General features: G+C 39.7%; 1 protein-coding gene and 1 non-coding gene across 3 annotated transcripts; both read right to left on the reverse strand.

The window, feature by feature from the left end:
• Positions 1–22,586: 22,586 nt before the first annotated feature.
• On the reverse strand, positions 22,587–219,606 carry LOC130035380 (contactin-associated protein-like 3). Of its 2 annotated transcripts, none has more exons than XM_056127055.1 (24): positions 219,507–219,606; positions 203,661–203,851; positions 161,342–161,489; positions 150,195–150,398; positions 149,483–149,667; positions 147,336–147,479; positions 135,772–136,033; positions 126,826–126,972; positions 110,800–110,965; positions 95,145–95,251; positions 91,575–91,694; positions 78,594–78,791; positions 74,837–74,993; positions 66,334–66,461; positions 59,014–59,184; positions 58,126–58,344; positions 55,303–55,542; positions 53,176–53,406; positions 47,954–48,087; positions 46,865–46,952; positions 29,952–29,963; positions 28,530–28,739; positions 28,235–28,306; positions 22,587–22,780 (listed from the first exon to the last, which is right to left on the reverse strand). In XM_056127055.1, the coding sequence occupies exons 2-24, from the start codon at positions 203,784–203,786 to the stop codon at positions 22,587–22,589; spliced, it is 3,663 nt and encodes a 1,220-aa protein (XP_055983030.1). In that variant the 5' UTR covers positions 203,787–203,851; positions 219,507–219,606. The 2 variants fall into 2 exon arrangements, with proteins under 2 accessions (XP_055983030.1, XP_055983029.1); XM_056127054.1 differs by having other exon boundaries at positions 203,661–203,854.
• On the reverse strand, positions 164,177–164,283 carry LOC130036267 (U6 spliceosomal RNA). The gene has a single exon (XR_008794320.1). It is a non-coding gene; the product is annotated as a U6 spliceosomal RNA (small nuclear RNA).
• Positions 219,607–288,358: the final 68,752 nt, after the last annotated feature.

The raw sequence follows: 288,358 nt of genomic DNA on the forward strand, positions 1-288,358 counted from the left end.
CTCCATCATGAGACTTGTTACTGTGTTTGGCATATCGAGTACGTCACGGGTAGCGTGCACTTTTTTCTTGTAAGCTGTTTTCATCCATTAAGCTATCCATTTGCTAAAAATAACCATTTTATCTTTTGTCCTTATATGACCAATTTACTATTGTTATGTACTATGACTTTCCTTTGGAAAAAGCTAATTCAGCATTATTGTCAAATCAATGTACTCTCTTTTTCCCTATTTTTTAATCAGTTTTATTAGTGATGATTAATTAGGTTCTTTTTCAAGGTACTATATAATAACAGCTTAATCCTAATTTAAATACAAACCATGGGCCCAGACCCAACCTCAGGGCCTTGCAAGACCCCAGCCCCAGCAGAGGCAAATGCGGAGCACCGCCAAAAGATGGCGCCCAGAAACGTCAGGAGCACCCCAGAGGGTATTAGATGACAGCAGCAGAGACAGAAGTGGCCCCTCCCACCCACAGGTATGGCAGCATGCTTTGTGTAGCCTCCAAGCGGCAGCTTATTTCCCCCTTTCCCAGCACATTGGACTCACAGCTAAACCTCCATTTCCTTATTCTAAAGTGGACATCCTGCCTATCCCAAACACATTAGGCTATAGACCACTGGCCTAGTCCAATCAAAGTATACTGAAACAGCCACCTCCATCAACCAAGCTCATCCAGAATCCTTTCTCAAAGCAAGAGAAGAATACTGATAGTGAACAGGAAGGTCCCACCTCCATACCACCACAACAACTTGAAGAAACAATCCCCACCACGGGGAGAGGATGAAGAAGAGTCCAGAGTGCTCAACAGGAATTACCCACAAATAGGATGTCTCCGAAAAAGAATTCAGAGATGAAATGTTGAAGATGTTCAATGAACTCAAAGAAAAAGTGGAACATACATTCAGCAAGTTAAAGGAGGACATGAAACGAATAATGGAATGGACAGCCAATAAAACTCAGGAAGAAGTGAGCACAGAAGTAAAAAAGCTGCAAATAGAAATGTCACAAATAAAAGCATCGGTAGGTGAAATAAAAAACTCAGTGGGTTCCCTCAACAGTAGAATGACTACAGCTGAAGACAGAATAAGTAAGCTTGAAGATGAGCAGAAGAAAGCTTATAGGCAATAACAAACAATGGGAAAAGACCTCAAAATAGCTTTAGGATGAATCAGAGTCCTAGGGAATGAAATCAAGAGGAACAACACGAGAATCATTGGAGTACGAGAAGGAGAGGGAGACAAACCCAATGAAAAAGCCACAGTTAAAGATATCATCACCGAGAAGTTCCCAGAGCTGGAGAATGCAGGCATCCAGATCCAAAGAGGCAGAAGTGTGCCAGCTAAAAGAGAGCTAACAAAAAGGCATATCATAGTCAGAATGATGGATGCCATGGGTAGAGACACAATAATGCAAGCAGCAAGGTCAAAGAAGGAAATCACATACAAAGAATCACCCCTTAGATTTACAGAAGTCCTATCAGAGGAAACCCTTCAAGCCCAAAGATAATGGTGGGATGTAGTGAAGAAAATCAATGAAATTAACACCTCACCAAGAATAATTTATCCAACTAAACTTTCACTCAAACTTGAAGGAACTATACACTATTTCATGGATAAACAACAGCTCAGGAACTTTATAGATTCAAAACCAAACTTAAATCAAGGACTAAAAGAGCAAGAAAAAAATCCTACAAGCACAACATCGACAGAAAGATGGCACAAGACCCTGTGCCAATAATATCTCTCAATGCCAATGGTATACATGCACCAATTAAGGATACAGGTGGCAAAATGGATTCAGAAACTGAACCCAACATTTTTCTGCCTACAAGAAGCACATTGGAACAGTCAGAGCAAACATAGTCTCTACTTCGAAGGATGGAAAACAATCCTGCAAGCAAACAACTCCCTCAGAAAAGCCGGGGTGGCTATCCTAATATCTTACAACATTGATTTCAGGTGGAAAAGATTAGAAGGGACAGAGAAGACCATTTTTTAATAATCAATAGATATGTACAGCAGGAAGAAATCACACTCCTAAATGTATATGCACCTAATGAGGGACCAGCTAAATACATAAAACAACTGCTAAAGGATTTTAATAAGGACATTACTAGCAACAGAATAGAAGTTGGAGACTTCAACACCATCTTAGCACATCTAGATAGTTGAAGAAGATTAAAACTCAGCAAGGAAACACTGACTTTGGGGGAAGAAATAGAAGAGAGAGGGCTGGTAGATCTATATAGGGCTTTACATTCCAAAGAGAGAGAATACACATTTCTTTCCAGTGCACATGGAACATTCTCCAAAATAGACCACGTGCTGGGTCACAAAACAATACCTCAATAGAATCAGGAATATAGAAATTGTATCAACTATCTTTTTAGATCACGATGCATTGAAGAGAGAAGTTAATCACATACAAATGCAGAGAACCAAATCAAACATCTGGAAATTAAACAACTCAATTTTGAACCCTAAGTGGGTCAGGAAGGAAATCAAGTAATAAATCAAAAGATACCTGGAAACAAATGAGAATGAAGACACGACTTACCAGAATTATGGAACAAAACTAAAACTGTACTAAGGGGAAAATTTACAGTGCTGCAAGAGTTTCTTAGGAAGGAAGATAGAACCCACATAAATAACTTGACTTCATAGCTTAAGATCTTAGGAAAGGACCATCAAAAGTACCCCAAACCAGGCAGAAGGAAAGAATTAATGGATGGATTCACTAGTGCATTCTTCCAAATATTTAAAAAAAATTTTTTTATTGATGAATCACCATGAGGTACAGTTACAGAATTACAAATTTTCGTGCTTGTGTTTCACTTATACAATGCTTGAGTACGCATCCATCCACCAGTGCCCATTCTTCACCACCGATGATCCCAGTAGCCTTCCCACACACACCCCATGCGATTCCGCCCACCCGACACGGAATCTGTGGCAGAGCATTCCATTTTGTTCTCTCACTCCTTTCAGTGTTGTGGTTTACAATAGAGGTATTGAGTGGCCATCACGTTTGATCTATAATCTACTTTCAGCGCACATCTCCCATTCCAAGTGGGTCCTCCAACCACACTTTACCTCGTGTTCCATTCTCTATCTGAGCTGCATTTACCTCCAGCATGTGAGGCCAACTTCCAAGCCATGGAGCAAAGCTCCTGGTACTTATCTCTACTATTCTTGAGTGCTAGTCTTCCATTCTGTTACTTTGTATTCCACAGATGAATGCAATCTATGTCTGTCTCTCTCTTTTTGACTCATTCCACTTAGCATGATACTTTCCATGTTGATTCACTTATAGGCAAAGGTCATGATTTGATCTTTTCTAGCACCTACATAGTATTCCATTGTGTAGATATACCGAAGTTTGTTTAACTAGTCATCTGTTCTTGGGTACTCGGGTTTTTTCCAGATTCTGGCTATTGTAAACAGTGCTGCAATGAACATTCGAGTGTAGATGTCATTTCGACTATACTTTTTTGCCTCTCCAGGATATATTCCCAGGGGTGATATTGCTGGGTCAAATGAGAGCTCAATTTCTAATTTTTTGAGAATCATCCATAATGTTTTCTGAAATGGCTGAACCAGTCAGCATTCCCACCAGCAGTGTATAGGGTCCCTTTCTCCCCACTTCCATGCCAACACTGGAAAGGAATGCAATGAGATGTTTATATAGTTGACACTTAAATAAGGCAGAGTTCAGAAGGAATGTTATACCCTGCATTTGAATACTTGAGTATAATTTTTATTAACACCAAAATGCTGTTCTAGACGTGGTATGGGCCATAAACCATGACAATAATATACACAGTCAGTGAAGATATTTTGTATGTTTTATTATATACGTGGACTGGAGCAATAGCACAGCGGTACGGCGTTTGCCTTGCACGCAGCCATCATGGCCGACCTGAGTTTGATTCCTCCACCCCTCTCAGAGAGCTCGGCACGGTACCGAGAGTATCTTGCCTGCATGGCAAAATCTGGCAAGCTCCCCGTGATGTATTCGATATGCCAAACACAGTAACAAGAAGTCTCACGGTGGAGACATTACTGGGCCCACTCGAGCAAATCGATGAACAACGGGATGACCATGATTATATACATATTGTATTCATTTAAAAGGAAGTGAGAAATAAAATGCTATAAAGAAATTCATCACTTGACCACTTGGTCACTTGATTTCCTGTTAATCATTGATTTGCTTGAGCGGCGCCAGTAACTTCTCCATTTGTCTCTGTCACGTGCTAGTGTAGCCCAATGGTGTCTGCTCATTCCAGGAAGAAAAAGAGCCTCAAAGCGATTGCTCAGGATTTTGACGAAGAAGTCTGACCATCTTGTAGATAGGTGGCCACACCGTCTTTTGACGGCCCTGGAATCTAGTCGATAATGCCTCTAGTCCAGCAGTCATCTCAAAATTTCATTACGTATCCAGCCCACCTGATTTTCGATGCTTTGGCAAACAAGACAGCATCCCTGAATCTTGATTGTCGATGGAGGTCGGAACATTGGATTTTTCCTGTCATTTGAGTGAAACATGATACTCCAAGCATAGCTCTTTTGATTCCTCTTTGGGAGATGTGCATAGCATTCTCATCCTGTTTTTGTAGGGACCAGGTATCTGAGGTGTATGTTAATGCAGGAAGAACAGTGGAACCAAGAGATGTGCATGGAGCCAGAGGTTCTTCATCCCCGTAGCTATTTCTTAAACGCTCTTGAAGGCGTTCAAAGCCACTCTTTTCCTTTGTGCAACTCAGGTGCTAGGTCATTCATCATGTTGAGTTCTCGACCTAGGTACACATAACTGTTGCATTCAGAGATGTTCATTCCCTTGAGAGCGAATGGAACATCAGGAACGAGTCCATTTCTCATAAACATTGTCTTATGAGATTCAGCTGTATTCCAACCTTTCCACATTCACAGTCGAAGTTGACCAGCATTTGTGCTGCTTGGCTAATGTTTGATGTTATTAGAATGATGTCATCATCGAAGCGGAGATGGTGTAGTTGCTTACTGTCTATCTTCACTGCCATTCCTTGCCATTCCAGTCATTGCATGATGTTCTCGAGGGTGGCACTGATGAGTTTCAGTAAAATGGTACCACCCTGCCGAACCCCTCTCTTGACATGGATGATCACTTTCTTGTAGAATGGAGAGATCTTGGTAGTGAATCCATAATACATCTCATGGAGATCATGATGTATTGAGTGAGTTTGAATGCCCTGTTTAGCTAGGGCTTCGACGACCACTTCAGTCTCAACAAAATAAAAGGCCTTCTTTAAATCATGGAACGTTAGACAGAGCGGCATTTGAACCCCTGAACGACCTCAATGGGTTTGGTTATCATGTGAATATGGTCAATCATGCTGAATCCTTTGTGGAACCCGGCTTACCACTGAGCAGGACTGTCAGAGCCATTCTAGGCCCCCATTGGTGGGGATGGGACAGGACATAAAAATGGTCTACATTTAAGAATTATCGTCTCAAGATGTCTCTCTGGAATGGGAGTCTGTTACAGACATTCAAGTTTCTTTTCAAACAGGTTCTTACACACATTGTCAAAGCCTCATAAAACATACAAACACCATGGCGGCACCAGCAGAAAAGACCTGTGATCTTGTGTTGGCACTTGCAGAGGCGCCTGAGACTCAGATGAAGACCCCAGAGCCTGCCAAGGACATTGTACTTTAGGACTGTGAGAGTGGTAGAGTAGTGTCCTCCTGCGTGACAGTGCTACAGAAGCACTTCTCCAAGAGTGTGAAGCAAATTCATATCTCATTGCAAATGTTTTGGCATCTGAAAGAACAAAGGCTGACCTCCATAGTAACTCCAGAGAGGACTCACCCATTTCCCAGGCACTGAGTGAAATCATGACAAGGAGGAGAAGCAGCCAGGGGTATCAGGAGTTTCCCACAATTAGCCATGACCATAACTCCATCTCACATGAGAAGGATTCTAAGCATCCCCAAACTTTGCAAATAGGAAACCGGTGTTCAGAAAACACGGTATGTCAAAGAATTGGCTAGCATGATCCAGATCAGTAAGTGGAGGCCTCTGTGACTGAGTCCCAAGATCTGCAAGAGAGACAAGAACCTCTAGAAAATTTATTCAAAGCAAGTTCAGAGAATTTCTTGAATTCAGTGCTTTTTCCTCATGAACAACAAGAGACCTGAAAACCTGGTCTCAATCACGCACTAAGCAGAAATATGGGGGAACAGGGAAAAGCAGGTCACTCACTTCAGAAGCAGAGACACTTAATAAGGGTGCTTTTGGCAACATTCAGCAGAAAAAAATCACCCTTCAGCAACCACAGCTGGCATCCAAGTCAAAGCAAGTACAAAGATAAACACACCACGTATTTACTTACACTACAAGAGAAACCCTTTCTGAGAGTCAAGGGTTGTGTGCGTGGAAAGATTCCACACTGACAAAGATATCCCCAAAGTAGATGTCTATTATGCCAAGAAAGTGTTTTTTTAAAAGTTCATTTTGGAAAAGTTGATCTGAGGACAGTAGCCAGACCCAGTCAGTACAACTCAAGAGAGACAAGAGGCTCAGACGACCATCCAATTGGTGAAGACACTCACCGGAAAAATGAAGCAGCCTCTCAGCCAATAGTTCAGCAGACTGCTGTCATGCTTGGAAAAATTCATTCTAAGGACAGACGCACCTCAAGGTCCTCCCTTGTCTACTAGAGGCTGCTCTATGTACTGTGCGCCTCAGAACAAAATAAATCTCATGTTTTCGTGAGAGATGGTGGCCTCTGTCTGTTCCTTTCTGAGTAAGAGTACAGGGTGGAGCCTAGTTTTCCTGAGATCCCGAAGTTCCTTTGAAGAGATGGGGTCACAGAGAAATGCTCTTAAACCTTTGAGCCTCTTAACTGCTTACACCTCTGAACAGGGGAGGGGGAGGATGGGTCCCTGAAACAGGCAGGTGTACTGAAGGAGGGGAGAGTGTGAGTTGATGCGAAGGGAATCCCAATGGAATTCCCAGGTGGTGGCTGAGAATCCCTCTGGGATGGATCTGAAGTACAAGAGACTGCCTCTGTTGGGGGCGTGATGGGAAGCTAGCTAGAGAGCTGATGTAGAGTGTGGTCTGTCAGAGTCGCTGTGGGTGTCACTAGAGATCTAGCAGTAACATGCTGCCCTAAAGGACTCTGAGTTCCAGCAGACGCTGCGTTTAACTCCTCCCCAGGCTGCTCTTCCATAGGGAATGGACAAAGGCTGCCCTTGTTCTGATACGTCCACTCCATGCTGCAGGAGACAAGGGGCACAAGTTCAGTCCAGAGGGTATCGTGACAGGGAGTGTGGAGAAGAGCGAGTAGCAATGAGAACCTGCAGCCCAGAGCCACTGCCCTGTCCCCACCCCTCCACTGCCCCCACATTTCCCTGACATCTTCACTCCAAGGGAGTTTTTCTACTTGGTGTATCATTCAATCCCCTCTTAGTTCTCTCCCAGGTAGCCAGCAGCCATGGGGTTACACCACAGGCCCTGGTAAGCAGAAGAACACTAGAAAGGAAGGGGAGATGCTTTACCTTTGTGGACATGCACTCAGGATCCAGGTCCTCTCCAATTCTTTCAGGTCAGTTGGAAATATAAGGATGGGTTCATTTGGTGAGGAGAAGGGACGAGAGCTCTCACTGGATGTTACCACCATATCCATCTATGGGAAACCCTGGGAATTGGGTCAAGCTTATAGTCATCAGAACCCTACTAGGAGTTTTCTCTGAGTATAGTACCAGGACTAAGACCTGAGCACATTTTGGTTTGCAACCCCTTGAAGTAACACCATTCCCAACACTCAGGAAGTGCATTTATAAGAATATTTGATTAAGCATCTTTTTTTGTTAAGGGACTTGATTAAAGGTATTGTAGGTAAATGTGCTATTTGCAATGTCATTTCTGTTAACATTTAAGCTAGGTAAAAGATGGTTAGAGAGCTTTTAGTCACGACTTATTCTCTAAAACTAAATGACAGATGAGTAGATATTAAGAGCACTGTATTTGACAATTTTACATGAAATAGCATGGTTTGTATCATAGTCTTTAGAAGTTCCTTTTTCATTCAGTAACAGCTGCAATAATTACATTATATTTTGGATGTCAAAAGTCAAATTTAATTACACATCCAAATTAGATCTGTAACCAAAATGCAATATTTTTGTTCCACACTTTCTTTTATCTTAGATATTTTGGAGTTTTAACTTTGTAGACTTTGTCCATAAATGCTTTTCAATTTTCAAGACACTCCTTTGAATGGATAGTTTGAGGTGGGAGAAGAATGACTTTGGGGTACTGCAGAGAGAGTACAGTGATTCAGGCTCTTGTCTCGCCCATGTTGGCCCCGAGTTCAATTCCCAACACTCCATATGGTCCTTGAGATCCATCAGGACTGATCCCTAATCCCTGAGAGGGTAGTCAAGAGAAAAGCCCAAGAATCACTGGGTGTGACCCAACACCCTGTACCCAAGAAAAGAGCAGGTCTTTGGATTTCTAAAGAACCTAAAGATCCCACCAACCTTTCACTGCCCATAACAAGACTTCGGTCCTATGAAGGTGACCTTAAGTCCCCAATAAGATGAACATATGAAGTATTCTACATCTCACTTCAATCTATATATCCAATACTTTTTCATTGAAAATATTCATTTTATCTAATAATTGGACTGCCAGTGAGATTTTTATATTTGCAAAACATCAGAAGCGGAAAAGATAGTAGTATGTACACTCCAGTATGTACCTTATTCCCTATCATGGCTAGAAAACTGGAATGATCAAGGCAGTGTCATGTAGGATCTATAAGGCAAAATAGCAAATAAGAAAACAATAAAGGCCCGAAAATCACACATTGCACTTACAGACATACTGTTTTTGTTGTCTTGGTTTGGTTTTTCAGTTGATCCCTGCAGAGTTCAGGTTTATTCAGGGCTCTGAACTAAGGATCCTCTGGGAAGCTATTTGGGGAACAAGTCGGAGGACTGGGGATCAAATATGGGCCAGGGCCAGGGCAAAACAAGCAGCCCAACTCTTTTTTTTTCTTTTTTTATTAGTGAAACACCATGAGGTACAGTTGTAGATTTACAATTTTTTGTGCTTGGGTTTGATTATACAATGATCAGATACCCATCCCTCCACCAGTGCCCATTTTCCACCACCATGGATAATATCCCCCCCACCCCCATCGCCATATCCCCCCATCCCCCCCTGCCTCTGTGGCAGGGCAATTCCCTGTGTTCTCTCTCTCCTTTTGGGTGTTGTGGTCTGCAAAAGAGGCATTGAGTGGCAAACATGTTCAGTCCATAGTCTACTTTCGACATGCATCTCCCCTCCTGGGAGGATCCTCCAAACACCCTCTCTTTGGTGTTCCCTTCTCTATCTGAGCTGCCCTTTCCTCTAGAATGCCCGACTGACCACTAAGCTATGGAGTAATCCTCCTGGTGCTGATCTTAGCTATTCTTGGGTATTAATCTCATATTTTGTTACTTTATATCCCCCAGATGAATGCAATCTTTCTATGTCTATCCCTCTCTTTCTGACTCATTTCGCTTAACATTATACTTTCCATGTTGTACCACTTGTATGTAAATTTCATGACTTCATCTTTTCTAACAGCTACATAGTATTCCATTGTGTAGATGTACCAAAGTTTCTTTAACCAGTCATCTGATCTTGGGCATTCAGGTTTCTTCCAGTTTCTGGCTATTGTAAAGAGTGCTGCAATGAACAAACAAGTGCAGATGTCACTTCGACTATACACTTTTGCCTTTCTGGGATATATTCCCAGGAGTGGTATTGCTGGGTCAAATGGGAGCTCAATTTCTAAGTTTTTGAGAATCGTCCATATTGTTTTCCAGAAGGGCTGAACCAGTCGACATTCCCACCAACAGTGAAGGAGTGTCCCTTTCTCGCCACATCCACACCAGCACCGGTTGCTTTTGTTCTTTTGAATGTGGGCCAGTCTCTGAGGTGTGAGATGGTTTCTCATTGTGGTTTTGATCTGCATCTCCCTGATGATTAATGATGTAGAGCATTTTCTCATGTGCTTTTTTTGCTATTCGGATTTCTTCTTTGAGAAAGTTTCTGTTCATTTCATTGCCCCATTTTTGGATGGGGTTGGATGTTTTCTTCTTGTGGAGTTTAACCAGTATTTTGTATATCCTGGATATCAACCCCTTGGCAGATGTGTATTCGGCGAATATCCTTTCCCATTCTGTAGACTGTCTTTGTATTTTGGTCACTGTTTCTTTGGAGGTGCAGAAGCTTCTAAGTTTAAGATAGTCCCATTTATCTATCTCTGTTTTCACTTGGTCAGTCAGTGGCGTGGCATCTTTGAAGATACCATTAGCTTCAATGTCATGGAGGGTTTTGCCAACTTTGTCTTCAATGTACCTTATGTTTTCTGGTTTGATGTTGAGGTCTTTAATCCATTTTGATCTTACTTTTGTACATGGTGTTAGGCAGAGTTCTGAGCCCATTTTTTTGCATGTAGCTGTCCAGTGATGCCAGCACAATTTGTTAAAGAGGCTTTCCTTACTCCACTTCACATTACTTGCACCTTTATTAGATGATCATATGATTGAGCTGAGATGTCAGTGTATTCAACCCTGTTCCATTGGTCTGCAGTTCTGCCTTTGTTCCAGTACCATGCTGTTTTAATTATTACTGCTTTGTAGTACAGTTTGAAGTTCGGGAGGTTGATTCCTCCCATTTTCTTTTTCCCAAGAATTGCTTTAGCTATTCGTGGGGGCTTATTGTTCCATATAAATTTCAGGAGTGTTTGCTCCATTTCTTTGAAGAATGTCATGGGTATCCTTATAGGGATTGCATTGAATTTATACAATGTTTTTGTTAGTATTGCCATTTTGACAATGTTAAGTCTCCCGACCCATGAGCAGGGAATATCTTTCCATTTCCTCATGTCCTCTTTTATTTCCTGAAGTCGCGTTTTGTAGTTTTCTTTGTACAGGTCCTTTACTTCCTTAGTTAAGCTGATTCCTAAGTACTTGATTTTCTGGGGCATAATTGTGAACGGGAATGTTTTTTTCATGTTGCTTTCTTCTCTCTCACTGTTTGCATATAGGAAAGCCATGGACTTTTGGGTATTGATTTTATAGCCAAGCAGCCCAACGCTTTACTCGCACTTCAGGCACCGGTTTCACTACCACACAAAATTTAACTTCCCCCAGGAGACGCCTGCCACAATCCCTTCATGGAATAACTGAAGCTGTCCGCAATGTCTTCACAGTTTGAGACCAGTTCTGAGTCAGGGCGGATGCCTTTGGTTTGTCCCTATGACCTTGGAGTTGTTCAGTGTTATAGCTCCTAGTTAAGAACTCAAATTGGTTGGAATGGCCATGGAAGACAGGAAAAGGTGTTCCTTGGACAACCCTCACACAGACACACACACACACACACACACACACATTCATGCACTGCACCATGCTTCGGCCTTGAACACTCCCTTATACAGTGCCTAGGTTTATAAATATTCTCTCTCCTCACTCTGGCTTGTTTCTCCCATCAGATTACAGGAATTTAGTAGCAAGAGTAGGGTAAACAAAATATTTGTATTACAGGTTATCCATCAGAAACTCAACATTGTAAATACCAATATTGTCAAATATCCAATGTATTTCAAGTCAAAGTGGTAATGAAAATGCAATACTACTTACTAATTCTGCTTGGTTTGATTGGAAATGCATAAAAAGAAACTTGAAAATCTATAGTCCCAGAAAATGAGCACCACAGTTAGTTCAGATATCATAGAATATTGTGTCAGCATATCCCTCAAAATTCATATTCAAATTTAGCATGTAGCACATTCAGTGAATATTCTCAATCTCCCTAAATGAATGGAGGGAAAATTGGCATTAAATCTCACAGAAATTGTACAGCATGCTATCTGAGGTAAGATTAAATGCATGAATTTTTTTAATACACTTAAACAGAACCATTCTACTCCTGCCCCATTTTTAACATATGTTTGAAATTAAGCCTTACTAATGAAGATAATCGAATCAAGTTACCATTATGATTGAAAATTGCTATAATTCTAAAAACTTTGTAGTTTCAAACATTGACCAAATTATTAATGCAGACGTTTTGCTGGTGTTTCTGTCAACTTTGGTAAAAGTAGTACTTGGGTGAATTAAGAGATTAATTATTTTCCTACCCATTATGCATTTCGAACTTTTAAACATGAGCTCTCTGGTTCTTCAAATAGCTAGATATGAATACCATTCAAATTTTATGGGTTGATTATTGTAGCACTATAGCACTGTCCTCCAGTTGTTCATCGAGCGGCACCAGTAATGTCTCCATTGTGAGACGTGTTGTTACTGTTTTTGGCATATCGAATCCACCATGGGGAGCTTGATAGGCTCTGCTGTGCGAGTAGGATACTCTCAGTAGATTGCCGGGCCCTCTGAGAAGGACAGAGGAATTGAACCCAGTCAGCCCAATGCAAGGCAAACGCCCTACCCCCTGTGTTATTGTTCCAGCCCAAGATTGATTATTATTGTTATTTATTTATATAAATGTTACCTTTACTATACTTGATGCTCACTATGATAATTTTTACACTTTAACATTTCTGTCACTGAACACTTTTAATTCTTATAGTATTGATACCTTAATGAGCTGGAGGATTAGCACAAATTGTAAGGTGTTTGCCTTGCACACAGCCAATGCAAACAACCTAGGTTTGATTCCTCCGCCCATCTCTGAGAGCCCAGCAAGCTACTGAGAGTATCTCGGCCGCAGGACAAAGCCTGGCAAGCTACCCTTACATATTCAATATGCCAAATACAGTAACTACTGTCACAATGGAGACTTTACTGGGCCCGCTCCAGCAATATCGATGAAAAATGGGATAATAGTGACAGTGACAGTGACAGTGACAGTGACCTTAATGGGAATGTGTTCTTTCTAATAAAATTACTGAACAAAAAAAAAACCTGTGAGTGATGTAATAAAGAGTCAAAAAAACAAAAATATAAAAATACACCAGATAATTATACTGGAAGAATCAAGTTTTCTCAGCAGGACATTACACCACTGATATATATCATTAGCAACCTGAAACTTTGCAATTTGGACCTGAAAAAGGTTCCAGAGGAAATATATTGAGATATTTTTACATCAAGCCTCTTTCAATGTCAAGTTTAGTACACAATTTCACAAACAGTTAGAAATTATATCAGAGACTTGTTGTAAGGTCAGATAGATTGCTTTAGACTTTTAGAATTGTCATCTTTGTATTTCAAGTGTTAATTACCTATAACATACTCCTTAATTTTTTTAGAGAAGGTGCAGTTTAAAAATACTGCTGGGCGCTGAGCTTTAGTACAATGAGTAGGGTATTTGCTTTGCTTGTGGACAAATTCTTTTTCTCCATCTTTTGGTATGGTCATTTAGATTTTATATTTTCTTTTATTAATATGGAGTACTATGTTTACTGGCTTGCAAATGGCAAATCATCTTTGCATCCCTGGAATGAATGCTACTTGGTCGTGGTGCATGATTTTTTTCCCCATGAGTTGTATTCTCGTCACTAGTATTTTGTTGAGAATCTTTGCATCTGTGTTCATCAGGATTATAGGTCTGTAAATTTCTTTTTTGTGGTGTTTCTGTCTGCCTTGGGTGTCAGGGGGATGTTTGTCTCATAGAAACCCTTTGAGAGTGTTTCTATTTCTTCACTTTTCAGAAAATGCTTGAAAAGAATTGGCAGTATTCTTTTGCGGTAAATATTTTGGGGGTTGAGAAGAATTCACTAACAAATCCATCTGGGCCTGGAGTTTTGTTTGGGGGAAGACATTTCATTACCATTTCAATTCCTCAATAATTATAGGCCTATTACAGTAATCCATATCTTTTGTGTTATGGGAATCCAGCCTTAGGAGGTTATAGGAATCCAGGAATTTATCCATTTCTTCAAGGCATAAAGGTTTTCAAAGTAATCTTTGATGATCCTAAGGATAACTGTACTTTCTAATGTAATGCCCTCCTTTTTTTCTCATTCAATCACTTATATTTATTATTAGAGTAAATTAATAATTATTAGTAATTAGTAAATTATTAGAGTTCTCGGTTTATCTACACTCCTCTCTCTTGTTTTAAGTCTTTCTAGTTCTTAATTGCTTTTTTTATTTTCTCAAAGAATCAGCTCGTGGTTTCATTGATCTTTCAGATTTTGGGAGGATATTCCAACTGTTTTTTTACTCTATGCCACCTCTGTCTTTGTCTTCAGAGAGTTGAATCTGATGAGTCTGTGATAATTCTTAAGGATGCTCCTTGTAAGTAATTTTCTTCTTTGATCTTGCTGCTTTGGGTATTGTTGGTATCTTTATCTGTAGTTTTTTTCATTCTGATTAGGATGTGTTTTCCAGTAGTTTTATTAGGATTTCTTTTAGCTGCTATACTTAGGGCATTGGCACTACATTTCTGGCTTTGCTCTGGAGTCTTCTACCATACCTGGATACTCCTATATCTGGTCTTAAATCTTCAAACTGTTATATGTAGATGCATTATAACTTTTTCTGTGATAGCTTAAACCTAGGAGAATGATGTTTTGTTCTTTCTTTTTTTTCCCTGAGACTTTCTGTCTAAGAAATATTTCAGGTCATTTCTTCAAAGAGTAAAAGCAAATAAGAATAGAAAGGTATCATGGATTGCTGTCGACCCAAACTTCCTCACTTACCTCCCTGACGTGTCTGTGCTTCCTTCATTGTGCTACTTTGTTTTCCTTGAGAGAAAAGGGAGTAAGACAAGGGAGGACCCCAGTCCACACAGGAGAGCCACGATGCCATCTTTCCAAGTAAAATAAAATGGTGAGCATCTTCCCTCAAATGAGATAGATGAGCAATTGTTTCTTTCTTCCTAGACAGTTGTTGGCTCCCTGGAGGAGGCTCCCCACCTCTTAGTTGTGTCCTAGACTGGCACACCCAACCGTGGCAACACTGTTCTCTTCATGCCCTTTCTGAGCAGAAGCAGTTACTTCCTTCTTCTATCAAAACTTTTCTCTCAGATATTACCTTTCCTGTTTATGCTTAACTTTATCGTCTTTTAAGAGACACCTCAGGTTTTGTCTCAGTTTCGAAAACCTGGTTCCTAAGATAATTCATAAAACCGAAGCCAGCCTAGTTGCAGGGAGAGCATGGCATAGCCCCTCCTAGTCATAACGATAGGAAAGAGCACCCTTATGAACTAGAGTGTAGGCAAAGAAACAGACTGAGTTGTTTCGAGTCTTTCATTTATGAGCAGTTTGTGTCAGGTCTGAAGTTTAAGAATAAGCTATGCATGAACAAATCAAATGGGTATAATCAAAGGATTTTAGAACTGAACAATGGTGAACTCCGTCCAAGTTATACCCCTATGTTCTACAGATAGATCAAATTTACAACATAATGTGGTTCATATATTCTTTTCCTTTGCCAATCCCCTCTTTGTTGCTGTCTGCTGGAGCAGGGGCTGTAGAGTTTAGTTAGACTAAAGGAGTGACTGGGAGTGAGGGCTGCTGATTTGTGTTTCTGTGTCTTGGGCCGTGCCTTCCTTTTGAAGAGCCAAATTGGCAGACACCTGTCTGCACAACGCTTCATGGAGGCAGGTCCCATTTCAGGTGGTAACCTGGAGAGGGTTGCTCAGAACTCTTTTTCTATTGTCCCTTTGGTGCGGTGCAGCCCAGGCAGAGCTCCCAGCATTCTCCAGGTGGGCTTGATCAGGGTCAGGGGCTAGTGCTACCACGCTGGGATTTCCTACTCCTCTTCAGACACCTTGATGCACCTGTTGTCTGGTTTTCCCATCCTGAACACAGCCTTCTCACGCTTCTCTGTAGGGAGAAGCATGGATCACCCTCGCTGATGCCGTCTGTGTTGCAGGTGAGGCATCAGCTCAAGCCCCAAGTGATGACTCTCCTCAATATTCAGGGTTTTAGAGCTAATCAGTGGGGAACAGAACAAGAAACTTTTCATCCAGATAGTCTCTTCTTCATCTGGAGATTCCTCACTGGCCAGGCTGACTGATTAAAGTACAGCTTTTGTAAAAAGATAATCATGATTTAGGGAGTTAAGGAGCCCTAAGGATACTAGAGCAATTTAAGCTTTATTTTAAATGTTGTGATTTTGCTAAATGAGCTTGTGTTAGGTGGAATCCTGAGTAGAGTGTGGACCATGAACCAACTTCATTAGAGAAGTGGACTCTGTAAACGTGGCGGTACGGGTGCTGGAACAGTTGGATGGGTAAGTGGACGTATTAAGACAGGTAGAGGAAAACACCCTGGCAGATCCTGGGAAAACGCCTTTACAGGGCTGTAGCGGTGGAACACTTTGCGGATTCCTGGATGATGGGCAGTTGAAAACAAAAGCAATGGGGGTTTTGGTTTTTTTGTGGTGTGCTTTATCGAAGAGGCCAGCTGGGGAAGCAACTCAGAAGCAGGAGTCTTCATAGCAAGGGTCCTAGAAAGTCACATGCAGAACTTTTTACTAGGACATTTACTTTGGAAAGAAAGGGTCCTGTTAGTTCAGTGCACGTGCTGTGCCCCTTAGAACACAGATGAGGCATTGGTCCAAAGTGGTTTGTTGAAGCTCTCAACATCCCATTTCATTCATTTTTTCTTCCTTTGTTTTTTGGCTACAACTAATAAAGCTTGACGATTGTTCCCAGCCCAGAGTAAACTAAATATCTGTTACCTCTTGGGGCTTTGGAGAATACTAGAGAATAAAATCTGGCCTCCTACATGCAAAGTGTGTTTTTCTGATCATTGAATCAATCATTGGCTATTGGTGTGCCTTCTTTGATCCTGTTCACTTCTGACCCCCATTTTTAGTTGCATTTTTTGTCTTTGCAAGTTGTACCAGTGAATTATAGCCTTTATTCAATGAGTGGTAGGCAAATATCTTCTCCCAGAATATGGGCTTTCTTAAGTATTTCAGTTTGATATAATTCCATTTCTTTGTCTTTAGTTTGGCTCACCATATTTTTTGGAGACAAGGACCATTTTTGCTGTGTGCCACTCTCACTGTGTGTTATTTTTACATTTTTCCCTAATATTAAAGAATAATAAAAATTTTTGTATGCCATACCCAGGGAAACCACGCCAGACTTTTTTCACTCAGGGCACCCCAGTGTGAGTGGGTGAGAGCCCTCCCCACGCCAAGTAACCCAGCCCTGGCAGCCGACCTCTACTACCCAACCGCTGCCAAGCTCCAGGTCGCCTTCAGACCGTGCAGCTGCTTCACATCATAAACACTCACTGCTGCTGTTATTTTACTTTTGTTATTTTATCTTTGAAAATCGACTTGAATCATTGAAAACATCTCTGGTCCTTCTATGCAGAATTTCATACTTTCTGCAATGCATCTGCTGGATTCTGGACCCGCTCAATCAAGGTCATTATTTATTTCTTTTCTGTGCCACACTGAGCGGTGCTGAGGACATACTCCTGGCTCTGAGATCATGGATCACTCACGGTAGAGCCCCAGGGACCCTATAGGGTGCCCGGGATCGAACCTGGGTTGGCTGCAAGCAAGGCAAGCTCCATGCGTGCTATACTGTCACTCGGGCCACTTAAGGATTTTAATCAATTTTCAGTTGACATTGTGAAAGTTGTGAGATTTGGTTGCAGTTTCCCAGCATGCATGGAAAAATACATGCATTATACACATATTATATGTACACTAATATTCCTATTCAGGTTTCTAATAATTTCTTACGTAAAACCAAATCCATAAGGGTGACTGATTTTATGTTTCTTGGCAAAGAAACGTTAGATGTTATGTTACATTGTTCAAAACTTATGATATAAAGCAAGGATTGTATGAAAAATCAATGTCTGAAATAATTCTGGACGGACAGTGAAGTTCGTTGAAAATAATACAACCAAAAGCAAATATTAGTTATAATAATAATTAGTGTACCTGAAACAAATAAATTATTGTAGAGTCATAAACTGAAAACTGAATAGAAAGGAAACAAAAAAGAGCTGTTAGATAAAGAAATTCACACATCACTACAGAAAGTATACATTTGCACATATTTTTAATATTTTGGGGAAAACAATATAATTTCAGAATATAAATGTTATTGTTCTCTTAAAAATATTATCTAATTTATCCAAAATTTATTTTCATTAACCAATAAGCAAAGAAAATGTATAGATCATTAAGCAAAAGTGGATGATTCATCATTGCAATTTCATTCAAATATTTTGTTTCTCTTCAGAGAGTAAAATGCAGTTGATTTCACTGTTAATAAATTTGTAAAATTTCAGCTTTTAAAGTAATTAATATATTTGAATGTAAGATTAAAAGTTCATTAATTTGATGTTTTTCTTGACTATGCATTAAATAAAGCTATCACTTTTGTGTTAAAAAAATTCCCAAGTTATATAAACTTTGGAGGACGTAGTGAGAACATCATTCACCAAGACAAAACTCTCATATTTTATTGACATCCCAAACATTCCTTAACCTTTTTTAGAGAAACGTTAATAGAAACATATTACTCAATAGATGAACTATAACATAGTCCCCATCATCTCAGCCTACAGGCTCAAGTCCTTAAGTAATATCTCTCCATTGAATGTGAGCAAACCTGTGACTTACATCCCACAGACGAAGCAGACATGAAGAAAGGAAACAGGCCCACCTCATCACTGCGCTGCCCTCCTCTGCAGGTGTGTTGGGGAGCCAGGGAGCGTGTCCTTGTCCTGTGCCCTGAATGTGCCCCTTCCCTGCATGCGCACCCACCACTGGGCAGCCGGAGGAGACTTTGGGAAACACCTGCCTGAGTTCTGCTAGACTGCCAGCCCACCTCATCCCCGAACCGCCCTCCTCTACAGTTTCTGAGGTTAGCAGTCCCTGGGACCGGCTGGGGGTGTGGCCTCCACTGTAAGGGGCGTGCCCTCCTCAGAAGTGGGCGTGGCCTTCTTTGTCACCACAGTTCTATTTTCCACTCCCAGCCCTCTCGACTCACAACTTTTATCACCCAATTCTGTGGAAAATTTCCCCGTTGCCTCAAATACAATACAACACTAATCCACTGATCTACTCAAATTCCAACAAAAAACCAGTGTATGCAAGAAGCTGTACAAGCCCAATATGAAAAAGCACCTCCTACAATGCTTCACTAGATGCCTGTCATAAGCCACAGAATAATGCCTGAGAGGAAGGACATATCCCAGAAAAGGAGAAGGATGAACATCATCAACCAACCTTATTCAGGATCCATTCCCACAATAAGAGGGAACAGTACTAGTGAATTCCAAGGTTTTACCTCTAGACGACTACAACAGCATGAAGAAACAGCGCAAATCTCCACTACAAGGAGAAGATGAAGAAAAGAGTCCCAAATCCTTAACAGGGTTACCCGCAAATATGTTCTGTCTGATAAAGAATTCCGAGATGAAATGCTGAGGGTGTTCAAGAACTACTTGAAGAATCAATGGAGCAGACATCCAGAAAACTAGAGGAAGAAATGAAAGAAACAGTGGAACGGATAGTCGAGAAAATACAGGAAGAAATGAGAGCAGAAATAAAAAAGCTACAAAAAGAAGTGTCACAAATCAAGGATTCGGTAGATGAAATTAAAAACTCCGTGGGTGCCCTCAGCAATAGAATGACTACAGCCGAAGACAGGATCAGTGAGATTGAAGATAAGCAACAGAAATAAAAAAGCAATAGAAAGCTAGCATGAAATTGTAAGGGAAAAGTATTTTTCAAGGGACGGTTTAACAGAGAAGGTTTTTTTCCTTTTTTTAGATATATATTAAAAAATGATAACTAGGCTAAATATATGTTTCAATTGGTCCTGATTTAGTCAAAGTACAGAATTAAATTAATTCCTGGTTGTTATATATAAAGTGAACTAGGAAGGTTTAACACATTAAAAAAATAGACTGTTGATTTTAAATGATGATTGCATAATCTACCACAAGCGTGTATGGTGGGTGCATTGTGCGCGGAGGGTAGGTTAGATAGAGAAAGGGCCAATATATTAATAATAGTTGGAAATGATCATGCTGGACAAGAACAGAGTGTTAAAACGTAGGCAAAGGGATACACACAATAACCTTCCATTGCCTGTACTGCAAACCACAATATCCAAAAGGGGAGACAGAGAGGGGAGAGAGAGAGTTTGAGAGATAGAGAGAGGAGAGAGAGAGAGAGTTGGGAGAGATAGATCCTGCTACAGAAGCAGGCTGTAAAGGTGGTGGTGGAGTGGGGGGAGGAGGAAAAGGAGCTGGGAATTAGTGGAAGAGAAATTGGGATATTAGTGCTGGGAAATGAACACTGGTGGAAGGCTGGGTGTTGGAACACTGTATTACTGAAACCCAATCATGAACAGCTTTGTAAATGGTCTCTCTCATGGTGATTCAATAAAAAAGAGAAGGCCCTCCCGTTGATCCTCGATTTGCTCGAGCGGGCCCAGTAACGTCTCCATTGGAGATTTTGTTGTTACTGTGTTTGGCATATCGAGTACATCACGGGTGACTTGCCAGGCTCTGCTAGAACCTCCAAACAAGCTCTCAAAAAAAGAAAAAAACTGAAAAAAAAACCCAGAAAAACAAAACTACACTTCTAGTAAGAAACCCCAATTAAATAGTCATTCTATCAATTATTTGTCATTAAAAGTAGTTAACCGGGAAAATTCCAATAGTCAATACAAAATTTTTGTTCCCAATATTAATATGGCTATCTCTAAACAGAAGATGAAGTAGTTTATTTTATGTGCTATATTAGAAATTTAATCCAAATAATTGAGTAGGATAATAGATCCTCTAATTTGAATTTTCCTAAGGGAATCATCCACATCTTCTCAGTGTTACTTCAAATAATTACCAGAAGAAAACTTCTAAGAAACTTTTTGCCTATATAAATTGCAAATGTAGAAATTTAAATAGGGAACTTTAGTTTCAAATTGTGACTTTTTAAGGTTATTGTGATACTTTAAAGGACTGGAGCACAGGTTGGACACCCTGGGGTTTGTTCCCTGAGCACTACCATGAGCAACCCCTTAGCACCGAGCTTGGAGTTGTCCCTTAGTACTGCTGAGTGGGTCACAAAACAAACAAATAAATGAAACCAAACTATGATTTTTTCTCTGAAAATGAAAAGACAGCCATGAGAAGTCAAAGGATTATACAGTAACTCTCAAAAAAAGAATCAAAAGACTTTGGAAAAAAATTTTCTAATCAAATTTAATATGCCAAACACAGTAACAACAAGCCTTATGAAGGAGACATTACTGGGCCCGCTCAAGCAAATCGATGAACAACGGGAGGACCATGACCGTGACCATAATCAAATTTAAAGGAAGAACACTTGGAGATAGCTCAAAGGGTGGAGAACATACAGTTCATGCAGAATGACTGGGTTCAGTCCCCAGCATCACGTAATCCCCCAAGCACTTCAGGGAGCAACCCCAAGAACTGAGCAAGGAACAGCCCATGAGCACTGCCAGGATGGCCCCACTAAAATGTAAGTAAGTAAAATAAAGGAAAGACATTTAGTACTCAGATGAAATAAAGGATATATGTGCACTGTTCAGCATGGGTTCATATCTGGGCCTACGTTTAGTTAGAAAATATTTTATGAGATAATTGGGTGATTCCCGGTCGTGTGACACCTTATTTTCTAGTTCTTACTCTGGGGAACACGGCAGGCTACCAAAAGTATCTCGCCCGCACAGCAGAGTCTGGCAAACTCCCCATGGCATATTCAATATGCCAAAAACCAGTAACAATGATGAGTCTCATTCCCTTGCTCTGGAAGAGCCAGAAATATGGCACTTTCTAAAATCTCAGGGCTAGGACGAAGGAGACTTTACTGGTGCTTGCTCGAGGAAATCGATGAACAAGAGGATAACAGTGATAGAGTGATACAGTGAATTGGGTGATTGTTAATGTAATTTACAAAGATTATCAAGGCTAACTAAAAAGACAAAAAGCAGATCATCACAGAACAAAATTCTTACACATTTTACTAACTACAAATTTCATAGCTTACATTCAATACTCATTTCACCACTAGATATATCCACACTAATTTAAAAGAGACCATTAATGAAAACAGGTTAGCTGGCACAGGCTTCTCCACCAAGTTTTTTCTTAAATATCTTTGACCACAGGACTCTGTTTAACAGAACAATGGAAATACAGGTGAGGTCATCTAAGAAGAACTTACTGGGGTAAAGATGTCAGTCTGTAATTGATGAAGAAAATACAGCACAGATTTGAACATGGCATCAAACTCCAAGTCCAGCCCTGACCATTATAAACCTTAATGATAAATTTTTAAGAGACTAAGTGTAAATCCATGCTTCTATTTAAAATCCAAGATCATTATGCAAAATACAATTCAATTTTATAACATCATGTCAGAATTCTGAGAAAATGCCAAGGAGTGATTAATGAGTACACAAAGTCCCTGTTCCACATATCATAAACAAGCCCTGCGCAGAGTGCATCTATATGCCGACTAGCTGTGGGCATTATTGTCACCACCTATTCCAGAAGGTCAAGAGGGGCTCTGGTTGAACAAGAAAGGCAAGTCATCATTGCAATAAATACAGCATGGCTGCAGATCAGAAGAAGTACTCTTTCTGGCTTTCAGTGACTGAACTTTGCAGGTTGGGCTCACTTTTCAGAGCAGTCTCAGCATTGTCTCCATTCGGAGGAATTTTTCTCTCATTTTTCTGATGTGACCATCTCTGTTGGTAAATACATATCACTATGCCAGTGAGGCAGATCAAGATAAATATCACAACTGCTATCACTCCTAGAAAGAGAAGAATGTTAAAAATATAAATTCGGAACCTACATTTTAAAAATCAAATAGACTGCCTTAACATAATTTATATCAAAGTGCATATATCTATATAATAATTTATATGAGCATATATATCCATAAACAAAGTCATATAAAACTAAGTTCACTTGTAAATCCATACAACTTTTAGATGTATCTAAAGTTTTAAACCTTTATCCAAAAGACATATGATTATTGAATTTGTACCAATTTATACTAATGCCTTCACCCTTAGATACAGAAGTGTGACTTTTTAGAGAAGGCTCATTCTTTGTGCTAACAAGCAAGCAGGCATTGGTTATTTTAAAAGTAAAGGTAAAGGTAAAGGCCCTCCCGTTGTTCGTCGATTTACTCGAGCGGGCCCAGTAACGTCTCCATTGGAGACTTTGTTGTTACTGTGTCTGGCATATCGAATACTCCCGGTAGCTTGCCGGGCTCTCCAAGAGGGGCGGAGGAATCAAACTCGGGTCGGCCATGTTGGCTGCATGCAAGGCAAAAGCCTTATCGCTGTGCTATTGCTCCAGTATGATGTGAATAAAGGTAAAAAAGGTAAAGGGCTGGAGCGGTAGCACAGTTGTAGGGCGTTTGCCTTGCATGCAGCCAACATGGCCGACCTGAGTTCGATTCCTCCGCCCCTCTCGGAGAGCCCGGCAAGCTAATGAGTGTATCTCGCCCGCACTGCAGAGCCTGGCAAGCTCCCCATGACGTATCCGATATGCCAAACACAGTAACAACAAGGTCTCCAATGGAGACGTTACTGGGCCCGCTCAAGCAAATGATGTAAATATTCTCATAATATTCTCATAATAGTACTGCTGCTGTACTATTGGAACTGCTGTAGTATAACATGTGTATCTTGTATCTGTATGAGGCCAAGGGTGTCTTAATGGATCTGTATCCATGGAGACCAATATTTTTCTCCCCTTCTATTGCTTATATGCAGGGCTTATGTCTTGTCTCTAATGAATAAAATATAGCACATAAGTAATATACTTCATTATATGTACAGGAGCAATAGCACAGCGGTAGGGCGTTTGCCTTGCACGCGGCCAACATGGCCGACCCGAGTTCGATTCCTCCGCCCCTCTCGGAGAGCCCGGCAAGCTACCGAGAGTATCTCGCCCACATGGCGGAGCCTGGCAAGCTACCCGTGACGTATTCGATATGCCAGACACAGTAACAACAAAGTCTCCAATGGAGACATTACTGGGCGAGCTCGAGCAAATCGATGAACAACGGGAGGACCGTGACAGTGACAGTGACTACCAGATACATTAACATGGTGTTCTAGCATTGTCTCACTGGAGACTCTCCTTCTGAAGGCTGATAGGTGGCAAATATTCATGCTGGGAGAAAGGATGTGGCAAGGAGAGGCTGAAAGATTCGGAGTGCCAAATGCAAGCTCTTGACAGCAGCCAGAAATAAAATCTAGATTTTAAAACCTTGATTTGTTCAGCCTTCTAACTTTATGATACTTAATGCTGTCACTGACCAGAAGATTCAGCTAAGCTATGACCAAATTCCTAGTCAACAGAAAATGTGATATAATAAATGTGGGTTGCATTACATTGATAGAAGGGTAAAAATTCATCATACATCAACAGATAATAGATAATATGATAGTCTATTTGCAGAAATATTGATAGTTATATGTCAATTATTTGACATATCTTAATGGAAATGTTTTTAAGAATTGAAAATCTTGGCTATGATAGTGATTCTCAATATTAATTGCACAGCAGAGTAAGAATTTTGGGGTGGAATTCCTGAATAGAAGTATTATTTTTAAAAAATCACTTATAACTGTGGGGCTGGAGCGATAGCACAGCGTGTAGGGCATTCGCCTTACAAGCAGCCAACATGGCCGACCCGAGTTCGATTCCTCCGCCCCTCTCGGCGAGCCTGGCAAGCTACCGAGAGTATTCGGTATGCCAGACACAGTAACAACAAAGTCTCCAATGGAGACGTTACTGGGCCCACTTGAGCAAATCGACGATCAACGGGAGGGCCTTTACTTTTTTTACTTCACTTATAACTGCATTAGTGATATTAAAATTTCCAAGCTATTAACATTAAACTGCTAACTGAAAATGTCATATTGGTATAGAATGGATATTCAATCTATATCAAATCAAGATATAAAAAGGCTCTAGTCAATATACTTTTATGAGGCTTGATAGTAATCATAGGTTAATGACATAATACTATAAAATATGTTACTGCTTAACTACATGATTCAAAATATATATTATATACTTAGTTTCTTTAGTATGTTATCCTAAAATAGTATATGGTAATGTAATAATAGACTTCAATGTAAGTGGAATACAACAGACCCAAAGTTCGTTGGGTGAAGTTTGGGTAGACTATGGTTTAGGTAAACTCCATTTAAATGGAGATACTGCAGTGTTATTTAAAAAAAACAATAACAATTATAAGATTCCTTGATTATACACTTGTCACCATATACTAAAACATCTAGGATTTTATGTATATGATTGACTACTTTTCTTGTTTTGAGGATACAACCAATGGTGCTCAGGGCTTACTTTGACTCTGTGTTTAGGGATAACTATTGGCAGTGCTTGAGGGACCATTTGGGATGCCAAGGATCAAATTCAGGACAGCCATGAACAATGCAAACATCCTATCTGCTGTTCTGTCTCTCTGGCTGTGGTTGATCAGTTTTGTTTGTTTTGTGAGGTTAAATAGGATTCTGAAATAACCTTTCTTCATTCACTAGCTGGAAAGGATGAGATAATTGGCAAAATGCATCTGATTCCCTCCATTACCTTCCTATCAGCAACTCCAGTGTAATGTGCTTTTGACAAGTTTATTTGCCCATATACAATATTAGTAATCCTTTGTGATCTTTGATTTACCAGGTTTGAAGATAGTTAAAGCTAATCCTTCTTTCCTGTAACATTTTATTTTCTATACCATTCTTCCCTTTCAATGAGAGAAAACAATAAAGTGCAAAATGTAGAAAAATCCACTCACTGATAACATCCCTTAAGCATTAAGTGGAATCTATTAGCAATTACACAAATACTTGGATTTGACAAGGAAATGATCTCAGTAGCCAAGACACTAGGGAACAATCCGTGACACCACTGCACAGATGTGTGGCAGATAGCAAGAGGACCCAGGAATAGTGATCTGGGTTGTTACATTCTCAAGAGCTTCCTTGATCTCATTCTTCATTCTGTCTGTCAAGATACAAGTAGGATTCCTCAGGGAAACAACACTGGTGAGACTTAATGTTTCATATCCAGCCAATGATATTTGGATAAAAGCAATGAAGTTCTAGGGACCATGTCTTTTGTTCTATCATACATTTGACTACTATCTGTGTTCTTCCTAGTAAGTGGGTACCAAATTTGAGGATATTGTGCAATTTTATCATCTTGGATTACTATTCTGAAGATACAAATCACATTGTCTTAAATTGGCTTTTACATTATAGTTGAGTCATTTCTTTACAAATAAACTAGAGGTTCAGAGAGATAATGCAGTAGGTAGGGCACTTGTCTGCACATAGCCAAACCAGATTTGAATCCCACAATTCCATATAGTCTCCTGAGTCCTGCCAAGAATGATCCCAGAGTTCGTAGCCAGGAATTCATCCTCAGCACTGCTGTGTGACCCCAAAAACCAAATGAACAAGTAAACAATGTTTCAAGGTTTAATTCAGATTTTAACATGAAAGGAATCCCTTTAAGTGTACATTATAAGTAAGATACTTTTTATTCTTAGAATTATGTAATTGGGATTCCATACTACACTCACTGCAAAAAATAAAAGATGTTGACATAGGAATCAAAACATGAACATTCCAGCATATATTTGCTAACACATTAAAAAAAAGTCTGAATACTATGCCAATTTTGGGGAAAATATTGGTGTCCAGAAGAAAGTAAGCAAAATGAGGAGATCCATTCTGAGCTGGTGTCCAGTCTGGCTAAACAGTGGGCACCCAGCCAGATGACCCAGCCTGGGCGCAATTTTCTTACTGTGGACAGCTATCAAATGGAGAACAATTTACTTCCTACTCACCAGATTTTATAAGGAACTAGCATTTCAGTAATGTCCTTAAAAGAGTGTATGTGTTCTTTGTATGGGAAGTAGGGAGAATTGAAGGAAAATTGAATATTTATTTTTCAGACCAGAGAAAAGTCTGTTTCAAGAACATATTTATATATTTACATTGAGTTTTTGCTTCTTCAAATATACATAATCTAATATAAAATGAATCCAGGACAATATATTTATATGTACTATATGTATGTGTGTGAGATATCAAACCCAGCTGAAAAGGAATTACAGGTGGGGCCAGTCCCACAATCCCAGTGATTCTTGCTGCATTGGTGAGGGCCAACCAGCTTTTTGCTTTCCGCCTGTGGCCACCAAACAACACCCTTGCGATCAGCAAAGACTATAGAATGCAAGGCCATGCCTATGCCAGGAATAACCACTTGAGCTACATTCCTGGTCCTAGTTACGTATTTTCACACTTAAGAAAATTACTACTTGGGGCCTGAGTGATAGTACAGTGAGTAGGGTATTTGCCTTGCATTTGGCTTTCCTATGTTTGATCCTCAGCATCCCATTTGGTCCCCTGAATACTGCCAGAGTAATTTGTGAGTGGAGAGCCAGGAGTAATCCCTGAGCATCATCAGGTGTGACCCAAAAAAACAAAAAAGAAAGAAAATTGCTGCTCGCATAGTTTAGCTCTTTGTCTTGATATATACTTTAGTTATAATCTAATTTCAAAATGTTTTAGGTCAATAGACTGAGATGTGTAAGACTCTATGTCAAATCAAACAAATAAAAATAAATACCTCTTAAATAAATACATGCTGAGAAATATTTAAATATAAATGGCAACTTGCAAATGCAACCATGCTCCTTAGTTTAGTGTCTTTCAGCTATCCTTCATTAGGATCTTCAGGTGAAGGCAAGGCCGAGGGCCTCTGATACACCAGTGATGCAGAGAAGTGGTATTGCTCTATAGACAAACGACACACCCAACGAGTCTGAAAACATGAGATCCAAACTACAACAACCCGGCCTAACAATGTGCCTGGCAAGGAGGCCATCTGTAGGTAACCTGGGGACACTGGTGAGGGAAGGGGATTCTGGTGGGGGCATGGGGATAGGGCCATGCTGGAACCCTGCTTGTCTAAACATCAACTATGAATATCTTTGGAAATCGTGTCATTTTAACACAATCTTTAAAAAAGAAAGATTTCCTTCTTCTAGCATGTCCAGAGGAGCTGGGTTGCTACATAACATTCCTGCGTCAAACAAATCCTTATGGCCTGCTATGGTCCTTGCAGGATGGGACCCGTTCTTCCCAGCTAGGTACAGGGTTATTCTCACTTGGGGAACAACGGGAGGCGTGGTCATTCTAGGCCTCCTTACCTCCAATGACCGCGGAATCAGGTCTGTCCGCATTAACTAGGGGCTCTCCCTCATTTGTGGTTCCTGAACGACCTACAGCAGAAAAAGGGATAATGACCGAGGCGAGAGGAAAGGAGGGCTTCTGAGAGGGGGAACCCACATTTAAAACAGAAGCACTGCAAAGGATGCGGACAGCCACGCAGAGGAGGGAGGCGAGGCTACAGAGCGGTCAGGAAGGTGCGGAGGGACAGAGCCCGGGGGCTACAGGCCGACCGCGCGTGGCGCACGCACCTGGGCGGAGGGTACGCACCTGCACCGCCGGCGAGCGGGGTGGCCTGGCGTGCAGGGGCGCCGGACCCCGAGCGCCCAGCACAGCCGGACACTGCGCTCACGTGGCCTCGGACCCTGACCCGGGCAGGGGCTGCGGGGCGTAGCGCCGCCTTCAGGGGAGCCGCTGGCCCGAAGCGCACCGCCGACAGGCAGCCGGTGAAGCCGCTTCTTCCCGCGCGGAGCGTGTCGGCGTCTGCTCCGGGGGCGTCTGCAAGAGGAGGAGCGGGAGACCTTAGGGAACAGGGCCTGGGACACGAGGACGCGCGGGCACCGAGGAGGGACAGCGTGCACCTGCACCGCGGGCATCAGGTCACCCCGCACCCTCTGCCCTTTCTCCTTGGGACCGGTGAGCAACCAGATTAAGGAGAGGCACTGCAGCTCCCGCCTGCAAGCTCAGGGACGCCAGAACGGTTCCTCTGCCACTTTTCCTTTGTTAGTTTTATTTTGTTTTGCTTGGGGTGTGGTGGAGGGCTTTCACAGCTAGCTGTGCTCGGCTCTTGGAGCCACATTCCACGGTGATCACCGCTTATTCCTGGCTCTGTGTTCAGGCATCCATCTTGGCAGAGCTGAAGAGTAATTTGGCATTGTGCTCAGGGATTACTCCTGGGAGTTCTCAGAGATTGCTCCTGACAGTGCTCAGCGCTTACTCCTGCTACTGCTTCAAGCTTACTCCTGGTTCTGGGCTCAGGGATCAGATGAGATCTCAGGATCAAACCTGATTGGCTGCATGCAAGCCAAGTGACTCACCTGCTACACTCCCTCTCTGGCCTTGCCACTTGGTTCTTTAAAAGTCATCATTCAAATAATTTGATCAGGACGTGTGGCCCATAATCTAGGTACTGGACAGTGAGCGTACTGTGTTTGGGGGTGACAGGACTATGGCTCCCATCCCCAGGAAAGCCAACAGGCCTGTGAACACAGAATTCAGGACTGTCCACATGGCCCAACCTCACAGTGCTTGGGCGACAGAACCTACTCTTCTCAAATCATCTGTCTTCATGGTGGATGCTGTGTTTTATTCCTGTCCCCCCAGAGCATTGATAGTTCTTGGCTTACTTATATACCATATATGTATGTCTGATGTACATCACAATACAATATATGCATGTCTGATATACACCATAAATACATTATATACATGTCTGACATACATCGTACATATAATATATACATTAGATTCACTGCAGAAACTTAGAGCCCCTAATCTTTGGGGGACAATTTTGCTATTGAAGTCTTTTCCCTTTTTCCTTTGATTTTACTTTCTTTTTGGTTTTGGGATGCTAGGGACTACCCTCAAGCCACTTTTAATGCAATGTGGGGAACTACCTCATATTAATAAGTGGTATGCAATAGCTGAAGCAAAAAATAAATAAAAGCACTAAAGTCTTCACTTTGTCTTCACTGTCACTGTCACTGTCCTCTAGTTGTTCTCATCGATTTGCTCGAGCCGGCCCAGTAATGTCTCCATTGTGAAACTTGTTGTTACTGGTTTTGGCATATCTAATACGTCACGGATAGCTTGCCAGGCTTGGCCATGTGGGCGAAATACTCTCAGTAGCTTGCCAGGCTCTCGAGAAGGGCAGAGGAATCAAAGCCGGCTCGTCCAGTCCAGCCGCTTGCAAGGCAAACACCCTACCGCTGTGCTATCGCTCCAGCACCTTTGTCTTAGCTGTCACTGTCACTGTCCTCCCATTGTTCATTGATTTGCTCGAGCGGGCCCAGTAATGTCTCCGTTTTGAGATTTGTTGTTACTGTGTTTGGCATATTGAATATGTCATGGTAGCTTGCCAGGTTTTGCCGTGCTGGCAAGATACTCTTGGTAGCTTGCCGGGCACTCTGAGAGGGGTAGAGGAATTGAATCTGGGTTTGCCAGGTTGGTCACGTGCAAGGCAAATGCCCTACCAGCTGAATTTAATTGAACATGATCATAATCAGAGGTGCCCTCATTGTCACTAAAGTAGGTCCAATGTACTGAATACTTTGCTGAAGGGTGGCAGAACCCCTAAACACAGCACTTTGCCATTAGGATTATGCTGAGGTAGAGGCATTGGAAGAACAGCTGATTCGCAAAGGTTATTCAGGCCTCCTTTTTCTTCTTGATACCAGAAGATGAAACTTCTATGTGGAAACTTTGCTCCCCAAACTAGCAAGAAAGGAACATTACCACCAGAGCTGGAGATTCAAGTTCAGAATGTCTGGAGAAGCAAACTGTGTCATACAAACTCTTATCTTCTTTACAATATATTTCAGCTACTCTTTTGTAATCACTACATTTTGTTCAACTTAATATACTAACAGGTGGGCCTATCTGCTTTGCCATCTTCATTTTCCTAACGAGGAATCTAGTACACATTATTTTTTTTAAATCAAGGTAATCTATCTTATATCAATTTAATTCTCATAACAAAGAAGGAAGGAGTAAAATATTGCATACTACAAACTCATGGATTGAATTTCTTAAATCATATTATAAATGTAACATTCATTCCTATTGAACTCATCTAATTATTTCATTCTTGTTCTTGAAAGGCAAATATTTGATATCCATATTTCTTCTGACTTGGAAAATTTCATTATGTTCTGTTGTTTGAAAAAAATACTCTAACTTTAAGACGCATTTAAGGCAAATGTGCTGAAAGTCAAATGGGCTTACACATTCTGTTCAGTGATAATTTTAATGTTGCAAGCATAAGTGCTGACCATGTAAAGCATCTCCAAAAACAACTAAAATTAGTGCAGGATAACGATCATATATCGCTACTATAATGATAAACATTGCTCTGAAATTGTTTTATTAAATTGATTATATTTAGATATATTTCAAACTAACATAAAATAATTTTGGTTCAAATCAACTAAATGATTATAAATTTTAATAATTCTTTAGCAATCTATTTTTAAAATTTTACATTCAGACAATACATATATTTCTTAAACAATGACATCTTTACTGTTATAAACTTGACAGACTACCAGGAAGAAGTAAATTTCAAAAATAATAGCAATACAGAAGTTTTGCAAGTCTAAAATACTAAAGAAGAGGAAGAAGAAAACCAATTAAAATCTTAGTCTCAAAAGAGAGTTTTAGGGAAAGTTTATTTTCCTGATCAAATATAGACATGAATACAAAAAATGCTGAGGTAACAGATTGAATTACTTGTCTTAATAGTATTATAGCACTGTCCTCCCTTTGTTCATCAATTTGTTCAAGCAGGCACCAGTAACGCCTCCATTTTTAGACTTGTTGTTACTGTTTTTGGCATAACAGGAAGCTTGCCAGCTCTGCTGTGCGGACAGGATACTCTTGGTAGCTTGCTAGGCTCTCCAAGAGGGATGGAGGAATCGAACCAGGGTCAGTCATGTGCAAGGAAAATGCCCTACCCGCTGTGCTATTGCTCCAGCCCACTTGTCTTAATAAATAAGAATAATTTAGTGAAATTTACTTTTTAAAGACCACCAACCTACATCTCTGTAGGTAGTGCCGTTACTACAGGATGTTGGTTCTGCGACATATCGCATTATATTTTCCTCTATTTCAGGAATTTGTGTTTTAGACATATGAACGTTTAAGGGTTCATGTACATGGATTTACGTCAGCACAAAAAGTACCCCTGAGCTGTGACCATGCTCATGCTTACATGCAGGTATGGCAGCAAGTCACATCAAAAAACTTAATGTTCACAGTTTCCATCTTGAAATCAACTTTGTGGTTCTTTCTTTTCTTGCAGGGCATACCCGATGGTGCTCAGGGCTTACTGCTGACTCTGTGCTCAGGGGTTACTCAGTCCTGGCAGTGTTCAGAGGACACTGAGAATTTAACTCAGGGGATTAATCTCAGGTTGGCCACATTAAACACAAGCATCTTATTATCTCTCTGGCACCTATGTTTATTTTTTGATTGGAGAAACTGTCTGCACTTTTTCTTAGAATACAAGATTAATATTTAATCTGAATCCTACTGTTCAAAATATAGTTTTAATCATTTTAGACAAAGTATATATTCAGTGCTTGAGTAACACTTCACTCTTCCTTCTCCAGAAGAATAATTATTTAATCATTGTCTCTTTCTTTCACAGATGAAAAATTGAATGATGATTACAAAAACATTATTTGTCACTGTAACTTTATTTTATCTTATTTTATTTGTTTTTTGGGTGACACCCGGCAATGCTCAGGGGTTACTCCTGGCTTTGCACTCAGTAATCACTCCTGGTGGTGCCGGGGGACCATATGGGATGCTGGGAATCGAACCCGGGTCGGCCGCGTGCAAGGCAAATGCCCTACCTGCTGTGCTATTGCTCCAGCCCCTGTCACTGTAACTTTTGTTCAGAAAATTTTGGAAATTTTTCTCTGTGATTTTTTTGAAATTTATCTGTGCTTTCAGAAATGTTTCAAGATTTGTCCCAGAAATGTGTCTTTTCTCATGAATTCATAAGTGGATTTATGTCTCTTAAATTTCTTAGCTCAAAAAAAAAATGGGCCTGTAAGTACATCGAATTATTGTCTTCCTTCTAGTTTTCTTCTTAGATCTTCTATTATGCATGTTAGGTTTCTATATTTATTTCCAAATGCCCTTTTATTGTCAAACCTAATTTTTCTGATCAAAGTTGTCATTCACCAGAACCAGATCCATACAAACTCAGCATCAGAATAAATAAAGTGTCATTAAAAATATATTGAGTATCATCCATCTTTCCTACTACTTGCCTTCTGAAAATCATCACTAAGGATCCTTCCTTTCAACTCAATTTGTTTGACTGTTTAAAGTGAAAGAAAATAAAATTAAAGTGGTGGAGGGGAGATATTAGAATTATTCATGCATTTAAAAATATATACCTCAAGATGACAAAGGATTTGTTGTCACAATTGAATTCACCAAAACTTGAAAATACAGGCATATTAAGGAAAAAAAAAGTAAATGGAGACTTTAAAACAAGGGCAAAAATAATGTGAAAAAAATGTATAAAAGTAAAACACAATTTATGACAATGGCCAAAAAGAAGGTGAAAAAGTAAAATGTAAATGAAATATTTTAGGATTTTTATATAGTTTAGGATGCATTCAAAGTAGTAGTAGGTAATTGAAAGTAGCATTAAGTTATTCAAGGATGCATAGTTTATTCATAGGAGTAATTGAAAAAAATTGAGGCAAAAATATAATAATAAGGAAGTTAACTGCCCTAAACTGCCCATCAAACTACCCATCAACATAAAAATATAGACATTGAGATACATTTCATGCAATAAAAAAGCTGCAAAAGAATGAGTTACCATTACATGCACCAGCACAGATACAGGCTCAAAATACTTTTTAATGGAGTAAACTGAGTATAAAATGTTTAGATTTTGTCATACCCAGCTTTTCTCAGGGCTTATTCCTATAGCTCTGTGCTCAGGGATCACTCTGGGCAATGCTCAGGGGACCATATGTGGTGTGAGAGATTGAACTAGGGTTGGCCACATCTAACCCCAGTAAGAGGGTGACTCCTTACTCCTGTATTATCTTTCTGGCCTATAAACATAAATCTTGCCCTACTATTTTGGAGTTGATAAAACAGTAAATTTCCTTTATTTTAAATAAAAGACATAATTAGCAAATGACTACTTTGCAAACCTTCTCAGTTTATCTTTCCAACACTCAAATTTGAAGAGTCGGAAAGAAGTGAAATAGCATTCTTTACCCAGACATCTCTTCTTTTTGGGCGGGAGGGTGCGGGGAGAGTTCATGCCCAGCAGTCCTCAGAAGCTCAGGACATACTCCTGGCTCTGCACTCAGGGATCACTTCAGGTGAGTTTTGAGATGTCGGTGACCAAACCTGGATTGGCTGCATGCAAGATAAGTGCCCTATCTGCTGCAAATATATACCTCCAGCTAGAATATGGTCATCTCTACCTGAAGGAAAGATGAAGTCATGCAATCTGCTGCAACATGGATAAATCTGGAGAATATCTTACTGAGTGAAATGAGTCAGAGGAGAGGAGCAGACACAGAATAATCTCACTCATATGCAAGGAATTTGTTTATCCACCCTCTGCCCCATGCCCCAAAAGCTGTGCCTCCCTTATATCCGTGGCCTTAACGCTTATGCCCTCCAGTTTCTTTTCTTTTGTCATCAAATTTGGTTCCATAACTGATGTATTCATACATTAGAATAAAAATCCAATGTTTTCATGGATTTGCCCATTCTGGATGGGCTGGAGCCATAGCACAGTGGGAAGGGCGTTTGCCTTGCACATGGCTGACCAGGGTTCGATTCTTCCACCCCTCTTGGAGAGTCTGGCCTGCTACCGAGATTATCTTGCCAGCATGGTAAAGGTAAAGGTAAAGGCCCTCCCGTTGATCGTCGATTTGCTCGAGTGGGCCCAGTAACGTCTCCATTGGAGACTTTGTTGTTACTGTGTCTGGCATATCGAATACTCTCGGTAGCTTGCCAGGCTCTCCGAGAGGGACGGAGGAATCGAACTCGGGTCGGCCATGTTGGCCACTTGGAAGGCAAACGCCCTACCCGCTGTGCTATCTTAGTCCATATGAGCAAATGGATGAACGATGGGAGGACAGTGCAGTGCAGTGCAGTGCTACCCTCTCTAAATATTAGGCACCAAAAAACAAAACCCTCAAAAAAAGAGAAAATCTACAACAGATATTTTCAGCTATATTAAATCTTCAGAGAAATGTTTCTAGGATTTTATTTTATCTATTTGACTAAATTTACTTAGCATCAGTCTACAGCATCTCAGAACTTAAGGGATACAGCCTCAATCATGGAGTATGATTCTGTGGTGAGTGGGTTGGTAGGAATTTTCTTCTGGTTCTAGTTTGTTCAGTGCTTTTTGTCAAGAAAGCTTATTGCTTTTTTAAAAATAAGGTATGTTACACTGATTTGTCTCTGTTGCACGCACCAACTTTAAATTCCTGGGATAAATCCTATTTGGTCACAGCACACAATTTGTTTTATGTTACTGAATTTAATTTACTAATATCTTGTTGAGACTTTTACATCTATATTTTTTCCTGAAATTTCTGAGTTCTGCATCTTACCACTCTACAATTTTCCTTTTGGAAATTTCCCTCTGACTTCTGAGACAAAGCATAACAAAGATGAACATATGCCACAAGAAGTCAATGAAGTTTTTAATATCTACTCTCTTCACACAGATTTTAGGAACTGATTTTCATAAATTACTTATTAATATATTTCACATCTAGAGAATTTAAATTGTATATGAAAATAATGTATCCATGCAGAAAATTGACCCCATAAGATTTAGTCACATGACTATCCTGATTTGAAATACAGTGAACTTTGAACAACATGGGCACTGCACATGTCAATTTTGTACAGACTATTGTGGAAATAGGTGAAAGTTTACAGTATTAAAAATACAGTAGATTACTCAGAATGTATTTTACCTTTATTATAAATCTCTTATCGAATAAGAAATTCGATATGCCAAAACCAGTAATTACAATGGGTCTCATTCCCCTGACATTGAAGGAGTCACCAATATGGCAGCGTTGAGAAGGATGAGGAAGGAGAGGCTGATAAAATCTCTAGGCCAAACTAGGCTGCCAAAACAAAAAAGACGAAAATGAATGTACATTCAATGCACACACGCTGGCATCAGATGCATCCATTGAGGACCTGATGGTACAAGCACAAAAGATCAAGTATGACATCATTGGTCTGACTGAGACAAGAAGACATCGATCACATCACGCTGTTTTCGACACTGGAGAAGAACTGTTCCTCAGAACATGCGACAAAAGAGGCATCGGAGGCGTCAGTGTCCTTGTAAACATGAACTTGGCCATGAGCATTGATTCATTCAAATGCCTAACAACCCAAATCAGATGATTACAGTTGAATAGATGTGGCTCACTGCTGGCAGTTTTTATCTTCATTGTCTATGCACCAACATCCGATTATGATGAAGGAGAAATTGAGAAGTTCTACATGGAGCTGGAGAATTTCTATAAAGAAGACCACACCTTCTACAAGATCATTGTCGTGATTTTAATGGCAAGATAAGATCGAGAAGATCAGCCGAAGAACTCCACATCAAGACCCATGGCCTAGAATGGAATGCACAGGGAGAGTGACTGTCTGAGTTCATCATGTCGACCAAGACCATCCATGGTAACTCAGAGTTCCAGAAGGCCGAATCTAAACTTTAAAGTTTAAGAAGAGAACTCCCAGAAAGACCACCAACTGGGAGTCTCCTGGTGGATGGTTCTAAAACGAAATTGACCACATCATATTCAATCAACGGTCTTGTCTGACCGATGTCACTGTTGTCCCAAAATTACAAAGGGGATCAAGCCACCATCTCCTTTGTGCAAAATTCTGCTTCACGGAGTGGGGAGAAAGGGCTACAAAGTTTAAGAAGAGAATTCCAGAAAGACCACGAACTGGGAGCTCTTTGGCACTATTGGGGCAACATGGGAAGATACCACCTTTGACAACATTGACAAAGAATACGATCGACTGTTTCAGCATCTCCATGATTGATCAAGGAGCACCCAGACAGAGATAGCTAGAAAAAGATGCCTGTCTTCAAAAACTCTCAAGCTCATTTGCCACCATGGCTTGACACAAGCCTCAGGTAACCGCAAGCGAATGTCTGAGCTCGCAAAGCAGTGTAGAGAAGCGATAAAGGAAAACCTCAAAGAGAGGAATAGCAGTGCTGCCTCATGTGGCAGAAGATAGGAAAAGCATTCACAACGTCCGACTGTACTTCGCCAACTACTAGACCAAGATGACTGCCCTCCGACGTCCTGATGGATCTATCACATCTTCCAAAAGGGCAATGGAGAAGATCATCTATGACTTCTTCTCGGATCCCTTTGATAGCCACATCCATCTGCACACATAACAAATTCCACAGGATGGATATGTTGTTCCCAAGGTTTTCCCTTCTGAAACCTGACACACCAATTGTTGGTAAAGAAGCAAACAGCACCTGGCCCAGACAATGTCAGACTCGAACACCTGAAGAACCTGCAGTCAGTACTCATCAATACACTGGCTCAGCTTTTCAGATGCTACCTGTCTGAATGCAAGGTTCTATCCCAATGGAAAAGCAGCAGGACTGTTTTACTATACAAGAAGGGAGACATCCATGACATTGGCAACTATCGCCTGATCTGCCTGTTGTCTGTGGTCTGCAATCTGTTCACTCGAGTCATCCTGAATAGGATTGGCAGAACACTAGATGAAGGACAACTATGCGAGCAAGCCAGGTTCCACAAAGGATTCAGCACGATTGACCATATTCACATGATAACCAAGCCCATTGAGGTCTTTCAGGAGTTCAAATGCCACTCTGTCTAACGTTCATTGATTTAAAGAAGGCCTTTGATTTTGTTGAGACTGAAGTGGTCGTCGAAGCCCTAGGTAAACAGGGCATTCAAACTCACTCAATACATCATGATCCTCCATGAGATGTATTATGGATTCACTACTAAGATCTCTCCATTCTACAAGAAAGTGATCATCCATGTCAAGAGAGGGGTTCGGCAGGGTGATACCATTTTACTGAAACTCTTTAGTGCCACCCTCGAGAACATCATGCAATGACTGGAATGGGAAGGAATGGCAGTGAAGATAGACAGTAAGCAACTACACTATCTCCGCTTCGATGATGACATCATTCTAATAACATCAAACATTAGCCAAGCAGCACAAATGCTGGTCAACTTCGACTGTGAATGTGGAAAGGTTGGAATACAGCTGAATCTCATAAGACAATGTTTATGAGAAATGGACTCGTTCCTGACGTTCCATTCGCTCTCAAGGGAATGAACATCTCTGAATGCAACAGTTATGTGTACCTAGGTCGAGAACTCAACATGATGAATGACCTGGCAACTGAGTTGCACAAAGGAAGAGAGTGGCTTTGAACGCCTTCAGAGCATTTAAGAAATAGCTAAGAGGATGAAGAACCTCTGGCTCCATGCACATCTCTTGGTTCCACTGTTCTTCCTGCATTAACATACACCTCAGATACCTGGTCCCTACAAAAACAGGATGAGAATGCTATGCATGTCTCCCAAAGAGGAATCAAAAGAGCTATGCATGGAGTATCATGTTTCATTCAAATGACAGAAAAAATCCAATGTTCTGACCTCCATCGACAATCAAGATTCAGGGATGCTGTCTTGTTTGCCAAGGCATCGAAAATCAGGTGGGCTGGATACGTAATGAAATTTGGAGATGACTGCTGGACTAGAGGCATTATCGAATAGATTCCACGGGATGTCAAAAGACGGTGTGGCCACCTATCTACAAGATGGTCAGACTTCTTCGTCAAAATCCTGAACAATCGCTTTGAGGCTCTTCGTGTTCCTGGAATGAGCAGATACCATTGGGCTACACTAGCACATGACAGAGACAAATGGAGACGTTACTGGCACCCGCTCAAGCAAATCCATGATTAACAGGAAATCAAGTGATCAAGTGATGAATTTCTTAATAGCATTTTACACAGCGGGTAGGGCGTTTGCCTTACAAGCGGCCAACATGGCCGACCGGAGTTCGATTCCTCCGCCCCTCTCGGAGAGCCCGGCAAGCTACCAACAGTATTCGAAATGCCAGACACACTAACAACAAAGTCTCCAATGGAGACGTTACTGGGCCCGCTCGAGGAAATCGACGATCAACGGGAGGGCCTTTACCTTTACCTTATCCTTTTAAAAGAATACAATATGTATATAATCATGGTCGTCCCGTTGTTCATCGATTTGCTCGAGTGGGCCCAGTATTGTCTCCATCGTGAGACTTCTTGTTACTCTGTTTGGCATATCGAATACATCACGGGGAGCTTGCCAGGCTTTGCCATGCAGGCGAGATACTCTCGGTAGCTTGCCGGGCTCTCCGAGAGGGGTGGAGGAATCAAACTCAGGTCGGCCATGTTGGCTGCGTGCAAGGCAAACGCCCTACCGCTGTGCTATCACTCCAGTCCACGTATATAATAAAACATACAAAATATTTTCGCTGACTGTGTATATTATTGTCATGGTTTATGGCCCATACCACGTCTAGAACAGCATTTTCATGTTAATAAAAATTATACTCAAGTATTCAAATGCAGGGTATAACATTCCTTCTGAACTCTGCCTTATGTAAGTGTCAACTATATAAACATCTCATTGCATTCCTTTCCAGTGTTGGAATGGAAGTGGGGAAAAAGGGACCCTATACACTGCTGGTGGGAATGCTTACTGGTTCAGCCATTTCAGAAAACAGTATGGATGATTCTCAAAAAATTAGAAATTGAGCTCTCATTTGAGCCAGCAATATTACCCCTGGGAATATATCCTGGAGAGGCAAAAAAGTATAGTCGAAATGACATCTACACTCGAATGTTCATTGCAGCACTGTTTACAATAGCCAGAATCTGGAAAAAACCCGAGTACCCAAGAACAGATGACTAGTTAAAGAAACTTTGGTATATCTACACAATGGAATACTATGTAGCTGTTAGGAAAGATCAAATCATGACCTTTGCCTATAAGTGGATCAACATGGAAAGTATCATGCTAAGTGGAATGAGTCAAAATGAGAGAGACAGACATAGATTGCATTCATCTGTGGAATACAAAGTAACAGAATGGAAGACTAGCACTCAAGAATAGTAGAGATAAGTACCAGGAGCTTTGCTCCATGGCTTGGAAGTTGGCCTCACATGCTGGAGGTAAAGGCAGCTCAGATAGAGAATGGAACACGAGGTAAAGTGTGGTTGGAGGACCCACTTGGAATGGGAGATGTGCGCTGAAAGTAGACTATAGATCAAACGTGATGGCCACTCAATACCTCTATTGTAAACCACAATACTGAAAGAAGTGAGAGAACAAAAGGGAATGCTCTGCCACAGATTCCGTGTGGGGTGGGCGGAATCGCATGGGGTGTGTGTGGGAAGGCTACTGGGATCATCGGTGGTGAAGAATGGGCACTGGTGGATGGATGCGTACTCAAGCATTGTATAAGTGAAACACAAGCACGAAAATTTGTAATTCTGTAACTGTACCTCATGGTGATTCATCAATAAAAAAAATTTTTTTTAAATGTTTGGAAGAATTCGCTAGTGAATCCATCCATTAATTCTTTCCTTCTGCCTGGTTTGGGGTACTTTTGATGGTCCTTTTCTAAAATCTTAAGCTATGAAGTCAAGTTATTTATGTGGGTCCTATATTCCTTCCTAAGAAACTCTTGCAGCACTGTAAATTTTCCCCTTAATACAACTTTAGTTTTGTCCCCTAATTCTGGTAAGTCGTGTCTTCATTCTCATTTGTTTCCAGGTATCTTTTGATTTATTACTTGATTTCCTTCCTGACCCACTTGTTGTTCAAAATTGAGTTGTTTAATTTCCAGGTGTTTGATTTGGTTCTCTGCATTTTTATGTGATTAACTTCTCTCTTCAATGCATCGTGATCTAAAAAGATAGTTGATACAATTTCTATATTCCTGATTCTATTGAGGTATTTTTTGTGACCCAGCCCGTGGTCTATTTTGGAGAATGTTCCGTGTGCACTGGAAAGAAATGTGTATTCTCTCTCTTTGGGATGTAAAGCCCTGTATAGATCTACCAGCCCTCTCTCTTCTATTTCTTCCCCCAAAGTCAGTGTTTCCTTGCTGAGTTTTAATCTTCTTCAACTATCTAGAGGTGATAAGATGGTGTTGAAGTCTCCAACTACTATTGTGTTGCTAGTAATGTCCTTAATAAAATCCTTTAGCAGTTGTTTTACGTATTTAGCTGGTCCCTCATTAGGTGCATGTACATTTAGGAGTGTGATTTCTTCCTGCTGTACATATCTACTGATTATTAAAAAATGGTCTTCTCTGTCCCTTCTAATCTTTTTCACCTGAAATCAATGTTGTAAGATATTAGGATAGCCACCCTGGCTTTTCTGAGGGAGTTGTTTGCTTGCAGGATTGTTTTCCATGCTTTGAAGTAGAGACTGTGTTTGCTCTGACTGTTCCAATGTGCTTCTTGTAGGTAGAAAAATGTTGGATTCAGTTTCTGAATCCATTTTGCCATCTGTGTCTCTTAATTGGTGCATGTACACCATTGGCATTGAGAGATATATTGGTATAGGGCCTTGAGCCATCTTCCTGTCGATGTTGTGTTTGTAGGATTTTTTTTTCTTGCCCTTTTAGTCCTTGTTTTAAGTTTGGTTTTGAATCTATAAAGTTCCTGAGCTGTTGTTTATCGATGAAATAGTGTATAGTTCCTTCAAGTTTGAGTGAAAGTTTAGCTGGATAAATTATTCTTGGTGAGGTGTTAATTTCATTGATTTTCTTCACTACATCCCACCATTATCTTTGGGCTTGAAGGGTTTCCTCTGATAGGAGTTCTGTAAATCTAAGGGGTGATTCTTTGTATGTGATTTCCTTCTTTGACCTTGCTGCTTGCATTATTGTGTGTCTACCCATGGCATCCATCATTCTGACTATGATATGCCTTTTTATTAGGTCTCTTTTGACTGGCACACTTCTGCCTCTTTGGATCTGAATGCCTGCATTCTCCAGCTCTGGGAACTTCTCAGTGATGATATCTTTAACTGTGGCTTTTTCATTGGGTTTGCCTCCCTGTCCTTCTCGTACTCCAACGATTCTCGTGTTGTTCCACTTGATTTCATTCTCTAGGACTCTGATTCATCCTAAAGCTATTTTGAGGTTTTTTCCCATTGTTTGTTATTGCCTATAAGCTTTCTTCTGCTCATCTTCAAGCTTACTTATTCTGTCATCAGCTGTAGTCATTCTACTGTTGAGGGCACCCACTGAGTTTTTTATTTCACCTACCGATGCTTTTATTTGTGACATTTCTATTTGCAGCTTTTTTACTTCTTTGCTCATTTCTTCCTGAGTTTTATTGGCTGTCCATTCCATTATTCGTTTCATGTCCTCCTTTAACTTGCTGAATGTATGTTCCACCTTTTCTTTGAGTTCATTGAACATCTTCAACATTTCATCTCTGAATTCTTTTTCGGAGACATCCTATTTGTGGGTAATTCCTGTTGAGCACTCTGGACTCTTCTTCATCCTCTCCCCGTGGTGGGGATTGTTTCTTCAAGTTGTTGTGGTGGTATGGAGGTGGGACCTTCCTGTTCACTATCAGTATTCTTCTCTTGCTTTGAGAAAGGATTCCGGATGAGCTTGGTTGATGGAGGTGGCTGTTTCAGTATACTTTGATTGGACTAGGCCAGTGGTCTATAGCCTAATATGTTTGGGATAGGCAGGATGTCCACTTTAGAATACGGAAATGGAGGTTTAGCTGTGAGTCCAATGTGCTGGGAAAGGGGGAAATAAGCTGCCTCTCGGAGGCTACACAAACCATGCTGCCATACCTGTGGGTGGGAGGGGCCGCTTATGTCCCTTCTGCTGTCATCTAATAATACCCTCTGAGGTGCTCCTGAAGTTTCTGGGCGCCATCTTTTGGCGGTGCTCCGCATTTGCCTCTGCTGGGGCTGGGGTCTTGCAAGGCCCTGAGGTTGGGTCTGGGCTCATGGTTTGTATTTAAATTAGGATTAAGGTGTTATTATATAGTACCTTGAAAAAGAACCTAATTAATCATCACTAATAAAACTGATAAAAAATAGGGAAAAAGTTAGTACATTGATTTGACAATAATGCTGAATTATCTTTTTCCAAAGGAAAGTCATAGTACATAACAATAGTAAATTGGTCATATAAAGACAAAAGATAAAATTGTTATTTTTAGCAAATGGATAGCTTAATGTATGAAAACAGCTTACAAGAAAAAAGTACTAGTTGACATGAAAAAATTTGCAATAACTTGCTTTGAGAAATTGATGCATTTTTTTCCAAGACTGATGGTGTATTTTACTATAATTTAATAAGGTAAAGGTAAAGGCCCTCCCGTTGATCATCGATTTGCTCGAGCGGGCCCAGTAACGTCTCCATTGGAGACTTTGTTGTTACTGTGTTTGGCATATCGAATACTCTCGTACTCGATAACCAAATACTCTCGGTAGCTTGCCGGACTCTCCGAGAGGGGCGGAGGAATTGAACTTGGGTAGGCCATGTTGGCCGCTTGTAAGGCGAATGCCCTACCCGCTGTGGTATTGCTCCAGAAGTTTTCTTTATGCACTCTAATTATGAACAAAAGAACTATAGCCTTCTTGTAGTTACTTATATAAAAGTAGCAACAAAATTAGATTAAAAACCACCCTAACATAAAGTCATCTAAAACATGAAATATTTTATGAACTTTTGATCAAGATGCATGCCCCTAGACACAGGTGAAATTGGAATATGTATAATTTTATTAGAATATGTATAATATAATTATTGTATAATTGCTACAGGCTATAACTTTTACTTAAATTTCAACTTTAACTTCTAACTGAGAAAGACAGTTCTTAACATATTACTCTTGAACCATGTCAATAATATTTTAAATTCTCTGCCAATAACTTCTATATTTAAACTTGTAGGAAAAGTCAAATGTATATAATGAACTTTGTCATTTTACCTTTTAATTAAAATGATCTCCTTCAAAAATGTGGCTAAATCACTTTTCATAGTTAACCACATACTTCTTTATTGTCTTGAAAAAATTTTTTTCAATTTTACACTTAGTAATAGCAATTTTCTACCTTGAATCATGGAAACTTCTGAACATGCCTCCTTTCTCCTCACAGACAGTGGAGTCACTGATGATAGGAAATTGTGTCTTTGTTTATTTTGTTCATTGAACATGCCTGTCGTGATGACTTGGGGGAAAGTTCATCTAGACATTTCTTCTGGCATTGAGAAAGAAATCAGCTCCCGGGGGTAGACTAAACCAAAACTCCACTCAGAAACTGCATATTTTCTAAGTGTGGCTCTGGGTGGTCTCATGGATTACTGGAAATAATCTATTACTAAGTCTTCTCAAATATAACTAGCATTAGGGCACCCAAAGAGCTCAATGATAAATTTTAAAAAAGGAAGTCTTCTCATAAAAATGTTCTCATCTACTTGGATAAAATTTCCTCCACTTGGATGTTAAAAGCTCCATTTAAACAGTTATAGTAAATTTACTTCTTATAATATGTTCAGCAACGTCATTTTGTTGAGCACAGTCTTTAGGGAGGAAGGTCCATTCCACTATTCTCTAAGGTAAATGTGGTCTTTGATTTTTATCTTTGTCCTTTTAAGAATTTTATTATATCTATATGTATTGCTATTGTTATCATTACTGAATGCTAGGCGATCAGTTTATTTCTTTCAGTGGTTTTCCAGTTCTTTGTCATTTCTTATACTGTGTGTTTCAGATAGAAGTACAAAATTCAATTACATCATAAAAAATAGGGAATACAGATGACCAAGAAATTTAGTCAAAGTCATATATTGGGACCCAGATGCTCAATTCTACAACTGCACTTCTGTAGCTGCAAGTGTCTCCTATTCCAAATGGGAAATAGTTGCTCCCATCTTCATTCCTGAGCAAACTGATCCATCAGTGTTTCCACAAAAGAGGAATGGAACTAGAACAGTGACCTCAAACAGGAGCCTAAATGTTAGCTGCCTTTCAGTCAAAGAATCAAGAAAGTCTTTATCCACCTTTAAGGCACCTTTATAATACAGAACCCCCACTAGAGCAAGTCAAGAAGTCACGAATCTCCCAAACAAGTTTAATCTGTTTAAACTGGGACTAAATACCTAAACTAGCTCAATCAAGAGGTAAAGTACACTCCTGATTTAGTTTAATCTGGATCTTCAACAGTTGCAACTAGAGATTTCACTTAAGCTGCATCACCACTTGTGCCTTGTCACCTTCACAAGAGCCCTGGCAAAGAACTAGAATTTGTAATATTTCCTTTGTCCATAAAATAAGAAATCATAATATTTGTCCATTGTCTGACCAAAAGTCATGATAGAATTTACAGATACTGTGTATTTTTATTATCCATTCATGGGCTTTTCCTAATCTCAAGTTTTAACTAATGCACATGTATACAACTGGGATGTCCAGACCAGGAGTAGCAACAAGGTATAGTAACATTACTCTTAACAGTAAACAGAGATATTATTCATAACAGTATAAGTCATAGTGCCTAAATAATCGTTTTAAAATTGGGGTAAAATAAATGACCTAAAGAAACAGTGTATCATTGACTGAAAAGATAATGCAGACTCTTTTGAACTATTGATCACAAAATATGAAGTATAGCAGAAGTAATAAACAGCCACAAAAGGGGTTTCCCCAATAACACTTAAATCTCAATAAAATTAATATCTTATATATGAACCAGAAAGATAAACTATGCCTTTCAAAGCTTATTTTAAACTAATTCTTGCTGAAAAGGTAAAATTTAAATGTGTAATGAGTTTTATATCTAGAGGTGAAGAGACAGTATAGTGGGTGGGGCATTTTCCTCGCATGCAGGCAGCTTGGGTCTCATTGCTGGGCCACCTATTGTCCTTTGACGCCTCCCAGGAGAAATCCTTGAGGCCAGAGTGAGGAGTTAGTCTGAGCACAACTGGGTGGGTCCAAAAACCAAAGGGAAAAAATCATCTTCAAATAAAAGAGTATCATGAATCTGAAGAGAGTGAATAGTGGTCATGACGGTATTTTGTAGAATATCACATCTGTAATTTGCTCCTCCCGTTTTTCATCAATTTGCTTGAGCGAGCACCAGTAACATCTCCATTGTGAGACTTGTTGTTACTGATTTTGGCATATTTAATACGTCACCGGTAGCTTGCCAGGTTTTGCCGTGCAAAAATTGTTTTAATATATGGGGAAATACATGAATGAATATGAGTTAAGCGTAGGATGCAAAACTTGCAGTAGTCAATCAAAAAAATTCTTATTAAAAACAGGGGAGGGGACCGGAGCCATGGTACAGCACTACCTGTGACAATAAAGGCACCTCTCCTCTTCACCCCCTTCCCAGGCAAAACAGGAACCAATACAGTCCAAAGCATACTTATTGGCTAAAGTAAAAATCATCCTTTCTAAAGTGTAAAAATCTAGCTTTATCAATAAGTCATTTATTGATGTCTGATTTTTGTCAGTGTGAGCTTGGTTTATACAGTAGAAACCAAGAAGTTTAGTGTTTCCTAATTGCTAGACAAAAACAACCAACCTTCATTCTGCTTGATTATCAAGCAAAGGCTGTGTGTGGAAAGGTCAGAAGAACTTATTCTTGATTACTTGTCCCCGAGACAAGGTCACAGCTTCTGAGAATTTTTCACTCCCTGGGATATCACAAATATGAGAAGGGATTCCTTTCAACATGGCAAACACCTTCTGGGTCTTTATCCTAACACTTCAGATCCTCATCACAAAGTGACAGCTTTCTGACACTTACCGAAAATTGTCCCCAGTGTCAGGAATTTGACTGCATTGAATTCGGTCCCCGAGGACAGGATGACATGTGTCCTTGTAGTCTGGTTAACCTATTAGACATCCACCAGCATTGTCCATTCAAAATGGTGAACAATTTTGATAATAAAAATGAGACAAAAATCATTTAAAAAATCAAATCATATGTTAATGATATTAGAAAGTTCAAGGGAGAAAGCTGTTTTATAGAAAATTTTCATAATATATCAAATTCTACTCCACCCTTTCCCTTAATTTTTTCCCCAGGTTAAGTACCTACCATAGATATATAATCAACAAAGAAATGTAATGAAATATTTCAAATCTTAAAATTTTTATTATTTTCAAAAGGAAATTTCAAAAAGGAGATAGTATCCACTGTACTATCTCTCTAGTCTAGATATAAAATTCATTATACATTTAAATTTTACCTTGTTACCAAGAATTAAATTGAAATAAGCTTTGAAAGACACTGCTTATCTATTTTGATCATATGAAGACCATTTATTTTATTGAGATTTAAGTGTTATGGGGGAACCTTTTGTGGCTATTTATCACCTTTACTATGATACTTCATGTTTTGTTCTCAATGGCCCAAAATAATCTGTATTTTAACATGTACAGAAAACAAATATAGTGATTGAATATATAGATTATTCTTCAAAACACTTTTCAAATGCATAATTTAAATAGTCATTTTAAAAATATATTCTCAGTCTCAGCCGGGTCTTACTTTCTATGTTGAATTAAAATACTGGTAGCACTGATTCTTTTGTCATCCAGTGGAAAATGTTCCCTTAGGTATGGGACCAATAGTCACTGTGATAAGCTGGACAACATTTCCATACCAAAGAAAAGGACAGCTGAGTATTTTAAATGGTCACATATTAATTACATTTAATAGGCTAAATAAAACTAATATCAAACAATAATACATGCTGTTTATTGTCCTTGAAAGAACTATGGAAGTCTGCCAAAAGCTTAGCTCTTTTCTTAGCATTTATTATCAAATGGACCACTTCTCTGAAAGTCACATTCTAAATTACTATTGATGCTGTTGTGTTTACTGTCTTACCTCTACAAAGACTGCGGCTGCTTCTCTGCTAATTGTCACCCGATGAAATTTCCCATCAGCCATAGTTTTAGAGCCAAGATTAAAAATATCAGGTTCTTGGTGTCTGTCTAGTTTATAAGTGATCTGCAAACTTCCTAAAGAAGGGGGAAACGGCATTTTAAACTAAAATAGAATTTCATAAAGAGAAAAGGAAAAAAAAAACCCTTCCAGTGTGGAACCTAAACCTTTTACTTGTTGTTCAGTTCAATTTAAATCTAATGTGTATTTATTTGGGCTCACCTGATAATTAATATTTCTATTCAATAGAGCCAGTCTGAGTTGGGGAAAGACCCAGAATCAGGCTCTCACCAGGCTGTTCGAGGCAGGAATAGGAACCTGCAGGTGGGCTTGTAAGAAAACCCAAGACAAACCAGGACTAAAATATGACCTGTGACCACTTAAAATTTCCACTGATCAGAACAGCACTCACTTGTGTGAAGAGGACCCCAGTATAGAATGGCTTTTTTTTTCAGATATAAGCTTTTCCATCCTAAGAGACAGTAAACCAAAGAACAAGTGTTTATTGAGCCTACGTCTTCTGGATTATGTCTGTGCCAGGGTTGTTGTAATTTACTGGATTTTGATCTTTTTGTGTACACATCCTGTCATTGTCACTGTCCTCCCATTGTTCGTCGATTTGCTTGAGTGGGCCCAGTAACGTCTCCATTGGAGACTTTGTTGTTACTGTGTCTGGCATATCGACTACATCACGGGGAGCTTGCCAGGCTCTGCCATGCGGGCGAGATCTCTCGATAGCTTGCCGGGCTCTCCGAGAGGGGCGGGGGAATCGAACTCGGTTCGGCCATGTTCGCTGAGAGCAAGGCAAACGCCCTCCCGCTGTGCTATCACTCCAGCCCTGAAGGCCAACTTCAGAGTGCCCTATTTTACTCTTAATTTCAATAGTAATGACCTAACTGTCTCATTTATTTTGTGTTTTTACCTTTTGGGTCACACCTGTGGGTGCTCAAGGCTTAATCTTGGCAGGGCTCAGGGAACCATGTACTATTGATGACTGAACTACATAGGGGGAAGCACACCAACACTGTACTATCTCACTGGCCTAAAATGTCTCTTTTTTCAGTTTTTCTTACATAAGGTAGAAACTTAAGTTAAACATAAGAAAATTAAAGCTTGGTTCTCAGTTAATTATTCAGGTGGTATTCATATTACTAAATGATAAAACCTCTGGCAATAATACATTAACATTCACTTTCCATAAACATAACTTCTTTTAATGTCACTTATTTTGATGCATTTTAAATCAGTACCTGAAATACTGAAACACTGTCCTCCCGTTGTTCATCAATTTGCTCGAGCGGGCCTAGTAACGTCTCCATTTTTTGAGACTTGTTGTTACTGTGTTTTGGCATATTGAATATGTCACAGGTAACTTCCCAGGCTTTTCCGTGCGGGCAAGATACTCTTGGTAGCTTGCCAGGTTCTCCGAGAAGGGTGGAGGAATTGAACCTGACTCAGCCTGGCTGACTGCATTCAAGGCAAAGGGCCCTATCACTGTGCTATCTGCATTTGCATAATTAAGTTTTGCAATTGCTCGAATTTTCTACTAATGTTTCTTTAGAATCACGAAACAGGAAAAATAAGACAGATGTTAGTGATCTGCCATGATATGCAAATCCCTCTGAAGAGTGTACTATCACTCTTTTGTCCCTCTGCTTTCCTCCTTGGAAGGGAAACTTCCTCTTCTTTACTCTCTCCTTCTAAAGTAATCAGTGAGAGATAATGGCAAGATTTCTGAGCACTCAGCTTCCACATGCTCAAGGAAGCAAGGTTGTAGCCTGATTCTTTTCTCTAACTGAGCATCTTAGAAGGATTTGGTGATCAAGTGTTGAGTAATAACTCGCTTGGTTTTGGATACAGATATGACATAAATAAGTGATGAGTTAGGTAAATCTTATTCATCTCATACTTATGGATATCAGCATACTTTGTTTGCTTTCTTCTTTTATTTTTTTTTCGGGGGTGGTGGTTAGACCAAACTTGGTGGTGCTCAGGAATTTCTCCTGGCGATGCTCAGGATTTACTCCTTTCTCTATACTCATGTATCACTCAGGGGAACATATGTAATGCCAGGGATCAGAATACAGATTCACAGAGTGCAAGGCAAGTAGCCTACATACTGTCCGATCACACTAGCCCCTGTTAGCTTATCTTTTCTTTTCCGGTTTTACCCAGTGGTGCTCAGAGCTTACTCCGGACTCTGAGCTCAGAGATGGCTCCTTGTCATACCATGCAATCATTTGCACTGTTTGGAGTCAAACCCAGGTTAGCTAGTGTAAGACAAGTTTCTTTCATGCTGTGCTATCTTTTGGCCCCTTAAACCATATAAAACTATCTTTTATGAGGTTTAATGCAGCTCCTTGCTTAGATGGAGGAAATATTTTATGTAAAAAAAATCTTATTTCCTGGAAACCTATCCCTTGCTTATAGATCGGGAGGATTAACCTTACCAGAATGACACTACTCCCCAAGGCATTATACAGATTCAATGTGGTCCCTATAAGGGTACCCATGACATTCTTTAAAAAAATTGACAAAACATTCATAAAATTCATATAGAAAAATAATGTCCCACAAATAGCTAAAGCAATTCTTGGGGAAGAGTAGATAGGTTGCATCATCTTCCCCAACTTCAAACTGTACTACAAAGCAGTAGTAATTAAAACAGCATGGTATTGGACTAGAAACAGACCTGCAGACCAATGGAACAGAGTTGAATATTCTGACACAGCCACTCAAGTATATGATCACTAAACCTGTGACAAAGGAGCAAGAAACGTGAAGTGAAGAAAGGAAAGCCTCTTCAGCAAGTGGTGCTGGGAAAACTGGATAGTTATCTGAAAAAAATTGAGCTCAGATCTCTGTCTTGCAAGGTCCCTTGGGACCCGAGGGAGATTCCAGAGTTAAAACTCTACTAATTAGTAGCTCTCCATTTCCTGCCCCCTCCCTAGTAGAGCCTTAGCTGTGAAGCCCTTCCTTATTGGGATGTAAATTCTGAAACCATTTGTTGACTCTTCCCTGCTGGGATGTAAATTAAGAAACCATTTGTTGGCCCTTCCTTATCTGTTACCTCTGTTAGGAACTTTTCCCTTATCCTCTTCCACCAAATCAAATCGAGCCTGGTGATAACCAAATGTCGGAGTTACCCACTAGCCCACTAGCCACAATGCCTATGTACGTAAATGCTGATCTTTGAATCTATAGGCTAAGGAGTGATGTACTTTTAAATGGATTGGTTAAGAAAGTATATGTTGTTACAAATCTATTGGCTATGAAATGCACGGGCTTTGCTGTAATGGCCAGTGAAGGCCTATATAAGATCCCCTTTGAAGAAGTTCGGGGGTCTTGCCTCACCTATCTGACCGGCATGTCTGTGTAGGCGGCTTGACCTTGGCTAGCCAGTCTTACAATAAACCTTGCTTGCTGTTTGCAGTCTCTGGAGTCTCTTTGTTGTTAAAGGGAGATCAGGATCCGCGTCCTAACAGTCTAACCCCAAGCACAAAAGTTAGATCAAAATGGTTTAAAGACCTAAGTATCAAGCCTGAATCCATAAGGCACATGGAGGAAAATGTAGGCAGAGTCCTCCACTATAATTGAAGCTAAAGGCATCTTTAAGGATTAAACACCACTGGCCAAGCAAGTGGAAGAAAACATAAACAAATTGGACTACATTAAACTAAGAAGCTTCTACACTGAAAAAAAAACAGTTACCAAAATACAGAGAGAGTCCACTGATTGGAAAAAATTATTTATCCAATACCTGTCAGTAAGTTGTTAATACATAGGATATACAAGACATTAGTAGATCTGTGCCAAAAAATCCTCCAACAGCACCAAAATGGGGAGAGGAAATAAACAGAAACTTCCTTAAAAAGGAAATACAAATGGCCAAAAGACACATGAAAAACTGCTCTTCATCACTAATCATGAGGGAGATGCAAATCAAAACAACAATAAGATATCTTACAACAGAGTGACTGACACACATCAAAAAGAACAAGAACAAGCAGTGCTGCTGAGGATGTGGGGATAAATGAACTCTCTTTCATTGTTGGTAGAAAAGCTGACTGGTCCAGCCTTTTTGGAAAACAATATGGGCATACCTCAAAAAACTAGAAACTGAGCTTCCATATGAGCCAGCAATACCAGTTCTGGGAATATATGCCGGGGTGCAAAAGTGCACAGTAGAAATGACATTTGCACCTGTATGTTCATTGCAACGCTGCTCACAATAACCAGAGTCTGGAAATAACACATGTGCCCAAGAACAGATGAATGGTTAAATAAATTTTGGTATATATACACAATGGAATAACATATAGTTGTTAGGAAAGATAATGTCATGAAATATCCTTGTAAGTGAATGCACATGGACAGTATCATGCTGAATGAAATGAGTCAGAAAGAGAAAGACAGACATAGAATGACTGCACTTGTTTGTGGAATATAAAATAACATAATATAAGACTAACACGCAAAGACAGTAGAGTCAAGGGCCAGGAAGATTGTTCCAAGGTTGGAATCCTGCCTTACAAGCTGGGGGAGAAGACAGCCAGGATAGAGAAGTGATTACTAAGTCAATGATGGATGGAGGGATAGCTCAGACTGGGAGATGTTTTCTGAATGTAGATAAAGGACCAAACATGATGACTTCTCAGTATCTATATCTAAACCATAACGCCCAAAAGTACAGAGAGAGTAAGAATAAAATTGTCTGCCATAGAGACGGGTTGGTGTCGTGTGGGGGTGGATACTGGGGACATCTTTGGTGAAAAAATTTATGACTGAAACTCAATTATGAAAGCTTTGTAACTATATCTCAAGGTGATTCAATAAAAAATGCTAATAAATTTACATACCAGATAAAAAATTTGTTTCCAAATTACCTGAAAAAGTCATTTAGATTATTGCTGAACAGAAAAATACATCCTGGGAGTAGTTTTATGTTGATCTCATAAAATGATCAGCATTTTATGGAAGACTCATTTGTTTATTCATTAAAATGTGGACATTATTTACACTTATTTGTGACAATAAGTGAAGCCTAATAAATAGAGATGTGTAGGCCACCCAATTATGTTGCACCTTAACATGAAAAGGACCCATCCCTGCATGGTGCTAACTTTCAATTTCATTCTTTTTAGTCTTACACTACAGACACTCACCATTTGTGGTGAGGATAACAGAAAAGTATTCCTCTGAGAAGGCCCCAACAAAGAGCAGTAGGGAGGGAAGCCCTGTTGTCCTGAAGCTTATCGCGGTCTCTTCTCCTGTCAGTGTTAGATCCTCATGGAATCCAGTTGCAAAGGAGCTGGTGTTCTTGCTGGGGGTGTGGTGGTAAGGTTCTTGAAAACTGTAAGTGATTGATGAGCCAGTTCTTAAATATGCAGAAACCTCTGGAATGACACACATATAACTGTTATATGTAAAAGCCAAAGACTTTAAAATTGAGGCCTTGTGATGTATAGTTGCAAAGCTATTCATGCTTGCATTTCATACAATGTTTCAACACCCATCTCTCCATCAGTGTACATTTCCAACTCGTTCCCTCCCCCACACCTCTTCTCCAACCTGCCTCAATGGCATACTCTTTTCTTCTCTGTCTCTGCCTTTCTGTCTCTGTCCCTCTCTCTCCTTTTGAGCATTATGGTTAAATGCAAGAGTCTTGATCTATTTATATTTAAAGACTACCTAAGAGAGAAAACAAGAGTGACATCATTTTTACATGTTTTCTTGTTTAAATTTAGTTTGAATATTTTGGTTTGGGGGCCACACTCAGCAGTGTTCAGGCTTCTCTACACTCAGTGCTCAAGCATCACTTAGGGAAGTTCTCAAGGGACCATTTGGTGCTGTGATTGAATCCCTTCCTCCTACAGGTGCAACTAGCCCTCAGATGTCTTACCTACTCGTGTGTGTGGGCTTTCACATTAAAAGTTTAAATTCTATTATTGGGAATGCTAATTCAAGTAGCCATCATGTATTGTTTATCCATTATGTATTGTCTATAATGGATAGCCAATGCTAATTGGGAAAATAGTATTTCAAAACTTAAAAATAGAATTACCATATTATTCAGCGATTGCACAGTTGTGTCATTACCTGAAGAATGTGCACATATCCATGTAAAGAGATATATTTATTAGACATGTGCAAATCCCTGATCATCACATCATTATTCATAATCACCAAGGGCTGGAAACAATCTAAGTGCCCATACATGGATGAATAAATAAAGATGCTGTGTGCAGAATTCATGAGAGAACGTTATTCAGCTCTGAAAAATGAATTCATGTCAATTGCAAAAACATTGATGGCTCCAGAGATTATCATACTCATTGAAACAGATAACTAAAAACTAGATGATTTCACACATGTAGCAGGTAAAGAAAATAAACAAATGAATAAATCAAATCAACTTTCTATTTATCTTCCTAGATCCAAATCAACTTGTAGACTATAGAAGCAAAATAGCATTTACCAGAAGGGAAGATGGAACTTTTCACTATACCTCAGGTTATGAAGTCCTTTATATTTATTACTGTGTATATATATATATAATTATATATAAATTACTGTCTATATATACTAAAAACTACATAATATTATAGACCAATATTAATTCAGTGTAAATAGTCAAACTTTGCAATATTGATACAAAATAACTAATCCCATCATAGACCCAAATCAAATGACATTGATTGGTAATCCAACATGCTTCGTAAGGTAAAGGCCCTCCCGTCGAGCGGGCCCAGTAACGTCTCCATTGGAGACTTTGTTGTTACTGTGTTTGGCATATCGAATACGTCACAGGGAGCTTGCCAGGCTCTGCCGTGCGGGCGAGATACTCTCGGTAGCTTGCCGGGCTCTCCAAGAGGGGCGGAGGAATTGAACTCAGGTCGGCCATGTTGGCTGCGTGCAAGGCAAACGCCCTACCGCTCTGCTATCACTCCATGAAATTATGTACATATTATATATAATATTATATTTTTTATAATTATGTACATATTAACTATTTGTAATATTTAATTGCACTGGAGTGATCCATGTGAAAATCCAGTTCAGACAGAGTTGGAGGTTATGGGTCTCCTCGTGACACTGCACTGAGGGGCCTCTGAGGACTGGCACCAAGATTTCACAGGATAGTCTTTGAGGTCTGCAAACTGAACCTGCTCTCTTCTCCAGTTAAACAGCAAGATGGAGACAGAGCCCAGGGAGATGTTTCTGCAAGCCATATACTACAACATTATTTTGTGTTTTCCATCCCCAGGAGCCCTGTCCCGGGTTCCACTCACCATGGAAGCAGAAGGGCCCATCATAAGCAGAGGAGGTGCAGTCACACACAAACCCCCTTAGCCTCTCCTGGCAGAGGCCTCCATTGTGGCACAGATGTCCATAGCTAGCACAGTGACCTGGGCATCCTGGCTCCACACCTGGGGTCACTGTGGCTCTTTCTTCCAAGTCCAAGGCCAGCCCATTCAAACACAGGGCCCGGATGCACCCCAGAAATCCTCTCCGCCTGGTTGCTGTACCTCCTGCCAGAGAAACACCCCAGATGTGTCATAGTCCTGTGTCTTGCCATGCTAATATTCCAGGGCAAATATATGACAGTACTAACACTAAAATACTGCCCCACGTGTTATGATCATATGTGGTTTTGAAAATATAGACTCTAGTCAATTTAAAAATCACCAAACAACAATATGGAAACAATACGGTTACATATTCTAACAGTATTTTTCATGTTTCATTTTGATTTTTGACATTCATTCCTTTATAAACATAAACTATGAACAATGAAATATAAACTATCATTGTTTATAAAGGAATCCTTTCAAAGTGATCCTTTGAAAAGTGATCCTTTTCAAAATTTATACTCAATGAAATATGTGTGGAATACAGTTACATAATTAAAAATCTTTCCAATATATTATAAAATTATAGATTAGAATGCATAGAAAATATTACAGTTGTAATTTTGAAATATAAATATGCATTGCAAATTTATGTGCATTGTTTTGTAATCTTTGTGATTTATTATGTAATTAATATCATTATTGCTGGGCTAGAGCGATAGCACAGCGGTTGGGCATTTGCCTCGCACGCAGCCAACATGGCCGACCTGAGTTCGATTCCTCTGCCCCTCTCGGAGAGCCTGGCAAGCTACCGAGAGTCTCCCACCGGCATGGCAAAGCCTGGCAAGCTCCCCATGATGTATTCGATGCCAAACACAGTAACAACAAAGTCTCCAATGGAGACGTTATTGGGCCCACTCAAGCAAATCGATGAACAACTGGAGGACCATGACTGTGAATATGTAATAATATAATTTTATAATTTGTTTTGACTATCATATATTGAACTATATAATAATACAAATAGCATATCTAAAATTTTTCTTTATATAACACAAATATTTATATTAGAGATCTCTCTATTAATGAAGCTTTAGAAAGGAATCAAGGAAAGAGCAAAGAAAAAGAAATTTGAGACAATATCTATGGTTTCAGCTTATCTTATCTATCATAACAATCTGAAGCTGGATGGTTTGAATACTACCTGAATAATAAATACTTTCCATTGATCACATCTTATGTAAGCCTAAGACAATTATTCTTACCTGTTGGGGGCTAGAGCGATAGTATAGTGGGTAGAGCGTTTGCCTTGTGCATGGCAGACCAGGCCAACACAGGTTCGATTCCTCAGCCCCTCTCAGAGAGCCTGGCAAGCTACCGAGAGTATCTTGCCTGCACGACAAAGCCTGGCAAGCTCCCTGTGATGTATTCAATATGCCAAACACAGTCACAACTAGTCTTACAATGGAGACGTTACTAGACCCTCTCGCGCAAATCAATGAACAATGGGAGGACAGTAACAGTGACAGTTGGGAGCACAGGTGAAAGCTGGAAGCTTGTTTTAAAAACAGATCTGAGGGCTCATTCTAGAGATTCAACTCAATACTGGGATATGGGAGTTACCCAAAATGTGAATTTTCAGCTAAGTTCTCAGGCTTCAGTAATATTACCCTAGGGGATAATGTTAATTTGGAGTAGATTTTTCATAAATTCTTTTCTAAAATTTAACATTTCATTAGTTCTTTCTCTAGACTTGAAATCGGAAGATAGAGCTATTTAATATAATCTGCAATAATTAATTGAAGGACACTCTAGCTCGGTAAGAACTAATTATGCTTGAAGTTGAATTTTATGATTCCATGAACTGTATACACACATAGTTTAACTCACTGCATGGCATTAGACTCATAGATACTGGAGGTATCCTCTGGCAAAACAGACTGTATGCTAGTTTGTGATTTTTGTCTGTATCTAATTGGGTTGTGTCCTTATTTACTTAGAAATGTCTCATGTAAAACATACAAAAAAAGCCAAGTAAGAGTGAATCCTTTAATCTGCTTAGTTTCCAAATCACACTACTATTGTCTGAAATGTAATGTAGCAAAAATCATTTTTACCCCATTGAAGAAACTAACAGCAGTGAAACAATAAGCACGAAAATTAAGAGAGAATATTTCTAAGACTCAGATATTTAATGTTTAGAAAAGGATTATGAGGAAAAAGGAGAAAGCTTGGGCCCTAAATATGGTGCATGATATGGGACCAAAGGGAGGTGCAGAGAGAATTGAGGCTCAGACTGATGAGAGTCGTTCATGGATAAACACCCTGAGCGATGTCTGCATGACCCCTCAGATCTGTTTCCCAGGAGACAGATGATGACTGGGTCCCAGTTACAGTGCATGTTCTCTAACTCCCCTGAGAGGCAAAGTAGGAGAAATAGACAAAAATGGGCAAGAGTTTTATAAAGAACATTGTTAAGAAGTGACTGAAAGAAATACAAATAGACTCTATATGATATTGAGTGCAAACATGGGAAACAGTTCAATACAAGTTTAGAATTTTCTTTTGGTTGTATATGTGGTCAAGCCCCTTGATCCCTCTGGATCTCCACCCAACACTATATGTTAAATATGGAGACCTGAGATTATGGAGCCCATAGTAGTATTGTTTTGCCATTGCTATGGTAACTATTTATAGTAACCATTGTCTCTTGGTCATTGAATCTATTCCCAGCACTGCACAGTTATGAATGACAGCACCCACCGACAAAGAGCTGGCTGTTGAGCTGTAAGCGGGAGTGCCCATCAGCAGGGCCCGACTGGGTTCTGACAGGGAGCTGATCCACTTGGAGAGCTGCTTCCTTAATGTTCCTCTCTGCCTTCACATAGTGCCACCGATTGTCATTCAAGGGGGTAGAGGACTTCACTTTGACTTCACAAGGTCCATTTCCCACATCAAATGAAAAGGTCACTTCCGCAGAAGCTAGAAATATAGATGTGAGTTGCTTATGGTCATTCACAGGGAGAAAATATGACTTGAGTAGATGTGAGAAGAGTATGGTGACATGCTCGCTTAAAGGGGACCTTGGGCTAAAACAGACTGCCATTCCCAGTTGGCTTAAGAGCAAAATAAGTCTGTACCTGGAGGGAAAAAGTAAAACTATTTTAGCATATTCCTTCTCAGGTGCACTATTCATCTTGCTAAGTAATTACTAAATCTTTAGTACTAAAATGAACAATTTACCTGGTTTAATATGACAAATGTATTCATGTAAAAACGGTTTAAATCTTCACATAACTTTATTGCATGCACTGTATGAAATTTTGGAAGCAAGAAATTAACCTCTGCACAAAACAATTATAATATACCTAATGAATTATATCAAACAGTTTCATAGCCTAGTAGGATGCTATTTGGCCCATTTGGTGTCAAATTCTGATTATACAAATTGCTATTCACAACACAAAATTGGCATAGGATATCACAATCCATTGCCTTACTATTGAAATGATTATTAACGATTATAGAATTTTAGTATTTAATAGAGAAATACAACTGAAAAAGAAACAGGCATCTTATAAAAATTAGGTCTATAAGGGACATTATTAATAATTGGGTACTCAGTGGCTATGTCCAGATAAGGTCACTCACCACGCAGCTCCAGCCGGATGAAGCCTGTGATTCCCAGGTTTTCTACTAACACTCCAGAAGGGGCTGTGGTCTTAAAAAAGAAAGACATGTCAGCACTAAGTTCTCCACGGAATGCTGGGAAATGGAGGTATGATGTTTCAGTATTGAAGGAAGCTGAATTCCAAAACGAATCTGTTTACAAAAAGAAGGGATACAAACAGTGAGAATAGGTTCGTCCCCAACGCTGCGTCTGACCTTTCTATCCCTCAGGTCAGTCTTAATTCGAACCTGAGACTTCGCTTTCGCTGCCTACGTGCACCAGACGTTCTCTAAGACCCTGAGCCTATCATCCCTGAGCCTCTTCCTGTTCATTCCCAACACCTGATCTCTCCATCCCTCAGGTTGTACCCCTCACACACACCAGGTACCCATAGGGTGCATGGCCTCTTCCACAGTGGGCGTGGCCTCGCAGAAGTAGGCGTGACCTAATTTTGGACTGAGCGGCCACAGGTAAATTAATCATACCCAGCAATCTCATATAACTCTCAGTCTCCATGCCACCTTACCAACATGAAGAAACAGTGCAAATGCCCACCATGAGAAGAGGATGATGAAAAGAGTCCAGAAGCCTCATTAGGTATTACTCACCTAAGGGACCTCTCTGATAAGAATTCAGATATGAAGTAATGAAGATGTTCAATGAACTCAAAGAAACAGTGACACAGTTATCCAATAAAATAAGGAGGACATGACGGAAACAATGGATCGGAAAATCGAGAAATTACAGGAAGAAATGAGAGCAGAAATTGGAAAGCTATGGACAGAAGTGTCATGATTGAAGGACTCGGTAGATGATATAAAAAACTCAGTGTGTGCCCTCAACAGTAGAATGACTACAGCTGAAGACAGAATCAGTGAGCTGGAAGATCAGCTGCACGAAGCTTATAAACAAACAAACAAACAAACAAACAAAAAAACAATGGAAACAGACCTCAAAATAGCTCTAGAGCGAATCAGAGTCCTAGAGGATGATTCCAAGAGGAACAACATTAGAATCGTTGGAGTACCAAGGATCAGGGAAACAATCCCAATAAAAAAGCAACGATTAAACAAATCATTGCTGAAAAATTCCCAGAGCTGGACAATGCAGCCATTCAGATTCAAGGAGCCCAAAGGGTGGCAGCTATAAGAGACCCTAACAATAACACTCCAAGACATAGCATAGAATGGTGGATGCTGCTGATAGAGACACAATACTGCAAGCAGCACGTTCAAATAAGTAAATCACATACAAAGGAGCACCTCTTAGATTCAGAGCAGACCTATCAGAGAAAACCCTCCAAATCTGAAGGCAATGGTGGGATATAGTGAAAAAACTCACTGAATTGAGCACTTCACCAAGAATACTCTATCCGGCTAAACTCTCACTCAAACACGAAAGGAACGGTACACTATTTTCTGGATAAACAACAGCTCAGAAACTTCATAGACTCAAAACCAAACCTAAAAGAAGGGATAAAGGGGCTACTATAAGACAAGACAAACCCTACAAAGCACAACAGACCCTTACAGAAAGATGACACAAAGCCCCATAAAATAATTTCTCTCAATGTCAACAATCTAAATTCACCAATTAAGAGACACAGAGTGGCAAAATGGATTCAGAGACAGAACCCAACATTCTGCTGCCTACAAGAAACTCATCTGAACAGTCAGAGCAAACACAGACTCAAAGTTAAAGGATGAAAAACAATCCTGCAAGAAAAAGCTCCCTCAAAAAAGCTGGGGTGGCCATACTAGTATTCAACGACTTACATTTCAGGTTGAAAAAGATTAGAAGGGACAGTGAAGGCCATTTTCTATTCATCAAGGGATATGTACAACAGGAAGAAATCACACTCTTAAATGTATTCGCACCTAATGAGGGAACAGCTAAATATTTTAAACAACTGCTAACAATTTTAAGGACATTGCTAGCAAGACAATAGTAGCCACTGGAGACTTCAACATCACATTATCACCTCTGGATCAATAAGAACAAAACTCAGCAAGGAAAAAATGGCTTTGAAGGAAGAAACAGAATAGAGAGGACTTATAGACCTAAGAGGGATTTACAGCCCAAAAAGAAAGAATACACATTCTTCTCCAGGGAACACGGAACATTTTTCAAAATTGACCACGTGCTAGGCCAAAAAAACATACCTCAATAGAATCAGGAAGACAGAAATAGTATCAACATTTTTTTCAAACCATGATGCACTGAACATAGAAGCGAATCACACACAGACATGGAGAACCAAATCAAACACCTGGAAATTAAACAACTCAACGTAGAACAATGAGGAAGGAAGTCAAGGACGAATTAAAAGGTACCTGGAAACATGAGAATGAAGACACGAGCTACCAGAACCTATGGGACGCAGCTAAAGCCACATTAAGGGGAAAATTTATGGCTCTGCAAGCATTTCTCAGAAAGGAAGAAAGGGCCCACATACACACCTTGACTTCACAGCTCAAGATCTTAGAAAAGGACCAAAAAAGGAGCCCAAACCCGGCAGAAGGAAAGAGGTCAGAAAACTTAGAGTAGAAATTAACAACATGGAAACACAAAAAACAATCCAAAAGATCAATGAAACCAAGAGCTGGTTCTATGAGAAAATAAACAAGATAGATAAACCATTAGCAAGACTCACAAAGAAAGAGAGAGAGGGAGAGAGAGAGGGAGAGAGAGAACCCCAATAAACCGAATCAGAAATGAGAAGGGGAATATCACAACAGAAACCAAAGAAATTCAAAAGATCATCAGAGATTATGTTGAAAGTCAGTATGCCACAAAATAAGAGAACCTAGAAGAAGTGGATAAATTTCTGGATTCTTATAATCTCCCAAGGCTGAATCAAGAAGATCTAGAATACTAGAAGAGTCCTATTAACATCAAGGAAATTGAAACTGTAATCAAAATTCTTCCAAAAAACAAAAGCTCAGGTCCAGATGGATTCACTAGTGAATTTTTCCAAACATTTAAAGAGGACCTATTGCCAGTTCTTCTCAAGCTTTTCCAAGAAATTGAAGAAACAGAAACTCTCCCAAAGTTTCTATGAATCCCATATCTCTCTAAAACCAAAAAGAAAAAAGACATCACAAGAAAAGAAGAAAAGAAAAGAAAAGAAAAGAAAAGGCCGTTATCCCTGATGAACACAGATGCGAAGATTGTCAAGAAAATACTAGCAAATAGAATTCAAAAACTCATCAAAAATATCATTCATGTGACTAAGTGGGATTCATCCAGGGGATTCAAGGATGGTTTAACATTCAGAAATCAATCAACATAATCCATCATATCAACAAAAGAAAAGACAAAAACCGTATGATTGTATCAATCGATACAGAGAAAGCATTTGACAAGATCCAGCATCCGTTTATGATGAAAACCCTCGCCAAAATTGGGATAGAAGCCATAGTTAAAGGCATCTACCACAAGCTTATGGCAAGCATCATAATCAATGAGGAAAAACTAAGAGGTTTCCATCTAAGATCAGGGACGAGACAAGGGTGCTCACTCTCTCCACTTCTGTTCAATATAGTACTGGAAGTACTTGCAATAGTGGTCAGGCAAGAAAAAGATATTAAGGGCATTCTGGTAGGAAAGGAAGAAATCAAGCTCTCACTATTCACAGATGATATGATAGTATACTTAGAGAACCCTAAAACCTCTACCAAGAAACACCTAGAAACAATAGACTTGTATAGTAAAATTGCAGGCTATAAAATCAATACCCAAAAGTCCATGGCTTTCCTATATGCAAATAGTGAGAGAGAAGAAAGTGACATGAAAAACACGATCCCATTTACAATTATGCCCCAGAAAATCAAGTACCTAGGAATTAGCTTGACTAATGACGTAAAAGACGTGTACAAAGAAAACTACAAAAGGCTACTTCAGGGAATAAAAGAGTACATGAGGAAATGGAAAAATATCCCCGGCTCATGGATCAGGAGAATTAACATGGTCGAAATGGCAATACTCCCCAAAGCATTGTACAAATTCAATGAGATCCCTATAAGGATACCCATGACATACTTCAAAGAAACGGAGCAATTCATATGAAACAATAGCTAAAGCAATTCTTGGGAAAAAGAATATTGGAGGAATCAACCTCCCCAACTTCAAACTTTACTACAAAGCAACAAAGGCAGAGCTGCAGACCAATGGAACAGGGTTGAATATACTGATATCTGCCCCCAAATTTATGATCATCTAATCTTTGATAAGGGAATAAGAAATGTGAAGTAGAGCAAGGAAAGCATCTTTAACAAATTGTTCCAACAAAACTGGAAGGCTACATGCAAAAAAATGGGTTCAGATCTCTACTAACACTATGTGAAAAAAGTAAGATCAAAATGGATTAAAGACCTCAACATCAGACTGGAATCCATTAGGTACATTGAAGACTAGGGTAGCAAAACCCTCCACGATATCAAAGCTAACGGTATCTTCAAAGATGACACGCCACTGGCCAAGCAAGTGAAAACATAGATAGACAAATGGGACTATCTTAAACTAAGAAGTTTCTGCACCTCAAAAGAAACAGTGACCAAACTACAAAGACAGTGCACAGAATGGGAAAGTATATTCGCCCCATACCCATCTGACAAGGGGTTGATATCAAGGATATACAAAGTACTCGTTGAACTCCACAAGAAAAAACATCCAACCGAATCAAAAAATGGGGTGATGAAGTGAACCGAAACTTTCTCAAAGAAGAAATCTGAATAGCAAAAAGGCACATGATAACATGCTGTACACCACTAATCATCAGGGAGATGCAGATCAAAACACAAATGAGATACCGTCTCATATCACAGAGGCCGGTCCACATCAAAAGAACAAAAGCACCTGGTGTTGGCACTGATGTGGCGAGAAAGGGACCCTCCTTCATTGCTGGTGGGAATGCCGACTGGTTCAGCTCTTTTGGAAAATAATATGGAGGATTCTCAAAAAAGTAGAAATTGAGCTCACATTTGATCCAGCAATACCACTCCTGGGAATATATCCCAGAGAGGCAAAAAAGTATAGTCGAAGTAACATCTGCAATCGTTTGTTCATTGCAGCACTCTTTACAATAGCCAGAATCTGGAAAAAACCTGAGTGCCCGAGAACAGATGACTGGTTAAAGAAACTTTGGTACATTTACACAATGGAGTACTATGTAGCTGTTTGAAAAGACGAAATCATGAAATTTACATAGAAGTGGTACTACATGAAAAGTATCATGTTAATTGAGATGACTCAGAAAGAAAGGGATAGACATGGAAAGACTGCATTCATCTGGGGAACATAAAGTAACGAAATAGGAGACTAACACCCAAGAATGGCCGAGATTAGTACCAGGAATTTTACTTCGTGACTTGGAGGCCAACCACACATGTTAGGGGAAAAGGCAGCTCAGATAGAGAAGGGAACACCAAATAAAGGTGTTGGGAGCATCCTCCCAGGATGGGAGAAGCATGCGGAAAGTGGACTATAGATCAAACATGATTGTCACTCAGTGCCTCTCTTGCAAACCACAGGACCCAAAAGGAGAGAGAGAGAGAACAAAAGGGAATTCCACAGAGGCGGGGTGGAATGGGGGAGATGGGGGGGGGGTGGGATGGATACTGGGATCCGTGTTGGTGGGAAATGGGCACTGGTGGAGGGATGGGTATTTGATCATTGTATAATTGAAACCCAAGCACAAAAATGTCTAAGTCTGCAACTGTATCTCATGATGTCACACTATTAAAAATTAAAAAAGAAAAAAGCAAAGTGCTGGAATATTGTGATTTCCTGACACAACACCCATTCACACAGGGCCCCAGCAAAGGTTTTTGCTCCACAGCCACCACTGACATCCTGGAAGGCCCTGGGGCAGCGCTGCCTGGGTCTATACTGGTGATCACCCCATAAGAGCAGTGAGGAAAGTGATATGGAAACTGTGTTGTTCTGACTCATTCCCTCTGACAGTTGTGTGCAGTATCAGTGAGGTAAACAGAGGTAGTATCAAGATCAGTTATGGGGTTCCAGCAACATCCAGACCAGAGATGTGGGCATGGAGGTGGATAATGGATCTACTTTTGATATTGAAGCAGTGAGGTTTGTTGATGAATTATATGACTTTTGTGAGAGTCTAAGGAGTAACAGGAAGAATGGCGTGACCATACACATAACTAGTAAAGTAAGATTGTTGGGTAAATATTTTCTTTATTTTTTGACATATTGTGTTAAAATATGCTGCCACGCTCCAGTTCCATGAATCTCAAAATAGTAACTTTCTTTAGATACTACATTAAAAACTCATAATACATGGGTACAAAAATAAAAGCAAGAAGAAACATCACCTGCACTTCTATGTTTATTGCAGCACTACTTACAATATTTACAATAGCAAGAGTTTGGAAACAACTTGAGTGTACAAGAAGATATGACTAGAAAAAGAAACTATAGTACATCTACATAACTAGTGCTACACAGGAAAAATAAAGTCATGAAATTTTCCTATAAATAGACGGAAATGGAGAGTATCATGTGGAGTGGAATGAGTCAGAAGGAGAGGGACGATATAGAATCACTGCATTCATTTCTGGGATACAAAAAAAATAGTATGAAACTAATATTCAAGGCCATGGAAAACTGGAGCAAGGAGGACTGGTGAATGATTGGAAATCTCCACAAGTGTGTGGGGGATGAAGGGTATTCAAGCTAGAGGTGGGCCTAGTGTGACAACAAGAATTGAAAATTGGGGCCATCTGAAGATCAGAGGTCAATATACATCATAACATTTTAGTAACTATTTTCCAAAATATAATGGCCAAAATAAGAGAAGAGAAAGAGAGGGAGAGAGGGAGAGGGAGAGAGAGAGAAGTGGGAGAGGGAGCGGGAGAGAGGTGGGGGGGAGAGAGAGAGAGAGAGAGAGAGAGAGAGAGAGAGAGAGAGGTGCCTGCCATAGAGGCAGACGGGAGTGAAGGGGAGTGGGGGGCAGTGATGAGAGGGAATCTGGGGATACTGATGCTGGGAAATGTGCACTGGTGTAAGGATGGGTGTTGGAACATTGTGTGACTGAAACCCAATCATGAACAGCTTTGTAATTCTCAATCTCGTGGTGATTCAATTAAAGTATTAAAAACATAAAATAATTTAAAACACTCATCCAGTAGAAATGTAATGTTTTTATTTACAAGTAAGATAGTAAAACTTCATTTATGAGTGCTAATTGCATAGAGTTAGAACCCATGCACCCAAATTCCTCCTAGAGCACTGACATGTATTTTCAGGAGACAGGACAATTCCTTTATGTCACTTACTGTCCCCCTGGCAAAGCAGAGGCCCCAATGTAAAGCTTGCTTCAGAGTGTCGTTGGCCTGTGTTTGTTGTCACTATCTGAGTGACAGGCAGATGCTCCTTATGGGAGAGTATGACTGTATCACTGGGCCTAGAAAACAAAGACAACCACAAAACATTATTCTGAGCAACACACATCCACATAATAGTCTTTCATCACAGTTCAAAAGTTATCAAGCTAAATTTGTCGTTACCCAGCAGTGAGAAAAGAAAATAGATAGCACAGCGGGTAGGGCATTCGCCTTACAAGCGGCCAACATGGCCGACCCGAGTTCGATTCCTCCGCCCCTCTCGGAGAGCCCGGCAAGCTACCGAGAGTACTCGATATGCCAGACACAGTAACAACAAAGTCTCCAATGGAGACGTTACTGGGCCCGCTCGAGCAAATCGACGATCAACGGGAGGGCCTTTACCTTTTTTTAAACATTGACAAAGATAGCAAAATATTTATTGGGGCCATCTGAAGATCAGAGATCATGTTTATTGACAACACAACAGTAAAGAAAGCAGACTGGTCCACAACTATAGTAAAGGGACAGACTAGAGGTAACATTTTTAATGCCACTAAGCAGCTCACTGCTCTAGGTTAGCCACTGTGTAAATTGTTATATGTAGAAATTTTATGCGAGTGACAGTAATCAGTCTTCATAAATTAAAAAAGCAAATAAACAATAACATTCAGGTGGTAAGCTTTATGTTTGGAATTCTCAAAACTTCAAAGGTGTTTAAGAAACTCCTACTATAGTTGTCAGCATTTCCTTATTTGTTAATGAAATGAACTTAAAAAACAAATTACTGTCCAACACCAAGGCAAAAGGTGTGATGTGATGGACTCTTAAAATGATTAAAGAGACTCACTGTGTGTGTGTGTGTTTGTGGGTGTAAAAGTGGCATGTTAATTATTGTCACAATATACTCTCTTGACAATTATAAGAATCTTCTGTATATCGGACATGTATAGAAATCATCATTTGTGGCCCCAGGAAACAGTTTATATTATAACAACAATGATGCCTCAGTACAAAAATAATGTTTTAGGAAGCATAATTCTATGGTTCCATCAAACAAAGAAAACAAGGTGTAGGTGATAAGCTTGCTTTGTCACCTTTCTAGAGAAAGTAAGAACACTTATAAACTCTAAGTTTTTTATTTGTTGCATTTTAGTTGGAGGTTATGCCCAGCTGTGTTCAGGGATTTCTCCTGACTCTGTGCACAGAACTCTTTCCTGGCAGCACTCAAGAGGCCATATGGGGTAATAAAGATCAAACCCAGACTGACTGCACAGCGAGCATTTTACCTACTATGCTATTTCTTTGGTCCCAAAACTGTTGACTATTATACTGTGTACCTCAATTACATATGTGTATCTGATTTTTTAATAAATAATAACTTGTCCCACTTATCCTTCTGATGCTTTGTGACAAACCTAGTAAGTTTTGATTTTTAAAATTACCAAATGACCACTCCTAGCTAGGCAAGCTGAAGCATTTTCAACTGCAATTCCATAGGTTAAAAAAAATTACTTCGAATGGCTCAACTTAATAAGCTTTGCAGAAAATCATGACTAATACTTAGTCAAATTCTGCTTAGGTTCCAAAATATTTCCTTGAAGTAAAAAATTAAAACATTTGTTTTAGAGTTTTAGCCAAGAGACCATCAGTGCTCATGGTAAGACAATACATACACATACATATGTGAATGAAATATCTTGAATGTTAAAAAAAATGCTTTGATTCTAGCTGTTTTTAAAACTCAGATAAAATGAAGTAACAGTTTTATCTGCCTAATCCCTGTATTTACCGCACACTGGCAGAAATCATCCCAAGCATATAATACCTGGTTTGGTCAGGAAGAGTGGTCAACGATCTAGAGTGCAAGCTTGGTTTATGGGGAGATCTGTCTGGAAATTAACTTTGCTAAAATAAGCTGAAACTAGTTTTAGTGTTTGATATCAGTAATGCTACAAATGAGGGCTGGAGCGATAGCACAATGGGTAGGGCTTTTGCCTTACAGGCGGCTGACCCAGGTTTAATCCCCAGAATCCCATATGGTCCCCTGAGAACAGTCAGGAGTAATTCCTGAGTGCAGAGCCAGGAGTAACCCCTGTGCATTGCTGAGTTTGACCCAAAATGAAAAAAAAAAGTATCATAGAAGAAGAATACAGCCAGAAGGCAACCAAGTACACAAAGAACTGAAAAACACTGAAGTATACTAGAAGAAAAATAATTATATTATAACTTCTGTCACTGTCACTGTCCTCCTGTTGTTCATCGATTTGCTCGAGTGGGGCCAGTAACGTCTCCATTTTGAGACTTCTTGTTACTGTGTTTGGCATATCGAATACGTCACTGGTAGCTTGTCAAGCTTTGCCGTGAGGGCGAGATACTCTTGGTAGTTTGCCAGGCTCTCCGAGAAGGGCGGAGGAATCGAACTCGGGTCGACCATGTTGGCTGCGTGCAAGGCAAACACCCTACCCACTGTGCTATCACTCCAGCCCATTACATAACTTATTGAATATTTTTGGTTTTAAATAACGTTTTAAATGCTCTATTTCTCAAAGCAGTACAAAACTACACTTTCATTCTATTTTATAGACAATGCATAAAGAGCCCTGAAAAATCTTAAGAAATTGTAATGCAGATAGTGTTTATTAGGCAATAACAATAGTCTTTTTCATGTTGTTGCTTACTGTAAGAATCAGGCAGATTCCCTTTATCTAAGGGAATTTTGAGAAATTCTAATTTAACAGTTCTTTATGGGCACACATCATTGTTGACTATATTCATTTTATGCAGCATTTATTAATTTCCAGAGTTCCCACACCCATTAAAATTTGCCTAACTTATAATTAAATGCTTTCCTCTTACCTCTATTTTTTGTCTGATTGTGTCATACTTGGTGTTACTTTGGGGTTACTTCTGACTCGACTATCAGAGATCAGGCCTGGTGGTTCTTAGGGACTATAGATGGTGCAAGGGCTTAAACCTGGGCAGGCTACTTGGAAGGCAAGTGACTTAACCCCTGGACAATCTCTGGCCCCTTAAGGACCTCTCTATTTCCTCCCAAATTTGTAAATGTTACATATCAGATAATTTCTCACAATAATTTTAAACATTCAGTAAGAGAACTTCTAAACCTACGTCTATTTTGTGTTTGGTTCCTTTCCTCATGCACCAGGAATAATTCTTACTGCTTGCTGTATTTCGTAGACTGCTTTTTGAGGCATAGCAGAACTTTTGACTCCTTACTTGCATTGGGAAATTTACTGGGAGAAATATTGGGTCAACTTTCAAGTTTCACACTGCTTGGAAGAAAATAATTGGTGAGATCATAATTACCATCTAGCAGTACATAATTTGAAACTCAAATATAGGCTCTCCATTGGGTTTTGTTCTGTTTTCTCACTAATAAAGAGACCATTACTCAGCATTGTAACACATTCTCATATTTATTAGGTGGGATTCTTCTCTCACCTGGCTTCTATTATGGGATGTATTTTAGCTATTCATTCTTCGTTTCTTGTCCATATACATTTTGGAACAATTTGTCAACATTCTAAACAACCACAAAACTTGTCAACATTCTAAACAACAACAAAAATATGTTTGACATTCACTTGGAACTAAATTAAATCAATTAATTATTTAATGAAAAATTAACTTTTCCTTTAAGGGAATTATTGCAAAAATGTGGTGTAGATGCTCACATAAGTTTTCAGAACTTTTATAATTTTTTTCAACATCTTGCATATTATGGTGCTTTCATTCCTCTCAGTTAATTTAGAAGGAAGTTTCATAGTATTTATTTATGTTTCTTCATAGAAATACAGTTCAATATTCATGATCTGTTATTAACTTGCTTTTTTTGTGAGCAAGCATATTGCCTATGCATAATGCAATTTTTATTCATTTCCAATGTTCTGTGGCTTGAATGGACACATTTATTTTGATGTTTTTAACATTCATTTCTAGCACCATTACATTATAATTAGAGAAACTGCTCATATTATCATAATTAAAAAATTTACTTAATGGAATCTGTGGAAAGTCACTTTATGAAAATTCACTATGCATGCCTAAGATAATCGTGTATTCTGTTAAGTTTATGGGCTGAAAAAGTCAACTTTCTAATTTAATTTAATTTGTTTATTAATTTCAGTTGTTTTGGAGAACACATCTGAAGGTACTCAGGGTTTACTACTGACTCTGAACTCAGGATTGATTCTTAGCGGAGTTCAGAAGACTGTATGTGGTATGTGGAATCAAATCCAGTAGGCCCCGTGAAAGCAAATTCCCTACTCACTGTATTATCCCTCTCAGTTGATATCTTAACTTTATTTATTTAGATTTAGGGTGGTGGTTGTGGGCTACACCCTCAGGGCTCAGGGATATTCCAACTTGATTCTGTGCTCAGAAGTGAACCTTGGAACTCCGGAAACAATATGCTGTTCTGGTTTAGTTTCAAATCAGGTTTGGTCATGATATACAAAAGAAAATTCTTAACCCCCTATTATCTCTCTGGCTCATTCATCTTGATAGTTTGTGTGTGTGTGTGTGCGTGTGTGTGTGTGTGTGTGTGTGTGTGTGTGTGTGTGTGTGTTTCCGGCCACACCTGACAGTGATCAGGACTAACTTCCAGTTCTGTGCTCAGGAATCACTCTTAGATATGCTTGGGGGATCAAATGCAGTGCCAGAGATCAAACCAAAACTGGCTTCATGCATTAAGTAAATTTTTTAATTATGATAGTTTTTGTAATATGATAAGTTTCTCTAATTATAATGCAATGGTGCTAGAAATGAATGTTAAAAACATAAAAACCTTAGTCTCTGATCTATCCCTCTGGGTCCCTTTCTTCAAAATATTTTACATCTTTAGTAATTGGTGTCTGGCTTTTTAATTACTAACTGAATTGTTTATATCACGGTTGGTTATAAATTTGTTTTGCGGTTTTATTATTTTCCATATATATTGTGAATCATTTATATTAAAAGCATTTTTATTATAAAGTTAGGATCATTAGTTCTTTATGGTAAAATTTTAAAGTTTCATATTATAGTGACAATAAGTTTTCCCACATTAAACTTTTCAAACTTTACTATCTTGATTTTGTATTTGCTTATCAAATGGATTTTTGTACTTTTAATATTTCTGCATGAACAAAGAAGATATAGTTGTACTCTATATTCTTTTGAATTAACAAAAATTTCAATAATTCATTAATTCTTTCTTCCTACATAGATTTGAAGAGCACATGTTTTATTTCTATTGTCAGATATTTCCTTTAAAATTTTGATGTATGTACCTGAAGAAATTCTTGATAATATATACGATCACGATCATCCTGTTGTTTGTCGATTGCCCCGAGCAGGCACCAGTAACATTTCCTTCTTCCTAGCCCTGAGATTCTAAAAAGCGCCACATTCCAGGCTCTTTCAGCCTGGCTGTCCTCGCCGGGGATAATATATACTAAAATATTAATTCTAAATTTCAGTATTTTCAGGGCCAGAGCACTTTGGGCATTCTCCTTGCACATTCAATCCACAGCATCACATATAGTCCTCCAAGCACTGCCAGGAGTAATTCCTGAGTGCAAATCCAGGAGTAACCCCTGAGTATTGCTGGTGTTACCCAAAAAAGCAAAAAAAAAAAAAAAATACAACCACTATTTTCACTGTAAGCATTACTTTGTTTTTGTAAGTTATTATCATTAATAATTGGATTTCTTTGCTTCTTGCGTTTCAATTTCTCTTATGTAGTTATATGTTCTTTCTATCTTATGCAACATGTCTGACATTTATCTCTTATATTGCACCCTCAAATCTTGTAAACTTCTTTCTTTGATGTAACTAGAAACCAATATTTCTCAAAGTAGGTGATGGTGAAGGGCTGGTGTTCATCTCAGATGCATCTTTGTTTGCTTAAAAAAGAGATTTCCAGGGACATGTGAGTAATTTCTTAGTATACATAGATAAAATGTTTTAAATGTTAAAAATAATTTTTAACAATTTAAGTTAAACAGTTTAATTTAAACTGAAATATTTCATATTGTTATAATAGTTTTAAAGTTTAAATGTATCTGAAACCTTCCCATAAGACTACTCTATCATTCTGAAAACTATTCTGTGGCAGAGGTGGAGAGTTAGGACAGGAGGAGGGTTATTTGCCTTGCAAACTGATGATCTGGTTCCCTCTAGGGATCCCAAAGAGTTCTCTGATCCCAGACAGGAGTGATCACTAAGTACAGAAACTGGAGTAAACTCAGAATTTCTAGATGGAGCCCAAAGACAAAAACAAAAAACAAATAAATAACTTATTTTGTGGAGTCTGATGGCAGAAAATTTCTTCTGTGTTTGCTGCTTCATTTTATTTTACTTTTGAAACTAATAGCTTAGTATTTTAAAATTTAAAAAAACTCTCTATTTCAGAGTTCTTCTGTCCTTAGTTTATTCTCTATGCTGTTGGAATGCAATTGTTTATAATTGTCTTGACTTCTAAGTGCATCTCTGTTACTCTGTAGTCAATTTCTTGCATTTCTTTTCCATTAACTTTGATGTTCACGTTCTTTGATTTTACCATGTTATGTCCAGATCAGATTTTCCATACCTTTTGAGCCTTTTCAAAAAATATTACTTAGTATCCCATTGAAAATCTATCTTATAAGCAAACAAAACAACTACCTCTTTCTCCAACTTATCTGGGAGGCTAATATGATTCACAGAATGATTTCAGTAAGTCCCATGGTGAAGTATCCCCTACTGTGGGGGACACTGTTCTAGGTATTTGATGGTATAAGTAAAATTGGACTTGAGTCTAGAGGACCTCTATCATCCTCTCATCCTATGATCAAACTAATCCACATGCCAAGGGAAGATTAGCTATGTGGCTATTGAAAACATATCTTTAAGCTAGAAAGGTCAGCATGCAGCAATTTTATTAATTGGGCTAAAGTTTACTGCAAGCTACATAAAAAAATAAAAAATAAAATAAAATAAAATTTACTGCAAGAAATTTTGGTACATCTACACAATGTAGTACTATGTAGCTGTGAGAAAAGATGAAGTCATGAAATTTACATACAAGTGGTACCACATAGAAAGTATCATGCTAGGCAAAATGAGTCAGAAAGAGAGAGACAGACATAAAAAGATTGCATTCATCTGGGGAACATAAAGAAACAAAATAGGAGACTAACACTCAAGAATAGCCAAGATAAGTATCAGGATGTTTGCTCCATGGCTTGGAGGCCAGCCACACATTCTAGGGGAAAAGGCAGCTCAGATAGAGAAGGAAGCACGAAACAAAGGGTGTTGGGAGGATCCTCCCAGGATGGGAGAAGCACGCTGAAAGTAGACTAGTAAAGTAAGTAAAGTAAAGGCCCTCCCGTTGATCATCGATTTGCTCGAGCGGACCCAGTAACGTCTCCATTGGAGAATTTGTTGTTACTGTGTCTGGCATATCGAATACGTCACGGGGAGCTTGCCAGGCTCTGCCGTGGGGGCGAGATACTCTCCGTAGCTTGCCGGGCTCTCTGAGAGGGGTGGAGGAATCGAACTCCGGTCGGCCATGTTGGCTGCGTGCAAGGCAAACGCCTTACCGCTGTGCTATCGCTCCAGCCTATAGACCGAAAATGATTGTCACTCAATGCCTCTTTTGAAAACCATGGCACCCAAAAGGAGAGAGACAAGAAAAGGGAATGCCCTGCCACAGTGGCAGGGTGGGACGGGGGAAGGAAGGGGGATGGGGAGTGGGGAGGGATACTGAGATCTGTGGTGGTGGAAAATGGGCACTGGTGGAGGGATGGGTACTCGATCATTGTATAATTGAAACCCAATCACAAAAATTTGTAAGTCTACAACTGTACCTCATGGTGTTTCACTAATAAAAATTTTTTTAAAAAAGAAATTTAATACTATAATGCTTTTGAATGGGTAGCATTAACTTGGTATTCCAATATTTTCTTATTAAAGGTAAAGGTAAAGGCCCTCCCGTTGATCGTCGATTTGCTCGAGCGGGCCCAGTAACGTCTCCATTGGAGACTTTGTTGTTACTGTGTCTGGCATATCGAATACGTCACGGGGAGTTTGCCAGGCTCTGCCGTGAAGGCGAGATACTCTCGGTAGCTTGCTGGGCTCTCCGAGAGGGGCGGAGGAATCGAACTCGGGTCGGCCATGTTGGCTGCGTGCAAGGCGAACGCCCTACCCGCTGTGCTATTGCTTTTCTTATTAGAAAATTTTTTCTTATTAGAAAAATTAAACAGACAATGATTACTATGCACTGGTGAGCAGAAAAGTTAAACTTGATATTTTAGGCTTCAGATTAAATACACCATACACATAAAAGAGCCTATTTTTAATTTGCTTGGAAATCCTTTAATCTATTCTCACTTTAGTCATGTCTGATGTCTGCTAAGATACATGGTTTAAGCAACGAAAAAAATTACAGTTTGCACAGAAAAATGATATTCACCATTTATTCCAGCCAGCATCACAGTTGCAGTAATATTGAGAATCAATGCAATTCCCCTCTAATTCACAGGTACATTTTTGGGCATCAGGCAGAGAGCCTCCCCAGTAAGTGTGTGTTTCATTGGTTCTTCCAACCCACCAGCTCACTGGGGTTCCATCTGCAAGATAAGAATGAGAAAGATGACACTTACATTGTCCCCCACTACCTGTGGCCCCAGTACCATTCCTGTTTTCTCCTTCTATTTAAAAAGTGAGATTGAAAATTTTTGTTTCAAAACTATAATAGCATGATTTATGTTTTATTAGAAAACGATCAAGGATGTCCTAGCTCATTCTGGCCTGGCATTTCCATGTTTATCTTGAGGATTATAATACTTGGATACAATAGCTAAAAATAATTGTCACTAGAAAACCAGAATAATTTAGACTCTGAATATAAAAATCTGTTTGATATCCTTAAAAGCTACTGGAAGAATTTATGATTATGTGAAAAATGGGCTTATTTCGCTTGACTTGCTAGCTAAAATATGGATATTTTCTGTTATGTCTTAAAAGTTGCTTGGAGGAAAAACGTGTGTTCTTGCTCACTTTGACTAGGTTAGCACTATATTTGTAATGATGCTGTTCTTGGATCTTTAAGTCTCAGGTGAGCCCTGGAGCAAACCTAGTTCTTCAACACAACCCCAACCTCAGTGCAAACGAAAATTAAGTGACCAGGTCAAAACCAGCCTCGACCCCATATTACTACACATTCACATTAACAGGGACCCCGTGGGCAATGGCAGTTTACCTGGGAAGGAAGATTACAAGAGAGGGAACATGAAAGCAGGCATTAGAGAAACACTCAGCAGAAAATAGCCAGGAGGGAACAGGAATACCATCAGATACACTGGCTCTGTCTGTTTCAGTGTGCTCTTTCAGACCGCTAGGTCATTCCCAACAGACGCCCCCCCTTCCCCCGAACTGGACCACCACCCCGCTTTTCCCAAATATGCACAGCCGCCACTGTCCATTATTGCTCCCTGTTGGAAGAAACTTCTGCTTCTGCTGAGAGCCTCTGAGCTTATAAGCACATTAACTGCATTCACTGCCACCCCCCTCAGGCCCCGTCCATGAGATATGTGCCAGGAAATCAACATCAATGATTTATTTCTTACTATGTTGAAAACTTATCTCTAGGGAGGGGAAAATTTCCTTTAGCTTAAGAAATATTTGAATGATACTTTCCCAAATATTTTGAAAAGACAAAGTCCAATAATTATTCTCCCAGAGACTGACTAGCAAATTATTATACACAACTGCACTTCTGTATGTTTACATCAGAATTACTCATTTCTCTATAAAACAAGCAATCATTCAGAATACCCCAAAGAAAAGTTAGAGTCCAATTCTTCTTGAAAAGCAGCAGAAAAGATATCAATGTACAGAGAGCACGACTCCTCTTAATTATCTTTAGCGCCCTGCTTGACCCTCTTTGCGAACCAAAATACTAAAGTTGCTATTGCAGCATCTTTGATGGTCACAGAGTTCTCAGTACCGTGATCAAAGTTTCCAAGAATGTCAACGTCATCTTGTAACTTCTTTTACCATCCGTAATCAAGTCTCCTTAAACTAGCGCCAACATAAAGGCCCTGAAGATGTTAAAGAAAAGCGTTCATATCCTCCCTTGACAGCATTCCTGCCTCACCCTCCCCAGCCCTTTGCAAATCCACCCTACTCCATGGACGTTGCAATGACATCCCAGATCAGTGGTATCCCCTCTTGTGATCAACACAAATAAATGTCCAAGCAGCAACTGAATATTGACTACCATTCTCCAGTGGACCCATATAATTGTGAAGAATGTTCTCCCTCACACTGTAGCATTCTTTACTGCTTTCAAAATGCATCCTTTCTTGACGGCGTGGGAAGAGGGGGTAAAAGAGGAGAAGTTTAGGCAACACCCAGTGTGCTCAGGTTTTACTCCTGACTGTGCTTGGGGATCACTCCTAGAGGCATCAGGGATCAAATCAGGATCAGCCATAGGCAAGTGCCTTAATACCAACTCAGAATCCTTCTCCTCTCCCCCTACCCCTGCCTCAGTGCAGCATTCCATAAAACATTACAATAAATAAAATCCTTGTGAAGGCTTAGTTATTTTTACTTCATAAGGATGGTATTGATTTCCTGCATATTCATTTGTGTATATTGATTATTCAGAGAAAATCAATGCAACAATTTCAAGGCCTAGTAGGCTACACTATTTGTCTACCGCATCTTTACCTTACTTAAGAACTTCTAAAAATACATAGAACTGTACTGAATATATCTAAATTAAGTTTGTACTAAAAGTTAGCAGCACATAAGTAATGTATATAAGTTGAGCATAGAAAGAAAATGAAATTTCTTATTTCATTTCCTTGCAAGAATTTGACAGGCTTCAAAGTATTTTCTCCTTCCATCTCCCCACTCCAATTAAATGTTTGTTTTCATTTGGTGATATGGCTGCCATATATCTATATTAAAGGGTTGACAACTTTAAGTAATCACTTGCAAATCAACAGGTAGATATTCATTCACTCTCTGTGCACAATTTTTACTTATCTTTGTGGGGTTCAATTTCTGGTATAGATTATATTCTGGGATATGTTTTTCCGGATACTCTGGGTGGGTTTGTTTTTAACTCTGGCAGTGGTTAATCACCTGGTTAGCACTAATTTGCTCTTCTAGAGGGTGCTTGTACGTTCTTCTACAATTTCAGTTTGATGTTCCATTTTACAGTAACCAACTGCCAAACTAAAGTAAGTAAGTACTAAACCCTCTAGTACTAACTGTACATTCAGTAAACTGAAAATAAGTAGCACTTACTTGATACACTTTGTCTGTGTGCAATTAAATCCTGCTGAGATTACTGTTGGAAGACAGAGTACTGAGATTATTTCCCAGCTGCGGGGTGATTTGCTGGGCATGGAAGCACAAGAGCCTTGTCTCCCTTCTTCTGTCCCCCAACTAACTATGTCGATCAGAGAAAGAATAAAGTAGAAATCCACATGTTTCAAGGAAGCCATGGGGCTGCATATTTTGACAAAATGAGATATTGCAAAGGAAAAAATAAAAAAACCTGATAATTATTAAAAGTATAATAGATACTTTTTTCTTTGGCTTGAAAAGCTGAAATCTCAACCTCACAGTGCTCAGAGCTTACTCCTGGCTCTATACTCAGGGTCACTCCTGATGGGGCTGGAAGGACCATATGTGTCAATCCTTAGCTCCACACTACAAGGCAAACACCCTACCCTCTATCCTATTATTCTGGCATCAATAGATACAAAATTAACAATCTACCACAATCTTCTATATCCTAAAAGAGATGTCTAGAGTTAACATTGTTTTCTAATTTGTAATTTCCTAAGACATAGAATAAATTTGGTCTGTGAAAAAAAATAGTCACGGTATAATGACATCCAAGCCCTGTTCTAATTTACACTTTTTTATAACCAAAAAATAAAGTGAAATGCTATCACCCTTCTTGGTGGATGAATCCTGAGCTTTCCAAGGACCACTGAGGCTCAGCTGCCCAGGTGAGTCTAGAAAAAGACTTCATATTGAACAAAAGACCCACATTGAACAAAGAGCAACAGATTGACATTAAGTACTGCTTCAAGAAAAACGTGTAATTCTCAGACAATGAACTGGGCAGTGTGTTCAAAGACCTTTAATAGATCAGTGACTGCCCCCGTGACCCAGTTGGCCTCTAGCCCTAATGACTGATCACTTACCTTGGTGAGCTGGAAGCCTTGACTTCTTGCAGTGGAAAGCCAGCTCCTGCTGACAGTGATCTGCATGTTCAATCATTACTCGGAGCTGGTCCATGTTGACTGAGTACTTGAAGAATACTGGTTGGGGGCTTCCTCCATTTGAGCTCCCAGCCCTAGCAATATGGGACCCAGTGTGCCAAACGGAGGTCCACGTGGAATCTTAGAGCAGATATGGTATGAGAGGGAGAAAGGAGAAGATAATGGATGGAAATTGTTAAAATAAACATTGGAATCAATTTTATCTGAATTGAGGGTTTTTTGTATATTTATCAAATATCTCTGAGATTAGAATAAAAAAACTAGGATCCTATAATATTCAGATAGGTATTATCTATTATAATTTGCATTACTATGAATTGGTGGTCATTAGTTTTGATGAACTTTGTTGCAACAATACCATCAATACCATCGATGAGCCAATTCTTTTTTTTTTAATTTTTATTAGTTAACCACCATGAGGTAAAGTTGTAGACTCACAAATGTTTGTGCTTGGGTTTCAATTATACAATGATCGAGTACCCATCCCTCCACCAGTGCCCATTTTCTATCACCACTGATCCCAGTATCCCTCCCACCCCCATCCCCACATCCCACCCAGCTTCTGTGGCAGGGTATTCCCTTTTGTGCTCTCTCTCCTTTTGGGTGCTGTGGTTTGCAAAAGAGGCATTGAGTGGAAATCATGTTCGGTCTATAGTCTACTTTCAGCATGCATCTCCCATCCGGGGAGGATCCTCCCAACACCCTTTATTTGATCTATGAGCCAATTCTTAAGTTCTGTGTTTATCATATTCAAAGAAATAACTACAAATTTTAGACATAAAATTTTCTCATAATCTTTTTATTTTATTACTATCAAAAGACAAGTATTTAATATGTATATCCTTTTCCTTTTAAATGTTATTTTTGTTGTTGTTTGGTTATTTTTGTTGTGCCACACTCAGTGGTCACACGTGGCTCTGTGCTCCTGATTATTCTTGGATCTATGGCTACAGTCACACCCTGTAGAACTGTGGGGACTACATGAAAAACCACAATTTGAACCATTTTCATTTGAGCCACAGCCTCATACAAGGCAAGTGCCAAAGCTTTGTACTATAACTCTAGTTTTTTTTTCCTTTTAAATAAGTATATTCCATGTTGGACTGAGAATCTTGTTCTACCTACTTGATGACCAAACAGGTCACATTAAGATAAAAATAACAGGAAGTAAATATTTTTGGCTAAACTTGATTTCAGTAACTCACCCACCACAGTGGCCAAAATCACAACAATTTGGAAATAACTAGGTTTTGTTTCAATGAGGTAGGAATGAGTCTCACAAACAGTGCTCAGGAAAAACAACTCCCCATAAATAATTTTTGGGGTTTAGGGGGGATACACCTGGTTGTGCTCAAGTCTTACTTCTGATTCTATGCTCAGTGATCATTCCCAGCAGGGTATGGGGGACCATAGAAGTGCCAGGGATTGGACTTGGGTTACCCACATGGAAGGCAACCACCATATCTGTTATACTATCTCTTTGATCCTACCTTGGCAATGTTTTATTTTTGAGGCCCATCCCCCCACACACACACACTCCTACCACGACACTCTCCTAGCAATTTCTGGCTATTCCAATAGATAACTCAATTCAAGGGCCTGAGAATGAGGCTCTCATTGTGCCCTGAAGTGGCAGAAATTACCAACACAAACTTCTTCTAAGGTAAAGGTAAGGTAAAGGCCCTCCCGTTGATCGTCGATTTGCTCGAGCGGGCCCAGTAACGTCTCCATTGGAGACTTTGGTGTTACTGTGTCTGGCATATCGATAATTGTCCAAGTCTTGTCCTTCACAAAAAATCCTAAAATAAACAAGTTTAAGTCTGAAATCTTTGTGTATATTTGCAGGTACAATTGGCTTTACCTCAAAGGACCATTCCACAGGATAATCGATTGACCACCCTAGGCCCACCAGCTCACAACCTATCTTTTCTACAAATATGCTTCCCTGTTCTTCCCTACAGAAAGTACTTCTTGTGGCCTTGCAGACAGGATGGCTACCCTAAGGACATGAGCCTGCCGTCTTCTATACACTCGACCATCCATAAAGAAAACATCTTCACTATTATACGCTTTCTACAATATACAGATCATACCATAAAGATATGAAAGTTTGTGAACCCATAGTCTAAGTGGCTCAGATGCAGACCAGAAGTTTCCCTATACAACTCAACTCTAATAGAAAATCATATAAATGGACCTGTAATGTGAATTCGGTGACATGAAGAGCCATTTCCAAACTATAGAGGCAAAAAATAGACATGAATTGTATTTTTATTTTTAAATATATATCATATATAATATATATATATATATGAACACATTTAAAAATAAAAACATTCTCTGGAAGACAATGAGGAGTTCCCTCTAGCCTCTGTCATGGGAGTTTGAGCCTGGGAAAAACTTAGCGAGCCTTTAGTTGTCACAAATCTTTAAACCATTAAGTACAGCAGAGATCCACAGAGGTGAATCCAAGGAGCAAAAGGAATCCTATCTCAAAACCTATTGAAAATAATATCACAGATCATGAAAAAAACCAGGAAGAACAGAAATACACTAAATCAGTATGAGATCTATTTTATGTTCAATAATGAAAAAGGGCTTAATAGAGCATTTCATTCTTTTTGCTTATGAAGCCACTTGTGCTACTTGAATACTATATATCGTTCCCCTTTAATCTTGTCCTCACCAGACAGTCCATATTTCAACACTTCCATGGAAAATTCCTTTAGTGACCCAGGATTATTTTTTGGTAATTACCTACTTCTTGGAGCGATAGCACAGCGGTAGGGCATTTGCCTTACAAGTGGCCAACATAGCCGACCCAAGCTCGATTCCTCCGCCCCTCTCGGAGAGCCCGGCAAGCTACCGAGAGTATCTCGCCTGCCCGGCAGAGCCTGGCAAGCTACCCGTGATGTATTCAATATGCCAAACACAGTAACAACAAAGTCTCCAATGGAGACGTTACTGGGCCCGCTCAAGCAGAACGATGAAAACGGGAGGACCGTGACCGAGACCTACTTCCATTTGTCCTCTGAGTTTATTCCTTCATAGGAAACAAGGGTAAAAGAAATCACATAAAAGATGGGGGAGGCTTGGGAACTCATCAATTATAATGCCAGTTTGTCATTTATTTTCATGGTTTATGGCACAAAGAAATATGATGTGCCTGAGTGGTTCATATAGGCCATTGGTCAGCATGATAGATTGATGGTCTCATATGGTTAAAATGTAATAGAAATATTTTTCAAGTGAGGAGAAAGAAAACTGTTGGGAAAAAGTCTCTGAAACTACTCTAGAAAAAAATAATACTAATTTAAATCACTGCTTTTTCTAAAATAACTTTAAATACCCCAGAAAGACATAATTATTTTTCTCATATTCCACAATGTGTTATTTGTATGGACTTCAAAAATATTAGTAAGACCTTGAGTTCAAGCAAGATGTTTTAACTATCCTGAGTTATACCACATGCAAATGTGCTTGTTTGTCTTACTGGAGTCTTTTTATCAATGCATAAGCAGATGAACTGGACTGAACTGAGAATTATTAAAGGTATAAAAGATACAAATTTTCTTTGGCTTTTTGACCATACCCAGTGGTTCTCAAAGTTTATTCCTGGCTGGCACTCAGGGATCACTCCTGATGGGGCTTGGGGGATTATTTATGATGCTGGGGAATTAGACCTGAGCTCCACAGGAACAGAGCAAGCATCCTACCCTCTGTACTACTGCTGTGGCCCCCAATAGATGCAAATTTAACTGTTTACCATGTGCTAAGGCAACTAGCCCTGAAGCTCATTTAATGTAATACTTTAATTTGAATAAACAGGAGAAAATAACACAGACTCACCATACCAAACAACATCTTCTAATTGCTTTTGATTTTGTCAAATGATATGCGCTTTCCAGTTGCAAATTTGCCTATGCTTTACAATCTCCCCCTAAACTATCCAAGTAGCCTTTCACAGGAAACCAGGTGGTCAGATGGGGAAACTAAAAAACATTTTTAGTTTACATGAAAAAACACAAGTTCAAAGCACATCTGTTCTGAACATTTCCGTCTCCGTGACCAAAAAATGGAAGTAAAAACTTGACAAGAAAAATCTGATGCCTTTCTAGTTGGTGAGTCCCTCACTCAAGATTTGGAACTTTATTTCAAGGGAAGAGAAAGTCAAAGCCCTTCTCACAAATGGTGAGAATGAAATTCAATTTGAATATCAGACCCACTTCTTTATGAGCAGAATCTGCTGCTGCTTTGTATCTGATAGAAAGGAAAATAAAATTCTGAGAAAATTGGAGACAGTAAATTTCTATGTGTGAACATGTTACCTTCTATATCCAAAATCCAGAACTGCTCAAGAAATTGCACTTTAGAACAATAATTTTGTTTTATATGTGTGTGTGTGTGTGTGTGTGTGTGTGTATGTGTGTGAAACACCATGAGGTACAGTTTTATACTTACAAACTTTCATTCTTGGGTTTCAGTTATACAATGATCGAGTACCCATCCCTCCATCAGTACCCATTCTCTACCACCAATGATCCCAGTAGCCCTCCTACCCCACCCCCACATCCCACCCCGCCTCTGTGACAGGGCATTCCCTTTTGCTGCCTCTTTCCTTTAAGGGTGATGTGGTTTGCAATAGAGGTATTGAGTGGCCATCGTGTTCAGTCTATAGTTTACTTTCAGCACACATCTTGCATCCCAAGCGAATCCTCCAAACACCCTTTACTTGGTGTTCCCTTCTCTATCTGGGCTTCCTTTTATCCAGCATGTGCTGACGGCTTCCAAGCTGTGGAGCAGACCTCCTTTTACTTATCTCAACTATACTTGGGTGTTCATCTTCCGTTCTGTTACTTTATATTCCACATATTAATTAGTTTAGTCTTTCTATGTCTGTCCCTCTCTTTCTGACTCATTTCACTTAGCATGATACTTTCCACGTAGAACCACTTGGATGCAAATTTTATGGCTTCTAACAACTGCATAGTATTCCACTGTATAGATGTACCAAAGTCTCTTTAGCCAATCATCTGTTCTCGGGCACTTGGTTTTTTTTCCAGATTTTGGCTATTGTGAACAGTGCAGCAATGAACATACAAGTGCAGGACAATAAATTAAGTAGATGGACTAAAATTCAAGTGGTTATTTTAGGATTCACAAAGAAAATGTAAATAAACACTTTGTCTGTAAGAAGGATGACCACAGGCCTCTGAAATAGTCTGCTGGAAATTTGCTGACTGAACTCCTGTACAGAGAAATACGGGTGAGAGCCGCTGTCATCTATGACACATCTGTGTCTCTGTGACACAGCCCTGGTGTCACACAGATGAGGCCTATACAAAGTTCAGTTGCTCAACTTCACAAAACTGCATCATTTTACCACAATTTTGGGGGTGAATTTTATGCCTGTAAAAGAACAGTTACTGGGAGATAAGATGTTTGTTCACGGGCATTTATGAGCAAATGTGCTAGTGACTGCAAGTGGGAAAGCATGGTGTCCAATAGGAGCCCTGAGGAGCATGGTCAGTTGGGACCACTTTCACCCAAGCTCAGGGGCTTTGTACTGAAGGCTCCTCAGGGCGAAGGTGACTCATATGTGCCCTTTCCTGAGTGGTAGAGGCCAGAGCTGTGAGTACATGGTCTCTCAGCTCTGAGAAAGGCCACTCCCTCAGACCTCCAGGTGTTTGTCTTCTCATGGGGCTAAACTTCTTGCCACAAATTTGGGACCTAGGGGCTTTCATGATTTCTTCAGTCTTTACACCTACATCAAAATACTATAAGATAGAGGGGAAACATCCCTAAGAGCTCTTCCAAGCTCTCTGTCCTGCACATCCTTCCCTTGGAACCCAGAGGATGGCCATTTCATGGGAATACAGTTTTGTGTCACTCATCTGAGCACAGACTTCTATTGTTTTGCACAGCATGCCACTTACTCATCATGATTTTACACTTGATTTTCCCCTTCTTGTTGAATAGTGTGGGGGAATGTGTGTGTGGGGGGGGATAGTGGTCGGGAAACTGGGGATATTGGTGGTGGGAAATGTGCACTGGTGGAACAATGGATGCTGGATCATTGTATGACTAAAACTCAATTATGAACAGCTTTGTAATATCTCATGGGTGTCCAATTAAAAAAATTTTTTAAAGTACTGAGTTCAAGGGCTGGATCGATAGCACAGCGGGTAGGGCGTTTGCCTTGCATGCAGCCAACATGGCCGACCCGAGTTCGATTCCTCCACCGCTCTCAGAGACCCCAGCATGCTACCGAGAGTATCTCGCCCGCATGGTAGAGCCTGGCAAGCTCCCTGTGACGTATTCGATATGCCAAACACAGTAACAAGTCTCACTATGGAGACGTTACTGGGCCTGCTCGAGAAAATCAATGAACAACGGGAGGACCCTGACCGTGAATGAGTTAAGCTCAATCAGCTTAATCAATGGCTGAATAAATAGCAATACGCCTGCACTTAAAAAGAATTATAAAGCGTCTACTGTTAGCATTAAGCCAAGACAAAATTATGAAAAATTTTAATATACCTTGTGATTTGTGATAATTATGCGACCACTTATTAAAGGTAACTATATCACTGGAATAGATCTATATTTAGCTCCTTTTTTGCCTTTATTTGAGTTGTAGTAATTAATTTTAAAAGCCGCAGAAATTTCAATATTCAATTATTACCTCTAAGAGCAGAAAATCTAGAAATATCCTTTGGTGATTTTCTCACATTTTTTCTGATCATACATCTTCACACAAAGGTAACTCATATATCTTTATCATCACATCACAAAATTTTGCTCAGTATAAAGATAAATTGCTTGAAAAATGCCATTATGAAAGCTTAAGACCTGGAGAAGTTTCTTGTTTTATGTACAAAATTCAGAGGCTACTATATTTCTTGTAGTTCTGGAATATTTAGGTGATCAAATTAAGAACAGATAAATAACTATATACTGAAAGTTGCTTAGATTTTACTTTACAGATCAAGCATAAGGTATATCAAAGTAAAAGTGAGGTAACACGGAGGGTAAAAAACACACGGAGGGTATGCATGTGACTGATGCATGTTCAATCCTACCACCACATATTATCCCTGAGCTTCAACAAGAATGGTCCCCAAGCACAGAGCTGTGAGTTAGTGCTGAGTAAAGAAAGCCTCAATGGCCCCAAATAAAAAACAAAATAAAACAAAAAAACAAAAAAAGTATTCATAAATATTGCCTTGTAAATATTATTATCCTACAATGTTGAGTGCACATAGACAAATCTGAAGAGAAGCCAAATTAAAATGGGGTTTACATAACTTTATAACCATCTACAGTTGATTTGGGGAATTTTGAGAATTCATAGATTATAAAAATCTGTGGTTGCTTGAGTATATCTATTTTGTTGCGAGTGCACAGAATTTTCATTAGGACAATTCCCCCTTTCATTTGGTAAAATGAGATAAGAAGGGGACGTTGTGGGTACTGACACCAACAGGCACAGTCATAGATGAGATGGACAGAAATTGCATCAAGTCTATCAGAACTGTTGGCGCTTACATCAGGAAATGTGTTAGTCATTTGTTACATTAAATATACAGTAAAAATGTTCAAAGAACTAACGTTTATATTTACTTATTGACTACACTACATATACAGCAAAAACATTCAAAGAACTTATGTTTATATTTACTTATTGACTACATATATTAGGCCTAGGAGAAATGAAATTTTATTTATAGTTGAATATTGACACTTTATTCTATTAAACATATACATGTGCCTTATAAATATTTATTCTCTCTAGATTAGTTAATGCAATTAAAGATAAAAATTAATGCAACTGCAGACTATAAAATTAATGCCCCAAAATCCATGGCCTTCCTAAACGCAAATAATGAGAGAAAGGAAAGTACATGAAAAAAAATCCCATTCACAATTGTGCTCCAGAAAATCAAATACCTCGGAATCAGTCTAACTGAAGAGGTAAAGGCACAATGAAAACTACAAAACGCTACTCCATGAAACAAAAGAGGACATGAGGAAATGGAAACATACCCCCTGCTCATGGATAGGAAAAATTAACATTGTCAAAATGGCAATACTCTCCTACCGGGAGCCAAAAGGTCAGTACACCCTGACCTGAAATTTAGGAATTAATCTCTACTTGTAAAAATGTTAAAATACATTGTGTAAGCTTCTGAGATATGCCAAAGGGATAACTGCCATGAGCCCGCCATTAGGGCTCACACCTTGATTCACTGAAAATCTGCATGTTTTGTTAATTCCCCATTTTCCCTACTTCCTCATGTAATCAATTATAAAAAAACTACCTTGGGAGAAATAAATTTGGAGCTTGATCAGAGTCTTGTCTTGCTCCCATTCTTCTGTCTCTCTCTCTTTTTTTTTTTTTATCATTCATGCACCCTCTCCCAGTTATCCATGTTGACTAGTCCAGCGGGTCGGGGCACACTCGAAAGCAATATACAGATTCAGTGTGACCCCTATAAGGATACCCAAGAAATTCTTCAAAAAAATAGATTAAATCCTCCTGAAATTCATATAGAACACAACCCCCACGAATACCTAAAGCAATTCTTGGGAAAAAGACGTGGGGAGGCATCACCCTCCCCAACCTCAAAATCTACTACAAAGCAGTAATAATTAAAACAGCATGGTACTGGAACAAAGCCAGGACTGCAGACTAATGGAACAGGGTGAAATATCTGTACACACAACCCAAAACACACACAACATCTAATCTTTGATAAGGGAGCAAGAAATGTGAAGTGGAACAAGGAAAGCCTCTTCAACAAATGATGCTGGCATAACTGGACAACCACATGCAAAAAAAAAAGGGCTTTGACCTTGACCTAACACCATGCACAAAGTCAGATCAAAGTGGATTAAAGATCTCAAAATCAGGCCAAAATCCATACGGTACATTGAAGACAAGGTCGACAAAACCCTCTATGATATTGAGGCAAACAGTATCTTCAAAGATGATGTTCCACTGACCAACCAAGTGAAAACAGAAATAAATAAATGGGACTATCTGAAATTAAGAAGCTTCTGTACCTCAAAAAATACAGTGACCAGAATACAAAGACAATCTACAGAATGGGAAAGGATATACACCCAATACACATCTGACAAGGGGTTGATATCAAGGATATACAAAGCACTGGTTGAACTCCACAAGAAGAAAAACATCCAACCGCATCAAAAAATGGGGTGATGAAATGAACAGAAACTTACTCAAAAAAGAAATCCGAATAGTAAAAAGGCACATGAGAAAATGCTGAACATCACTAATCATCAGGGAGATGCATATCAAAACAACAATGAGATATCATCTCACACAAAAGAGACTGATCCACATCCAGAAGAATAAAAGGAACCAGTGTTGGGGCACGAACCTGGGGAGAAAGGGACTCTCCTTCATTGCTGGTGGGAATGTCAATTGGTTCAGCCATTTTGGAAAACAGTATGAACGATTCTCAAAAAATTAGAAATTGAGCTCCCATTTGACCTAGCAATACCACTCCTGGGAATATATCCCAGAGAGGCAAAAAAGTACAGGAGAGCCTGATTCAAACAGGAACCTGCCCGGCAGTAGGGCCCCTTCCCGGGTCTGCACGGCTAACTAGATCCCCTGAGAATGGCCGGTTTTCACCCTTGGTCTGCGGGGGACGGGAATTGAGGCACACTGCACAAAAACAAAGCTGAACCATTCTGGGCACTCTCTCCTTATTCACCCAGGAACCCACTCAGCGAAAGGGCCCCTTCCCGGAGCCGCAGCCATTAACGTGGTCAGAGTTATTCTCCCACTACATATCCCATAGAAACCATAAGTTACCCTCTTACATGGAACTTTCACTAAGTTAGTTTAACCACCAGACACACATTAGCCAATAATTGATTAAGCCCATCTCAATTCATTCTGCAACTCAAGCAGAATAGTGAGCGTGAAGGACTAAACCAAACTGATCACAATGGTAAAGCAACGAAAAATCCCACCAAGCTTTCTTATTGAACAGCCTAGCCCAGAAGACGCCAACAGTAATGAAGTGCTAGACAACCTCTCTGACAATGAATTTAGAAAGGAGCTACTGAGGATACCTAGGGAGCTAAAAGAAGCAATGGAAAGCAATGCCAATAAAAGACAAGAGGATTTGAAGGTAGAAATAAGGAAAATGCAAACGGAAATGTCAGACCTAAAAAATTTCGTAGGCGAATTGAAAAACTCAGTGGAAGGCCTCAGCAGCAGAGTAACAGCTGCTGAGGACAGAATCAGTGAGCTCAAAGATGAAGTCCAGAGACTCTCCAGAAAAGAGCAGAAAATGGAGAAGAGACTCACAATTCGGGAACAGATGTCAAGAGAAGATCGTGATGAAGCCAAGAGGGGTAACATAAGAATTATTGGAGTCCCAGAGGGACAGGAGGAAAACCCTGATGAAGAAGAAACTGTCAAAGATATCATTGCTACGACGTTTCCAGAGCTGAAGAAAACATGTGGCCACATTCAGGAGGCCGGAAGGGTACCAGCTAGAAGAAATTCAAATAAATATACCTCAAGACACATCCTGGTCAAAATGAGTGAAACATTAGATAGAGACAAAATTATGAAAGCAGCGAGATCAAAGAAAGAAAATTCCTACAAAGGAGCATCCTTAAGATTCACAGCTGATTTGTCTGATAAAACCCTCATGGCCTGAATACAGTGGTGAGATATAGTGAAAAAACTCAATGAAATAAATGCCTCACCAAAAATACTTTACCTAGCGAGACCCATGACATTCTTCAAACAAATGGAGCAAACACTCCTGAAATTCATATGGAACAATAATCATCCATGAATAGCTAAAGCAATTTTTGGGAAAAAGAAAATTGGAGGAATCAACCTCACCAACTTCAAACTCTATTACAAAGCAGTAATAATTAAAACAGCATGGTACTGGAACAAAGGCAGAGATGCAGACCAATGGAACAGAACTGAATATACTGACATCTCCCCTGAAGCATATGATCATCTAATCTGTGATAAAGGAACAAGAAATGTGAAGTGGAGTAAAGAAGGCCTCTTTAACAAATTTTGCTTGCAAAACTGGATGGCTACATGCAAAAAACTGGGCTCAGATCTCTGCCTAACACCATGTATAAAAGTAAGATCAAAATGGATTAAAGACCTCAACATTAGACCGTAATCCATAAGGCACATTGAAGACAAAGTTGGCAAAACCCTCCATGACATTGAAGCTAATTGTATCTTCAAAGATGCCACACCATTGGCCGAGCAAGTAAAAACAGATAGACAAATGGGACTTTCTTAAACTAAGAAGCTTCTACAGCTCAAAAGAATCAAGGATCAAAATAGAAAGACAGTCTACATAATGGGAAAGCATATTCGCCCAATCCGCATCTGACAAGGGGTTGATATCAAGGATATATAAAGTACTGATTGAACTCCACAAGAAGAAAACATCCAACCCCATCACAAAATGGGGTGATGAAATGAACAGAAACTTTCTCAAAGAAGAAATCTGAACGACTAAAAGGCACATGAGAAAGTGCTCTACATCATTATTCATCAGGGAGATGCAGATCAAAACCACCATGAGATATCATATCACACCACAGACACTGGCCCACATGCAAAAGAACAAAAGCAACCGGTGCTGGCTCAGATCTCGTGAGAAAGGGACCCTCCTTCACTGCTGCTGGGAATGCCGACTGGCTCAGCCATTTTGGAAAACAGTATGGACGATTCTCAAAAAACTAGAAATTGAGCTCCCATTTGACCCAGCAATACCACTTCTGGTAATATAATCCAGAGAGGGAAAAAAATATAGTGGAAATGACATCTGCACTTGTTTGTTCATTGTAGCACTCTTTACAATATCCAGAATCTGGAAAAACCTGAGTGCCCGAGAACAGATGACCAGTTAAAGAAACTTTGGTACATCTACAAAATGGAGTACTCTGTAGCTGTTAGAAAAGATGAAGTCATGAAATTTACATACAAGTGGTACTACATGGAAAATATCATGCTAAGCGAAATGAGTCAGAAAGAGAGGGACAGACATAGAAATACTGCATTCTTTTGGGGAACATAAAGTTACATAATAGGAGACTAACACTCAAGAATAGCTGAGATAAGTACCAGGAGGTTTACTCCATGGCTTGGAGGCCAGCCACACATGCTTTGGGAAAGGGTAGCTCAGATAGAGAAAGGAGCACCAAATAAAGCGTGTTGGGAGGATCCTCCCTGGATGGGAAAAGCATGCTGAATGTAGACTATAGACCGAACATGATTGCCACTCAATGCCTCTTTTGTAAACCACAGCACCCAAAAGGAGAGAGAAAACAAAAGGGAATGCCCTGCAACAGAGGCAGGGTGGGATGGGGCGGGGAATGGGGTGGGAGGGATACTGGGATCTGTGGTGGTGGAAAATTGGCACTGGTGGTGGTATGGGTACTTGATCATTGTATAATTGAAACCCAAGCACAAAAATTTGTAAGTCTACAACTGTACCTCATGGTGTTTCACTAATAAAAATTAAAAAAAAACATTATTGCAACAGGAATTTTTCATGTTTTAAAAGTCTATGGCATTTGTTGACATGAACTAAGAAATAAAATCTATTCATTTTTTAGATTATTGAGTAGAGACTATAATTAATTTTAACCTAAACAATTTTTCAAAATTAATCAAATAACTTTTGATTACTACTCTTTATCGGCTTATAATATTATATTTAATACTTCAGAATAATCGCATTAAAGTAACAATCACAATATAATCACAATTTGATAGAGCTGCCACAAATCAAACTCTACTTTCCCCGATTTTATTTTGCGCACAATAAACATTACTATGATTCTGACTATTATAAAAAGAGTTTATTAGAATACCTGTCATGTTGCAATATACAAGAGATGGTCCCAGTGGGCCACTTCCATCGGAATCAATATAGTAGAATCCTGAGGAGTTTCCCCTGTGCTTGTAGGCTTCACAAGACTGCTCGTACAGTGCTGCAAAACACATGATCTCAGACAACACCACAATGAGCTGTGTCCCTCTAGCAGCTTTATTGTGTGATACCTTCCCCTGGCAGTACTCACTCTGAACTGCTCTCATGCACATTTTCTCTAGAGGACTGGTCTCTGTTGCAATTAGGCAGTGAGCTGAATCTGAGACATTTTAAGAGTTATTACTGTGGGATATGTGAAGCTGAATCCCTTATGACCTTCAGATACATCCAAGTATCTGAAGCACATTAGCTCACCTGTCAGTATATAATAATAGATACTATTATTTTTTATTTCCTTTATATTACTCAATAGTTATACTCTTTGTTTAATTAAAGCAATTTATATATGAAATGAATTTTTAACAATTCATTTTGAAAGATGCAGTTTTAAAGATGCACTTTACTAATGAGCAATTCTGCCTTCTTCACTTTGTAAAGCTTGTTTAACAGAACTTCTTAAAATTATCCATAATGATTATTCAAGAAATTGGAACTCAAACAAAATGTGTGTGAAAACCTCTTTGTAATTTCAGTTTATCCTGATTCATTTTGGAATTTTTCATATTACCAATAATTTTTTCTATAAACAAAGAAAATTATTTACATGTGCAGATGATAGACTTAATATTTAGAATAAGTTTTTATGAATAATCAACTGCAAACATCTCATTTGTTGCTTGGACAGGAATAATCTTTAGAAAACCTGTAAAGCTCTCAATGACTGCCAGAAAATGGTACAGGGCTCTTTCTGGCACATGGTTGGATTGGCACTTTAAAACACTAGTGATCAGATTTGGCATCCACACCAACTCTCATGTAAAAGTACAGGAAAATCCTTAAATTGAACTGATCCAAGAAAGGGGGATAGGGAGGGAAAGAGATAAGAGGAGGGTGTGAACATTGATCTGTCTGCACTGATGAGATTCTAGATCTAAAGTTTTAAACCCTGTAACTACTCTCCATAGCTAAGGAAAATGCAGAGAGGGCTTCAAGAATTACTGTTGTTTGTCTCTCAAAAAAGGGAAAATTTTAAGAACTAATGTTTGTCCAGGAATTTTATTAAAGAAAACACTGTTTTATTAAATATAGCCACACATCAATCAATGTGTCCAGGTTGGAGTTTCCCAAGTAAATAACACAATTATTGCCACTCTTATAGTGATGGAAACACAGACAATATTGATAGCGGTGGTTACATTTGGATTAGGATTGAAATTTCCTATGGAAATAGAGTATGAAAACCTGTTCTTAACGTGAATGCACATATGTACTAATTGTGTACTTGGAGAAAAAAATATTTATTGCATACCAAAAGACAATAAGCTTATGATCTCTTACTACTGATCTAGAAACCTCAGGCCCTCATTTTATTTTTCAGTAGAGAACCACAATGAAGTTAATTTAATTATTAGGAAAATATTTTTTCACAAGTGAAAAAATCTATTATCTCTCATAATTGTATTCATATTTGTTTAGATCATAATTAGATCAAAGTGAGATATTATTTTAGCTATCATTCCTTAATCACTAACATTCAGCAGGTATTGAGTCATTGATTAAAACATCTGCTAGATGTGATGAGGGATGATCCAAGTAAGAAATTGACTGTTTAACACAAATGACTTTGACCAAATCTCTCAACGTTTAATTTCTGATTATTCAGCCCATTTCCAATGAAGAGTAGTCCTGTAAATTCTAACCTGACACCATTATAAAAAATAGAGGCAAGTGAATTTACTCTGGTTGAATTTACCTTGTGTTTACGGGGTTATTTACCTCCCTATGTTCAGCAAGATGCTGTGGGCTCCTCTGTGGAACTGCCAAAATGGGGACCAAGGGTTCTTATCTCAACCCAAATTCCTAAATTTCCATCCATATCAAACTGGACCATGTCAATTCATATGCTGCCTTCTTTCCACACAGTGTAAAATTTATTAAATAATTTTAAGGAAGAACTCTCAGAAATGAAACATAACCTCTAATAAGAAGAACTGGTGGTGGTTGGATGTGCTCATTTTTATATCATGCTCTTTACTTAAAGTCCCAGGGAAGGAAGGTATGTATTAAGAAATGACAACAGTGCTATACAAATAAGGGGAAGCTAAGACAAAAGCCAATAATTAGAAAACCATGAGAATTTCAGGACTCTACTAAGAGAAATCACTGTCACTGTCACTGTCACTGTCACTGTCCTTCCGTTGTTCATCGATTTGCTTGAGCAGGTCCAGTAACGTCTCCATTGTGAGATTTGCTGCTACTGTGTTGGGCATATTGAATATGTCACGGGTAGCTTGCCAGGCTTTGCCGTGCAGGCAAGGTACTCTCGGTAGCTTGCCGGGCTCTCCAAGAGGGGCGGAGGAATTGAACCCTGCTCGGCCGGGCCGGCTGTGTGCAAGGCTAACACCCTACTGCTGTGCTATTGCTCCAGCCCACTAAGAGGAATAAGTGGGTCTAATCATTTACTGGTCAGACAAGTTTGGTTAGCTTTAAACTTGAGAGAATTATTTTTCAGGAAAGAGAATGCCGTTCAAGACAGAAGAAACATAATCAACTGGAGATCAAGAGATCTGTCTTAAAGCAGTCTGACCATGTACTCATTTCCTCTTTCATAAATGTGAACTGGAGATCATTGTACTTACCTCCAGGATGCTTTTAAATATTAGATAAATTAAAATTTGTGGACAGATAGTAAATTCCAGTATGTTATCATCATAAAAATTTATCATGAAACCCAATAACTTGTTTTGCTACAGAACTCAGAAACTAAAATTGGCTCAAATTTAAACAGGGTAAGTTATATATTCTAGATTTTAAAAAAGAACACTTTATAATTTTTTTCAATACTTACTATTGCTTGGGCTGAAGCGATAGCACCGTGGGTAGGGCGTTTGCCTTGCACGCAGCCAACATGGCCGACCCGAGTTCGATTCCTCCGTCCCTCTTGGAGAGCCCGGCAAGCTACTGGGAGTATCTCGCCCGCATGGCAGAGCCTGGCAAGCTCCCCGTGAGGTATTCGATATGCCAAACACAGTAACAAGTCTCACAATGGAGACGTTACTGGCCCCGCTAGAGAAAATCGATGAACAATGGGAGGACCATGACGGTGACTTACTACTGCTTACCTTCTATTTTTTCTTGTCTATTTATTGATGTATTTCTGTAAGCTGTCATGACATCATTAGAAATTAAAATTTGTTAAAAGTATATCAGACAGGTTTGTTCCTTGCTGGGAAAGCCCATGTTATCTCTTGAACATTTGTCTCTTTCTTTCTCTTTCCTCAAATTTGTCTAAGTAAAACTATTTTTAAAGCAAATTAGACTCAAAGATTGAGTCTCTGTTTTCTGCTATCATTTTTACACCATATGTTTGCGCAGATGCATATAAACATAGTTATGAGAAGGAAAATCGGAAAATAATGAAGAAGGAGCACAAGCAGTTTGCAAGGCTTACAGGAATGGCATGTAGCACCTGTGTAACCAGTGTGCTGGCAATCGCAAGAGAAGGTGTCCCAGGACTGAGAACATACAACCCCATGTTCACAATAGCTGGGCAGGCACCTAGAAGAAGACATACACACTATTATTGCCCAACTCCATCAGGAGTTATATGCATCTTAGTACTAATCCGCTGCTAGAAAAATTGGAGGAAGATAATGAACTCAAAAGAAAGAACAAAGATAACTAGTTTTGTCAACATGATTTCCTAACATAACACCACCATGGTCTAATAAATTTTGTAGAGTCTACCAAAAATTACATACTGGGAATAGATACATTCTCTGTATATTGTATTATATCAGGAAATAGGCTTGCTTTTCCTAAAATGTAATAAAATTAATTTCATACAGGACCACGGTATAAATTGTTTAGAGTGACCATACACAGCACATGTTACTAGCCTGCATCTCTGTATGTGTAGTATAGTATAAGTATAGGAAAGATAATATTATTAAAGATTCTCCCTTTTGAGAACTCTCCTATAGAAAAGCACTTGGGTTGAATATTGACCTATTTTGGCCAATGGTACATGAGTACATTGCTTTCAGCAGTGGACCAACTCTCATTTCATTCTTATCCTATAACCCCAGCCATATGAAAAAAAAACAATGCAGACTTATATGGTAAATATATGCTTACGGTGCACAAAATTCTGAGTTATCTCCCCAGCACCAAGTGGTTCACTGAACACTGCCAGTTATAGCCCTGGTGAACCACAAGCACCACTGGCACAAGTTTCTCCAGAAGCATCTTTTTTAAAAGAAACTTAGGCTTCAGCCAATCAAATGACAAATAGCACAAATGCATAAGAGGACTATAAACCATCCACCTCCACTGACCGCAGATGACTAACTTAACAAAAGCCACAGAACTGTGAATTTAACCAAGAGGATTTTCAGTCATTATGTTTTACGGTACTTTATTGTGCAGCTAAAGCTAACTGCTCTATGAACCTACCATTAGAATTTGATGCCCTATTGATTTAGTACATAATTGCAAATTTTAAGAGAAATAAGAAATGAAAAACAAAATATTTCAACAAAAATGAACCAGTGGAATACAATACAGAGCCCCAAATTAAAGTCACCAGAATATGGACAGCCAATTCACTTATTTATGAGGTGGGGGGCCCACAACTGGTGGTAGTCAGGTCTTACTCCTGGCTTTGTGTACAGAGATGACTTCTGGTGAGGCTTGGGTGTATGGTATGGAGAATCAAGCTAGGTGCTTCACATGCAAGGAAGCATCCTTAACTGCTGTACTCTGTTGCACTCTTTCTCTCTGTCCCCACAATTTTACTATTTTTTAAGGAGAGCATAAAAAACAGTTTTGAAGAATTACTCTTGGCTTTGTGTTCAGAGATCATTTCTAACTATACTGAGGGGACTTTTTCTGTGTTCTGTAGTGAAGCCAGGCCAGTCATGTGCAAGGCAAATGCCATAGCAGATGTACTATTTCCCCAGCCGCTGTCAATTTATGACAAATAGGCTAAGAATATACAATGAGCAAAGGAAATCCTCTTCAACAAACACTGTTGAGAAAACTGAACAGCTACATTTTAAAAAGTAACCAGATAAATATTTAACATCAAAAGGAAAAATAATTTTAAATGGATTAATGGTGTGGATTAACTCCTAAACTATACATAAGAAAATACGTGTTACACACTAGATATTGATACATACTAGATATTGATAACAGATATTTGCAGTCTCAATTTTAATATCAAGGGCATCAAGAGTTAAAATAAGAGTGAAAGTAGTATTAAATCAAAATATGAAAAGCTTTTGTATGGTGAAAGAAACTAGTACCAGAGCAAAAAGGCAGCCTAATAATTGGGAAAAGATATTTTATACATCATGTACCCTACAGACAGGTTTGTATATAATGCATGAAGGAATCACACAACTCAACTAAAACAACAAAAATCAACACAATACAAAATGGACATTAATCTGCAGAAGCTCTTTTAAAAATAAAAAAAATATATAGGAAGAAAGAAAACGAAAGATGGCAGTGTGAACATGCAAAAGTGCTCACTCCTTATCATCAGAAAAATGCAAATCAAAATCACATTGAGTTCTCACTGCATATTTGTGACAATGACCCTTATCAAAAAAGCTCTGCAAGAGCCATAGAAAGGCCAGGGGAGGTCTATTATATCAAGGAGGCATGGGACCTCTGGCACCACAAGGACAAGACAAAAAAAATTTTTTTAAAGATGAGAACTAGGGGCTGGAGAGATAGCACAGCGGGTAGGGCATTTGCCTTGCATACGGCTGACCCGGGTTCGATTCCCAGCATCCCATATGGTCCCCTGAGCATCGCCATTCATTCATTGCACACAGCTGACCCAGATATAATCCCTGGCATTCCATATAGTGCCCTGAGCACTGCCAAAAGTAATTCCTGAGTACCAAGTCAGATTACCCCTAAACATTGCCGGGGTGTCAAAACAATAACAACAAAAAACTGCATCTCTAATGATTGTTAAAAACATTTACGGTGCACGGTGGACAGGAAAAGAGACCTTAATTCAGCACTAATGCATAGAAAATAGAAAGTTCAATGAGATGCCATTGCATATCTTATAATATGGATATTGTAATAATAATGATAAAAAGAAAGTTTAATATAGCTCAGTGATAGACTCTCACTTTGCATGTGTTAAGGCCTGGGTTCAATCCCTGGCACAAAAAAAAATAAATAAATAAACAAAATTGAAACTTCAAATTAAAAGAAGGCAAACAAGTGATGGTGAAGATAATGTAAGCTCCCTGTGACATATTCGATATGCCAAACACAGTAACAACAAAGTCTCCAATGGAGACGTTACTGGGCCCACTCGAGCAAATTGACGAACAACGGGAGGGCCTTTACCTTTACCTTTACCTTTACTGACCACCCAGCAAGTGTATCACTGTCACTGTCACTGTCCTCCCGTTGTTCATTGATTTGCTCGAGCGGACCCAGTAATGTCTCCATTTTGAGACTTATTGTTACTGCGTTTGGCATATCGAATACATCATGGGTAGCTTGCCTGGCTTTGCCATGTGGGCGAGATACTCTCGGTAGCTTGCTGGGTTCTCCAAGAGGGGCGGAGGAATAGAACCCGGCTTGACCCGGCTGGGTGCGTGCAAGGCAAACGCCCTACCACTGTGCTATTGCTCCAGCCCTGCAAGTGTATATGCTAGAGTATATATCCTAGAAAATTGAAGATTTAGTTGCAGATAACAACTTGTGCAAAAGCATTTGTATCAGCTGTAGCCATAACTCAAAACTCTAAACATTCATAACCTAAATTTCATAACAACATTTATCAGCTGATGAATGGATAGCTATATTTGGAATGATTTTACAGGATACAGTATTTTTTAGCAAATATCGATAGCACAGTGGTAGGGTGTTCACCTTACACGCGGCCAACATGGCAGACCCGAGTTCGATTCCTCCGCCCCTCTTGGAGAGCCCGGCAAGCTACCGAGAGTATTCGATATGCCAGACACAGTAACAACAAAGTCTCCAATGGAGACGTTACTGGGCCCGCTCGAGCAAATCGAAGATCAACGGGAGGGCCTTTACCTTTACCTTTTATAGTGATAGCTACTTTTCCTAAAAGCATAAAGACAAAGCGCATGTTCAATTTCCTAATTTACAATGTGTGTTCCCAAACCATTAATTATCTTCATGTGATTTATGATTTTTAGTGAAAATAAATTTGTACTGAAAAACACCACCTTGCACACAAACTTGACGTGGTTCATAAAATCATGATTTGCTTTTATACCCTCCTAATTTCAATTTTATTTCCAATAGGTTGGGTCTGGGGAGATGGTAGAGCAGAAAAAAGTTGTTTGCCTTGCATGCACTTGATCCAGTCTATGCCTGGCAGTCTCTGTGGTCCTCAAGAACTGCCAGGAGTGACCCCTGATAGCAGAAGAAGAAGTAAACCTAAACTTTATCGGGTGTGACCCCCAAACAAACAAAAAGAAACAGTGACCATGAAATTGCTGATACTGAAATGTATCACATAGTAATATTCAAACAGAAAATGTCCAACAGAAAACTATAATTCAATCATTTAATAACCAAAATGAGCAAATACAATGACAAGAAGATCACTATCTTCCCAAGCATACAAAAATACAAACTATACACACACTACGAAAGTCTATGCTGATTGCAACACTGGAAACATTTTATAATTATTAAGAAGACAAAAGATATTGACCTTTCATGAAACTTGCTTGTCAGTGAATGGTCATGGAGAGTACTATGCTAAGTGAAGTGAGTAAGAAAGAGAGGGACAGACATAAAATGATTGCACTCATCTGTGGAATATAAAATAACACAACATGAGACTGACACCCAAGAAGAGTAGAGACAATGTCCAGGAATATTGCTCCATAGTTGGAAGCCTGCCTCATGTGCTGAGGGAGAAGGCAGTTGGACTAGAGAAGGGATCACTGAATCAATGATCGTTGGCAGGGTCACTTGGGATGGGAGATGAGGGCTAAAAGTAGATAAAGGACCAAACGTGATGGCCTTTCAGTATCTGTATTGCAAACCATAATGCCCATAAGTAAAGAGAGAGTAAGAGGGAAATTGTCTGCCATAGAGGCAGGGGGATGGGTGGAGCATTGGAGGGGGTATATTGGGGAGATTGGTGGTGGAAAATGTACACTGGTGGAGGGATGGGTGTTCTATTACTGTATGACTGAAACTCAAACAAGAAAGTTTTATAACTGTAGCTGACAGTGAATCAATAAAAAAAATGGAAAAAAATGGTACTGACCTTTTTAAGAAGAGTAGTAGGCAAATATTTTCTCCCAGTCTGTGGAGTGCCTTTTTATTCTGGCAATGATTTATTTTGTGGTACAGAAATTTCTTATTTTGATAAAATTCAACTTGTTTAGTTTGCTACCATTTTCTTGTCCAATGTCAATAAGTCATTGAAGAAGCCTCTAGATTCAATGTCATGAAGGGTTCGTTCTATGTATAATTTATGAATTTGAGTCTCAATATTTAGGTATTTGAGCTATTTTTAATTGACTTTTATGCATAGTGTGACATAAGCTATTTTTAATTGACTTTTATTGACTTTTATGCATAGTGTGACATAAGATTCATTTTTCTCATCTGGCTGTTTAGTTTTTTTCATCAATACTTATTGAAAGGTGGTTAAATGTACCACTTCATGTTATTAACTCTTCTGTCAAAGATATATATATATATATATATATATATATATATATATATATATACACCTGATGACTGATCTTTGGGCTCTCAATTGCATTTTATTGATCTGCATCTGCCATTTTCCCAGTGCCACACTGTCTTTATTAATATAACTTCATAGTATGATTTAAAACTGGAATGAGAAATGTTTCCATCTCTTTTATTGAAGGTTGGAGAGTTATGCCATACAAATTTCAACAGCGCCATTTTTCATTTGTCTCTTTAAAATTTTTCATTTGTCTCTTTAAAATGTCATGGGTATTTTCATAAGGACTCCATTGCTTTGGGTACGGTTCTCATTTTGACAAAATCAATTCTTCCATGATCAAGGAATATATTTCCATTTTTTTGTGTCTTCTTTAATTGCTTTTAGTAGTGATTCATAGTTTCTTTATATAAGTCTCATATGTCATTTCTTGTGTTAAGCTGATTCCTAGGGACTTTATTTTGTGATCTGCAGAGGCTAACTGTGAAGCACTTAAAAAACTTAACAAGAAAAATACTCCAATAAACTTCATCCAAAAATAGGGAGAAGAGATAAACAGACACTTCCTGAAGAAAGACATGCTGTTGGCCAGTGAGAATATAATTAAGAAAGAAAAAGTTCTGCAGCAAGGGGGCCAGAGAGTACAGTGGGTAAGGTATTGTCTTGCATAAGACCTATCCAAATTCAATCGGAAGCACATTGAATGGTCCCTGAGGTTTCCAGAATGATCCCCGAGTGCAGAGCCAGAAGTGTGCCCCGAGCAACATCTCAAAAAAAAAAAAAACTCTGCATAACAAATCGGCAGAGAAATACAAATCAAAATAAAAAAAGAGATATTGCCTCAGACCTGTAAGACTGGCCCAGAGGGGGAAAAAACAAAAGCAGGGATGGCATAGATGTGGGGTCAAAAGGAACTGATACTCACTGCTGGGAATGTCAACTGGTTCAACCCTTCTGGAAAGCAACATGGACACTTCACAGAAGAAAGAGTTGAGAACCAGAGAGATCAGCAGCAGCAGAAGAAAAAGCACATTCCCTGCACATAGTCAACCTGGGTTCTATCCCCAGCATTCCATAAGATCTCCTGATAAACACCAAGAATGACCCCTGAGCAAAGAGCCAAGAGTAACTCTAAGTACAACTGGGTGTGATCCAACCCACATCCTGCTCAATAATATCTAAGACTTGAGCTTTCATAAAACCTGGAAATTTCATTTCTTGACATTTCCCCCTAAAAATTCTACTCAGAAAAGACATTTGCATTCCTCTCTTCATTGAAGCACAATTCGCAATATTCCAAAAATCTATGAATTATCCAAGTGACCAAGAACAGATAACTGGATGAAGAAACTTGTATATATTCACAATAGAATACTATTTATCTATAAGAAAAGACAAAATCATGATTTTCTGCTAAACTGATGGAGTATCACGCTGAGTGAAGTCAGCTAGATGGAGGCAGATACAGAATGGCTTCTAGCATAAATAGGGTGAAAAGAATAGAAAGGAAATAACAAATGAACTAATGCAACAGAATCTGTAAACTGGTCTACATAACTGAGCTTTCTGTGGTTGGAAAACAGTAAGAAAGGAGGACTGAAGGGAGAGAGAATGGTGGAGGAAACGTGCACTCTGGTGGAGGATGAGATCTTTGAACACTGCACACATGAACCCCATTGACAGGATTGTGAATCATGGTGAATTAAAAAACTTTTTAAAGAAGAAAAAAGGTTTCCATGAATAGGTAGTATCCTTAGTCGATAGTATGTTCATTGGAAGAGCATGGAGAGCTCCATATCCTTCCTAGTCTCGTCAATCAACTTCCATAATCATTGCCAATTAGGAAAGGTAAAACAAATGTCATTAAGAACAAAGTAAGAAAATTAAAAGACGAAAGGAAGCCTCTGGCTGTTATATGATTTCCCTGTTCTGAATTCTACATAATTCACACTCCCACATACTAAAAATTCTATAGATGGATCTGAAGAACTCGTTTCACTTTCTCTTAAAACACACAGAAATATAAGAACTGGATTCAGACCAACTTACTTAAGTTTAAAGGAAACTAGATATGGATATTTTGAAATTTAAATATACTTATTTTTTTAATTTTCATTGATCTCACAACAGTTTTTCTACCCCAAGGTTGTGAACTCTAAGGAAATTTGGTTTGTGCCTGTGTTTTCATAAGTGGAATACTTTGTGTCAAACTTTAATTTCTGAGTAGTTTTCCTAGGTAAATGTATAAAGAGGAACCCTTACTTTCTAAGTCTGTATATTACAAAAATGTAAATAAATGAGTAGAATCAAGTTCAATGAAGCTAATAAAAGGTATTAAATTTAGTTCCAAAATAATTCCACAAATATTGTTTAATTTATATTAGTCCTACTCTTCAGTGTCCTTTATAGTAATTACATTGCACCTTTTCCTTTGGCCTTAGGCCTTTGTGAAAGATGTATTCAAGCAAGTTCAAGGAGTTAAATTTACAGCAAAAAGCTGGGGCAAGAGCAACTGCTCACCATCTCTCCCCCATCCCTATATCATAGTTCTGTGTTGGCCATTGCACACTGTGACCAATCTGGGACTGTCAAGCCATTATAGAACCTGTAGACAACAGACAGGACTACGGAGTGAAGATGGGACCGTTCTATCTCTCCTACAGGGAAGAAGTGGGATGAATTCCTAGACCTGGCTTGAGACCTCGTTTCCTACCAGAGTCCCTGATTTTACCCCCACAGAAGTCAGCTTAACAAAGGTGAAATGATGCAGCATCTTGAAAGAAAGCTAAAGTTGCTATAGAGGGGCTGGAGTTATAGTACAGATTATAGGATGTTTGCTTTGCACAATAGCAAACAACTAAATCATCCCATATGATCCCCTAAGACCCACTCCGAGTGATTTCTGAGTGCAGAGTTTGGAGTAAGACCTAAACAAAACTGATCGTGGCCCCAAAACAAAACAAATCTCCTATAGAGACCCAGGGAAAAGGTTAGGGAGATGGATGTTCATGGTTGGCTCCCTATTGGTTTTTTCGAGAAAAAGTTAGGTACTGAACATCAACATTACACATAAACACTCTTCTACCTGACTTTACCAAATAAGAATGAGAAAACCAGATTTTGTGCCCAAATTGGAAGTTTAGCTCCTTAAGAAAATAAAAAATAACTCTTTATTTCCAGAAATTATGGGCCAGACAACTTGTGTCCTTCAGTAACTGCTCTGATGAGAGCAGTTATTTTCGAGCTTCAGCTCTTTGAGAGCAGCTATTTTCTGGATTCTATAATGATGCATGATGCCTTCCATATCCTGAGTTTCCTCTTTTCTAGAAGAAGCAAACACACACAGGAGAAACAAGATGCTAAATGAAGAGAGAGAAGCTAAATTGGAATGTGACTGTGTCCAGACGTGTGAGTAACCGCACTTATGCTTATATCTTAGCAACGTTCCATTGTCAAAGAAGACCAGCATGTGGTTTCTCTTTACACAGCCAAAATGGGATCAGTCTGCAAAACTCTCCAGGAAAAGAGAAATCATGGCATCTCCACACCCAGCAAGGGCCAAACTGTTTTCTGACCAATGACGTGGAAAAGGGCAATGAAGGCTGGGGTCACACTGACCTTCGAAAAGCATTAGCCCTAAAGGTAAAGTGAGTCAGGCATTTAATCATGTAATAGGAGGATTGTAAATAATAAAGAGTAGGCAACATGGAGCAACAAACACAGATTTATAGATGGGGATCAGGTTTGGACAGAAGAAAAACTTGATAAATCACTTTGCAACTGTGCAAGGTTGCAGGAAAGAAGGAATAGAAACAGGATACTCTTCTCCAGAATGAGGGGAAACAACACTCAGTTCTGAGGTAAAGCTTAAGAATATGCCCTGTTGGGGGTATGATGCCCCCAGCAGGTCGGTCTGTACCTGTGAGGCGAGTGCATCAGCAGCCTGACGGCACCGTCAGACTTTCAGATACCCCAAAATTGCTGCTGTGCCTTTGGGCAGACCCCAAAAGCTTGGGGCAAAGTTTACCAAGACAGTAAATGGCCAAAAGTTAGGTATGTGGGAGACACACCAACAAACCACCCCTGGCCCAGCTATATAATTGGAGGCATGGCCTCTCTGGTTCCTGATCGAACTGATTAACGGCCATGATCCTAGAGACTCAGAAACAAATCTCGGAACCCAAAGACTTTTGGCAGAAATGTGTCCTATTCCTGCAGTAGGTTACTGGTGCTGGGCCACTTCAGGTGGGAATAGGTTTTGTGCCTTGGCTGTTCCCCCTGGCAGCCTTGGCTGTTCTCCCTGGCGGCCCACCATCCTCCAGAGGCCACTGGACAGTCAGGTTTGGGCCTGCAGTGACGAGATACATGGGGCTTCACCAGACGGTGGTGAAACCGGCCCTTTCCTCCCCATCCCAACGAGACCCTGAGTTGCCACCTACGAACAGCCTCTCTGGCTCCTGATCAAGCTGGCTCCTGATCAAGTTGATTAATGGCCACGATCCCAGAGACTCAGAGACAAATCTCAAAACCCAGCAGCTTTTGGCAGGAATGCATCTGGACCATATAAAAGGTGGCTGCCACCTCAGAGCTTATAGGAAAGCCAGGTATGAGCTGGTGGTGACGGGGCAACTGTAGTCTCATGGGAAGGGGGATGGTACCGGCTCATTCTTCACACCCTACCGAGGTCATGAGTTGCCCCCCACAAGCGGCTCTCCAGCACGGCCATGGCTCCAGAGGCAAAAGGACTTAGTCCAGAGTCCGGCAGCTTGTGGCAGAAAAATTAATGGACCATGCGTTAAACTATGGCACCATGCCTCCCCGGGAGGGAAAGGGTGTCGCTCCCTTCCACCTCCCATCCCTCCCCGCCCCCTCCCCGGCAGCAAGGTGGCTGCCGCCTCAAAGCTTATAGGAAAGCCAGGTGTGAGCCAGCGGGGACAGGCAACTGCAATCTCATGGGAAGGGTGGTGATAACGGCTCGTCCTTCACGCCATACCAAGGTCACGAGTTGCCCCCAACGAGTGGCTCTCTGGCTCAGCCATAACACTATATGCACAGAAACCAATCTCGTAATTATCTGGCTCTTTGCAGAAATCCAAAATCGGGGCCGCGTGACATTATATGATTCTCATAACCAGTTATAGAAAACAAAGTATTTCACAATGTCAGCAATTCTGATTGTTTGGGGGGAAATTCTAAACAGTAATGGTGCATTTTTTGTTGAAATAATGAATGTAATCAATGTAGAGAAGAGTTAAATAGAAATCATCTGCTTCACAGGCATTGGGAGGACTGGGAGGGGGTTATATTCGGGTTCTTGATGGTGAAAAATGAGTACTGGTGAAGGGAAAGGTGTTTGATCATTGTATGACCGAGACATAAGCCTGAAAGCTTAGTAACTTTTCCCACAGTGATTCAATAAATAAATATAAGAAGAAAAAATAAATAAATAAAATTATGAAAAAAATGTAATTTGGAGTTCATGCCCAATTTACCAGCTAATCAGTGGCTGAATAAATAGCAGTACTCTACATTAAAAAAAGAATAATGCCCTGTTAAAGTTCTTTTCAACTTTGAGATTTTTCTTTCTATAATATTACTGACTATAAAAAAAATGAATAATAGAAAATGTTGACTCTAGTCCTCAAAACTGTGCTCTTCCCCCATACTGTTCCATTGAGAGATACACACCATGATCCAACCAGAACTGAAGAATTACTCTTTTGGCTCGACTCATTAATGATCCATCATTCACAGTCATGAAGCAATCAACTTGTGATTCTGCTCACCTAATACTCATAAATCGCTCTATAATTTGTTTACAGAATCTCTATTCCCTATTTCAAACTCCCAATCTTCATGATTCAGACCAAAATATTTCACCCTTAAATAAGCTGCCTCTTGTGTTCTTCTCTGCTGTCTTCACTAGCATCATCTTCACCAGATGTCAGAGTTTTGCTAAATAGTATAAAGGGGGACCTGGCATTGAGCCCTTCAGAGATATTTTAAGAACGTTAGGTCAACATGTAGAGCCTCAGATGGCTCCCAGGCCTCTGTGGTATACCTCTGTCATACTAGTTAGTACCATCTCCCATGTGCCCTCGTCTATTCCTGTAAATAAGCGTTGCTAGTGTAGAAATCTTTAAATGGATCAAACTTAATTGCCACACTTTGGGCTTCGATACAAGGCTCTGCCTTGCTCTGGACTGCTGGCTTCTCCCACTTGATTCCCACCCACATTTTCATCAAAGTTTAGGTGTGTCTTAATAGTGACATATAGTTCAAATCAGAGAACTGCCCCCAGATGCTTACAACCCCCAACTTATTATTATTCTATAGTGGCAGCTTTTATTTTTCGTGTAAAGAGAAAACTATATTTAGTTTTTAAGGTAATAGAGCCTTAGTGTCTACTTGGATAGTAGTGTCATGGATGGGCAAAATCTTGCTTCACTGAAAAGCATTTTACAAAGGCTAGCAGCAGGCCAATGGCCTACAGACCATTTTAAACAAAGACTAGTAGTGATATTCCAATAAATTCTCACTCTGGACCAGGCAGCAGGGATGACACAACTGAAGTAAAATGCATCTTCTTTACTATTTATTTAAATGAAGTAAATTGTTGTGTCTTTTTGAAACATTGGAACACTGCAAAAGCACTGATGAAGAGATTCCATTCTTTTAATTGAATTAAAATAACTAATAAAAATGGGCTGGAGAGATAGTACAGCGGTAAGGCATTTGCCTTGCACGCAGCCAGCCCAGCCGAGCCGGGTTCGATTCCTCCTCCCCTCTCAGAGAGCCCAGCAAGCTACCGAGATTATCTCGCCCGCACAGCAAAGCCTGGCAAGCTACCCATGACATATTAAATATGCCAAACACAGTAACAACAAGTCTCAAAATGGAGACGTCACTGGGCCTGCTCAAGCAAATCGATGAACAATGGGAGGACAGTTTTGTTTGTTTGACAGATTAAAAAACAAAGAATACCATGATTTATCTAAAAACATTTGGGGATAATATTTTTAAATAAATAGATGGGGGGCAGAGAGATAGTGTAGTGAATAAGGTATTTGCCTTGTACACAGCAGACCTAAGTTCAGTCTCTGGCCTGTCAGGGACCCTGCAACCCTGTCAGGAGTGATCCCTAAAACAGAGCCAAGGAACAAGCTCTGAGCACCACTGGATGTGAAAGGAAGGAAGAAAGGAAGGAAGGAAGGAAGGAAGGAAGGAAGGAAGGAAGGAAGGAAGGAAGGAAGGAAGGAAGGAAGGAAGGGAGGGAGGGAGGGAGGGAAGGAGGAAGGGAGGAAGGAAGGAAGGAAGGAAGGAAGGAAGGAAGGAAGGAAGGAAGGAAGGGAAGAAGGAAGGAAGCACAATTACAATTAGATGTGGCTTCAAAATCAAAACAAATGAACAAACAAACAAAAATCACCTTTAGTAGCTATGTCAGACATCAAAAAAGTGAGTAGCTCTTTCATACATAAAGATTTGTGATGCATCTCAATTTTTGCTTAAAGGATATAACTTCATATTTTATATATCTCCAGAGATTTCAGCATATTTTGCATTCCATTTTATGAATGATATAGAAAGCTTATTTTCCTTTTTTATGTATCATATACACATATATACATATGTATACAGTGTAGCAGTGAAATAAAGGTAGATACACTTGGTGGGTGCTAAAGGATCTTTGCACACAAGAGGGAAATGTGGAGTCCCAATGTGAGAGAAATACTGTACATCACATGCTGTGAGTATTCTCTGAGATTCAGAAAAAATGACAATTTGGCCTCTCCGAGAGAACTGGGACTTCTGATCGTTCTAGCTATTATAGCCCCAGTGTGTGCCTTACCCTATCTCAGAGTTAACATCTCTGACCCTCTCTCAATACCAAGATTCAGGATTCTATATGTGGTTCTATAATTTACAGATGATATCAGTTTCTATAACCGAAATAACATGCCTAATATTAGCTCAGTGAAGAAATCCTATTAGAACTGAATTTCTGAAAACAAATAAGAATAAACACATAAGCCATCATAACATATGAGACAGAGCAAAAATAATACTAAAAGGAAAATTTTTAACGATGAAGTTTTACATTAGAAAACAAAAAGAAAATAAGTTCAAGTAAATGTTAAGGAATTAGGAGAAAAATGTTAAACTTAAAGTCATCAGAAAGAATGAATTTTTAAACTCACATGATGTCCCAAGACTGAATTAAAAACAAGTAAACAAACAAACAGAAAGCCTTAACACGCTAATACAATAATACTATTGAAAAATAAATCATAAGTCTCTCCAAAACAAGTTTGTGTGCAAATGGATTTAAGGGTAAATTCTACTTTAAATAAAACCCCATCTTTAAAATACTAAGATCATGTGGGGGGCCAAGGAGATGACTTTGAGACCCAAATTTGATTCCCAGCACCACAAGGTCATCTAGCACTGCGAGAAGCGAAACAAACAAACAAAATCAAAGCCCCGAAGATATGCTTTCTATCTTTCTTAAGATCTTTAGGAAATCTGAACAGGAATTCTTCCAACTACTTTATGTGAGGAAAACACCAAAAGACAAAAACCAAAAGCAGAAAGAGCTAAAAAGAAAAAAAAAGAAAAGAAGAGAGAGAGAGAGAGAGAGAGAGAGAGAGAGAGAGAGAGAGACTGAACATCAATATGCGTATAAAAACCTAGATGCAAAGATTTTCAATAAAATGTCAATGAGCTGAATTCAACAATACATTAAAATTATCATACACCATAAACAAGTGGTATTTATTTATTTTTGGGATGTTAAACCATATCAAAAAGAAAATTTTTTTAAAAATCACATGATCACATAAATAGATGTTATTTATGATCAAAACATAATGAAGTGGAAGGTATTCCTCAATATGGCAAATGCCATATATAGCAAACTCAGTAAATATCACACTTATTTAAAAACAAAATGCTTTTCCTAAGAAACAACAAATCAACTGTGTGCATTCTTAGCACTATTATGAAATACAGTAGTCAAAGGTTTCAGTCAAAACAGTTAGCTAAGAAAAAAAAATTAAAGGAGATTTCAAGTTCAAAAAGTAGTTAAGTATCACATTTTATAAATAACATGACAATATGTTAAGAAATCCCTGACAGTCACCATAATACTACTAGAAAAAAATTTTCAGAGAAAAAAATATGTATAATTCAAAATGTTGCATTTATAGAGTAAAATAAGAAACTAAAAGAGAAACCAAAATCTATATCTCATTTACTATAGCATCAAAAATAAATATTTAATAGTAAGTTAACAAATAAGGTTAAAGATATACATAGTAAACCACAAGTTACCATGAAAAGGGGAAGCTACAAGGAAATGGAAAAAGACTACATGTTCATGGTTTGAAAGAACTGTCATTGTTAAAATGACCATTTTACCCAAAGCTATAAATACATTTAGCATAGAATAGACACTGATCAATTTGTGTGAAGCCACAGAAACTCCAATGAGCCAAAGAAATTATGTGGAGAAATAAGATGAAGGGCACTGCATTCCCTAACTGTGCATATAAAAAGCTATAGTATCAAATCAGTTTAGTACTGGAACAAAGGTGGATTCTCAGACCAATGGAAAGTTAACTTATAGCAAAGAAGGAACAAAAATGTCTCAATAAATTATTTCTGGAAAACTGGGTTAGCCACAGGCAAAAGAATCACAAAAGTTGACTCAAAATGCATCATATAACTAAATCTATTCCAAGAATATAAACCATTCATTGAAATTATGTATGCACAGCAATTTTCATTACAGCACTATAGAAAATAACAAAAATCTGAAAACCACTCAAGTGCTAAATGGCAGATGAATAGAGAAGTTACAGTACGGGGTTGTGATGTTCAAAAGCTATTTGCATGAAAAACACTAACAGTATTGCAAATCCTGGTACCTCAATAAAAGTAATTTTAAAAATCAGCCTGTCAAGGAGACAGGCCTATCGAGATATCTATTAGGGTTGTGGAGGTGGGGGTGGCCTTCAATGGACTCTTCAGTAGACTGCTGTTTTGGCCAGTATCCCATTCTGTACAAGGTTTTCAATATCTCTTGTGTTTTCAATATTCTGTTGTGAAATTATAAAATTGTTTTGTCTTGGTGTCATACCGAGGTTAGAGAGAGACCATCTGTGGTATTGAGATAGAACCCATCTTGGTCACATGCAAAGAAGTTTTCTTACTCACTGTACTATGTTTTTTTTTCTTCATGTTTAGCTTGTACTTATTTTACCCTTTGGAAGGGTTATCAGGTGATGATAAGAAAATCCACGTTTCCAGCTCTTGATTTGTTACTTAGTCTGCTACCCAAATTTGAAAACCTGTATATGTAAATAATCTATTAACTCCTTACCTGTCAGTCAGGCTACAGATGTCTATTTGCAGGTCATGGAAACTGCCCAGATTCCCCTGCTGTACTGCAATGAGATCCACCTCCTTGTAGCTAACGGAGATGAGCCGCATGCAGCCCTGAAATCCAGGATTTCTGCATCCAGAGCCAGAGTTGCTATCAGGACAGCCTAAAAGGGCAAACAGACACACACACACACACACACAAACACACACACACACACACCACAAAAAAGAAAACCGTTACACCACAGTGTTTATTGTAGAAACTACCCCTGGGAATTACACTCCTCTTCCCTTTGGAGCAGGACAGAGTGCTAGGAAGTTGACAGGAACAAGAGTTTCTGGTATTGGTAACATGAAAAATATAAACTAAGGCCAAGTTTATGGAATGACCAGAAGAAGGTAAGGGGTAAAAGTATAGAGTTAGTGAAAATCTGTTTTAAGCAGAACTTGGTTTTCTTTTTAAAAGCATAGGTTTCCGTGCCCATGCTCCAGACAGTTCCTCGCACCCAGATCCACCCAGCCTGCCTGACCCATGCCATCCTCCAGTGCTTCCTGCATCCACCCCATGTGCCAGATGATTGACCAGACGCCAGTGGCCATTCCCCCTTTTACGCTGCAGTCAGCCTCTCAGACCAGGATACCACCTACAGCCTGGCAGGGGGCATGGCCTCTGTGGCAGGGGGTGTGGCCTTTACAGTAGGAGGTGTGACCTTGGGGTGGGGCCAGTAATCTTCCCCATTCCTGGCACCCTGGAGTCACATCCCACTCTTCATTACCTAATTCCATGAAGAACATCCTAGCTATTTCAAATACAATAGGCCAAAAGTCCACTAGTCTATTACAATTTCACCAAAATACCAGTGAACATAAGAAGCCACACAAGCTCATTATAATAAAAGATCACAGGTTCACCAGAGGCCTCACATACAGAGGAGCACCTGAGAGGAAGGACTTATAGAAGGTGGAAAACGTGACCACCATCAAGTGAGCTCATCCAGAATATTTTCTCGCAGCAAGAGGAAATAATGATAGTGAACTAGAAGGCCCCACCTCCATATAACCACGACAATATGAAGAAGCAGCTCAAATTCCCACAGGAGGAAAGGATTAAGAGAAGAGTCCAGAAGCCTCAGCAGGCGTTACCCACAAATACAATCTCTCCGGTAAGGGATTTAGAGATGAAATGTTGAAGATGTTCAATGAACTCAAGGAAATGGAAAAGGCATACAGTAAGTTAAAGGAGGACATGAAAGAAAGAGTGGAATGACAAGAAAATACAGGAAGAAATGAGAGCAGAAATTAGAAAGCTACAAACAGAAGTGTCACTAATAAAGGATTTAGTAGATGAAATAAAAAGTCAGTGGGTGCCCTCAAACATAGGATGGCTACAGCCAAAGACAAAATCAGTGAGCTTGAAGATGAGCTACAGAAAGCTTACAGGCAACAATAAATGCTCGAGCGGGCCCAGTAACGTCTCCATTGGAGACTTTGTTGTTACTGTGTCTGGCATATCCAATACTCTTGGTAGCTTGCCGGGCTCTCCGAGAGGGGCGGAGGAATCGAACTCGGGTCGGCTGCTTGTAAGGCGAACGCCCTACCCGCTGTGCTATGGCTCCAGCCTGGGCTGGAGCGACAGCACAGCGGGTAGGGCATTTGCCTTGCACGCAGCCAACATGGCCGACCCGAGTTCGATTCCTCCACCCCTCTTCGGAGAGCCCGGCAAGCTACCGAGAGTATTCGATATGCCAGACACAGTAACAACAAAGTCTCCAATGGAGACGTTACTGGGCCCGCTCGAGCAAAACAATAAATAATGGGGAAAAAAACCTCAAAACAGCTCTGGGGTGAATCAGAGACCTAGGGGGTGAATCAAAGAGAAACAACATTAGAATAATTAGAGGACCCGAAGGACTGGGAGGCAACCCCAATGAAAAAGCCACAGTTAAAGATGTCATTGCTGGAAAGTTCCCAAAGCTGGAGAATGCAGGCATCCAGATCCTAAGATCCGAAGGGTGCCAGCTAAAAGAGACCCAAATAAAAAGACTCCAAGACATATCATAGTCAGAATGATGGATGCCACGGATAGAAACACAATACTACAAGCAGCAAGGTCAAAGAAGAAAATCACATACAAAGGAGCATCCCTTAGATTTCCAGCAGCCTTATCAGAGGAACCTTTCTAAGCCCAAAGACAATGGTGAGATGTAGTGAAAAAAACTCAATGAAATGAATGCCTCACCAAGAATACTATATTCGGCTAAACTCTCACTCAAGCTTGAAGGAACAATACACTATTTCATGAATAAAAAACAGCTCAGGAACTTCAGACTCAAAACTAACGTTAAAAGAACTAAATGAGCTACTGTAAGACAAGAAAAAAATCCTATAAGCACAAAAAAACTCTACAGAAAGATGGCACAAATACGCATGGCAATAATCTCTCTCAATATCAGTGGTGTAAATGCACTAATTAAGAGACACAAAGTGACAAAAATGGATTCAGAAACTGAACCCAACATTCTGCTACTTATAAGAAACACATCTGAACAGTCAGAGCAAACACAGACTCAATGGTCAAAGGATGGAAAACAATCCTGCGAGCAAAGAAATCCCTCAAAAAAGTTGTGGTGGCCATCCAAGTATCTAGCCTCATGGATTTCAGGTTGAGAAAGATTAGAAGAGACAGTGAAGGCTATTCTTAATAAACAATGGATATGTACAGCAGGAAGAAATCACAGTCCTAAACGAATACACACCTAATGAGGGACCAGCGAAATACTTAAAACAGCTGCCAACAGTTTTAAGTAAAACATTGCTAGCAACAAATAGTTGTTGGAGACTTCAGCACCGCCTTGTCACCTCTGGATAGATCAAGAAGATCAACACTCAGCAAAGAAACATTGGCTTTGAAGGAAGAGATAGAAGAGAGAAGGTCTACACAGGACTTTACATCGTCCCCAAAATGAATGCACATTCTTTCCAGTGCACATGGAACATTTTATAGAATAGAGCACGTGCTGTGTCACAAAACACACCTCAACAAAATCAGAAAGATAGACATCATATAACTATCTTTTCAGACCACAATGCACTGAAGATAGAACTTAATCATGCACAGACGCAGAGAACCAAATCACCTGGAAATTAAACAACTCAATGCTGAACAATGAGTGGATCAGAAAGGTAATTAAGGAAGAAATTAAAAGCATAAAGAATGACATTACCATGATACTGAACTCAAACTAATGAGCAGGTTTGATAAGAGGTACTAAGTAGAAATTGTTTGAAAATAAAATGAAATAAAAATAAATGTCATAAATTGAAAGTGAAAAATAAATTTTATTTATTAAAATTCATGCTAAATACCTAACTTCTGTGTGTCTGTAGGTATGCTCAGGCATACTTTTAAAGAATTTTTATAACAATTGTTTTGCAACTCTAAGATTTATATTTACATTTAAAATATTTTGTTGAACTGGACACTTCAGTCAATATCATAAAGAATTAAGAACTATCTTTATTGCCATGTCAATGGAAACTATGAAGAAAAATATATAAGAATACTCCTTGTAGGGCGTTTGTCTTGCACTCTGCTGACCTGGCTGACCTGAGTTCAATTCCTCTGCCCCTCTTGGAGAGCCCGACAAGCTACCCAGAGTATCTCCCCCACACAGCAAAGCCTGGCTTCCCATGACGTATTTGATATGCCAAACACAATAACAACATGTCTCACAATGGAGATGTAACTGGGCCCGCTCAAGCAATTGATGAACAACGGGAGGACAGTCTACAGTGCTACTCCTTATAGCATCGATTTTTTTCAATAATAGTAGTTTTCACAACTTCTGGTACAGTCCTTGACTGTCCCATTATAAATTACAAACCACAATATCTACATGGTTGCTTTGTGTTATTCCAATGGAATTTGCAAGAAAACAATGTTCTTTTAATAATGATAAGAAAGGAGATGCTTTAAAATAAAAATCACAGCAAGATGGAATTTAAACCTTCATCCATCCCCTGCTGTGGGTTAACAGAATCTTGAGAATTGCCACACGCTGCCCTGAGTTTACCTCTATTAATCACAGCTTCTTGTACACTGCAAGTTTAGAATGTAAAGGAGTGGACATTTAGGAAAAGGACTATTACAATGATTACAAAGAAACAATCATGGGACTGGAGCAATAGTACAGCAGGTGAGCATTTGCCTTGCACAAGGCTGACCAGGTTTCAGCCTGTATGATCTCCAGAGGACCATAAGGCGTGATTTCTAAAACTCAAATCCAGGAGTAACCCCTGAGCATTTCCAGGTGTGGCCCCAAAACAAAATTAAAAAACATCTGGAGGGGCCAAAGATATGGTTGCTGTACCTACAAAGAAGCAGTTGTTGCAAAACACGTTTGTGACAGGCAGTGACTGGGAGAACAAACGAACATTTGTACTGACCCCAGTACCACTCCATTCTTTATTGCCTTTGGGTAAAACTTTCCCTGGCTAAAGGGAATTGAATCTCCTAAGGTAATGCTCTTCCCCAGAGATAACCAATGTTCAAAGGGACAATGGATACAATCGTGACCTAGACACATTTCCTCATCTGGGACTCCCTGGAAGGGATTCCCAGCACCAATATCTCATATAGGATCACTGAGTCATTACAAACGTACCACCAGTCAGCCTACTCCGCTGTTCATCCATCTGTTCTCTCCACCCTTCTAGGGGTTGTTGGCAAGAATTAATCTCACTGAACCACCTCCGCACAAATCTTCCGTGAAGAGGGCCAGTATAGTGCCGTTGGACACTTGCCTTGCATGCGGCTGACCCGGGTTCAACCCCAGGCACCACATATTGTCCCCTGACTCCTGAAGTCAGAGCCAAAAGTAAACTGAGCACTGCTGAATATGGCCACCCAAACAAACAAGCTAAATCTCCTACACAGAGGAAGAGTCCTGAAGAATCCAACACTGTAGCAGTGTAGGCTATTATCACATAGCACTAATTTAACTGACTGTCCTATTTTTGGTAAGCAAACATGAATGAGACACATTATTTCAAAATATTTAGGCTTTTGTTTGTTGTTTTGCTTTGTTTTGTTTTCAGGCCACACTCAGCAGTACTCAGAACTTACTCCTGGCTCTATGCTCAGGATGCATCGTTCCTGGGTGCTGGGGATTGAACCCAGGGTGGCTGCCTGCAAGTGCTCTACTGGCTTACAATCCCGCCACCATGAAAATATTCAGATTTTACTTCCAAAAAAAAATTTTTGTTACTTCCCCAATTTTTTTTTACTTCCAAAAAAAATTTGGAAGTAAAACAGATTTTATTTGGAGGTTTTGAAGGGAAAGAGGAAGAGAAAGTGGGAGCAAGTGGACAGTATTATGCTCAAGAGAGAACCTGGGCTTCTCCAACGGCAGAGAGAGCCCGTATACACATCCGAGCATTAGACAGGAAAGCATGAAAGTACACATCTCAAGAAAGGAGATGTGGTGACAAATGAGCTCCGACACCACATCTGCTTGGCCACATGGGTGCAAGCAGCACATGGGCTTGGGCAGCATATGCCCCTTCTAAAAATTTTTTGAAGTAAATTTTTTTGCTTCATGTGAAATGTAACTATTTTATTCTGTATCTTTTTTGCTCCCCTTATAAAATATTAGAAAAGAAAAAAATATTAGAAGCAGCAGAACCTCATCTCTACCCACAGCATGCATTAGTAACCAGTTCTTTCATGCTTTCTAAGTAGACACATTTGGCTGATAATCAATAAAAGTAAAGTAAGTAAATAAGTAAAGGCCCTCCCATTGATCATCGATTTGCTCGAGCGGCCCAGTAACGTCTCCATTGGAGACTTTGTTGTTACTGTGTCTGGCATACCCAATACGTCACGGGGAGCTTGCCAGGCTCTGCCGTGCAGGCGAGATACTCTCGGTAGCTTGCCGGGCTCTCCGAGAGGGGCGGAGGAATCGAACTCGGGTCGGCCATGTTGGCTGCGTGATATATCAACCCCTAAGAATTTTTTTTTAAAGAATGGAATATGCCAACTCAAAATATTCTCTTGAGAGAGGGTTATCTTGTGGAATCTGTGCAATGGTGCAGTGGATAGGGAGTTAGTCTTGCATGTGCTCAACCAGGCTTTGCTTCCCAACATTCCATAAGGTCCCGCAAACCTGACAGGAGTGAGTCCTCGGTGCTCAGGAGTAAACCCTGAGCAACTCAGGGTGTGGTCCAAAAAAATAAAAGCAACAGCAAAGAACAAACAAGGGTTACCTTATTCTTTTCTTTTTTTCTTTTCTGTTGTTTTTTCCCTTGCTTTTAGATAACAAGGACATTGCCCAGAGCAGCTTGGTGCTCAGGTTCTCTTCCTGGAAGTGTTTGGGGAACCATGAGGTACCAAGGATCAAAACTGAGGTCTTCTGCATGCAAAGCAAGGTTCACAAAGCATGTGCTCATCCCTTTGAGCACATGCATTATCTTTAGCTGATTATTCTTAAAAAACAATAGATACAAAATTGTGTAGGTGAAATTTTTGTAGGTGAAATTTACATATAAAATGGAATTCTCCAATTACCAGGGTGTCTCACTTTCTATACTACAAAGATCAATAAATATCTAGAAAATCAACACTGGACTAGCACTGTAGCACTGTACTCCCATTGTTCGTTCATTGATTTGCTGGAGCAGGCACTAGTAACATCTCCATTGTGAGACTTGTTGTTACTGCGTTTGGGATATTGAATACACCACCGGGAGCTTGCCTGGCTCTGCCATGAGCATTGGAGTAGGCAGCAAATTAAATCTGCATAAGGATTTTACCCTTGTTTATTGTGTTATTTTTCCTGATCACAGTGTCTGCCTATCCTTGTCTTTGTCCCTGAATGTTTCTTTTTGTCTTCAGCTGGAAATGGTATTTAAGCTAGTAGCTTATGCATTCTTGGGAGTTACTCTGAATTCTTATATAAACGAGTAAACAAATTAATAAAATTGTTTATTTTTCTTATCTTTATAAGAGATTTCAGTCAAGAAATTAGAAAAGGAGAAGAAACATTAGTTTCCCCAGTTTCCCTCCTATGTATTTTCAATAAGAGCTCAAATTTTAGTCTTTTATTTTGGTTTGTGGAAATTTGACATGACATACTATTTTTTTCCTTAAATTTTTATTAGTGAAACACAATGAGGTACAGTTGCAGACTTACAAACTTTTGTGCTTTGGTTTCAGTTATACAATGTTTGAATACCCATCCCTCCACCAGTGCCCATTCTCCACCACCACCAGTCCCAGTATCCCACCCACCTCCCTTCCCTCCATCCCACCCTACCTCTGTGGCAGGGCATTCCCTTTTGTTATCTCTCTCCTTTTGAGTGCTGCGGTTTGCAAAAGAGATATTGAGTGGCAATCTTGTTCAGACTATAGTCTACTCTCATCACGCATTTCCCATCCTGAGAGGAACCTCCCAACATCCTTTATTTGGTGCTCCCTTCTCTATCTGAGCTGCCTTTTCCCCTAGCGTGTGCTACTGTCCTCAAAGCCATGGAGTAATCCTCCTGGTACTTATCTCGGCTATTCTTGGGTGTTAGTCTCCTATTTTGTTACTTTCTGTTCCCCAGATGAATGCAATCTTTCTATGTCTATCCCTCTCTTTCTGACTCATTTCGCTTAGCATGATACTTTCCATGTAGTACCACTTGTATGTAAATTTCATGACTTCATCCTTTCTGACAGCTACATAGTATTCCATTGTGTAGATGTACCAAAGCTTCTTTAACAAGTCATCTGTTCTTGGGCACTCAGGTTTTTTCCAGATTCTATCTATTGTAAACAGTGCTGCAATGAACAGACAACTGCAGATGTCGCTTCGACTATACTTTTTTGCCTCTCCGGGGTATAGTTCCAGGAGTGGAATTGCTGGGTCAAATGGGAGCTCAATTTCTAGTTTTTTGAGTATCGTCCATACTGTTTTCCAGGGCTGAACCAGTCGGCATTCCCACCGGCAGTGAAGGAGGGTCCCTTTCTCGCCACGTATGCGCCAGCACGGGTTGCTTTTGTTCTTTTGGATGTGGGCCAGTCTCTGCGGTGTGAAATGATATCTCATTGTTGTTTTGATCTGCATCTCCCTGATGATTAGTGATGTAGAGTATTTTCTCATGTGTCTTTTAGCCATTCGAATTTCATCTTTGAGGAACTTTCTGTTTATTTCGTCGCCCCATTTTCTGATAGGGTTGAATGTTTTCTTCTTGTGGAGTTCAATCAGTATTTTGTATATCCTTGATATCAACCCCTTGTCAGATGTGTATTTGGCGAATACCCTTTCCCATTCTGTGGACTGTCTTTGTATTTTGGTCACTGTTTCTTTTGAGGTGCAGAAGCTTCTTAATTTAAGATAGTCCTGTTTGTCTATCTCTGTTTTCAGTTGCTTAGCCAGTGGCGTGACATCTTTGAAGACACCATTAGCTTCAATGTCATGGAGGGTTTTGCCGACTTTGTCTTCAATGTACCTTATGGATTCCGATCTGAATGACATACTATTTTAAAATAGTCAAAGGTTAGCTCTTCAGGGCTGGAGAGATAGCACAGAGGGTAGGGCGTTTGCCTTGCACGCGGCCGACCCGGGTTCAATTCCCAGCATCCCATATGGTCCCCCGAGCACCGCCAGGAGAAACTCCTGAGTGCAGAGCCAGGAGTAACCCCTGTGCATCGCCGGGTGTGACCCAACAAGCAAAAAAAAAAAAAAGGTTAGCTCTTCAAGCCTGTGTTCTCTATTGAACACTTATCTCGCTTGTTTATCTCTATGCATGCTTGCTTGCTTCATCTTTCAAGTTCATGTTTCCTTTTGAACATGTAATCTTTACCTTCTCCCCCCCCTTTCAATTTTCTAATTTTGGGGGGAGGGGTGGTTATGCTCAGGGATCACTCAGGGGTTATACTCAGGGGCCAATTATGGCTCTGCACTGAGGAATTAGTCTTGGTGGTGCCTGGGGGACCATTTGGGATGCAGGAATCTAAACCAGGTTGGCCACATGCAAAGCTTTATCCTCTGTACTATTACTCTAGCCCTACCTTGCATATTTCTAAGTAAGTATTGTGCAATAAAAACTTATCTTGTTTCACTAAAAATAAAGCCAGAACAATCATTAAAGAGAAATAATTTCTTCTTATTTGAACCAGGCTGGATCTTTGGATTAAACAATAATTATTTTTTTTAAGGAACTATCAAGCCAATAGTTGTTAGAGTAGTCATGTGAATCAGAAGGACTGATGATTGTGAACTTCTGGATTGATGGAAAAATCAGGAACAATTATGAACAGCCACCCTTCAGCAAAGTATTCAGTATATTGGACCTACTTTAGTGACAATGAGGGCACCTCCGATTATGGTCATGTTCAATTAAATTCAGTTAGCTAAGAGAAAGGTGCTGGAGTGATAGCACAGTGGTAGGGCGTTTGCCTTGCACGTGGCCAACGCAGCCGACCCGAGTTCGATTCCTCCACTCCTCACAGAGAGCCCAGCGAGCCACCAAGATTATCTTGCCCACAGAGCAAAGCCTGGAAAGCTATCCGTGATGTATTCGATATGCCAAACACATTAACAAGTCTCACAATGTTACTCGGCCCGCTCAAGCAAATCTATGAACAACAGGAGGACAGTGACAGTGACAGTGACTACAATGTAAAGAACTGTTTATTCTATAACTTTCTTTTTACCATTTTTAAAAATTTATTCAGCGATAGCACAGCAGTAGGGCGTTTGCCTTACACGCAGCCAACATGGCCGACCCGAGTTCGATTCTTCCGCCCCTCTCGGAGAGCCCGGCAAGCTACGGAGAGTATCTCACCCGCACGGCAGAGCCTGGCAAGCTCCCCGTGACGTATTCGATATGCCAAACACAGTAACAACAAAGTCTCCAATGGAGACGTTACTGGGCCCGCTCGAGCAAATCGATGATCAATGGGAGGGCCTTTACTTACTTATTCCAAAGAGGATAATTTATAAAAGAATTTCTAAACGGCTGGCTCTATTTGAAAAAATGATTCATCTTTATACATTACTTCTATATATAGTACTAGCAACTATAGGAATGTTAGGAGAAGTTAGTAGTAAGTGAATAAACAGCTTTATATTTATTATTATTATTATTATTATTATTCTCTTTCAGCATATCTTTCTTCCACCAGATCCCAAACTCAAGCAAACTTATCTAAACTAAGTCAAATGTATTCAGTCATAAGGAAAACTTTGTAAAAGTGGAACTTGAATGAGGTAAAGGTCAAGCCACTACTACTGATTCACTTTCCAGAATTGAGAAAGAGGTCAAGAATAAGGGACCAAGGCTCAAGAGCGCTCAGGACAAGTAACCATAGAGAAGACTGATCCCAACATTGTACTGGTAAATTGGCAGAGATCATTCATCAGTCACCTAATTTTGGATTAAGAGTGAAAGTGAATGGTAATGTTTATTACTGTCACTGTCACTGTCCTCCCATTGTCCATCGATTTTCTCGAGTGCGCACCAGTAACATCTCCATTGTGAGACTTCTTGTTACTGTTTTTGGCATATCGAATATGTCACGGGGAGCTTGCCAGGCTTTACCATGTGGGCAAAATACTCTCGGTATCTTCCCGGGCTCTCCGAGAGGGGCAGAGGAATCGAACCCAGATCGGCCGCATGCAAGGCAAATGACATACCTGCTATGCTATCACTAGAAATTCATCACTGCCAAGGGAGCCATAGGTTAATTACCACTGAAGATAATATAAATTATCAATCATTTCACTGTAGTACAATGAGTATTTAGTGAAATGTCTTTACAGTACACAGAAATGCTGACATTTAACACAAGGATACTCAGGGGATTCTGATTATTGTTGAGTATTCCCTAACTTTGGGGTATAAGTATGTCATTGAATAGAGTCCATTAAAAGAAATTTATTTAGAGCCTGTCTTTCAACTACCCCTAATATCAGGCACCAAAAAAAATGTGCATGGTGTGTTTATTTAATAGGTACAAGTAGGCATTGATGAACTGAAGGTTCAAAGCAAGGACTCAAATGGTTCTGGGGACCCTGCATGCCGGGTCTTACCCTGGCTACCCAGGTGGATGAAGGCCTCCAGAATTAAACCTTGATTCAGCAACTTGCAGTCATCAGTGCCAACATTGTAATAGACTCATCTCAGAGACACTGCTTTTTACAGGCAACTATATTATAACCAGGCTAATGGTCTGCATATCAACAAAACTCTATGAAAAAGAACATGTCTATCATCCTTGATATGCTTTGTTTCCAAATATCTAGATTCCTCTCACAGATATTAATGAAGCCACATATTAATAGCACACTCATCATCACTTCTGTGCATCTTGAACATTTGTTCAACTTAACAATTGAAAAATGTCACTGAAATATTAGTGCATGGCTGCTGTGTCATTAGATGAACTGTCCACATTGGGGGAATCAGACAATTGATGTATAAGGGAAAAGTAAAAATACAATGGCAAGATGACTCTTGGAAGTTGTACAAGAATACTCACAGCACTTTTCACTGTTAAAAAAAGAAATCTGAGCACCAACTATTGGATTTCAGAAAGAGACAGAAGAGATAATCAAGATTATAAATAAAAATCATAATCAAAGTGAGAATGAGTTAACTTTAGCTCTTCATGTTTACTAAGCTAGATCTCAAAAAGTCATAAAACTTACAGTATTATCTTACTGATTATATATTTAAAAATAAGCCAAGACAATTTTAACTGCCTTTGAAAATTGGGATTACAAAGAAGAGTATAACAAAGATCAGTTTTAAAAAAAGATGCAAGGCAATATCTACAAAAATGAGAATCTGAGGGCGGAAGTGAAGCATTGTCATGATGTATACTATCAAAAGTACTGTCACTTGATTTTGTAGATGATAGAATGTGCCTATGTATATTATTTAGGAAAGATTAGTATTTATTTATTTATTTTCTTTTTTGGTCACACCCAGCGATGCTCAGGGGTTACTCCTGGCTCTGAACTCAGGAATTACTCCTGGTGGTGCTCAGGGGACCAAATAGGATGCTTGGAATCGAACCCTTGTTGGCTGCAAGCAAGGCAAATGCCCTACCTGCTATTGCTCCAGCCCCAGAAAAGTTAAAGATATACTCTTTTTTCATCGGGCTGGAGTGATAGCACAGCGGTAGGGCGTTTGCCTTGCACGCAGCCAAGATGGCTGACCCGAGTTCAATTCCTCCGCCCCTCTCAGAGAGCCCGACAAGCTACCTAGAGTATCTTGCTGGCACGGCAAAGCCTGGCGAGCTACCCGTGAGGTATTGGATATGCCAAACACAGTAGCAACAAAATTTCCAATGGAGATGTTACTGGGCCCGCTCAAGCAAATTGATGAACAACGGGAGGACAGTGGCAGTGACTCTTTTTTCATAGTAATAACTGATTGATATCACAAAGCTTTGAATCACTGTATCACTGCCATCCCATTGTTCATCAATTTCCTCAAGCAGGCATCAGTAATGTCTCCATTTGTCCTAGCCCTGAGATTTTAGCAAGTGCCTCATTGGAGGCTCTTTCAGGGTCAGGGAAATGAAACCCATCATTGTTACTGGGTTTTGGCATATCAGATATACCACAGGGAGCTTGCCAGACTCTGCCACATGGGCAGGATTCTCTTGGTAGCCTGCCAGGTTCTCCTTAGAGTGAAAACTAGAGGTCGCTTCAAGGAACTTGGATTTATAGTCTCTGGATCGTCACCGTTAATGATATTTCACATCCCCAGGGGCAGTTTGTGGGTGTGACTGCCAAGCTACTGGAAGATGGGGGATCTGGGTGGAGGAGGCCCAGTCCCAATCCGAGCAGGCTTGGAGGTCTCAGGCCCAGGTCCCGCATACCTGGGTTCCTCTGCAGTTCTTTCATGAATGAGGCTCATCTGAGTGTGTGGAAAGTGGTCTTAAGCATGGCTGTGGTTGGGTTCCAGTGGTCCTCAGCTGTTGGGGCTCTGCTTGGGGTGGGAAGGGAAACTCAACCTGTCCACTTTCAGGGGCCCTGGTGAGGACAGTCAGGTGCAGGGGAAGGAGACTCTGTGTTGTTCTCTTCCGGGAGCTTGGCTTTATAGTCTCTGGATCTTGGCCATTGATGGGATTACTTGGGCACCGGGGGCAATTGGTGGGTGTAACTCTCTAGCTAGGGAATCTGGTTGGAGGAGGACCAGTCCCGATCCAGCAGGCCTGGAGGTCTCAGCCCCAGGTCCCACACACCTGGGTTCCTCTGCCAGTTCTTTCATGCGGGAGGCTTGTCCAAGCGTGTGGAGAGTAGTCTTTGAATATTTATGAAAATTTCCTTCTCTAGCTATACATTTCATTAAATATAAAGAATGTTTAAATTTTAAAGATTTTGAAATTTGTTTAAATACTTTGAAACAGTTTTAAATCGTTAAAAATTTTAGAAAGTACTTTATTTTGCATCATTCAATATTATATCAAGCATTTGACTTATTTATTTTATTTATTTAAATTTCTTTCCATTTAAATTATAATTATTGGATAAATTATTTCATTTTGAAGGAATTTGTTCCTCTAAGAAGCTGTATCAAATGAGAGATAGAATCCGGAGTTCTGATCTTCGTCAACGCTCAAGAATCAGGGACACTGTCTCATTTGCCAAGACATCAAAAATCAGATGGGCTGGACACGTAATAAGGTTTACAGACAACCGCTGGACTAGAGCCATTACTGATTTAATTCCATGGGACATCAAAAGATCACATGGACGCCCACCTACAAGATGGTCAGACTTCTTCGTCAAGACCCTGAATGATCGGTTTGAGGCTCTGCATGTTCCTAGAACGAACAGATACCACTGGGCTACGCTAGCATGCAACCGGGATGAATGGAGACGTTACTGGCACCCGCTCGAGTAAATCGATGAATAACGGGGATTAAGTGATTAAGTGATTAAGTGAAGAAGCTGTAAAATCTTTTAAACTATAAGATTTATACTTACAGATTTACACTTATGAAGCATAAGCATAAAATTTTAGTAAATAATCCGGGCCAGAAATGAACCACAGTTAGCATGTGAGAGGACCAAGAAATCAAGGTTGCTGGTTGCTGGTACCAACCTGCCCCTCCTAGTGAATGCTGCTTCAAGAATCTTAGGAGTCATGTTTTATGTGCCTGTTGTCAATTCCTAGGGAAGATACTATACTTTCTGGTGAGGCTGTCAATTAATCACTCTATCTTCACCTTGATTCTAAACTTATTTTAAAAATAAATAATTACAAAACACAAACAAAATATATTAAGGAGTCTTTCAAGACAATGAGAAATATATCTTTTATGGCATATCTAAGCCTCCAGAGGACATGTAATTCTTTACTTCAATGTTCCTATGTATGGGAGTATCACCTTCAAAATCTTCATTCCACAACAACACTCTGGCTAAGGTGATCCCACTGGAATCAATCAAGAGATGATTGGATAAGGAAATAATGGGATATAAATATAATGGAATTCTGGGCTATAAGAATAGAGAAAACCAAGCTGTTTATTGCCTAGTGGATGGGTGGGGGTTGTATTATGTTGAATGAAGTTATCCAGAGGTTGAAGAAAAGGTACAGAACAATCTCTCTCATATGAGCCATAGAAAGAGACACATAGTAAGAGAATAACAATTGCCCAAAGGCAACAGAACCTGAGAAGTGGTAGGCTGAACTGGGATGGGTGGGGAGTTAAGATGAAGAGACATCTGAGACAACAGTGGGGAGGGAAGTAGGCATTATAGTGGAGAGTGTGATGTTGACACATTATAGCCATAAAACCCTACTAGTAACAGTATTGTAAAGCACAGCACTTAAAATCAGTGTTAACAAAAGATTCACTGTTGGGCCAGAATGAGAGTAATACAAGGGGTAAGATGCCATGCAGGTGGACAACTGGTTAGATATCTGGCACTACATATGGTCCTCCAAGTACTGCTAGTACTGAATCCTGAGCACAGAGCTGGGCGTAAACCCTGAGCATGGTTGAATTTGGCCCCAAATCGCAATTAAAATGCACTGAGGAGGTGAATTTTCCATGCTCCATCCATTTACTATGCTTAGGGTAGAGAGGCCCTGCTGGGGTTTTGGTAAATCTCATCACCAAGCAAAGGGATCACTGTTTATAGCTGCTACCTACAACTATTGATATGCTATGCAAAAGTGACCTCTGTCGAGAGTGGCTAAGAAGTACTTCTTGGCGAGTTGCAGATCCTGGCTCAGGAGGACAAGGTGGGGTACCTGGCTACCTCTTATGGGCTTCTAGGTGCTACTATTGCTGTCATGATGCTCAGGGGCCGCACTACTGAGTCATCAAGCTACAGGTAGAAGAAGAACCAACAGAGAAAAGGAGAATAATCCTGACATATGGCAGCATGATTAACACAGAGCATCTGGAGAGGATTGGCTTTAGGAACTTACAGAAAAGCAGTCAAGACTAGAGAGGAGAACAATGCCTTCCAAAGCTGTCTGCACAGAGAATGATCTAGAAAACAGTAAGGAACCTGTTGTCCAGACCTCATGACCTGAGACATTAGCAGCTTGTGAAACAGAGGCAGGCACCAACCTTTTGGAAGCTTTCCAGATAATAGTGATATAAAGGTATTGCAAAACACTAGTGTCAAATTTCTTTCTTTGTGCATATTTAAACAAGGCCACCTAGTAAATATCCACTTTGGGTCATGATTTTTTCAACTTTGTCCCCTCAAGATTGCCACTGACCATAGCATAATTGAAAAATAATCATTTTTAACTTTCATTTTAAAATATTTGTTGTCTTGGAGCCAAAGCAATAGTACAGTGGGTAGGGTGCTTGCCTTGCACGTGTTAGAGGCAGGTTCAATCCCATGCATTCCCATATTGTGGTCCCTGAACCCTCCAGGAGTGATCCCTGAGCACAGAACCAGGAGCAAACCCTGAGCACAGCTGGGTGTGATCCAGCCCCAACCCCACAAAGAATGTTTGTTGTCTTAAAATAAGCCGATTACCTGTTCCTTTCACTTACCTCCCAAATAGTATGTGTCACCAAAATGAATCTGCCCATGTAGGGAATGTGCTATGGAAGTTGCATTATCATCTACTGTCATACTCAGGTGACTCCCTCTAGTAGATATGGACACAGAATGCCACTGGCCATCATTTAGTGCAGAACCTGAAAGTAAAAAAAATAAGTTAAAATAAATTCCTATAAACTCTTCAGATTTTGCCTCTAAACAGGACACATGCTTGAAAATATAATGCACATCTTGGATCATCTTGCAAAAGCACAGTGAGCTCACCCAAAGTCTGTGCAGCACATTTAGCTGCTTGGACAAAAGAAATCACAATCTGGAGGAGGGATGGAGTCTCTTGGAGAGAGAGAGTAAGAAACGCTAGATGCGAGATTGTGGGGAAAGAGGTGCACATTATGCAATTAGGCAATGCACTTCGATTCATAGATTGACCATTGTTAGCTAGGAGGAGGGTACAGTCCATGCTGGTTTAATGACAGGTTGATCAATGAATTTGGTGATTAGAGGGTTCTCATATCTAGGCAAATATAATCTATCATTTACTTATATATTTTATAACCTAATTTACAATGTTCAACTTGCAGTATTATAGTCTGCATGCCCTCTGCCAAGACTGTAGCATTTGGCAGTCACTATCTGCTGTCATTTCTTGTATGGCAGTAAAAAAGGCTCATTTCTTGATACTATCATTCAGTTACTTTGAAAATTACAGACATGTGACTGGAGAGATAGTACAGTGGATAGACTGCTTTCCTTGCACATGGTTGGCCCCGGGTTACATCCTCAGCACCTCAAATTGTTCCCCTGAGTCCAGCCAGACAGCATCCACAGAGCCAGGAGTAAGCCTGGAGCACAATTGGGTGTGGCTATTAACAACCCCCACCCTGTTTTTAAAAATGTGAAAATTACAGATAAAGAAGAAATGAAATAATGAAGGGGCAAAGAGGTACAAGAATAGAGAGTCCAATTATTTCACGAGTATGTGGAACAGCCTTTTTTTTGGAAAAGCAAAATATTGAAAAACTTTAGAGAGACGTGAAGGGAGGGAGAGATAGAGAGATGGAGAAAGAAATAGAGAGAAATATAGAGTCATGTTTTTCTCTCTCACTAGAGAGGGGGAAAAGGTAAGAATACATTCAAGGAAGGATGTGTGAGCCATTTCCCCAGAATGAGGAAATCCAGAAAAAGTGTGAAATTCCACATCTCAGGCAGATCTAGGTGAAAGAGACTACGCCAAGGGCCTCACAAAAATGGAATTTTCATGATTCGTCCTAAACAATCATAAAATGAACTATTTACAGTGACAGGACATAGGGCTTATTTCAATCTTGTATTTATTTCAATCCACTTCACTAATATCTGGAGAGTTTGTAACATAAGATATTTTATAAACTTTTATGTTAGAAATATAATTTTCCTTAATTTTGTGTACTGTTACTCCCTGTAATAATCTTAAAGATTATTTGGAAGAATATCTTATCAATTTTTGAAAAGAAGTAATCTAAATTATAATAAAACATAAAAATTTGTTGAACAAGATGTAAAGTATTTCAAAACAATGTACCTAGTTATATGTGAGTATACATACACTTGTACATATATATATTTTTAGTGTGTTCATACTTAAACATTTATAAAAATAGAGTTAAATCTGAAGGAGAGGCTCTTAAATATTAAACTAAATTTTTGGATTAACAAAATATGCTTATTTTTTATTTTGACTTTTTATATTTTCTATATTTTCCAAATGCCAGTGTACTCTGCCAATTAGTATTATTTTTAAAAAACTAATGTCAGTTTATCCAAAAGAAGTCATTTTATGTTAATTATGTTTATGACATAATGTTTTTTCTCAAAGTGATAGACTGGAAAATGATCATGAAGTTTAGTCTGGATTAGTTTAGACATTGCCACCAACTGTCCCATGACGAAGGAACTTAGAGTAAATGAAAAGTGAATGTTGCATCAGTCATAAATAAACCAGTAAAGAGTAGTGGCCCAAACCACTCATCCAGACTTTTTTTGTTAGCTTCTTGGAGGCAAACAATCCCACATTTCAACAAATAATTAAGGTTAGTTTCTCACAGTGGCCCCAAACCATGCAAATCTCCGTCCTTTGTGCTGTAAGAGTTAATCAACCTTGGAGGAAACAAGGCCCTCTCTCTCTCATGGGGAAACACAACACTTGATATGGCAACTGGAGCTTCTATTCAGATGTGGCATAAGCTACGTCCATTCATATTTCAATTGCAAAAATTAAGCCAAAGGCAATGACTACATTCCCTTCTTCCCATGCTCCTGGACTCCATTAGAAGCACAGATGGTCACTGGTACTCAGCAATGCACAGAGATGCTTGCTTCAATTAAGAGGGCTTAGGACTTGGTCAATCAGGGGAAATGAGTCACAAAAGAAACACCTCGAACTTTGTCCTATAGTAAGTTCTTCTCCACACGGGGAGTTACTTTTCCTTTCTCTTCTACTTTCCAATAAACTTTGCTAGTTTCAAAAAAAAAACAGAAAATAACTTTATTCATTCATTTAATTAAAAATATTATTATCTAATCTGAGTTTATGTTCAGGTTATTAGTTAACCTCATTGGGGCAGACCCTGGATGATTAGATAATAATAGTAATAATAGTCTAGCAGTTTCATTGGTATGTTTGTCAACTAATAACCTGAAAATGATATGGGCTGTTTACAAACCTATCGAGTTAAAAGTCAACCTGTAAGAATTTGTTTCTAGTAAAACTGTTATCCCCAAGTAAAATATGATCATATATTTTCAGTAGACTGTCTGAAAGCCATTTCTATCTTAATACTACATACAGTGTTTATTGTCCAATTAACCAAGTAAATCCATGTTCTTCCACTGTTCTTCAAACCACCTTTTTGATTTTTCCTTGATTTCTGATTTCTGATTCCAACATGGGCTTGAGATCTAAGAAATGTTCCTAGTATAACCCAAAAGATCACGAATCCTGTTGACAATGCAGTTGTAACTATTTTTTCAAGTCATTAAATCTTAATTTTATGCTTCCTGACACATTTACAGATTTACAGGAATGGAAAAGTTTGAAGTTAGTTCTTTGGAGATGACGCAATAGTACAGTGGGGAGGGTAATTGGCTTATATGCAGACAATCAAGATTTGATACCCAACAAACCTTATAATCCCCTGAGGCCTGCCAGGATTGATCCCTGAACACAGAACCAGGAGTAAGCCCTGAACACTGCTGAGTGTGGTCTCAAAACCAAACTTACAAAATTCAACTCCTCTATCAGTAATATAATGGGTCTCATTCTCCTGACCCTGAAAGAGCCACCAATAGGGTAGCGTTAAAAAGGATGAGGAAGGAGAGCCTCATAAAATCTCGGGGCCGACCTAGGCTGCCAAAACAAAGGACAAAAATGACTGTAGCTTCAATGCACGTACGCCGGCATCGGATGCATCCATTGAGGACCTGATGGTGTAAGCACGAAAGATCAAGTATGACATCATTGGTCTGACCGAGACAAGAAGGCATCAGTCACATCACGCCGTTTTCGACACTGGGGAAGAACTATTCCTCAGAACATGGACGAAAGAGGTGTTGGTGGTGTTGGTGTCCTTGTCAATATGAACTTGGCCATAAACATTGATTCATTAGAATGCCCAAGAACCCAAATTGGAAAATTACACATGAACAGATGTGGCTCACTGCCAGCAGTATCTATCTTTGTTGTCTACGCACCAACATCCAATTATGATGAAGGAGAAATTGAGAAGTTCTACATGGAGCTGGAGAAGTCCTATAAAGAAGACCACACCTTCTAAAAGATCATTGTTGGGGATTTTAATGCCAAGATAGGACCGAGAAGATCAGCCAAAAAACTCCACATCAGGACCCATGGCCTTGAATGAAACGAACAGGGTGAGAGACAGTCCGAGTTCATCATGTTGACCAAGACCATCCATGATAACTCACAATTCCAAAAGGCTAAATCTAAACGTTGGACATGGGAGTCTCCTAGTGCACAGTTCCACAAGAAACTGACCACATCATATTCAATCGATGGTTTTGCCTGACTAATGTCACTATTGTCCCAAAATTCCAAACAGGATCGATCCACCGTCTCCTTCGTGCAAAATTCTACTTCACAGATGAGGGAGAAAAAGCTACAAAGTTTAAGAAGAGAACTCCCAGAACGACCACCAACAGGGAGCTCTTTGGCACTATTGCAGAAATATGGGAAGATGCCATCATTGACAACATTGACAAGGAATATGATTGACTGGTTCAGCACCTGCATGATCGTGCGAGGAATGCCAAGAGAGAGATAGTCACAAAAAGACGCCTGTCTTCAAAATCTCTCGAGCTCAATCTTCAATGTGGCTTGGCACAAGCCTCAGGCAACCGCAAGCAAACATCCAAGCTCGCAAAGTAGTGCAGAGAATCGATAAAGGAAGACCTCAAAGAGAGAAGAGCAGCAGTGCTGGCAGATGTGGCAGAAGGCAGGAAAAGCATTCACAATGCCTGTCTGTCTTTCGCCAACTACAAGACCAAGATGACTGCCCTCCAACATCCTGATGGATCTATCACATCTTCCAGAAGGCCAATGGAGAAGATTATCCAGGACTTCTGCTCGGATCTCTTTGATAGCCACATCCACCTGCCCACATACCAAATTCAGCAGGATGGATATGTCGTTCCCAACGTTCTCCCTTCCGAAATCCAACATGTTATTTCGTTGGTAAAAAAGTGAACAGCACCTGGTCCAGACAAGGTCAGTCCTGAACACCTGAAGAACCTGCTCTCAGTACTCATCAATACACTGGCTCGGCTCTTCACACGCTACCTGTGTGAATGCAAGTTTCCATCGCAATGGAAAAACAGCAGGACTGTACTACTGTACAAGAAGGAAGACATCCACAATATTGGCAACTATCACCTAATCTGCCTGTTGTCTGTCATCTACAAGCTGTTCACTTGAGTTATCCTGAATAGGATTGGCGGAACACTAGATGAAGGACAACCATGTGAACAAGCTGGTTTTCTAAAAGGATTTAGCACAATCAACCATATCCACATGATAACCAAGCTCACTGAGGTTTCTCGGGAGTTTAACTCTTTCTCACATTCATCAATTTAAAGAAGGCCTTTGATTCTGTAGAGACAGAAGCAGTCCTCGAGGCCCTAGCCAAACAGGGCGTTCAAAGTCAATACAGCAGGATGAGCTGTATTGTGGATTCACTACCAGGATCTCACAATTCTAGAGGAAGGTGAACATTGACGTCAAGAGAGGGGTTCGGCAGGGTGATACCATTTCACCGAAACTCTTCAGTGCCACCCTTGAGTACGTCATGTGACAACTGGAATGGGAAGGAATGGGAGTGAAGACAAATGCAGACGTTACTGGCGCCCGCTCGAGTAAATCAACGACTAACGGGAAGTTAAGTGATTAAGTAATGCTTTACCACCTTTAAGAAAGATAGCTAAATTGTCAGACTGGAAGAAACATTTGTAAAGCATATCTGCAGCATAATAACTACATCTAACTACATCCATTAAAGTGGCCTGGAGTAATAGTACGACAGAAAAGGTGTTTATCTTGCATGTGGCTGACCTGGGTTTGATCCCTGGCACAGTTTGTGGCCCAAAAAGCAAACAAAAAATTAAAGACAGTGAAAGTCACTACTGAAGATGGGAGTACATCAGAAGAAAGGCAAAACGAATAATAAAACTTATAAAAGAAATAAGGGACTCAGCCCCAGCAGTCGACCTCCATGACCCAACCACCACCACGCTCCAGGTCACTTTCCACATGCTTGGGCCGAGCTTCACAGCCGAGTGAACATACTCCTAGACATTTTCCATAATTACCACACTATATTTGATTGGGTTCAGACAGTAGGCAACAAATCATAGAGAAATATATATATATACATATATATATATATATATATATATATATATATATATATATGTATGCCTCTTGGCGAGCCCGGCAAACTACTGAGAGATTCCCGCCCACACAGCAGAGCCTGGCAATCTAGCCATGGAGTATTCGATATGCCAAAAACAGTAACAATAATGGATCTCATTCCCCTGACCCTGAAAGAGCCTCCAATACGTTGGGAAAGACGAGTAAGGAGAGGCTGCTAAAATCTCAGGCCTAGGATGAATGGAGGTGTTACTGGTGCCCGCTTGAGTAAATCGATGAACAACTGGATGACTGATACAGTGATACAATGATTAAATAAAATGAATGGACAAGCCACTCAACTATCAATAACTTTGTAAATCATGTTTTTTAACATAAAAATCATAAAATTAAAAAATATACAAACTGATGCACTTTGACACAAACTGTGCTTATCAGAGGGAAGGAGATTGTAAGGATTGGGAGAAAATATGGGTTGAGAAAAAATACCCTGGAGGTTTAAGAAAAAGTGCTGCTGTTATTTTTTGTAAATTTTCTTTAAATGTACTTAACTGCAAAGGTAATCAGCAAGTATCAATAAAAATTTGTCCTTGGTTCTTTCATAAAAAAATAACAAATGTTGAAGTTTAAATGCTTAAAAATTGGAACAATAAAACATTTCTGCAAAGCTCCACTCTCACCTTTCAGAAAATTCCATTAATATGATATGTAATGAGAGAATAGGTGTTGTGTACCCATGAGAACCAGTAAAATCTATCGTATTCAGATCATATTGCATGAGGATTTCGAATTTACACAAACCAAGATTTAACTTAGTGAATCTCAGTCAACTCAATTCCATTCCTAGGGTCTAAAAGGAACTTCACATTATCAGATTTTTCCATATATAAAAAAAAATTTAATTCTACTATTTAAATATAAAACCCATGACAATGGTCACGTAATATATTACTTTCACATTTAACATTTGTGAAATAACATGTCATGAGTGTGCCTAGATTTACATATTAATGGACTTTAAAATGCAAGATAATCCCCAAAGTTCAATAATGTCATAACTTTAGAAGTTATTCTACACACAAATGGATTCTCCTTGGAAAATAGTCAAATATCCACCCATAGGTACAAAAATACATCCAAAACCAGCAGCCCCCCAAAGGGCAATAGCAGCTCTGACAAGCACTGTAGCACTGAAGCACTATCTTCGGTTGTTCATCAATTTGCTCGAGTGGGCACCAGTAACGTCTCCATTGTGAGACTTGTTGTTACTGTGTTTGGCATATCAAATTCACCATGGCTAGCTTTCCAGGCATTGCCGTGTGGGCGGTATACTCTCGGTAGCTTGCCGAACTCTCTGAGAGGGATGGAGGAATTGAACCCCGGTTGGCCGAGTGCAAGGCAAATATCCTACTCTCTCCAGCCCAGCTATGACAAGAGAGAGGAAAATTATGACTTGAAACTGTTTAAAATATATGTGTGTATAATTCCACAAGACAGCTAAAAATGTGTCTTCTCAAAACTAACAAGGATTAAGCTAAGGCATTTCATTATTTTAAAGATATCACAACTATCATTCACCTTATAAATAAAATTATTTTCTGAACTTTTAAAATAATTGTGCTAAACTTCCATCATAATGTTATGTAAACCACAGGTAAAAAAAATTTAGCTTCTTTTGGTGTGATTATAAATGTTAATGGATTCAATTGTTTGTTAATTTTACAGATGCCAACCTTGGCTCAGTCAGAGATCAAATGCCTATTTGTAGGATAACATTGGTTCATCCTTTCTCCCTTGGCCAAGGAGTTTAGGTTTTTTGAGTTACGCCCATCACAGTGCTCTCGAGGCACTCCCATTCCTCTATGTTAATCTTTAACTTCTTCTCTGTGCTCTGCTTCCCTATCTGTTAATCACCTATATCCCCAAATTAAACCCTGTGACTTGGAAGGTCAGATCCTGCTAAGGACTCTGGATTTTGTATTTGTAAGTGAAATATTGTTTTTCTCTTTCCCTTATGTCCTTTGCATGGTTTACTTTACAGCAATGTCCTTTTTGTGTTGACACAGGAAGACAGTTAATTCTGTGCTTTTGTAACTTGGGAGATAATTGAGTCCAAATAACATTTACTCCCAGACATCTGTAATATTTAACTCAACGTAAGCCCTTGTTGCCTTTCGTTCCTAGCACCCCAAAGCAGGGTCCTGATGAAGGGACTGGATGGACCCAGGGCAAGCTGTAAGCAACCCTGGTTTCAAAACAGGACAGAGTATATCAGTGCCATAAAACTTATAATTTAAAAGCACGATTGTGAAGGAATTCTGTCATGACCCAAAAAGAAGTGACTGGACAAGGACCCTGCAGTTAAAACCCTCAGGACAGACTAATATGGCCTGAAGACTGTAGTCTGGGATCGATAGCGAGATGTCCCCAGGAGATCCATCTTTTAAGATTAATATATTTCTTACTGTGTCTATACAAAATGACTAATATCCTTAAGACATAAATTTAAGATAACTGTTTAAATGTTTAAATGTATATGGACTAAGGAAAGGAGAAACACATCCTTGAGCTGATCTCCTAGCAGGAGGAGATCTTTGTCTTAGAAGAGCTTCCTGAAGGAAGGGCTTTACATATGTTGATTGTGCTATCTCACCTAGGTGTGATTGGTATCCCCAACCTTTGGAGGCTGGACTCTTGACTAAGGCACTGAGACCAGTGCCAGGAGACTAACAGGGGAAAGAAGGAGACAGGAAAGAAGGGCAGCTTGAGACTGGAATGGAGCACTCAGTTAGATTGGAATAGGCACGTGGGGAGAACGAAATAAATGGCGGGACAGAGATTGAAATAAATGGCAACTGATCACCAACCAGCTTGGCGGCCCCGTTCCCTCCTTCATGTGTTTGTTGGCCGCTGTCAGAGGTAGGGGTGGGGAAGTGGCTCATCGCCACCTAATGTACGTGATGAGAGTGCCCACACTCCCTTTTGAACACACACCTATTAGGGAGCACATTTTTACCTGCTGTGACACTCCTCAGTGGATGTACAAGATGGAAGAGACTCAGCTGAAGTTTTCCATCATTTAGAGAAAGACTGAGGTCTCCAGACCCATGATGAAACCCGCTAGTAAATACATGTCCTGCTCGGTTCCATGTCCGAAACTGTAAAGCAAGAGACACTTCATCCTTTCCTGGGGTGCCTGGAACAGCCAAGTAACTCCTGGGGCTCAAAAATGTTATGGGCACAGGCTGAGGATACACACAGGAGAAAGTCACATTTCCCTGTGGATACAGTAAAAGACACTGTTAGGAACAGGAGTGACAGTTTCATTTCAGTAGCAGCAGTTTTCCAAGATTCATCTTTTTTGCAAACATCTCAGCAAACACGTATTTTAAATATTAGTCCTCTCCAAGTAGACAAACAGAATCATTTACAATCCTTCATACCATTCTACTCTGGATTGGTCAATGTTTGTTTGTTGTTGTTATTTTAGGGCAACACCCAGCATGCTCAGGGCTTACTCCTGGCTCTGCTTCGGGAATTACTCCATGTGCGGTTTGGGGGACTACATGAGGTGCTGGAGATTGAACCTGGTTTGGTCAGGTAACCAGCAAGGCAACCACCTTACCTGTCTGTGGTACTTTCCCTCTGGCACCTAGTTTGGTCAATGTTTTAGGAAATTTCCAACTTCATTCCTCAGTGTTAGCAAAGGGATCTATAGCAACTTTCTCCCTGAGTTTTTGGGCTGAGTAAAAGATACAATAGAGGAGAGCTTTTCTCCCTTGAGATGTTACATGTTTTCATCAGTGAAACAGGATCATGAGTACCAGGAATTCTTCTATTCTTTTTTTTTTTTTTACTCTGCACTTTCCTTCTTTTTAAAAAATTTTTATTAGTGAAACACCATGAGGTACAGTTGTAGACTTACAAATTTTTGTGCTTGGATTTCATGGTGGTGGAAAACGGGCACTGGTGGAGGGATGGGTATTTGATCGTTGTATAATTGAAATCCAGGAACTATTCTTGTCACTCAGATGATAGCAACTCTTAGTGGGAGGAATATTTATGCAAATCTGAGGGAAAATGTGCAGCTAGCCAAGATGAACCAGAAGCAGACTTACCTCTTCAAAAGTTCTCACAGGCCTTCACCCAGAGGTTTTACTGGCCAATAGTTTAACCCATCAGTTGGGAATGCTCTTAATTTTTCACAATTCTATTTAAAAAACAACACTTTATAGTCTAGATTATTTTCATTGCTCGATGAACAAATCTCTTTAATCATAATGTCTGAAGAGAAAAATCTGAATGCAATTCCAATTAAGTTTGTTATAAGAACTTTTACCTGCTATTGGATATGTTGTCATAAATTTCACAGGGAAGCATATATGTCCCCAAATTTCCCCTCATCCTCAACAAATATTATGTTAAGAAAAACAAGACTCTAGACACCAGAGCATATTTTGAAATCACTATAATCAGGTCAATGTAGTATTGGTATTGGTCGCTTGTAAGGCGAACGCCCTACCCGCTGTGCTATCGCTCTGGAGCGATAGCACAGCGGGTAGGGCGTTCGCCTTACACGCGGCCAACATGGCCGACCCGAGTTCGATTCCTCCGCCCCTCTCGGAGAGCCCGGCAAGCTACCGAGAGTATTCGATATGCCAGACACAGTAACAACAAAGTCTCCAATGGAGACGTTACTGGGCCCGCTCGAGTATTGGTATTAACATAGATATTTCAATGGAACAAAAATAGTCAACAAAAGCATCGGAGATGTTCACATATGGTCAGGATGGAGTGAAAGTTATGATGATTCAACTATGTAGAGGAAAAGATTTGGTTCACTGCTCTAGAAAATAAATAAATGGAAATTTATCAGATAAAAATTAAAATCAATGCTTGTATCACATAAAATGATACAGATTTAGATTTTAAAAACAATAAAACCATTATAAGATGTTACAGGAAGATTCATGAGGCCAGATACATTGTCTAAAGTTTTAGTCACATTCTGAAAAAAACTACAAGAAAGTACATAGATAAACTGATGACTAACAAAAATATCTATGCACCCAACACACCATAAAAATCTTTAAAACAAAATTAATACAAAAAATGTTTTAACTAAAAATGATAAAATGTTGTTTACTAACATAAAACTATAAATTAATATGAAAGTTCTTATAAAAGTAAACAGAAACGTATTCAAAATAATAAGACATAATAATCAATGTTCACATTGATAAGAAAATAAAATACAAATCTATGGAAAGCCAGAGACTGGCACACATCAAAAAGACCAAGACCAATGCCAAAGTGGATGCAGGGAGAAAGGGACTCTCATTCACTGTTGGTGGGAATGCCAACTGTCCGAACCTTTATGGAAAACAATATGGGTACTCCTCAAAAACCTAGAATAGAGCTTCCATATGATGCCAGCAATACCACTTCCGGGAATATATCCCAAGGGCCCAAAAGCACACAGTAGAAATGCCAACTGCACTTCTATGTTCACAGCTCTACTCAGAATAGCAAGAAACTGGAAATAACCCAAGTGCCCAAGAAGAGACGACAGGATAAAGAAACAATGGCACACCTACACAATGAAATACTATGCAGCTATAAGGGAAAACAAAGTCACAAACTTCGCTTATCTATAGATGAACATGAACAGTATCATGCTGAGTGAAGTGAGTCAGAAGGAGAGAGACAGACATCAAATTATTACACTCAGACTCAGCAATTAGAAGACAGTAGCTCGCCGAAGATTTCTCAGGATCCCATACCGAGCAGATTTGACTCAGGCATCTCAGATGGAGCAGGTGCCTTCTCTCTGCTTACTCCAAATGAAACCCTGGTGGGCACGAAATTCTTAAATAAAACCCCCCGTACATGGGACCAGGGACTGAAAATTACAGGTCACATGGTGACAAGGGACGGACAGTCCCTCCTCGTCTCTCTTCCTGTATTCCTTGGCTGTCATGCTTATAAACTGTCTCCAGGACCCAGTTAAGTATACCAACTGCCTTCACCCAGAGACTCACAAATGAATCTCAGAATGGATTTAGTCCCTATATAGATGTCTCCAGATCCCAGTTATTTACAGTTTTAGAATTCCAGGAGAATGCAGCTGCAAAAGCATCTGTGTGACCTCTCATTATATTCATAATGAGCAATAGAAAATAAATTGTCTAGCATCTGCCTGTGGCAGGCAGGCTTGAGTAGTGGTGGGAAAATTTGAAATAATGATGGTGGGAAGGTGTAATGGTGGTGGGATTGGTGTTGAAATATTGAATGTAATCAATTAATGTGAACAACCTGATGAAAATAAAATTTAAAAACTTAAGAAAAGTAAATGATTGCACTCATATTTGGAATATTAAAAAATATAGTGAAAGACTAAGGGCCAGGAAGACTGGACCATAGTTGCAAGCCTGCCTCAATTGCTGGGAGAGAAGGCATATGGGATAAAGGGATCGCCATGACAATGATCACTCTGGATGAGGACTGCTGGCTGAAAATGGGAAAAGGAACAAACATGATAACCTCTCAGTTCCTGTATAGCAAACCAATGCCCAAAATGAGAGAGAGAGCGAAAGAGAGAGAGACAGAGAGAGAGAAAGAGAGAGAAACAGACAGAAAAACAGAGAGAGAGAGAGAGAGAGAGACTGGCAGAGACAGAAAGACAGAGACAGATAGACCAAAGACACAGAGACAGGAACAAAGTTCCTGCCATAGAGGCAGGCTGGTTGAGCAGGGGAGGTTTAGAGATAGGAGGGAACCTGGGGACATTGGTGGTGGGAAATGTACACTTGTGGAGGACAGAAAGATGGGTGTTGATACATAGTATGACTGAAATCCAATGAGGAACAACTTTGTAACTAACTGTTATTCAAATAAAAAAATTAAAAATTGAAATTAAAAAAACAAATATTTGGAGTTTTTTTAATTTACCTGTAGTCACATAAGCAGGAAATAGCAGTAAGAAATTAGTCAAGTTGACTTAGCTGGCAAGGAACTAAGAGATGGAAAATAAAAAAAGAGTTAGCTTATAGGAGAAGAGAGGTATCTCTCATATTTCAGTGAAAGTATCATGTTACAATTTTTGGAAAGCACCAAAACTATTTGATAATTTCTGAAACTATATAAAACATTTGACTAAAATGTTATATTCAGGAATTATATCAGTGAAAATTCTAAGCAAAAATATATGTACATGTGCAAATGCTTCTCTTTTATTTGGCAAGTGGGAGTTGCAATCACACCCAGCAGTGCTCATGGCAGGGCTTGGGAGGACCATATGCAGTGTTGAGGATCAAATCAGGGTCAGTCATCTGCAAGACAAATGCCCTACCTGCTGTACTAGCACTCTGGCCCCACAAATGTCTGCTTTTAGTAATCAAAAAGCAAGAATAAAGCAAATGCCCTCACTAGGAAATGACCAAATACATAATACTATACTTTCATAATGGAAAGTTTTAAAGCTACTCTGACATAGAATTAAATCACTGAAGTGAGATGTTGCTGTCAGAAAATCAAAATGAAAAATAAGCTTTAACAATTTCATTCTTGCTAACAGTATAAAATGTGGAGGCATGTGTATGCATTAATATGTGTGACTATCAGACTAATGATTTACATAAAATTTTTTTTTATATATATAGATAGAAAGACAAATACTTGATTAGTATTAATGTGGCTTGGTTGAAAAGCAAAACTTGTGGGTAGAAAAATCAGAAGTAAAAGTAAACCAACAAAGAAATAGCAATAGCAGCCAACTTTCAAGGACTCGCTCATCTCCCCCAACCCAGGTGCAGGCTTGGTGGGAATGTCCCAAAGGATACCAGCTAGATGAAATCCAAATAAAAATCCAACCTCAAGATATTCTCCCCTCCACATCACATATGAACCATAAATTACCCTCTTATGTTAAACTTTCACTAGGGCAGCCCAAACACCAAAAACACATTAGGCCAATAATTTATTAGCCCCACCTCAATTAATATTACACCAAAAACACAATAGTAACAGTAAGCTTGAAAGTCTAAACTGCACAGGTCACAATGGTAAAGCAAAGCAGAAGCCCACCAAGCTTAGTTAGTGAAGAGACTAGTCCAGAAAATCAAATCAGTAATAATGCACTAGACAACCTCTCTGATGAGGAACTTAGAAGGGAGCTACTGAAGATGATTAGGGAGCTAAATTAAACACACCGCCAAAACAATACAAGAGAATCTGAGAGCAGAAATGTGGAAAATGAAAACAAAATTACAAACAGAAATGACAGATCTGAAAAACCTGGTAGGTGAATTGAAAAACTCAGTGGAAGGCCTAACAGCAGAGTAACAGGTTCTAAGGAACAGAATCAGTGAGTTTCAAGGTGATGCAGAGAATCTCCAGACAACAGCAGAAAATGGAAAAGAGTCTCATAATGAACCAACAACTGTGAAGAGAAAATCGGAATGAAGCCAAGAGGAATATCATACAAATCATTAGAGTCCCAGAGACAGGAAGAAAACCCTGATCAAAAAGAAACTGTCAAAGACATCATTGCTAAGATGTTCCCAGAGCTGAAGAGCACATGCAATCAAATTCAGGAGTCCCAAAGGATACCAGTTAAATGAAATCCAAATTAAAATATTCCAAGACACATCCTGATCAGAATGACAAACACCTTAAACAAACATAAAATTCTGAATGCAGCAAGATCAAAGCAAGAAATTGCTTATAAAGGTGCATCCTTAAGATGTACAGCTGACTTAAGACAGTGATGGGATATAGTGAAAAAAACTCAATTAAATAAATTCCTCACCAAAAATACTTTACCCAGCTAGACTCATTCATAGTGGAAGGTACAACACACAGTTTCACAGACAAACCACAACTCAGGAACTTCATAAACTCTAAACCATGGTTGCATGAACAAGACAAGACAAACCCCTCAAATAAACCAAAATTCAGCAGAATGATGATACAATACCCCATGATAATAATAATCTCTCTTAACATCAATGGGCTAAATGCACCAATTAAAAGACACAGAGTGGCAAGGGATGGATCAAAAATTGAACTCAATATTCTGCTGTCTGCAAGAAACACATTTGAACAGTCAGAGCAAACACAGATTCAAAGTCAATGGCTGGAAACAATTCTTCAGGCAAACACCTCTCTCATAAAAGCTGGGCTGGCCATTTTGGTATCAGACCACATTGATTTCAGACTGAAGAAAGTTCACAAGAGAAAGAGAAGTTCATTTCATATTGATCAAGAGATCTGCACATCAGGAACAACTTACCTCCCGAATGTATATGCTCCTAATGAGGGACCAGTGAAATACTTAAAAGAACTACTCACAGACTTGAAGGAAGACACAGATTGTAACACAATACTAGTGGCGATTTCAACACTGATTTGTCACCTCTTGATAGTCAGCTAGACGCAATCTTAACAAGGACATGCTTTATTTGATGAATAAATAAAAGAAAGGAACTCACTTAGTAGATATATACAAGACACTTCATCCTCAAAAAGCTGAATACACGTTCATTTCAAGTGTGCATAGGACTAAGACTGACCACAAGCTGGGCCAAAAAACATACCTCCATAAAACTAAGAAGACAGAGATTGAATCAGTGATCTTCGAAGACCACAATGCACTGAAAATATAAGGGAATAAAACACATAAACAGAAAATAAAATCAAACACCTGGAAATTAAGCTGCTCACTGCTGAAGAATGAGTTGCTTAGAAAGAAAATCAAAGAGAAAATCAAAAGATTCCTGGAAATGAAGGAAAATGTAGACACGAGTTACCAGAACTTATAGGATACAGAAAAAGGTGTATAAAGAGGACATTTTATAGCTCTACAAGGATTCCTCAGGAAGGAAGAGAGAACCCACCTAAGTAACCTAACCTCACAGCTTAAGAGCTTGAAGAATGACCAACAAAAGGAGCCCAAAGCAGGAGTAAGGAAATAATAAAACTTAGAGCAGAAATTAGTGAGTTGGATGTCCAAAAAACAATCCGAAAGATCAATGAAAATAAGAGCTGGTTCTCTGAGAAAATAAACAAGATCTATAAATCTGTAGCAAGACTCACAAAAAAGGAAGAGAGAAAAACCGAATAAATAGAACCAGAAATGAAAAGGGGATATCACAACAGAAACTACAGAAATTCAAAGGATCATCAGAGATTACTTTGAGAATCTTCATACGATGAAACAAGAAATCCTTGAGGAAATGGATAAACTCCTGGATTCCTATAGCCTTCTGAGGCTGAACCAATATACCTGGACTATCTAAAAGGACCTATCACCGTCTAGGAAATTGAAACGGTAATAAAAAATTTCTCCCCAAAAACAGAAGTCCTGGCCCAGGTGTATTCACTGGTGAATTTTTCCAAATCTTTAAAGAGTACATAATCCCAATCATTTTAAAGCTTTTTAAGGAAATTGTACAATTATAAACACTTCCAAACAGATTCTATGAAGCAAACATCACCCTGATACCAAAAGCAGACAGAGATACCACAAAGAAAGAGAACCACAGGCCAATATCCCTGATAAACATAGACACAAAGATCCTCAACAAACAAAATCCAACAATTCACCAAAAAAATTCATACACTATGACCAAGCAGGATTCATCCCAGGGATGTAATGATGGTTTAATATTCACAAGTGAATCAATGTAATCCATCATATCAATAAAATAAAGGGTAAAAACCATGTGACCATATCAATAGCTGCAAAGAAAGCATTTGACAAGAAAGAGCTCTCATTTGGGATAAAACCTCCCAGAAAAATGGGCATTGAAGGAACTTTCCTCAATATAGTCAAAACCATATACCACAAACCCACAGCAAGCATCGTTTTCAATGGGGAGAAACTAAAAGCCTTCCCTCAAAGACCGAGCACGAGGCAAGGTTTCCCACTCTCACCATTCCTGTTCAATATAGTACTGGAAGTCCTGGCCATAGCAGATAACCAAGAGAAAGATATCAAGCTCATACAGATAGCAAAGGAAGAGGTCAAGCTATCATGCACTGTAGCACTGTAGCACTGTCCTCTCGTTGTTCGTTGATTTGCTCCAGCAGGCACAAGTAACATCTCACAACAACTTGTGAGACTTGTTGGTACTGTTTTTGGCATATTAAATATGCCACGGGGAGCTTGCCAGGATTTGTCGTGTGGGCAGGATACTCTCAGTAGCTTGCTGGGCTCAGAGTTAAAATTTTTTTTAGATAAAAAGTATTTTGTCTTTAGGGCCAGAGAAAATACAGTAGATAGGGCACTTGCCTTGCAAGCAGCCAACGAGGTTCCATCTGTAGCTAACACCTATAGTCTCCTGAGCACCACCAGGAGGAAGCCCTGAATACAGCTAGGTGTGGTCCAAACCAATTCCTGAAATCCAAATAAGAAAATTTTGTGTTTGTGTAGAATCAAGTACGTAATAAAGGGCAATTAATGCTGGTAGCACGTTCGCCTTACAAGCGGCCAACATGGCCGACCCGAGTTCGATTCCTCCGCCCCTCTCGGAGAGCCCGGCAAGCAACCGAGAGTATTCGATATGCCAGACACAGTAACAACAAAGTCTCCAATGGAGATGTTACTGGGCCCGCTCGAGCAAATCGACGATCAACGGGAGGGCCTTTACCTTACCTTTTAAAAGGTAAAAAGGTATGGGCTGGAGCGATAGCACGGGCTGGAGCGATAGCACAGCGGTAGGGCGTTCGCCTTACAAGCGGCCAACATGGCCGACCCGAGTTCGATTCCTCCGCCCCTCTCGGAGAGCCCGGCAAGCTACCGAGAGTATTCGATATGCCAGACACAGTAACAACAAAGTCTCCAATGGAGACGTTACTGGGCCCGCTCGAGCAAATCAACCTTACCTTTTAATGCAAATCAAATTAAAGAACCAGGCTGTACTAGTTTAAATATTTAAAGGGCTACAGAGCCCCTTTAAATGATCAAGACCATTGTGAATTGTATATTGTTATTTAAAACTGGAAAGCAAAACTTACCCCTTTTAAAAATTTACCATCAACACCAAAAGCAGATATCTAATTCATTCAGAATTTGCTAATGTGGCTTATTAAATGACTGGGCAATTCTCTTAGAAACTAAATGATAAAAAGAAATCTTCTAAATTCTAATAACAGAGGCTGAAAATCCTAGCAAAAGCTACAGTTATAATTTGTTTTTGTTTCAGTAATTATAAAAACACACTACAATTTGTCTTTCACCGCAGGGTATGTACAAGACAAATTTTGAAACAGAGCTACAAACAACACAAAATCTAGCATAAACCACAGGAAGTAGTTTTGGAATACACATCCAACTGCAAACTGAATGGCAAATTGAGATATTTAATCCCCAAAAATCTTCACCCTTGTCCCCCACATTGCATGACAAAAATAGGTTAGCTAATTTTTTCACAATGATAAAATGACGTGTTCATTTATAACATAGCATTAACAAAATTAAAAAACATTATAAAAATTATCATTTTCCCAGGCAATTCGGATACTGTTTTCTAACAAAAGATAACTGGGGTTTATTTTATTTTAAACTTCCAAAGCCTAAAATGATTTAGCAAGCAATGTAGTAATGTTAGTTAGAAGAGCACACAATTCAGTCAGAAAGCCTCGATTTGAAATTCCACATTTTCTGTGCAACCTTACACAGGTTAATTAATATCTTGGGAATAACATCAGATTCTTTTTCTATCTGCACAACTGAAATATTATCTAAAAACATTTGTTGTTTGAAAGATGAATGTCAGGATGGCAGACTCTCAAATATATGATCACTTAATCTTTAATAAAGGAGCAAGAAATATGAAGTGGAACAAGGAAAGCCTCTTCAACAAGTGGTGCTGGGAAAACTGGATATCTATCTGCAAAAAATAGGAACTCTGACCTCTGTCTAACACCAGGCACAAAAGTCATATTAAAGAGGATTAAAGACTTCAATATCAGACTCGAATCCATAAGGTACCTGGAGGAAAATGTAGGCAGATCTGTCCATAACAATGAAGCTAAAAGCTTCTTTAAGGATAAAACACCACTGAACAAGCAGATGGAAACAAACATAAACAAATGGAATTTCATTATACTAAGAAGTTTTTGCACCTCAAAATAAACAGTGACCAAAATACAGAGAGAACCCAAGGAATGAGAGAGAATATTTACCCAATACCCATCTAATAGGTATTTAATACCCAGAATATACAAGTCACTAGTTGAATTGTAGAAGAAAAACTCTTCCAACTCCATCAAAAAATGGGGAGAAGAAATTAACAGAAGCTCCCTCAAGACAAGTACAAATGGCCAAAAGACATATGAAAAATACTCTACATCACTAATCATCAGGGAGATGCAAATCAAAACAACTATAGATATCATCTCACACCACAAAGACTGGATTACAACAAAAAGAACCAAGAACAACCAGTGCTGGCGCGGATGTGCAAGAAAAGAACTCTCTTTTATTGTTGGTGGGAAGGTTGGCTGGTCAACCTTTTTGGAGAACAATATGGGTATTCCTTCAAAAAGTAGAAATTGAGCTTCCATATGACCCCTCAACATCTTTCTGGGAATATATCTCGAGGGTGCAAAAAAGCACAGTAGAAATGACATCTGCACATGTATATTCATTGCAGCAATGTTCATAATAGCCAGATCTGGAAACAACCTGAGTGCAGGAGAACAGATGACAGGTTAAAGAAACTTTGGTACATCTACACAATGGAATACTATGCAGCTGTTAAGAGAAATGAAGTCATGAAATGTGCTTATATGTGGATGATCATGGATAGTATCATGTTAAATGAAATGAGTCAGAAAGAGAGAGACAGGCTTAGAATGACTGCACTAATTTGTGGAATACAAAATAACAGAATATGAATCTGATATCCAAGGACAGTGGACACTAGGGTCATGAATATTGCTCCATAGTTGGAAGCCTGCCTCATTAGATGGGGGAGAATGTAGCCGGAATAGAGAAGGGATCACTAATTCTATGGTGGTTGGAGAGATGGAACGCGATGGGAGATGTGTACTGAAAGTAGATAAAGGACCAAACATGATAGCCTCTCATTAGCTATATTGAAAACCATAATGCCCCAAAGTAGAGAGAGATTATGGGGAAAACTGTCTGCCATAGAGGCAGGGGAAGGTCTGGGATGTGTGTGCTTGGGATACTGAGGACATTGCTGGTCGAAAATGTGCACTAGTGGAGGGATGGGTGTTCAATCATTGTATGACTGAAACTCAAATATGAAAACTTTGTAGCTGTATCTCACAGTGATTCAATTTTTAAAAAAGTAAAATAAAACAGCAAAAAGTGCTTCACCTAAAAAAAAGAAAATAGACAGTACATTATCGTCTTTCAATGATGATAATTTAACAATGTTATGAAATTATGAATTTGTCTTTATATACATAGCAGAAACCAAACATTAACAAAAAATTTATTTATAACTTGTACCTTCCCAGCTTCTAGAAGAAGTATATTTTAAAAAGCAAATCAATAAAAAAATTGTGTTTCCTTTTCTCTTGAACTCATATATAGATTTTTCTCACCATGATGAGGATTTGTGGGCTTTTTCTCTTGGATAATTCAATGACATCTACTTCATTATAATAGAGATTTTCAAGACAGCCATTAAAGTTTTTACGTGGTAACACCATTGATTTTCTATGCTCGGGGACCCCTCCAAAGCTAATCTTAGAAAGAAGAAAAATGACATAAATAACACTATTTAATGAGTTTCTTATCTGCCTAAAATATTTCTGAGGAACAGGAAAACCATCTAATTTATCTGGCATTAATGATCATGTTAAGTATATGATCATATTTATAGATGATTCAGATTTACATATCTCCATTTGTCATATTTAAATAGTATGTTTAATACTCTTACAATTATCTTCTCCTATGGCACTATAATTTTCATTGATGGATAATAATTTATCTTTATTTCCATATAAGCCTAGATTAGTCTAATAAGTGACCTACCATAGTTGCATCCTACTTTATTAATCTTTCAAGTGACATATTTGAGAATACTGGATTTTGCCAATATTTGAGTTAGAATAATATACATTTAATAATTATGCTGAAATCATTAATACCAAATAACTTTTGAAATGTTCTAGATTGTTAGCTGCATTGTGGAATTGCTGATTTTAAGAGTGGATTTGGCAATGTACTGAAATTTGCATTAGGTCTTTAAAAATTGCATGAGATAATGTTTTTTAAAATTAAGTCACACTAAATTACAAAGTTACACATAGTTGAGTTTCAGACATACAGTGTTCCAACACCAATCACTTCACAAATGTTAATTTCTCCCCACCAGTGTCCCCAGTTTCTGTTTCAACACTCAACCTGCAACTTTGACAGGCAAAATTGATTGTTGCAGTTTGTATCTCATACTTTCACTGGTTCTTGTTGACTCTGTGGTTCAGATATATAGATAAAACAGAGCTCCACACCACCACTATGTCCAAGGAGTCCCCGACTCCTATTTCCTTCTGTCCACCTCTTCTTATTTCTGTACCTTGCTTTCTTTACTTCCGTAACCTTCTCAGTTTTATAATCTAGGAACAGGTAACCTAAGAGTTATTTGAACTAAATGGGTGCATTATTTAAAAGAAATCAAATTTTGGCACAAAAGAATTACTTCTCCAAATTATCTCTGTTGCTAATCTTCTTAAGATTGCCCTACAACTCAAAGTATCTTCAAAACCTAAAACTAGAAGTAAAGTAAAGTAAAGTAAAGTAAAGTAAAAAGTAAAGTAAAGTAAAGGCCCTCCCATTGTTCATCAATTTGCTCGAGCGGGCCCAGTAACGTCTCCATTGGAGATTTTGTTGTTACTGTGTTTGGCGTATTGAATACGTCTTGGGGAGCTTGCCAGGCTCTGCCGTGTGGGCAAGATACTCTCGGTAGCTTGCCGGGCTCTCCGAGAGGGGCGGAGGAATTAATCTCGGGTAAGCCATGTTGGCTGCATGCAAGGCAAACACCCTACCGCTGTGCTATCGCTCCAGCCCAAAACTGGATGTAATATGAAAGAAAGTTCCAAACTTTGTAAAATGTTGATGTCATATCGAAAGTGTTTCATCTACTTATTCCCTAGATGTAATGATCACTTAATCCCATGTGAGAGTAACAATAGTAAGGGACAATCCATCACAATAGCATAGAAATGTATTCCCTACATTCTTGTGTATCATCAACCACAAGAAATATTTCACTGTGATTCCCAACTCGTAAGAAACACTTTTTCTGTACACAGTGGTACATTTTCTAATAGGTAATAATGTATTTTATTAAGGAATAACAGACATCTCACATTATATTAGTCTCAACTATTATATTAGTCATAGAATAAAAAAACTTTCTGTACACAGTGGTACATTCTCTAGCAGGTAATTATGTATTTTATTAAGGCATAATTGAAATATCACATTAAATTATTCTCAGGTTAACACCATGATTTAATGGTGACATATGATAAGAAATGATCAGATGATCACAGTAAATCTCTTCGCTATCCATCACCATCTCTAGAAGGTAAAAAGGGAAAGTAGAGAGAATACTGAACCTGTGGTGAAGAGCATGGTGCCATAAGATTGAATGTTTAAAGAATAAATGTTAATATTCTTATAAATCCTGATATTTACATTTAAAAGGTACATCCAATATATTAGAAAGTGATTTTCACACCTCATAATCAAGATCCAAATAGTCAGGCTCTCCTTTAGCCTGGAAGTGATGTGTGTGTCTGTCCACAGTGAAGTTGACATGAGTCCGGAGGAGCTCAATAAGGACACAATGCCAGTGCTGATCATCTAGCAGGCTGCCCAGAGTGAGGACCTCCTGGACATCAGAGGAAGGTGAGTTAGAATCTCCTAAAAAGAGAGAAATGGTAAATGAACAATTCCGTCCTGTTCATACTATTGAGGTTTAGCACTTCTCACAATTACACTTTCCTTCTGTCCCAAGGACTGGTGAACTGGTGAAACTATTCTAGTCATGAAGCCAATTTTCTTCATATTTTGAGTAATTCTATTTCATTTGTCCTATAATTATGATTCATATCATTTTTCTTGTCTTTACAATAATGGTAGATAGCATGTTGAACATATAAAATAATCATTTTATAGAATAATCAAGTTTATAAAACTTTTTTCATAAAAGCATATTCAAGATACATTGTTGTTGCCTTTTAAAGATACACACTCAGTTATAGGATAATCCATGCACCTAGAAAGTCCTGGCTTACACCCTTGGACCATAATACTAGTTTATAGGTTATTTCTTCCACTTTCAATAGTGTCCTGGTTTTAGGATAAATTAATCATTTAGTCGTCAAAAATTAGACATAAAATTTTATCTAACTAATTTAAATTCTCCAAAGTATTTCCCATAGATTTACCTGAGTTAAGAAATAAGACAAGTTTTCCTTTAACTAACTCAAGTGTGATATATTTGCCATTTTGTCCTTCTCTGTACAACAGAATCCCATCATTTTGTCTGCTCTTAAATTTCAAAGAAATCACATCTTTTGTTGAGCTCATGTATTTCTGCTTAAATGTATACAATAAGTTACTTCTCCCATCAAAGTTAATCATCTCGGATCCTACAACAGAAAACATTAACATGTTACTGAAGTATAATATATTTTATCAATTAGTTGAAATGTGTAAGTCAACACACAAATAGAATATCTCTGGTCTGTTTAACATAGTAAAAAACTACACTGTCAATTTTCTCTGTGCACCAAAAAGAACAATACTTGGACTCAATTCTTTGCCTCTTTTGACATTTCTCCGAAAAGGCATCTTCTCAGAAATTCCATATGTTTGCATTGGTCTATTTTCATTCTGTGAACATAGTGATTATAGAAAGATGTTGAAGACAATCTCTCACAAGGAAAGTCTTTTCTTATATTTTATGGTCAGTGAATATTGTTTCACTGAAATGCTATACTTTTTACATACTTACAAAAGATATTACTAAAATTCAATGTAAATGAGTTCAATTTTAAATCAGTAGTTTTGATTTTAATTCCTATAGAGCAAACACTCCCATAAACTTTTGCTAAGAATAAGTGTTATAGGAATTTACATTAGATTTACAAAACTCCTCTGAGCTCTTAGTAAAGGATCCTCAGTCATCTAGAAAGCATATCTATTCTGCATAGTACTTCAAGAAAACATGAAAGTCATTCTACTAGGTGTCTTATTACTGTGACGTGACAATTTCTTCTCTACTTTCTGACAGTGTCTTATCTTTCTGACAGGGTCGCTTGCATTCAATTTATATTTAAAAGTTTCATCACTAATATAAAAACAACCTCAGTCAAACTAGTATTAAACTGGTTTTAATATATAGCAATATATATAGAAGAATTAATATCATCCCCACTCTCATATTTCACAACTAAAAAGTCATAAAAATACACTTGTGTAATAAATGAAAGTATAAGAAAAGATGAAACTGATATCTTTCAATCTAACTTTTATAAAAATCTGTAGTTTAAGAACAGAGAGACAATCCAGGGGACAGGGCATTAATCTTACATGTGTCTGACCCAGGTCAATCCCTAGTACCCCATCTGATTCTATGAGATCTACGAGGCATGATCCCTGAGCATCAATCCAGGAGTAAGCCTAAGCACTGAGCCAGGAGTAAGCCTTGACAACTGCCATGAGAGGCACTTCCACAACCCCCCCCCCCAAACAAAGTGCGGCTAATATATACTTGATATGCATCTCATTAAGTTTAACTAAACAATTTAAAGTAATCCCTTTATGTTTAAAACTCAAGTGTTGACATCACTGGACGGCTACATGCAAAAAAATAGGCTCAGAACTCTGCCTAACACCATGTACAAAAGTAAGATCAAAATGGTTTAAAGACCTCAACATCAGACCAGAAACCATAAGGTACATTGAAGATAAAGTTGGCAAAACCCTCCATGACATTGAAGCTAATGGTATCTTCAAAGATGCCACGCCACTGGCCGAGCAAGTGAAAACAGAGATAGATAAATGGGACTATCTTAAACTAAGAAGCTTCTGCACCTCCAAAGAAACAGTGACCAAAATACAAAGACAGTCTACAGAATGGGAAAGGATATTCACCGAATACACATCTGACAAGGGGTTGATATCCAGGATATACAAAATACTGGTTAAACTCCACAAGAAGAAAACATCCAACCCCATCCAAAAATGGGGCAATGAAATGAACAGAAACTTTCTCAAAGAAGAAATCCGAATGGCAAAAAAGCACATGAGAAAATGCTCTACATCATTAATCATCAGGGAGATGCAGATCAAAACCACAATGAGATACCATCTCACACCTCAGAGACTGGCCCAAATTCAAAAGAACAAAAGCAACCGATGCTGGCGTGGATGTGGCGAGAAAGGGACACTCCTTCACTGTTGGTGGGAATGTCCACTGGTTCAGCCCTTCTGGAAAACAGTATGGACGATTCTCAAAAAATTAGAAATTGAGCTCCCATTTGACCCAGCAATACCACTCCTGGGAATATATCCCAGAGAGGCAAAAATGTATAGTCGAAGTGACATCTGCACTTGTTTGTTCATTGCAGCCCTTTTTACAATAGCCAGAAACTGGAAGAAACCTGAATGCCCAAGAACAGATGACTGGTTAAAGAAACTTTGGTACATCTACACAATGGAGTACTATGTAGCTCTTAGAAAAGATGAAGTCATGAAATTTACATACAAGTGGTACAATATGGAAAGTATCATGCTAAGCAAAATGAGTCAGAAAGAGAGGGATAGACATAGAAAGATTGCATTCATCTGGGGGATATAAAGTAACAAAGTATGAGATTAATACCCAAGAATAGCTGAGATCAGCACCAGGAGGATTACTCCATAACTTAGAGGCCAGCCGGGTATCCTAGAGGAAAGGGCTATTCAGATAGAGAAGGGAGCACCAAATAAAAGATGTTTGGAGGATCCTCCCAGGAGGGGAGATGCATGTCGAAAGTAGACTATGGACTGAACATGTTTGCCACTCAATGCCTCTTTTGCAGACCACAACACCCAAAAGGAGAGAGAGAACACAGGGGATTGCCCTGCCACAGAGACGGGGGGATGGGGGGATGGGGGTGGGAGGGATATTATCCATGGTGGTGGAAAATGGGCACTGGTGGAGGGATGGGTATCTGATCATTGTATAATTGAAACCAAAGCACAAAAAATTGTAAATCTACAACTTTAAAAAAAATAAAATAAAATAAAGGGAAAAAAAAAAAAGAAATGAGTAGGAATAAAATCAGGAATAAAATCAAGAGAAAAAAAAAAAACTCAAGTGTATAGTAAAGAGACAGTACAGCAGATGGAGACCTTACATTGCAAGCAGACATCCCAGATTCAACTCTTGGCACTTCATATGGTCCCCAGAGCATTGACTGGAGTGATCCCTGAGTCCATAGTCAGGAGTAAGCCTTGACCATAGCTAGTTGTTATTCTCAAATCAAATAATAATAATAACAATAATAATAGATCAAATAAATCAACCATTTCATGTAGCTACCCCTTAAAAAATTGAGAAGTTTGAAGACAAAAAATTGATGAAGCCAGAATAAATTTTAAAGCTATTACATTTAGACAATATCATTTTCCTCCATGTACATTGCTGAAAGGCAAAAGTAACAAACTTTTTTTAGTGGATAAGGAATTTTAGTTTTATAAATAACTCTTTTAAAGAGTCCTCCTACTTTATTGTCAGCTCTTAGTTACACAGGAAATCAGAATGTTAACAAGGCGTTTGGCATACATCTCTCACAACACTCAGGGTAAATGTCCTAAAAGAGAATCCAACGTTGAAGTAGGGCAGGCACTACTAGTAAACATGTCTGTGATTATTCAAAAGCGAGATCAGTTACCTATATTGTAAAAGAAACTTCTCCCAACTTCAGGATAATGTCAAGGAAAATCTGTATAAGTGGGTTAAGACTATGACTACTCATTAGAATTAGTTCCCAGAAGCCACTCTTTAGGGATGGTGTTATGGGAGCGTTTCTGGAGAAGTCCTCACATATGCCAAAGACCACACACCCATGCCACTGATTTCTCTGCCAGAAGTATCTGCCACCACAAAATCCCTCAGCACCTTTACAGCAACATGAGATGTGGGTGTGTTGGAAGGGGAGCAAACCAGAGCTGTATGCTCTCTTGACAACAGACAACAGTTCTATCCTGGGGGACAATGAGACTTGGGTGAGTGAATTCAGGATTCAGTCTAAATCCATCTAAAACTTGCACATTTTGTTCTGCTGGTCAGTGTAATGGGGAGAGGGGGAGTGAATTTGCTCAGTCCACTTGTAGGAAGAGGTTGCAGGGTGCTCCATGCTTTCACACTCACACTTTCTCCACTGTAGCTGTGCCTTCCTAACCCTGGCTGGCAGGTCTTGGTCAGCCTGCAGAGTTGGGTGAGGTCGGGCAGCACTGTCCTTAAAGTGGAGCTGTACTCTGGCAATTGCTTCATGCTTTTGATCCCATTGTGGAAAACAGCCCAGAATAATTTTGATCAGATAATATTTGTCATAAGATTTTCTGTTGGTCCTATTGTTTGTTTGTTTGGGGAGGTAATTAGGCACCATCATCCAGCATGCTCAGGGATTACTCCTGGAGGTGCTTAGACCATACACAGTGCCAAGGACCAAACCAGGTGGGCTCCAGGCAAGTAAAGTACCTTAATGACTGTATTATCTCTCTAGTCCCCTCTATCTTTGTAATAATAATGTCACTTTTCTTTGAATTAGATATGCTGGTGTGTTAATGCAAAGTGCTGAGACCATCCCAAAATCTCTGACTGGATGTATCTGATGATGGGCCTGGGAATTTGCTGTTATCATACATTCTCTAATTAATAAAATTTTATAAATATATTTTGAAAACTGCTGCTCTGAAATGTAATTTTATTAACTGTGGTTGCAATCCCATAGGGAATCATGTAACTGAATGTGGGGATAATAAAAAACTGGCAACAGTAAAAGATTTCTGAATGCACAATTACTAAAAAATTAATTCAAGGGCTAGAGAGATAGTACAGAAGTTAAGTACTTGCCTCACTTGCAATAAACCCACATTCAATCTTTCCCGAGCACAGAGCACCTTGGATCCCCCAGGTGTACCTAAAACCCTTCCCTAAATTCATTGAAAATCTATGACACAATCATAAACGGGATGCTTTTTAATACCTTTGTGTTAAATTTTATTATTTTCATATAGAAAGTCATGGACTTTTGCATGTTAATTTTGTAGCCTGTCACTTTAGCATACATATCAATTGTTTCCAGGAGCATTTGTAGAAAAATATACAATTGTTTTACGTAGATTTAAATTTAAAGTTTTTTTGTAGATTAAATTTAACTTTTTTGTAAATTTTAAGTTTTTTAAATAAAAATTATGACATCTGCAAAGAATGGAAGTTTGACTTTTTCCTTTTCTATCTAAAATTTTTTTAAAAAGATATATTTCCTTACCTAATTGCTATGGCAAGTGTTTCCAATACTAATTTGAATAATAAATGGTGAGAGTGGGCAAACTTTGTGTTTTATTTTTAAGGGAAAGGACTTTGATTTCTCCCCAAATGGTTATAATATTTGTTTTCGCAGTTCATTCAAAATAAAACCCATAATGACCCTCAGGTATTTCTGACTGTGGTTGCTTGCATTGCATGTCTTGAAAGAAGATGGAGTGTGGGCAGAGAAAAATGCAGGAATATGTGCTCTAAAGCACATACATTACACTTTATGGAACATTCTACCCAGGTACAAAAGCTGTAGAAAATGATAAAGACACAAAATTATAATATAAGCGAAACCAAAGCACTACAGTTACCAGGGCTTAAGCTTGGAGAGGCTCCAGGTCAGAGAGAAAAAAGGAAGATATCAGGCAGAGCCCAACAGACTCCTAGTGCAGATGAGACAGAGTTGAGTCTGCTGAGAGACTAAAGCACCTGGAATGCATCAGCAGAGTACAGAGAAGAGAGAGGCAGAGAATGCAAGTGACTGAGAAGCAACATTTCTAAAGCTTTCAGAAAAGCATGGATCAGTGCATGCCTTGGGGCTGGGCAAAGAACCACCGATGTGAATGGGAAATAGGATTTACACACACAGGACTAGTAGCCATTCTATTGCTTACTCACCCAGAAATCTCAATACCCATGTAATAGGGTGGAGTGCTCAAGATGGTCTTACTGAGGAGTGGGGAATAATTAACTCTAGACCAAACACTGAACTGACTGGGAATAACAACTTTTTAAAAGAAACACTTAAGGGGATCAAATTCTTTTTTTTTAATTTTATTGAATCAGCGTGAGATAGTTACAAGCTTTCATGTTTGCTTACAATCACAATATGATCAAACACCCATCCCTCCACCAGCGCACATTCCCCGCCAGCAATATCCCTGGTATGCTCCCCCTTTCTCACCCTTCCCCTGCCTCCATGGCAGACAATATTCCCCATAATGTCTCTCTACTTCTGGGCATTATGGTTTGCAATACAGACACTGAGAGGTTATCATGTTTGGTCCTTTATCTACTTTCTGCACAAATCTCTCATCCCAACTGGTTCCTCAAGACATGAGGATCAAATTCTTAACATTCTAAGACACCATCCAAATATATATTTGAATGAAGTTCAAAAATATTACAATGCAAAAACATTAAACAAAACAAAAGTAAAAGTCTTATCTTTAACCAATATTTACAAGCATACATGGAAACTGAAAAGAATGACCCGCAGTGATGACAAAAAAAATCAGTAAAAATTCACATAGAACTGATGCATGTTAGAAAAACAAAGACGATGATGATGAACACTATAACCTTTTTATATTTCCAAAAGTTAAGCAGACTCAAGAAAGATGCCAAAAAAACCCTACAATATCCTTGAAGAAAAATACAAAATGCAAAGAATGCCAGAGGAGATCAATGAATTTGAAAATTAATAGCAATATATTAAACTGTAACCAAGAGGAAAAATAATAATACAAGAACAGAAACAGGACTGTGAAGAATTGTGAAATAAACAAAGTCAAGGAGTAAAATACACAAATACATATATATACGTTTGTATGTATACATATTTCATCTGATATATGGTATTTGCAATTGAGTCCCTTAAAAAGAAAAAAAGAAAACTGAAGAAAGATATAAAGTTGAATATTTTAATATCCACTAACTCTAAAGACAACCAGTAGAAGAAAACAAAAAAAAATATGCCATGAACAAATTTCTTGGCCCTTAAAATCTCTGGGGAGGAGGATGACTTGGAGTGTAGCAAAGGGAGAATAAAAGGTGGTAGAGGTTTTATTTTGGGTCACAACTAGCAGTACTCAGGGTTTACTCCTGGCTCTGAACTCAAGGATCACATCTGGAAGGGTTGGGGGATCATACGCATCCCGGGAATTGAACCTGGGTCAGCCTCATGCAAGGTAAGCACCCTACCTGCTGTGCTATTGTTTGGGCCTCAGTAAATTATAGTATTTTAAAACAAAATTTTTGATGCATTGAAGCTATCAGTATACGTGACTTATAGTACAATCTGATTTTGCTTGTTCACCTACATTATATAGGGTGTGTACTATGTCTTTCAGTATTTACTTCAGTGAAATACCTAGTGGTGCTAATTTATGAACTTGTTTGCTTGTTTTTCCTTTTTAAAAAATACCATCACTGGGAAAGAAATTATACAGGGTGAAGACATGCGCCTTGCATGAGGCCAACCCCAGTTTATTTTGGGGCACCACATGGTCCCTGGGAAATACCAGGCGCAACTCTAGGTGAGCCCCACGCACCAGGCAGGTGATTAAGAATAAATCAGGGAGTAATTACATAATGAATTTACTAGATGTTAGATAAAACTGCACTGAACAATATCTACTATATATTAAAAAAGGAGTGGGATAATTTTCATATTATTTTAGAGTTTTTAGAGTTTTAGAGTCATAACACAGAGGAAAGGGCACTTGCCCAACATGTGGCTTGCCTTGCACATGCCTTGCACTTGCCTTGAGTGAAAGGCAAGGCCTAGAGCAGGTCTGAAAGGAATGTGGACATCAGGTGGATAGAAATGCTGGGAGGCAGCAAGGGAGGAAAAGGAAAGTGGCTCAGATGGCTAACATGATCCAGAAAAGTCAATAAGACACAGACAAGGAGAGCCCCACAGCAGACCCAGGACCTTGCCTGCAGACTGGTGTAACCCTGGTTACACCCCCTCTCTCTACTTGCCTACTTGCTGCATATACACACATCATCATCACCATTATCACCATCATCATCATCATCATCGAAGGACAGAGTGCATATGCCATTTCAGGAAGGCAAGAAAATGTTTAAGCTTTGAGCTATCGGTAGTACAGCAGTTAGGGCATTTTCCTTGTTCGCAGCTGACCCAGCTTCAATCTCGGCATCCCATATAGTCCCCTGAGAACCATGAGGAGTTAAGTCTTGAGTACAGAACCAGGAGTAACCCTTGAGCATTACTGACTGTGGTTCAAACACCAAAAAAGAAAATGGAATGTTTATAGGAATAGTAATGTAATTGTGGACAAGTGAAAAAAAAAGCAACTGAAAAAGCACTGAAAGCAAGAGATACTGCCTGTTAAGATAAGCCACTGATGCTCTTCTCAACATAAAGTGTTCAGTGAAAAAACAAATGACAAAGATAAAATCCATTATTAATTTAAAAGAGAAATGTACACATTACACACTCATCAAAAAAGTAAACTGTGAAGCCCTGGTGATTTGTTATCTGTCTGACACACACAGAGACAGAGAGACAGACAGACAGAAAGACAGAGACAGAGACAGAGAGAGAAAGAGAACATTGTCTCTAACTGCTCATGTTTACTGAATGACAGCTAGCACCACAGCTCCAAAGCAAAGCAAACAGGAAAATCTGGATTTCAGACACTCAGCTTTAATCTTCCTTATGCTATCTAAACCAAGGAACTAGCTAATACATTCTGCCAAAGTAATATCAAGTCAATGGCAAACCCCCATCAATGAGCTTTTTGAGGTTTGAAGTCAGTACCCCTGAAGTTGTTTGCAGAATATGGAAGGAGATGCTAATTTCAGGGGATCAAAGGGAATCTCTAAATTTCAGGTGTCCTAGCTATGGAAGTCTGAGCTCATTTAAGAGATCCAAGAAACAAAAGGGTGGAAAAAACTGACTAATGCAAAGCAGGAAAAAATATGGATGCAAACACAACACCTTCCCCAGTTTAATAGCCCATGGAAATAGAAACACCAAAATATAGACAAAGTTTGGTAAACAGTGAAACTTTGGGGATTGGGAAGGTTTAGAATTACTCTCATATCTATAATGAAGTTGCTTGTGCTAACCTCACCTTCAGAAATCACATTATCTATGGATAACCAAAGTGATAATTTTAGCATTTTCAATAACTCACTATACCCACAAAGCCTGTCCCTGCAATAATAAAACCTTAATTTCTTCTGATGAGTATACTCCCTCCTTTCTACTACACTACCCAAATATTTTACTTTGAAAGTATAATTCTGGTAAAGTTCCTTTACTCCTTCTCTCCCTCCCTCCCTCCCTCCCTCCCCCCTCCTCTATCCCTCCCTCCCTCCCTCCCTCCTTCCCTCCCTCCCTCCCTCCCTCCATCTCTCCCTTCGTGTCTTTCTGCCTTCCTTCCTTCTTTCCTTTATTCTAATACCTAGGTATCCTCTAGACAGTCAGAAAACATCTTCATTTTCCCAAGGTCCAGTTTTCTTTGATCTCTAAAGCAGTGCAATTATCACTATACTAAACTCATTTGGTTGGTGTGGTATTCAAGTGAAAATGTCTGTAGGAGTGTGGTAGTTAGTATGTGACACATTATGAATTCTACATGTGGTAGATATTATAATTACATACTTATGCCAAACTAATGCTTGACTCGGATACAGAATAAGGTTTGAGGAAGTGTGAATGATCAACCGGACCTGAACCTAAAATGAAAAGTTGTTCCCTGAGGCTGGAGCAATAATACAGCAGATAAGGCATTTGCCTTGCATGCAGCAAATCCAGGTTCAATCTCTGGCACCACATATGGTCTAGAAAGCTCAACAAGACTGATCCCTCACACACAGCCAGGAGTAAGTCTTGAGTATTGCCTGTTATTATCCAAACCTAAAGGGAAAAAAACCCAATCTTATTATGATCCAAGTTAGTCTACATTTTTTCAGTTTTCTAAAGATATTTCTTTAAAAATAGTGTGATTTCTACTAACTTAAGAAATAACAGTATATTTTGTATCTTCAAAATAGCAACTTGAGGATAGATTTTGTCAAATACTCCAATGTTCGTGACTTTCCTAGCTTTATTTTTTTTATTATCAGTGGAAATCAGCAGGTAGAATATAGAGATGATGTTCTAAAGTTTAGAGTAAATTAAGTTATATGGCTGTACAGAAAGCATGTAATGAGGGGGTGTAAATAGAATGTAGACACTGTGGGGTCCACATATCACATGGGTATCTGGGCCTGCGACACCCACTCCCACAAGTGTCCTTACAGTGTCAGAAAATATCAAGCAGCTTTTAAGTTAACTTCTGTTGTCAATTTGAACTTTGTTAATTTTATGAACATGCACTCTGGGAAACTTTAGACATCTATGTCTCTAAACTTCTGACTAGGTATCTGAACTCAACTCTGAAGGAACAGGTGTATTATCAAAGATATCCATTCAGTCCAGTTCTACACACACAGATATTTAAAAGGCTGAAAAGATCAATTATGGAGCAGTGGGTAAAGAAAAAAAACATGATGTACTGTTTTTAGTATCTACATTATAAAGCATAATTCCCAAAAGAGAGGAAGAGAGGAAGAAAGAAGAAGAAAAGGAAGAAGAAGAGGAAGGAAGAGGGGGGAGGATAAGGGGGAGGAGGAGAATGAGGGGGGTAAAGAGGAAGAAAGGAAGAAGAAGAAAGAGGAAGAAGAAGAAAATGCTTGCCATAGATGCAGGCTGGGTGCAGGGGTGGGGGTGACAGGAGGGAAACTGGAGACATTGGTGGTAGAAAATGTACACTGATGGAGGGATGGGTGCTGGAACATGTTGTGACTGAAACCCGATCATGAGCAGCTTTGTGAATGAATATTTCATGTGATCCAAGTTAAAATAAATAATCAACTATGATAATCAAAGGACATAGATCAACAAGGGTTTTCAGTTTGGTTTTTGTAATGTCCTGCTGGGCTGGAGCGATAGCACAGTAGGTAAGGGCATTTGTCTTGTAGGCAGCCAACATGGCCGACCCGAGTTCAATTCCTCGGCCCCTCTCGGAAAGCCCGCAAGCTACATAGGGATCTAGTCCACCTGGGAAAGCCTGGCTACCTACCCGTGACGTATTCGATATGCCAAACACAGTAACAACAAGTTTCACGAAGGAGACGTTACTGGGCCTGCTCGAGCAAATCGATGAACAACGGAAGGACCGTGACCATGATCTCAGTGAACAATATCCTGCTAACATGGAGTTAGCATGGTAACATAGCCATTTGGGTATAGCCATCACTCACTGTATGCACATCCGTATACTTCAATCCGTATCCCGATCCTGCCCTTAGGGTTCCAGGCCACAGGAAGGAAGCGCAGAAATCTGGCTTGAAAGGGAGAATGGAGTCTGTATTGCACCACGCTGTCTGCATTTGAGTTTCCTGGAAAGCCCTTGGAGAAAAAAAAATGATAAGTATAGGTAGAAGATCATCTTCACATTGTTACCCCACTTGACAATAAGCAGCAGGTGCTCCACTTAATCAAAATGCAGAACTGTCCTTTTTTAAAGATTTTGCTAACACTTAACCTGGAAAATGACAATTTCTCCTCAGGAAAGTGACAACCTCTTCTCAGAGGGTGGATCAATAATCTTCATCAAGATTTGAGGTCGCCCCAAAAGCCTCTATCCCTCTCGGAAAGACTGACAAGCTACTGAGAGTATTCCGCCCACACGGAAGAGCCTGGCAAGCTATCCGTTGTGTATTCGATATGCCAAAACCAGTAACTACAACTGGTCTCATTCACCTGACCCTGCAGGCTTCACCGACATGGCAGCACTGAGAAGGATGAGAAAGGAGAGGCCGACAAAATCTCAAGGCCGACCTAGGCTGCCACAACGAAGGAAGACAAAAATGATCGTCTGTACTTTCAATGCACGTACGCTAGCATCAGATGCATCCATCGAGGACCTGATGGTACAAGCGCGAATGATCAAGTACGACATCATTGGTCTGACCGAGACAAGAAGGCACGAATCTCACCATGCCGTTTTCGACACTGGAGAAGAATTGTTCCTCGGAACATGTGATAAAAGAGGAGTTGGAGGTGTTGGTGTCCTTGTCAACACAAACTTGGCCAAGAGCATAGATTCATTCGAATGCCTAACAACCCGAATCGGACGTTTACATTTGAATAGATGTGGCTCACTGCCTGCAGTTTCTATCTTCGTTGTTTACGCACCAACATCTCATTATGATGAAAGAGAAATCGAGAAGTTCTACATGGAGCTGAAGAAGTTCTATAAAAAAGACCACACCTTCTACAAGATCATTGTGGGTGATTTTAATGGCAAGATAGGACCAAAAAGATCAGCTGAAGAACTTCACATTGGGACCCATGGCCTAGAATGGAATGAACAGGGTGAGAGACTGTCTGAGTTCATCATGTCGACCAAGACCATTCATGGTAACTCACAGTTCCAGAAGGCAGAATCTAAACGATGGACATGGGAGTCTCCCGGTGGACGATTCCACAACGAAATAGACCACATCATATTCAATCGACGGTTTTGCCTGACTGATGTCGCTGTTGTCCCAAAATTTCGAACGGGATCGGACCACCATCTCCTTCGTGCAAAATTCTACTTCACAGAGCGGGGAGAAAGGGCTGCAAAGTTCAAAAAGAGAACTCCCAGAATGACCACCAACTGGGAACTCTTTGGTACTATTGCGGCAACATGGGAAGATGCCATTGTTGACAACATTGACGAGGAATACGATCGACTGGTTCAGCACCTCCATGAATGTGCGAGGAACGCCAAGAGAGAGATAGCCACAAAACGTCGCCTATCTTCGAAAACTCTTGAGCTAATTCGCCAGCGTGGTTTGGCGCATGCCTCAGGCAACCGCAAGCTAACGTCCGAGCTTGCAAAGCAGTGCAGAGATGCGATCAAGGAAGACCTCAAAGAGAGAAGAGCAGAAGTACTGGTAGATGCGGCAGAAGCCGGGAAAAGTATTCGTAACGCCCGCCTGTCCTTCGCCAACTATAAGACCAAGATGACTGCCCTCCGACGTCCTGATGGATCCATCACATCCTCCAGAACGGCAATGGAGAAGATTATCCATGACTTCTACTCAAATCTCTTCGATAGCCATGTCCACTTGCCGACATACCAAATTCCACAGGATGGATATGCCATTCCCAACGTTCTCCCTTCCGAAATCCAACACGCCATTTCGTTGGTAAAGAAACAAACAGCACCCGGCCCAGACAAGGTCAGACCTGAATACCTGAAGAACCTGCCGTCAGTACTCATCAATACACTGGCTTGGCTCTTCACACGCTACCTGTCTGAATGCAAGGTTCCGTCCCAATGGAAAACCAACAGGACCGTACTACTGTTCAAGAAGGGAGACATCCATGACATTGGCAACTATCGCCCGATCTGCCTATTGTCTGTCATCTACAAGTTGTTCACTCGAGTCATCCTAAATAGGATTGGCAGAACACTAGATGAAGAACAACCATGCGAGCAAGCCGGGTTCCGCAAAGGATTCAGCACCATCGAATATATCCACACGATAACCAAGCTCATTGAGGTTTCTCAGGAGTTCAAGATGCCGCTCTGTTTAACGTTCATTGATTTAAAGAAGGCCTTTGATTCTGTTGAAGTTAAGTGATTATTAAGTGAAGATTTTTCTATTTGAAGACTATTTTAAATTTCAGTGCTACATTAAATGGGCTATAAAACGTCTACCTTCAAAAGCTGCTATTAGAAAGGTGCTCATCTCCTAAACCCATTCTCTGATTCCAAAGCAAGTCAATGCAACCATATGGACGCTCTCCATCTTTTCCTCCTCTTTCTTTATATTATCTTAGGGTTTTTTTCACATTTAAAATGACTATTTTTTGTTTTTTCTTTATTTGTATAAATATTCTTACTAAAGCATCATGATTTACAAATTTACTGATAGTAGTGTTTTAGGCACACTAATTCAATAGCAGTCCCTCCACCAGTGCTCCCATATCCCTCCCCATCCCAACCCCCACTTTACCCCTACCTGTCAGTTGTCAGCATGACAGGAATATTGCAAAGTTTCACTGGTTACTGCTTAGGTATCATGTCTTTAGTTTTTTTTTTAAATATGGAACGCTTTATGAATTTGCACATCATCTTTGTGCAGGGGCCATGCTAATCGTCTCTGTATCGTTCCAAATTTACTATATGTGCTACCGAAGCGAGCATATGTCTTCAGTTTTAATGAATCTGTGTTTTGGAAATCTGGCTATACCCCTCCCCCATACCATTGGTGTAAAAAAGCCCTGATGCCTATTCACAGATAAGTCCATTTCACAGACAAGTGATATCATCCTGTGTTTGTCTTTCTTCTTCTGGCTTATGATTATCTTCCAGTTCCATGTTGTGGCAAATTGCATGACACATCAGATTAGGGTTAGATATCCAGGATATATAAAGTACTCACAGGGAACTTCTCCATCTTAGGCATTTAGCACATTGGTGGCTCTATGGTAAGAATTTTACATCAGAGAATTTGAGAGCTAGAAGAAATCTGAGTAATTTTCTAGTTCAAAATTCATAACTTAAAAATGTAAAGCCAAAATAAAAGTAGAAAGACTCCTTGAAGGTAGAAGAGATATTATTCAACAGAGTCAGGATTAGATCTTATGTCTCTGGTCATGAAACATAATGTTTACCTCTGATATTCAGATGATCTCATATCACCAGTATTTAGGGGACACTTTGCAGAAACACCAACATCACCTGCCTCAAAATACAGAGGTGTGTTTACTTAATTATAGTAATCTGACTCCATGCTAGAGAGGTCCAAAATGACACTGAGTTTTTATAGAAAATACATGGCTTCTGTCTCATAATTTTTAAAATTAGAAACAACTAGGGGGAAAGCAAATAAAAAGGATAATATATATACTTTATTTATAGATACATAAGTATTTAATGATTTAATCGACAAAGGTTTAATTGAATTAAATTTCATCATTACATATAAAAGCAATAGCACAGCGGTAGGGCGTTTTCCTTGCACGCAGCCAACATGGCCAACCCGAGTTCGATTCCTCCGCCCCTCTCAGAGAGCCCGGCAAGCTACCGAGAGTATCTCGCTCGCAGGGCAGAGCCTGGCAAGCTACCCATGATGTATTTGATATGCCAAACACAGTAACAACAAAGTCTCCAGTGGAGACGTTACTGGGCCCGCTCAAGCAAATTGATGAACAACGGGAGGACAGTGATTACATATAAAAATGAGAAGACATACAAACACAGGAAAAACACCAACACACACAGAATGAATTTTCTAGACTCTCCACCCCACTCACCCTGGAAAATGTTTCTTTAGTAGTGTTTACTGAATTGTTTAGTCTGTGCTTTTGCCTTTGCTTTTATGTAAAAATTAGAGATGAATTTAAAGATATATTTGTTTTATAGGACAGTGACAGTGATTTGTTTTATAGCTACCTATTAGCAAATTAACACCCCCCAAATATCCACTCTTCTCCATTCTAGCAAACATTACCACCACATTACACCAGTAAAACAATGACTTGTTTTTAAGATGGGCAGAAAGTCACAACTGTCTATAAACAACAGCAGTCTTCTTTGTATACAAACATTTCAACCAGCTCCCTTTCCATTTTTCCTTCCACTGGAGAATCTGCTATAGTGTAAAGGTTGTTTTGCAGTAGCCAGAATATCAACCAGCTATTTCTGTTCCCAACATCTTATTTTATTTAGCTTTTTTTCATTTATTGATTCTGTGGTTTACAATACTATTAACGGCTTCTTGTGTCCATCATTCAAATATCACATCCATTATAACCGTACCCCCATCCTAAGAACCCCAACACTCCTCCCCATCAAACCCTCCCCCCAACTCGATTGTGAGAATCAGTTCTCCCATTAAATTTGCACCTTTGTTGCTACCTTGCTGTATGTTTTTAATTCCCAAAATATTTAAGCAAGATCATTCTACTCAAAGTATTTTAGGAAATGGGCCCAAGATTCTTCCTTTAAAGCCTCATTTTTCTTTTGAAATTTGACATCACTGATTCTTCATCAACTATTTAACTGATTTTCCCAGATCATCAATGCATCTTGAAGCTGAAACATATTAGAATTAGAGCTAAAAGTTTTTAGAGTTAATTACACAAAATGTAAGAAAATTTGCCCCATTCAATGACCTGTTACATTATGCTCTGAAAAATAAACAAAAGAGAAGGAATCCTTCAGTATGATTTCTCTTTTGAAATTTATGAAAAATTATAAAGTATCTAAGTTCTATGAACTTTATGGAACGTATATTCAAAACAAATTTAGGGTTATTTTGATGTACTTTAACTCCAAAATCTCTTGTCTCATCTCACAGTTTTAATATCCAGAAACATAAAGGTGTTCACAAAATAGTACTTCATTTAGTAGTAATGAAATTAGAAAACCAGAGTCAATACTTCCTCATGTTTATTTGCACTAGGAGGACAAACTCACTTATCTTCTAAGCAATTGATACAAATAGCTGGTTATAAAGATATAAAGACAGCCCACAGACTGAGAAAAATTATTTATCCAATACTCATCTGATATGGGTTGTTAATATCTATATCAAAGGCACTGGTTGAACTTTACAAGAACAAAACATACAATGCTCTCAAACAATGGTAAGAAGAAATGAACAGAAACTTCCTGAAAGAAGAAATACAAATGGCCAGAAGACACATGAAAAAATGCTCTACATCTCTACTATTCGGGGAGATGCAAATCAAAGCAACAATGAGATGTCATCTCACACCACAAAAACTGGCACACATCAGAAAGAGCAAGAGCAATTATTGCTGGCATAGATGTCAGGAGAAAAGTACATTCCTTCATAGTGGGTGGGAATGCCAACTGGTCCAACCATTTTGGAAAACAATATGGGCCTTCCTCAAAAAACTAGAAACTGTTCTCCTGAGTGATCTTCGCTCAATTGTTTAAGGATGGTTAATAATGGCTCTTGGACCAAATAAAGGGTGTTTGGAGGATCCTCCCAGGAGGGGAGATGCATGTTGAAAGTAGACTATGGACTGAACATGTTTGCCACTCAAAGCCTCTTTTGCACACCACAACACCCAAAAGGAGAGAGAGAACACAGGGGATTGCCCTACCACAGAGGCAGGGTGGGATGGGAGGGATGGGGGCGGGAGGGATATTATCCATGGTGGTGGAAAATGGGCACTGGTGGAGGGATGGGTATTTGATCATTGTATAATCAAAACCCAAGCACAAAACATTGTAAATCTACAACTGTACCTCATGGTGTTTCACTGAAAATAATTTTAAAAAAAAAGATTTACAGCCAACTTATCTGATGAAACCTTCAGGGTCTGAAGACAGTGATGGGATATAGTGAAAAAACTCAATGAAATAAATGCCTCACTAAAAATAAATAAAATAATGGCTCTTAGGTCAGATGTCTAAGAATAAGAATCCATTTGTGAGGAACCAATTGTTCATCTGTGCCAAACTACTGAGTGTCTCCACGGCAGTGTTCTGGTATGTGTAAGATGAAGTAAAGATGCTGACTGAAGGGGATAGAAAACAGGCTCCAGAGTAAAAGACACCTAGGGAAGAGCTCCTTTCCTTAATATTCCACAGAGCCCCAGGTTGGTATAACTGTGATATTGCTCTGAAACATCTGGGGATGAAGAGCTTCAGAAAGAAACCTATACATAAATACACATTTTCTCTAATTAATCTGTCCTTTTTTTTTCCGTTCATCTTTGCAGGTTCCCAGTCATTGAAGCAAAGATGTTTGTTTGGGGGGTAATTTAGGGGTTATTGTCTGTGTGTTCAGGGGTCACTACTGGCATTACCTGAAAACCATATGTAGTGGTGGGTAAGGATTCAGCGTTGACTGCATGCAAGACTAGCGCCTTATCCCTTGTACCATATATCTCTGGCCAGGATGTAGACCTGCATGTGGAGATTGCCCTTAATTGAAGGAATTAGACAAAGCAAGTTCGTATTTCTACCTGAAAGTTCTATATACTATTAATTATTCTCTTATTGATATGAAGGAGTAACTCTTTATGCAACAATCCAATCAACATCTTTTTTTAATTCAATCAGCGTGAGATACAATTACAAAACTATCATGTTTGAGTTTTAGTTATACAATGATCGAACACCTATCCCTCCACCAGTGCACAATCTTCACTACCAATGTCCCTTTCCTACCCTTTTTGCCTCTATGGCAAACAATTTCCCCTATACTCTCTCTCTCTACTTTCGGGCATTGTGGTTTGCAATATGGCCAAATAAACATCTTATAGTACTTAATCACTGTGGATAAAATTTTATTTGCTTAAGTTAGTGGAATCTATATTCACTAAAATATTTTGTACTCACTTTAGACGCATCTAAGAAATGAATCCAAGAAAGGAGAAAAGAAAAAAATAGTATCTAATTATTCATCAAAGAGGTTTGATGATATTCCATGCTGGAAATGAAGGTCAGGCCTTATTATCAGCTCATTTCAAACATCATGACATGACTTTGGTCACCTAAATCTGACTTAATGCAAGGAAGAGCTTGTTGATGTCACACTACTTATAAAGTAATGTTCCTTTTAATCATTTCCCTTCTAGATTATTTTAGAGACATTAAAGAAAGTTTTAGGAGAAAATCCCCTTATTTATTATAATAGATATTCTCAAGTTCTATCACAAAGCTTAGAAATATTTTAGAAATGTAACTAGGATATTAATATCATGCACTTCATCTACTTCATGTACAATGTTATCTATAAATTAGTAAAGGCAGGGATTTATCTCAAGTTGTAAAAATGTTTAAAAGGCAAGAGTTGAAAAGTCATGATTGAAGTCTAACACAGGCGTATGCAGATGAGCTGTAAAGGATTGTTGGATGAACACCAATAACTTTTGAACCACTGGACAAACCACAACGTAGGATTGAGATTTACCACAAGTAGACTTTTTAAAATTATTATTATTGAATCACTGTGAGAACAGTTACAAAGCTTTCAGGCTTAAGTCTCGGTCATACGATGATCAAACACCCATCCCTTCAGTAGTGCACATGTTCCACCATCAAGAACCCCAGTATACCTCCCATCCCACCCCTCCCCATGCCTGTGTGGCAGATGATTTCCACTTTACTCTCTCTCTCTACTTTGATTACATTCAATTTTTCGACAAAAAACCCACCATTATTATTTGGAATTTTCCCCTAACAATCAAACCTGCTGAAAAGGCACTGTAGCACTATCCTCCTGTTGTTCATCGATTTGCTCAAGCAGGCACCAGTAATGTCTCACAACAAATTGTGAGAATTTTTGTTACTGTTTTTGGCATATCAAATACATCACAGGTAGCTTGCCAGGCTTTGCTGTGTGGGCAAAATACTCTCGGTAGCTTGCCGGGCTCTCCGAGAGGGGTGGAAGAATCAAACCCAGGTTGGCCGTGTGCAAGGCAAATGCCCTACCTGCTGTGCTATCGCTCCAGCCCTCTGAAAAGGCATCATTACATAATTTGTTTTCTACTGCTGATAATGAAGAGCATATGATGTCACGTGGCCACGCAATTTTGTATTTCTGATATTTTAGTAATTAAATCTGGAGGAATTTCTGCCAGAAGCCAATGGATTCTGAGATTAGTTTGTGTGCCTCTGGGATCATGGCCATTCAGGAGCAGGTAGAGTCATTTGTGGGCAGCAGCTCGGGGTCTCGTCAGGGCAGAAGGAAGGGCCAGTTTCGCCCCCATATCCCGTAAGGCCTGGTGTGTCTTGTCACTGCAGACTCATACCCCTCTGTCAACAGACTCTGAAAGATGGTGCCACTGAGGGGAAAATGCGGAAGGGACAACACCCTTTCCTACCCGGGGTGGCAGGGGCCGTAGCCTAATTCACAGTGCAAAAGCATTTCTGCCAGAAGCCTCTGTGTTCCAACAAATATACATTTTAAGTTTGCTTGTATTTCTTCTCTAGGGTATCTAGGGAGCAGCCTAGGTATTCAGAAATAGAACATGAGTGTCCAAAGCTGTTGGATCCTAGTAGCCTCTTTCTGAAAGTTAACCATACTTTGCTCTAGGTCAAGGGCTCTGATCCTTCTATTAATCCAACAATCTTTATTGAACCACAGTTGCAGGCAATTGTGAATAAGACAGCAGGGGAGAAGAACAAAGGCAACAGTTGCCTTTCTCAGAACTGCTAACATTTCAGCCTAACGCACTTCTATCTGAGCACAGTTGGTACCTAGAGAGAAAGGGAAATGCTCATCTCTGGCAGTTTGAGAATGTTACAGAACATTTTGTTTGGTGGCCTTATTCTTTTGCTTCTGACTGGTTCTGTGGAAAGCACATAAAACATCTAGAAGGCCTACACCAGGATAAGTGGTTTCTATGTGATTTCTGAAAGTGTTTTGTTTTTACAATATCTCACTTTTATTGTACAGCTGTCTATGCCATGAGTACATTTCAGAGAAAAATCTTAAGTGAGCATTCAAAGAGAGCAATAAAAACATATTGTAGTGATATCAAGTGGGTATTTGAACAATTTATAATTACATTTCCAACATATAAAATGCTTTATTCCTCACGAGTTGGGCTTGTTAGGAATCAGATAAATCCATGAATGTGCTCAATTTCCATTATGTTTTTCTCAGGGGCTATTTCTCTGAAAATGTTTAAAGCTGCTTAATTGAAGATATTTTAGGAAAAATACCTTGACCATCCTGCAATTTTTATAAAACCACTTAAAATGATTTTAGAACTGTTGAAAGATTTTCCTGTTCTTGGTCTGTGAAGACAATTTTTATTCTATATATTTTATTAGACAACATTTTGAAAATAACTATTTAGTGGGGTGGATGTCTATACAGGAATGACATTTTCCATACAAAACCCGTTTCTCAAAGATAAATTGGGAACAGAGGGAGTGTCAGTGTCCTTTTTTCCTCCATTTGGACTAGCCTGTCTTATCAATGAACACGAATCCCTTCACGCAAAAGAGTCTGGGACCTAGAGCCTACAATCACTTCTAAACTGGACCCTTTGACCCAGGAACTACAATAGTTTTCCACAGAGTGTTCTACCAGGACCCTGTGATTCCTGGGCAAGGACAGTGGCTATCCTCCTCCTTGGAGAACCTCAGGACACTCTCTCCTGGTAGTGATTAGGGCCCGGAAACTCATCCTCGGGGCTTCTGCCCTTGAAGACATGTACTAACATAGTAAGACAGGCACAGATTTGTGGGGAAAATAAAAATACTTTATAAGTCTATGTTTTTGGCTAGAGGTTATTCGAAGTGTCAATCTCTCCATCTTTATGAACTTCCATTGTTCTCTGCACAACACAAAGGTGATAGTAATTGCAACGACCAACCTCCAACACAATGAGGAGATGTGCTCGTGTTTTATAAGCTACAAAAGCCATCCTCATTCTACAGTCAACAATTTGTGAAATGAGGCAAGGTAGAAGGGGTAAAGGAATGAGAGCTAGAGCGATGTCCGGCAGGGAAGACATTTGCTTTGCACATGGCAAAACTGAATTCAATTTCCAGTATGCCATATGGTCCAGAACGTAGTCAGGGAAGATCCTTAAGGTCAGAGCCAGAAGTGAGCCCCAACAGCTGGATATGGCTAAAGAAAAAAGAAAAAAGGGGGAAAAAGAATAGAGGAATGAAAAACTGAAAGGCAAGTTATTCTTTCCTTTGAGAGAACAACAAAAGCACCAAGGCATATAGATGGTGTCTGGTAACCTCAGCAGAATGGCTGCCAACAGAAATCCTGTTTTCTATCTCCAAGTGTTTGTTAAGAACTAAGTATTGTGTGTTATAGAACTAAATTGAGTAATTTTGAGTAAAGTCTTATTTTTTTCTCTGGGAAAGGAGAGGATTTAAAAGATAATAAGTAGCAAAGATGATTGGTTTTTAAATTCTGAAAACTTGTGGGAAGAGGGGGACATACCCAGCATTAGGGAGTGCTCTTGGCTCTGCACTCAGAATGACTCCTGGGAGTGCTTGGGGAATCAGATGGGATGACAGGGATCAAGTGTAGGTCTGCTGTGAGCAAGACAAGTGCCCCACCTACTGTACCCTCAAAAAATGCCCACAAAACAGGCTGTTCTCATGAGGCTCAGAAACCCTGGTGTCCCTATGTAGTCACACCAGTTCCTCCATGTTTTGTTCCTTTTTATGCCCTATAACCCTGAAATACAGCAGAAAACCCCCTCAATCCTTTTCTAGGGTTCACCTAGACCTCCCTGATGGCCCTCTGCCCCAAGATCTGTCTCTCTACTCATGCCTGCGAAGCCAGGCAGCTCTCTAGGTGCTCCTGTTCGTAGGACAATCTGCTTTGTGTCTGAGATTGCTGAGTAAAACACTCTTCTTTCATGTCTCTCCCAGAATAATTTCCCAGGACATGTAAGAAAGACCCCATGGAGACTGCATGAGTAGTACTTACTCCCTCACATCAATACTGGCAGAAAATGGAATTTTAGTTCCACGTACGCAGTTTGAGGAAAGCCAGATGATATGCTATAGACTGTTCGTGTGGGAAGTCATCCCGTAGTAATATTCCCAAGGCTGGTACAGTCTCCTGGGTAAAATAAGTTTTGTTTAGTTTAAGCAAAGAGGGCTGCAACTGTGTGATTAGAAAAGAACAGAATTGGAGATTAACATAACTTGAGTACCTAGAGAAATTTAGACAAGGGGTTTGAAAATGTGTACTCAAACCAAAATAAAATAAATACCCTGACTTCAATACTACATGTTAAAAGTGCTGCTGATCTTAAGGCCACAGTATCTCAGTCTTTGTTCTTAATGTACCTTTTAACTCTTAATATATTTGCTAACTTGGGCTGGAGTAATAGCCCAGCGGGTAGGGTATTTGCCTTGCATGCGGCCTACCTGGAGTTCAATTCCCAGCATCCCATAAGGTCCCCTGAGCATCACCAGAAGTAATTCCTGAGTGCATGAGCCAGGAGTAACTCCTAAGTATTGCCAGGTGTAAATTGCCAAAAAGTAAATATATATATATATATATATATATATATATTAAGTAGAGGCCCTCCCGTTGTTCATCGATTTGCTCGAGCGGGCCCCCAGTAACGTCTCCATTGGAGATTTTGTTGTTACTGTGTTTGGCATATCGAATACATCATGGGGAGCTTGCCAGGCTCTGCCGTGCGGGCGAGATGCTCTCAGTAGCTTGCAGGGCTCTCCGAGAGGGGCGGAGGAATCGAACTCGGGTCGGCCATGTTGGCTGCATGCAAGGCAAGTGCCCTACCACTGTGCTATCGCTCCAGCACTATATATATATTTATACACACACACACACACACACACACACACACACACACACACACACACACACTGTCCTTAACCTACCCTGTCAATGGTTGATGTGTCTGGAGTCAGGGAACAGAGCAGAAATTGGACTCAATAAATGTCCACTCAATCCCCTTTAGGTGGCTGGGGGGGTGGAGTTGTGGACTTATAGAGGTGACCTTACAACATACACAAGCCACAGAGTCTCTCATTCTTTATGATTGACAATGCTGGACAGGAGTTAAAGATGCCAATTTGATTTGCTTTATCATTATAAATCACCACATATGTAGACAGGTTTTCTGGTCTTAACTATTTAATCAGCTATTCATTATAAAGAGAGTCTGATTTTCTATCGTAGCTTGCTCACAGGAGATCTCCTTCTCTTCATGTTTTCTGTGATGACATGTGACTATCAGCCATAATCAGGACAAGGCAAATTCTATTACATAAAATGCACTGGAATGAGTAACTTACACAAGACATTTCTTCTATAATATTTGTTTTGTTTTTGTTTGGGATCACACTCAGTGGTGCTCAAGACTTAGTCCTGGCTCTGTGTTCAGGAATAATTCCCAAAGGAGCTCAGCCAACTGTTCTACCCACTATGCCTGTCACTCTGGTCCTACAATCTTTTAAACTACTTGATAACTTTATGCATTGTGAATTAAGAAGAGGTTAGGAATAGTCAGTCATGCATAATATAATATGCCACAGAACTCTACATATATATGTGCAACACTTCTTTATTATTCAGTTTATTGAGATGAGACATTTCGTTCTAAGTATTTGTAATTTAACTTGCATGATTTTGGTGCATGATTGTAAAAACAACAATCATATTCCCCACTATTACGTATTTATTATGAAAAGAGTTTGATCTCAGCTCAATATTTACTTGACTGTGATTGCTGTCTCCATCTAAGTCATATGAACTGCAAAACTATATTATATCATTGTATCAGCAATTCAGTAATCACTAAGGCTGCTTAAATGACAATCTGCTGAGAGGATTTAAATACATCACAATGCCCATGCAAGCAATAAAATTTTTTCCAAGAATGTATTAACCATATGCTTCTCTCACAAATTTTTAGCCTTTGAGTAGATGACTTTTGTGAATAAAAACTTATTTTTCTAAATTAGCATATTTAAATCCCACATTTAAATGTGATTTCAATGTTTCAGTATTAGCAATGATATAAAATAGGTTATATAATAAATCAGTGGTTTAGCAGTGGGTAAAGTGCAACCTGTGAACCTCTCTCTTAAGAAAATTAGGAGATGGCAGCTGTTTATGTCTAGAGATTTAGCAAATTCTTCACTCACATTAACTGAGGAATAATTGGTAAAGTAATGCACTAGGCTCGGAGGCAATCAGAGCTTCAGTCTCAGGGTAGGCAGGCTAGTGTCCAAAACAGGCACAATATGCCTTGTGTGGCCCATAAGCTGCAGGGAGTTCATAGAAAAGTGCAGCAGAACAACAACCTTAATATAAATTTTACACATCCAGTCAAGAAAAGATGTCAGTTTTACTCAACTCATAAGTTAATGTTTTATTTCAAACAACATGAAAATACAGAGACATATTCCACAAATTATAACCCAAAGAAAAACTCTGGGAAAATTTCAAAAACAACAAAACTATTCATCTTTTGTTTGCTTGGGGTTCAAATTGGTGGTGTTCATGGCTTACTTCTGTCTCTATGCTGAGGGATTATTTCTGGTGGGGTTCAGGAGCCCATATGCAGTGCTAGGGATCAAATCAGGGTTTGCCTGTGTGCAAAGCAAGTGCTTTAAACTCTCTATTATCTCTCCAGTCTGAGATTTAGGTAACCTCTAGAACTAGAAAACTTACCTAAAAATGCAAGCAACAGTTTTAACAGTGTTTACCAAAACATGACAAATAATCAATGAAAAAAATATTATATACAATGATAGGGATAATGCTCGAGCGGGCCCAGTAACGTCTCCATTGGAGACTTTGTTGTTACTGTGTCTGGCATATCGAATACTCTCGGTAGCTTGCCGGGCTCTCCGAGAGGGGCGGAGGAATCGAACTCGGGTTGGCCATGTTGGCCGCGTGTAAGGCGAACGCCCTACCCGCTGTGCTATCGCTCCAGCCCAGTTTCCAAAAGAACTATCAGACCTAAAGTATACAATTGCTCAGCTCAAGGAGACAGTACTTGTCTTTCAATGGAATAATCCCAGCACAACCATCAGTGATCCATTAGCCCAGAGCCAGGAGTAAAGCCTGAGAGTTTCTGAGTAGGGATTCCAAATCAAAAATAAAGACAAAATAATAGTAAAACATACAATAATGAGTTACAATAATAAACATGAAGAATTTGCTAAATAGAATCAGTGAGCTTAAATATGACTGTAGAAAGCAACAATTAGAAAAAATATTAAGAAAATAAAACAGCATAAGAAACCTATGAACAACATAAATATTATCTGGATTACTGGATATCCGCTCCAGCCGATAGCACAGCAGTAGGGCATTTGCCTTACAAGCGGCCAACATGGCCGACCCGAGTTCAATTCCTCCGCCCCTCTCAGAGAGCCCGGCAAGCTACCGAGAGTATCTCGCCCGCACGGCAGAGCCTGGCAAGCTCCCCGTGACGTGTTCGATATGCCAGACACAGTAACAACAAGTTTCATGATGGAGACCTTACTGGGCCCGCTCAAGAAAATCAATGAACAACAGGAGGACCGTGACCGTGACCGGATATCCAGAAGGTAAAAAGAATAGATGTGTTAAAGGATAACAACTAACAGCATATTAATTTGAAGAAAAAGCTTCACAAAAGTAGCCTAAAGAACTTCAAACAAAATCTGGCCAAATAGAAATACTCTGAAACTCGTTGAAAGAGTGGTGGTAAAGACTAAAGAAGAAAATGTTTGATGTTTCTAAGGAGAAACACTTCAGAGAGGGAAGCCTGGTTGGAGTATCTACAGACTTGAGAAGATGAATTGCAGGACAAAGCAGGCGTGTCAAGATGAATTTAAAGTGCTAAAATGATTTTCAATCTAGAATCCTTTTCATTTACAGAGTACTACTCAGAATTGAAAGTGGAATAAAGAGCTTTAAAGATTTTTTTAAATAAAGCAAATCTTCAGCATGAAAATGAACTTCTAGGAAAGCTAAAGAAAATACTGTGAATTGCAAAGCACTCCCAACTAGAAGCATTGAATCACAAGGTTCCTTTCTCCTTTTCTTTTAGGCTGTGGAGGCACAGGTAGAGTAAATATGCTGTCCACTATAGGATAAATTTAATATTAATCCACCCAATCTGTGAGAATCACACAACTTTATATTTAAACCTCAGGATAATGTTAAAACAAAAAGTTACAGATATATGAAATAATTGAGCAAGGCAATGCAAGGAAGTAAAAGGGGGAATGCCTAGATTACCCTTGGTTCTGTCTCTAGAGAATAGGAGGAAAAAGCACAGAGATGGAAAGAAATCTTTATTTTTTTGCTATTTTTTTATTAGCGAAACACCATGAGTACAGTTGTAGACTTACAAACTTTCATGCTTGGGTTTCCGTTATACAATAATCGAGTACTCATTCCTCCACCAGTGCCCATTCTTCACCAACAATGCTCCTAGTAGCACTCCCACCCACACACTCCATTCCCTCCACCCCACCCCGCCTCTGTGACAGGGCATTCCCTTTTGCTCACTCTTTCCTTCAGGGTATTGTAGTTTGCAATAGAGGCATGTTCGGTCTACAGTCTACTTTCAGCATGCATCTCTCATCCCGAACGAGTATTCCAAACATCTTTCACCTGGTGTTTCCTTTTCTCTCTGAGCTGTCTTTTTCCCCAGCACGTGCTGCCGGCTTCCAAGCCCTGGAGCGGACATCCTGGTACTTATTTCAACTATTATTGAGCATTTGACTCTTGTTCTCTTACTTTATGTTCCCCATTTGAGTGCAGTCTTTCTATGTCTGTCCCTCTCTTTCTGGCTCATTTCACTTAGCATGATACTGTCCGTGTAGAACCCCTTGTATGTAAATTTCATGACTTCATCTTTTCTAACAGTTGCATAGTAATCCATTGTGTAGATATATCAAAGTTTCTTTAACCAGTCATATGTTCTCTGGCACTCGGGTTTTTTCCAGATTTTGGCTATTGTGAACAATGCAGCAATGAACATAGAAGTGGAGACGTCATTTAGACAGATTACCAGGAATAGTATTGCTAGGTCAAATGGAAGATCAATTTCTAATTTTTTGAGAATCGTCCATACTGTTTTCCAAAAGGAATGAACCAATTGGCATTCCCACCAGCAGTGAAGGAGAGTCTCTTTCTCACCACATCCACGCCAACACTGGTTGCTTTTGCTGTTTTGGATGTGGGCCAGTCTCTGTGGTGTGAAATGATATTTCATTGTAGTTTTGATCTGCATCTCTCTGATGATTAGTGATGTAGAGTATTTTCTCATATGCCTTTTTGGCATTCAGATTTTTTCTTTGAGAAATTTTCTGTTCATTTCATTGCCCCATTTTTTGATGGGGTTGGATGTTTTCTTCTTGTGGAGTTCAACCAGTGCTTTGTGTATCCTTGATATCAACCCCTTGTCAGATGTGTATTTGGCGAATATCCTTTCCCATTCTTTAGACTGTCTTTGTGTTTTGGTCACTCTTTTTTTGAGGTGCAGAAGCTTCTTAGTTTAAGATAGTCCAATTTGTCTATCTCTGTTTTCACTTGCTTGGCCAGTGGCATGTCATCTTTAAATATACTGTTAGCTTCAATGTTGTGGAGGGTTTTGACAATCTTTTCTTCAATGTACATTATGTATTCCGGTCTTACGTTGAGGTCTTTAATTCATTTTGATCTTACTTTTGTACATGGTGTTAGGTAGAGATCTGCGCCCACTCTTTTGCATGCAGCTGTCCAGTTTTGCAAGCACAATTTGTTAAAGAGGCTTTTCTTGCTCCATTTCACATTTCTTGCTCCCTTATCAAAGATTAGATGATCATATATTTGGGGAGAAGTCTCAGTATATTCAACCCTGTTCCATTGGTCTTTGGCTCTGCCTTTGTTCCAGTACCATGCTGTTTCAATTATTACTGCTTTGTAGTAGAATTTGAGGTCAGGGAGGGTGCTTCCTCCCATTTTGTTTTCCCAAGAATTGCTTTAGCTATTCGTGGGCGATTATTGTTCCATATGAATTTCAGGAGTGTTCGCTCCATTTCTTTGAAGAATGTCATGAGTATCCTTATTTGGATTGCATTGAATTTACACAATGCTTTTGGGAGTATTGCCGTTTTGACAATGTCTTCTAGGTTCTCTTGTTTGCGGCATAAAGACTTTCAAAGTGGTCTCTGGTGATCTTTTGAATTTCTTTGATTTCTTTTGTAATATCCCCCTTCTCATTTCTGATTTTGTTTATTAGGGTTCTCTCTCTCTTTCTTGTGAGTCTTTCTAGTGGTTTATCTATCTTGTTTATTTTCTCGAAGAACCAGCTCTTGGTTTCATTGTTCTTTCAAATTGTTTTTGGGTTTCCATGTTGTTGATTTCTGCTCTAAGTTTTATGATCTCTTTTCCTTCTGCCTGGTTTGGGATCCTTTTGTTGGTCCCTTTCTAAGATCTTGTGCTGTGTGGCCAAGGGTCAATTTGTCATAAACAACTGGGCCCTTTCTTCCATCCTGAGAAATGCTTGCAGAGCTATAAATTTTCCCCTTAACACAGCTTTATCTGTGTCCCATAGGTTCTGGTAGCTTGTGTCTTCATTCTCTTTTATTTCCAGGTATCTTTTGATTTCTTCCTTGATTTCTTTCCTGACCCACTCATTGTTCAACATTGAGTTGTTTAATTTACAGGTTTTTTATTTGGTTTTCTGCATTTGTACATGATTAACCTCTATCTTCAGCGCATCGTTGTCTGAGGAGATAGTTGATACAATGTCTGTCTTCCTGATTCTGTTGAAATATGCTTTGTGGCCCAGCGCATGGTCTATTCTGGAAAACTTTCCATGTGCACTGGAAAAGAATGTGTATTTGGGGGGGGGGGGTGTATAAAGTCCTGTGTAGATCTATTAGCCCTCTGTCTTCTATTTGTTCCTTCAGAGTCATTATTTCCTTGCTGAGTTTTAATCTTCTTGATCTATCTAGGGTGATAAGGTGGTGTTAAATTCTCCAAATAGGATGGCTACATGCAAAAAAATAGGCTCAGAACTCTGCCTAACACCATGTACAAAAGTAAGATCAAGATGGATTAAAGACCTCAACATCAGACCAGAAACCATAAGGTACATTGAAGATAAAGTTGGCAAAACCCTCCATGACATTGAAGCTAATGATATCTTCAAAGATGCCACGCCACTGGCCAAGCAAGTGAAAACAGAGATAGATAAATGGGACTATCTTAAACTAAGAAGCTTCTGCACCTCCAAAGAAACAGTGACCAAAATACAAAGACAGTCTACAGAATGGGAAAGGATATTCACCGAATACACATCTGACAAGGGGTTGATATCCAGGATATACAAAATACTGGTTAAACTCCACAAGAAGAAAACATCCAACCCCATCCAAAAATGGGGCAATGAAATGAACAGAAACTTTCTCAAAGAAGAAATCCAAATGGCAAAAAAGCACATGAGAAAATGCTCTACATCATTAATCATCAGGGAGATGCAGATCAAAACCACAATGAGATACCATCTCACACCTCAGAGACTGGCCCACATTCAAAAGAACAAAAGCAACCAATGCTGGTGTGGATGTGGCGAGAAAGGGACACTCCTTCACTGTTGGTGGGAATGTCCACTGGTTCAGCCCTTCTGGAAAACAGTATGGACGATTCTCAAAAAATTAGAAATTGAGCTCCCATTTGACCCAGCAATACCACTCCTGGGAATATATCCCAGAGAGGCAAAAATGTATAGTTGAAGTGACATCTGCACTTGTTTGTTCATTGCAGCACTCTTTACAATAGCCAGAAACTGGAAGAAACCTGAATGCCCAAGAACAGATGACTGGTTAAAGAAACTTTGGTACATCTACACAATGGAGTACTATGTAGCTGTTAGAAAAGATGAAGTCATGAAATTTACATACAAGTGGTACAATATGGAAAGTATCATGCTAAGCGAAATGAGTCAGAAAGAGAGGGATAGACATAGAAAGATTGCATTCATCTGGGGGATATAAAGTAACAAAGTATGAGATTAATACCCAAGAATAGCTGAGATCAGCACCAGGAGGATTACTCCATAACTTAGAGGCCAGCCGGGTATCCTAGAGGAAAGGGCAGTTCAGATAAAGAAGGGAGCACCAAATAAAGGATGTTTGGAGGATCCTCCCAGGAGGGGAAATGCAAGTCGAAAGTAGACTATGGACTGAACATGTTTGCCACTCAATGCCTCTTTTGCAGACCACAACACCCAAAAGGAGAGAGAGAACACAGGGGATTGCCCTGCCACAGAGACAGGGGGGATGGGGGGATGGGGGTGGGAGGGATATTATCCATGGTGGTGGAAAATGGGCACTGGTGGAGGGATGGGTATCTGATCATTGTATAACTGAAACCAAAGCACAAAAAATTGTAAATCTACAACTTTAAAAAAATAAAATAAAATAAAGGGAAAAAAATTCTCCAAATACTATTGTGTTGCTTGTAATGTCCTTCTTAAGATCTGCTAGCAGTTGTTGATGGTATTTGGCTGGTCCCTCATTGGTGCATATACTTTTAGGAGTGTGATTTCTTCCTGCTGTACATATCCCTTGATTTAAAAAAATATTGCCTTCACTGTCCCTTCTAACCTTTTTCAACCTAAAATCTATGTTATCTGATACTAGTAAGGCCAATTCAGCTCTCTTGAAGGGGGTGTTTGCTTACCGGGTTGTTTTCCATTCTTTGACTTTGAGTATACCACGTGTAGCTTGCCAGTCTCTGTCATGCGGGAGGAATACTCCTGGTAGCTTGCCAGGCTCTCTGAGAGGAATGTAGGCTTTTGAGGTCTTTAATCACTTTACAGGTGTTTCCAGTCATATGTAGATATATATAGTCATATATACATACATATATATAGAGAGAGATTTTTTTCCCCTCTGTGATTTGTTGCCTACTGTCTGAACCTCATCAAATATGGTGTGGTAATATGGAAACTGAGTAGGGAGTGTCTTATGACTGTGGCCGTGAGGTACAAGGATATGTTCATTCATATGTGGGTGAACACGGCTTGAGCATGTGGAAAGCAGCCTGGAGCATGGCGGTGGTTGGGTTGTGGAGGTCGCCTGCTGGGGCTGGGTCCCTTGGAGCAGGGAGGGCTCTCACCCGACCCCCTCTGGGGCTCCCCAAGTGAAAACAGCCTGGCATAGAGTCCAATGGCATAGTAATGGGTGTCTCATTTTATGCTCCCTCCCGGAAGAAGCAGCCGTGAGATCTGGACGGTGGCTGATGAGATTTTCTGGCGCGGGCAAAAGGTGGCTTACAGCATGACTCCTGGGTCACCAGAGACTGTGGGAAGCAGGCAGAGGATCTCTGCTCCAGGGTCCTGTTTAGCCTAGAGTCTAAGGTCACAAAGTTGTACATCACCTGGGTCCGGTAAGACTTCACTCATGCGTGAAGCTCGACCCGAGCATGTGGAAAGCATCCTGGAGCGTGGCAGTGGTTGGGTTGTGGAGGTCAGCTGCCAGGGCTGAGTCCCTTGGGGTGGAGAGGGCTCTCAACTGTTCCCCTCTGAGGTGCCCCAAGTGAAAACAGCCTGTCTATAACATATCTTTATAAAATAACTATTACTCAATAAAATTGAGTAATACATTTAAACAGAATGAAACAACAGTGAAACAGTAAAGGAAATGCAGGAGCAGAGAGAGTTCTTCAATTGAAGTTACAAAAATTTTCAGATACTAAATAGGAAAACCACTGTGAATAAAAAGAAAATTTCCATGGAAAATAGAAGAAATAATTTTAACCTCACAGAGAAAGAATAAATAAAATTGAAGATAAAATTCCAGTAAAAGCCTAAGTAGAACAGGAGATAGAAATGATAATGAAGGAAATAAATACCCTCTTCAAAAAATATCAGATATTGTTAGGAGAAGTATTATTAGGATAGTGGTTTAATCCCAAGATAAAGAGTTAAGGGACAAAAATAAATATTCTTTCTTCTAAAGTACACATGAGTTATATCAATGACCACTGGAACACAAAAAATCTCAATAAATATTAGAATATTGAAATAACAAAAAAATTCATAGAAGTTTCCAATCCCAACGACAAGAGATATAAAATAAAAATAGAATGGAAAATATGTAGGGATGAAACATATTTTTAGTACATTAACAGTCATATAAAACTCAAAGCCAAAGTCATATTCCATGGTGGAAAACTATGTTTCCTTCTAAAACACTGAATAAGTCATGGGTTTTAATTCTCTTTAGTACCTTTCAATGCAGTTTTGGAAGTTGAACTCAAACAAGGAGGTAAGAAAAAAGAAATAAAAGGTAATTATATTTTAATAAAGGAAATGAACTATTGTTATTTATAGATAACTTAATAATGTCTATAGAAAACCCTAAAGATTCAACCAAAGGCTACTACAATAAGTGACTCAGTAAAATGGTAGAATTTAAAATCAATATACACACCTCTCCATTGCTATATAGTTAGAGGAAAGCGAGATTAAGAAAACTGTCCCAGTTGATATGTCATCATAAAAGATAAACTAGCTGGCAGTAAACCTGTCAAAGGAGCTAAAAAGATGTATACATTTGAAAATGACAAGCCATTAGTAAACAAAAGACTATCCACAAAAAGGAAAGATATCCAGTGTTCATGGATTGAAATAACAAAAATACAAATGTCATTTTTTAAGGAAAAAGAAAATATTTGAGAAAAAAGAAAATTTTGAGAGGAAAAAAGAAAGTTAAAATACATTACAAATCAGATAATAATAATTGAAATCGTGTGATATCAAGCAATAATAATTAAAACCATATATTAGAATGAAAAATGCATACAGATCATTGAAATAAATAGAATCCAGCAGCAAATCTAGACATTTATGGACATCTAATCTATGAAAAAAGAGACAAGTTCATAAATAGAACAAGAAAAAAAAACATTTCCAACAAATGGTGGTTGAGAAAACTGTATCTAGACAAAAAGTAAAACCTGATCACTAATATCACACACAAAAAATGAATTCAAAATAGACTGAAGACTTGAATATTAAGCTTCACACATACATGAAAGAAAAATAAGTGATATATCCCAGGAATTTAACATTAAAGATATATTTGGAGACTCAACTCCATTTGCAAGGAAACTGAAATAAATGGGACTATATCAAATTAGTACATAAAAAAAGACACTATCATAAAAATAAATAGGTAACTTAGCAATACATGGGCATCATACATCAGACAAAATGATGTCCAAAATACAAAAAGAACTCACACAAGATCACAACTATAATAAAACAACTGAATAAAAATGAGGGTGTGGCAAGGACTCGAAAAATAGTACAGGGTTAGTTGCCTTAACATCTATCTGCTCAACCTCCATTCAATCCTCAATACCATATGGTCCCCCAGTTACTGGCCCCATAGGTCCATATTTTCCAGAAGAACATTCTACTTTTGTTTCTCTTACCTCTTAAATACCTGCTCAGTGCTAATCTCTTTTCCTCTCTTTTTCTCTTTCCTTCCCTCTCTCCCTCACCCTTTTTCTTTCTCCTTCAGCCCCTCTCTCTCCCTCCCTCATCTCCATCCTTCTCTTTCTTTCCTCTCTTATTCTCTTTCCCCTCCTTTTTCTCTCTCTCTCTCTCACTCTCCTCACCTCTCCCATCTCTCCTGGTAAGCTCAGTGTGACACAGATGCGCTGATGAAATGTACATGGTTTCTAAGCAATAAAATTCTTTTCTTAGAATTTTCTTGCTGAACGACATCTTAAAATCAAGAACTTTAAGATCTGGTCCTATAGTAAAATCAATAGACAGAAACCAATAAAACATGGTCTTGAAAATTAATTAGAATACAGGACTAGGGGGTCTTTCAGGGGTCAGAGGTAGATGCTTGGCAAAGCTTTTTTGGTTTTTTGCTTTTTGGGTCACACCCAGCAACGCTCAGGGGTTACTCCTGGCTTTGCACTCAGGAATTACTCCTGGAGGTGCTCCAGGGACCATATGGGATGCTAGGAATCGAACCCGGATCAGCCGAGTGCAAGGCAAATGCCCTACTCACTGTGCTATCACTCCAGCCCCTTGGCATACCTTTGTATGGAATAATAGGTATAGATGAAAAAACTTACCATGAGAGGCTGGAGTAATAGTACAGCAGGTAGGGTGTTTTACTTGCACAATGCTGACCAGGGTTAAATCTCAGAATCCCATATGATCCCTTGTGCCCCACCAGGAGTGATTCTTGAGTGCGAAGTCAGAAGCAAGCACTGAGCACGATGTGTGTGGCCCAAAACAGGAAAGAAGGAAGGGAGGGAGGGAGGGAGGGAGGGAGGGAGGGAGGGAGGGAGGGAGGGAGGGAGAGATGGCTGGGTTCTGGAGGTTTTTGGTTGTAAGGGCTCTGCTTGGGGCAGGGAGGGAAACTCAACCCGCCCCTCTTCAAGGGGGTCCTGGTGAAGACATCCTGGCACGGGGCAGGAGACTGCATTGCTCTCTTACGGGAGCTTTGTTTTATGGAACAAAGCAGAACCCCAGCAGGTGAAAACCTCCAGAACCCAACCAGAGCCATGCTCAAAACCACTTTCCACATGCTCAGACGAGCCTCACGCATGTAGAATATGGCAGAGGAATCCAGGTATGCGGGACCTATGGCTGAGATCTCCAAGCCTGCTCGGATTGGTCCTGAGACTCCTCCGCCCAGATCCCTAGTTTTCCACCAGTTTGGCAGTCACACCCAAAAACTGACCCTGGCGCCATATAATCTCATCAACGGCCAAGATCCAGAGTATCATTTAATAGTATAAAAAGCCCATGAAAGAGTAAGGAATATAACTGTCACTTTCCAAAAATCAGCAAGGAGAGAAATTGCTATCAGATAGATCTGGGAAGTGGAACCTTTTGAACCAGTCCACATGACAGAGGCATTAGTGAATGAGTACTGGGTTAGTTCCCATGCCTCCTCCCCAAAACGTTGATGCCACTAAGGTTTAAGATGGATTCGGTACATGCAAAAAGACAGGAATAAGAAGATGTTGCTTGTATGCTGCTTAAGAGCACAGCACCAAGGGTGTCACTGATGTTATTGTGAGCAGAAGCCAGGAGTGCTGTGCTCAAACACTCCCTGTGAATGGCCCGCATAAGGCACACTAAGTGTCTTAATGCCCCAGCAAGAACCTGCAATGTCAATCCCATCCCACCTGACTGCCTTTCCCTAGACAAACGCAAGGCAGTTTGATGGGCGTGAGAAATAGAAATACTACTTACATGAATCTGAGGGAAATCAGAAGTCTTTGTTGTAAATGTAAAATGAGGCTGCCTCTGTAGAAAGCAGCCTTTGAGGGTCTTACAAAAAGGGAATATAGAACTGACATAAAATCCATCAGTTATACTTTTATGTACTGTAGAAATCAAAACAGGATCACAGAGATTCTTGTACACTACAGCATCATTCACCAAGTCAAGAGGAAGGTGAAAGGCATGCATGAATTTCTAGCAACGTATTGATTCAAAGGCATGCAGTATTTACTGGATGAACAGCTACTGGAGTCCATTCAGTCTACAAAAAACACCACAGACTGGGTAGCTTATGAATAACAGGAATTTGCTGCTTGCAGTTCTGGAGGATACAATTCTGAGATAAGGGTGACAATATGATTTTTGAAGGTATTGTCATATCCTTTTAATGGTGTTTTAGCTTATAATAATGATTTGTAGCAATGCCTTATAAACTAAGAAAACTAGCACATAAGTATGGAACACATCTATGGAACACATCTATATGTTTCATATAATAACATGTATTCCTCTATGCATAGTTTTAAATTCTTCAATGTTTCTTGCAGTCTTATAATTGTTATAGAAGTAACACTGGTTTATCAAATTACATATATTTTAGATATACAGCATTATAATTTGACATGTCACCACCAAGTTTCTATCCACAACCATATAACTGAACCCCTGTAGTTAATCACCATCCTTCTCTTCTGCTCTCTATGTCCAAGAGTTCAATTAGTTTGAGTTTGACCATTTCTTTATTTTGTGTCTTTTTAGTTTATGTAAGAGTGAAATCATGTCATCTTTTTTTATCTCTTTCTCAATTATTCCACTTAGCATAATACACTCAAGGTCCATATATTAGTGGAAATGACAATATTTCACCTTTTTTATTAGCTAAATAAAATGCCATTGCATATATATATAAAATTTGTGTGTATGTGTGTATATATATACATATATATGCCACATTTATTTATCCATCAATGAATACTGATTTCCCCCAGTGTTATAGCTATTGCAATGAACATAATGATGCATGCAACTTTCAGAATTGGTGTTTTAGTATTGTAAGGATGAATAGAGTGGATAGTTTTCATGTTCATTGATAGCACTTTAATGCTAAAATATTTTATTTTCTCTAATCTATCAATATTTTATTTTATTGTCTAGTTCTTGATTTCAGAGAACCAGGCAGGCTACCTAGAGTATTGCAGACACTATCACAGAGCAGTCTGGCAAGCTCCCCATGGTGTATTCTATATGCCAAAACCCAGCAACAATGATGCGTCTCATTCCCCTGACCCTGGAAGAGCCTCCAAAGTGGCACTTGCTAAAATCTCAGGGCTAGGACAAATGGAGACGTTACTGGTCGATGAACAATGATGAACAATGGGGTGGCAGTGATACAGTGATAGATTCTGGATTCCACCATTTACTTAGTAACACACACCTTATTACTAAACAAAAATTCCTATAACTGAGTGGGTACCTTTACAGTGGCTAATTTATTGTAATCACATCTATTTTAAAAATAAAATAAGGTGAAGGCTTTTTTTTTTAACATTTGGGCTGGAGCAATAGCACAGTGGGTAGGAGCAATAGTACATCTGGTAGGGCATTTGCCTTGCACGTGGCCAACCTAGGTTCAATTCCTCCATCCCTCTCGGAAAGCCTGGCAAGCTACTGAGAATATTCTGCCCGCAGAGTATCCCACCCACATGGCAGACCCTGGCAAGCTCTCCGAGAGAGATGCCAAAAACAGTAACAAGTCTCACAAAAGAGACGTTACTGATGCCAGCTCAAGCAAATTAATGAACAATGGAAGGACAGTGCTACAGTGCTACATTTGGGATACAGCTTGCTCTCTCTTTTTAAAGAGGTGGTGGCTGCCTTTTTCCCTCTGGAAAGAAAGATGGTAGCCGCTTCGGAGCTTTATGGAAAGCCAGGTATGAGCCTGTCGTGATGGGGCGACTGAAACCTCATGGGAAGGGGGGCGTTCCCGGCTCGTTCTTCACGTCCTACCGAGGTCACAAATTGCCCCCACGAGCAGCTCTCCAGCATAGCCATGGCTCCAGAGCACAGAAATCAATCTCATAATTATCTGACTCTCAGCAGAAATACTTACAGGCTTAATAAGTAAAATACAAGAAATCCAAAATCACACGGCCACGACATCATTTGATTCTTGTAACCAGTTGTAGAAAACAAATTATTTCACAATGCCTTTTCAGCATGTCTGATTTGGGGGTGTAAACTCTAAATAATAATGGTGCATCTTTTCTCGAAACAAGGAATCTAATCAAAGAAGATAGAGTGTTAACTAGAATTCATCTGCCTCACAGGCATTGGGAGGGTTGAGGGGAGGGGTTATTGGGGTTCTTGGTGGTGAAAAATAAGTATTGGTGAAGGGAAATGTGTTTGATAATTGCATGACCGAAACTTAAACCTGAAAGCTTTGTAACTTTTCCTACAGTGATTCAATAAGTAAATAAATAAAAATAAATAAATAAATAAATAAATAATGAATTTGCTAAAGAGGGGAGATGGGGACAGGGATGGGACCTCAGGTCTTTGGTGGAGGGATGCTGACATTGGTGGTGAGCTTGGAGAGAAAATATTAAATACCGGAAACTGTTATTAATAGTTTTGTAAATCATGCTGCTTAAAATTTTATTTATTGTTTGGGAGCTACATTCAGTTGTGCTATGGGCTTATGATTGGATCGGTGCTCAGTGATCACTCCTGGTAGAGCTCGGGAGACCATATGGAATGCCAGAGATCAAATCGAGGTCATCCAGGTACAAGGCAAGTGATATACACACTGTATTTTTGCTCCAATCCCTGATTTTTTAATTATAAATAAATAAGAAAAAAATGTTAAAAAAAGAGGCGGTGACATCTACGCTCCTGAAATGTTAATTTGTTACTGTGAATATATAAAATCACTTAGCAGATTTTATATATTTAAGGATATACAGACCTTTCTTAATATAATAGAGGGTAATGAAAAGCACAATGTATGAATGCCATCCTTAATGCCAAGTGCTGAGAAACTTGTTTTGCCTTTTAAAGAAGCTTTTTTAATGCTTCTTACAAGACTGGTTTCAAGTCTATGAATTCTCTAAGCTATCGCCTGTCCCTGAATCTAAACATTCCTCAAATCTGAATGAAAGTCCAGCTGAATAGAGTAATTTCCATGATGTGTTCAGTGCCTTGAGTTTTTGTACTATATCCCTCCATTCTCTTCCAGCTCATAGAGACAACAGATCTATTTTAAAGGGGCTTTCTTTGTATGTAAGTTTCATTTTATACCTTGCTTTTTTCAATATTCTATCTTCAACTTTGGATATTGTCATTTGAGTGCAATATGTCTTGGAGTTTTCCTATTTGAATCTATATTTTGTTGGGACTTGTCAAACCTCTTAGATCTGGATGCCTGTATTCCTCAAGTCTGAGAAATTCTTTTCTGTGATTTTTTTGACATTGTTTCTCCAACAAATTTTCCTTCCTGTTCTTCCAGGATGCCAATAATTCTTACATTGTTCCCCTTCAATTCACCCCTTTGTTTGTGGTATGTTGTTCATTTTTTGAAGGCTTTTCTCCACCTTCTGTTATTTTCTAGCAGTTTTCACCATCACTCTTGGAGTTCCTTGATCTCTTCTTCAGTTGCTATTTTTCCTCTGCTCTACTGAGTTTTTAATAACTCCTACCGTATTCTATATTTCTGCTTTCTTGTGTTTTAACACTTGTACTTTTTTGTGCTGTATTAACCACTTGTGTCATTGTATCTTTCTTTGAGCTTATTGAATATCCTTCCTGTGGTGTCACTAAAGCCTCTGTCTAAGGACTTACTGAGCTGGTTGGTTCTAACTGAACCTCTGTATTACTGTCTCACTCATCAAGCTTGATGGGCTTCTTCAGTGGACTTGCAGCGCTCCTGCTATGCTGAGGGTGAATCTTTGCAGTTAGTGTCCGTGGGACTCCCTGAGGAATTTCACCAGGAGGAGCTCTTTTCCTTGCCTAGACATCTTCACCTAGTGATAGGATCTATATCAGTTTTGTTCATTTCTGAAGGGACCTACATAATTGCCAGTTTCATCTATTGAATAATCCATTTTTGCCCTACTTTGAAATATCACATTTACGTTAATTCTATAAATACACAAAGCATGCTAGCTTTCTTCACTAATTTTCAAATGAATTTATTAATATTGACAATATTAATATTAATTGGTTTCAAATTGTCGAATTTAAGCTCCTAATGCATTTTCACAACTATGATAATTACTCCTTTTTATCACTTGCTGTTATTCTTCCTGCATGCAGACTTTTCCAGATGAAAATTCAAAAGATCTCATTTTTATTTCAGGTTTTCTTTAGAGTGAGCACATATTATTATAAATTAAAAACAGACATTTAAGTACAATGACTAATTCCTAATCTTATTTTATGCCCATTTGGGGGTGCTTTAAATGATTTTGAATTATTTTTTTACTAATTTTGTTTATCATTCTTTATAAATGTCATTCTTTATGAACTTATTATTTAGCTAATTACAGGTAGAAAAAATTAATTGATTTTGGAAATTACTTTCATAAGGACTCATTTTCATTTTTATTGTTTCTTGGAAGTTATTCTGGGTTTTCAAAGGGCAAATAATTCATCTTCATTTCTAACTTTTATGCTTTCGTATTTCCTTCTCTAATGGGATGTGCTTAAGATTTTTGAAAAATGAGACAAGAGACTTAGTAGTACTGAAAAGAATCATCTTTTGGCTCAGATGAATCAAGTATTATTTTAAACTTCATTTTCAAAAAATTGAAATCTGATAATTCTCGAATTGTATCTCTCTATGGTCACCATCATAAAATAACATAGAAGTCTAGGACATTATCATAATCTGAAGAAAATATAAGAAAAATTCATCAGCTTTTTGACTAAGACATACAACTATGCCCACAGAAACTTTGCAAATCACTGACCTAGACTTTTTCCAATTGGTTGAAATTACCTATTTCACATCACTGTTATTATTGCTCCCCTATCAATGCTGTGCTATAAAGAATGCTCAAAAACCTATAAATAAATATTGATAAATAATAAAGTTGGGTCTAACACATATTGAAATAAATATGAAAAACAATAAGACAGAAGTAAATGCACTTGCATCCAAAGGCCAAACCCAGCTTGCTGCATATTTTTGCCAGTAAAGGTTTATTTGAACACAGTCACCACACTAATTTACTTATTGTCTTTGGCTACTTTTAGGACAGCTTAGGAGTCACAACAAAGATGTTTGTCGCCTGTTAAAAACTAATTTTCTTCTCAGCCTTAGTATTTTTGTTTGTTTGTTTGTTTGTTTGTTTGGGTTGGTTTTGGGGAGGTAATTCTTCTGGGAGGTCTTACCCAGTGATACTCAGGACTTAATCCTGACTCTGTACTCAGGAATTACTCATGACATAGGGGACCATATGAGATGTCTGTGATCAAACCTGGATCGGCCACATCAAAGGCAAGTGCCTCACCCTTTGTACCATTAGTCTGATCACATCCATCTTAGATCTTGAAAAACAACTGGATGTCAGCATTTTCAACTAAGCCCAGGTCTTAGTCCTTAGAAAATTCAAGGTTTACTGATCTAAGTTCTCACTACCTCCCCGTTCTAAGACTGTAACATTCAATTATCTTTCAAGTCCCCAAAGCATGTCAAATATCATTTTAGAAAACCACATAATTTTATATATTGCATGTTATATATTTATGTTGTACATATACAAATATATGTACAACTTCTGTAAAATTAATTTTCATCATTGCTTATATCTACACAGTATGTCAAATGTGCTTTGCATTAAAAGCAGAAACTGCCTGAAACTCCAAGTAGATGGAACCCACAGGGGTCCTAAATCATGGGAGTTTATCAAGAGCTGTGAATACAGCAGTTCTGAACCACCAGACCTTTGCCGTGGGACCTTTTCTTAAAACCAATTTTCATCTGGCATCAACTCATTTCAGTCCTTTAAGTCAAAGTCATAGATCCAGGAAATTGCCCACAAGCAAGGAACTATAAGCACACTATACGCATGCATTCTTTTTACATCATGTGTGCAGACAGTAGAATTTGTAGATTTGACTCACTTTATTTTTGACCACTTCTTAGTACTACATCCTATATAGCTGAAATGTCTGAGTTGCAAGGAACTCAGAAGAATTTGCATGATATCCCAATGGAGATGTTTCCAAATCTATTTTACCCTCCATCTTCCTGAAACTGGGTATATCCGCATTTCTTCTCAGGGTGCATGTTCCTGAAACATTTTGATTTTAAGAATTAAACTTTCTGTCATTCACTGTTCCTGATTAAAACTGTAAATGATCTTTATTTTTGTGCTTCCCCAAAAGGAATTTTAAAAATTCACATTTAAAGTTAGGGCTGGAGTGACAGCACAGTGGGTAGGGCATTTGCCTTGCACGTGGTTGACCCGGGTTCGATTCCTCCTCCACTCTCAGAGAGCCCGGCGAGCTACCGAGAGTATCTCACCTGCACCACAAAGCCTGGCAAGCTACCTGTGATGTGCTCAATATGCCAAAAACAGTAACAACAAGTCTCACAATTTGTTGTGAGACATTACTGGTGCCCACTCGAGCAAATCAATGAACGGGAGAACAGTGCTACAGTGCAGTGCGACATTTAAAGCTGTGTCTGTTCAGCTTCTAACTCTGTTCATGCTCTATATTCCATTTACTCTTTCTTAATTTTGGTTTGCTTTTGGAATGCAACAGGAAGTGTTCAGTGCTTACTCTTGTCTCTGTGCTCAGGAATTACTCATAATGGGCTCAGGGTACCATATATGGTGCCAGGTATTGAACCTGGGTTGGCCACATTCAAGGCAAGTGCACTATCTGCTAAACTATGTCTCCAGTGCTGCAATTTCACAGATCACAGATCATCCTGTTATTCGTCGATTGCCTCGAGCAGGCCCCAGTAACGTCTCCTTCATCCTGGCCCTGAGGTTATATTCAAGGCTCTTTAGGAGAATGAGACCCATCATTGTTACTGGTATTTGGCATATTGGGTACGCCACGGGGAGTTTGCCAGACTCTGCTGTGTGGGCAGGCTACATTCGGTAGCCTGCCAGTTTGTCAAAGTAGGAATGAGATGTCACAATAAGATGTTCCGGGAGCTGGTTTTGATAGTCTCAGAGTCTTGGCCGCTGATGGGATTACAAGGCGCCATTTATGTTTTTCAAAAAAAAAAGCTTGCATATTCTAGCAACACCACTGCAGCTACCACTTCCTTTAGGGAAAACTCAAGGTTTTGTTTTTAACATTAAGATTTGTTATTTACTTCTCTATTCCAGCTGCCATAATGCCCAAAAGTAGAGAGAGTATGGAAAATATTGTCTGCCATGGAGGCAGGGGAAGGGGGGGTGTATACTGAGGATATTGGTGGTGGGGAATGTGCACTGGTGGAGGGATGGGTGTTTGATCATTGTGTGATTGTAACTTAACATGAAAACTTGTAACTATTTCACGTGATTCAATAAAATTTAAAAAAAATTACTGGGGCCAGAGTGATAGCACAGTGGGTCGGGCATTTGCCTTGCACGCGGCGGACCTGGGTTCGATCCCTGGCATCCCATATGGTCCCCCAAGCACCGCCAGGAGTAATTCCTGAGTGCAGAAACAGGAATAATCTCTGAACATACCTGGGTGTGACCCAAAAAGCAAAAAATAAATAAATAAAATAATGATTGTTGTTAAAAAATTTACTATTAAAAAAAAATTTGTTATTTTGTTATTTACAACTTTACCAAGTTAAAATTCTACTGGCCCTCACATGTTTCCCTGAACTTGATTATATATGCCCATTGAAACAAGTAAAAAAAATGTTATTTTTGAAAAATCAGGAAGTGCCATTGTATAAAGATATATAGGCTCTATCCCTCATGCCAGAATTAATGTGCAACTGGTATGAGATGAATAAATATAGTGAAATGAAAACATTGTGAGAAATGAAAAACTAAAGTTCTCAGGAAAAAAATAGAAAAATTCAATAATGAACAATTTCAGTACAGTGTGAGCCTTTGGGGGCTGTGAAGAGATGTGGCCAATAGTGAACAAAGGAAGAACATTCTCCATGGAAAGCACAGATCCCAAGAAGGTTGATGAATGAAATTAGTCCAAGGAGAGGGACAAACACTGATGATATTTCTCATATACAGGCAATAAAGCAACACGGAGACAATGGTGGAAGGAAGGGGACAGGCTGATGGAGGGGGTTATGTTGGAATGTTTCATGTTTGAAGTCTTACAACTATCTACAAAATTGGTGCCTCAAATAAAATTTTATTTAAAAAATTTAAGTTCATCTCTGTTGTCTCTGAAACCTACTATTAAGGGCGAGTGAGGTTGCTCTTGGATTTCAATGGGGATTTATCCCACGCAGCATTGTGAAAGAAGCCCTGTTAAACCTTCTCTGCTTGCATTTGGCTTAGAATCAAAATCTTCCCATTACTTAGCAGTCTCATGTGATGAACTGAGCTTTCCTTCTGTATGTGTTAACTACATATCTAGTTAGGGTCTATCTGAGAACAGCAACTTTGCCTTAATTAAATCCAACAAGTCTCAACTGAGAAAGTATAACTCCGGGAACATCAACCCCTAACCTAATAGTTTTCAGAGCCTTGGAGGGGAAAACACATCAAGAAAATCCAATTGCTGTCCATGGTGCTAAGTGCAATCAACAAAACTGTCCAGCTATAAAGTCACTGCCACAACAATAAATGAGGTGGAAAGTTAAGGACCCAATTCTTCTCAGCATTTGTACTGCAAACCAAAATGCCCATAAGTAGAGAGAGAGTAAGAAGGAAATTGTCTTAGAGGCAGGGGGTGGGGTCAAGTGGGAGTGGTGGGAGGGATACTGGGGACACTGTTGCTAGAAAATGTGCACTGGTAAAGGGATGGGTGTTCAATCATTGTATGACTGAAACTTAATTATGAAAGCTTTGCAATTGTGTCTCATGGTGATGCAGTAGAAAAATATAAAAGGAGCCAATTGTGTCCCAGACAAAGTGAAGTACACAAAAGTGATTAGCATAGAATCACTAGGTGTTACTCCACTCTGCTGAAAAAAAAATAGAAACTTATTAAATGGCTAGAGTGATAACACAGCAGTAGGGCGTTTGCCTTGCACCCACGCCAGTCTGTCCGAGCTGGGTTCGATTCCTCCACCCCTCTCGGAGAGCCCAGCAAGCTACCGAGAGTATCTTGCCCGCATGGCAAAGCCTGGCAAGCTACCAATAATGTATCTGATATGCCAAACATAAAAGTAACAAGTCTCACAACAGACGTTACTGGGCCTGCTCCAGCAAATCGATGAACAATGGGAGGACAGTGCTACACAGTCCTATAATAAATAAATCGACGTTGAAACTAAAGTTTCAACTCAATTTGCTTGAGTGGGCCCAGTAACATCCCCATTTTGAGACTTGCTGTTACTGTGTTTGGCATATTGAATACATCACGGGTAGCTTGCCAGGCTTTGTCATGCAGGCGAGATACTCTGGGTAGCTTGCCGGGCTCTCCGAGAGGGGCGGAGGAATTGAACTCAGCTTGGCCGGGCTGGCTGCGTGCAAGGCAAATGCCCTACTGCTGTGCTATCACTCCAGCCCAAATATATATTAGCAAACAAATTTTAGAATGACTGAATTAACACAAATCTGTTCCTAAATATTGAAGTATGAAGGGCAGAGCTCCACACTTAGTAGTGTATACTTTCCTTGCACACTCTTCTCTAACCCTGACTCAGGGCTTAGTTTTATGACTGCACACATTTTATCCCTGACAAACTGAAATCCTGGATCTGTAGGGCAAACATAGATAATTCAATGACTCATCCACAACTCCATGATCTTCAGTCCTTAGTAGGGTGGGCAGGACTATTTCATCAGATCAATTTTCCTCTGATCAGAGACAACTGATGAAGACAAAATGCTTCCTCACAATGTAACCAGTATAGGGTAGTAAAATCCAGAAGTCAATGTGCAGAAGGCACCGAACAGGACTCTTGGTCACTTGCAATGTCAGAGATGCTGCTAAATCCTCTCCTTCCAGTATAGTCTAATTGCTAAACTATGCAAACTGACTTGAATTTATTTCTATGATTTATAACATTACAGGTGGAGGCTTAAAGAAAAAAGAAGACAAACAAGCAATGATAAAAAAATGCTTATGAACAGATGACAGTAAGAACAGTCAAAGAAGGAAAGAAAAAAAGATAGAAGGTAACAGAGGCATTAGGAGATGAAAGTGCCAAAATACAGGGATACGGTGCTGCCAGCAGGTCAACCTGTACCTGCAGGGCGAGTGCATCAGCAGCCAGATGATGCCTTCAGACTCCTGATACCCCAAAATTGCTGCTGTGCCTTGGGCTGGATACCAACAACTTGGGTTCAAGTTTCCCAAGAAATCAAAGGCCAACTGTTAGGTATGTGAGAGCCACAACCCACAAACCACCTCCTGCTCAGTTATACATAATAAGCAATACAAAAGAGAGTATAGGGGAGATTGTCTGCCATAGAGGCAGGGGAGGGGTAGAATTGGGGGAATACTGTGGACCTTGGTGGTGGGAGATGTGCAATGGGGGAGGGTTTGGTGATCGATTATTGTATGATAAAATTCAAACAGGAAAGCTCCATAACTATCTCAAGGGGATAAACAATAATAATAAAACATTGTAAAATTAACATTCTGGGAAAAAAAGTAATGTGGAGTTCATGTCCAATTCAATCAGCCTAATCAATGGCTGAATAAATAGCAGTACTCCTACTTAATCACTTCTTATCACTTAACTTCCCGTTAGTCGTTGATTTGCTCGGGCGGGCACCAGTAACGTCTCCATTTGTCCCTATCGCGTGCTAGTGTAGACCAATGGCATCTGTTCGCTCCGGGAACATGAAGGGCCTCAAACGGATCGTTCATGATCTTGATGAAGAAGTCTGACCATCTGGAAGGTGGGCGGCCACGCGGTCTTTTGACATCCCGTGGAATCCAGTCGGTAACAGCTCTAGTCCAGCGGTGGTCTTTAAATCTCATTACGTGACCAGCCCATCTGATTTTCGACACCTTGGCATATGAGACAGCGTCCCTGATTCTTGATCATCGACGGATGTCAGAACTCAGGATTCTCTCTCTCATTTGAGTGAAACATGATATTCCAAGCATAGCTCTTTCTATTCTTCTTTGGGAGACCTGAATAGCGTTCTCATCTTGTTTGCGTAGGGCCCAGGTCTCTGAGGCATATGTTAATGCAGGAAGAACAGTGGAATCAAAGAGATGTGCCCGGATCTGGAGGTTCTTCGTCCTCTTAGCTATTTCTTCGACGTTCTTGAAGGCGTTCCAAAACGCTCTCTTCCTCATGCGCAGCTCGGGTGCCAGGTCATTTGTCATGTTGACCTCTCGACCTAGGTAGACATAGCTGTTGCACTCGGAGATGGTCGTTCCATTGAGAGTGAATGGGGTGTCAGGAACAAGGCTGTATCTCATAAACATTGTCTTCGTAAGATTCAGCTCTGTTTAACGTTCATTGATTTAAAGAAGGCCTTTGATTCTGTTGAGACGGAAGCGGTCATTGAAGCCCTAGCCAATCAGGGCATTCAAGCCCAATACATCAGGATCCTCCGTGAGCTGTATTGCGGATTCACTACCAGGATCTCACCATTCTACAAAGAAGTGATCGTTGATGTCAAGAGAGGGGTGCGGCAGGGTGATACCATTTCACCGAAACTCTTCAGTGCCACCCTCGAGAAAATCATGCGACGACTGGAATGGGAAGGAATGGGAGTGAAGATAGATGGTCGGCAACTACACCACCTCCGCTTTGCTGACGACATTGTTTTAATAACACCAAACATCAGTCAAGCGGCACAAATGCTGGCCGACTTTGACTGTGAGTGTGGAAAGGTAGGACTACAGCTGAATCTTACGAAGACAATGTTTATGAGAAACAGCCTTGTTCCTGACGCCCCATTCACTCTCAATGGAACGACCATCTCCGAAGTACTCCTACATTATTAATTAAAAGAAAAAGAAAGTGCCAAAATAAAGAGGGATCCAGGAGATGCTGGAGGACATGTAACCTCCTGGGAACAGGAACTCAGCAGTCACTGGGCCAGATGGTCCTTGACAGATGAGCTCCATGTTGATTACATTGGCTGCCACACCATCCATGGCAAGCAAAAAAAGAGGCACTATGAGACTGAGTGTTAGTGGGTAAGTCCATGGTAAGCCCAACATCAGGAATGGAGGTGGGATGGGAACTGACTCAGGACACGCAGGAAAACTGAGGTGGCAGACTGGCAAGGGATACAAAAGGTCCCATGAAGACAGAGTAGGTGCATGGGGCTGGAAAGGGGTTCCCTAGAGCCCCAGCACATACCAGACTGTCAGAACAGCAAACCAAGCCTAGGCTCATCTGGGGTCCCAAGTAGTACTCAGAGCCCAACTCGCAATAGCTTGGCTTTACATGAACTGGTGCACAAGATTTATCTCATAAAATTATGGCCATGAATCAAAGAGCTCAGTATATCTATTGAGATGTCTTTGCTTATTTAGTCTCAGGAAAGAAATTTAAAACATATTCCTGATTTCTCAGTGATCCTCTACCTGTTTACTTCATTGTCATCATCCACTCTTCAGCAGGAAACTACCTCTGACATGGCTGAGCTGGGTCTGCAGGGACAGTTTCAGTTTCCATGGTCACTCTGGATCAAGCCTTGTCAAACCAGGGGCCTCCTAACTGATTAGCGAAAAATAGGGCGTTTGCCTTACAAGCGGCCAACATGGCCGACCCGAGTTCGATTCCTCTGCCCCTCTCGGAGAGCCCGGCAAGCTACCGAGAGTATTCGATATGCCAGACACAGTAACAACAAAGTCTCCAATGGAGACGTTACTGGGCCCGCTCGAGCAAATCGACGATCAACGGGAGGGCCTTCTTGTCCATATTTTTTTAAAATGTGCATGTTTTGGTCATCTCATTAAAATAGTGACACCTCTCTATATTTCAAATAAATATTTGCTCAACATGTCAAACAGCGTAGATGACCTGAGTTATATTGAGTCTCTTGGTATAAAAATGAAGATAACTTTTCTGTCATGTAAGAACATGCTTATATTATGCCTCTAACCTTTATTTATTTATTTATTGTTTTATTTAATTTAGTTTTTTTTAACTTAAACATTTCTATTTTAATAATAGGGGGCACATACAGAACTGGGTATTTGACATTTAAAAATTTTTTTTCTTATTTTAACGAATCACAATGAGATAGTTACAGACTTACAAAATTTCATGATTACATTTTCAATCAAATAATGTTTGAGTATCCATGCTTCCACCAGTGCCCTTTCTCCATCACCAATATTCCCAGTATCCCTTCCGCCACCACCACTCCATCCCACCCTCCACCTCTGTGGCAGGCACATTCTCTCTCTCTCTCTCTCTCTCTCTCTCTCTCTCTCTCTCTCTCTCTCCTTTTGGGTATTATGGTGTGCAATGCAGGTACTAAGTGGCCAGTATGTTTGGTCCAGAGTCTACTTTTATCATGCATCTACCATCCCAAGTAATCCCTCCAACCATCAGTTACTTAGTGGTCCCTTCTCCATCACAGCTGCCTTTGCCCACAGCACAAGAGATTGGCTTCCAAGCCATGGAACAATCCTCCTGAGCCACATCTCTACTATCTTTAGGTGTAGTCTCCAATTGTGTCACTTTATATTCCACAAATGAGTGCAGTCATTCTATGTCTGTCCCTCTCTTTCTGACTCATTTCACTTAGCATGATACTCTCCATGTTGATCCACTTATATGCCAATTCCATGACTTCATCATTTCTAACAGCTGCATAGTATTCCACTGTGTAGATAATCCAAAGTTTCTTTAATCAGTCATCTGTTTTCAGGGACTCAGGTATCATGTCATCTGCAAATAGTGAGAGTTTGATTTCTTCCTTTCCTACTTGCATCCCTTTAATAAATTTTTCTTGCCTAACTGATATGGCAAGCACTTCTAGTACCATATTGATATAGTAGTGAGAGTGGGCATCTTTGTCTTGACCCTGATCTTAGAGGGAAGGCTCTTAGTTTTTCCCTATTGAGGATAATGCTGTTCGTAGGCTTGTGGTAGACCACTTTGACTATATAGAGGAAATGTCCTTCAATGCCCATTTTGCTGAAAGTTTTCCTCATAAACAGTGCTGAATCTTGTCAAATGCTTTCTCTGCACCTATTGATATGATTATATGGTTTTTATCTTTTCATGTATTGATACGATGATTATATTGATTGACATGTGAATGTTAAACAATTCTTGCCTCCCTGGGATGAATCCCATTTGGTTGTGGTGTATGATCTTCTTGAAGAGTTGTTGAATTGTATTTGCTAATATTTTGTTAAGGATCTTTGAATCCGTGTTCATCAGGAATATCAGCCTGTAAGTTGCTTTTTTTGTGGTGTCTGTGTTTGCTTTTGGTATTAGGGTGACTAGTGCCTCATAGAAACTCATAGAATTTCTGTTTCTTCAATTTTCTGGAAAAGCTTGAAAAGGACTGAAAATAGGTCCTCATTAAATGTTTGGAAGAATTCATTAATGAATTCATCTGGACCTGGACTTTTGTTTTAGGGAAGACTTTTGATTATTGTTTCAGTTTCCTTGATGGTTATAGGTCTATTTAGGTATTCCAAATATTTTTCTCTCAGCCTTGGGAGGTTATAAGAATCCAGAAATTTATCCATTTCTTCTGGTTCTCTTGTTTCGTGGCATATAGACTTTCAAAGTAATCTCTTATGATCTTTTGAAATTCCTTGATTTCTCTTGTGATGCCCCCTTTTCATTTCTGATTCGGTTTATAAGGGCTCTCTCTCTATCTCTCTCTCTGTCTCTCTCTCTCTTTCTCTGTGAGTCTTGCTAGTGGTTTATCGATCTTGTTTATTTTTCTCAAAGAATCAGCTCTTCATTTCATTGATCTTTTGGATTACTTTTTGGGTATACATGTCATTAATGTCGACTCTAAGTTTTATTATTTCCTTCCTCCTGCCTGATTTTGGCTCATTTTGTTGGCCTTTTATAAGATTTTTAGCTGTGAAGTCAGATCATTTACAGGGGCCCTCCCTTTCTTCCTTCCTGAGAAGTGCTTGAAGAGCTATAATTTCCCCTTCAATATTGTTCTAGCTGCGTCCCACAAGTTCTGGTAGCTCATATCTTCTTTCTCATTTGTTACCAGGTATCTTTTGATTTCTTCCTTGATAGCCTCCCTGAGCCACTGCTGTTCCACATTGAATTGTTTAATTTACAGGTGTTTAATTTGATCCTCCATATCTGTGTGTGATTAACTTCTATCTTTAGTGTACCACAGTCTGTAAAGAGTTGATACAATTTATATCTTTCTGATTTTATTAAGGTATGTTTTGTAGCCCAGCACGTGGTCTATCTCAGAATCTGTTCTTGGAATCTCTCCAGGGTGGTAATATTTCACATGAGTTGCTATAATTCACTGCTTCAGGGAATTAAATACATCCTCTATGATTCCCAGCAAAAAAAGCTCTCTGAAGTGTGAGCCTGTATCTCCTGGACTTCTTCCCAGAGTCTCTTTCCTTTGCTAATTTTTCTCAATACCCTTTAATAAAGCATAGTCTTGACTGTAAATATGTATTTGGGTTTGTGGGTGATCCCAGAGGGTCAGCTTGTAGGAGAAGTCTTCTTCAGGCCTGCTAGGAATACAAGAAGCGCTGCAACCCCCATAAAGAAGGACCCTGCCATATCTATTCAACTTCAAACCGATAGAAACTAACATGGTAACTGCAATAGATTAAACCACTAAGTATGTGTGACCTGTTCCAGTGTTGATAGAGAGCCAATAAGGAGGCAAGATGACTAAAAACATATGATTTTCATTAATAAATAATGTAAATATTTTAAGGAAATTATTTGACATCTTAAGTTCATATTAACAGTTCACTTGGAAACAACCACCTGGGAAATGGTAGAGTTGCCTTGGGTAAGGTATATGGAAAAACAGTCAACGCTATAAAAGGGCCAGGGAATAACCTCAGAGATTCAATTAATAAGATTTATTGATTTGAAATCAATTGGGTCCACAGACCCAGAGAAGATGACTCATGTAAGCCATGGTGTGGATGCTGAAGATGCAAGGAAGAAACTCCTTCTAAAAGGAGCTCAGAGTGTAGAACAGAAGCAATCCATTTTTCACTAGAGCTGCAAGGTCCAGTTAGCTGAAGAGATACAAAAGCATGCAGTGTGATGAACCAAGAAGAGAAATCTGAACAGAAGATGTGGTTCAGAGTACACAATTGGCATCCATGAGGCTGAGTTTAATGCCCAGCACTGTCAAAAATAAATGGCATTCTGAAAAAGGCTCTACTCACTGCTTATATCAGCCAACACTATTTCTGCTCAGCTCTAGTCTTCATGAAGTACTAGGGTTCCAAGGAAGGAAGGCAGGGAATACGTGCAAATGAGACAGAGGCCTCACCAGCTTTTACAGAGTCTGCTGTAAAAGTTGATGAGGTTGCTGATCCACAGCCAACCTCAGGTGCATAGTCTAGAATAAACAGTACCAATGCTGTAGACACTACTTCACCAAGTATGTCTGCTCTGTGAGCAAACTGTCATGTGATGATGCCAACCAGGTACTGAAACCCTTCAATTTTCTTGGTTGGATGGCAAAAATATGAAACAAGGGATCTAAGTTATTAATTTTCAAAATAAATACAGCTGTGCTCAACCTAATGGAATCAATGATGGACAACATATATAAAAGTGTTTCTAAATTTCTATCGACTTATGAGGCAGCTTACAGTGTTGGTATACAGCAGAAGCAAGAGAAAGCTATGAATGAGGAATCTTATCTCTTCTCTTCAGGAAGTACCTTCTTCAAATGCTTTGTCAGGAACATGGAGAATTAAATACACTATGTCATTTCCACCACTGCAAATCACACATTTCTTGACATATCTCCATCATTAATTGGTAGTATATAAGTCTTGAACAAAAGTTCTCTATATAAGCAGATGTTTCATTAAGATTTGACTATCATTCACTCTTAATTTTATCCTGACCATGTTTGGACATTGTGGCCTAGACTTAGCTCATTAATATCTGCTTCTAATAATCCACATAGCAACTGTTTATCGGGAGGTTCTGAACAAGTACATGTCGATTCTAGCAAATCTCCTTCCACTTTGTTCTTTTATCTAGACAATTGATTAGTTCTTATTTCAATTTATATTAAATATAACTAATAAGAGTTCCAAAGATTAAAAGTAAACAGACAATCATCTATTAAGTTACAATAAGTAAAATTATTCTAAAGAAATTCAAAAGAGATCATTTGTTATCAAAGTAATATTATCATCTGCTGCCTGTTAGCTTTATATATAAACAACATTGCAAGGAAATAAAGACTTTTAGACTTTCAACATGGTAATGAAGAAAAAAATAAGTATACAACATTCTTAGCCTAAGTTAAATGGTAGTTAAACCACATAATTCTTATTGTGACAAACACAATCACAACAAAATTTACCATTTTAAGTTGGAGAAGACATCTCTAATATTTCACTATATTATAAAAATGTCTACTTCTAGTTATTTTATAAATTACACACAAGCTGTGCTTAAAATGCCCCATGATACTTATAATCACTTGCAAATATTTCAAGTAATTTAGGAGTCTCTGTTTTTATAACTTAGCTGATAAATTTGCAACAACTTGTAGTAGCTGGTGTAAATCCTACTCTGACAGGCTGTTTTTCAAAACAGGAACATACCCAGATGCTTTCTTCTCGTTGAGACTGCTTCCAATTCCTCCCACTATCACTGAACATCAGTAGGTAGCTGGTCACCCAGTCAGAGCTTCCATATCCTCCCTGTGTGGCCACAGCTGTGACTGTCATTCTCTCTCCAAGGTCAATTTGTAGCCACTGATATTGATTTGACACAAGTGGGGTCCAACCACCAGCTCCTTTTCATGAAAATAAAAATAAGAAAAATGGTGAAGAGAAAAAAATATATATATACATATATATTTGTACTGGCCTATAGGAATGTGATCATAAATAAAAATCCATAGAATTCAGTCTCAAATTCTAGCATATATAAGTCTTAATATTTACACACGTAAGCTTCTTGAATGTAAGATTATTCTGAATCATCTTTCTTACCCCAGTGTCTGATACGAACACTGGTTGACTGTGGATTGTTCATTGGGAACCTAGTTTTCTGTTTCTCCCAAGATCTGAATATTTTCCTTGTAAGAAAGGCCAGGTCAGTAAGATTCCAGAATATGATAGAATGATGTTGGTCATATGCATGTTCTTTTCATGGGACTCCCAAACACCAGATACTTAGTGTTATAATACAACATGAACTCAGTGAAAGCGTATAATCTAAAATGCTGTACTGCTTTTACATTTAACTTGAAGCTCTGTAAGTAAGGTATAACACTTTTCATTGGGGGAGGAAGTGTTCACTTAGAAGGAAGTACTCCCAGGGAGTATCCTTCCCTGCAGTTTGTCCACATTCAGATTTGGTCCAAGGCCTGAGGAGGCCTTGATACTCTACACCTGCTTTAATGACCAAACTGATAATCACCCAAAACTTTCTTATCTATTTTTACTGTTTTCTCTTAAAGTCCCACCTAGTGTTTTAACTGGGAAGTTCATCTTGACTCGAGCTGTGGTTTAACTAACAGTTCCTATTACATGGGACTATATACATATCCACTGCATTCCCTATAACGATAGTTACCAGCCATACAGGTAATTAAAAACAAAGCTTAAAAAAATAAATGTTGGCATTTATCTAATCCTTTGAACTTTGTGTATTTTCAGTAAAGTTTTATTTATTTATTTATTTACTGGATTTGGGAACACTCCTAGCAGTGCTGAGGGCTTACTCCTAGCTCTGCACTCAGGAATCACTCCTTGTGAGCTCACAGGACCATATATGGTGCAGGGGATTGAACCCAGGTTGTCCACATGCAAGGCAAGCGCTTACCCATTGTACTATTGCTCGAATCCCTACGTGTAAAATTTTAGATAAATATTTAAGTCTCTGAGAAATCATTAAATGTCCTATATTCTGGTTCACTAAAGTTCTAGAGAACAACAAATTATACATTTTTTGTGCATTTCACAATCTTTATCTGTCATTTTAAATGTTCCCTGAAGCTAGGAAACACCTATCATTTGTGCAGATAAGCAAAGGTAATAAGAGTGAAAGAAGCACCATGTTGCCACTTATGCTGGTTAGAACTGCACCAGTCTCCCTCTCAGAGACAGCCACATCTCTGCCAACCTGTCTTCAACATCTGCAGGAAACAGACCTTGAATATTTCACATTTCCTAACTTTGGTGAAGAGAACTTGTCCATGTGAAAATAAAGGTATCTGATTTACCAGTCACACCAATAAGTAATGGAACCAGAATCCCCTGTGCTAAGGGGGCCAATTTATTACAGAAGAATAGCATGGCCATGGGTGATCCCCACATCCCTGTGTGCTAATCTGAGCACTCACTCATTCACTTGTCACTGAGATGAATGCTTCTTTTTCTAACAGTTAGCTAAATATTGCACGTTACCCATTGCATGCGCAATATTGGGTCTGGAGCGATAGCACAGCGGTAGGGCGTTTGCCTTGCACACAGCCAATATGGCCAACCTGAGTTCGATTCTTCTGCCCCTCTCGGAGAGCCGGGCAAGCTACCAAGAGTATCTTGCCCGCACGGCAGAGCCTGGCAAGCTACCCGTGACGTATTCAATATGCTAAACACAGTAACAACAAGTCTCACGATGAGACGTTACTGGGCCCGCTTGAGCAAAATCGATGAACAACGGGAGGACCGTGACCGTGACCTAGCTAAATATTGGCTAGAATGAGAAGATAACATGGATATTCACCTAAGGATCTCAGGATACAGTGTTTTACTAACAGATAAGGGAGTCCATTATTTTGGAATAAAATCAAAACAATATAGAGTAGCAAAGGTTTTGGAGGGTTCACTTGCCCTTACAAGCTGGTAATATGGATCGGTGTTGCTTAAGCCAATCTGCTTGCACTATTCAATGCTACAAATATTCTGGAAACTCCATATGGAAACTCAGCGTGAAAACAGAGCCCAGTAGTGCATAATTATTATTCTGAAACACTGGTGCTTAAGGCACAGAAAAAGCCACTTGCCGCTCTACTTCTTCTACTGCCTCAAGTCAGATTGCCTCTCTCTACTGCCTGCTCCTTCATACAGCCTCAGACCCTTAGCTAACAAATGCATCATGATTTATACAAATGAGATCATGCATAGCTCAAGGTTCTAGAGCCTGGAAGTATCTTTCCTAGTCCTGGCAAAGTTGTGAGAGGCATGTGAGGTGCAATGCAAACCCAGCAAGAGGATGCATGAAGTACCTAATAATTCCCTTCTGTACATTTTCATTCAACAGAAGACACTCAGAACACAAAAGTAGGCATCACTGCCATTGCTTCCCTAGGAAGCACTGCTGAGCTTTCTGGCTATCTCCTTATGTAATGACCTGTTGCCTGCCACTTTCTACTAGAGGTGAGAGTATGAATAAATACGAAGCTATCCCCTGTACAAAGTCAGACCCCACACTCTGCGTGTTACCACTCTCTTAATCTTCACTCATCCACACACAGCACTGGCTATCTGATCACAGCTTTCCAGATTGGGGTGTGTGTAAACACACAAAAAATAAAAACAGGACGGGCAAGGGGGCGGCAGTGGCCTATCTCCCGCCATCCGAGTTTGGTACTCGCAGGCTGTTTCCCCACTCTAGGGAGGTCGATGGCGATGGTCATGCAAAGGAAGGAAATGGGGGCCAGGCTGGTTGGTCTTAGCAGCAGTTTATTACATGGAAGAGATGTATGTCATGGAGGCCCCAGGATCTCTCAAGCACGTGCTCCTTTGTTCTCTCAGCTTCTGTCCTCAGCCCCATCTTCCCAGGTTCTCTGACACACTTGTCCCCAGAGAGCCCTGAAATCTCCCTTATATAGATCATAGTGCCTCTAAAGGGCGCAATATAGTGATGTCATCAAAAGGAATTACAGAAAGAACATTGAGGTGGCAAATCATACATTGTTTCTTTACATCCACATTGTTTCCTTAGATCCACAGGCCAGTAATCCTGGCCTCCCTTTTTACAAGCTACAAGCACTTGGATTTGCATCCCAAAGACCAGCCTGGCTAGAGCTGGGAACCTACATCCCAAAGATCAAGCCTGGCTAGCACCTGAGATCTGCATATCCAAGGCCAGCTAGGTTTCTGTGAGAAAGGGGAAACTGCCTCAATATACTGAAATCATTTACTGAAGGCAGTTTGAAGGGGAGAAAGTTCAGTCTCATCCAAGCTAGTCAGGACACACAGGAAAACTGCTTCTAGGACAGATTCTCATTTAGCAGATCAACCCACCCTAGAACAGATTTCCCTGGATGTGTTTCTCCTCTCCTTGTCCGACCAACATATAAGCATACATAATATAAATCATTTTGTATGGACACAGTAAGAAATACTTTGAGCTTATAGAATTGCTCTCCCAGGACCATCTCAAACTCAGACTGTAGTGCTCAGGCCAGATATCTTTCCTATTCCTAGCAGCAGGATCCTAGTCTCGTCGTTACTTTTGGATCATGACAGCATTTGCCTATGATCAAACTCTTAACTTATAGTTAAGAATCGTGACACCTTGACCTGGCCCATCTCGATGCCAGGGTAGCACATAACTTACCGGCTTGCCCTGGTTCCATCCAGTCCCACGTCGGGACCCTGCCCTTGGGGTGCTAGGAAGTGAGGGCAACTGAGGCTTAAGTTGAGAAAGTAGATGCCCTGGAGTGAATAATATTCAAAGCCAATCAACTCCTAAGTTACAAAGCATAATATTAATTAATTGTCTTCCTGTATCTATACAAAAAAGGACATTGCAATAAAGTAAACTATTCCAAAGATATAAGGAGAGGAGAAAGTCAATATTAACTTATATTACAAGTTCAGTGTCCTAGAAGGATGAGACCTTACAAAGTGGTTGGGGAAAAGAGCACAGAACTCTTTACGGACAAAGTAATGGGAGTGACTTGGGAGCAATATGAAGGGTGCAAACTGATAAACCTAAACTCCGTGTACTCCAACAGGGGTGGAGGAAGGGTACCCTTTAAGATTCATGGAGGAATATATTAACAATTAGCTCCTTTTTTATTCTTTACTCTTCTTAAGAAGAAAGACCCACGTTTTATCAAATATTTTGCATTGCATGCCACTATATTTGTATACTAGAAGGAAAGTCTCTCTCTAGATATTTATGATTGCTTCTGGTACTTTCAATGGGTTCATACACAGGTAATGAATGCCACATGTCCTGTGGGAGAGGAAGGCTAAATAAGAAACTCTCAGCTGGGGTTTTATTAATCTGGCCGCGGATTATGAGGACAATGATCATATGTCTGGTGGCCACTTTAAGACAACATAATGAGGAGGAAAGCAAAGCAAACACATTGTTAGGGTGGAAAGAGCAGGTGTTCATCATGTCTGCTCCTGCAGATGATGAGCAGCCCCAGGCAAGAGGGACAAGGAAGCAGTTTCTGATAACCCTATTCAGAGATCTCTGCATTTCACATGCTGGGTTGCAGCCATGCTCCTCCCCTGCCACTGTCGCTGGGAGACGCTTAAGTATTTGTCTCAGCTTTGATTTCTTAGGAAGCAATTCACGTGAGTTACTTAGAATTTGTGGCTATTGTGTTGTGGAACATGAATAAATCCTGCTACTGGACCTGTCTAGGTATGCCATGATGCCTCTCTCCCGAGTCACCTTCAATTTCTAACAGTCTGACAGTAGAAAATGGCTGTTCCCACCCCACTCCCCAAAAAGTGCATTCATAAAGGAGTTACAATTACATGATCTGTTTCCTTGTGAATCAGTTTCCTGAGCAGAACAATGATATATCCTATAATGACTTTTAAATGGGTGGTCTTAACATAAAATAGAATGTGCAGTAAATTTACTGCAGAAATTGCAGTAACTCTCAGCAATAACTAAGGGAGAGGCATTTTGTGATCGCTCACATGTGACTTGCTAAAATTGTGTGAGCAATATCTCAGGGGCACCTCTTAAGGCCCGTTAGTATTTAACATTTATTACTGTAGCTTTGTGCATAAAATAAATAAGAGACAGACTGCTCCTATGTGTTTGCTTTGCCTCTTTTCTGAATAGTTGCTAAAAAAGAGAGAGGAGAGCAACTGAGATGATTTGGGCTGTCAATTATTTGTTTAAAATTTTACATTGATTAAAGTTTAAAATTATTTTGCTGATTTCTCCATTTGAAAGTAAAGAAAAGTTGTCCAGCAATCCTGTAAAGAATCTGAATGCATGTTAATTATTCATTTATAAAAGGTAAGGTAAGGTAAAGGCCCTCCCGTTGATCGTCGATTTGCTCGAGCGGGCCCAGTAACGTCTCCATTGGAGACTTTGTTGTTACTGTGTCTGGCATATCGAATACTCTCGGTAGCTTGCCGGGCTCTCCGAGAGGGGCGGAGGAATCGAACTCGGGTCGGCCATGTTGGCTGCTTGTAAGGCGAACGCCCTACCGCTGTGCTATCACTCCAGCCCTCATTTATGACTGTATAAAATGTGTGACTGAGTTCATTTGTTTATAGCCTGTGAAAACTTCATTTTTAGTCCTGGCTCTGCACTCAGAAATTACTCCTCATGGTGCTTGGGGGATCATATGGGAATCGAACCCAGGTTTGCCAAGTGCAAGGCAAATGCCCTACCCATTGTGCTATCACTCAAGCCCCTCCAATGTTCTTTTTCTCCAGCATAGTGACCCAGAATTTCCCACAGACCGTTTATCAAGTCTTATAAATTAGCTGAGAATCTGGGTTAATCTGATTGGAAAGTCAACAAAGAAAGAAGAGGAAGTTAAGTCCAGAACAAAAGCTATGGCTTGACTACTTAGGAAAGCTAATAAGTATCAAGGTCAGACTTCAGGGAGGGAAAAAATGTTATAGGGCAGATTCCAAAGAGGAACTGGTGATGTGGTGTTTCCTGGAACATTCATTACCAGGAAAATACCCACGAGGCATAGACACCACAGACTTTGGAAGTAGGACTCATAGAGCCCACAGTTAAAGCTGACAAACTGCCCCTCAGAGATCAGTCACCAGCTAAGACCCAACAGAAGGAACATCAAGCTCCAAAGGTCATTATTCTTTTATCTAAATTCTGTCTTGGAAACAATACAAAGATAAACTCTCTGGAAGACTCTTCCATACAAAGGAAAAAATATAAGGTTGGAAAAAGTAAAAAAAATTCTCATCTGAGGTGCCATAATTATCCGGGCTATTTAGAGGAGAAAAGGATGGACAAGCTCACCTCCCTAAGGTTGGTGACAGCACAAATGCATCTTGGGACTTTGATTGTGCCTCAGCTGTACTGTAGACTCCCCTGTGTTAACTTAATGTCTCTGATGGCTACAAAAAGTCTTGCAAAATCAGAGCAGATTAGTTCTATGAGACACACAAGTGACACTTCAACAGCAGAACATTTAAATCTGCCCACTAAGCATTTCCCTTCCCAAAGGCTGCCATAACACATTTTAGGTACGTTTGAATTAATAAAGCTCCCTGGAGCCAAGGCAAAATTTCAATGCACAAGCATACTTTACAAGAATACTTGAATTCAAGTACAATTCCCACACCTCAGATGCAGAGTCATTTGTAAGTTAAAAAAAAAATCATAAAAGTAATAATGGCCTAAAAAGAAAATGGGTATTCACCCTAATAGATCAAAAAATGTTTACGAAGTATAGTAAAACAGATATTACAGATAAAAAGATCTTACATAAAAATTTTCCTGTATACTCATATATCTTCACAATGGGAGGACAGTGACAGTGACTCATACATCTTCATAAAATATCTGACTATGGTTAGAGAGAGTACAGGAGATAGGTAATACATATTTTGCATGCAGCCAATTCAGGTTCAAATCCCTGGCAACACAAATGGACCATGAGCACTTCTAGGAGTAAATTCTGGGCAGAGAACCAGGAATAAGCCTTGATGTACCATGAAGCACTGTTGGATGTGGCCCAAATATCGGAAAAAAAACCCAACTCTGGTTTATTGTGATTTTCAACCAGTCCTTCCAGGCTCCTGTCCTGTGGATATCAGATAGAAATATACAAGAAGTGTGCCTCTAGTCTTAAAAATGAAAGAATTGTTTACTATCATATGTTTTGTAGCAAGTACTTTTATTTGAGCTGGAGCAATACCACAGCGGGTAGAGCGTTTGCCTTTCACGTGGCCGACCCGAGTTCAGCCGACCCGGATTCAATTCCCCCGCCCCTCTCAGAGAGCCCTGCAAGCTACTGAGAGTATCACGTCCGCACAGCAGAGCCTGGCAAGCTATCTATGGAGTATTCGATATGCCAAAAACAGTAACAACAAGTCTCACAATGGAGATGTTACTGGTGCCCGCTTGAGCAAATCGATGAACAGTGGGAGGACAGTGCTACATTTCTACTTTTACTTAGTATTCAAATTCATACCATGAGTTGACATATTTTGATGTTTACATTTATTATTTGCTCTTTCTATGCTTTTTCCTATTCTTTGTTAAAAACAGTGATTTGATGTATAGTCCTATTTTGGTTATTAGAAAGTTATACTCATTATAGGGCTATGTTACAAGAAAACATAAAATTTCTGGTAACCAAAATTAAATTTTTTTCTTTAGTTTATCATTTCTCTATATCTCATAAAAGTATATTATAAACTTTTACACCTAATTATATTTTGAAAGTTAAACATAAATCTCTATATGCTGAGATTAGTTTCTAAAATATTTACTGATCAATTGTATTGGGAGCATTAGAGGAAGCTTTTCTTGCATTGACTGATTACAGTCTGTTGCTCAGGGTCTCAGTATGGGAGAGATAGGAAACTACAAAATAAGTGAAAACAGTGAGGCAGTTTGATTTACTTTGTTTTTCAAATGAACAGTTATTTTACAGGAGGAAAATTCAGTTTTGGTAGAGATTATAACATGGCATACACAAATGTCAACTGTAGTATTGTATATAGAAAACCTTTACGATGCTATAAATCAATGTTGCTTCAATAAAAATTTAAACAAATAAACAATGCAGTTTTCTTTGATGTGATTTTTTGATACGTTCAAAGCAATCCCATCTGCACAGTCACCAATGAAGTGAGCTGACATGATAAGGCTCACGCATTTTAGCAGCTTGGTGGTGATTTGTGTTTATACAAGCATTTCTGGGCACCAAAAATAGGGCAAAATGTTTCTTCCTAGTCAGTTCCAAATAACTTCTGATAAGGCCGGGCATGCAAGTTCCAACAAGTTGGAAAAGTTATCTGCATAGCTACTGATGGAGTTTCACCTAGAGTGACAATAATTGCAAAAACAAAAAAAAATTTTCAGAAGCAAAATGAGGGATGAAAGACCAGAATGGCTTACAATAATATAGTTTTATTTTCATTGGTTGTTTTAAAAATTTTGTCTGGAATAACTTGTAGTAGTTTTTTTTTTTTTTAAGGAAAATTGAAGGGGCCGGAGCAATAGCACAGCGGGTAGGGCGTTTGCCTTGCATGCAGCTGACCTGGGTTCAATCCCCGGCATCCCATATGGTGCCCCAAGCACCGCCAGGAGTAATTCCTGAGTGCAGAGCCAGAAATAACCCCTGAGCATCGCTGGGTGTGAGCCAAAAAGCAAACAAAAAAAACAACACAAAAACAAAAAAATAAATAAAAAAAGGAAAATTGAAGTCAATATTATAATGTGCTCTCATTTATAATACATAATAAGATTTCAACAATTTTATATAAGAAATTTTATCTGAGTTTTGTATGAAATATACTAAATATTTATGGAGAGAGACTTTCAGCCAATTTTAAACAGTCAAAACCAATTTTCAAGAACTTTCCATTTTTATTTAATGGCATCAATTTTCTTAAGCAGGTATAAAATAAGTGCATGTTCCCAAGCAAATGGAAGTGTATGTTTCCCATTCTGCAAACGGGCATTCAGGAACTTTAACTTTTCAACGATTTCTATTTCTTTGCATAAAAAGGCATGGGATATTATATCAGTGAAGACATTTTATTAGACATCTTATTTGTAACCCAACAACAAAGTGACTATTCTATGGGCACCAGAATAAATTTCTAAAACAAACTCAGGAGCACTTAGTCTGATATTGAATGAATTATCACTTCATTACTTAAATTCATATAAAACAAAAAAAGTACGTAAATTAGATGTGCAAACGGAAAATACATAATAGAAAATGTTAAATGTATAAAAGTCTAATTAATGTGATAATTTGAATTTTTAGTGTGTTGTAGCAATGATGATTTAAAATCACGAAATATGAAATATTTAACTTTAGGAAATAGTCACTGACTTAAATTTATATATGTATAAATTTGTACATGTATAAATTTATGCACATATAACTATAAAATATGACTAGACCAGACTATGGCCACCTTTAATCATCAAATAGATATAATAATCATATATTAGTTGCAAAATTCTTGCTCAAAACTATGATATTTGAGACACTTTAAATTGTTGGTAAAATTTATTGAAACTCAAAAACATCTAGGAAAAATCCAAGATATTTTAGAGAAATATTTCCTTAAAAAAAAAACTGAAAAAAAAAAGCCAACCATACAGTTCATTCAATTCCAACAAGTTTCTTACCAGAAAATTTTTAATAAACTCAAGCATCAGCATTTTTGAAGGTGTGTTCCCTCAATCCTGGGGTGATGGGAGAATAAGAAGAAGTTGGTGAAGTACCAGCTACTGCTGAGTCAAACTACACAGGTATGGAACCATGTACTTGGATTACAGGGTAACACAGCGTATGGAACCATGTATTGGAATCATGGGTTTGGGTTACAGAACAAGTAGGGGAGGATATGTACTATGGGGCATTTGATTATCTAGGGTCCCGTGAACTTCACCAGTAAGAAGAAAGACTCCTTTTTTTAATTAATTAAAGAGCTATTATTTACAAAGTTACTAATAGTCGAATGTTAGGAATTCAATAACTCCACACCAATTCCTGCACCAGTGTTACTTTCCCTCCACCGGTGTTCCCAGATTCCCTCCTCAACCCCAGCCCCACTCCACCCCCACCTGTCAACTTGATCAGCAGACAGGCAGATGGCCAGTAGGCACATGAAAACAAGCTCAGCATCACTTACCATCAGAGAAATCCGAATCATGAGATGCCATCTCACACCAGACTCCATGTGTGAGATACCATCTTGACTGCTAAAAACTGGATGTGGTGATGAGACTCTGAACCCCAGTGATATACCAAAGGTGCTGAAATAGATGAGCCCTCCTCCCCGCACCTTGCTCTCAGAGCTAAGTAAGGCTCACAGCCTTTGGGGCCTTCAAAGCCTCAGACTCTCCACACTGCCAGCAGCAGCAAAGAAGGACCCAAGGGTCCAAGCAGGGAAAGTGTCTCAACTTTGAAATCATACAGGTCTCCAGTGTACAAGCAAGCACCTTCACAGAGAAGTGTCTGTACATGCACCCAAGGCAGAAATCTGGGATTTCACCAGCCAGAGTCTTGCACATGCTGAACCTGGCCTCAGTCGCTCTATGGTCCCCTGTAGAATAATACTGGTTTGTCCTTTCCGCCTTGCCACAGGGGATTTAGGTTTATTGGGTTGCTCCCATCACAGTGCTTCCATTCCTCTGTGTTTATTTGTAACCTCTTTCTGTGTGCTCTGTTAACTTGTAAATATTGTTTTTCTCTTCTCCTTAAGTCCTTCGCATAGTTAATTCAGAGTAAAATCCTTTTTGTATGGACACAGAAAAACAGTTAATGCTATGTTTTTGTAAGCTGGGAATTAACTGACTCCAAATGAGAGTCAATTTGCGGCATTTGTTCTCTCAAGTTAAGCCTCAGTTGCCCTTACTTCCTGGCACCCCAAAAGCAGGGTCCTGATGAGGGACTGGATGGATCCAGGGCAAGCAGTGAACTACCCTGGCATTGAAATGGGCCTGGCCAAAGCACCATAGTACTTAACTTTAAGTGAAGAGCATGATCATAGACAAATTCTGCCATGATCCAAAAAAGTAATAACTAGATTCAAACCCTACTGGGTTAAGAATGATTAGTCTGGCCTGAGCACTGTAGTCTGAGTCTGTGGTGAGATGTCCTAGGAGAGCCACCCTACAACCTCAATCTATTTCTTACTGTGTCCATACAAAATAACTAATATTAAGAAGTAGAATTAAGATGTTAATTACGATGTTAATTAAGTTATTGGACTAAGGAGAGCAGAAACGCCCCTAAGTGGTATTTTGCCCATGAACAAAGGAAGAGCTTTCTCCTGCTGACTTTGCAACCAGGGTGTGGTGTCTAGCTCCAATGCAGAGTTGGAGAGAGACAAGAGAGACAAGGATAGCAAGGTGGAGTGCAGAGAGACTAGCAAGGGGGTCAGAGGGAGAAGAATGTAGGGGAAGAATACAGGAGTAGGCATGTGGAGAGAGGAGAGCTGTGGCTGCGAGAGGGAGTACAGAGAGATGAGCAGAAGAGACAGGAGGAGATGGGAATGAGGGGCAGTGTGATACTAGAATGGAGAGCTTAGTGAGACTGGAACAGGCGCGTGGGGGAAATGGAATAAATGGCAACTAATCATCAACCAACTTGGTCCTCGTTTCCTCCTTCATCCGCCCCATGGCATGGGCCACCCTGGGTGGGGGAGCAGCCCGAGTCCACCAAACACAGGCAGCGAGAGGGAGAGCTGCGCAGGGCTTTCCCCAGCTGCCCAGAGATTACACAGTCCTCTGAGTCCTACCAGGAGCAGTCACTGAGCACAGAGCCAGGAGTAAGTCCTGAGCACATCTAGGTGTGGCTCCCAAACAAGAACAAACAAAAAATCTGGCATTTAGACAAAAGACCAGTAATTTTAGTAAACAACAGTAGGAGTCTTTACAACTATATCCCCCTATAGCTCAGCTTCAGATTCCCTGGAGTGCTGGGAATCAAATGAGACCTGAGCTTGACTCCCAGCACCCAACAGCCTAAGCACCAAACTATCAGACCAAGTATTGCTAGAAGTGGTTCCTAGTGACCAAGAGCACCTGGAACAGCATATATATATATATGCTCAAAAAAAGCATATATATATATGCTCAAGGCACAGAAGTACATATGTATATATATATATATATATATATATATATACACACACACATTTATATACATATAATGCACTGTAGCACTGTCTCCTGTTGTTCATCAATTTGCTCAAGAGGTACCAGTAACATCTCCATTATGAGACTTCTTACTGCTTTTGGAATATCTAATATGCCATGGGGAGCTTGCCAGGCTCTGCTGTGCAGGCAGGATACTCTTGGTAGCTTGCTGGGCTCTCCGAAAGAAATGGAGGAATCGAACCCGGGTTGCCTGCGGGCAAGGCAAATGCCCTACCCGCTGTGCTATTGCTCCAGCTCATCATAAATTCGTACAATTAAAAATCACTAGTAGTTTTAGGAAAGGAAATTCTATGGTGATAGTTCAAGGCACAGAAGTACACATCTGGATACACAAATCCCTGTATCTAATTCCCTATAGGCATGGCCCCCAGAGCACCACAAGGGGTACTCTGGAGGACCCCCACCATCAGAACACTCAGTTGGCCAAATTATCATGGAGTGCCCTCCAGAGCCCTTAAGTGCTGCTTGGAAGCATCCCCTGCTCCAATAAAGAAAATTCTGCAATATGTTACAACATAGATGAGTCTTGAGTACATAATGCAATATGAAATAAGCCCACATTTACAGTTCCACTAATATGTGGTCTTTTGAAGAATCAAAATCATAGGTACATTACATAGAATGGAGACTACCAGGGGCTATGAAGAAGGGAAAAATGTGTAATTCATTCATGAGTACAGAGTTTCAGTTTTACACAAAGTTAATGGAAACAGGTGTTGGTGTTGATTGCACAACAATGTAAATGTAGTTAATATCACTGAAAGAAGTTTGATGGTAAATTTTATGCTATTATCCATGTATATCTCCATAAAAATAGAATATTTTAGTAATGATAATATTCTCAAATATATACCAAGATATAAATACAATGGTAGTTCTTCTTTTTAAGTCAAATATAATAATAAGTAAAAATTATCCAGAGAAAAAGGCAGAGAAACTGGTAGGAAAAAAACAAACATCAAATATGCAAAGCAATGACAAATAGAAAAAGATGAGATGGTAGTAACTGAGTCCCATATACCAATAATCAGCCGAGGGGCTGGAGTGATAGAACAGCAGGTAGGGTGTTTGCCCTACATGTGGCCAACCTGGTTCGATTCCCAGGATCCCATATGATCCCCTGAACACTGCCAGGAGTAATTCCTGAGTGCAGAGTCAGGAGTAACCCCTTAGCATCACCAGGTGTGACCCAAAAAGCAAAAATAATAATAATAATAATCATCTGAAATACCAATGATCTGAACTCACAGTCACAATTTCTCAATGAAAGATTGGAGTAAACTACTGAAAGTGTGAAACTAACACAGAGACAAAGGCTAAACAGAATAGAGAAGTGTCTTTTCTAAGCTCAGCTGAGTACAAATCTGCTATTAAAAAGATGAAGTCATCCATGTCTTTGACAAAAATAAGAATGGAAGTTGAGGTGATCATGTGAAATTATCTGATGATTAATTTCCCTTAGTATGTACAATACAAATAATCAAAACAAATTGGCAAAATCCAACAAAACCAGTTCTTATGTGAAAACCATGACAGTTACCGAGGGAAAGAAAAGAGGGGCAGGAGAAAGAGGTAGAAGGGAGAATTAGCGTAATGAAATGATATTAGAAACTTTGTTGGAGGGTAGTGGTGAGACTTACACACAGAGGTGTGAATCTGTATTCATAAAATCTTACAGAATTGCTAACTCATCAAGAGTGTTCATTGTCTGAGACAGAAAAACTACAGTCACTAACATATCCTCATCTGCAGAGTATAACTCATAAAAATTAAATTTGGAAGATATTTTGTACCGATGTAGAATGATAGCTTATCATATTCTGAACTATTAGCTTTTGAAACTACAGGTAATGAAAATAAATTAATCTTTGTATCTTTTTCTCTCCAATGTTTTTGAAATTTCTCAGCATTATGGTGTTCCTGGGTGTTCCTTCCCGGAGTCCCTTGGAGGGGAGCGGGTTGAGCTTTCCTCCCCACCCCGACCAGGGCTACGGCAGCCGAAGACCTCCAGGACCAGCCACCACCATGCTGAGACCACTCTCCGCACACATGAAGGTACTGGCAGAGGGACAAAGCCACGCGGGTTCCGGGGCCGAGACCTCCAAGCCTACTCGAATTGGAGTCGAGCATCTTCCACCCAGATCCTCCAAATTCCAGTAGGCGGGGGTCACACCCACCACCTGGCCCCCTGGCGCCGTGTAATCCCATCAGCGGCCAAGACTCAGAGACTATAAAATCCAGATCCCGGATTACCTCATTCCTACTTTGGACAAACTTGCAGGCTATCCGAATGTAGCCTGCCCACAGGGCAGAGTCTGGCAAACTCCCCGTGGCCTACCAAATATGCCAAATACCAGTAACAATGATGGGTCTCATTCTCCTAAAGAGCCGTGAATATAATCTCAGGGCTAGGATGAAAGAGACGTTACTGGGGCCTGCTCGAGGCAATCGACGATTAACAGGATGATGAAAATGAAATGAAAAATGGTCATAATATCACTGGGGGCTTAAGTCTGTCCCTGCAATTTGGAAACCAAATACATAAGATGACTGGGTTTCCTTCAACTACATACATTTCTGACCTCGTTTATGAAAACCCTGGACAACCACAGGAAAACTTACATGTTAAGATAGTGTTAATCAGCACAGCAAGAGCTGTTATTTAATTGTTACTTGTCATATATTCCACAGACAACATTTACTGGAACAAAAGAAATAATGATGATGGGTGATTTGAGGAGTGTCTGGCCACAAAATTCTTCATGACAAAAGACCACAAGGGTGATAATGAATAATCTCCTTTCCCAGCCTCAATTCCTCAGTTACTTGTGTCCTAGTTCTCTTTCTCTGGGTCTAATGCTTTTATCACGGTCATTTCAGAGCCAAAGGATTCTTAGAATGGATATCACACTGCATCTTCACATCTCACTAATGCAATGCACTGGTCTATTTCATTGCCTTGCTGTGGTCATGGGATTGGCTCATTAGTTTGTTGTTCCCGTTATTATGAGTGTACTTGAATAGTCACTCTTCAGTAGTCATTCTTCTAAAACTAAAATTGGATGTTCAGATTGCAATTATTCTACAACTGCCACAATTTCCATCTGACTTGAGACTCACTTAAGACCATATTCTAACCATCTACAGGGAAGGAAGACATTCAAATAAAAATACAGAAATGATTTTTTAAGTTAGCAAAAGAGAATATAATGAACCTCTTTCTTCAACACTACTGCAATATAAAAAATTTTGAGCTCAAAGAATAAACATTTACTAAGATGGCAATTAATTCTCTCTCTAAAGATAGCCAGGATGGATAAGTAAGAAGTTGGTAACAAACTCACCATCTCTGCGATTAAGACTTGCAAACCCAGGGCCATGGCTAGGGGACAGCTCTGAGGAGCTGCTGAAGGATCCCCGGGGCAGGGTGGATGCCAGTGGCTCCTCACAGCTATCTGTGGAGAAATGATGCATTTAAGTTAATACCGTGATTAAAGAATCCTTCCTTCTTTCTCCCATCCCTCTCCCTATCTTTCTTTTTTTTTTTAAATTTTATTGAATCACCATGAGATAGTTAATAGCTTTCATGTTTGGGTTACAATCACACAATGATCAAACACCAGTGCACATTCCCCACCACCAATATCCCTGGTATACCCCCCCTTTCCCATACTCCCCCTGCCTCCATGGCAGACAATATTCCCCATAATCTCTCTCTACTTTGGGGCATTATGGTTTGCAATACAGACACTGAGAGGTTATCATGCTCGGTCCTTTATCTACTTTCTGCACATATCTCCCATCCCAACCAATATCTTCAGCCATCATTTTCTTAGTGTTCCCTTCTCTATTCCAACTGCCTTCTCCCCTTTGCTCATGAGGCAGGCTTCCAGTTATGGAGCAATCTACCTGTCCTGTCATACCCTATCTTTCATTTGAGGTAGCAAGCTAGGAAAATGTCAGAACCAAGAGCAAACATCAATATTCAACATATCCATGATAGATGATGTCAATGATATTAAGGAAAATCAAAAGCCAGATCAGGGGCTGGAGCAATAGTACAGCGGGTAGGGCATTTGTCTTGCACACAGCTGACCCAGATTCAATTCCCAGCATCCCATATCATACCCCAAGCACTACCACGAATAATTCCTGAGTGCAGAGGCAGAAGTAACCCCTGTGCATCTCCAGGTGTGACTCAAAAAGAAAAAAAAAAACAGATAGTGGGTAGAAGAGATAGCACCATGGTAGGGCACTTGCCTTGCATGTGGCTGATCCAGGGTCAACTTCCCAGCACCCTAGATGGTCCCCTGAGCACCACTAGGAGTAATCCCTGAGTATAGCGCCAGGAGTAAGCCTTGAGCACCACCAGGTGAGGCCCCCAAACCAAAAACAAACAAATCTCAATAGGCAACATTTGACATTTTCCTTGAGGTGAATGCTCCTAACATGGTCATTTCAGAGCTATCAATATTTTTCTGGCAATGCTATTGGAAAGACATGTGCACACATCACATATATTTCTATGCAGGTACAAGACGTGCTAGTAGCCTCAAAAGCTTAGGTAATCGTAAAATGAAATGAAAAGAAAGTACTGGGGCTGAAGAGATAGTACAGCAGTAGTACTATCTTGCTCGAAGCCAACCCAAGTTCAATCCTTGGCATACCATAAGGCACCCTGAGTACCACCAGGACTGATTTCTGAGCACAGAGCCAGGAGTGACCCTGAGCACAGCCAAATATGACTAACCCCCACCTCCACCTCCCCCAACACAAAATAAAATAGCAAATATTGATTCAGAGAGTCTACTACTTTCATTTTTACTTTTAATTTCAAGTCTAAATAATTTCATTTTAATATGGCTGCATTCCAACAGCTAGCTCACATATTTCACAAGTTAATGATTGGCTCTTTCTAGCTCTCTTAAGTTTGCTTCTACCACATGGCTCCTTGATGTCGAATAGTATTTCCTTTAAAACCAGGTTAAAGTCATTGCCATTTTTACTGAAAACAATCCAGAAACTCATATCAATGCATAAGAGAAAATCAAGGAAATTGAAATCAGGGAATATGGGGAGAGTAAGTTTCCAAATGATGTGATTGTGTAATAAGAACACTCAAAAGCAATCGACTAGCTTAATAGCTTAATATACAGAAACTAATTAAATTTAAAATTTCTTCCACAGTGAGGAAACATACTCATTACAATAGCAAATTGTAATACAGCTTACAAAACTTGTAAGAATGGTTCTTTTTAAAAGGAAAGTTATAAAGGATGTTATTATAAAACTTATTGAAAAACATTAAATAAATTAAAAACAAATTAAATAAAAGCTACATAAAGAATATAACGATCATGAATAGAAAAGCAATATATTTTAGGGGGCCAGACCCAACTAAGCTTAGTGCAGGTGTCACTCCTGGCTGTGCATGGGGAACCATATGCAGTTCCATGGAGAGAACTGGAATGAATGCATGTGAGATAAGTGCCTTAGTTCCTGCACTCTCTCTGGTCCTGAATTTTTCTATTTTAATCTTTTCAAAAGCCCAGTAAAAAATCCCAAGAGGTACTCCACACCAGGCTGTTTCACTCGGGGTGCCCCAGAGGGAACAGGTGAAAGCTCTCCCTGCCCCAAGGGACTCAGACCTGGCAGTCAAAAACCTCCAGAACCCAACCGCCGCCATGCTCCAGGCTGCTCCCCACACGCTTGAGCTGAGCCTCATGCATGAGTGAAGTCCCACAAAACCCAGGTAATGCGGAACTTTGTGATCTTGGACTCTGTGTTTAATGAGACCGTGAGAGGAGATCCTCTGCCCATTCCCCCAGTCTCCAGTGACCCAGGGATCACGCTCATAAGCCACCTCCTGCCGGAGCCAGATAATATCATCATCAGCCACCGTCCAGATCACAGGGCTGCTTCTCCAGAAAGGGAGCATAACATGAGGCCCCCATAGCTATGCCACCGGACTCTATGCCAGGCTATTTCACTCAGGGTGCCCAGAAGGGGGCAGGTGAGAGCCCTCTCTGCCCCAAGGGACCTAGCCCTGGCAGCTGAAAACCTCCAGAACCCAACAGCTGCCACATTCAAGGCCACTCCCACACACTTGGGCGGAGTCTTACACATGAGTAGACATATTCCTGGACACAACCTAAGACACTCCCTACCCATTCTCCATAAGCACTGCACCACATTTGACGGGGTTCAGATAGTAGGCAACAAATCATAAAGGGAAATATATATATATATATATATATATATATATATATATATATATATATATGGACTGGAGCAATAGCACAGCAGTAGGGCGTTCGCCTTACAAGCGGCCAACATGGCTGACCCGAGTTCGAGTCCTCTGCCCCTCTCGGAGAACCCGGCAAGCTACCGAGAGTATTTGATATGCCAGACACAGTAACAACAAAGTCTCCAATGGAGACGTTACTGGGCCCGCTCGAGCAAATCGACGATCAACGGGAGGGCCTTTACCTTACCTTTTATGTGCATAAATAAGTATTTTCATATACATATACAAAAGTTCACATCACTAAACCTTTAACAACATGTTAGTAATATCCTAAAGAATGTCTTAATGGCCCCTACCAAAATAGAACAATTTTCACTCTGTTTCTTATATGAATACTTTTTTGTAAGCATTTTCAGCAGTTCTTCATGAGACAATACAAAATATATTATTTCAGTTGTGCTTTAGGACAGGGATTGGAGTTTGGGATGGAAATATCCCAAATTTGGTGGTGGGAAGGTATAATGGTGGTGGGATTGGTGTTTGAATATTAAATGTAATCAAATATTGTGAACTACCTTATAAAATAAAAAAATTTAAAAAATATGTGCAGACGAAAAAAAAATCCCAAGAGGGCTTTTTATACTAAACAAAACAGTTAATCACATGGCCCAAGTGTTACTGCAGTGATAGAAATATGATAGAGGAGATTTACAAATAGGAGTGGAAGAAAATGTCATCCTCATTTTCTCTAACACCCAGCAAAAATTCAGAGTGTTCTTTTCTTAGGAAAATAGACAAAGTACACCCTTTCCAGCAGTTCCTGTGCATTTTTATCAACATAAATTATAGGTACGATGGCAAACATTACAGTAACAAGAAATGTTTGTGTTCTCCATTTTTTTGAAATAACAGTAGTTATTAACTTGCAACTGCATCTTGTTCTTTAATGTACTAACAACTATGAAGACTTAATCTTTGAAGTTTCTAACATATTTATAGTAACATTTCAATACATAAATACATTTTATACACGTATAAGCATTAATTTGAGAAGGAATCATAGATTTTAAAAATGACCAAGCTGTCCTCAGCATAAAAAAGGATTGAGAATCTCATGGTGTGTGGTGTGGGCGTGTGTGCGTGCGTGTACATGTGCATACACACATGCACACTGAAACACAATGCTGATGCTTAAACTTTATTAATATTTCAGAAAATTCCCTGGGACGTGTTTCCCACAACCCCTGGTCTCATGTAAGGCAGACTGCTGAGCAGATGAGTCCTGTAACATTCACTTGCTTGTAAAGGTGCTGGATACTCGCCAACTTCCTCAAGGTCACCCAGTGGATCGAGGGCTTGTGCGGGTTCTTCTCATTACCAGATGACCAGAAGTCCACTCCTTTACCAGTCTGGGCCCCTACAAGGATGCTTTCTGAATCTCCATCCTTCTTGGCCCTTTCTCACCCCACCATTTGGACCCTCTCCTTACTTGATGGGAAAGAGATGTGGTGGCCAGACTGCAGGAGTGTCTGTGTTTGGGTGGGTGGGGATTGACAGTAGTCTGTGGTTGGAATATTCTCCACACTAAGCCTCCATTTCTTATCTGTAGGTAATAAATACTAACACCACTGGTAATTAAAATACTAACAGAATTAAGAATGTTGTAGGGATTATCAAAAGTTTGGTTTTTTTAGGGGGTCAGAGGAGAAAGAATAATACAGGCAATCTTAATCAAGTGTGGGATATAAAAAGGAAACAAAACAAGAGAACAAAGTCAAATGCAAATAAGCTCTTGAATTCCAACAGCAAAACTAAGGCTACCAAAGGGGAGGGGGGAAGGGATGACTAAGGGAGGGGACCCAGTGGATTGTGGGGTAGGGATATTGGTACTTCAGTGGTGGCTGACCTGTAATAAAGATTTTGAAGGGTGTGAAATTATACTCCTAATCAGTATTACGTTAATAAAAAAAATAAACAATAATCAAGTGAATAAATAAGATCTTACTTAATCATCATATGTTAAGTTTCCTCAAAATAATCTCAAAGGAATTTAGGTCAAAAGAGTTAGAGAAGGCAGAATTCAAAGCCCCAAACCATATCTTTACACAAAAGAGGGCATATTTCCTTGAGTCCAAAATTTTTAAATATAATCACTTTTTATGTTATTTTTCCTTTAAAGGGATAATTTTCCTTTTACTTTAATTTATAAATATACAATTAAATTAAAATAAATATAATTATTTTTAAGTTTAAAATTAATCAGTTTTAAACATAAAACATAAACTTCTTTAATAAATTATGACCTTCGGTAATCCAAATCAACACTTTGTCTTGATTTTTTTCACCACTTGTAAATTCAATTTACTCACAATTGTATACGAAAGGTATCTTTCAGTGTGTCTTATCAAAGAGAACCTCCTCAACACTGAAAATGCGTGTTTACTTGCTGGTTTACTGTCCATTCTTTAACAAATCAAAACTGCTTCTTATCCCTGGAACGGGTAAGAGTATGGTGTAACTTCTCTCCTGTAGCTGGAATCACAGCCCTCCTTTCTCCTCTCACACTTCTCTCTTCTCTACAAGGAAGGCTAACAACTACTTCACCTCACTACGGCACCTCCCAGCCTCCAGACTCAGAAGTCCCTGAAGATAGCTGGGACCCAGCTCCCTATGGAGAGGAGTGAGGCCTAAACTCAACTGTGATTCTAACATTTAATGTTCTGATGATCCATTAAGGCCTCTGGGAACTCAGTCAGCCTCAGAAACTACATCCTTACCTTGTCCAAGGTGCTTTCTCGGTATCACCGGTGTTTGATCTCCATGCTGACATCCAACCCATGTTCTCACGCCTTTGATTCCTGTCTGAGATTGTTCAAGGATTCCAGGGAACTGGCCAAATTTAGGGGTTATATTTGTTTATAAACAGTTTATATTTGGGGTTTGGGTTTCCAAACTGTTTATATTCCAAACCCTAATTATAAACAGTGGTGAGGGTGTTTTTGTTTGTTTCTTTAATTTAGGCACCCTGATTTACAAAGTTGTTAACATTATTTCAGGTATACAGTGCTCCAACTTCAAACCCACCATCAGGGTGGGCATCTCTCCACCTATATCCATAGGCTCCCTCCCAACCCCCAGCCTGCCTCTTTAACAGATTAATTTTTAGATTTAATTATTGTAGTTTGGATCCAATGCACAGTGGAGGATTAAAGTCTATGGTTCTGATGCCTACTGATACCTCTCCTTTGGTCAGATAACCAAGACACCTGAACAATGTGTTAGCTTTAGTCTTCCTCTTCTTACCTGACCACTCCATGTGTCTGTTTCCTTAGTGTCCACTCTCCACTAGTCTCCTTCCATTTCTACAACCTAAGGCCAAGGGTTTGCCCATATTCCCTTGCCCTGTTATTCTACAGGTTGGAGATTAAAAAAAAAAGAATATCCCATATTTGTCTTTCTCCCTTTGCCATCGTGTTTTATTCCCCTAGAAACTATAGAACATTCCAAGCTTGTAGACAAGACTAGCCTGAATATCTCTCCAGCTCCATATCATTTACACTCACCTCCTATCCCTGAAAAACACATGCCACAGAAATATCTGACTGTATTCCTATATGAAATGAGGATTCCATCAGTTTAATCTGCCGCCAAGATGCAAACCATGCAGTAGTTATGAACAGTGGCAGAAGATGTAAATTTACTTCTGTAATCCTCAAGGCTTGGCCTGGTAGGACACTGGGTGAATGGAGGACATAGAGAAGGATTTTGATTTCTTGTCTGTTGCAGTATGTTATCAGTATGTTATTAATTCTAGTGAAGTGATATGCTTCTAGCTTTCCCAGAACTAAATCAGAAGAGATGGTCTTTTTCAATTAATTATTTTGGAACAACTTGAACCATGAGCAAAAACAAAATGACAGACATAAATCTTTCACCCTTCACAAAAATGAACTCAAAATGATAAAGATCGAAATGTAAAGCACAAAACTGAAGTAGGAGTTCCTCAGACTGGAATACTCAAGTGTACAATTGTAGGACTCACCCTCTGGGTAAGAGCATAGGATGCTTGTTAAAGGATGCTTGTGAAAGAGAGGAACATATCAGAAAGGCTCCAGAGAGAACATCTCTGGCTAGAATAGTTTTAAGGGTTCTATTTGTCATCATTTATAGAGAAGATATTATTTTAGGAGTGTTATAAGCATGGAATTTTATGTTAGGGATTTTGGTTGTGACAGGTGTCTAAATGGGCAACATGTGCTTGGGTCTCATGCGAGAAATTAGTTTTTTTTACTACAATGGGGATTCTGTGCTCAGGGTCTTAGGTGCCTGGAATTTCTTCCTGTTGTTTTCCCTGTTAACTAATTGAATGGGGATCCTGTATTAATTAAATTGATTAGGTCCTTCTGAGAACAGTTAAATTGAAGGGACCCCAAATCTGAAACAATTTTATCTCTGTGTGACAGTTTTACCTTTCACAGGGTCTGAGCAATGTCATAAGTCTAAGACTGGAACTTAACCACTTAATCAGGTAAGTCCTAGAAGACAACAGAAGAGAAAATCAAGATGGCCTTGTGTTTGATAGCCACTTTTTGCTTCAACATCAAAGACACTACTGAGAAAGAGAAAACGGGAGAGCTGAACTTACTACTCTGTGAAAGGCAAAATCAAAAGAAATGGCAAACCACACACTAGGAGAAAATATTGGCAAAAGACAATTCTGGTAAAAGACATGTAAAATATACAAAGAACTCTTGGAAGTAAGCATAAGAAGACAATATGAATTAATAACTGTCCAAGGATTTTATCAGGAAACCAAAGAAGAATTTTCAGATAAGAAATAAACATACAGGGGCTGGAGCGATAGCACAGTGGGTAGGGCATTTGCCTTGCACGCAGCCAACATGTCCAACCCGGGTTCGATTCCCAGCATCCCATATGGTCCCCGGAGCACCGCCAGGAGTAATTCCTGAGTGCCTGAGCCAGGAGTAACCCCTGAGCATTGCCGGGTGTGACCCAAAAAGCAAAAACAAATAAATAAATAAACAAAATTTTAAAAATAAAAATAAACCAAAAAAAAAGCAATAAACATATGAAAAGAGGTTTCACATTATATGTCATTGTAGAAATGCAAATTAAAAGAACAGTGAGTTATAATTACATCGCAATTAGAATGCCAACATATGTAAGACTGAAAACATTGAATGTTGATGAGAACTTGAAGGTATAATACTCCTCGCTCATTGCTGGTGAGAACGCAGAATGATGCAGCTACTTTAGATCAGTGTGGCAAGGCCATTTACAACAAAGCAAGCTCCTGTGACACAATCCAGCAATTATTGCCCAAAGGGGTCAAAAACTTCTCTTCACAAAAATACAAATACACAGATGTATACTGCTACTTTTCCCACAAGGAGTCGAATTCAGAAACACCCACAACATTCTATAATAAGTGAATGGGCAAATAAACTGAAATACATACAGAGAGTAAAATATCACTTAGAAATCAAAAGAAATGAGCCACTCATCCATAAAATACATGGAGGAAATGTAAATGCTTAGTGAAAGAAGCCAATACAAAAAGGTCATTAAAAGGGTGTGGGTGGGAGGCAGGAATGTGAGCCTGTGACAGAGTACCTGTAAGACATGTATGTGTGCCTTAGGGCTTGGGGTCCTGGGTTTGAGGCCTGATACCACAAAAATAAACTGTTAGATAAGGTTTGATTCAGGTATATGACGTTTTAGAAAAAGCAAAACTAAGAAAATGGTGAAAAGATTTGTGGCTGCCAGTTTTAAGGGAGAGAAATGATTAGGAGGAGCAGAAAGAATCTCTAGCTCAGAGAAACTACTCTCCATCATATTATAGTGGGGGCTATGTACCTTTAAACATTCGTTAAAACATAAAGAGCAAACTATAAACTATACACTTAGAGTCATGTACCAACATAGGTTCACTTATTATAACAACACAGGTTTCACTTATATTATTATTATTAATATATTGCTTTGGATGGTGTTACTGAACATTCCTTTAGAACTTGGTTCAGTCCACCAAAACGCACACAATTACACACAGCAAGAGGCAAAATGTAGAGCATCCAAAACTTAATGGCATAAAAATCAAGATGGAAGGTATGCTAGCCTTCATAAAATAGAGATCTTGCAGGAAAGACTTGATACTGTGGCTCTGACAGGTTGAGAAGAGAGTGAAGGCTGAAGGTATTCTTGTATCAGCATCTTAGTTCTGTAAATCAGGGGCCAGGGGTGAGGGTGAGGCGAATCTTAGCATGAAAATAGCCAAAAATTCTTCTGCTTAATTTATGATAGATTAGATCAGATATTTACATTAGCATTAACATTTAGAGTTTTAATGTACTCAGATACCTCACCTCACCAGTACCAAAATGCTCCAAATCAATGTTCTTAGGTTTTTGTTGTTGCAGCTGCTGTTGTGGTTGTTGCTGTTTGTGGGGAGGTCACATTCAGTGAGGCTCTGAGATGCATCATTCCTGGCATGTCTCAGGGGATGCAGGTCAGTAGCATGCTAGGCAAGCACTTTCCCCACTGTACTATCTCTATAGCCTCCTTAGGTTACTTCTAATAATCTCTTTGCCACCACCAACCCCACTTCTTGGTAGTCTAAATTTTGGAATCCCAGGCTAAGAGTGTCAATATTGTCATTCCCTTGTATTGTTTCTCCACATATACAGATTAAGTGAGATCGCCCCGTGCTTGCCCTTTTTTTCCTTCCGACTTATCTTGTTTGACATAAAACTATTATGTGAAGCCAAAGGGTTTTCGGGGTGTTAAGAAGGCTGCCAAACAACTGTTGTCCCCTGTTTTCATCTGGTGCCATTTCCCACCCTGGCCATCGCCAGTCTTATGAAGGGGTGACAAAAGTTGTGCATGATTTTGTTCAAATCTAAGTGCAAGGAACAATTTGTCCCTTGGGTGGGAAATCGTGTAGCACACTAAGCACACAGAAAAAGTCCCTCAGGGACCATATTGATAATGACAAAGCTGGGCATCAGGGGAGGTTGGGGAGTTAAGTGCTCAAATATACTGAGAACCTACAACTTCTCTGTACTCAAGGAAAGAGACATAAACTGTAACAACTGTTACCCTTGGGTTACAAAACTCAGATTCAGAGTGTGGGAAGTCCAGAGTTTGCCTTGCACTTGGCTGACCAGGGTAAAATCTAAGCATTCTGTATGGTTCCCAGAGCACTGTATGGAGTAATTCCTGAGCACAGAGTCAGGAGTAACCCCTGGGCATCGCTGGGCATGGTCCAAAAACAAAAACAAACAATACCAAAACAAGAAAACAGTGTGAGCAAAGGTGAGGGGAATGAAGAGGTGATTAGAAATGAGAGAAGGACAATGGAGACAATTCAGTGGTGGTAACTTTGCATATCAACACCATAAAATTGAACACTATTATAATCATGTTATCTCAACTATAATAAAATAATTTTGAATAGTATTTTCAAAGGATTTTTCTTAGTCAACAATCCCTCGAGAATTCATTTACAATTAAAATCTATCATTTAAATCATTTTACTGGCCAAAGTAATAAACACTGAACCATTCATGGTTTTTGGCTTGTTGTGGTGAACCTTACCAAATTTCACTGCATAATCACCACAGATCTTGTATGAAATTATTTTGAAAAAGAAGTCAATTACATGTGGCTGGTGAGATAAATAACACACCAGGAGTGATCCCTAAGCACAGAACCAGGAATAAATCCTGAGCACAACTAAGAATGTCCCCACCATCCAGCACCTAAAAAACAAAACTTTTTTAAAAGTAGATTGCAGGCAGTAAGTGAAAATTTTTTAAATTTTAAATTGTATTTGTGACACTATAATTTATAATGTTGTTAGTGAAAGGGTTTTGTGCACACAACATTCCAACATCACACACTCCATTAGAAAGCACACTTTCCTTCACCTTTGTCTTAAGTTCTCTCCAAGAGTCAAACGAAGAGTCTAACTGTAAACTCACTCTGCAGACTACAGCTCAGGTTCTGTTGCCTTCAGCCATTTATTATTTCCTGCATGATTTAACCTTTCCTTATAACTGAGAAGTACTCTATTGTGTATACATACCACAACTTCTTTTATCCAGTCACTTGCTCTCAAACACTTGAGTTGTTTCCAGATTTTGACTACTTCGAATAGTCCTGCAATAATCATCAGAGCACAACTGTCTTCACCGAATAGTGACTTTAGGGCCTTTGGGTAGATACCAAGAAATGAAATTGGTGGGTCATATGAAAGCTCAATTTTTTATTTTCTTGAGTAGTATCCATATTGTTTTTCAAATAGGTTGAACAAATCAACATTCCCATGAGCTGTAGATAAGGGTTTCTTTTTGCCATATCTGTGCTAGCACCACTTGTTTTGTTTTTTTATATATGTTCCAATCTCACTAGTGTGAGGTGGTACATCATTGTTATTTTGCTTTTCATGTCCCTTCTGAAAAGGAATACAGAGCATTTTTTCATATATATACATGAATATGTATATAATATATATTATATATATAAAAATATATATATGAATATATATATATATAGGCTGCCTATTTTCTCTGAGGAAGTCTGTTCATCTTTCCCCCTTATCTGTGGGTGGGTGGAGGTGTGCCACACCTGGCAGTGCTCAGGCCTTACTCCTGGCTTTGTGCTCAAAATTCAGTCCTGGTAGTGCTGAGAATAGAACCCAAGTTTGCTGTGTGAAAGTCTATACAAATAAGGCTAGCCCCTTTTCTTTGCATTTTGGATGGGATTTCCTGGGTCTTGTTGCTAAACTTTGCAAGTGCTTTTTATATCTTGGATATTAATCTGACAGACATGTGGCTCAGCCGTGCCAGATCTACTCCTCACACTTTACACACTCACACTTGCTGCTGTAAACAGGCTCTGGCTTCATGTATTAATGCCTCATATCTAGTTCCCTCTGCCTTTCCTCATAAAGGAAGTGACTGTGGTAAGAAATCAGTCTTAAACTCGAGCAGAAGGAGAGGTGGGGACCTGATGGTATCTTTCAGAGCCCCAAGATTCTACAGAGTCACAAAACAATCAACCAGAAAGAAGATAACGTTGCTGTGGGAGGGGAAGCCGGGGAGGAAAAGAGCAACATGGAGTGGAATCTTGCTTTTCTTTATATTTTGCTTTTAGTTAAGTTTACTCACAGGCAGACTTTAAAATCAGGCTTTTAAAATTAAAGGTCAAAACTAGGAGGAAAAAGATAATTTAAACCCTTTGTAGTTAAAGTTTTCATACATAGATTGTGTAAGATCTGTCACTGTCTTCCCATTGTTCATCAATTTGCTCGAGCGGGCCCAGTAACAGTGTGAGACTTGTAACTATGTTTGGCATATCGAATATGACACAGAGAGCTTGCCAGGCTTTGCTGTGCCGGTGAGATACTCTCGGTAGCTTGACGGGCTCTCCGAGAGGGACAGAGGAATAGAACTCGGGTTGGCCATGCCGGCCACGTGCAAGGCAAATGCCCTACCCGTTGTGCTATCGCTCCAGCCTGTGTAAGATCTAATCATTTAAAATAAACAACCAAAGAGAAGATAGGGGGCCAAACTTGTCAATAAAGAAAATCATAAGTTTGAGCCTCCGAGAGTATAAAATGGCAATCTTGGGGCTGGATATAAATTATGCTTCAGAATATGGACTTTAAAGTCTCCTTCTCCACCAGCAAATCAGCATATCAATTCTGAAGTTCCTTTTCTCTAGCCTGATGTCACTGAACATCTTCTTACAGATACTATCCTGATGGAAATAGAATCTTCTTGAGTTCTTCGAAGGTGTGTAACTCCAAGTAGACCGGGTCTGCTCAGTTTTGTCCCGTAAGTCATTTAACTGTTTCTTGAGCTCCATGATACAAGATTGGTAGCTCCCATGAAAGATTTTCATTATTTTTAATTTTTAAATTTTATTTTCATAAAGTTGTTCACAATAATTGATTACATTCAATATTTCAACATCAATCCCACTGCCATTACACTTTTCCACGACCATTATTACTTTGTATTGCTTGTTATGAATAGTATGAGATGTCTGTAATGGTCAGTGATTTCACAGTGAGTCAATAAAAAAGTAAAAAAAAAACTGTATATGATGTTGCGTGGCCAAGAAAGCAGAAGTACACTCCTGGAATTCTAAAATTTTAAATAATTTGGGTCCAGAGACATCTCCACATGAGCTGCTCTGTTCCGAGATTTCATTTTTGAATCTCTGGCTCATGGCCCTAATACACTTAAATGGCACCTGGAGGCAGTTCGTGGGCTTGAGAACCAGGACCTTGGAAGAGCAGGGAGATGGGAAGGGGTGTCTCTTCCCAGTTCCTTGAGGCCCGGAGTTTTCAGTCACTGGTCACATATGCCCAGGTTTTTTAGTAGATTTGTTCTCTTGCATGGGGGACTCGGGACAAGCCTGTGAAGATTGACTGTGAGGGTGGCAGCGATTGGGTTCTGGAGGTGTGTGGCAACTCGGGTTCATTTGGAGCAGCCAGAGGGTCAACACCTGGTCCCATCTGAGGTGCCCCAGTGAACTCATCCTGGCACAAGGTCTATCTCTGCAACAAGCTGCTCTATTCCGAGATTCATTTGTGAATCCAAGATTTTCGTTTTATTTTTCGCCTTTGCATATTTTTTAATAAGCTCCTTTACTACAAATGACAAAGATTGACTTGCACAGCACAATAGACACAATGAAAAAGCAGTGTAGAAGTCAGCCAACCTTTTATTCCTTCCTTTTTCTCCTCTTTTAAACTTTTATTTTATTAAAGCAACATGAATTACCAAGTTATTCATAATTGGGTTTTTGACCTACAATGCTGCATCACTGATTTTGCTACCAGTGTCAACTTCCCTCCACCCGTGTTCTCAAGTTCTCTCTCTTTCCCACCCATCTCATCCCCAGCTTGCCACCTTGATAGTCACCTTCTAAGTTCGGTTATCAAAGTTTGGGTCTCACAGTCTTAGTGTGGTTGACTTTGGGGTTTATATATTTAGCTCTATCATTCCTTAACACCACCACTGAGTCCCCCTGACCCCTTGCCCATTGCTTCTTATTTATCTCTCCTTCCCTTCCACTCTCTTTATTTATATCCTTCTCCCCCGTATTCTGGGGCCTTTATCATCTTTATTGATTTTAATTTAAAGATCTGTTAATTACAGTTTTATGCATACATAATCCAACGCCATACCAATCACCAGTGTACCCACCTCCCTCCTGCTAGACTCCAAGGCCTCTCCCACTCAACCTTTGCTTACTCCCTCACCCACCACCAAAGCTCAGTTCTGTGAAAGCCCAGCAGATAATGAGTGAATATCTCAGGAGGTTCTGCAAGTACCAATGCACTCTATGATCAAGTGACTTTACATACACCATGATGTGGGTGTTCAAGGAAGTAGAGCTACAGATAATAAATAAGGCACAAGAAAGCATGAGAGCAGAAATGAGAAAACTACTATCAGAATTGATAGAACTGAAGTAGAAAATCTTTAGGAAAAAAACTGCAAAAAAGGAAAAACTTTCAGAGCAAGGTCTAAGCAGCAGAGAGTCAGCAAATTGTCTTTGGTGCAATATTAGTATGCATATAATACTTGTTAATATGTTAAGATTAATAAATTCAGGATGAGAGAAATAGTACAAGGGCAGGGATCTTTCCTAGAACACAGCCAATTCCATTTCAATTCCATTTTACCTCATATGGTCTCCCAAGCACTTCCAAAAGTGTTCCCTGAGCACTGAGTCAGGAGCAAGTCCCAAACAAAAACCACAAAAGCCAGCATGACCCAATCCCCACCTCTTAAAAAAAATAATAAAATAAGCTTAAGTCATCCAAATGCACATCAATTATCTGTGATTTTTTTTCAGTCTGAAAGCAAAAAGTCAAACATTTGTTATTTATGCATTGAATCAAAATATTACATTTGAGAAGATTTAATACAGTGTGAGTACAGACTTTGCAAATCTAATCTTCTTAGGGCAATACTACAGTGTGTAGGATGCTTCCCTTACATGTAGTTGAACTGGGTTTGATTCCTGCAATCCCATATGTTCCCCCTAGGAATGCCAGGAATTAGTCCTGAGTGCATGAGCATAGAGCCAGGAATAAGCCCTGAAAATCATCAGGGAATAAAAATACAAAAGGAATAAAATGAATCTTCTGCTTACAAAGATCATTTGACATCCTGTTACTCATCAATTTGCTCGAGCGGGCACCAGTAACGTCTCCATTCATTCCTGTCACATACTAGTGTAGCCCAATGTTATCTGCTTGTTCTAGGAACACGAAGAGCCTCAAACCAATCATTCAGGGTCTTGACGAAGAAGTATGAGCATCTCGTAGGTGGGCGGCCACGCAATCTTTTGACATCCCATGAAATCCAGTTGGAAACGGCTCTAGTCCAGTGGTCCTCTCCAAATCTCATTGTGTGTCCAGCCCATCTGATTTTCGATGACTTGGCAAAGGAGACAGCGTCCCTGATTATTGACTGAGACCGCTATTCGGGTCTCCCAAAGAGGAATCCAAAGAGTTATGCTTGAAGTATCAAGCTTCACTCAAATGAGAGAAAAAATCTGGAGTTCCAACTCCATCAACGATCAAGAATCAGGATGCTGTCTCGTTTGCCCAAGGCATCACAAATCAGATGGGCTGGACAAGTAACGAGACTTGGATACAACCGCTGGACTAGAGCCATTACCAACTGAATTCCACGGGACACCAAATGATTGCATGGCCGCCCACCTGAGATGGTCAGACTTCTTCGTCAAGACTCTGAGCGATCGGTTTGAGACTTTTTGTGTTCCTAGAATGAGCAGACGCCATTGGGCGATGCTAGCACACGACAAGGACAAATGGAGATGTTACTGGCACCCGCTCGAGCAAATAGATGAGTAACGGGATGTCAAGTGATCAAGTGATCAAGTGATCACACCACAATCACTACCAAATTCCTCAACCACCATCCATTCAATCTCCTCTGAAATTTAATTCACCTACACCCATATCCTCTGGTAAAATGACTCTTCTGCCTGAGATTATGGGCTGATCTTTGATTTTCTTTGTTCCTGTGTTTTCTTTCTCTATATCTCCTTTTAAGAGACATCACCTGATATTTTTCTATCTCCCACAAAGCTTCATTTAACATGACCATATCCAATTTCATTCATGTTGTCAACTAAGAAATAATTGTTTTTTCCTTATGGCTGAGTAGTAGTCCATATGTGTATTTACCACATTCTCCTTATGCATTCTTCTGGCTTTGGACACTTGTTTCCGGATCTTGCCTAGAGTAAATTGATGTTACAATACCTTTTCTAATCAGCAATATTTTACTAATGTAATTTAATGTTTACATTCATTGAAAATCTTTCCCTTATATACCTTGCTTTTTAGAGAGATTTCTAAAGGACCCAAAAAAGGCAATTAAAAAAATCAAGTATATCTGGCTATTTGTGACTTTGTCGTATCCTGTTGATACTTAGCTCTTCAAGGAAAAGTTCTGTGCAGCATAATACACACTACATTTCCATATGTGTACAACTAATCATTTCACTTTGTCCTGGGCCAGCCTATTTAATTATAATAATACAAAACTTGAAACAAAATATGTTAGTATTTAGCTCAAATTTCCAGCTTTAAGATTGTGAAAAATGATGCTCAGAGTTTACATGAGAATGATACTAGGAGTTAGAAGTTTTAAACACAATTTCAAGAATCTTTTATATATATATATATACATATGTGTAATACATATATACACATCTCTATATATTTATGCATTTACACATATATAAGCATATGCATACATATAAATACACACAAATACATATAGATAGATACATACCATGCTACTATTTTCACTATTAAATCTTCAAGCAATTAAAATACTCTCAAGCAGTAATAGTCTGTGACTAGAAATCATGGCAAGAATAGAATGCTGACTTCCAAATAAAAGAAGCCAACAGTTATTAGAGTTATTAGCAACATGTCATAGTTGCTGTGTGCTTTAACTGTATTAGATAATTTAATTATTTAAATAACCCTTTAGGAGAAATTGCTGTTATTATTCATGTTTCTTTAGAAAATATGAGAATTGGGGGTATGGTGCCACCAGCAGGTCAATCTGTACCTGTGAGGCGAGTGCATCAGCAGCCTGATGGCAACGTCAGACTTCCGGATGCCCCAAAACTGCTGCTGTGCCTTTGGCCAGACCCCAAAAACTTGGGGCAAAGTTTACCAAGAAAGTAAACGGCCAAAAGTTAGGTATGTGGGAAACACACCCACAAACCACCTCCGGCTCAGCTATATAATTGGAGGCAAGGCCTCTTTGGTTCCTGATTGAACTGCTTAATGGACATGATCCCAGAGACTCAGAAACGAATCTTGGAACCCAGTGGCTTTAGGTAGAAATGCGTCTGGTCTCTGCAGTAGGCTACCAGTGCTGGGCCAACCCAGGTGGGAATAGGTTTTGTGCCTTGGCCTGTTCCCCCTAGCAACCCGGTGGCTGCCATCCTCCAGAAGCCACTGGACAGTCAGGTTTGGGCCCACAGTGACGAGACACACAGAGCCTCATGGGGTGGGGGTGGAGCTGATCCTGTCCTCCCCACCCCAAAGAGACCCCAAGTTATCGCCCACGAACAGCCTCTCTGGCTCCTGATCAAGCTGCTTAACAGCCATGATCCAAGAGACTCAGAAACAAATCTCAAAACACAGTGGCTTTTGGCAGAAAAGTAGGTTACTATCGCCGGGCCACCCCAGGGGGGAAAGGGTGCCATCCCTCTGCCTGCTCCTCCTTGACGTCTTGGTGGCCGTCATCCTCCAGAGGCCACTGGACAGTCAGGCTTGGGTCCGCAGTGTCGAGACATGTTGGGCCTCACGGGATGGGGGTCGAGCCAGTCCTGTCCTCCCCACCCCAACGAGACCCCAAGTCATCACCCATGAACAGCCTCTCTGGCTTTTGATCAAGCTGCTTAATGGCCGTGATCCCAGAGACTCAGAAACAAATCTCTAAACCCAGTGGCTTTTGGCAGAAATGTGTCCAGACCACACAGTAGGTTACTGTCGTCGGGCCACCCCGGGGGGGAAGGGTGCTGTCCCTCTGCCTGCTCCCCCTTGGTGGCTCGGTGGCTGCCATCCTCCAGAGGCCATTGGACAGTCAGGCTTGAGCCTGCAGTGACAAGACATGTTGGGCCTCACGGAATGGGGGTGGAGCCGGTCCTGTCCTCCCCACTCCAATGAGACCCCAAGTCATTGCCCACGAATGGCCTTTCTGGCTCCTGATCCAGCTGCTTAATGGCCATGATCCCAGAGACTCAGTAGCAAATCTCAGAACCCAGCAGGTTTTGGCAGAAATCCCTCCAGATTTAAGTGTTAAAATTTCAGAATTTCAAAATCGTGTGGCCACTACTACAGCCATGTGACATCATATGTTATTCATAACCCGCAATAGAAAACAAATTGTCTACTGTTGCCTTTTCAGCAGATCTGAGTGTTGGGGTAAAATCTCAAATAATAATGTTGGGTCTGGTGTCAAAATATTGAATGTGATCAAAGTAGAGAGAGAGTAATGTGGAAATCATCTGCCCCACAGGTAGGGGGAGGGTGTGGAATGGGGGTATACTGGGGTTGTTGGGGGTGGAGAATGGGCACTGGTGAAGATATGGGTATTACGTTGTATGACCGAGACTTAGACCTGAAAGCTTTGTAACTGCTCTCACAGTGATCCAATAAATAAAATTATAAAAAATGAAAAAAAAATGTAAGGTGGAGTTCATGCACAATTCAATCAGCTAATCGGTGGCTGGATAAATAACAGTACTCCTACATAAAAAAAAGGAAATATGAGAATTAAGAACAGCAAAACTCAATAAACATAAGCTGAATAAGAAGTAAAGGAATTTGGTTTGTAGATTTATAACAATTTCAAGTTAACCAAATGTAACTGATGTAATATTTTTGAGAGTAATAATTATGGAATTTAGTATGCCAAGAGGATATTACGGGAAATGGGTGGGTAGGTGGGAGGGGACCCTGACATATATTGGTGGAGCACACTGACATTTTGGTGGTGGGGATGGTGTTGGAATCTGTTTTTAAGAGTACTGTAAATCAAGGCTGTCTGAATAAAAATCAAAAAAGAAAACTGAGTTTTTTTTCTTCTGGTATTGGGGATTGAATCTAGGGCCTCACATGCCAGGCAGACAATCTACCACCAAATCATTTCCATGGCCCCAAAACTGAGAAGTTTTTAAGTTATTAGAGATTAACTCTGTAATCTACCTTATTATCTAAGTATTGTCTAAAGTGACTAATCAATTTGCATCGTACAGATCTGCCCTGGAGTGCCTCTCATCATAGCTTACATCGATGTTCAGTCAAAGTCTACATCCAACCATAATGATTAGATGAAAAATTCACACTTTTCAAGGTTTTTATTCAACCTTCCTAAACACATTTTTTAAAATTTTTTTTGTGTTTTTTTCGAGGGGCCACACCTGGCTGTGCTCGGGGTTTACACCTGGTCTATACCTGGTCACTCCTAGTGTGGGCCTCAGGAGACCATATGGGGTACGAAGGATTGAAGCCAGCTTGCCTGCATGCTACGTAAATACCGACTATCTCTTTAATTCCTAAACACATTTTCTTTAACAACTAGTATGCTCAACAGAAAACACTGAATGAATAAATGTGCAATTAATTGATAGAGTGGAATAACAATTAGATCAAGTAGAGTGCCAGATTAAACTTAGTTTAATCTTGTCATATTTCTTTTAATTCCACCAAACTACACAGTTGTTGTTGTACATTAAATTTCAAAGTCATTCAAATACGTGATTAGAATTTTAGACCCTCTGTAAACTAACGACCAGATTCTAGCTAAACATAACTGCCCTCTGAAATCAATTTTCTTTCTTGTTATATTAATCAGGTAACATTTAAATACTCTTGAAACTTTATATCACTTCAATTCTTGAAAGATAAAGATAATGAATATAGGTTGATTTTCTTTTTTTGTTTTACTCTGAGAGGAGGATTGGGTAATGAATCGATAGTCCTTGGTTAATAACTAAGCCCTAGCAGACCTTTCAAAGTTTTCCACTCTGACTTTTATTGCTGCTTGTTGACTATTCCAATGCCAGATGCCTTTGACATCCTGTCTTGACTCTGATGTTCTATAGTTCTAATATAAAGTCTTGCGGTTGGGGATTTATTTTCCTTTTCGTTGTGGAGATTTGAGAGACTTTTGTGCTTTCCATCTCTTTCCATCTTTTCCACCTATCTCATTGTGGTATATTTTAGTTATTGATTTCAAATTTATCTTTAATTGTTGAGTCCCTTTTAACAAGTTGTGTCTAATTTGCAATTGCAGTTGAATTCTTAATTTCAGTGATTCCATTTTTATCATTTTAGCTATCATTATTTTTCAATTCTATTTGATCACTTTAATAGTTTTATGTCTTTTCAATATCTCCACCTTTTATTTCTTTATAAATATGAAACAAGTTTTGCATTCTAAATCTATCTTATTATCTACATTCATTTTGTCTTGATTTTATAGTTTGCTACTTCAACTGATTCTCTCTCATGGCAGTTTGTTTTCCCTTGCATCATTTAAAAAATTTTATTGCAGAGATGTGTTCACTGGAAACAGATCTGTGAGCTTACATGGTTGCAGAAGGAATATACCTTCAATAGGAAGAAAAGATGTGAAGAAAAGGTCTTTACAACAGAGGAAGGGCCAATGAAAGGGTGACCTGGTGAAGGACACCAGTGTGCAGCTACATGGGTGCAACTTAGAGCCTGTTAAAGGAAGAAACTGAAGCAATAAGTGGAAAAGGGGGTCTTTTAAGGAAAAATCTGTGTGGTTCTTGAAAAAGAGTACTCTCGTATTAGAATAGCAAGTGGGTTATATAAAAAAAGTGATGTCTGGGGAGATAGTTCAGTGGGCTGGACTTTGCTTTGCATGAAGGAATCTAGGGGCAATCACAACTTAAAGACAATAAAAAGAAATGGACAAATATTTCAATAGACATTGCTCCAAGGAGAGAGTATAGGTATACAATAGCATATGAAAAAAATTATCATCACTGATGATCTAAAATAAGGCCATAATGAAAGATCAACTCATACCTGCATAAATAGCTCATGCCATAAGCTGCAATAACAAGTGGAGGAGAAAACTCTTATGCCAGGGGTTGAAAGTAAACTAGTAAAATTGTTTTGTAAAGTGCTACAAAGCCTACATAAGTAGAGATATAGCTAGCTTATGATCCAGCAACCATAAATTTGTACTTCTCTCTCAATATGGAAACATCATATCACTGCAACATTTTTATTTACAATATCTGAAATATGAAAGCTACCAAAGTGCCTATCAATAAAAATCATGTGTTCTATTTATACTAGTCATGAATTAAAAAGATTAAATTTTGCCATTTAATACTAAACAAAAGGAACTCAGAATTATATCAAACAAATAAGTCAGAAAGTAAAAGGCAAGTATTGTTTCATTTCACCTTATATGCAATATAAGGATATAAAATGATGTACAGACAAAATAAAAAGACAAACCATTGGATATTGATAATTGAACTAAAGTTGGTTAACTCAAGGAGATAAAAAGGGTATATGAGAAGGGATATAAGGTATGAGGAGGAATTAAAAAGTAAGTTAATGAGATAATATTCAAACAACAAATTAGGAAGGAAGGAAGGAAGGAAGGAAGGAAGGAAGGAAGGAAGGAAGGAAGGAAAGGTGAAAGAAATCATACCCTGTATTGTTTTGCTGACTGAAAATGAAATGCTTAGAGTCAGCCATGGGAACTCTTCATGTAAAAAGTGGCATCAGAACTTGAACAACTCAAAGGAAAGTTCACCTTTCTTAACTACTTGAAAATCATTATTAAACATACATGATTATTTTTCATAGATCTTCCATCTACTTTCAAAGTAACATATAGCAAGTCCTTGAATTTAAAGAACGAAATAAGTAGGTCTTGAAAATTTCTATTCTCCAAGTACTTTTAACATGGTGTTTATAAAATAAGGATTTTCTGTGTGCTAAATACACTAATTCTTTCATTCATTTGTGAATACTGAGTGCCATCAATAAGCACTGTAACTGTAGCAAAACATTATTGCAGAATGAGCAAAGGTAGAAAAAAATGAAGGAATCTAGTGTCACCCCAAAGCAAACCCTGCATTAAGGAATGGACTGAGTGCAGACCCTGACCTGAGTCCAGCAGAGAGTCCCACTGGATGTGTGTACCATAGTCAACTTAAGCACAGAAGCACAGGAGTGGAATGGGGAGCATGGTGTTGGCAGAGTGTATATGTGGACTAGATGAGCATCCCTTGGAATGGATGTCTGGCAGGCCAGCGACAAACCTCTGGTGCAGGCTTTGAAAGTACTAAGAAATAAGCTGGAAGTGGAAGTAAGCTGCATGCTGCACAAGATCCACAAAACTCAGGAAACAAGGTTGGGAGTGAGCTGGCATGAACCAAAGGAGGCGCTGCCATAGCTTCATCTGATGGCAGGTGAGAAATCACCTGCCCACCAGGTCTACAGGTGAATAAGATCTCAGAAGACCTAACACTTGGTTAGCCAAAGCTACTGACTCAGCTCCTCCCAGCCCACAGTGATGGACTCATAAGATTAGGCCCCATGAAAGCAGCAGCCAGGGGTCTGCACCCAGACCTGAGGAGCACAGCGGAGGGGGCGGCAGGTTTCCAAGCTCCAGTGAGAGTTTGAAAGAAAGTGTGAAAAAGCACCCTGTGGAACCTGACATATTTGGTCTGGAAATAATGCAAACTACATTTTAGTCTAAGAGCATTTTATTTGGGCTGGAACAATAGGACAGTGGGGAGGGCGCTTGCCTTGTATGCAGCCAACCAGGTTCAGTTGGTCCTGTGAGCACTGCCAGGAGTGATCCCTGAGTGTAGAATAGAGAGAAGCCCTGAGCACCACTGGGTGTGGCCCCCACTAAAACAGAGCATTTCATTTTTCTGACTCTTGCAACTGAAAGAGTTTTGCCAATACTTCAATCCTTGGCACTGACAACTTTTTGTTGTTATTATTCCACATACAGACAAGCAGCTTTTAAAGGCTGGGGCACGTTCTTCATGCAAAGGGCAATATTTCATGCTCACGGCCATCCTACAGTTCTAATCACTCTTCCACATGAGAAGCAGAATAATAGAGGGACTGGATCCCAAAGGAAGCAGTGAAGAAGAAAGGCTGCTTGTGTGGACTACCCATTTTGTGCAAGTCAATTCAGGCAAATCAGTTTTTCAAGACAATTACTAATCCTCTTTGAGCATAATAGTAAAGGCCCTCCCGTTGATCATCGATTTGCTCGAGCGGGCCCAGTAACGTCTCCATTGGAGACTTTGTTGTTACTGTGTCTGGCATATCGAATACTCCCGGTTGCTTGCCAGGCTCTCCGAGAGGGGCGGCGGAATCGAACTCGGGTCGGCCATGTTGGCCGCTTGTAAGGCGAACGCCCTACCCGCTGTGCTAATAGAAAGGGAGGAAATCCTGAAAGCTAGGATGAGGGGAGCAGGGGGGACAGGAGACGCTGTCCAGCCTCATATCTAGATAATGAGAATGCAATAACATAACAGTACTCCACAGATCAAAAAGCACACAACCCAACAGACTGGAATCTCCTTTTCCCTCCTCTATTCTCTATGCTTCATCCTGCAACAATATTCACAATGGCAAAAACGTGTGTGTGTGTGTGTGTGTGTGTGTGTGTGTGTGCACTGTAGCACTATAGCATTGTCCTCCCGTTGTTCATCAACTTGCTTAAGCAGGCACCAGTAATGTCTCCATTGTGAGACTTGTTACTGTTTTTGGCATATCGAATACGCCACAGGGAGCTTGCCAGGGTCTGCCATGCAGGCAGGATACTCTCGGTAGCTTGCCGGGCTCGCCAAGAGGAATAGAAAAATCGAACCTGGGTCAGCCACATGCAAGGCAAACGCCCTACCCACTGTACTATTGCTCCAGCCCAGTTTGTGTGTGCACATACTCAGAAGTTCTAATGGAAAATATCTAAACACACCATTGCACCAAAAGAAATTAGAAATAACTCAATTTCAGATTATTGCCAAATCATATATATATACATATATAAATACATATATCTGTATGTATGTATACATATATGTGTGCATGAGTGTGTGTATGTGTAGTTTGGGAGTCATACTCAGTGGTGCTCAGGGACCATTCTGAGCTCTGTGCTAGGAATAATTCCTCATACCACTTAAGGGATCGTGTTGGGTGCCAGGATTCAAACCAAGGTCAGACACAAGCAAGGGAAGTGCTTTACCTCCAGTCCTGAAAAGATCATTTTCCTGACAAGCACGCTCATCTTTCAGAAAACAAATCTTATCACAAGGAGAATCAGTAATGCCAATCACTAGTAGTCATGTAAAATCTTTCAAAGATCAGGATTTCAGGTTCACTAAAATATAGCAGGGCCACTAAGGTAGACATCACAAAGAACAATAAATTACTATGATCAAAATTTTATTTTGCAAGTTTAAGGAAAAAAACTTTTTAGTACCACACAATAGTTCCAAATAAGGCACTTTATTTCCTCTAGTAGGTAATGAACTCCAAAATATTCCAAAAGATTCCATTTATATAGAGACCACCGAGGTCTTTATGTAAAACCTTTCCTTGTAAATTTATGCAAAAAATAATTTGGAGTTTACTCCCTGAACTCTGTTCAGCTTATCCATTTTTGTTCACAAATTTCATTTAACTCTTAGTAATGATTGCACATTGAAAAAAATGTTCTCTTGGTTTGGTTTGTTTGTTTTTTAGGCGGGCAACACCAACACAAAGTTACTCAGGGCTTACTGCTGGTCTAGGCTCAGGGATTACTCCTGGTGGACTCCAGAACCATATTTGGTGCCAGAATGAAACCCCAGTTGACCTTGTGCAAGTCAAATACCCTACCCACTGTACTATTTCTCCAGCCCTGAAAAAGATACTTTTTCATATGTTAAGATTTTTTTTCTTTTTTTTTTTAATTAGTGAAACACCATAAGGTATAGTTGTAGACTTACAAACTTTCGTGCTTGGGTTTCAGTTATTCAATGATCAAATACCCATCCCTCCACCAGTGCCCATTCTCCACCACCAATGATCCCACTAGCCCTCCCAAACCTCCACCCTATCCCCCGCCTTTTATCATCAGAACAGCCAAGAATCAATACAACATGGCAAAACAAAAACAAAAACAAACCTAAGGATCACAGATACTTAGCAACTAATGAGTATCTGTAGCACTGTAGCACTGTCCTCCCCTTGTTCATCAATTTGCTCAAGCGGGCCCAGTAATGTCTCCATTGTGAGACTTCTTGTGAGACTTCTTGTTACTGCATTTGGCATATCGAATACATCCTGAGTAGCTTGCCAGGCTTTGCAGTGTGGGCGAGATACTCTCTGTAGCTTGCGGGCTCTCCGAGAGGGGTGAAAGAATCAAACTCGGGTCGACTGCATGCAAGGCAAACGCCCTACCCACAGTGCTATTGCTCCAGCCCAATGAGTATCATGATGCTATTTTATTTTTTATGTTGTATTACTTTCAGAGTAGACATTTTCTTATCCTCAAGTTTCTAAACATCAAAAACACAATAAATGCAAGACTACATAAAAAATTCTCAGTCTTAGCAATCTCAATTTGAGCAGATGTCTACTTGGCATATGTTATTTTTCTTAGATCAACAAATCTTAGTATATAAAAAAATAATTGACAGTTTTTAAAATATTTTTGTCCATAATAAAATGATGCTTAAAATGACTTTCTTTGAACTGAGTCAAACAACTGAAGAATTTTATAATACTAGTTGAGAAACTTTCATTGTATCAACTGACCTTTGAATAAAAATTTCTTAGTGCTGTATTCACAGTGACCTGGGTAAGTTCCCGAGGGGAGTTAAGTGGTTCTCTAACACCCTAAATCATAAATCAACTGAAGCATATGAAAACAGTACTTTCAACTGAGTCTCTCTGCATTTGTTATGGTTTGGGGACATACCTGGCCATCTCTGGGCTTACTCCTAGCTGTGTGCTCAGAGATTACTCATAGTGGGTATAGAGGAGTGCTGGGGTTCAACCCAGGTCAGTGGCATGCTCAGGTGGCATTTCTTAATGACAAACCCAGAAATCCAAATTGAAAAATATATAATTGCACCATAAGAAATTAGAAAGAGCTCAATTCCACATAGCTGCCGAATCCAATATATGCTTCTCTTATAAGTACTCACAGAGGCTCCTAATTCCTTACCAGCTCTCCCTTCCCATCCACTTACTCCAAGATATTCAGCATCCTGCCTGCTACACATAAATTATCCCGCCACTTCTTCCTACAATTTATCATCCTAGAAATGGTGAATATTTAGCTGATCTCTACCAAGCTCACCGGTTACCCAAGAACTTAGAGATACTAAAATAAAAATCAAATATAACCTGGAGTTCTGTCTCTAGAGAGCAGCCAGTGCAATGCTTGCTCACAAGCTCTGTGGAGTCCTAAGTGTTCCACATAACGGGGCTGCTATCAAAGGGGGCATGAGGTGCTCTGTGTCTAAACCACAGGACTCTAAGCACAGAAACTCCCACAACTCTGAGCAACGCAAATAATCCTTCCTACCACAATGAACCAGTGAACACAGTTGATTAAACTTCCTCTCACTCATTCACTAAGGCAAGCAATAAGACAATATCTGAAAGCTGTCCCTATCTGACACATAGTACATTAGACACCTCCACTTGACACATATAAAATAATTCCATCTGCCAATTTAAAAAGCAAACTTCTTTCCAAAAAGTTATATTTAACCAACACAACCTGCATGAGTATCTATCTGATCCTGAAGTACTCCCAAGTTAAAATTCAATGAAAGTCAATACTCAGATAATATCCACTACAGTTTTCTTTCTTTATTTGTGATTTGCAATGAAGTTGTTTCTAAATTATAAGTAAACTGTTTGCAAGGAGTCTGTCAGAAAATCAAACAGGCCCACAAAAGAAGGAACTGGGGCACTCCATTGGCTGCATCCCACATTTTATTCAGGAAATGTATTGGGAAAATGAGAACGGAACATGAGCAAACATGTTCGCAGGCCCTGAAATTCAGACTTTTAGAGAAGAACTTTAAGCAAACTCAATCAACACACTGGTATTTCTAGCGTTTGAATACAATTCCCAGAAACACCCAGATCTTACTGTTTTAAGGAACTTAGAAAATGCAAAACCACTTTGCTTTTTCTTTTTAAAGGTAAAAAAAATCTTACAAATTCTGTATTTTTTTATTCTAAATTACATAGAATGATGGGTAAAAGCTTTTACAATTTTTGGAAACTAAGGAAAAACAAACAAAACTGCACCAAAGCAATAGTGTTGTAGGTAGGGTGCTTGCCTTGCAGGTGGCCGAACCAGATCCAAACCCCAGAGCCCCAACAGGGCCCGGCAAGCTACCAAGAGTATCCCGCCTGCACTGCAGAGCCTGGCAAGAAACCCTTGGTGTATTCAATATGCCAAAAACAGTAACAACAAGTCTAACAACGGAGATGTTACTGGTGCCCGCTCAAGCAAATCGATGAACAACAGGAGAACAGTGCTACAGTGCTACCCCGAAGGGCTCCAAAACTCTATTTAAAATGGACATTTTAACTCATATTCATTGTAGCACATTTCACAATAGCCAAAATCTGGAAACTACCCAACTGCCCAAGAACAGATGACTAGGTAAAGAAACTTTGGCACATCAACAAAATGGAATACTACTTGGTACTAAGGACAGATGGAATCATGTAATTTGCCACTACATGGATGGACATGGAGAGTATCACGCTGAGTGAAGTTAGTCAGAATGATCTCTCTCATCTGTGGGATATAAAGAAACCATGCAGGAATAATTAATGCTCAAAAGGCAACAGAAGCTGAGAAGTGGTCTTCAGAAGGACTCTTACCTAGGAGAGGGGTTGTGGAAGGGTGGCACCAGGGCAATGGTAAATGGAAGAGGACACTCTGGTGGAAGGCTGGGTGTTTGAATGATTTATGCTTGAACCTTACATTTACAGTTTTATAAACCACAGTGCCTAAATTTAAAAAAAATCTTTCCTATTAAAAAGAAAATTATACAGATGATACATCCAAAGTTTGGAGTGAGTCCTACTTCCTTCACAGAACTTCTGATGTTAACATCTCATCCAGACTGCAGAGTGGTGCTTTTGTTATTGAAAGCTATAGGCCCAAAGTCAGAAAGAGTTTCACTTTCGGTGGGGCTTTGTTTGGTTTGGGAACCACATAGAAAGATACTCAAGGGCTACTCCCAGCAGAGTTTGGGAGACCATGTGGTGCTGGGGAATCAAACCTGCACCTCTTGAATGCACAGCACTAGACCTTTGAGCTACTTCCCTGGCCCTGTGATATTTAGATTTTTTAAGCACATCTGTGGCTTTCTTTAATATGTTTGCTGGTTTGCATGTGTTTGGGGCTGCCTAAGTCGTGTTCAAAAATCCAGGGTCCCAAAATGACTGACGCTGGCCAAAGGACACAGTGCTGGTACCAGGATTAAACCAGGACCCTAGTGGAGACTCCAGGGCCACATCTGGTAATGCTTGGGGACCAAGTGTTGTTGGGAACAGAACCTGGATCCTTACATGCACATTAACTCCTATAATATCTCATTAATATCTTATTAGTGCTCCAGAAACTTTGGTCATTTTAGTCCTAACATCTTATCTGGAAATATTACTTCTGTTCTGAAAGCACTTTTTAGGGGGGAAAACAGCTTGAGCAATATTGATTTCTTGGATGTAGCCTAAACCTAGCCCTTCTGGCAAACTTCTTTTTAAAATGTCTCAAATAATAAAACCTTAGTAATTAAAATTTCAGATACATTGATATAATTTATTTGTATGCACACATACAGACAAATGCTGCACGGGACTGGACAGCAAGTAGGGCACTTGGCTTGCATGTGGCTGACCCAGGTTCAATCCCTGGCATCCCATTTATCCCCCAAGCGTTCCAGAAGTGACCCCTGAGCACAGAGCACAGATCCAGGAGGAAACTCTGAGCACCACTGAGTGTGGCCCCCCAAAACAAAAACAAACAAAAAAGCAAATTTTAAAAAAATGGTGCCTAGGACCAAACACTAGTCAGCTGCATGAAGGCAAGCAATGTACTGACATTATGATTTCTCTGGCCTTACACTGGCTTCTTTACCTGGCTAGAAACATGCCACACTCCCTCCTGACACTCACAGTCATGGTTTGGTGATTGTCAGCATTTTCTCCTGCATTTAGGTGCTTTGCAGCCAGCCTCCCACAAGATAGGGCCCTTGTGGGTCTGTATTCCGTGGTACCCTGGCACCCAGGAGAGTGCTTGGCACTGGGTAAACACCTGTCCCCAAGGTGCTGAACCAAATGAGTTAATTATAGACTTAATGATAGATTGCTGGGAGCCAAGGAGGCCTGTGATGTGGGGGAGGGGAAGGGGAAGCCTGGGTGCCATGAGGAGTGGGGGGGTGGAAGAGAACAGATGAAGCAATCTGCCTGACCGAGGATTTTCAGCTTTACTTCCCTAGTGGATAGCACAGTGGGTAAGGCGTTTGCCTTGCATGAGGCCGACATGGCCAACCCGAGTTTGATTCCTCCACCCCTCTCGGAGAGCCTGCCAAGCTACCGAGAGTATCTTGCCTGCATGGCAAAGCCTGGAAAGCTCCCCATGATGTATTCGATATGCCAAACACAGTAACAAGTCTCACAATTTATTGTGAGACGTTACTAGTGCCCACTCGAGCAAATCGATGAACAATGGGAGGACAGTGCTACAGTGCTCAAATACTCGAGAGTTAAAGCAAAATTTAATTGATTCAAGCAAGATGCTTCCTTTGGATTTCAGGAAATAAAATCAAATAGAAAATAATGAGCTAGCTCATTCACCAGGTACCCGCCTGGCACCAGGGCCCCTTCCCGAGCCTGCATGGCCAGCTAGAGCCCCTAAGAACAGCCGGTTTTCTTTGTACAGGTCCTTTACTTCCTTAGTTAAGCTGATTCCTAAAATGTATAGTCGAAGTGATATCTGCACTTGTTTGTTCATTGCAGCACTCTTTACAATAGGCAGAACCTGGAAGAAACCTGAATGCCCAAGAATAGATGACTGGTTAAAGAAACTTTGGTACATCTACACAATGGAGTACTATGTAGCTGTTAGAAAAGATGAAGTCATGAAATTTATATACAAGTGGTACAACATGGAAAGTATCATGCTAAGCGAAAAGAGTCAGAAAGAGAGGGATAGACATAGAAAGATTGCATTCATCTTGGGAATATAAAGAAACAAAATACGAGATTAATACCCAAGAATAGCTGAGATCAGCACCAGGAGGATTACTCCATAGCTTAGAGGCCAGCCAGGCATTCTAGGGGAAAGGTCAGCTCGGATAGAGAAGGGAGCACCAAGTGGGGGGTGTTTGGAGGATCCTCCCAGGAGGGGAGATGCAGGTTGAGGGTAGGCTATGGACTGAACATGTTTGCCACTCAAAGCCTCTCTTGCGGACCACGACACTCAAGAGGAGAGAGAGAACACAGGGGATTGCCCTGCCACAGAGGCAGGGTGAGATGGGAGGGATGAGGGTGGGAGGGATATTATCCATGGTGGTGGAGGGTGGGCGCTGGTGGAGGGATGGGTGTTTGATCATTGTGTGATCGAAACCCAAGCACAAGAATTGTGGATCTGCAGCTGTACCTCATGGTGTTTCACTTAAAATAAAAAAAATAAAAAAATAAAGAACAGCCGGTTTTCACCTTTGGTCTGCGGGGGACGACAGGACTTGAGGCACACCACACAAAGGGAAAACAAAGCTGAACCACTGCTGGCACTCTCTCCTCATTCACCAGGTACCCGCCCAGAGCCAGGGCCCCTTCCTGGGCCTGAGCGGCCAACTAGATCCCCTGAGAATAGCAGGTTTTCACCCTTGGTCTACGGGGGACAACAGGAATTGAGAGGCATACCATGCGAAAACAAAGCTGAACTGCTGGGGGCACTCTCTCCTCATACACCAGGAATTATTGGAGTCCCAGAGGGACAGGAAGAAAACCCTGATGATGAAGAAAGCATCAACGACATCATTACTATGTTTCCGGAGCTGAAGAAAACATTTGACCACATTCAGGAGACCCAAAGGGCACCAGCTAGAAGAAATCCAAATAATAATTCTCCAAGACACATCCTGATCAAAATAACCAAATCCTTAGATAGAGACAAACTTCTGAAAGCAGTAAGATCAAAAAAAAAAAAAAAGAAAAGGAAAGAAAAAAAAGAAATTTTCTATAAAGGAGCATCCTCTAGCAAAATTCACAAAGAAAGGGAGAGAGAAAACCCTAATAAACCGAATCAGAAATGAAAAGGGGGTCATTGCAACAGAAACTACAGCAATTCAAAGGATCCTCAGGAAGTACTTTGAGAAGCTTTATGCCACAGAACATGAAAACCTCAAGGAAATGGATAAATTCCTAGATTCCTATGGATTCCCAAGGCTGAACCAAGAAGACCTGGAATATCTGAACAGACCTATCACCATCAAGGAAATTGAAATGGTAATTAAAAGTCTCCCCAAGCACAAAAGTCCTGGCCCAGATGGATTCACTAGTGAATTCTTCCAAATCTTTAAAGAGGACTTACTCCTAATCCTCTTGAAGCTTTTCCACAAAATTGAAATATCAAAAACACTTCCAAACAGTTTCTATGAAGCAAATATCACCCTGATACCAAAAGCAAATTGTGCTGGCAAAACTGGATGACTACATGCAAAAAAATGGACTCATATCTATGCCTAACACCATGTACAAAAGTAAGATCAAAATGGATTAAAGACCTCAACATCAGACCGAAATCCAAAAGGTGCATTGAAGACAAAGTTGGCAAAACCCTCCATGACATTGAAGCTAATGGTATCTTCAAAGATGTCACACCACCACTGGCCGAGCAAGTGAAAACAGAGATAGACAAATGGGACTATCTTAAACTAAGAAGCTTCTGTACCTCCAAAGAAACAGTGTCCAAAGTACAGACAGTCCATAGAATGGGAAAGGATATTAGCCTAATATACATCCGACAAGGGGTTGATATCAAGGATATACAAAGTACTGGTTGAACTCCACAAGAAGAAAACATACAACCCCATCAAAAAATGGGGCAATGAAATGAAAGTAGGCTATGGACCGAACATGATTGCCACTCAATGCCTCTTTTGCAAACCACAGCACCCAAAAGGGGAGAGAGCACAAAAGGGAATGTCCTGCCACAGAGGCAGGGTGGGACAGGGGGGATAGGGGGTGGGAGGGATACTGGGATCCATGGTGGTAGAAAATAGGCACTGGTGGAGGGATGGGTACTTGATCATTGTATAATTGAAACTCAAGCACAAAAATTTGTAAGTCTACAACTGTACCTCATGGTGTTTCACAAATAAAAATTTTTTTAAAAAAAGAAAAGAATGAACTATCAGAACAATTGATCATTTCTATATCATATATTCCCAATTAAGGAAGTAAGAAAATCAGCCAGGCCTCTGCTACTCTTATGCAAGGATTTTTAGAGGTACTTTACTTACTTGAAGGACCTTCCCATGACTTAATTGAGCTCAGTTTTCTATGTTCAATTATTCTGCAATTCCGTTGTACAAGCTAATGGCCATGCTTAATGTCTTAGCAAAATGACAAATGCTCTGTTAGAGCATCTATGGTTTTAATTATTTCAAATATCCCACTTTAATTCATAAAGATTGATTGTTGCACAAACTAAATTAAAATGTGTCTGAAGCACAGGACAGTATGTGCTTAACAAGAGAATCAGGCTCATTTCAAGAGTGACTCACACCAACTATGAAATTAAATAAACTAATAAATGCCAGAACACCCTCAGCCCAGCCCAGGGCTTCGGTGGATGAGCACAGGGGAAAACCAGTTTATTTCACTGCTAAGGAAATTATCCTGGGAGGTGGCAGAACTAGAGACTCATGCCTGGACTGACTATGTCTGCTGGCTGTTTCTAGCAACGCACTCAACAGTCCCACTCCGCAGCAACTCATTTTTAAAATTCATTTCACTTTTAATTTTGAGGCGTGTACATAAAGAGAACAACTCTTTGGGAAAGAAAAGACGAATTGGGGAGATTTTCCATTGTAATAAAACTTTGGAAACTTTTTTTTGATTTGTAGATTTAAATGTCCAAAGGCATTTGCATCCTTTGGACGAAGCATCCTCGGATCCCCAAGTTCTAGAGCTTACCGAGAAGCAAAGGCTTCTCACTGAGTCGACGAAATGAATCACACGCACCACATTCCACAACATGCAATGCACAGACACCCGTCAAAGCGTTCCATTCGCAACGTTGGAGCTCAGATCTTCAGCCCTTTTTCTGCTCTTGGGTTTGTGCTGGGAGCGGAGAGGGGCGGCGGCCAGGTAGACCTTGCAGCGGACTCAGCAGAGCGGCAGCTGCAAACCGAGCAAATGCAGGACCTGGGCGGCCAGGAGTTCCTTTTCTAACTGGACAGTACCGAACTCTGTCTCCAAAGACAACTCAAGATCGCCTTGGCCAAGGCCTCCTCTCCTCTCCTCCTCCGGCTCTGCGAGTCCTCTGCCCCCTCCTCACTGTCATGCAAATTTTAGTTTCACCAGCTTTACCAGAAAAGCAGCGACTTCGCGAGGTTTGCTCAAAGCCACAGTCGGGCTGGCACGTCGGAGCGAGCCTATGCAGAGCAGCGTGGCCGGAGGCAGACGCAGGCCCGGCCTGGCCGCTCAGCACCGAACCGGTCAGGTCCCTCCCGAACCTGCCCGCGTCCCTGCACGCGCCGGCGGACGCTCCACGCGCGCCAGCGGGGTCCGCACGCGGGGCGAGGCGCGCGCTACTCACAAGCATCCCCCGCTCCTCCCGCGCTCCAGCGCTGAGCAGACAGCAGCAGCAGCAGGCGGAGAAGGGCTCCGGTCACGGTGCTCATGCTCGCGCGTCCCCGGCTGCTCCACCTGCCTGCCGGAGCTGCTCGGACCCCGCCGGCCCTTCTCCGGTGCCGCGGCGAGCGCCCTGCGCCACGCCCACCCTACCCTGCTCCCGCACGCAGCGGACCCTGGTGGCGGTGCTGGGAACTGCAGGCGAGCGCGGACCATAGCCGCAGAGGCGCTGGAGGTGCCCAGGGTTTCACCTCCCTGGGTCCAGCCCCCATTAGCCTGCGGGGGAGGGGCCAGGAGCCAGGAGCATTGGCTGCGTTGTGGGTTAGCACTAAATTTTAGAATTTTATTTTTAGTTGAATAAAGAGAATCCAGAAGAAAAATATTCCTGAAGAAAACTTTTACAGGTCTTGAAAAGCATAGCTGATTGTTTTTGTTTTTTCCCCTTCGTTTTGTCATTTTACAAATGTGTGTGTGTGATCACCACACTATACACTTTAAACTTGCCTATTCCTGTGTATCAAATCATACCGCAGCAAAGCTGGAATAAACCATCTCCACTTCAGCTATAAGGACAGCACTTTATAATAATGAGGGTTTGTGTTTGTATATTAAAAAGTTATGACCAGTGTCATGCCTTGATCCCCATTTATATGAATTTCGTTCGTGAAATAAAATATTCAAGCTTGGAAATCACATTTCCATCTTGGAACGTCCTGGGGTCCATGGGGGTTCATATTGTCCCTGGAAATGAAGCAAAGGTCTGGGGCTATTCACTTTGTTGCAAATGGCAGTATTCTATCATCTTTAGAGTTGAGTATGTAGACTGTATTTTATTTATCCATTTGTCAGCAGATGGGCACTTAGATTATTCTAATTATTGGTTGTTAATAGGGATATACTAACTATGGGATGAGTTTAGCCTTCAAATTTGGGTTTCCATATTTTTTGCGTGTGGCATGGAATACTAAGTCATATGAAAATAATTAAGTTAAATAGAAGCTCATTAAGGAGAGAGAGAACAAAGGGAATGCCCTGCCACAGAGGCAGGGTGGGATGGGGGGGATGGGTGTGGGAGGGATATTGGGATCCATGCTGGTGGAAAATGGGCACTGGTGGAGGGATGGGTATTTGATCATTGTATAATCGAAACCCAAGCACAAAAATTTGTAAATCTACAACTATACCTCATGGTGTTTCACTAATAAAAATTTTTAAAAAATAGAAGCTCATTTTATGTGTTCTTTGAGGAATTGAGGGATACACCAGCTGTGCTTGGGAATCAACCCTCAGGTAACATATTCGGTGCTGTGGATCAAACCCAGGTCAGTTGATGCAAGGCAGGCACCTTACCAACTGTGCTCTCTATTTGGTCCTAGAAATTCTATTTGAAATGATTTATTATTAATTTTTAGATTTGGGGGCTACACCTGACGAGCCTCATGCATGAAGGAACTGGCAGAGGAACCCAGCTGCATGGTTCCTGGGGCTGAGATCTTTAAGCCTACTCATATCGAGACTGGGCCTCCTCCACCCCATTTTTCAGTAGCTAGGCAGTTACACCCACAAACTGCCCCTGGCGCCAAGAAATCCCATCAATGGCCAAGATCCAGAGACTATAAAACAAAGCTCCCGGAAGCGTGTGACCGCATATGCTACCACGCAACCTCTTATAGTCTAGTTCTCCTTATGGGAGAACCCAGGATGCTACCATGCTGCCCTCATGGCAGAGCCTGGAAAGCTCCCATGGTGTATTCTATATGCCAAAAACAGTAACAATGATGTGTCTCATTCCCCTGACCCTGAAAGAATTCCCATCCTCCAGTGTGGCACCATTGGGAATGATGAGTAAGGAGAGGTTGCTAAAAACTCAGGGCTGGGAGGAATGCAGACGTAACTGGTGCCTGCGCAAGTGAATCGATGAATAACGGGATGAGAGTGGCAGTGACAGGGCTACACCTAGCCATCCTCAGATATCACTCCTGGTGGTGCTCGGTGGATACCAAGGATCAAATCCAGGCCAGCGGGGTGCAAAGCAAGTGGTCTACCCTCTATACTATCTTCCTGAGCCCTCTATTTGAAATTCTTGATGAATACTGCCTTTATAACTGTCACTGTCACTGTCACTGTCACTGTTCTACCGTTGTTCATCAATTTGTTCGAGCGGGCTCAGTAACATCTCTATTGTGACACAGTGTTACTGTGTTTGGCTTATTGAATACGTCACGGGTAGCTTGCCAGGCTTTGCCATGCAGCTAGATACTCTCAGTAGCTCGTCAGGCTCTCCGAGAGGGGCAGAGGAATCGAACCTGGGTTGGTCAGTTCAGCCGCTTGCAAGGCAAACGCCCTAACCACTGTAATATTGCTCCAACCCAAATGAATTAATTCATATTCCCACAAAGAGCACATAAATGTTTCCTTCTCTATACATTCTCTCCATAATTTTTCTAGACTCTGTGATATCATCATTTCAGATGTATGAGTTGATAACTCATCGTTATTTTAGGCTGGAGCGATAGCACAGCGGGTAGGGTGTTCGCCTTGCACGCGGCCAACATGGCCGACCCGAGTTCGATTCCTCCGCCCCTCTCGGAGAGCCCGGCAAGCTACCGAGAGTATTCGATATGCCAGACACAGTAACAACAAAGTCTCCAATGGAGACGTTACTGGGCCCGCTCGAGCAAATCGACGATCAACGGGAGGGCCTTTACCTTTACCTTCCTCTAATATCAACAGGTGGCAAAAATCTTTCCATGTGCCTATTAGCTAAGTGCATCTTCTTTGGAGAGATGTCTATTCAAATCTTCTGCCAATCTTATTATGGTACTCATTTCTTTGTTAACATTCTTTCTATAGTTTGGATGTTATTCCCTTGGTAGATGCATTAAATGAAAATATATTACCCCACTCAGTGTGGTCTTTTCATCTTGATGCAGGTTCCTTGCACTGTGCAATGCTTTTTATCCGTTTAATATAATCCCATTTGTTTATTTTGTTTATATATTTTTTCTTCCTGGGAGTGAACCTCCTAAACACAGGGTTTTTTTTTGTTTGTTTGTGTTTTTTTTGCTTTTCAAGTCACACCCAGCAATGCACAGGAGTCACTCCTGGCTCTGCACTCAAGAATTACCATATGGGATGATGCTGGGAATCAAACCCAGGTCAGCCACATGCAAGGCAAAAGCCCTACCCGCTGAGCTATTGCTCCAGCCCCCTGAACACAGCTTAATATTAATATTAAGGCATGTATTATTTGTGATTTCTTCTGTATACTTTATGGTACCATCCAATTTATTTTTATCTATTTTGAATTTATTTCAAGAAAACTATTTTGCTTCACTACTTTGTCTCCTCCTGAAATTCATATTTGCAAGGGATTTCAATGGACTTGGAATGCCTGTGCTAAGGTTAGGACTGACTTTCTTTTCCTGCAAAGAGCAACTTTTAGCTCCAGCTTGAGTCCACGGCTCCCTGAAAATTCGGATGGTGAGGAGCAGCTCCCGCATGATGCAGAACAAGTGGGCTTCAGGCACAGACTGATTGCTGCCACTTGGGGATGGGGGATACCAATGTCTGTGCCTTGTGGTTTGGGGCTCACTTTCCCAGTCCTGTCCCACACTAGTTATTTCCCTGGATGGCCAAGGTGGATCTAGCTGAGAGGTGGAAAAGCTGCTTTCTCAAGGTTACATCCCTCACTCCCCACTCTACCAAGTCACCTGCAACAAATAGACTGTATTACTATGTGTGTGTGTGGGGGGGGGGGGGGGAGTAGGTGCTTTGGGGGCCAGACCCAATGATGCTCAAGACTTACTCCTGAGTCTGTGCTCAGGGATTGATAGTAGACACAAACATTCTAGTTCTTGTCCTTAAAGAGTTAAAATGAAAAACAAGGGCCAGAGAGCCAATGGCAGAACACAACAAAAGACTTTATTTAGGGAAACAGAAAGGAAGCTAGAGTGATGCCTGGAAGCACCCAGGTTATGGGAGGGCTTTCCTAGAGCAGTCTTCTGAAGAAAGGCTGCAGCCCTTCCCCACTGATACCTTCTTAACTGAGAATTTTGGGTAGATATTACTTATGCTCCAAGTGGGCCATTAGAACAGCAGAGAGGATGCTGAGATGATTCTCTTCTGGTGTCTGGGTCATCCAGCAGAATAGGCACCATCTAGGTCTCCCTGTGATGGTCCTCAGAGGGCGATTCCATTTAAAGGGCCATAGCCCTAATCCCTAATCTGCCCTGCCTGTTCCCCTTTGTCACTATCAGGATCACGCCTGGTGGGGCTTGGGGGAGGGACCACCAACAGAGCCCAGCATCAACCTAGGTCAGCTTCATGTAAGGTGAGCCACCAACTTGCTCTCCTATTGCTCCAGCCCAATTCTGCTTATATTTTTGTTGGGAAGTTCTGCATCTATCTTTATCAGAGTATTGGCCTGTATTTGTGTATGTGTGTGTGATGTCTTTATCTGTTTTCACAAAAAGGATGTTAGTTTATAGAATGTTCTTAGAAGCTTTACTTTATTTTCAATCTTATGTAAGAGTTTGGTAGAAAAGGGTATTAATTCTTCTTTGGAAGTTTAGTGGAATTTAAAACGATCTGGTCCAAAGTTTTCATTTGAAGGTGGCTTTAAGTACTCTTTCAACTTTATCACGAAATATGGATCTGATCTGGCTTTCTGTTACTTCCTTAATCATCCCTGAAATATTATGTTCTAAGAATTTGTTTATTTCTGTTTATTCAGATTATTATCAATAATAATAATAATCTCCTATGAGTTCACGTATTACCTGCTGGTGCTTCTCTTTTATTTCTGATTTTATTTGTGCTCTTGTAGTCTTCTTTTGCAGGAGTCTGGCTAAAGGATTTTCTATTAACGACCATCAAAGTACCAGCTCTCAGATTTTTTATCTTTTGGATTATGATTTTAACCTCTAATTAATTTCCACTCTATATTTCAGTGCTTTTTCTTCTTTTTTCTGTTTACCTTATGTTCAAGCTAGCTCTTTTTTTAGTTTCACTTTCTTTCACTTCCTTGACGGCTATAAATTTCTCTCTTCACTCTAATTTTGCTGAATTCCATAGATTTTTATAAGTTCTGCTTCATCAAGTAAATTTTATTTTACTTTTGATTTTGTCATTCACCAAATAGATGTTCAGTAGCATTTTGCTTATTCTCCACAAAGTTTTGGTCTCCCCATTTTTTCTTTTGATTGCTTTTTAGTTTCATACCATTATGATTCAAAATAGATGCTGGGTTTTAATATCTGTATACTTATTGAGATTTGTTTTGTGGTACCAATGTATGTTTCATTCTTTTAGAATGCTCCGTGAGCACTTGAAAAATCTGTATATTCTTATGGTTGTGCTATGGCATACTCAGATTTTAAAGGCAAAGGGCAGAAGACAAGATGGTGGAATTCAGTAGAGACGACTTTAGAGAAAGTAGGGAAGAGTAGGGAAGCATGGAAAGGGGTATTCATAAGGAGAAATCATGAGAAATGTGGAATAACTCTTTTTTCTATTTTCTTACTGGGTGGATGGGCGAGTCCTCTGCATTGGGCTTAAACAGAGGTGCTGAGGGAAGAGCAGGATGCTTGACTTATCTTTTGTCTAACCTGGGTACATATCCTGGACGCTTCCATTCTCAGGATTTTTTTCCCCTCTGGAAATTTTTTTTTTACACACTTACCCTGCTTATTACCCCTCCCGACCTTGTCTTCAAGTAGCCTTATCATGAGATTAAATACCATTAAATTCCACTCTTATTTGTCATTTCGCCCCATTGTTTTCTATTTTTTTCATCTGTATGATGTGTCCATCAATAAAGTGTAGTGTTCAAGTCCCCTGTTATTACTGGGTTGCTGTCAATATCTCACTGTAAATCTGTTAATTTGCCTCTATGCTGGACGCCATCATGTTTTTCTGTGCTAGTTATTTTTGTGTCCTTACACTACGTTCATCTTCGTCTCTTGCTATCTGTTTAGGCTGGAAATCTACTTAACAGATATACATATAATCCCTGTAGTTTATTCTTTGTTTTTAATTTTCCATTGATTGAAGTAATGGTTTTTATTCAATCATTTAAAATTTTTGTTTTCCTTTATAACTTTAGAATTCAGTAAGCATAGATTAGATGTTATTTTTTATTGGTCATTCTGTGTTTTTTAGTTGATGAGTTCAGTCTGTTTACATTGAATAATTACTTCTATAGGATTCACTGCTGCCATTTTGTTCTGTTTCTGAGGAGTTTGTCTACTTTTATTTTCTTATGTAAGTTTGGTGAATTTTCTTTTCTTTCCCCATTTTTTGATTTTGTTTGTTTGGGGGCTACACCTGGCACCTGGCACTGCTCAAGGCTTACTCCAAGTTCTGTGCTCTGGGATCACTCACGGCAGGCTAGGGGAACATATGGGGTGCCATAGACCAAACACAGGTCAGCTTGGTACAGGGAAAGCGGCCTACCTGCTATATTATCCAGGCCCTCCCTCTCTTTCTTTTTCTCTTTTTCTTCTTCCTTCCTTTTTAAATTTCTAATAAGAAAGTTCTTTTAAATATTTCTTATAGGAAAGAAGCAATATTGGCAAACTTTGATTTTGTCTATAAAGGCTTTATTTCTTCAAATCTGAGCATTTTAAAAACAGGATATAGTATACTTGGCTGAGCAATTTTATCTTAAAATATTTTGACCACATCATTCCATTCTCTCCTGGATTCATATTGAGAATACTGTGGAAAGCATAATGGAATTACCTGATCCTTTCTCCCCTCCCATTCTCCTTTAATATCTTTCTTTCTATTTCATTCTTAATAGTTTTCCTACTTGGGATCTTGGTCTTGGTCCAATCGTATCTAGGTAGCCAGACATTCTATTAGCTTCATGAACTTTTAGTTTTGTTGTTAGGATTACATCCCTTTTCACTATTATCTATTTGAATAAGCTCTCTGTTTCCTTTCTTTTCTCTTTCCCTTCTGGGACAGCCATTATTCTTAAATTGCCTTTTCTAAATGAGTTTACAGTTACATAAGTCCCTTACTATTTCTTTCAGTTTTTTTCCTTGCTTTTGCAGAGCTGGGGATTGAGCACAGCACTCAAGCATGGAAAACAAGTGCTCTACTGCTGAGCTACATCTCTGATCCTAGACATCTTTTAATGTCTTTCCAACTTCTTCCTCTCTTTCTTCCCCTGAATAATTTGCATATATCTTTGAGCTCACTGTCTTGTTTCTCTATTTATCTCATTTGCTTCCATGGCTTTCCCCTGATCTCATGTATTGATACCGTCACATCCAGAATCTGTTATTTTCTCATCAAAATATACAATTTCTAACTTCTAGCCATTCATATTATCTCAGCTCATTTCTTTTTTGAGTTTTGTTCTATCTTTTTCTGACTTAGCTTTTATGCATTCTTTTGACCTCCTTTTTGAGCTCCTTTTCCAAGTTTTTATCCACCTGTTGAGTTTATTTATTATAGCAATTTGGAACCTCATTAAGGAGCCATATAATCTTTCTTATCTTTTAGATTGATTCTGGAGAGTCATTTCCACCTTGCAATGCCATATTCTCTAAAGGTCTCATAATGCATTTATCATAATGCATATTTTGAAGCAATTTATTTTTTCTTTGTGCTTTTAGCCTCTATAGACTATAAAATAAAGCCCCCAGAAGAGAGCGATTTAGAATCTCGCATGGTAGAGCCTGGCAAGCAACCTTGCTGTGGCATATTCGATGTTCCAAAAACAGTAACAATAATGGGCTTGATAAGTAAGTGTGGTTACATCACTGAGGACTTGTAAAAAACTAAACTCGCGGGAGGTCGTATGTTCACGGGCTCTCTGGACTGCTCTGTCTCACTGCCCGCGTTTGGTGCTCTTGAGCAGCTGTGTGTGGCCTGGATCGGGACAACTGTTGGCCAAGAGTAGATAAAGGAAGAGAAGAGGGCCAGGCTGCTTGGTCTTAGTAGCAGTTTATTACAAGGAAGTTTATCCTGTAGAAGAAATTTATGTTATGGAGGGCCCAGTTTCTCTCAAGCAAGCCCCTTGCTAGCCTCTCCACAGTCCATCTTGCCTCCCTGCTCTCTTCTCTCTCCACCTCTCTCACCTCTCCAACTCCCCTGCCATCTGGGCTGACACTGCACCCAGCCAGGTAGCAAAATCAACATAAGAAAGCCTTTCTTGAAAACCTAAAAGGTTTTCTAAAGCCCTTCCTGACTGCCCCAGGCAAAATACCTCCTTAAGGTGTTTTTCTCCTTTCCTCAGTCCAATAACTACCCACATATCAATACTAGCTATTTTTGTATGGACACAGTAAAAAATAACATTGGGACTTTTAGGGTAGCTCTCCTGGGGACATCTTTCCACAGACTCAGACTACAGCGCTCAGGCCAAATTAATCATTCCTAACCCGAGCAGGGTTCAAATCTAGTTATTACATTTGGATCATGACAGCATTTGTCCATGACGAAGCTCTTAACTTCTAGTTAAGCATTATGGCGCTTTGGCCAGGCGCATCTCGATGCCAGGGTAACACATAGCTTACCTCTTGCTCTGGTTCCATCCAGTCCCTCATTGGGACCCTGCTTTGCGGGGGCAGTAGGAAGTAAAGGCAGCTGAAGCTTAGGTGAGAGAACAGATGCCCAGGAAGAAAATATCACTGAGAGTCACATTACAAAAGCATGTCTTATTGTGTTCATACAAAAGGGAGATTGCTCTGAATAGACTATGCAAAGAACTTCGGGAGAAAAGAAAAATAATATTTGCACAAAGAAGTTATAAATAAACACAGAGGAATGGGAGTACTGTGATGGGAGCAACCCAATATACCTAAACCACCTGAGGCTATGCAGGAAGGACAAAACAGTGTTATCCTACAAGGACTAATCTCAGGGTTAAAGGAGGAAATGTGTGTCAAGTGAGAGGGTGTTTTGTGACAGGTGAAAGGGTACTGGATTAAGGAAGTGTGATGCTGGAGTTCTAGGCTATAGTTTAGATGATGTGGAGACATCATTTTGAACATTTTTATAGCCAATGGCTCAAGCCCAATGCCTCTCAGTGTGTAAGTTGAGGGTGTGCATGTGTGTGTGTGTGTGTGCACAAAAACCTAAAATAGCAAAACTAAAATTTCCTATTCACCCCCAGCCCAGCTTTTACAGTAATCAAATTAACATCAGATTAGTAGAAGAAAAAAGATTGCATAACTAATCTACATAGACATGAGGGTACAAACTCAGTGGAACTAAGTCCGAAGATGTGGGAGAGACTATATATATATATATATATATATATATATATATATATATGTGATAGCACAGCAGTAGGGCATTTGCCTTGCACGCAGCCAACATGGCTGACCCGAGTTCGATTCCTCTGCCCCTCTCTGAGAGCCCGACAAGCTACTGAGAGTATCTCACCCGCAAGGCAGAGCCTGGCAAGCTACCCGTGATGTATTCGATATGCCAAACACACTAACAACAAAAGTCTCCAATGGAGACGTTACTGGGCCCACTCGAGCAAATCAATGAACAACGGGAGGACAGTGACAGTGAGATATATATATATATATAATATATATATAATGTATATATATATATATATATCCTAAACTAAGAAACTAAGAAGTAGACAAAAACCTGGATATTAAGGAGAGAAGAGAGACATTCACACGAAAGAAAGAGACTTATATGATAAAAGCCAGATTCTCTGTGCTGGTGTTTGTCCTGCCATATAGATCAACTTATCCAATTGAAACATATTTATGGTCAAAATATTAGTAGGATCTTGGTAATACCTCTCATTTTTATTCTTTTCTATAGTTACAGGAAAGGTAACTTGAGGTTACCTTTCTGAGGTTACCAAACTTCTTAAGTTTGCACAGGGCCTCGAGTAACTGCAGCTTCAAATAATCTATATGTTTGTGTGACACATGGGAAGGCCTGGATCTTGAGGAGATATTCAACACACACACAAAAAAAAAATATGAATTTAGCAGGAGTCAGGAGATAAGTAGATAAAATAGGAAATATATTGCCAATGTTCAAACATGTGTGAAGAGTCTTTGATCTTTCCCACAAGTATAAACTCAGGATACACCCCATAAATACCCAAACTCAAGTAAAGTCATTAAATACTCTGAAAGTTAGAATACTGTGAATAAAGTATATTAGTATTTCTATTAGTAGAATTGTCACCCTAAGGCCTTCAGAAACAAATCCTGAGGAAAATTACTGAAAGACAGACTCTGGAGAGAGGGAATGTCACATTGGTGATTACAACACAACTGCATAGAATCTTTCGAAGGTTCCCGCTCATGAGCTCTTCGTAGAATTAGTTCTTCAAAGCTGAGGTTTTTTGAAACCAAAGATTTATGTACTGGATAGATAAATCTCAGCTAGAAGAATATGTCTTTCCATTTTAGCCAGCTACAACCCAGTATGACTTTGGGGGAATTAATTTTGGGATCTAAAGCGACTTAGACAAAACCACAAGATATGAAAACAATATTGCATGGCACTCTCAAAAGACCTTAACTATATTTTTTATGGGATTAACACACACATAGTCTGGCATAGTGAGAATCAGAGAAGCTTAAAATTAAAGGTTTAAAATTAAAATGAAGAGGAGTCAGTGGTTAACATGCCTCATTCAAGCAATGCAGTCTCCGTACCACATGCATGCACTGTCAGGCCTCAACAGCAAAGGAACATTCAAAAGAGAGAAGAGAGCTATGGGAACTTCCTTCCATTGTAGCAGAGATACAAATTTCCAGAATGAATTACTTGAATTTCCAGAATAGTACTTCTTAAAAAGTTGTTTTCACTGGGAAAATTGTGGGAGGCAAAGTGAGAGTATGTGATAGTTTTTGTTTTGTTTTGTTTTGTTTTTTGTTTTCCACTTAAAATTAAAAGCAACATCTGGTCTTGACATAAATTTTAAGAGTCACATTAGAGGAATTTATTTAGAATATATTTTGGTTCGAGGGACACATCCAGTAGTGGCCAGGGCCTACTCCTGACTCTGCACTCAGGGATTACCAGCAGCAGTGCTCAGGGCACTATATGCAGTGCCTAGGACTGAATCCAGGCCAGCCATGTGCAAGGAAAGTGCCCTTCCTGTATTATCATTCCAGCCTTATATGTAGAATTTAAAATACAGCATTTTCAATATAGAAATTAAAGTGCATGCAAACATTTGTGATAAGTACAAAAACAAGGAATGTGAGTCTACATAGAAAATCACACTGAGTAGATCTGAAAAGAAGATAAAATTGCGTGACTTTCATTGTTGAAATTAATGGTAAAAGCTAAGAATCTCCTTTTAAGAAGATACAGATACAAATTTTTAAATAAGAACCTTAATAAAGTTAATAAAATATATTGTGTCCCATTACTGGATGAGACAAATAATAATATTCAGCATGTCATTCCTTGATGAAAAGATAACTTCTAAATTTCCTTAAGTACAGAATTAAATTATTTCCAGAATCGGCTTATATAAATAAGAAATCTATTAGAAATCACTAAAATTTTAACCATATACTACTGTTCTATGTTTTTATGCTCTAATGATGAATATAAACCATAAATTCTTCAGAAAGAAAGGAGGGTTGAAATTACTGTTGCATTTTTTTCTATTGCACTAATACTTAAATATTCACTTATATCTCTATTAATTGCATATTTCTTCGCTTCATTAACGGCTCAAAGTCCTTAATTTAAATAGTGCATAAGAATAAAATTTATGTTCTGATACTTAAAGTTGAAGAAATCTCATTTTTGAAAACATCATTAAAAGTATTGTAAATTGGTGTCTAAATTAAATTCTTTACAAATGGAAGATATTATGAAATACACTACAATGGGGGTGAAACTAAAGCTATTGTACTAAATAAAATGAACCACTTCTAAAAGAATAAGAAAATATATGATTTTACTTATATGAAGCACATGGAATAGATACAGGAAGTAGGACAGTGGTTATTGAGAGAGTGAGAGAAATGAGGAAAAGGAATTAATGATTAGTGAATATAGACCTTCAATTGGGGATAATTAAGTTTAAGGGACTCTGCCTCCTCCTTGCACATGCCTCAGGCGTCCTCTGGGACCCTGGGCTTTCCACCATCCCTGATCCCCTTCCTGTTCATCCCAAATGCTGCACCCAGTTTTCATCCTCTCCCAGGTCAGTGAATATTTGAACCCAGGACTCTGCCTCCCCCCCACACAGACACAGGGGTTATCTGGGACCCTGGGCCGCCCAACATCCCTGAGCCCCTTCCTGTTTGTCCCCAACATGTGCCCAGTTTTCATCCTCTCTAGGTCTGTACCACCCCTCCACACCAGGTACCCATAGGGGGTGAAGCCTCAGGAGAAGTGGTTGTGGCCGCTGCAGAAGTGGGCGTGGCCTATTTGGGGGACGGCAGATGTTCACACAGCTGCAGGTAAATTATCCAGACCCAGCAATCTCCTGTAACATCTCAGTCTCCATACCACCACCACAACATGAAGAAACAACACAAATCCCCACCACAATGTGAGGACGATGAAAGGAGTCCAGAAGCCTCAATAGGTAACCCACATAAGGGAGCTCTTTGATAAAGAATTCAGATGTGAAGTAATGAAGATGTTCAATGAATTCAAAGAAATAGTGTCACAGATATCCAGTAAATTAAAAGAGGACATGAAAGAAACAATCAAGAAAATACAGGAAGAAGTGAGAGAAGAAATTAGAAAGCTACAGACAGAAATACCATGAATAAAGGATTCTGTAGAATAAATAAAGAATCTGATTATAAATAACTATAGTATCCATGGATATGAAAAGTCCAGGAAGACAAATCTATAGAGAAAAATTTCAGTTATGGCTGCTAAACAGTAGAATGGCTACAGCTGTAGACAGAATCAGTGAGCTAGAAGATGAGCTGCAGAAATCCTACGGGCAACAACAAACAATGGCAAGAGACCTCAAAATAGCTCAAGAGTGAATGAGAGTTCTAGGGGATTCCAAGAGGAACAATATTAGAATTATTGGAGTACCAGAAGGGAAAGAAAACAATCCCAGTGAAATAGCCACGGTTAAACAAATCATTGCTGAAAAATCAGAGCTGAACAATGCAGGCATCCAGATTCAAGGAGCCCAAAGGGTGCCAGCTTAAAGGAAGAAATCAAAAGATACTTGGAAACAAGAATGAAACATGAACTAACAGAACCTGTGGGAAGCAGCAAAAGCTTAAGGGGAAAACTCATAGCTCAGCAAGCATTTCTCCAGGAGGAAGAAATGGCCCACATAAATAACTTGACTTCACAACTCAAGAACTTAGAAAAGGAGCAAAAGGAGCCCAAACCAGGCAAAAGGAAAGAAATAATATCCTAGAGCTGAAATTAATAACATGGAAATCCCAAAAAACTATCTGAAAGATCAATGAAACAAATAGCTGGTTCTTGGAGAAAATAAACCAGATTAATAAACAACTGTGAACTATATCACCCAAAAGCAGAGAGTAAAAGGGAGTGTACCTGCCACAGAGGTGGAGGGGGGGAATGGGGAGGGTGGCGGGAGGGATACTGGGAACATTGGTGTTGGTGAATGGGCACTGGTAGAAGGGTGGGTACTCGATCATTGTATGACTGAAACGTAATCACGAAAGTTTGTAAATCTGTAACTGTGTCTCACGGTGATTCATTAAAAATTTTTTAAATGAAAGAAAATATAGTCATATATATGTTTTGATTTGAGTAAGTTAGCAGGTCCTTATTTAGACTAATTTTAATTATTAAAATGTTAAGGAAAAAACAAATGAAATTCTACTACATATTTGAACATGAAGAAACCTTGGAAATATGCAAAGTGAAAGAATCCGATTATAAATAACTATAGTGTCCATGGATATGAAAAGTCCAGGAAGACAAATCTATAGAGAAAAATTTCAGTTATGGCTGCTAAATTTTTGAAATGATGAGAAAATTATGTATGTGGAATAAGGGAATATGAAAGATTACTTTCTGGTATAATGAAAGTTTTCTAAAATTGATCTCAGAAATGAATATTTAACTGAGTAATCTTAAAAGAGCACTTAAAAGAAATGTATATTCTTAAAAGTGTCTATTAAACGGAATTATCTGGCATTTGAATTTTATACAAAGATATTTTTTAAGCATGTAGGGCTGGAGCGATAGCACAGTGGTAGGGCGTTTGCCTTACAAGCGGCCAACATGGCCAACCTGAGTTCGATTCCTCTGCCCCTCTCAGAGAGCCCGGCAAGCTACCAAGAGTATCTCGCCCGCACGGCAGAGCCTGGCAAGCTCCCCGTGATGTACTCAATATGCCAAACACAGTAACAACAAGTCTCATGATGGAGACGTTACTGGGCCCGCTCGAACAAATCGATGAACAACGGGAGGACCATAGGAATCCTAGAAACATGTTGACTATATTGACTTTTACTTTACTACAAGGATTCAAGAAACAGTAGAGGGGTAAAATGTTTGTCTTGTACACATATCTCCTGGCTTCAATCCCTGACATTGCATGATTCCTTAAGGTCTGCCAGGGATTATCCCTAAACAGAGTCAGGAATAAGCCCTGAATGCTGCTGGGTTTGACCCAATTCCCATCTCCCCCACAAAAAAAGTTTGTCTGAGAAAGAGCAGAGAGGAAATTGTTCTCCTTTCCTCTCTATGTTCTTCTGAGACTGATCAGGCATTCAAAATAGTAACAGAAAGGGGCTAAAGGGATAACACAACAGGTAGGCACTTTCCTTGCATGCGGTTGACCAGAGCTCCATCCCAACCTCCCCTATGTGGTTCTCTGAGCCCTGTCAGGCATGCTCCCAGAGAACAGAGCCAGGAAGGGAGCAAAAGAACAAATTCCTTTATATACATATGAAGAATCTACATGGATGTAAATTCAAAAGTGGGAGCAAAATACTTTTTGTTGTTGTTTGTTTTTTTTACCTTGACAAGATATGAAATAGGAGCCTGGAGCTTTAAAGAGAGAAGAGGTGTCTTCATGCCAAAGGGACCAGGGATTCCTCTGTACCTAGACATTTTCCCTCCAATACAGATAGGTTTTTCTGTTTGAAAGGTTCTTCCTGAAGATAATCCTTAATATTTCCTGAGATAATCCTGAATCCAATTTTTGTTGTTCTAGGTAACTAAGGGAATGTAAAAAAGCTCTTGAATCTGCAGGCCTAATTGAACACAGCTTAAATTAACAGATGCATCTTCTGATGTATTCTAGACATATGAGGAGGCCTAGACTTCATGGATAAATGAGAGTAAAAAGCCATTAAGCAGGACCAAGAGACATACCTTGAAGTGCTGTGCACATGCTTTGCGTATCAGAGGACTGGGTTTGATGCCTGGCACTACAAGGCCTCTTTGAGCAGCATTGAGAGTGATCCTTAAGCACAGAGCCAGGAGTAACCCCTGTAACTGCTGGTTGTGCCTCTCCCAAAAAGCCAAACACCCACCCATAAGCAGCAGTGTCAGCTATTTAGTGCCACAACTGACTGTGGAACAAAACAAACCTCATGGGTGAACCTGCCATCTTAGCTCGGCAGAGCTTCTGACTTGGGAAGGCTGGCTGTTGACTGATCTATAAAGGTCCCATCCAGAGTTACCTTGTCTCATCATATGGCAAATGAGTCCAGCTAACATTTCCCAAGAGTCACACAGAAAGAAGCAAGAAAAGAGGCAGTAACATACACTATTCTGCTCTGAGGCTCTGTGTGTCTCTTGGAAAACTGGTCAAATTCCTTTGACCAAAGCAAGTCTCCTGGCCTGACTCAGCATTAAGGGTTTGGAAAACAGCTCTGCCTCTCTAAAAAAGAATCTGGTAAGTCAGATGGCAAGGAAGAGTAATCGGGGAGGGTGACGGTGAAGACTTTAATTAATACCTCCATTTCTTCTCCTACACAAGATGCTCACTATGGAGAAAATGAAGTAGAACAGAAATGAAAATTTCCCCTACCGTGCTGCTTTAATTTCTCCCCATTTTATCTTAAAATTGTATTAGAAACTTTGAGATGTCTTGCTTTTTCAATTTAATCTTGATTTAGATAATGGAAACATTTAACATTCTTGTATTTTACTTTGAATAATGGCCGTATAATTTAAGTAGCCTTGCAAGCAAATAGAATCTAATTTTCAAAAGGAAAATTTGATGTAAATGCCACTGTGAGCTTGTAACATCAGCCTAATGATTTGCTTTCTTAATTGAAGGAAGAGTGAGCTTTTGCAAAGAAAGAGGTATTTTTAATGTTTTAATTATTTAATTATTTAACAATATTTTAATTAAACAATTATTTAATTATTTAATTATTTAACAATAATGGGCTTGATAAATAATTGTGGTTACATCACTGAGGACTTGTAAAAAACTAAACTCGCGGGAGGTCGTATGTTCACGGGCTCTCTGGACTGCTCTGTCTCACTGCCCGCGTTTGGTGCTCTTGAGCAGCTGTGTGTGGCCTGGATCGGGACAACTGTTGGCCAAGAGTAGATAAAGGAAGAGAAGAGGGCCAGGCTGCTTGGTCTTATAGCAGTTTATTACAAGGAAGTTTATCCTGTAGAAGAAATTTATGTTATGGAGGGCCTAGGTTCTCTCAAGCACATGTTCTCCTGTCTAGTCTCTCCATGGTCCATCTTGCTGCAGCCCTGCTCTCTCTTTCTCTGGCTCCCTTGTCTCTCCAACTCCCCTGCCATCTGGGCTGACACTGCACCCAGCCAGGGAGCAAAATCAACATAAGAAAGCCCTTCTTGAGGGCCCACCTAAAAGGTTTTCTAAAGCCCTTCCTGACTGCCCCAGGCAAAATACCTCCTTAAGGTGTTTTTCTCCTTTCCTCAGTCCAATAAGTATCAACATATAATACTAGCTATTTTAGTATGGACACAGTAAGAAATAACATTGGGACTTTTAGGGTAGCTTTCCTGGGGACATCTTTCCACAGACTCAGACTACAGCAGTGCTCAGGCCAAATTAATCATTCCTAACCCGAGCAGGGTTCAAATCTAGTTATTACATTTGGATCATGACAGCATTTGTCCATGACGAAGCTCTTAACTTCTAGTTAAGCATTATGGCGCTTTGGCCAGGCCCATCTCGATGCCAGGGTAGCACATAGCTTACCTCTTGCTCTGGTTCCATCCAGTCCCTCATTGGGACCCTGCTTTGGGGGGCAGTAGGAAGTAAAGGCAGCTGAAGCTTAGGTGAGAGAGCAGATGCCCAGGAAGAAAATATCACTGAGATTCATATTACAAAAGCATGTCTTCTTGTGTTCATACAAAAGGGAGATTGCTCTGAATAGACTATGCAAAGAACTTCGGGAGAAGAGAAAAATAATATTTGCACAAAAAAGTTATAAATAAACACAGAGGAATGGGAGTACTGTGAAGGGAGCAACCCAATATACCTAAACCACCTGAGGCTATGCAGGAAGGACAAAACAGTGTTATCCTACAAGGACTAATCTCAGGGTTAAAGGAGGAAATGTGTGTCAAGTGAGAGGGTGTTTTGTGACAGGTGAAAGGGTACTGGATTAAGGAAGTGTGATGCTGGAGTTCTAGGCTATAGTTTAGATGATGTGGAGACATCATTTTGCACATTTTTATAGCCAATGGCTCAAGCCCAATGCCTCTCAGTGTGTAAGTTGAGGGTGTGCGTGTGTGTGTGCACAAAAACCTAAAATAGCAAAACTAAAATTTCCTATTCACCCCCAGCCCAGGTTTTACTCTGATTGAGTAATCAAATTAACATCAGATTAGTAGAAGAAAAAATATTATGCATGCATAACTAATCTACATAGATATGAGGATACAAACTCAGTGGAACTAAGTCCGAAGATGTGGGAGAGACTATATATATATATATATCACTTAATCACTTAACTTCCCTTTAGTCGTCGATTTGCTCGAGCGGGCGCCAGTAACGTCTCCATTTGTCCCTGTCGCGTGCTAGTGTAGCCCAATGGCATCTCTTCGCTCCGGGAACATGGAGGGCCTCAAACCGATCGTTCATGACCTTGACAAAGAAGTCTGACCATCTGGTAGGTGGGCGGCCACGCGGTCTCTTGACATCCCGTGGAATCCAATCAGTAACAGCGCTAGTCCAACGGTCGTCTTTAAATCTCATTACGTGACCAGCCCATCTGATTTTCGACACCTTGGCAAATGAGACAGCATCCCTGATCCTTGATCGTCGACGGATGTCAGAACTCCGGATTCGTTCTCTCATTTGAGTGAAACGTGATATTCCAAGCATAGCTCTTTCTATTCTTCTTTGGGAGACCTGAATGGCGTTCTCATCTTGTTTGCGTAGGGCCCAGGTCTCTGAGGCATATGTTAATGCAGGAAGAACAGTGGAATCAAAGAGATGTGCCCGGAGCCGGAGGTTCTTCGTCCTCTTAGCTATTTCTTCGACATTCTTGAAGGCGTTCCAAGCCGCTCTCTTCCTCCTGCGCAGCTCGGGTGCCAGGTCATTTGTCATGTTGACCTCTCGACCTAGGTACACATAGCTGTTGCATTCGGAGATGGTCGTTCCATTGAGAGCGAATGGGGCGTCAGGAACAAGGCTGTTTCTCATAAACATTGTCTTCGTAAGATTCAGCTGTAGTCCTACCTTTCCACACTCACGGTCAAAGTCGGCCAGCATTTGTGCCGCTTGGCTGATGTTTGGTGTTATTAAAACAATGTCATCAGCAAAGCGGAGGTGGTGTAGTTGCCGACCATCTATCTTCACTCCCATTCCTTCCCATTCCAGTTGTCGCATGATGTTCTCGAGGGTGGCACTGAAGAGTTTTGGTGAAATGGTATCACCCTGCCGCACCCCTCTCTTGACATCAACGATCACTTCTTTGTAGAATGGTGAGATCCTGGTAGTGAATCCGCAATACAGCTCACGGAGGATCCTGATGTATTGGGCTTGAATGCCCTGATTGGCTAGGGCTTCAATGACCGCTTCCATCTCAACAGAATCAAAGGCCTTCTTTAAATCAATGAACGTTAAGCAGAGCGGCATCTTGAACTCCCGAGAAACCTCAATGAGTTTGGTTATGGTGTGGATATGGTCGATGGTGCTGAATCCTTTGCGGAACCCTGCTTGCTCACATGGTTGTCCTTCATCTAGTGTTCTGCCAATCCTATTCAGGATGACTCGAGTGAACAACTTGTAGATGACAGACAATAGGCAGATCGGGCGATAGTTGCCAATGTCATGGATGTCTCCCTTCTTGAACAGTAGTACGGTCCTGCTGGTTTTCCATTGAGATGGAACCTTGCATTCAGACAGGTAGCGAGTGAAGAGCCGAGCCAGTGTATTGATGAGTACTGACGGCAGGTTCTTCAGGTGTTCAGGTCTGACCTTGTCTGGGCCGGGTGCTGTTTGCTTCTTTACTGACGAAATGGCGTGTCGGATTTCGGAAGGGAGAACGTTGGGAACGACATATATATATATATATATATATATATATATATATATATATATGCATATATATATGTGATAGCATAGCGGTAGGGCATTTGCCTTGCACGCAGTCAACATGGCTGACCCAAGTTCGATTCCTCCGCCCCTCTCGGAGAGCCCGACAAGCTACCGAGAGTATCTCACCCACATGGCAGAGCCTGGCAAGCTACCCGTGATGTATTCGATACGCCAAACACAGTAACAACAAGTCTCCAATGGAGACGTTACTGGGCCCGCTTGAGCAAATCAATGAACAACGGGAGGACAGTGACAGTGATATATATATATATATATATATATATATATGTATATAAAGGTAAAGGTAAACGCCCTCCCGTTGATCATTGATTTACTCGAGCGGGCCCAGTAACATCTCCATTGGAGACTTTGTTGTTACTGTGTTTGGCATATCAAATACTCTCGGTAGCTTGCCGGGGTCTCCGAGAGGGGCGGAGGAATCGAACTCGGGTTGGCCATGTTGGCCGCTTGTAAGGCGAACGCCCTACCGCTGTGCTATCGCATATATATATATATATATATATATATATATATATATATATATCCTAAACTAAGAAACTAAGAAATAGACAAAAACCTGGATATTAAGGAGAGAAGAGAGGCATTCACACGAAAGAAAGAGACTTATATAATAAAAGCCAGATTCTCTGTGCTCCTGTTTGTCCTGCCATATAGATCAACTTATCCAATTGAAACTTATTTATGGTCAAAACATTAGTAGGATCTTGGTAATACCTCTCATTTTTATTCTTTTCTATAGTTACAGGAAAGGTAACTTGAGGTTACCTTTCTGAGTTTACCAAAGTTCTCAAGTTTTCACAGGGCCTCGAGTAACTGCAGCTTCAAATAATCTATATGTTTGTGTGACACATGGGAAGGCCTGGAACTTGAGGAGACATTCAACACAAAAGAAAACATGAATTTACCAGGAGTCAGGAGATAAGTTGATAAAATAGGAAATATATTGCCAATGTTCAAACATGTATGAAGAGTCTTTGATCTTTCCCACAAGCATAGACTCAGGACACACCCCATAAATACCCAAACTCAAGTAAAGTCATTAAATACTCTGAAAGTTAGAATACTGTGAATAAAATATATTACTATTTCTATTAGTAGAATTGTCACCCTAAGGCCTTCAGAAACAAATCCTGAGGAAAATTACTGAAAGACAGACTCTGGACAGAGGGAATGTCACATTGGTGATTACAACACAACTGCATAGAATCTTTCGAAGGTTCCCGCTCATGAACTCTTCGTAGAATTGGTTCTTCAAAGCTGAGGTTTTTTGAAACCAAAGATTTTTGTATTGGATAGATAAATCTCAGCTAGAAGAATATGTCTTTCCATTTTAGCCAGCTACAACCCAGTATGACTTTGGGGGAATTAATTTTGGGATCTAAAGTGACTTAGACAAAACCACAACTTAAAACTCAAGGTATGAAAGCAATATTGCACGGCACTCTCAAAAGACCTTAACTATATTTTTTATGGGATTAACACACATGTTCTGGCATGGTGAGAATCAGAGAAGCTTAAAATTAAAGATTTAAAATTAAAATTAAGAGGAGTCAGTGGTTAACATGCCTCATTCAAGCAATGCAGTCTCCATACCACATGCATGCACTGTCAGGCCTCAACAGCAAAGGAACATTCAAAAGAGAGAAGAGAGCTATGGGAACTTCCTTTAATTGTAGCAGAGATACAAATTTCCAGAATGAATTACTTGAATTTCCAGAATAGTACTTCTTAAAAAGTTGTTTTCACTGGGAAAGAGATGGGAGGCAAAGTTGAGAGTATGTGATAGTTTTTGTTTTCGTTTCTTTTGTTTTTTGTTTTCCACTTAAAATTAAAAGCAACATCTGGTCTTGACATAAATTTTAAGAGTCACATTAGAAGAACAAGCTTTATAATATAGCTGGAGCGATAGCACAGTGGTAGGGCGTTTCCCTTGCATGCAGCCAACATGGCCGACCCGAGTTCGATTCCTCTGCCCCTGTTGGAGAGCCCGACAAGCTACTGAGAGTATCTCGCCTGCACGGCAGAGCCTGGCAAGCTCCCCGTGACGTATTTGATATGCCAAACACAGTAACAAAAAAGTCTCCAATGGAGATGTTACTGGGCCCGCTCGAGCAAATCGATGATCAACAGGAGGGCCTTTACTTTTTCACTTTACTAAAACAAGAAATGTGAGTCTGCATAGAAAATCACACTGAGTAGATCTGAAAAGAAGATAAAATTGTGCGAGTTTCATTGTTGAAATTAATGGTAAAACCTAAGAATCTCCTTTTAAGAAGATTATAGATACAAATTTTTAAATAAGAACCTTAATAAAGTTAATAAAATGTATTGTGTCCCATTACTGGATGAGACAAATAATAATATTCAGCATGTCATTCCTTGATGAAAACATAACTTCTAAATTTCCTTAAGTACAGAATTGAATTATTTCCAGAATTGGCTTATATAAATAAGAAATCTATTAGAAATCACTAAAATTTTACCCATATACTGCTGTTCGATAGCACAGCGGTAGGGCGTTCGCCTTACAAGCGGCCAACATGGCCGACCCGAGTTCGATTCCTCCGCCCCTCTCGGAGAGCCCGGCAAGCGACCGAGAGTATCCGATATGCCAGACACAGTAACAACAAAGTCTCCAATGGAGACGTTACTGGGCCCGCTCGAGCAAATCGACGATCAACGGGAGGGCCTTTACCTTTTTACCTTTACTGCTGTTCTATGTTTTATATGCTCTAATGATGAATATAAACCATAAATTCTTCAGAAAGAAAGGAAGGCTGAAATTACTGTTGCATTTTTTCTATTGCACTAATACTTAAATATTCAATTATATCTCTATTAATTACATATTTCTTCTTTCATTAAGGGCTCAAAGTCCTTAATTTAAATAGTGCATAAGAATGAAATTTATGTTCTGATAATTAAGGTTGAAAAAATCTCATTTTTGTAAACATCATTAAAAGTATTGTAAATTGGTGTCTAAATTAAATTCTTTTCAAATGGAAGATATTATGAAATACACTACAATGTGGGTGAAACTAAGCTATTGTACTAAATAAAATGAACCACTTCTAAAAGAATAAGCAAAATACATGATTTTACTTATATGAGGCATATGGAATAGATACAGTAAGTAGGACAGTGGTTATTGAGAGAGTGAGAGAAATGAGGAAAAGGAATTAGTGATTAGTGAATACCGACCTTCAGTTGGGGAAAATTAAGTTTAAGGGACTCCGCCTCCTCCTTGCACACACCTAAGGCATCCTCTGGGACCCTGGGCTTTCCACCATCCCTGAGCCCCTTCCTGTTCGTCCCAAATGCTGCACCCGGTTTTCATCCTCTCCCAGGTCAGTGACTACTTGAACCCAGGACTCTGCCCCACCCCCACCCCCAAAAAAAGGGATTATCTGGGACCCTGGGCCACCCAACGTCCCTGAGCCCCTTCTTGTTCGTCCCCAATGCTGTGCCGGGTTTTCATCCTCTCCAGGTCTGTACCACCCCTCCACACCAGGTACCCATAGGGGGTGGAGCCTCTGGAGAAGTGGGTGTGGCCTCTGCAGAAGTGGACGTGTCCTATTTTGGGGACGGCAGATGCTCACGCAGCTGCAGGTAAATTATCCAGACCCAGCAATCTCCTGTAACATCTCAGTCTCCATACCACCACCACAACATGAAGAAACAATGCAAATCCCCACCACAATGTGAGGACGATGAAAAGAGTCCAGAAGCCTTAATAGGTATCCCACATAAGGGAGCTGATAAAGAATTCAGATGTGAAGTAATGAAGATGTTCAATGAATTCAAAGAAATAGTGTCACAGATACCCAGTAAATTAAAGGAGGACATGAAAGAAACAATCAAGAAAATACAGGAAGAAATGAGAGAAGAAATTAGAAAGTTACAGACAGAAATAACACGAATAAAGGATTCTGTAAAATAAATAAAGAATCTGATTATAAATAACTATAGTATCCATGGATATGAAAAGTCCAGGAAGACAAATCTATAGAGAAAAATTTCAGTTATGGCTGCTAAACAGTAGAATGGCTACAGCTGTAGACAGAATCAGTGAGCTAGAAGATGAGCTGCAGAAATCCTACGGGCAACAACAAACAATGGCAAGAGACCTCAAAATAGCTCTAGAGTGAATGAGAGTTCTAGGGGATTCCAAGAGGAACAATATTAGAATTATTGGAGTACCAGAAGGGAAAGAAAACAATCCCAGTGAAATAGCCACGGTTAAACAAATCATTGCTGAAAAATCAGAGCTGGACAATGCAGGCATCCAGATTCAAGGAGCCCAAAGGGTGCCAGTTAAAAGGAAGAAATCAAAAGATACTTGGAAACAAGAATGAAACATGAACTAACAGAACCTGTGGGAAGCAGCAAAAGCTTAAGGGGAAAACTCATAGCTCTGCAAGCATTTCTCCAGGAGGAAGAAATGGCCCACATAAATAACTTGACTTCACAACACAAGAACTTAGAAAAGGAGCAAAAGGAGCCCAAACCAGGCAAAAGCAAAGAAATAATATTCTAGAGCTGAAATTAATAACATGGAAGCCCCGAAAAACTATCTGAAAGATCAATGAAACCAATAGCTGGTTCTTGGAGAAAATAAACCAGATTAATAAACAACTGTGAACTATATCACCCAAAAGCAGAAAGAGAGTAAAAGGGAGTGTACCTGCCACAGAGGTGGAGGGGGGAATGGAGAGGGTGGCGGGAGGGATACTGGGAATATTGGTGTTGGTGAATGGGCACTGGTAGAAGGGTGGGTACTCGATCATTGTATGACTAAAACTTAATCACGAAAGTTTGTAAATCTGTAAATGTATCGCACGGTGATTCATTAAAAAATTTTTAAATGAAAGAAAATATAGTCATATATGTATATGTTTTAATTTGAGTAAGTTAGCAGGTTATTATTTAGACTAATTTTAATTATTAAAATGTTAAGGAAAAAAACAAATGAAGTTCTAATACATATTTGAACATGAAGAAACCTTGGAAATATGCAAAGTGAAAGAATCCGATTAATAAATAACTATAGTTATTTCCATGGATATGAAAAGTCCAGGAAGACATATATAAAGAAAAATTTCAGTTATGGCTGCTAAATTTTTGAAATGATGGGAAAATTATGTATGTGGGCTAAGGGAATATGAAAGATTACTATCTGGTATAATGAAAGTTTTCTAAAATTGATCTCAGAAAGGAATATTCAGCTGAGTAATCTTAAAAGAGCACTTAAAAGAAATGTATATTCTTAAAAGTGTCTATTAAACTGAATTATCTGGCATTTGAATTTTATACAAAGATTTTTTTAAGCATGTAGGAATCCTAGAAACATGTTGACTATATTGACTTTTACTTTACTACAAGGATTCAAGAAACAGTAGAGGGGTAAAATGTTTGTCTTGTACACATATCTCCTGGCTTCAATCCCTGACATTGCATATGATTCCTTAAGGTCTGCCAGGGATTAACCCTAAACACAGAGTCAGGAATAAGCCCTGAATGCTGCTGGGTTTGACCCAACTCCCATCTCCCCCACAAAAAAAGTTTGTCTGACGAAAGAGCAGAGAGGAAATTGTTCTCCTTTCCTCACTATGTTCTTCTGAGACTTATCAGGCATTCAAAATAGTAACAGAAAGGGGCTAAAGGGATAACACAACAGGTAGGCGCTTTCCTTGCATGCGGTTGACCAGAGCTCCATCCCAACCTCCCCTATGTGGTTCTCTGAGCCCTGTCAGGCATGCTACCGGAGTACAGAGCCAGGAAGGGAACAAAAGAACAAATTCCTTTATATACATATGAAGAATCTACATGGATGTAAATTCAAAAGTGGGAGCAAAATACTTTTTGTTGTTGTTGTTTGTTTTTTTACCTTGACAAGATATGGAATAGGAGCCTGGAGCTTTAAAGAGAGAAGAGGTGTCTTCATGCCAAAGGGACCAGGGATTCCTCTGTACCTAGACATTTTCCCTCCAATACAGATAGGTTTTTCTGTTTGAAAAGTTCTTCCTGAAGATAATCCTTAATATTTCCTGAGATAATCCTGAATCCAATTTTTGTTGTTCTAGGTAACTAAGGGAATGTAAAAAAGCTCTTGAATCTGCAGGCCTAATTGAACACAGCTTAAATTAACAGATGCATCTTCTGATGTATTCTAGACATATGAGGAGGCCTAGACTTCATGGATAAATGAGAGTAAAAAGCCATTAAGCAGGACCAAGAGACATACCTTGAAGTGCTGTGCACATGCTTTGCGTATCAGAGGCCTGGGTTTGATGCCTGGCACTACACAGCCTCTTTGAGCAGCATTGAGAGTGATCCTTAAGCACAGAGCCAGGAGTAACCCCTGTAACTGCTGGTTGTGCCTCTCCCAAAAAGCCAAACACCCACCCATAAGCAGCAGTGTCAGCTATTTAGTGCCACAACTGACTGTGGAACAAAACAAACCTCATGGGTGAACCTGCCATCTTAGCTCGGCAGAGCTTCTGACTTGGGAAGGCTGGCTGTTGACTGATCTATAAAGGTCCCACCCAGAGTTACCTTGTCCATCATAAGGCAAATGAGTCCAGCTAGCATTTCCCAAGAGTCACACAGAAAGAAGCAAGAAAAGAGGCAGTAACATACACTATTCTGCTCTGAGGCTCTGTGTGTCTCTTGGAAGACTGGTCAAATTCCTTTGACCAAAGCAAGTCTCCTGGCCTGACTCAGCATTAAGGGTTTGGAAAACAGCTCTGCCTCTCTAAAAAAGAATCTGGTAAGTCAGATGGCAAGGAAGAGTAATCGGGGAGGGTGATGGTGAAGACTTTTAATTAATACCTCCATTTCTTCTCCTACACAAGATGCTCACTATGGAGAAAATGAAGTAGAACAGAAATGAAAATTTCCCCTACCTTGCTGCTTTAATTTCTCCCCATTTTAACTTAAAATTGTATTAGAAACTTTGAGATGTCTTGCTTTTTCCAATTTAATCTTGATTTAGATAATGGAAACATTTAACATTCTTGTATTTTACTTTGAATAATGGCCGTATAATTTAAGTAGCCTTGCAAGCAAATAGAATCTAATTTTCAAAAGGAAAATTTGATGTAAATGCCACTGTGAGCTTGTAGCATCAGCCTAATGATTTGCTTTCTTAATTGTAGGAAGAGTGAGCTTTTGCAAAGAAAGACGTATTTTTAATGTTTTTCTAGACATTCTTATCTTATCACAGAAATGCATGCTTGCATGTTCAATATAACTAGCAGAGAGAAAAGCTATGCTAAATTCTACATACACAGCATCACTCACAAACTTCTACAGTCCGATCGCTGTCATTGATATAACTACCTTTCTTCACTTGCATACATTTATAGGACTAGGCTCATTTTATCTGTAATGCTATTATAATGTGATATAATTCTGCAACTTGCACTAGGTTAGAATTTTGGATTTTCATTTTTTGTTTTCAGTAAGTGCTTTCGCATTTGAAAAATGAAATCCTATGTTTGACTGTCCATCGAAAACCATTCTGATTCCTAAATGAGTCTGGTCTGGTGTGCTTTTTTGACCTCGTTTGATGTTGTAACATTTTCTACCTGATTGACTTTGATAATTGGTTACATTAATTAAATGACACATACCCACTTTAGAGTAGTAGATATGTTTATTTATTATCCATAGGCATAAATAAAAAGAAATGATTGTATCCTAAGAGCTAAAATGAAACGAGCAACCAGCTCTGGTAGAATGTTTTGTTTTAAAGAAATGATTTAAAAGTAGACATCTTTTTCACTTGGAGGTTGTACCTGCTGGGAAAGAGATTCAAGCTTTGCCTCTCAGGACTTCTCTTTCATGGGTTTTGATTACTACAGAGGTTAATGGTTTTGAACAGGACAATAAGAAGACACTTTCCATTATACTCAGCACAAGGAAGTCCCCGAGCCTCTCTGCCTTTTCTCCCTGTTTAGAGCGGGGAAACAGTGTTCTGTTCTCTCTCACAAAAGGGAAAATGAGAGTGACTTCTGAGACCCAGCAGACCACTGACAATGTTTTCTGAAAAATAACTCTGTCCCTTTCTGATCCCTCTGGAATGTAATTTGAGCTTAAATACAAAGCAGCATCCCTTGGAATCAGTTTCATATTTCTTTAGTCTCATGAATTCAGCCAACTGACTTTTCCAATCTCATCTTCTGAGCCACTAACAATACTTAGTAATCAAGTAAATACAGGAAAAACAAGCAAGCAATTTTTTTTTCTTTTTGAGTCATGCCTGGCAATGCACAGGGGTTACTCCTGGCTCTGCACTCAGAAGTTGCTACTGGCGGTGCTCAGGGGACCATATGGGATACTGGGAATTGAACCCAGGTCAGCTGCATGCAAGGCAAATGCCCTACCTGCTGTGCTATCTTTCCAGCCCCAAGCAATTTTTCTTTAGATTTTTTTTCACATTGGGTAAAAATTAAAAATTATTGTGTTGAAGGACAAAGTGTAATAATGAATATGTATGCACTGAAGAATTTAGCTTGATGATGTACTGAAGGCCAAAAGCTTCCAGCCAAACCGGAAAGCATTCTCTAGGTGTTCATTATGAACTGGTTTCTCTAAAGACCTTTTGTGAGCAGGCTCCAGGAGAGGAGGGGAGAAGAGGGGAAGGGAAGGGAAGAAGAAAGAAGGGTAAAGGAGAGAAGGGGAAGGGAGGAGAGAAATATGTAGTATTGGGGGGAAGGTGGCCTGTTACTCAGGAGTTCCAGAAATTCCTCCCACCACTAATCAGCCAACCAGGCAGGGGTGCAACGCCAGGGTCTGAGGGTGTAGTGCTGCTTGGATTTTGTGAGGTAGAGTATTACTGGTCTACCACAGGGCAGCTTGGGGGTCTCCAGGAAGGGTTGCACGCGGTGAAGTTCAAGGATCATGTGGTGTCAGGGCTTAAACTGGCGGTTGGTTGCATTTAAGTCATACCCCTTAACCCCTATTCTACTTCTCTGGCTCCAAAATAACGGTTTTAAAATAGCATCTTTAAAAAGATAAGAAATATTAAGACATGCCTAAGTCATCATAGAAAAAATCCAGTTTTTAAAGTGTTATTTGAATTATTGAGTGGGCAGGAGGCCCAGAGGAGAAATGGAAAGATTTGTTCATGCCAGGAGGGAAAATTTATCCTTTAAGGGACAGAAGTTGTCAGTAAGAAAGTTAGTTGTGGGAAGAAGAAATAGCTCTTCCAAATGCTTTTATTTTCTTAATCCTGCATAATTTAGCTACGAATGGAGGTTGGTTGGCAGTAAGCTACTGCAGACACTTAGAAATCAGCACACTGAAAAGTGGTTGAGTCTCATAGCACAATTAAATATGCATTGTCCATTAATGACCAAAATCTTAGAATGATGCCAATTAAAACTGTGATGAGATTTGCTCCTATTTTCTTCAAACACAGAAAAGTCTCTCATGGTGTCATACCTCAAGAGAGGTAGATATATAGAGGCAGAAAATATTCAAGAACTGATGCCATCTGCCAAAAATTTCATAATCTTGTGTCATGTTGAAAATAAAGTGAAAATTATTGGAAAACAGCCACACATACCTGGTTCTCGTTTCTCAGGGAAAAGATGGGGCTAGGGGAGGGAAATGGGGCTTCTGAAGCAATCTGGCTGGAAGGATATCAAATACAGTTTGAACTTAATGTTTAATGTGGAGCTATTGAGAACATCTCCATATTAATTCTGGTATAAATTCTGATGATGGTCACAACTTTAAGCAGACCCTGAGAAGTTAAAGGACAGTATAGATTTAAATACTTGAAGTCATGATGCTTTAAATTCACTCATTTTTATAGCATTAAGTGTTATTGCTTGATAACGTTACATATATCTGGAGCACATCATAAATCAACATGTGCATCTAATTCACTACTCATTAAAAAGTCCAATTCTGGGACCAAAGAGATAATACAGTAGGTATGGAGCTTGTCGTGCACGTAGCTGACCCAGCTTTAATCCCTGGCATTCTTTATGGTCCTCTAAGCCTGATCCTGAGCACAGAGCCAGGTATAAATCTTGGTGATGTAGGCAGGTAGATTAGGGAATCCCTCCTCTCCCCATCATGGCAATGAAATTTCTGGGAAGTAACAAAGCCACCAGTTCTAAATCTGACCCACCTTGTGGATACAGAAAGCAAGACCTGGTAGGACCTTCTCCAGAAGCCAACCCTGAGGAGACCGGACCCCTCCCTACAGAAAGGGCCTGAAGGAAATTACTGGAGAACCCTCAATTCTTCCCTTTAATCTTATTAACCCTCAGCTAGCCCAGACCAGAGAAGACTGACACACCCTCTTAGAGAAGATCCAGCAGGAACAGAGGTCAAGAAAAGGAGTTTCAAAGAAGACCACTCTCCACTTGGAAATAACCCTAGCAATGTACTCTTACTTAGACAAAGCCCCATGTGGGGTGACTTGGGAATACCCTATGAAAGCCACCTTGAACCAAGGAAGGGCAGGCATATGCTGCTCAAGTTCATGTGCTGCTTGTACCCACATGGTCGAGTACATGTGGTGCCTGCATCTTCCCTCTTAAGATGTGTACTTTCATGCTTTCATGTCTAATGCTAGGGTGTGTGTAGGGGTTCTCTCTGCCTTAGAGAAGCCCAAATTCTCTCTCAAGAGCATTTCTCTCTCACATTCTCTTCCTCCTTCCCCTTTCTAAAAACCTCCAAATAAAATCTATTTTTACTTCACTGTTTCACTACTCCTGATTTCTTGAAGTTATAATTTAAGGTATTTTGGGTTGCATAACAAATATTGATCTTAGGTCCAAAACTCAAGGAGGCAGTAATGTGACAACACTATATTTTTTCATTTTCTAGGAAACCAACTGAATTTATAATCTAGACTTCATGTTCCTGTGGTCTACAGTGAAGATGAAAGACAAAACCTGTGATTCCTTCCTTCATTATTGTCATCCTGAAGTTTTGCTGCCCTGAAGTTTAGATGAGATCTAAAGAGTCACTTCCTGATATCAACTTCAGCCTGAGTGCACACTGCCCTCATATCTTGGAGGTTATTGTCCCCCCCACCTATTTTCTTTCTCTCTTACATACCATAATTACTTTATAAATTGACTTCTCTTGCATTAAATTCTGTAGAGAACCCCAGACAAGAATTGAAGAGCTAAAATTACAGAATAAAGTGAGAGGAGAGTAAAAGGCAAATAAAAAGAATAAATAGAACTTGATTGTTTCTATAACTTGTCCCGAGGATTAACTTTTAAAAAAAAATTCTGAGAAATCTTGGTATCTTGGTATCTGTGATTATGTCATAATCTAAATATAGCAATGGACATGCAGATAATTTTCTATCTCACTATGGAAACAGCAGCCTATGGATAATCCCTTCCAACTCCTCCCCACAGAAGCTCCAGAAATGAGGTGCTGCGATGGACACCAAGGTGAACCTTGGCGTTGATGGTTTGACATTGCAAAAATGATGATGTACAAAGATAGGAATGAAAGAAATTACCTGCTACTCTCTGGGTTCACAAATGGAAGAACAAATGTTGTGGTCTTAGGCTTCTGAGGGTGGGACCCTCATGGTGGACAGAGGTGACAATTCCCAGGGTGTATGGACAACTCAATACTATTCCCCTATTACACAGTAACTGTCAACATGTCCTTGTCCTAGTGGATATGGGGCTACTGTGAGCTGAGCAGGTATATGGGTCTGACTCCAGGAGAGCTGGGTTTTACATGATGGCTTTTTCTGAGAGCTCATTGGACTGGCAGCAGCTATGTACCTGGACTCACATCCATTCTCTTACTAGGTGGGTCACCTACAATGATACCATATGACAAGTCCTCCCGATAGCACAGGAAAAGAGATTCATGCCAGCCTTTGGTGGAATATTTGCCATGGAATGGAATGGGATGCTTATCAACTATTGTCCTCTAGTGTTTCTCCTTTCCCGCAGTATAGCAGTGGGGGAAACTACTAACAATTTTACCTAGCTGTTGCATGTTCTATTTACTTGTGGAATATGGACCCAATGTATAACATGACTCATCACTCCAGGAACCTTCTGGAAGATTGTGTGACATGCAGAGTATGAGGACGGTAGACTCAGTAAAGAGATTTATCTTCACTCTCAAATAAAGGACACTAGCCCTCCCCTATCACCCAAGTAGCTGTGTGGAAAGCTGAGGATACAGGGCCCATACTGTTGGTTTTTGATATGCGTTGGTGCTCTTCTATACGTCTCTAACAAATTCATTCTTTCTTCAGGTCCTCTGAGAGCTTTCTTTGGAATAGAAAATCATTATGCACCAGTTTTCATAAGTTTAGCCTCTGGCATCACATACATCAATACTAGGTCTCAAACTATACTTATTCCTTGAAGTACCCTATAATCTTGGGGAAATTACTGGAAAAAAAGATATAAGAGCACTCATACATGTCATCTCAGTTATTAGTACTGTCATGTTGCCTAAATTCCCTAAATGTCATCGTGTATTTTGCTCTGTTATCTCATAGTGGTCAGATTATTCTGATAAAATAAGTTATTCTGACCCAATATATCCAAGACATGCCTTCAATTGTAATTGAGTGAAATGAGAAATCCTATGAGGATTATTAGTAGTCTTTCTTTCAGGAAAAAAAGAAAAAAATGTATTCCCTTTTATCTATAAACTTTACGCCTTGTGCCATTGAGTCATATACTTTGCATTTCCCCAAATAAGGGCAACTGTGCAACATCCTACACAAAGCTCACTTAGGTACTTTTCTTTCTTTAAACTTTTTTTAACTTTATGCACCATGAATTTACATAAGTGATAATGATAGAGTTTCATACATACAAAATTCCAGCACCATACTCTCCACTAGAGTGTACCCTCTTCAAGATAACCTCAACTTCTCTACCCAACCTCCACATGGCAAGCTCAGTTCTATGGACTGTTCTTCAGATCCCTTGTCATTGATATCTGTTATTCCTGTCATAAGTGTCTTTTAACCACACATTTGATGGATATCATTGTGAATCTGTCCCTCTCCTTCTGGGTGATCTCACTCAGCTTGATACTCTCCAGACCCATCCATGTAGAACCAAAAGGCATGGCAAAATTTTGCCCTTTATGGATTTGTTTTGGGGACAAACTCAGTGGTGCCTAGGGATTACTCTAAGCTCTGAATTCAAGGAATCTTTCCTGGTGGGGATCAGGGGACCATATGTGGTGGCAGGGTTAGACTCTAGGTCAACGTACAAGACCTTACACACTGATAATTTTATTCTTTCCTATAGCCAAGTAGCATGTCATTTTGTGTGTGTATGCATGTACATATATATTAGTTTCTTTATCCACTCATCTGTTTTTGAACACTTGGTTTGTCAGACATTTGAGACAGTATAGCAGTGAAGCTTCACAAGTTTTTTCCACACTTGCAGACAGTGCCTATAAGATCTACTATATCAAAAGCTTGCATCTTGTATTTTTTCCATTATTTTACAACTGGAAAATAACCCACAATATATGGTTGCATAAAAGCAAAGCTGTATCTTGGGAGAATATTTCAGAAACAATAATATCAATTATAAAATAATGACAATTTTAATTCAGTATTACTTTCCTTACAAATAAATCACTCTTAATTTCTGGGGTCAGAGAGATTTTACATTGGGTAAGGTCAACCTTAGACTTGACTAACCTGGGTTCGATCTCCAGCGCCACATATAGTCTCCCTTTCACATCACATCAGGATCACCAGAAGTGATTCCTGAGCACAAAGCCAAGGGTAAACCCTGAACACCACCAAGTGTGGCCCCCAAACAAAACCCAAATTAAACAAAACAAAAAATTCCATGAAAGTAAGGCTTGAGTCAGAGGTACCAGAATTTGCACCCCAGGATATGTCTAACATATATAATTGAAAACCATAATATATATTTTTATATTTCAAATTCTTCTTTCTTTGAAGCAAGTCTTAATGATGAGTTTTGATATCTTTGTAGCAACAATTAAATATGCATAATTGGTAAACATGAATTATTTTGTTTAAGATTCGAGGTTTAAATGACAGAGGAAGCCTCAGTTTCCACTTCCAGTTACTATCTGTGACTGCTCCCATACTAGATTTTTAACACTCCTGCAAAACACTTGTGCACTCATGCTGACAAATAAGAACTTAACAATTCCCCTAAATCAGAGGTTCTCCCACAGACCATAGGCTCATGGAGATTAAGACAATAGATAATACCTAAGACTAATTGCCAGATAGATAATAGAAAGGTCCTGAAGCTATAAGTACAATCCTTGCATTTTCTGTAAACATCTTTTCACTTGGTAAGTAACACAAAGATCCAGTTTTGCTACTGAAAAAAAATCTACTAAAGGAACTATACTTGGGACAGTGCAATGGTGCTAGGATTGCTGTTGAAATATTGAATGTAACAAATCATCATGAACAATTTTATAAAAATAAATAAAACATGTATAAAATTTACAAAAAAAGAAGGAACTACATTTAACTCAGTCTTATTACTAAGTTCCTCCTCAGCTGGGGGTTTCTTTTTCTTTCCTTTCTACTTCCCAATAAACCTATTTCAAAAATAAAATAAAATATTCATGAGTTATGCTTCTAATTTTATTATATTAAGAGTCATAATGAGTGGTAGTTAACCACACTTTTTTAACCACCAGAAGTACCATGATACTTCGGCATGCGCAACTAGCTTGATCCCCTAGAACAGCCATTTTCCCCCCTTGATCTGCGCAGGACGGGAACTGAGACACATCTCACAGAAACAAAGCTGAACGGCTCCAGGCATTCTCTCCTCATTCAAACAGGTATGGCCTGGCACCCGTTTCTATATTTATTCCATGACAACATATTGTTTTTTATACAATATATAGCTTTCCACTACAATGTGAAGTAAGGAAATGTAATAGCTTTTTTCTTTTTTAATAGAATTGCTTTTACTTTTTTGCAGTTTTATGGTTACATACAAATTTTAGTAGAGCTTGTTATAATTCTTTCATCAATATCATGGTATTTTTAGGAGATTGCATGGAATTTATATGTGCTTTGGGTAAAATGGTTTTTTTCACTATGATAATTCTTCCAATCTAGGAACATGGATAGTGTCCTATTTCCTAGTATCCTCTTCTGTTTCTTTCAATAGTGACTTAGAGTATTCAACCTTTAAGCATCTCTCACACATTTTGTTGATTCCTAAGATGTTTTTAGAAACTACATTCAATGTAGTCTGAGTTATTTTGTTTCCACGTGGTTATTTGCACATAGAATTGCAGCAGGTTTTGTTTGGCATGTGTTGACTTTGTATCTTGTTACCTTGCTACATCTATTTATTATTATTATGTGATTTTAGGGAGAGCCATTAGGGTATTCTCTGTACATTGTTATAGCACCCACACAGAGTGCTAGTGGAAAGTCTTTCATCTGGATCCATTTGATTTCTTTAGCTTACTTCTTTGC

The sequence above is a fragment of the Sorex fumeus genome, unplaced genomic scaffold, assembly GCF_029834395.1.
Source record: "Sorex fumeus unplaced genomic scaffold, SorFum_2.1 ptg000063l, whole genome shotgun sequence".
Taxonomy (NCBI): Eukaryota; Metazoa; Chordata; class Mammalia; order Eulipotyphla; family Soricidae; genus Sorex; species Sorex fumeus.

What these genes read in the sequence shown, in the direction of transcription:
- LOC130035380 (XM_056127055.1), bottom strand. Translation starts at nt 203,786, where the DNA reads ATGACAGTCACAGCTGTGGCCACACAGGGAGGATATGGAAGCTCTGAC. An exon ending in AGGTGCTACATGCCATTCCT is followed by an intron (nt 91,695 to 95,144) that starts GTAAGCCTTGCA and finishes TGTGTTTTGCAG; the next exon opens with CACTGTACGAGCAGTCTTGT. An exon ending in GGCCACCCCGCTCGCCGGCG is followed by an intron (nt 28,307 to 28,529) that starts GTGCAGGTGCGT and finishes TTTCTGCTGTAG; the next exon opens with GTCGTTCAGGAACCACAAAT.